Source organism: Calliphora vicina, chromosome 3, assembly GCF_958450345.1.
Source record: "Calliphora vicina chromosome 3, idCalVici1.1, whole genome shotgun sequence".
NCBI classification, from domain to species: domain Eukaryota; kingdom Metazoa; phylum Arthropoda; class Insecta; order Diptera; family Calliphoridae; genus Calliphora; species Calliphora vicina.
This window is the reverse complement of record NC_088782.1, coordinates 72,873,688-73,162,045: the sequence shown is the minus strand read 5'-3', so window position 1 is coordinate 73,162,045 and position 288,358 is coordinate 72,873,688. Positions and strand designations below refer to the sequence as shown.

The following is a 288,358-nucleotide window of genomic DNA, read 5'->3' as shown; positions in this document are numbered from 1 at the left end:
TTTGTTATATCAAAATGTTTTCCGTAAAGATATCTTTCAGATAAACATAAAATTGTTATATGTTCTTAAAGAAAGTTTTTTTTTAATTAAAAAAGAGTTAAGTCACCTTTTTGCCCAAAAAACAGAAAAAATCAACTATTTTTTGAATATTTAAATTGAAAATCATTTATTTTTTGATCCACAATTGGTACCCAGTGGGTAAACTTTCATTGTCCTGCATAGTTGAGCAAGAAGATTCTGTTAGTGTTTTTACGATACATTTTCCGTTTAGTTAGCCAATTGGTTGTTGTTGCTTTGTTAATCCATTAAATTTATTCCAATAAAATGTAAATGGTTTTTATATTTTCCCTATTAGTTAAAAATTCCCCTTTAATTAGTTCACGCTAAATGATTAATGAAATTTATAATTTAACGTAAAAGCCTTTATGCATAAATACGATTAAGGTCATAATTACTACACCTCTGGAACACATTTTCGTTTGTTTGTTTGTTTGGTTTGGTTGGATTTGATTATTTCTAAATTTCGCAAATAAATAAAACACCTGTAGGATTTGGTTTAAGAAACACATGAACAAAAACTCTCAGTGTTACACGCAGGCACTTGTAATAATTGTGAGAATTGAGTGACAAGATGATGACAAGTGCCACCACATACAATTGGATGTGTGTGAGAGTTGTGCGTGCGAGTGTGTGAGTTTAAATTAATGTATCTTTAAGATACAATAGTGAGGTATGTATTGTACAATGTATCATGTTGTATGTTCGTTCACATTTCCTTCCTTTTTACTCGAATTGTAAAACACAAGTTGTGTCATAAAATTAAATGGTGTTTATTTTTGCCAGTCATTTATTGTTGTTGTTTTGTTTTTTGCCTGTTCCCTTGACCGATAGTGTAAAATTTTAGAGTAAAAAAAAATCACAAGCAACAACAGAAAACAATTCACAGCACCATACACATTACCTTCCTTATGAGTTGAGTTTTTCCGAAATCTTGAGAAAAGCAGATGTTTAATTTTTTTTCTTTTCGATTCACATACAAATGTTTACAGGAACGACAGCAAGCAGTATTGTTTGTTATTAACGATTTCTTGCCTTTGGGCAACAAGTTACGTTGTTCGTACGCACTGCACAAGTTTGAATACGAGTACAAAGAACATTGTTGTAATTTACTTTATGCCAACCAGAAGGTGGTCAACGCTTCACAAATTTGAGAATTTTAGTACGTTGATAATTGTACCTTTATTGTACAAGTACTTTTTTTTGTACGGCATATTAACCTCAATATTTCACCAGCTTTTGTTGAATATATTTTATTCAGTTCCAGTAAAGTATTTATTAATGTATCCAGCGTCCCGAACGTGACATTCGTTTGCAATATATTAGCAATAAACATGGTATCCCGAATGATGCTAAAATCAGCGAATTGGAAGATTTTAAAAAATAAAATGGAATAATGCACTCGTAGCTATCAAGTGATAGTAGTCATGTTGAAGTGTTTTTACCCGTAGATATTGATTTAAAATGAATGGCAAGTAACCTATTAGTTAACTTTATCTGCTGGGTATTTTCAACATAGATATCTATCTGCTTGTTGAAATTATGGGCATTATTCAAGTAACTTCAACTCTAAATTTCATACACTATTAAAAACGTATTTATTATATTATTTTATATATAAAATAATTCAGATAATTTATTAATTATAGGAGATATTTATTATCATCATAATATTAATAGGCAAGTCGATTTCTTTAGATGCCTTTTACGCTCACATTATACATTCAATTTGGGCAAGAAATATACCATTTTAAAGGGATTTATTCACAGAAGTGCAGAATATATATTTTATTGAAATCGGTTCAGTTTTTTAGGAGTTATAAGCATTTAAAGATGTTACTAACACATATGCAGAAACGTATACATGTGAACCTTAAGCTAAAATGTAAACAAAGAAATTTGTGTTTGTCCAATTTGTTGTTGTAAATAAATAAGAGGAACAATTAAACAGTATTGATTTCGCTCTGTTTTAAGTGAGAGTTGTTATAGAAAACAAAGAAGAAGACTTTAGTAATTCAAAGTCAATTAAAAAACTATATTTTGGAGGTGTTTTTTTCTAACTCCCATATGCATAAACAATTTTTAAATTTATCAAAGGTTTATAAAACAAAATTTCCATTCAAAAACCTTTGACAAATTTAAAAACTGTTTATGCATAAATACTTCATACGAATCAATTTCTTGTCACGGCATGAAGTTTAATAAAAAATGGGAGGGGTTGGAACAAATGGTGAGTTACCTCCCTTACAAATTAAATAGTTATTTATAAATATTTTGTGAACCATAATTGCAAAATTCTCCAAACTTAGTCTAAATGGCTCATTTATAATTTTGCATAGTTTCGCTGAAATTGTTCGGGATTGGAATAGTGGGCGTGGCCCTATACAAAGTAAATAATTAATTTCGAATATCTGTAGAACTATAATTGTAAAAGTGTTTAAAGTTTTTACGAATTAATTTCTTATTACTGTGTGGAGTTTAGCTGAATATAGACGGAATTATATTAGAGGGCGTAGCACCTCCCATACAGAGTAAATATTGATTTCGAATATCTGGGGAACCAAAATGGGAGGGGTCGGAAAAGGAGGTGAGTCACCTTCCATACAAATTAATAATTGCAGGGTTATTCAAACTTTGTCCGCATAGCTCTCTTACCATTTTACAGAGATTGTCTGAAAATGGTCGGGATTGCAGTAGTTGTCGTGGAACAATGTAATTAATTAATTTTGAATATCTCGAGAACTATAATTCTAAAAATATTTAAACTCTGTATCAATCAATTTATTATCATTCTACGGAGGTTAGCTAAAAACGAATTTATTCCTGATCCCTGTACGAAGTTTAGCTAAGCGTGATCGGTGTAGTAGGAATGACCCCTCCCTTATAAAGGAAAGTTAAAGTAAAGCTTGATATGAGTTATTTTTTTATACAAAAGATTTAAAAATGGTTGGGATCAGAACATTGGAGTGGTATCTCCCATACCAAATTAGTTAGTTATATTTTGCATGTGTTATTTTCGTACCATTGTACGTTGTTAGTTTGTATCAGAAATTATTCACATTTTTTAATTTTACTAGGGTAGGCGAAGTGCTAGTTATATATAATTGGTGTATTCACACGGTGTGCTATTAAATCATATTATCATAAAGTACTAAAGTTTTACAATAGTTTTAAGTAAATGTTGTTGTGCTTCAAAGAAAAAAGTCCTAAAATAATAAGACTTGCTATGCTGTGTTTATTGTTTTGTCATAACAAAACAGTGTACATCTATGTCGAAAGCGAAAAAACTCTTCAGCAAGCCCTTGCAATGACATATATAACGCCGTAATAAGTTGTATCTACAATGGGTCAAAATCGGGAAAATTATTTTTTTTCTTTTTTTCAGCTGACTCAAATTTCTGAAGACTTTAAGAAGAACTACAAAAAATAAAAATCTTTACGTGATTTTTATATTTTATATACAAATGTCCTCCCGAAATAGGACTTTATCGATGATAAATATTTAATTTATATAGGTATCTACACAAATTGCGCTCCAAATTAGTTTCATATCTACGGAAGTCATGTCACCTAATGTTATGATGATCGGTCCGTAATTAGTCATAGCTCCCATATAAGGCCCACTTCCGAAAAACCCTTTGACGTGCATATATCTCTTAAAAATGTAGATATCCAAGTAGAATTCAACAGGAATGAGATTCATAGAGACATAAATCAGATAATTGCTTATTGCAATTATCACTCATGAAAATCACTCATGAAAATAAATTGTTGAATTGTTTGAATAAAATTAAAATTGTTGGGTGAGTTTTATTCAAAAAATTATATAGTTATACTTGTGTTTTGTAACAAATAATATAAAAATAAAAAATAGTTGGTATTTTTGATAATTATTTTCGATCTCTGATACAGACATTTAAAATAATTCGAATTTTGAAGGAATATTTTTGAGTTTCCCTTGAGCTTTTGAGCTATCCTTTGTTCAAAGGATATTGAAACCAGGGTATTTGGCATTATTATGAGACCAATATTTGAAGTATTATAAGCCGTTCTAAAGTTATATACAATTGAAACGACACCATTTTACACTATCTTTATAACAAATTTGAAACTCCAGAGAATCTAAATCATAGCAAATTTCAAAATTTTAAAGAACAAATTTGTAAGTGGTAAGTTACAATGCCTTGTCAGAAAATGTTGTTTACTCTTTTAGGAATTTGTTCAACCCATAATAATTAATTTTAAAATCCTAGAAAAATAACATAAGTTATGGAATTCCAATTAACAAGTTACGTTACGTCTTGCCACGCCTTCAAAATACCATACAAGTGATACCCCTTTTTTTATAGGTTGACTTGGGATAAAATACAAAAAAAAAATGGTCCACCTCAAGGACTGTTATAACTACACCCAAAATAAATTTGGAAAACATCATAACACAAATCAAGGTTTGTGTTGAGGGCATAAGAAGAACACTTTTTTCCTCTCAATAGTGATTAGCTCTAGTATATATACGAAACAAGTAAGAAAGTATAGTCGGTCAAGCCCGACAATATGATACCCTACACCGAGAAGAGCAGTTTTCTTTTAAAATTAGGTGGCATGTCTTCTATATATATGAAACTTATTTGTGTTGAATTCAAATAAAATACCAAAATTTTTAAGAAATTTATACTCGTTAAAATGATTTTCGGAAGTGGGTGTTATGCTATGACTAATTATGGACCGATCGTTACAAAATTTGGTGCAATGACTTTTGTATATATACAATTTATTTGTATTAAATTTTATTGGAATACCAACATTTTTAAGAGATTTATGCTGTTTAAAGTGATTTTCAGAAGTGGGCCTTATATGGGAGCTATAACTAATTATAGACCGACCATCTCAAAATAGGCTTATATAAAACATATTTGTGCTGTATTTGGTTTGGATATCAATATAAATAAGGTATTTATGAAAGCTTAATTATTTTCAGATAGGGCAATCGTATTGGGGCTAGGAGAAATAATGCACCGATTCTAACCAAATTCAATAGGATCCGTCCGTGGGGTAATAGAAGAGCTTTCACCAAATTTTGTCGAATTATCTTTGAAATTGCGGCCTGTACTTTGATTACAAGGTTTACTCGACTCAGCAAGTGATTCTGAGCAGATTGGAATAATTGGGACAATATTTTAGCACGTTACAAACATCAGCATCGACTCAGCAAGTGATTCTGAGCAGATTGGAATAATTGGGACAATATTTTAGCACGTTACAAACATCAGCACTAACCCAATATATCCTCCCCACTAGGGTATACAAATTGTATTAATATGATAAACTTTTTGTCAAAACATAATTTATTTTGGTACTGTCCATCGGCCATCCGTATCATCACTGCATATCACTCACTCACTCATTCATTCATAAATATAAGAAAGTTTATGTGAACGAATAAATTTATGTGAATCATTATATAAATTTGTTTTAATCAAATATTTTTTTTTATCAAAAATAACGTGAAAAACGGGACATGCCATCCTTAAAAGAAGGACAGGCAATCTTTTAAACCGGAAGTCTGTAAATGCGATTAATGTTTTTGTTTATTGACAAAAACAAAACAGGCATGAAAAACTCTTAAGAAACTGGATTACTTTGGTTTTTTAATACGATAACACAGTGCTACAAAAAAATAATGAAGTAGAAAGTAGTAGAAGAAACTGTTTACCATTTTCCGAATTTATAGTATTTAATTAAAAAATGTTTGTTGGATAAATACACACAGGTATCTCAAGGGCTCAGTTTCTTTTTTCTAAATGCAATTAGAAACTTAAAATCATTTGCACTTCAACTAAGTTACTGGCTTATAAGTTAATAAGGGAACAACAACCCAGTATTTTTTACAGTAACTCAAGATTTTGGAAGTAAAAATAGTAATTCTTCCCTTGTATTTTTTGTTGCACACTGTAATTTGTCTGTTTTTTTATTTCCTTGCAGCTAAAACGGCCAAATTGACATCCCATAAAAATGAGATTGAAAGAAAGGGATATTTATCAAAACCGAACATACCCTACTATCGTGATGAGTTAAGAGAAAAAGATCGTCTTAAACGTTTATATGACAATGAAGAAAGAAAGAAGTATGCAGATTCGAAAAAGCATCATTCCAAACATTTAAAATCTGAAAAATATAATACATCTGGTGTCAGAAATACATTAAAAAATGAATGTAAATATACCAAAAATTACACACAACACGAATCGCCTTCTAATAGAATAAATGTGACTCCACCGCCTCAAGTTATTTATGTACCTGTGCCGCTTATAATGCCAAATCCTTTTATGAGATTTTTTAACATTCCAATGGGAATGCGAAATTTTATGACACCTGTGCCTTTTCAACAAATGCCTAACATTTTTTATAAGCCTGTACCTGGGCCAACACATGTAAATTATTATAATGCTAGAAACCAATTTCGTAGGTTTTGCTAAATGTTTGAAATTTTGATTTTAAAATATAAGGTTTTGGTATTTTAATAAATTAAACTTCAAAAAGTATGCAATAAATGAGGGTATGCAAATATTATTAATATAGTTTAATTTATTTCAAGAGCTTATATATATAAAACAGGTAAAATAATTGAAAAAAACATAAAATTTTACAAAATATATATTAAATTAATTAAATGGTAAGTACTTCTGATAACAATATTTTCATTCCATAAGTCTTCACTTAAACTGTAAAATAAAAAAAATATATATATAAATAAACCGGTTGTCAGTTAACCTAAAATTGGCCTTTTTCAGAAAACCAATTTCCGGTTAACCGACTTCGATTATACAATACATTATTATATGTATGTATTAAAATTACATAACTATAAAAAATTATAAATTTTGATAGAGGAGACAAAAAACAAAAGACTCTGGCACATTCTTATTGTTAATCGTCATAAGAAACCATGTGATCCTTACATTTTAGGTATAAAACAAGGCGAATTTATACAAGGTGGTGTCAGTTCTACAAAAACAACGATTGGGCTTAACAAATGTCAAAAAACCAAAATGAAAAATTAAACAAATAATTATTTAAAATTAATATAGTGTAGATAATTGAATAGTGAGGGCTTTACTTATTTATTTTTACAATAAATATTTTGTTAATAAGATAAATGCGTTCAGCAAAGTTATGTAAAATGTTACGGAGAATATTTTTGTAGAAAATGTTAACCCTCTAAATCTTCAAGGCATGCGTCTTTTTTTGTCCTTCTTTTAAAAATCTCTTTTGTTATGTCTTATTTCTGACTTTCTGTTTGAATTTTCCGTTTTGATGTATTCAGGGACTTATAATAAAATTTCACGTATAATTTTTTTGCAGAACATTTTAAATGGATTTTTTAATGGTGGTTTTTGCACTTTTTTAAAAGAAGGACAAAAAAGACCCATGCCATGAGGATTTAGAGGGTTAACATATTCTACAAAAATTTTGATAGAGGAGACAAGAAAAAAGACACGTGTATCGGCGTTTTGAAAGTTTACATCTGAATTTAATTTGAGGGGGGGTTAAAGTCTCCCAACTCTGGCACATTCTTATTGTTAATCTTCAGAAAAAACCATGTGATCCTTACATTATAGGTATGAAATGTGTTCAGCAAAGTTATGTAAAATGTATCTCATTCAAATGGAATTGAGTATAACTATGTTACTAAATATATAATACATGTTATATTTTATTTATAGATTTTTGGTAATTATTCGAACTTTTTATATACATATATAATTTGAAAGTAAATTTTTAATTAAAAATTTACTTTCAAATTATGTATATAATACATGTTTTAATTATTGGTTTAGTCCTTAAATTTTATCCAAAAACTGTAAATCGTATATTTTTAATTAAATATTTGATAATTTTGAAATTTATTATCACCTCGACTTTCTGATATGAAACTGAAAATGTTCCCAAAAAATTACATATAACATGCAAATCTTATTAACTGTGATTATTTGTCATAATAAATCTATATTTATATAAAACACAAACAATGTTTCAACCTAGCTCCAAACCCGTTTCGTTGGAAAGGAAATTTTCTGAAGATAAAATTTTATTATTCGTTTAGAAGTTAAAGATTTATTTCCACTTTTTTTTGTCAAATCCCCCACTGTGTAACGTCTAGTTTTTCAGTCAAACACGCTAGATAGCTGTGCTAAATGCAAAAGTTCATTACCAACCTGTATAAAAATAAGTACCTACTCTACTAAATAAAATAAACCACCACTCATTACAAAATAATGTATGTGGTAACTAGTTGCCATTACCAAAATTCAATAAATTTTTGCTGGAACGATTTATTTGAAGAAAGTATTTGAAGTTGAAACATCTTTCCAACTCTTCGGTTAGTGGAGAAATTATGCAAATATCGAATTAGGAATAAATTAAAGACGGAACGATCAAATTACAAGTCAGCCCCAAAATCTAATTAAATATATTCTCGCTAAAAGAGACACTTGTATAGTTAATAATATAACTAAACTAACGAGGTGAGAAACTAAGAGAAGCCGACATACGAGTATATTTCTTACAAAAAGGCTAAAAACGAAAGAATCGAAATAAAATTACACAGAAAAACAGACGACCTATTTAATCTAACTCAATAGATTATTTATTTTCAACAATTTGACAAGATACTCAAGATATAATTGCACGGAAAGAGGAGAGGAGAAATTTTAAATTTATAAAAAGTATATTGCAGAAAGATAAACTAAATATAATAAAAATAATGTAACAATTTGTTAAATGTAAATATCCTAATTTTGTCTCTATGAGAATTATACATACAAGAGAATTAAAAGTTAATTGATTTGAATAAAAAACATTATCAAAATTGAATTGGAAGATTTTAAAGGATTTTGATTTAATTCTATTGTAGAGGTTTATATCACAGTTGCGTGGTATGCCACCCGTATTTTTTTACATCGTGTATCTTTGATTTTTGCCATCCCTGTTATTCGGGAAACGATAAAACGCAGTCCCGCTTGGAATCCCTAATGTATATGGGGCATTTCACGTCAAGTGAACCAACTTTCGATGTCTTCCGATCGCGATGAAATTCGCACCGATGTTAGTTCTATTGGATAGTAATTTGGACACCATTTTTCAACAAGATCGGTCAAGAACTCTCTGAGTTATAGGAGGTCAAAATTTGACATTTTGGCCAAACAGGTGTTTTTTTTTATCCATATAACTTATTACCTATTGTTCTTAGCAAAATGTGTCCCAAATAGTTTAGATAGCTATTTATGCAATCTTTCGAAAAAAAAAATTAAAAAAATTTAATAAAATATTTTTGATTTTTTTTTTAAATCAAAAATATTTTTGATTTTTTTTTTTAAATCAAAAATATTTTTGACTTTTTTTTTCAAAATGGGCCCTTTTTATTTTTTTTTTTATTTTTTTTAAGAAAGCTTAGGTCTTTTCCTAAGCGACCTATATGGTCGCTTAGTGGGATATCTATCAAAAAAAATATTTTGTAACTCAAGATTTAAAATTTTTGAATTTTTTTGCAAAATCAAAAACTTTGTTGACTTTTTTTAAAAAATGGACCCATTTTTTAATTTTTTTTTTGCTCAGAAGAAAGCTTATGTGTTCCTTTAACACCCTTTTTGTCGCTTAGTGGGATGCGAGTGGGATATCTATAAAAAAAATGTTTTGTAACTCAAGACATACAATTTTTTACTTTTTTTTAAAAATCAAAAACCTTTTTGACTTTTTTTTTCCAAAATGGACTCTTTTTTTTATTATTTTTTTTCTCAAAAGAAAGCTTAGGTCTTTTCCTTTAAAACCTTTTTGGTCGCTTAGTGGGATGCGAGTGGGATATCTATCAAAATAAATGTTTTGTAACTCAAGACAAAGGTTTTTAAATTTGCACTATTTTAATTTTTTTCATATTTGTGTGTAAACCTTAAAAATTAAACTTACGCAGAGAACCTAGACACATTAGCCTTTCCGATGGTATGTAACATACCCAACTAAAATTTCATAGCCTCGATACTGTAATACCCATAATATGTTAACCTCAGGAATAAAAATCACTGTTTTTCTATGGAAATGTTGAATAATTTAATTTTGTTATTTATTTGTAATAATAATTAATTTAATATATAATAATAATAATAATAATAATAATAATAATAATAATAATAAAAAGATGAATAATTTAGTAAAATTTAATCTTAATCACAATAGATCAATTTATATAATAACTATTTTTACACTTAATTTATGAAGTTTTTAAATTTTCAAATATCCATACTTTTATCCTCCTTATTTGTCACCTTTATTAGCTGCTTTTTTTTGTCAATCCTTTCTTGGCGTTATTAGATTCAGCTACTGATTTCGCTGCTGGCTTCTTTTTTGGCTTTGGAAAGAAATCGCATTGAGTAGATGCAGAAAACTTTTTTAATTTGAGTCTTCCATCGACAAGCGGTATGAAAGCATGGTATTGAGCAGTGCCATCGATTGTTACCGCAGCATCGAATCTGCTCTTTAGTGTTTTCAATGTTTCCTCATGATCCTCTTTGCTACTAAAAACTATTTTAGTTTCTTTACAATAATTCTTTGCCCAATGGAATAAAGCAGTCGCATCTAAGATGCGATCTTGATGAGAGCACTGGAGGCTATACTTCGCTGCATTTCTTTTGAGGTTTGCTCCAATACCATCACATGCTCCTTTACCATGAGCAGTAGGATGAAAATGCCACTCAGCTGGCATTCCAAAATCTTTTTCATGAGCTGTAAGATTTGCGAAGCTACTTTTGTTTTTAAAATGTTGACGAGCTCCGTCCGAAACGTAGTATACCTTTTCTACTGTAAATTTTGATTTTAGATAATTTAGTATTATCTTCTGGTACTCATAAACTGCAACGGTGTCATGTTTTAAATCGTCGGATATGATTGCCATACTTTTGTGTTCCAGGTTTTCTTCTTTCATGTAGTAAATAACTACTGTGAATATAGTTGCTTAGTCGTTATTGAAGTGGAATGCTTGTATGGAATCCTGAAGAACATATTTATAGTTCTCTGCGAAATCAAATGAAATAATGAATTCACCAGACTTCAAATGTGTTTTCAAGTCCTTGAAGAATGACCACTGCTCTTTGACTAAAAAGTCATGGGTTCTCAAATTTAGCAATCCTCTACACAGTTCTTCCACAAAATCATCCACATTTAAAATTCAAATTTTAACTCCTCAATACATTCTCGATCAAAAGAGTTGATTAAATTTTCTTTGATGGATGTGGTTTCCGGGCAATTCGAACATTCACCTAAGTGGCAAGAAGTTGTAGCATTAGGGCACATAGTCAATTTAAGGCAATCGCGGTAATGGTGTAAATCTTCTGATGAATCATCTTTTAAGTAATTTAAGTTGATTTCCTTCAACATCAATTTAACATTTTCATGGTAAATACAAACACATACTGTGTGAGTTCCGCTGCTTCCTGCCAAAACGCAATGTTTTGGCCTCAGTTGTGTAAATTTTGTGAATCCAATTTTGACATCCTCGTATTCAGATTGAAATGTTGCGAATAATTCATTCAGGTTACAGAGAACCATTCTCTTCTGCATTTGAACTTTCTTGCCATCGATTCGTACAGACATCCAGTCTTTCATCCCTGGCATCAGGCGACTCATATCACCACCATATAAATAACCTACCTGTCAACTTCTTAAAGTCAAATGTCATAAAATAATAAATGAACTGGTACTTCGGAGAAGGGCCATAAAATATTTCCACTTGATTCCAAAAATTTGTTTCTGGGGCACCTGATATTTTAACACTGAAAATCACGTGCGCTGAAAACTACCTCTAGGATTGACTAAAAAAGCCGCAAGATACAAAACTCAGACAAATTTTGGGGGTGGAAAATTAATAGCGGTCGGCCTCATATTGCACCCCTCCAGTGGCTATTATCGGTCAGTTGTTGTGGTTTTTATTTTTAAGGTTTTATAAACTCTTACACACAAATATGAAAAAAATCAATTTAAAAACATTTGTCTTGAGTTACAAAACATTTTTTTTGATAGATATCCCACTCGCATCCCACTAAGCGACCAAAAAGGTTTTAAAGGAAAAGACCAAAGCTTTCTTTTGCGAAAAAAAAAAATTAATAAAAAAAGAGTCCATTTTGGAAAAAAAAAGTCAAAAAGGTTTTTGATTTTTCAAAAAAAAGTAAAAAATTGTATGTCTTGAGTTACAAAACATTTTTTTATAGATATCCCACTCGCATCCCACTAAGCGACAAAAAGGGTGTTAAAGGAAAACACATAAGCTTTCTTCTGAGCAAAAAAAAAAAATTAAAAAATGGGTCCATTTTTTTAAAAAAAGTCAACAAAGTTTTTGATTTTGCAAAAAAAATCAAAAATTTTAAATATTGAGTTACAAAATATTTTTTTTGATAGATATCCTACTCGCATCCCACTAAGCGACCATATAGGTCGCTTAGGAAAAGACCTAAGCTTTCTTAAAAAAAATAAAAAAAAAAAATAAAAAGGGCCCATTTTGAAAAAAAAAGTCAAAAATATTTTTGATTTAAAAAAAAAAAATCAAAAATATTTTATTAAATTTTTTTAATTTTTTTTTTTGAAAGATTGCATAAATAGCTATCTAAACTATTTGGGACACATTTTGCTAAGAACAATAGGTAATAAGTTATATGGATAAAAAAAAACACCTGTTTGGCCAAAATTCAAATTTTTATAGGAGGTCAAATTTCTCCTATAACTCAGAGAGTTCTTGACCGATCTTGTTGAAAAATGGTGTCCGAATTACTATCCAATAGAACTAACATTGATGCAAATTTCATCGCGATCGGAAGACATCGACTTCAAAAGTTGGTTCACTTGACGTGAAATGCCCCATATAATACTTTCTTCAATTATTACAAACGGTGTTATAAAGTTGAAACAACCTCTTAATTGATTCGTTTGACCTTTTGAATATGTATTTTCTTAAAATGCAATTCAAAGGAAACATTCCTTTACTAGAGAAAATCTCTATAACCAAAAGTCATTGCTCATAATAAGACGCATTCAACGATTGTACACACAATTAAGAGAAGCCGAAAAAAACTCTTGTTGAGGCAACTCAATCAGTGATGTTATCTTTTGAAAAACAGTTTAATTATTGCAAGTATGTACTTGCAGCATTAAAAATAGGTTACCCAATGAACTAAAGAATGCAACAAAAGCAACAACAACAACAAAAAGCAAAAAACACATCCTACCACACATACATTTACAGTCATACATACTGCCACAATAAAACACTGACCGAACGAACCATACAACTGTAATTTTGAAACATTTTTATGTTTAATGAGTGAGTGAAGTGCATTGCAGTTCAGTGAAATATCCCTTGTTAGAGTGTAACACTTGCACAAAACAAAACAGAGAATAAAAATATATAAAAACACAACAGAAAGAAACAAAATAAAAATAAAACTCTAGCACTTTATTGCAAATTCTCAAATTCAACGAAAAAAAAAATCATGAATCATAGAAACGAATATGAAAATGAAATGTGTAAATACCAAAAATCAAAATGAGGGATTGTTGCAAGTACATACTACATTCATAAATATATTTGTGTAATTAAACGAAACAAAAGAGGAATTGAAAATAAAAGTATTTCAAAAGAAAGTGCAGAGCAGCAGCAGTAAACTGAAAAACATATTTGAGAATTGGTTCCGAAAAAATTTACTCGTACTGTTGTTGTATTATGCATTATTAAATGTTTATTGCAGAAGCATCAAAATAAATCAACAAATCATGGGAAACAATGTGGAATGGAAACGTTTTGAAATGCATTTCCCATCAAACTATAAAACAACATAAACTAGTTGCGTGTGTTTTGTCATTTTAATCATACAAACATCTTGCAACGTCACACACACACTCACACCGCCATCATCATCATCACTAACAACCAGTGGTGACAACTTTGTGCTTTTATTGTACTTTTTTTTATAACATTTCAAGCCAAATGTGTTTACCTCTCAAAAAAAAGATTTCTATGTCTGAACGAACGAGCCAATTGTATATGAACTGAAGTTGATCCAAAAAGTATGTCCAACAGAAGAAGTATAAAATCAGAAAGTGAATGATAAAATTTAATTGTTCTTTGAAAGGGCGAACAAATTTAAATACGTTGACGTCACTGAATACAACATCTTTGTTCATAGTCACCATCAATTGCCACCATACAAACATCATTCTGAACTTCCAACTTCATACAAGAAAAATAACGCATGTTGTTTATGCACAGCCATGCATTCACTCGTACTCTCAGACTAACCCTGCTGTTTTAAATGTGTATGGGTCTTAAATCGTTTTTTGCCGAACTTTTTATTATCTTTATTACTTGTTACTTATAAAATTCTATACCTATATTTATACAATGGTGGGCATATAATTAAAACACATACCCCCATTTTCTCAATCTCTGGATATTTTTTATCGTGACGATAAACTGACAGTTCTCATACAAAAAAAAAATTTAATTGGAGGTTTATCGTTACGAAAAACAATAACCAGATATTGAGAAAATGGGGGTTATAGTATCAATAAATAAATTATTTTATTTTCGAATTTAAACAAATAACTATGGTCGGTCAAGACCGCCTTATAATACACTAAGTAGTATATGAGCAAAAACACTTTTCTTTTAAAATTTCAATATTTATTTTTATAATCATGGACAAACCGTCATTAAATTCAGACACATGATTTCCGTACAATACAAAACTTATTTGTGTTGAATTTTGTATGGGAACTGCGTGCAATTATGGACCTTTGGGATCGCGTGATTTCTTTCTATATGAAACTATTTTTATACCCTCCAACTTCGTGAGAAGGGTATACATATGGGCTAATCCTGCGTGACGAACGTTTCAATCGTACACGTTTTCATATTTAAATATGAAAATTTGGTTTTTCAAATAAGATACCTCCAAGGTATAGTGAGATTTAAATGCAATTCCAAATGGCATAATACATTTCCTTTTAATTGCCATTTCTTGCGAAATAATTGAACGCAAAATTTTGTGACGCACGTTACAAAAAGTGGAAGTAACTTTAAAAGTTGAAGTGTTTATTCGTAATTTTAGCGAATTTGGCATAATAAAGCACACAAAATCTTATTCCTAAAAGAAATATGAATAAAAGAGAATTCTAATATAACTTATTTGCATGAACAATCATTTGCCGCTTTTATAAATTTTGTTACGCACGTTACATGACGCTCGTTACAAATCCAGATGCTAGAAAATTATCTCCTTTTCCGTGAGAAGTTGCGAAAAATTCCATTCAAATTTGTATTTAAATTGAATGGTCAAAAATATAGCTGTCAATTGAACCATCTTGTTAACATTTCAGTAATTATAAAAACACATTAAAAAATTTAATTTTTTTGTATAAAATTAAGATAGCTGACCTAGTGTTGAATTTGATAATCATTTTTGTATGAATGACCATCAAAATACATTTTGTTTATATATAAAATATAATATACATATCAAGTCTAATATTACAATTAAGAGTTCCAAGTTTGATTCATTTAAAAAATTTTTTGTTGATAGACTGTTTCTGGAACTTGCCCATATATAAGTTTGTTATTCCGTTTGTAATTTCTATAATATAATTTTCCGACCCTATAAAGTATATATATTCTGGATCCTTATAGATAGCGGAGCCGGTTAAGCCATGTCAGTCAATGCGTCAAAATCGGAAAAAATAGCTTTTAACCCGAATTTTTTTCACCAAAAAAAAAAAAAATTTAAAAACCAAAATTTTTTTTTTAAATTTAAAAAAATTTTCCAAAAAAATAAAAAAAACAACTTTGAAGAGTATATAGATTCGGCACAGCCGAATATAGCTCTCTTACTTGTTTTTGTTTAATTAATTTGGATGTTTATGATATTTATGCTCTTTAAAGTGATTTTCGTAAGTGAGCCATGTATGGAAGCTATGCTCAATTATGGACTGATCTTTAAATGCTCCAAAATCGAATGGATTTCCCCTGGATAAATACTTTACCATGCAATTCCATTCGGTATAATTCCTTTATATGTTCGAAACCGTATTTACGTTGTAGCACCTTCATCATGTCATCATAATAATTTCTGTTGCTCGCTGGTACGCATTCAAGAACTACCGCTGCATGATTCTGATGGGAACTGTATCAAGAAAACCTTAAATGGTATGCTGCCATCAAAACAAGGAGCCTTTATTCTACTAGATGCTTCTGAAATAATTCTCACCGGTCCACCTTGGCATTGAAGATTATTAATTTTCATTTCCAGATCGAGAAATTTATGATCAAACGTTAAGAACATTTTTTGTCTCTACTGTAATATTTCTGAACGAAAACAAAATGATTAATGAAATAAAATTTTAAGAACAAAACTCACTAATGAATTCCAATTTATTGATAAATGGTATGTAAATCAAATTCAATTTAACGTTTGGTAAAATCATCACTAATTCACTATACGGAATTAAATTTTAATTTTTAAAAGTTTCGTTTTGCGCAATTGATAATGAAAAAGTTTTTAAGTAAACTCACCGTCCTCTGCTATTAAGAATCGTTGTAATTTTTAAAAATTTTTATCGAAAGAGCTTTATATTGGATATAAGCAGATTAGGTTTCAAACCAGATCAAATGTTTAAAATAATATGAAATTTATTGATTTTAGTCCCAAATTTTAAAAACCGGTTAACCGAAAATCAACATTTTAAATTAGCCGTTTCGCAAAAAATCGAGAGTTCAAGAAAAACTGGTTTTTCGGTTAATCGGTTTATAAACACTAGGGTCTTAAAATGTTTTTTTAGTCGTAACTAATATTTAATGGGTGATTATGATATCGATTGATCTCAAGCAATTCGCCAGTGATAAGCCTTGTCCTATTTTGTTTTGCACAACTAGTTCCATGAGTTGCAGGGCATTTGCTCTCTGCATGGTTTACATGAGCATGAGTGTGTGCATTCAAACAAAAAAATAAAAAACACAAACACACGCATAGACAACAAAACACATGAGATAATAACGAGCGAAGAATATGTAAATGGCAACAACAACAATAATAACAACACGAACACCCAACCATACGAACGAACAAGTCGACAGGCAGGCAACAAAAACAATCAAACGAAATAATCATCGACGGTATGAGTGGCAATGAAACGGGGGTTGGTTTTCATTTGCTCAGGCACGGCGCGAACAGTTGTTGTGTATCCTTCGAAGGGTGAAAAGTTTTGTTTGTATGGAACTTTTGCACCGTAATTGTATTTGCCAGCGGCCGAACGTTTTTTAAAACATTTTTATATATTTTGAATTCATTTTCCTCTATTATTTGTGAGTGTGTTTTTTGCAAAAAAGCCGCCGTTATTCAATAAACTTCCACAATTCTTTCATTGTTTTTGTATCACATCTTTCTAAAAGTATTTATTACGTGTGCTATTTATTTACGAATTATAAAACTAAACAAATGACAAAGAAATCATAATCCTACAAAAAAAAACCTTGTTAATTTCCCTCGTTTTTAGCACGCGGGTGTTTGAAAATTAAAAGAAAATAATAACAAACAAAAATAATAAAAAAAATAAAATATGAAAGATTAAAAACCAATCCAAAGGATAAAGTGTCATTGAAAGTGTTTTTTTTATATTGTTTGGCAGCAAAGGACTGCTTGATGAATTTACTAAAAATAACAAAATAAATTTAAAAAAAAAACCAAGAAAAATATTTAATTTTATTTGTATATATAAAAAATAGCAGTGCTTGTTTTTAAAATGTTTTAATAATTAATTTAAGTGCTTATCCGATAAAATATTTCTTTTATTTTTCTATCATTAAAATATTTTGTAAATTTTGTTCATATTTAAAACAAAAAAGTGAGTAATATTTTAAAAAAATATATATTTTTTTAAGCCTGTTGTAATTAACTTTAGTTTACAACGTTTTTTTTTTATTGTGTCATTCAAACTACATACATTTGGATTATATTTGATAACATTTTTACAAAACTTCGTTGGCAACCAGCTCTACAAAAAACAAAATCAACAAATTTTTGGATTAAAATCAAACAACGGTTGGTATAGACAATTTTTAATTTAAATAAAACAAATAAATTGCAATTTAATATAATTTGAATGAATTTAATGCCTTAGGATTAAATAAAAATACAGTTTTACAAATGTTTTTATACGCTTTATAGTTGGATGATTAAATAAAATAAATAGTTGTACAAAATTTAATTGAAAAGGTGTTACAAAGGTTTAAAAAATTGTTTAATGTTTTTCCCATGATTTTTTCTAAATGACCCATTTCAATTTAATAGGAATTTTCTTACAGATTCAAGAATGAAAGAAATTAATTTTGTAAATTTATTTTAGAAGAATAAAAATGTATTTTATGAGAAGTACAGCAAATGTTCGCTCATATTTTGGTTTTAAAATTTTAGATGAATTAATAAAATTCATAGTTTAAGAGATTTGCTCAAAATACATACATACAATATTGTTATTAAAATTTCAATAGTTGCCGCATTATTCTTTTGTCATCCATTAAAGTTGGGTCCCAAATAATTAAGATTTAATACTATTTATCAATATTTTAAAGCTTTCCAAAAAATACCCTCTACTTCCTGTTAATGCATCTTTACAAAGTCCTATGCTACCTCGAACAACTTTTTCATTAATTTGCATTTTTTACATAAACTATTTTGTGGAATATTTTAAAATAAAATTCTTTAAAAGTGTTATGTATTTTCCAAAGTTAGCTACCGATTCGTGACTGTAAAAAGGTAACGGTAACGTTAATTTGGATTATTTCAGTAACATTATTTGTTGTTATTTCTATAATGATCACGATTATTTCGATCTGACTTAAATTATTATTAAAATAAGTCGACAAAGGTGGTATTGTAATACATTTTAACATCTGTAGAGTTCTATAAATTCAATTATGAAAAACAAAAATGAATATTCTCATAATTTGTAGAATAACGGTAATGGTATTTTCGATTATTTCGGTAGCGGTAATCACAGTTACTTCGGTAAAGATATTTTAGGGCTAGATAGTCAAGCTGAAAGGGTATTTTCATAAGAATTTTCAAAGATTTTAATATTAATGATTGTGTTATGTTGATTGAAAACTTGTCAGCCGCTTTTAAAGGACATGGTTCTTCTACAAAATCATCTCTGTATCATAATTATCTGAACGTAGATATTGTAACCGACAAAAATAATGTTTACACCGGCCGACATGCCGCGACAGAAAATAATGTTTGACGATATCAACAAATTTAGTTTTGGGGAGCTTTAAATATATGAAGCTATTCAGAATTCTGATTTATTTCAGTCTATAGATTTCGGAAAAACTTATAGTTTTGCTCGATCACTTCGTTTAGTACTTTATTTTTATGAGCAAATGTAGTGAAATAACGAGATTCTAAAGGTCAAACAAAAATACAACAAATCATATGTTTGATACAACATGTATACATTGACCAACATGTATTTTGTTGTTGCAAGAGTTAGGTTTTTGACAATTACGTCTCTATGTTAGCCTATGATTACAACTTTAAAAAATCATAAGTTTGTTCGCCTAAATTTCCAAAAAAGCTCTTTTGCAGCAAATTTCGTCACGCTCTAAGTTGATCTCTAAGTTTGTTTCTTATTAAACGATGTGATCGAGAAAAACTATAAGTATTTGGAGGCATTACTCAATAAAGATTGTTGTAAAACTCAACAAGGGTTTGCAAAATCATTGGGAGCTATTCAAACAGAAATTTCAAAACGAAATTGGGTACCATACGAATTGAAGCCAAAAGACCTTGAAAAACGATTTTGCATGTCTGAAATGCTATAAAAGAAAATCATTTTTGCACCTTATCATTACTTGCGATGAAAAATGGTTCCATTACGATAACGCGAAGCGTAACAGATCGTATGTGAAGCCCGGACAACCAGTCGAATCTATACCAAAGCCAAATATCCATGGCACTAAGGTAATGCTCTGTGGGACCAAAAGGGTCCTACTATTAAGAGCTGTTGAAATTTGGCCAGACCATCACGAGGAACCTGTACCGATCGCAACTGATTCGTTTGAACCGAGAATTGTCCGAAAAACGCCCAGAATATGCGGCCAGATATGAAATACCTCTTAAAATGTATCTAGAATGAAGTGGTTTGGAGGTTTTACCTCACCCGCTTCATAGTCCAGACCTTGGCCCCTCTGACTGCTGTTTGTTTCGATCGATGCAGAACGCATCGACCTTTTCTGCAACAGACGTAAGTGGATCAATGATAATTTTCATCACAACTCTTTTGCAACATATAAACTGATTTTCATCACACTTAATTCAAATCCTATTAAATTTGGCAACTTAACATACATATTTAATTAATTAAAACCAAATTTAACCAATAGCCAGCTAAAATAACATACAATAATAAAAAAAAAATATTTACAAGTAGCCAAATATACGAGTATTTAAACAATTGCTTTAATAAGACACATACATATTTTGTTTTATCTAAAAACCATAAAAGCAGATGTCTTTTATCAAACGAAAAATAAATAATAAATTGTGTGAAGTAGAACTCGTCCGTCTGTCCTTCCGTCCGTCAGCCAGTCGTTTAAATAATAGTCATAAGTCAAATTTCCAACTACGAAAATACGAAATTGACAAAAATTCACAAATTTCTTGGAAAACGAGTATAAATAAATTTGATTATTGAAATTGAAGTATTTGTACAGTGTTCTAAAAAATAACATACAACCGCACAAACAGTCAGGAGCAACAGAAGTTAGCGTACGTACGCATTTAGACGACTCCGAAGAAGAACACAGCAAAAAATGTAGAGAAAATAAGAAACTTTATTTGTTTAAACATTAAATGGACGTCTGTCTGTAAACAACATGTTTAACAGCAAAATCAACATCAGCAGCAGCAAAAACAAAACAACAAAAAAAAAAAGTAAATTGTATCTATAGATACATATACTTTTTATACTATATTCTACTTTGATAAAAATTTAACTATTTAGTATACACTATCAATTTAAATAGAGTGTTCAAGGAATTCAATCATGAATTTAAAACTCTATTGGCACTGCTACACGTTCAATATATATTGACCGCGATTCAGTATCGCCAGAATTATTGAACGTTTAGCATGCAGTATTGATGGATCGCAGAATAACCTAATATTCTGACATCCATATCGCGATCCAAATATCAAAATATATCGCACTGGTTCCTCTAAAGAGAGTCACATGAATTTTGTATCATTACTATGATTAACGACCAATTCTGAATCGATCTTCACAAAATCAGTGTTTAATTTTGTACGTTTCAGTATAAAATATTAATGAACTTTTCGTGAGTAGGGCTGAATTTTGACATGTTACGAATTTTCTAATACATTTTCGCGGTTTCAGGCTCAACATCGACAACGACTACGACAATATTCTCCATAAGGATTCTGACCTATGGAAAAAGTCTATGAGGTCAAAATCTAGCTCAAAGGCAACCAATTTACATATACAATGTATTTGTTAATGAGTGTTTAAGCTAATACGTTTTTTAATATTTTATTGTTAAAGAAAAACAAAAAATAACGTTAAAGTTAACAATTCAAGTATTGATAATGTTAAAAAACACTCGAAAACAAAGTCCATCATTAAATTTTCATCAGAAATATTCTGATCAGATTCCCTCCCGAACAGTCTACAAACCAATTGACTAGCAAACCCTTTAGTTTCCGTTTTGGAGCTATGCTTTAAAAAATTTGAGCTAGTTGGACATGATCCTGAATTCAAATACAATATAAACGTATTAAGAACTTTTTGTGTCGTTCATTAATTCGGGTTTTAAATTGAGTAGCTAATTCTTTAGTAAATAAATTATTCACTATTTCTAAATTATTTATAACAAGTTGTATTATACATCAACGTTGCCGAATCTTTGGTTAATAAATTTGCTTGGGGAATTACACAATAAAGGGAATCTGTCCAAAGTTTGATATTATTGTCAGTGAACGTGGCTAATACGCAAATACGCAAGAAGTTTATTACCATGTTGAACAAAGATGTTCAACGATGTTCAAAATCATGTATATGACGAACTCCATGCTTTTATTGTAGCAAAACGTTAGTGAGCCATTATTATTTATTTAAATTTGAAATTATGAAAAATTTTAAGCAATTTAATAAATTTAAATATACATTTATTCGTTTTATTCGATTATTCTACATAAAATTGTTCGAATTATTCGTTATTCGAAAATGGCCATTTTTAAATTGTTCGAATAATTATTCGTAAGAAATTATTCGATTAATCGAACGATCATTAGTCGAATGAATGCCCTAATATGTACGTTTCTTTCTTAAAATTTTCGGGATTTATATTTCCCGAAAATCCCGAAACCCCGGGGTTTCGGGATTCTTTATCAAACCCCGAACGCAGGGATTTTCAAAAATCAATCCCGATTGGCATCTCTATTTCGGAATTGTGAAGGTAATTTAATTATTATGAAGAGGCCACTGTAATAGGTTTATTATTGTCATAAAATGTCGCACTGTACTGTAGCAAAAATATACCAATAGAAGCTTTAAACTTACATTTATTAATTTATGGAAATTAATTCAAAACATTCATTTACGATCTGTCATACTATATACATATATATTCATATATAAGTGTATAACTAAATGCAAAGGAATATAATATGAGATACATATGTACATATGTATGTATTTATATAAATAATAGCAGCAACAAGAAGTCGTAAAAAATATAAAAAATTTACAGAAATAACATCAACAGCCAACAACAACTTGGAGCCGTGATATTTTTAAAGTTCAAAAATGTTCTAAACTAAAGGCAAAAATTAAAGCCAACGTTGAAAAAACAAAATAAATAATAAAAACCTAAAAGAAATTCATAATGAAATCAAAAAGAAATAAACATAAAGTTTTCCTTTATTTCTTCTTTACATATTTTCTTTTTATTTATTTTGTTATTGTACAAAAAGGAACGAAAACAATTTGCAAATTTTTTTGTATTAAAAATGCAAAAAAATAAAAAATATAATAAAATAAAATTGAAAAAATGTAAAAGGAATACTAAAACATAATGATGATTTTTATTGTGTGACAATTGTCAATAAAAAAAATAAAAAATAAATGAAATGAAAAACATTCATTTCAACTTCAGGAAACTGTTGCTTTTAGAGGAATCAAAAAAAAACTTTACAATTTTGTTTTGTATAATAATATGGCTTGTTGTTGTTGGTTTTATTTATTCCATAATATTCATACAAATTAGTTTTCAAATAAAATTCGACTTAAACTTTAGACTAAAATTTTTGTTTTTGTTGTACCTACTATGTACTTGTATACAATACAAAAATAAAGCGCTAAAATACTCATATAACAAAACAAATTGAAAGAAGAAAAAAAATATTTTTTCCATTTTGTTTGTGTTTTTTGTTATAAGCCAGAGATTTATAAAAGAAAACGTGCAAAGAACGTGCTTGACATTAAAACAGTCATACAACAAAATACAAATACACTTTTGTGTGTATATGTTACAAAATTTATACATATGTATGTATGTATACTAGGATGTCCCCATTGGTAAAGAGACATAAAAGTTGTCTAACTAAAATGAAAGTTCATTAAAATTTGTTGAATTTTTTAAAAGTTTTTTTGGAAATTGTGGCAATTGCAATAAATAACAAATTTCAATTATTTTAACTATAGCATTATAATGTAAAATTTCTATAAAACTGCACAATTTTATTAAAAAGCTTTTTATTGCTTAAAATTGCATTGTTTTAGCAAAAAGTCTTCCATCAATATTTTAATTATTAAAACTTTTAAACATTTCAGAAAATAACATTTAACTTTCTACATCTTCAACAAGATGAATATTTAAGTTTTTACCATCAATTTTTTGCACTGTATTACCTACCACGGCATTACCAAACGTACAAGAAAACAACAAGGAGAAGCTAATAACTCGAAATTCTTTATTTTGACTACTGGGAAATATAAAATATACGTACGAGTATTATATATCAGAGTATAGGGAACTATGTCTCCTTTTCTAAAAGTTATAACAAATTTAATAATTGAAACATTTTTTGGAAGACCTTTTGCACTGTGTCTTCTTTTCGAAAAGGAATAAAATCTTGAGCAATTAAATACTTATTGGAAGACGTTGAAATAACATTTTTGTTTAAAAATATTTATATAAAATGTTTTTTTTAATTAAAAAATCCCTAAATAATCATCAGTTTCTATAACTATCCTTGCAGTTAAAACAATTTTTAAATTATTTTGCATTTTCAATATTTCCTATAAAGCCATCTTTCAGAGAAATATAAATATGTACATATATTTTTTAAAACAAATTCAGGTATAACTAAAAATTAACTACTTTTTTTCCCAAACTATTTTTAAAAAATTTACTTTATTTAAAATTTGTAATTTTAAATACATATAAAATTGGGATCAGTATCGGTTTTTAAAAAATAAATAAGTTTGAATTTAAAAATTCTAATATCTCGTAAATTATTAGAAATATTTTCAAGGTCCTGAACGCGACATTCGTAGGCCTTTTAAGTGATAAAATAAAGAAATCTTAACAATTTCTTATTTATATTTTTCGATAACATATTGTTCTGGTATTGTCGATTAGTTGTTTCTAATATATTAGCAATAAACCTGGTATACCGAGCGAGACAAGAAATATAACTCGTTTTGCATTTCGCTAGAAAAATGCAAAAATTAAAAAAAAATTTATTAATAAATTATTTTGCAATTAATTTATTAATAATTTTTTTTTTAAATTAAATTGGATTATCAATTGAGTGTTGTCTTGTTAAAATATTTGCATTGGTTTTTGTTTTACAGCCTTTAGTATGATCTGTCACTCGACATATTTTTCCGTAACGTTTGTAATATCCATTTGTCAAGTAAATTTAATTCCAAATTTCTTATACTACAAACAACTTCGTACTTAATTAATTCCATAAGACATCACAAACAAATTGACTTTGGATCTTACGATTTTTATCGTATTCTTTAAACAACCGTTCCATCGACTGCACTTTTACCGTTAATCGAGCTTTTTTCGGCCACAACTACACCATTTTTATTTGTATACATAGATCCGTTTAGAATTTCCACACTACGCATAGTTTGCGATTTATCTCAAACCCGAGGAGCCCCACGTTGTGGTCTTGTGACTCCTTTATTTTTATATCAACTATCAAAAAAGATGGGGTCTTATATCGCTCCATGATTTCACCTAGCACGCATACAAATGTCCCCTCGACATAAATATGTTGATTAATGCGCAAACCGAATAAAATTTTGCACTAATTTCAGATAACTTAGAACTAAGTAAGTCTCTAGTCCCCATACACCTCAGTAAATGACAAGGTCAACCTCAGAAAATGACCATGAATATTAATTTATTGTCATTTTCTGAGGTGATGACGGTCCATAATTGACCCCTTGCCCCCATATAACCCCTATATCAGAAAAATATTTTATTATGATATATTGATGGTGGGTATACAAGATTCGACACAGCCGAATTTAACACTATTAATTATTTATTATTATTTTTGGGAGCTATACTAATAAGCACACACACATATTGACAACAATCCATAAACAAAAATTGTTTTAAATAGTTGGAGTAAATAACGGTACCATGCGTACGTAACATGTATTAAACAAAAATATGTATTTTTTATATATTAAATTAAATTTAGACCAACAACAAAAACAAATACTACAACTTAACGCACACACTAACAAGACATTATTTTTATTTTAACAAGACGGACATGTGAGGGAGTGTGTGTATGGATGTTGAGAAGAAAAGACAAGTGAAACAAGTAAGAGTGTTATTTTTGGCTGTACCGAATCTTATATACCCTCCATCAATAAGTAGGTATTTTTGTTTATTTATTGACAATTAAATATAGTAAATAATGGACAGATATAGTAAATAATGGACCGATCCTCACAAAAGTTATTAGAAATAGGTTCATATAAAACTTGTATATGTTGAATTTCATTACGATATTATTATAAGACCATTATAAAGGTTCAAGTCAATTTCTGTGGGAGACCTTGTGTGGGGACTAGGGATAAATGTTTCCCGAATTTCGCCATACTTTACAGTACCTAGATCTAATTTGCTAAAAATTTTTATCAGGATTGCCGCATAATCAACATATTTACGACTGCTCAAGCAGTATTATGGGGGCTAGTTGAAAGATATGGACTGATATTGCCCATTTTCAATACCAAACAAACCTAATCAACAGAGAGTATTAATTTAGTATTTCAGCCAACTAGCTCCTTGCGTTTGGGCCCTATCGTGTTTTCAACAGACAGACATACAGACGGACGGAAAGAGCTAGCTCGTCTTACAACCTTATGAGGACCCAGAATATATACTTTTGTGGGTCTGCGATGAATATTTCAATGTGTTACAAACGGAATAACTAAATCAATAGCCCCTATCTTTTTTTGACGGTGGGTATATAAAATCACAAAAACACAGAAACTTGTCTTGTATTTGAATGGCAAAGAGTGGGAGAGAAATGTCCACACGGTAGTTTCTTGAGCAGAAAATAAAACGAGAAAAACAAAGATGCAATGTAAAGAAGAGTTGCCATATTTAAGAAAAGCTAGTTGCGATAGTTATGAAAAGCGATAAAAATAATTTCCAAAATTCAAACAAAAAATATCTAAAAAATCATAGTACATATTTAAAAATTAATTGTAAAGTTTACCGGAATAAAGGTGACTACATTGTCCATGGGTCCTTTAAAAATTTAAAAGTATCCTTAGATATAGATTCTAACATAGATTTTTAAAATTCTAGTTACAGCTATATTAATTTGATTAATCACATTATCATTTAAAGATATAAAGGCACCAATATATATTAATTGATATTGTTTATGGTAGAAAAATATATGTGAAAGCTCATATAGAAATTTGAAAAGTCGGCGGCGGGATTGCTTTAAATCACCATCATGTTCTTCTCTATGATTACAATAAATATAAAGAAGTACGAATATGTACATATGACTTGTCTCAAGATATAAATAAAATTTAGAGAATTCTACAGTCCAACAAATACAACACAAAACAAAAAATGGCAAATTGAAAGAAACAAAATCTAGGAATCAAAGAAAATAAGACAAATCTACACCGTAACTCTAAACAAGGCCCCCAATGAACAGCAATATACACACAGACACAACGTCACAGACACAAAAAAATATCATTAAACAAATCTACAAAAACAAATAAATAAAAATATATACTATATAGTATATACACATATCATCATTCCACTCTCCCCAACCCACCCCATCCATCCAACCAACCAAACAGTCATCGAAGGCTGGCTGGATGCCTGGCAAAAAATTAAAAAGCAAAATGTCTTAAGATGAGCCGCCACACATTCTTGTAAGGCTTTTTATATGGATGTAGCTTCCGTAGATACAAGAACGCAATGGAAAATGACATGAATGTGTGTCTGATTGTGTGTGTGTGTGCGAGAGAGTCTGTCTAAATTTTTAAATTTACACAAAATACAGTAATAAAACTAATGTAAAAAAGAAGTTCAAGTTCAGCATTTATTTGACGACGAATAAACACGACAACGACGACGTCGACGATGATGATGATAATGATGATTTGGAAAACAAGACGAACAAACCACTAGTGCTGCAAAATAAAACGACAACGAATGATGGAGGCCTACCCATGCCATTTAATAACAATATCAACAACGGACAAATTGAGAGGCAGACAAATAAGTACATTCATACATAAGTCGGCTGAGTTCCAAGTTAAAAAAAATGCATATAAAAACTACACTCAAAAATCTTGAGGCAGAAAAAAACTGGGTTATAGTTTTTTTAGAAGTTATCTTTAAGGAGATAATTTTGGTATAAAAAACATAACCTGTTTTTCGAATATGTCGCCCCTGCGCCCTTCAGAATTTGACCTATTTTTTTATTAAAATTTCAAATTTGGCCCACATGTTCTAAAATCTAAAAGCTGGGATCAGATCATTTCTGTAGCTCTGATCGATCATTTTTTAGCTGTCGTTTGCCGTTTATCACAATGATTTGGACTTTATTTCTTCGTGGAAATAAACTTATAAAACAACGGGACCACAAATTTAGTTCAGAGCATTCATTTAGTTCATTTTAGTTCAGAGTTATAGTTTTTATTTTCTCGAATTTCTTCATTTTCCGGGAAATCGGGAATTCCCGCCTAGAACAAGTAATTCAGTTTTTAGAATGTAGCCTAAGTTACAAATCTAAAAAATGTCTTTGGTTTTAAAATGTAATTGGATATAAAAAAAAATCTATTAAAAATTTAATGTAAAGAGATAAACTGATTCGATTTCTGTCACCATTTGTCATTAGTATCGGAATGGTTTCAATTTCCATTTGATTTTGTTCTACCTTCGTTAGATTCCTTAATTCTTAAATATTTTATTTTTTTTAATTTTAAATTGATAATGTTTTGCTTAACTATTAAATCAAAATTAAATAAAGGTGTTAATAAAAAGTTGAAAAAAACTTGGTTTTATTCCATAAATTTTAATTTTACTCTTTGTGAAAAAGCACAGTACTAAAATAATTAAACTTTCGATCGGAATAGAATTCTTTGACCACGAGTTTTTTTAATAATTTCATTAATGAACTTGTTCTTCCTTTTCTTCTGCATTTGTTTTGGAGCTTTAAGCATCTTTTATAGAAATTCATGTTCAAAAAACATCACATGAAACTAAGGAAAATAATTCCCGGGAATTCTCGCATTCTCCGGGATTGAAAATTTCTCTATTCAAAATTCACTAAACTGAACTATGTGAGCGAAAGATTTGATCTAGTTCATTTAGATCAAACAATTGAATCGTTCGATTGAACTAGTTCGTTCATGAACTACCCAATACTAATATTAACCTAATACTGATTTCCTCTACTAATGTGAAGGGTATATACGATTTTTTACAGTCAATAAAAGATTACTAATAAAAGATGTTTTTAAACCAAATTTTTGTGAGTGTAAATATTTTCTAACTCATATACAATAGGACTGCCCAATTTCTGAGAAGGAAAAGGATTAATACGATGTTATCAATTCAAATAGAAGTTTAGTTTTAAAATATAACTTTATATAATACATTATAACGTTTCTTTTATATAGTCTGAAAGTTTTCCTAAAATTGGAATGCGTTAACCCTTAAATCGTGAAGGTCAAAAGTCAATTTTTTCAATATTTGGAATTTCTAATGGAAAGATAGCGAAATGTTGTATACTTTTTGGGACGATTTTGATGAAACTTAAGAAAAATATAACTTCTATTTGAATTGGTAACATCGTATTCATCCTTTTGATGCCATCCTAATGTACAAGAGTGTAGTGTTTCAGTGTATCGAAAAAAAGACCGCTTATTTTTTTTTGCACATAATTTTGTATAAACTACGAGTACGTCAAAATTGCTTGAATTTCTTTTGCCGGTATTACACTTGGTGTTTTGTTGGATTTATTTGTATGTACATATATATGTATCTTCATAATCAACAAAAATAAAATTGTAAAAAATGCAAAAATTATTGATGCACATACATAGTTGTTTTATATGGCTGTCATTTCTATACCTATCTATCTATGTACATTTTACACTTTTATTTTCATTGTGGTTTAATGTTTTTTCCTTATTTGTGTCTTCCTAAGAAGCCAAAGCTGGCGCTCTAATGTTTTTACTCGATATTTTTTTCTTTTGCTGCAGTTCGATGTTATTTCTTTTTATGAGCTGGCGTCTGCTCATGTTTTTCTTATTTTATTTCATTTTTCCAACACTTGACAACATTGTTCTATGTTTTATACAGTATGGTGTAAGATTGTACATACACTTACTACTTAGCACATGTGTATAACTGTATATAATCGCCTATACATACAATCAAACATACATAGATACATATGTATATGTACATAGTTTTGCCATTATAAACGTGTGCTTTTATTCACACATGTTATTTAAGCATCCTCCTCATAAAAAAAAGTGTGCTGTTTTTGTGCAGAATTCTGAAAAAGATGTGAACGAAAGAGTGAGTGAGTGAGTGAGCAAAAAGAAAATAAGAATAAATAGTACAAGTATTACTTGTACTTGGCTATTTTTAATCTTTTGTACCCCCAATGAATTTGTGAAATATGTGCAGTGCAACATCCATGTGCTACTGTGTGTATGTGGTGGATCCAAGGAGATGTTTTAAATGAACACGAGTGCACGCGCATCATTAAATGTATTTGTGTGCATGCACATGCATGCATTCAAACACTCACTCACACTCACAAGTTCTAAATGATTGTACATAAAAAGGAATTATTTTAAAAATAGATTAAACAAAGTTCTTTTTGTCATTGTTGTTAATGTAAAGGGTTACCAGATTAAGCACAATTCGCTTAAAATTCGTACTACTATGTGGTAAAACGGTATATAAATTGTTTGTATCCAGAACCATTTTCAGAAATTTATACACACTTCACCAACCCCGATTTTATGCACAGCCATGTGTTAAATTAATGGTTAATGTCTTGGATATATGCCTTTATGCTGATATTTCCTTACTTTAAGATTATTCTAAAAAGATTCTGTTAAGATTATTCTAAAAGAAATGTTTTCTGAAATTAGCTCATTGTTGATCTAATTTCTATATTATCTATGTACAGAACTAAGTATCCGAGATATAGGCAAACTCGAAAGTAGATAAATGATTTTTTTAGAGGTACAAATTTTAATGGGTGAATAATTTCACTAGAACCTTTTTTTGCTCATCTCGTAAAACATACAACTGGGAAAGTACTTTAGTTCTATGCGTTATCGGGTGCTTGCAAGTTAATTTTTGTGTAAACATTTCCGTTAAAATGTAGTGGTTTTTTGTTTATATCTCAGCTATTTATGTGACGATTTGGCTGAATACCTTTTATGAAGATTTAAATTGCAATAAAAAATGTCAAACTGAATCCAATGATTTTAGACAGTATCGGGAGAACTTGTTCGTTCATAGAAACCCTGGTTCAGGTAGATGGAATTTTCCACAATGATGTTTCTAAAGCCAATAAATAGAAAGCGTTTTCAAAACAGCTCCCAACACATCCGGTAGAAAAGCAGACCTGTTAGCTCAGTACTCGGACTATTTGGTATGAAAAGTTAAAGCCAATGCAGGTTTAAATACATATAAGGCTCAAAAAGTTCTTAACATGAACTCTGCTAAAAATTTAGTGTCCAAAGACAGCACGGAAATTGAAGTCAAATTTTATAAAAAAAACTATACCTGTTGCATAATGGATGACGAAACGTATGTTCTGAAAAATTTTCGCAGCTTACAGTTCAATATTTTTATGTTGCTGATGCTCGGGGGAATTTTGTAGAAAAGTTTAGGACACAAAAGCAGAAAATTTTCCCAGAGAGTTCTTGGTATGGCAAGCAATATGCAGTTGCGGCAAAAGAAACCAAACATTAGTTACAAAGGGTTCTATAAATACCGAAATTTACATCAAGGCATGTTTACAAAAGAGGATGCTTTAAGACTTTTTTTACTTTTTATTTTTAAAAACAAACACAAGCTGCGAAGCGTTTTGCTTGTCTGCAGATACACCCAGAATCTCTGACGGGAATCGAACTCGCAACCCTAAGATTAATAGTCCAGTACACTATCGACTGGTCTATCGGGGCACTTATTTTTAGCCTGATTTGGAATCCTGTTACTATGGTAAGCAAGGTCTTGAGTGGTACATGAACATTAATGTGGTATTTGGCCGGTTGAGAGACTTTGAGCTCTTGTTAAATAAGAATTGAAGAGCACAAAAAAGGTTTTCAAAAGTGTGGTAGATTTTAAACGGAGATGGACTACCCATTCGAACAAAGTGACAGAAAGCTCTATCAAAACCTTAATGGAAGGGTTTACGGAATAGGTTCATAAATGCATAACTATTGATTGGAACTACAATTTTTTAATGGATTAAATTAAACCCTAGAGTGTACACTTTTAACAGCTCTAATATGTTTTTATGAAATACCAAATATTGATTTACAAATATTACCGCTGTTGGAAAAACCAATTGGATAATTTTAATGCCACAATCCTGTCAGTGATTAAAAGTACGATGCATTTCCTAAAGTGTTGTGGAAAAACATTTACATGTCAATATGTAGAAGAGCTCCTTTGGCCCCACTCAATCACCCACTTACTCAGTTGCCTGGCCATTTAGCAATGTGTTCTAAATGCATCATTTCTGTAGATTTAGATTTAAATGGTTCATTTATGCATCAAATGCGAGTACTAGGTGACGTGCTAAATATCCTTTACTTAAGGATGTTTAACACCAATTTCACCATTTACCTTTATATAAAGGCAGCTTTCTCTGTTTTTAAATACAAATTTGTGTGTGTTGTATGGATTTGTGTGTGTGGGTTTGTATTTGCAATGCAATTCTTACCCATACATTTGCATTTTTATGCTGTTTATGCAACAACACAAACAAAAATGCAAACATGCACTCGCTCACGTACATACGTATTGTATAAAATACATGAAGTGCATTAAAATAGAAGGGATAAAAATGGTTGCAAGGTCTGTTTTGTGTGTTTGTTTGTTGTATGCAGTAGTTGAAGTTGCAAACTTTTGAAAAAAATGGAAAAAAAAAATAAATAAATTGAATCCTTATGACAGTACCATACTGACACGATGCACCACTCACATCTACGTTTAAACATTTCTACTGCCTTAGTTAGCAAGGAATATTTAATGCATCGTATATGTGTGTGTGTTTGTGTAACTATGTGCAACAACACCAGCTGCAGCAGCAACACCAACAAAAGCCAAACATACTATAAACCCATTAAAGCAACAAAGAATAAAACGGAAAAAAGGAAAAATAAAACAGGAATGCGAATACAGAATGTATGTAAAATACAACACATGAATATTTTCTAGTAAAAAGCCATGGCAGCAGCAGCAGAAGTTTTTATGAGTAGAAGTGGTAGTTTGTTGCATTGCGATTAGAGTAACAACATCAGTAGCAGCATTGTGCAACTGCAGCAACATTTTTTTTTTTACAACATACGAGTATGTAGTATTTTTATCAGTGTTTGTTGGTGTAGTTATTATATGCTTCTTTTGAAAAATGAATACATTAAATTTGCAAAATTTGATGCGTTTTCATATTCATACATATATTCGCCACTGTTTTGTTGATGTTATTGTTGGTTGGTATGTTGTAGTTGTTGTTTGCTGTAAAAGAAGGGTTAATACACGCTCGAGTGGTTGTATTATTATGTCGCAGCACAATTCGTAATACGTTAAAAATAAAGTAGATAGCGTATGTATGTATATATATTCATTTGTATTTATGTATGTATTCCATGTATCTATGGTTTTGTGCTTGCATATCCTTATGTGAACATTTTTCATAATCATTAACATACACATGTGTAACTATGCAATTTACATGCACAATCACACCATCCATACATGTTTCCACGCATATAGTAGATTACATTTCTTATTACCAGCGTCTTGAAATAATGCGTTATAAGAAATCTTTAGTAGATTGTTATAAAATTGTATAAAAAGATATCGTTCGATAACTATAATTTGGATTATTTTCTGTAAAAAAATACTATTTTTCGGAATATGAAGAAGTGCTGTCCAGTTTTTCATTAACCCTCCGATGGGTGAGAAGGTTCCAGGTGATATTTTTTATTTTCAAACTGAAATTTATTTCAACATATTTTTATCTGGAATCGTTTCCAGTTCAAATTCAAGGCGATCCGACCAATAGTTTCGTTTCTGTTAAGATTTAAAGGTGTTTAGTAAACTTTTTTTGGTTTGATTTATTGTTTGAACACATCACAAACATTTTAGTTACATTTTGGGCCTATTGCCATTCGTTCCTGTAACAATCAAGTTTGTGCAGAATATTCAACTCTTATGCATCGATGCTACACCTGCACACAAAATATATTGGGCTAGATTGTCCACACAACAATAGTTTTTTGGCTTTATATGAATTATATTATTAAACAAATGCGTTTTCATATAAAATTCACTGTGCACCTTGTACTTCGAATAAGGACAACGGATGACTAACTCATCGGAGGGTTAAAATTATTTCCATAATTTCTAAACCTAATTGAACATAAATTCACGAATCGTAAATTTTCGAATATTTGTACCTCAAAATCAATTCCATTTGGCAATAGCTTCGCGATATCCTACTTAGATACAAATTCATGTCAAATTATGAATCTTATAAAGATTTAAATAATATTGCATTATAAAATTTCTCATTACGAGTTATATTTTTTATGCATTTGCCTTTAGATGTGGCCTGGGACACATAATGGTCAGTGGAATTTTTAATAACTCGAAAATTTTCCAACCATTTTTTTGCTTTTATATATTTTTTGAAAGATATTTCAGTATAGATTACGATTACATTATGATTTATTGCGATTTTATGTTTAATAAGAAATTGTATGCAAGAACTAAAAAAAAACAAATTTCCCCCTTATAAACGCACTTTTAAACTTCAGATTAGATTCCAATTTTCAGAGTTTAACTCAAGTAGGAAAAAGTTCAAGATTTTTTGAAAAATATGCTAAAAAAATAAATTTTTAAATTAATTTTTGACCAAATATTCAAAAATTTATTATTACAGTGCAAGCTCGATTTTTGCTACTAATTAAAAACCAGAAGTGTTGGGAAAACTGAATTTTTGCAATAACAAAACCCAATATTTTTAAAATTATAATTGTTTTTATTGATATCATTTTCCAAAGCCTATTGTATGCATATGTATGTATATCAATGTTATACAATCGTCCACTTTAATTTTGTTTTCTTCATGACCACTATCGTATGAATCCTCTGATTCCGTATCTGATATATAATTCTATTTGCTCCTCATTACTTTCCACATGAAATTCTTCTTCTCTTTACATATGTTTCTTCCGGGAGCCGTTTTCTCATTACATATGACAAGAACGTGATTTGGAAGCATATGATAATATAAACAGGATTCGTCGGCATTGTAGATTTGGTGAAGAGCCAACCCATGCTCATCAACATAATCCTTAAACTCTTTCACAAATGGATCAATAAAAATACAATTTCTCGCCAGTAATTTTTAAAAATCTAATGCCATGTCGACGCTTATATTTCTTCAACCATCCTTAACTGGCATTAAAACCTGCATTGGTTTGATAAATTTTGGACTTCAAATTAGTGGCTTTTGATCGTAAAATCGTTGCTGATATGGGAACGTCGCGATGGGTACTCGCGAATACCGAGCTTGCACGTTTCAGTTTAGAATTTCATTCATACATTCCTTTCCAATACTGCAAACTGTGTGATCGTGCGTTTACATGTATACAACTTACCGTGTATATTCCCCATTCGTTAAATTGTATGTTATACAAAAAGGAAGGAAACTTTTGCAAACGAGTAGGAGTAATAATTACATTTTCAGTACATATTGTTATCTTTATGTTTGCCAATGCATTTCAACCCCCTTATTGCCACATCATGCAGCTCGTGTAACTAACGTGTGCTTTTAAACAATTCACGTACACGTACAACATGCCACCATTTTTACCTTGGCCATTGACAATACTAGTGGTACATATTTGAATTAAATTATTTACAGAAAACAGCCTTTTCTTTACATACTTATGTATATATTTTCCATAACATTAGTTAAGGGATTTTATTTAGTTCCTATTTTAATTGGGTCTTATATGTAATAAATGATAATGTAACTACCACCAATAATTTTAAAGAAAAAAATCTTGGCAAAAATTAATCTCTTTTATTATGTCACGTTTTTTATTCGATAGGTACTTGTTTTGCTTTTCATATACAAACCTAAATATGCATAATTTACATGTCTTAAAAAAATTGTTTAAAACACACTAAACACACTCTTTTGCAAAGCATGTCCTTATGTTATTCATTATAACCTTAAATAAGGATTTAAGTGAATTTCCTTAAAGAAAAACAATAACAAATGCAAGACTCTTTCTTTTCTCACACTCCATTTCTTTTCGGTTGTGTTGTCTTTTCGTTTGTATTTTGTTAAACACGCACAAAATAATTTAGACTTAATAACTAAACATAAAACGACGACAACAATAACAAACGAATTTCTTCGTAAGGCCTGTGTTGTTATTGTTGTATTCATATTTCACCTTCACCTTGTAACACACATTTACTGCTACAAACATTTGGCCAACAAAAACAACAACACACACTCACAGCATATCCTCACAAATACTTATGCGTGTGTGTGTGTCTTGCAGACACACATCTAGACAGTTTTAATTTTTATGAATGAATTTATTTGTTTATTTTTCGAAAACAATTTGCCTGTTTTTATCATGGCCCCCCAAAAATAAATTTAACCCACTCTCTTTTATTTGCTCTTATATATTATTGTATAAGTATAAATTAAGGAAAACATCAGCAACAATTTAAATTAAATTTATATTTAAGAAGACATTTTTAATCAGGTCTTTAATTTACGTAAATTGTAAGCCAACTTAGTTAAATACAAGAACAGGGCAAATGTAAATAAATTTAATAAAATATCTGTATACTCTAGTCTAGGGTTTAAAATTTGGTATTCCATGTAATTCAGACTGGGATCTTACAAAGTTACCAACACGTTGCTGACTGTTATATTAGATTATAAAGATAACACTGGTTCAATTAAGAACCAGCATCCATAAAGACCAAATCGGTCCTTTCATTCCTCTATCTTCCTGTATATTCCAAGCATTCGTTATCTATCCACTGCAATCTGGACTACTGTTTTATATCATTAATTTCACCAAAGCTCACACAATAAACACATTTATAATCTTGAGTCTTCCGATTTTGACTATATCGAGGGCCTATATTGAAAACCCTCTATCTTGAAAAACACAACTTAGTGTTTATAAAAAACCTTTTAATAAACCGGTTTATCGGTTAACCGAAAATTGGCCTTTTTTAGAAAACCGGTTTTTCGGTTAACCGACATCAAAAAAACCGGTTAAACCGGTTAACCGTCATATATGTGTAGAAAACATAAAATGAACTATAAATATACAAAAGTGCTAAGTCCATTTTATGTTGTAAAAATTTAAAAATTAATATCTCAGTCAAATGGAATTGAGTATAAATATGTTACTAAATATATAATACTTGTTTTATCTAAATCAATTTTTAATTAAATATTTGATAATTATAATTATCGCCTCCACTTCTTAGCTGTGATTATTTGTCATTATAAATCATACCAAATAATTAATAAAACTCCATTATCAGATTTCAAAAATATTTCAAATCCTGGATTTCAGAACGTTTTTTGTCTCTCCCGTAATATTTCTGAAAAGGACTTTGTACACTAAGCTAACGAAATGAATAATAAAATAAAATTTTAAGAACAGTTGCACGTAGTAACTCCGTGTCCCTGTACCCACTTGAGTACGAATGGCTCGCTTTCCTGTTTAATAATGCCCGGCAGATAGCCTAGTGTGGAATTCCTGAATGTAGACACCTGCGCCAACTCGATCTCCATTCCTAGAACCGTCCGTATAAATAGACTAAGAGACCCGTTGTGTCATGTAAAGGTCCGTCCATTACTTCCGTATTGTACGGAATTGAGAAACCGAAAATCCTTGACATAAAGTGCCTAGAAGTACAGTAATCGATATTATTCGGAAGATTCTGAATGCTTCCTATTATACTGGCATGATTCCACGCCCCAATCGCTTTTAGCCTAAAGTCCGATGTAAATGCCATTTTTCTGGCCAAAGAGAGACTTTGTTGCGGTCCTGTTATCAGGATTCTTCTTAATTTTGAGTCTCACTTAATGATAATTTTATTGCGGAATTTCGGTTTTTTTTAGTTTATTCAATAAGCTATTTGAGTTTCGCGAATATATGTTGTGCAACCTCCTCCATTTTTATTTTAATTTTAGAATAAGTTAAACAAAATTTATACAATTTTCAAAAATAGTAATTTTTTAGTTTAATAACTGGAAAATTTTCGAATCGATTTTTGACTTCATATATCTTTTAAGAATTTTTACATTTAATTTCATTAAAATTATGAACTTTTTCGTACAAAAAAATGTCTGATCTCTCGTGATTTTATCACACATTCGGCCAAATGCCATCAGGACAGAATTAGAAGTTTGTCGGTAGTACTAAAATGTTGTGACCAAATATTGAAAAGTGCATTCATGAGTTCATGTTATTTTTAATATGTATTACAAAATAAGGAGCTAAATTATATATGTATGCTAAATATTTTAGTTTCTACACTAATTTCAGTTAACAAAAACAAACCGATCCTTGTAGTGTTTTATAAGCCAAGATGGTATAAAAAAAAATAACTTGTCAAAGTACAGTAAATTTGCATTAAGGTTTCAATGTTCGATATTTATAGTGCAAAGAGCAAAAACTTTTAAAATATATGTACTTATGTACGTGTTCTCAAGTTAATGTAAATTTACTACATATGTACATACATATATGTATAAGCAATATATGTAAGTGAGTAAATATGTACATGAAAACATGTAAAATTACATGTGTGCATGTAATATGATGATGGCATTGACTAGTAGATGGAGGGCATGAACACACTTGTGTAAAAATTTTATTTCTTAAAAACACGCTAAAATTGCTAAAAGAAAAACAACAACAAAGTCGACAACAACATAAATAAGGGAAACAAGTACAAGTACGACAACAACAAAATCATGCTGATGAAGTAAAAGAAGAAGTCACAGGTGTACGTATCCTTGTACGGTTTCAAGAAGTCATTGCCGCTAAATTATAAATAAGAAACGTGAAAACAAAAACAAATTTTATATTATTTTCTGTTCCTGTTTTCCGTTTTATTTTATTTTTTTTTCACTTGGAATAAAATAAACCAAACAAAATTTAAAGTTTACACATGATGATGATTCTGTTGCTCTACTTATAAGGCTTACGGCAATAATTGGACTTTAAATGAATATTGAAACAACAACTACAACAAAGGCAAGAAAAAGTTTTATGGTCTCTTTAAATTTAAAATAAAAAACAAAAAACAAAACAGAAAATAAAATAAAAGAACCAACTGACAGTAGAGAATCGTTAACACAACCATTATAAATTGCTCAAAAATGACAATGGCAAAAAAAAAGTTCATGCTTCATTTAAACATTTGAAATTCAATTAAACTTTGGAAAACAAAAAAAAATTACAATCTGTAAAATCGCTATAATTGACAGCAAGAAATCAAGCATTTGTTTATTAATCCTTAAAAAGCACAAATACACTACGCTGCCATAACAAAAGTCTACGTACATACATACATATGTACATGACATTATAAAAATTATTAAAAACAAAATACATTGCAGCTGCTCGTTTAATTATGAAAACGCATTTTATTTACAGTTACAATGTATGTATGAATGAATGAATGTAAAAGACACATACAGTTACAAAAATATATACATACGTATGTAGAAATAAGTACATATGCATACTTACTTTATATTCATGTATTTTAATTAGTTTCAATGTATGTTTGTATATAAACAACTACAAAAATAAAATGTTTTGAATGCAGATACTCAAATGAGAGTAAATAACAAAACTATACGAGTACAATCGGCAAGTTCGAATATAATTTATACTTCGTTTCAAAAATTTCATTTCAAAATAACAATTCAAAACATAATAAATTCGATGTCTGTATTGCAAAATTAATGATGACTTTTTTAAAATGCTTAGTTTTCCATGGCTTAAGTATTAATAATAAGCACCCTTAATTTATGTTGTATGTCACATTTCGAAAGTAAAGAAATTATATATATCGATAAACATTACGATTGTCGGTTCGTTAAAAGTTAGTGAATCGCACTACAGGAGTTATATAAGTACGTTTTTCATTAGATAAAAAAATCATATTTGTTGTGATATGTTTCCGATAGAATGATTTGATTATATCCATAGATTTTTTTGATTCTAACAACAAAAATCAGTTGAACCCAAAAATAAAATAAAAAGAACACGTTTTTTGAGGTCCCACTGATTTTCAGAAACTTTGGGGGCCCATAAAAAAAATTGGTCACCAAAATCCACAAACTGAGTATAGAGTTTGGTAGTAGAGTAGAACCTATATTGTCATTATAGTGTGTTTTTCCAACGAATACTTTAAATACTTTGAATTTAATATTTGCGGTATTCACACGGTCTGCTATTAGTCATATTATCATAATGTCCTAATATATTATAATAGTTGTTGTTGTGTTTTAAACAAAAAAGTATTATTTTATGACAAAACAATAAATATACATAGTTCAAATAGTCTTATTAGTTTATAACTTTTTTGTTTGAAACAACAAAAATTTGTTTAAACTATCATAATATATTATGACATTATTATAATATGACCAAATAGTAGACCGTGTGAATACCCCAATTGTTTTTACGTTTACGAAATAAAAAGTGAAGAGATTATTTCAAACGCGGCTTTTTTTTATTGATATCAATTTGATACATTGCGACTAGTCTCAATTGAAAATGATCGCAACGGAGGGTTAATATCGGAAGACCTTAGGTTAAAAACTTGTGGTTTTTTCTGTGATATTTCTAGTTGTTACAAACAGAATGATATGTATATCTTATCTTACCATTCATCCTTTTACCTGAAATAATATATTGGTTTTCCCCCCAAAAAAGTACCAAAAAGTGGTACTCAACTAACAACTACTGCAAGTACATCATGTAGAGTACGAGTAGTAAATTCATATCAACAGATATTGTACAAGTGTACACTCGTAAAAAATGTATATATATAAGTAATATAGGTATGTAACAACAAAATTAACGCGAAACACTGCATAAAAATGAATTAATAAATTGTGTGCAAACTGTTTTGCACATGGTTACATTAATTCAAAAAAAGGGTAAAATAAAAATTACCGAAAAAATAAAAGAAAAAACGCAAAATAAATGAATAAACCAAAATTTTTGGAGGAGATGCCAAAAAAAACACAGTAACAAAGTGTTTACTGATGTATGATATCTGTGCATATAGAATATACATTCTTACATACCAACATCCATCAACCATACATCACATTTTTCACATACATCCATCCATACATATTTAGCATGTACAGTATGTACGTACGTATGTACTTGTATTTGTTCATGAATATATGAGGGTATTTTTTTCATTATTTTGCTCTTCTTCTTATTTTTCTCGTTGTATCAAAATTAGGTCAACAAGCATATGCATTTTGTAGGGGAATGTTGCACACGAAAAAAACAAAATACGAGAAAACAAAACCAGATTCAGAATCAGAGTCAGAACTAACAGCAAAATCTACGAAATATATAAAATCCGTTATTATATGTAGAATATTCTTTACTAACGCCAACCCCCTACACCCAGAAAAAACAAAAACAAAAAAAGGAGAGAAAAGTATGTATAGTATAACTATATTGTATATTATTTATGCATCTATCCAACCATCCATCCATCCATCTAACCAACATCCATCCATCCATTCATCACCATCTCTTATATATGCACTTAAATACACGTGCAATTAGTGTTTCCTCTTGCGAATTGTATTACGAACTCAACCAAACTACACAAATACTCTCGTAAATTTAGAAAAAAAATTAAAAAAAACAAAATGAGTAAATAAAAGTAAACCTTAACAGTTTTTTTTTTGCTATTGCTGTAGTTATTTTATCAAACAATACCAAATCGGTAAATAAAACATTGTATATATATTTATATAGATCTACCTTTATTTAAATACATTTTATTAAAAACAACTAAGAGTGTTATAATCGGCTGTGCCGAATCTTGTATACCCAACATCAATATGTGACAATTAAATATTGATATAGAGGTTCAATTATGGACCGTTCGTCACAAAAGTTGGTAGAAAGATTAAAGTTTCATATAAAATTGGTTTATGTTTAATTTCATCACGATATTAATTATTATAAGAAAATTATGAATGTTCAAGTCATTTTTGAAGGGGGAACTTGCATGGGGACTTGGGGAAATGTTGCTCGAATTTCGACATACTTTACAGTATAATTTCACAGTACTTAGATCTAATTTGTGCAAAATTTAATCACGATTGCCGCATAATCAATATATTTATGACTGCTCAAACAGTATTCCGGGGGGTATTTGTATGGGAGCTAGGTAAAATCATTAGTCGATATAGCTCAAACAATCAGATAGTATTTGTAGAAAATTTCAGCCAGCTATCTCCTTTCGTTTGGGCCTTATAGTGTTTTCAACAGACAGACAGACATACATAGCTAGATCGTCTTAGAATTTTATAAGGACTCAGAATATATACAGCCGAATTATGAATAAAAATTCCCCCGGTGTTTTTTTAATATTGAATTTGAGTAGGAAAATTGGGAATAGGTAAAAAACTCCCGACGAATTTTTATTCATAATTGGGCTGATATTCTTTTGTGCGTCTGCGATAAATATTTCGATGTGTTACAAACGGAATGACTAAATCAATAAACCCCATTATTTTTGATGGTGGGTATAAAAACAACAATTTAGGGTTTTCACTGTTTTGCATTGTAACTGATTTTAGATGGTGCCAAAAATTAAAAATCTTAACAGGTACTTCTATATAATATTTTCCTTTACGAGTATTTTTGGTTCTTCCTACAGCTGTACATCTGCTTATCAAAGGTGGCCCATTGTGAGGTTAAGAAGAGTTCTTAAAAATGTATTTAATTAAATTGTAATGAATGCCAAAATTATTGAAAATTTCAATCCTAGTCTCTGGAATTAGAAGTTAATTAAATTTTACCATAATTGTGAAATATTTAATTGTTATGCCAAAGTTAAAGGGGAAACTGTGAATACCCTAAATCCCATATAAATTAATACAGTGGCAAAATAATGTTTTATGGACTGATTGCTAAAAATCAATTTTGCGGATTAGAAAAAAACCATTAAAATAACAATAACAAGAGTAAATATTGTGTTTAGAAAAATATTTAAAAAGTACGCAAATAATTTTATACTGAAATCCTATTTTATTTTTTTTATTTTTGTCTTTAGAAAACTGTGCAAGCCCTTTATGTTGAAAACATCTACCAAAATTTAAATCTAAATAAATATAAATTTATTTTTTAGTTATTTAAACAAAATTTATATATGGGGGATTTCATGTCAAGTGAACCAACTTTTGAAATCGATGTCTTCCGATCGGGATGAAATTTGCACCAAGGTTAGCTCTATTGGATAGTAACTCAGACACAATTTTTCAACAACATCGGTCGAGAACTCTCTGAGTTATAGGGGGTAAAATTTTGACAATTTGGTCAAACAGGGGTTTTTTCTTATCCATGTAACTTATTACCTATTGTTCTTAGCAAAATGTGTTCCAAATAGTATAGATAGCTATTTCTTCGATCTTTCGAAAAAAAATATTTAAAAAAAAAAATAAAAAATTTTTAATATTTTTTTTCCGAAATCAAAAACTTTTTTGACTTTTTTTTAAAATACGCTATTTTTTTTTATTTTTTTTTTTCTTAAAATAAAGTTTAGATATTTTCCTTGAACACCTACTTGGTCGCTTAGTGGGATGCGAGTGGGATATCTATCAAAATAAATATTTTGTAACTCAAAACATAAAATTTTTGACTTTTTTTGCAAAATCAAAAACTTTGTTGACTTTTTTTTTTCAAAATGGACCCTTTTTTAATCTTTTTTTTTAGGTCAAACAAAAGCTTAGATATTATCCTTGAAGACCCTTTTGGTCGCTTAGTGGGATGCGAGTGGGATATCTATCAAAATAAATATTTTTTAACTCAAGACTTACAATTTTTGACTTTTTTTTTTGCAAATACGATTTTTTTTTCCAAATGGGCCCTTCTTTTAAAATTTTTTTTGTAGTCAAAAGAAAGCTTAGGTCCATTCCTTTAAGATATTTTTAGTCCCTTAGTGGGATGCGAGTAGGATATCTATCAAAATAAATATTTTGTAACGCAAGACATACAATTTTTTAATTTTTTTTTGCAAAATCAAAATTTTTTTCCAATATGGGCCCTTTTTTAATTTTTTTTTTTGCTCAAAAGAAACCCTAGGTCCATTCCTTTAAGATATTTTTAGTCCCTTAGTGGGATGCGAGTGGGATATCTATCAAAATAAATATTTTGTAACGCAAGACATACAATTTTTTAATTTTTTTTTTGCAAAATCGAAATTTTTTTCCAATATGGGACTTTTTTTTAAAAATTTTTTTTGCTCAAAAGAAAGCTTAGGTCTTTTCCTTTAAGACCTATTTTGTCACTTAGGAAGATGTGAGTAGGATATCTATTAAAATAAAAATGTTGTAACTCAAGACATTCAATTATTGACTTTTTTTTTGCAAATTCGAATTTTTTTTCAAAATGGGCCCTTTTTTAAAAATTTTTTTTTAGTCAAAAGAAAGCTTAGGTCCATTCCTTTAAGATATTTTAGGTCCCTTAGTGGGATACGAGTGGGATATCTATCAAAATAAATATTTTGTAACTCAAGATATACAATTTTTGATTTTTTGGCAAAATCAAAAACTTTTTTGACTTTTTTTTAAAATGGGCCCTTTTTGTAATTTTTTTTTTTGCTATAAAGAAAGCTTAGGCCTATTCCTTTAAGATGGTTTTGATCGCTTAGTGGGATGCGAGTGGGATATATATCAAAATAAATGTTTTGTAACTCAAGACATACAATTTTTGTGTTAAAACATTTATTTTGATAGATATCCCACTCGCATCCCACTAAGGGACTAAAAATATCTTAAAGGAATGGACCTAGGCTTTCTCTTGAGCAAAAAAAAAAATTAAAAAAGGGCCCATATTGGAAAAAAATTTTGATTTTGCAAAAAAAAATTAAAAAATTGTATGTCTTGCGTTACAAAATATTTATTTTGATAGATATCCCACTCGCATCCCACTAAGGGACTAAAAATATCTTAAAGGAATGGACCTAAGCTTTCTTTTGACTACAAAAAAAATTTTAAAAAAAGGGCCCATTTGGAAAAAAAATCGTATTTGCAAAAAAAAAAAGTCAAAAATTGTAAGTCTTGAGTTAAAAAATATTTATTTTGATAGATATCCCACTCGCATCCCACTAAGCGACCAAAAGGGTCTTCAAGGATAATATCTAAGCTTTTGTTTGACCTAAAAAAAAAGATTAAAAAAGGGTCCATTTTGAAAAAAAAAAGTCAACAAAGTTTTTGATTTTGCAAAAAAAGTCAAAAATTTTATGTTTTGAGTTACAAAATATTTATTTTGATAGATATCCCACTCGCATCCCACTAAGCGACCAAGTAGGTGTTCAAGGAAAATATCTAAACTTTATTTTAAGAAAAAAAAAAAAATAAAAAAAAATAGCGTATTTTAAAAAAAAGTCAAAAAAGTTTTTGATTTCGGAAAAAAAATATTAAAAATTTTTTATTTTTTTTTTTAAATATTTTTTTTCGAAAGATCGAAGAAATAGCTATCTATACTATTTGGAACACATTTTGCTAAGAACAATAGGTAATAAGTTACATGGATAAGAAAAAACCCCTGTTTGACCAAATTGTCAAAATTTTACCCCCTATAACTCAGAGAGTTCTCGACCGATATTGTTGAAAAATTGTGTCTGAGTTACTATCCAATAGAGCTAACCTTGGTGCAAATTTCATCCCGATCGGAAGACATCGATTTCAAAAGTTGGTTCACTTGACATGAAATCCCCCATATGTATGTCCTCCTATGTTGTTAAATGAAATGAAATGTATGACACAAATTTAACAATAGACAGCATTGTTGTGTGTCTTTATTTTTAATTCTCAATAATAATAATGCATTAAGGTTTCATAATTAGAATTCAAATAGTATTCAAACACAGTTAATTCAATATTTGATACGAGTACATACATACAACACAACTTATTTGGCATTTTATTTATAATTTTTTTGTTCTTATCTTATCTTTAACCTTTGAAAACCATAAAATGTGATATCAACTGAAATTGCTGGTAATAAAAATGCAAAAAAATTTATCATAATTTATATAAGCTGTTATATAAAACTGAATTTGTGTAAATGCTGCATATTGAAATATTTATATTAATTAACACATTTACTTATTTCTATTTAATACAAATGTAAAATTCATTAATACATATCTGAAATGCTTATGAAGACATCAACATTCAAAATCAAATTTTCAATTAGGGTTAAAATAATTTCCAAATGCAAAAAAACTTGACATATTTAAAATAATGTTTTTTAATCATTTACTTCTTTTCTATTCTAATTAAGCCCTTAATTCAAAAACAAGAATGAATAACAATTGAAAAATTTGTATATGAAATTATTAAAAAACTGAGATATTTTCCAAAAAATTTAACAATAAATTTTTTGTTCGCATATCTGCATTAGGAAATACGACAATATATTAAAGGAATTTTAATTTATCAACAATATAAATAAAGTTTCTTTAGTCTCAATGATAACACTGTGTCATGGAAATATAACCATATAAGGACACCACTACCATAAAGTATACAGAGGCGACACGGCAAAAAAATATATTTGTCTCTTTCACTCGAAACAATTTCAACTGGTTTGGTTTTGTGCTTATTTATATAGTTGTTTGTTTTAACGCACTGTCTGTATTAAACCGCAAATTTGTTTTCTCTTTCTATCGAAACAATTTCAAAAAAAGCTGATTTTAGTGTTTTTGAACTGTCAAATTTGACGCCTCTGTATACTTTGTGCCACTACGTATAAAATATAAAAAAAAAGACCCGTGTCTCCCAGTTTTGCACTTTTTTATGGGCTTGGTGTCATTTTTGTAAAAAAGTGATAATTTTCTCAGGCTCATATCTTGCAAAGAGTTCGGAATTTTGATTTACTCTCTGAGACAAAGTTGTAGACCGAACTAAAAACTCTGAAAGATTTTGTAAAGTTGGAGAAGGATATATCAGATTTGACACATCTGAATATAACACTATCACTTTTTTTCTCAATCGGTCAATTTACATTAATACATTTATAATAATCATGTTTTTTTAACTTTTAATAATTAAGCCATTTTTACTTTCATTACAGATATGAAAATGCACGATTTTGCTGCAAAAATCCCCCAAAAAAATTGAATAATTTTTGAAAAACAACAGAAACAAATTTTAACTAAACCAAAACAAATTTTATGAAAATTTACAAAATTTTCTCTTTAAATTAAAAAACAAAAAAAAAAACACAAATAAATTATACATAAAATAATGAAATAAAATAAAATTTATTACATAAGTCAACAATTGTTAATTAAGATTTAAATAAAAACAAATATTAATAAGCAAAACAAACAAACCCAAGGAAGACATAAATTTAATAATTAAATAAAATAAATAAAATAAATAAGCAATAAATTAATTAAAATAATAAACAAAAAACAACATAAAACGCCACAAATTTAAGAAAAGAAAAAATTAAATTAAATAAAAACCTACAAATTTACAACCCCAATAATAAATAATTAATAAACAAAAAAGAAACATCCAAACCAATGTTTTTTTCTAAATATTATATTAATATAAATATATTTTTATAAAAAGAAAAAGAAAAACAAAACAAAATAATTACTAAACAAAAGTACAAAATACAAATTTTAACAAAATTTATTAGCAACGCAATAGTATAAAAAACCAACAAAAAACAACAACAAATTTTTAATAAACAAAAACATAAAATAATCTTTAAAACAAGTCTGATAAATAATTAATAAAACCATTTACCATACAAATTTTTTGGGAAAAAAACAAAAATTGAAAAGGAAATTTCAAACCAAAAATACAAATTTTTAAAAGATTACAAATTTTTTTGCAAATATCCAAGTTAAATAAATAAATAAATTACTTATAACAGTTAAAGTACAAAAACCAACATTTTTTTATTCAAAATTACCATTGTTAGTAAAAAAAATATTAAATTAAATATAAAATAAAATATAAACAAATATAGTCTGCACAATTACAAATTTTTCAAAACTTAAATAAATCTATAATCAATAACAACAAAAAACAACAAATTTACTCCATAATCAATAACAATTTTTTTGCAAAATAATCAAATACACAAAAATTTAACGAAATACGTACAAGTTATAAATAACAACAAATAATTATAATAATAATAATTAATAAAATATTACAAAAACAAAACAAACAAACAAAATACTACAAATATTACAGTAGTGTTGTAGCAACTTTCTTAACTCAAAATTAAAGAAAAAAAAACGAAAACAAAAATTATTCCCAGTGATTTTATGAGAAAAAAAAAATAAGCAAAATAATCAAACAAATGCTTCAATAAAACCCTAAAATTATTTTTGAAAAACTACCTCAAAAGTGTAAAACAACAAGTGTACAAATATTTAAAACAACAACAAAAACTATTTTATCCAATAATAAAACAAAAAACAAAAACTAAAGCACAAAAGTTAAGGTACAAATTTCATACAGCCACGATTAAAAAAAAAAGATTTCATTTAAATTTTTGAAAATTTTTTTTTGGGGAAAAGTTTAACGAAGGATACACACATTTACGAACAAAACCAACTACTGCAACTACTACAAGTTGTAAGTTGTAATAAATAAAAATATTTCTGACTGACCGCCCCTGTTACGAGTGCTTACAACAACGGCCATGCAACAGGGTAAATTTAAATGGCGTCTTCAATAGTGGCACAATCTAGCGGCGGTACACAAGAAACGTCTGCAAACACTTTACTGCACCACCACCATCAACAACAACAGCAGCATCAGGCCCAACAACAGCAGCAGCAGCAACAGTTACAGCAACAAAATCAGCAACATCACGCAACAGCTGTTACATCCAGCAATTTGCAAAATACGCATTTGCAACATTTAAGCAGTCTAAGCCATCATTACACACACATTGGAACAACGGCCACATTTCAGCCTCATCATCCACACCAGCAACAGTATCAACAGCATCACGTTGCCTATCCTGGGCTACAGCAACACAACCAGCAACACACACAGCAGCAGTTGTATCAGCAACATCAGCTGCAACAGCAACAACATTGGGACTATTATGCGAGGCAGCCACCGCCCCATAACCAGCAGCAGCAACAACAGCAACAGCCTCAACACTCCCAGCAAGTTCAACAGCCATTACAATCTTCAACACCCACTAGTACCAGCAATAACTCAACGTCAACTTCCACTAATAACAATAACAATAATGCCCCGGCGGCCACAAATGGTTCAAGTTCCGTTGCCACAGTTGATAGCCAAAATGTTACCAATCCGGGAAATAATAACACCAACAACAGCCACACAAATGCTAGTTCGACCAGCAATAGTAATACCAATGATTCTGTAAGTTCTCAAACTAACGGTTCCAACAATAATTACACACGCCCTTGGGAAATGGAGTCCAAAGACACAAACAGCAACTCCAGTTCCAATCCCACACAACCAAAGAGTGGCTTTGAGCCATTTTCAAAACTGCCCTCCTTTTCGAGTCAATTTCAAGGCTTCGATCAATTAATGGCCGATGGTACACCCATACCGCCAACGGCCTCCTCCACTACGGCGGGCATAAATCCATCACTGAATTCTCTGCAAACCGTGGCCATGTCACCAGCCAGTATATCGGTCAGCTCACCGGGTATGGTGAGTGTAGGTTCACCTCTCACCCAGCTGACCAACTTACAAACCAGCATCACGCCACCTTCGACGGGTTTTACACCTTTAGGTGCGCCACCGCCGCCAGTGCCAACCAATGCATTTCATCCCCATCACCGACCTGCATATCCTCTAGTGCCAGCCGTCTTGCCAGCGCGTGATATACCACCAACTTTAACCAGTTCGGTTAGCACAGGTTATACATCCGATCCTATGCTATATCAACCATTGACACCTTCATATGCTCCACACACGCCCAGTTCACTAGTACCCCTCTCGATACAGTCCACTTCGTCGTCACTGTCCCTGTCGTCATTGTCTTCACTGGGCAAAAAGGATAATTCAATGTCAGCATTTGATCTCAATACAAATTCAAATGGTTCACACATGAGTGCAACTACATCGAATACACCAAATACTATTGGCACGCCTCTGGGCATGCATACGCCCACACCTTCGTACGATGGTGCCAGCAGTTCGTCAATGATGGATATTTCCAATAGTGCACTAGGTGCTAGTAATACTGGTTATCATACACCCCACTCGACTCACACCAGTACGGGATCTCATACACCGCACACTACCCAGCCACATACGCCCACTCCCTCGACCACGACGCCGCTGAAGGCGGACAAAGTTCTTAACTCGCCGTTGGCTAGAGTGGATGCTCGCAAGAAAGAGAGGCGGAAAAATCGGGCCCATTCGCTGGAGTCCAGTGCCGAATCCGAGGCCAGTGCCATGGATGTGGACCCCAGCAATCCCGGCCAAGTAGATGCTGTCTCAAGTACTGCTAATTTTAAGAGTCCCATCAGTAGTTTGGGCATAGGAGACAGCAATGATGGTACCGGGGAAAAACAGGTAAGTTCTCCAACTCTAAAACTCTGGATATTAAAGGAATGGCTAGATACAGAATAAAATGGACAACGTAACGGTGTCAGTATCTTCTTCCATTTCTTTATTGTCCCTGTAAATTATTAGTTTACAAGACAAAAACCAACTGTGATCAAATTCTTATAGATGCCTTCTAACATTTTCCAGTCAAAAAAGAAACGTAAACGTTGTGGCGAATGCATCGGTTGCCAACGCAAAGATAACTGCGGTGATTGTGCTCCCTGTCGCAACGATAAAAGTCATCAAATCTGCAAACAACGTAGATGTGAAAAACTGACCGAGAAAAAGGTAAGAAAGAACAAACAAAAAAATTAAATAATAAATGCAAAATTCATTCATGATTTCAAGCAGATATCGCTACTGGTTGAATTGGCCAAAAAGGCCAAGGAACCGGACAAACAAACAGGTTTCATTATGCTCGTTCGTTTCTTAACGTAAATTGTGTATCTGAGTGTAAGATTTGTAGTTTTTACGATTTATGTCAATTGTGGCAAAGTATAAACGCGTTTTTCAAGTACAAAAAAAAAAAAAGAAAAAAAAACATGGACCTACAAAGCACCAGATGTTTTTTTCCTCCAATACGTCGGTGGTGTGTTCGTTGTTCAATGCAGTGCAGCAGCATCTTTGTTTAAGGATTTTGTTGCCATTGATGCTTTTGTTTCTGTTTATGTTGTTGTTTTCACTAGTTTAATTGATGAGTCGTCGTCTTCCTCAGATTCTTCGTCTTCATCTTCATCTGCGTTCATCTAAAGAACATGTGTTTCATGTTTGGCATACACATGCTTTTCAGCGTTTAAACACGTTTTTAGCCCGTTGAATAACCTAAATAATGTGTGTAAATTACAATAATAAAAACAACAAACAAAAGTACAGCTGATATCATATAATTAGTAGTTGAAAACAAACGTAAGCATCCTTTTTGAAAATCTTGATAAAACCAAACAAAAAGCAAATAATTCAACAACACAATTCTGGTAAAAAAAGAATCCAGCATACAACAAAAACAGTAAGTGTTATAACTGAAGATCATTTAAAGATCGTTTTTGTTTTTTGCAGCAATATTTGTTTTTGCGACTGTTGTTGTAGCTGTTATGACCGTATTTCCGTTTGTAATTTGTTCAAGCAAGTGACATTAATTATAATTGTCAGCATCAATTTGGACAGAATGTTCACAAAAAAAAAAACTGAAAGAAAGACATCATCAAAAAGATACAAAAGATCATCTTACAAAATTGTTGACGAGATCTTGAAACTAGTTTTTGTTTCCTTTAACAGGAAGATCATGTCCATATAATTTTTACTTTTCATTTCACAAACACTGTCTCAACACACACTTTCATCTTACATACATATCTACTAGTACATGCATTATTGGAATAGGTACTTAAAGTATTTAAGTGTTTACAACATACAATTAAGATTTATCATTTAAATATGTTTAAGATTCCTAAAGATTCAGATTTCAAGCAGCTGGATTTAAGTTTTACTTGTTTTTTTTTCTTTCTCTGCAAATGTAAATTCCAGATGCCAGCGGAATAGTAATTTATTTATTTCGAGTTTTGTTTCCATACATATGAATATAAAGGTATCCATTTGATATATCCTCTATGTAGGTCAGAATTTACTTATAGTACTAAATAAAAAAGAGGAATATCAATTGACTTTGGGCAGGTTAATAGATATTTTACTATAAATATCTAAGACTAATCGTATAACATTATGATACCAGCGGATAAGGATAGAAATATTCAATATAGATCCCGGTCTTAAATCTTAATGAGTTTCTAATTAAGGTTTTAATATGTTCCGTAAATGTGTTCCCACCATCCCATATTATACTTCAGATATTGTACAAACTCACACATATCACTATTGAAACATCATTGTTGAATATTTCTAGCACAAATTATACAGACAAGAATCAGCTGGTTTCAGAAATATGGAAAAATAATGTGAAAACGAACAGCAGTCGGATTTATCATCTCCGATTTTAATGAAACCTTTTTTAAAGTACGTTTTTATATAAATTCATATAAAAATTTAAGCACCTGTGTTTTACCATATAAATTCTGTGAACTTTTGACAAAACAACTTAAGTGGAATTTTCAAATTTTTCAGTAGAGCGCAATAACTGTCGAATTTATCAATCAATATTTTATAATTTGTCCTTGAAGAATTTTATTATTTGTCTTTAGTTTTTGCGAATTAAGTTGTTTTGTCAAAAACAAATCAACAACCACTCCAAATACGTTGATTTGTTTTTTTATGATATCTCAGAAACTAATATTCGTAAGAAGAAGCAGATTAGTGTAAACGGAGCGTTTTGAAAAGTTAGGTTTATTATAAAAAAACTAAGATATTATCTTATCTCGACTTAAGATGTTTTGTCCAAACTCCACAGAATTGAAATTGATTCAACTGTGTTCTGTTTTCTATTTGTTTAAATTTTTATATGAATTAATATGAAAAAACGTACTTTTGATAACATTTTTCTTTATAACTCCTGAACTAATCGAGTCTCTGTCGAAATTATTTTGCACGAATATAGTAGAGAGTATAGGTGTCCTCATACCATGTCTTTTTTGAATTTTTAACACCGCGATCTTAGATGTTTTTTACATTGAAATTTATACTCCGAAAATTGAACTTTAACCTTTTGGAAGTTAACAATTTTGTTCACGCAATTTTAAGGATAATATGTTTGCCTTTAAAATTGAATCCAAAATTATGTTGGACTTTGAGTAGTTTCCACGTTATGGGCTGTGTATTTAATTTTTGACAATTTTAACAAATTTTTCAATTTTCAAATCGCCATATTTTAGAAATGGAAAGGGGTTTCCGATGAAAATGTTATTGATTTGAGGAACCATTTGGAACCGTAATAGGTGTGGTAAATTTCATTAAAATCGAAGATGTCAAATCTGAAAATAAAAGTTTTGATATGGATTCTCACACTCGTATTGAAAATTGTATTTTTTTTCTCTCGCTCTACAAACCACAACCATTGGAAACTTTTCTGACAACTGTCATTTGTTGCATATCTGTAATAATCTAGGCAAACTTTGTACACCCAAGCGTATTTATGTATTTTATCATAATAACCTAACTAACACAAATAGACTCCAGTTTCGATTCTCGATTGGAAATAAGAGGAACACCAACATCTTCCAAAATGTATGCGGTAGTGTTTGCTCCAGCAAGATCTAAATGTTTCACTGGATGTCGTTGTGTCTTGAATAATAGAAGTATAAGAATGTTGAGCCGATTGGCTTTCTCATTTATAGATGAAGTACAGTGAACAGATTTCTTATACTTAGAAAAGAAAATAGGAAGAAACTTCTTCGCTGTTTCTTGAACAATCACAAGTATCGGTAATGACTCAACGTCAACTACAAGAAATAATCTATATATATAAAAGAGTAACGTTACTGACTGACTGACTGACTGAATGACTGACTGATTCATCATCGCACAGCCCAAACGGCTGAAGCTAGAATCATGAAATTTTAACTGTGGGTTCCTCCCTCCCCAAAACGATCCGATAAGAAGGGATTTTTGGAAATTCGAACGTTTAGGGGGTAAAAAAGGGTAAAAACGGGTAAATTCGGTAACCTTATATCTTCAAAACTAATAAAGATACAAAAAAACTTAAAATAGCATGTTACTCCATTTAAAAAATAAGCTGACAGGTGTTTCGTACTTTTTGGAAATTCGAAACTGTTAGGGGAGAAAACGGGTAAAAACTGTATTTTGGTACTTTTTTTGCACCCTATGTATCTTTTAAACCAATAAACATAGAAACAAATTTTAAATCGTATTCTTTAACTAACAAAAAATAAAAAATATAAGTTTGGTACTTTTTGGAAATTCGAACCCTTAAGGGATAAAAATTGTGTTAATTTTTGGTACTTTTTCATAAAATATGTTTTTCTATAATTTGGCATAGACATACGAATATTTTATTATGAGCTCCCACCACGTTACAGAAATTTATTTGAATGAAATTGTACCACCTCAATGGGGATAAAAAAGGTACCAAAAAGGGGATAAAATCGGGAAAATACATTATATTTGAAATTATTAAGCCAATTTTGATAATTTTTTTTAACGTTGGTTCCTGGATTCATACAAAAATTAACTAACAGCGTGTTATTTGGAACTCGAGTACCAAGGTGTATATTGGGCCAAATCCGGGTAAACAGTTTGGTACTTTTTTTAAAACATATTTATCCTTGGGCACATTAACACAGATTTTAATATTTTGATACATGCCTAGCATAAACAATTTTGGCAAAATGGAATATTTTTAAATTTCAAACTTGAGGGGTGTTCAAGTAAGAAAAGGGAAATTGGTACTTTTCTCCTAATGGTACTTTTTTAAAATTTTAAATTATTTCAGTTATCGACATTAAAGTTAGCTGATATTTATTTGAGTGAAGTTAGTGTTAGGAATAGGGGATAATATTTAGGTACCATAATGTGTGAACTGTACTATAGGTACTTTTTTGTTCATCTAATGGTACTTTTTTGAAATTTCTATAATAATGGACTTAGAAACATGAAATTAAACATATATGGTCCTAAGTGAGTGAGAATTCTAGCGGGAGACTTTTTGGTACTTTTTCTTTATTGGAATGGTACTTTTTGTAATTTCTTCACCAATGAACCTAGAAACATGAAATAAAGCTTATATGGAACCAAGTGTGTGCTTTTTGGTACTTTTTCTATATTTTAATGGTACTTTTTGAATTTTCTATAACATAATGGACCTAGAAATATGAAATTAAGCGTATATGGTCCTAAGTGATTGAAAATTCAAGCGGATACCTCATGGTACCTTTTGTTTATTCTAATGGTACTTTTTTTTAATTTTCTATAGCAATGGACTTAAAAACATGAAATTAAGCATACATGGTCCTAAGTGAGTTAGAATTCTAGGGGAGACTTTTTGGTACTTTTTCTTTATTCGAATGGTACTTTTTGTAATTTCTACACCAATGAACCTAAAGCCATGAATTTAAGCTTATATGGACCCGAGTGAGTGGGAAACCACAAGTGGGGGATTTTTGGTACTTTTTATATATTCTAATGGTACTTTTTTGAATTTCCTATAATAATGGACCTAGACTTTCCAAAAAATCGAAGAATTTCAAAACCGCGGTTTCGGTTTTAAAAAATTAAAAACCGATCGGTTTCGGTTTTGTGATAATTTATTAAATCTTAAGTATTATAGAAACAAAATTAGTTGATAATATAGGAAATGAAATACAAATCTAAAATTCAAGCTTGACGGGTTATGGTTTAGTGAATGCGAATTTAAATGGTACTATTTCCTTATTGCAATGGTGCTTTTTGAATATTTTATAATAATAAACATAAAAATTTAAAATTAGGAACACATTTTGCATTTTCTATAATAATGGAAATATGAAATTAGACATTTACAATTAGATTCACAAAGTGAGACTTGATAGTACTATTTATTTCTTCTAATTGGGGTGGCGAAGCGCACCGGGTCAGCTAGTAATATATAAATTGCGTTATACTTTATTGGAAAGTCCTTTACTTTGATATATATTTAGCATATTTTTAGGGGTACACATTTAAATGTGACATGACCAAATATCCATATTTATATATTGGTTTTAATGAATTAAACTTTTATGCAGAAAATTGTAAAATATGTATATCTAACACAGGCTTTCCTGACTACGAAAGGAATTGGAATTTGAATAAACTTGGAATAATAAAAAGTTTCATGACCATGATTTCGAGCATAATGTTTGATTCAACTCTATAAGGTAGAGAGCATAAACGCTTTTACAAAATATAGTTTTTTTAAATTTTAGAAGAAAGCAAGAGATTCAAATTAAAAATTTACATATTCGGAGAATATTTTTTTTCTCATTTTTCATATGTGGAGTTCAGTGTAGCCAGATGTGGGGATTTGTCCCCAAACTGGGGATTTCAAGATTTTTTTGGGGACAGAATTTCGTGGGGAGGGATTTGGGGATTTTAACAAAATTTGGGGATTTACATGCATTTTTGGGGATTTTACATTTTTAGACATTCTTTATTTAAATTTTATAGTGCTTGTATCGGTAATTAAAAATGTTAATTACATTTCTTCAGAATTTGACGAAAATGACAAAAATTTTAGATATGCATTTCGAGACTTTTTTTGCTCCCAGGCCACAATTTACTTTGATAATCTAAAAATTAAAAAAAGGTTTCAAAAAATGTTCACAGATGTTAAATTGTTTTAAATTCTTGCTAAAAATACAAAGCTGAATCATTCTCTAAGAGCTATTTTTTGAATTCGTATTTAAATATTAATTATCTTTATGTTCTATTTCAATGAGTTTTTCAGTGCTCTTTTAAATGGTACTTAAATGGCCAACGTTAGTTATTTAAAATTTATTTAAGTTTCATAAACTCCAAAGCAAAAACTCCACTTCCGATGCGGTGTCTTCTTTGTCCATTTTCTTACCAATAATTTTATTTTTTAATAAACTTTAATTTTTTTATTGGGTAAAACGTACAAATTTTTGTTTTGGTTGAACACCTGTTTTATGCAAAATTATCGATAATTGTTTGACATTTAGTATTGCTACCATAATTCTATCATCATTTAAATAAGAAAAATTATATAGCACTGAAAAACTCGGCTGTGCCGAATCTTATATACCCTTCACCAAATTATACTTCAAAATAAAAATTTTAAATATTTTTAAGTAAACAAAATTAATTTTTATTTTTAAAAGTAGTTTTTTTAATTTTTTTTAAGGGTTTTTTTCTTTATTCATTACAAAAAATTCAAATTATAAATTATGCCTCAGCGCCTTAAAGGCTTTTTAGAGGCAACATTTTTTAAATTTTTATACCCTTCAGCTTCGTGAGAAGGGTATATATAAGTTTGTCATTCCGTTTGTAATTTCTACATTTTTCATTTCCGACCCTATAAAGTATATATATTCTGGATCCTTATAGATAGCGGAGTCGATTAAGCCATGTCCGTCTGTCTGTCTGTCTGTCTGTCTGTCTGTCCGTCTGTCTGTCTGTTGAAATCAATTTTCTGAAGGCCCCAGATATCTCCGGGATCCAAATCTTCAACAATTCTGTCAGACATACTTTCGAGAATTTTGCTATTTAAAATCAGCAAAATCCGTCCATAAATAACGGAGATATGAGCAAAAATCCGAGACAACCTCTGAAAATTTCATCAAAAAACACAATGTATTGCATGCTTTGACAAAAAAACAACAAAACGTATGCATGGATGTGCAAGCTTTGTGTATTTGGTTTTTTTTTGTGTTTTGTTTCTTTTGGCGTTGTTGTTGTTTTTTATACAACTAAAGTTTAGTTTGGTTGTGTGTTGGTTTTTTTGACAAAAAAACAACAAATCGTATGTTTGGGTGTGCATGCTTTGCGTTTTTTTGTTTTTTTTGTGTTTTGTTTCTTTTGGCGTTGTGGTTGTTTTTTATACAATTAAACGTATGTTTGGATGTGTGTTGGTTTCATTGCCTTGCGTATTTTGTTTTTGTTTTTTCTTTTGGTGTTTTGTTTTGTTTCGTTTGGCGTTGTTGTTGTTTTTTGTGTTCTTGATAAATTTAGGATGCTGTACGCTGAAAGTGGGCAATGTACATACATATGTATATACTAATTATAAAAAATAAGAATGCATCCACAACAAAGGTGAAGGGTATATAAGATTCGGCATAGCCGAATATAGCACTCTTACTTGTTTTTTTTCAAATTGTTTTTTAAATTTAAATTTTTTTTGAAAATTTTTTTTTAATATTTAGTAAAAAAAAATTTGGTGAAAAAAAATCGGGTTAAAAAATATTTTTTCCGTTTTTGACCCTACAATGGGTCCAACATACTATGGTCATAGTAATCTAGATATAGGTCAAAAATAGAGGTTGTCCTGGTTTTTTCCTTATATCTGGACCGATTTTCTAGATTTTAAACAGCAACCGAGCCGGAAGAATTCCGGAGATATTGATGTATGAATCGGGTATGTAAGTTATTTGGGGGCTTCGGAAAGTTGATTTCTACAGATAGACAGTCAGACGGACATGGCTATAATCGAATACAGTATCCATCTTATATATCAATTGTATTGCAAATTAAGTTAAAGTTCTAAATTCGAATCTTAATTATGTACTAAAAGGTGAACTGAATTTACATTTTTTAAAAAAACATAATTTTTTGGGATAAAAAATTCAAACCCCTACATTTTAAAAATCGAATATTAAAAACTCTTGATTTCTCAAGGAGTCCTAAAAAATAATATCTTCTAAACAAGTTGTTCCAAAATCGATGAATCAACTTTTTGTAAAACGGACAATAGTAAAATTTTGTATTAACAATATAATATAAGTTTTTTTTTTTAATTTTGTTTTTTTAAAAATACATATAAACTTACGGGTACAAACTTGGGGATTTAAATTTTGAAATGGGGATTTTTTGGGGACATCGACTTTCAAATTGGGGACATGAGGTAAACTTTGTCTGGCAACACTGGTGGAGTTTGACATTCCACTACTCATAAGTATATCGAACTGGACGCTCGAATTCAAGTTATTAATTCAGAAACAGTACTTAATATGTATTTCCGATTTCAAAAAACTGGTTTTTGGGCATGATTCAATTCAGTACAATCATTGCCTTAGATTTATAGAGCCTTGTTAGCACTGCGAACAATCATAAACCTGGACTAATCAATTTTTAACTACATACTATGTATTTTATTTAGTTTAACAAAAATATTTAAATTCCATTTGATTTTCATTCTAAAACTGAAATTCAGTTGTTTAGTAGAAAGACAACATAAAACGGACAAAATAAAATACGAAAATAAAGGAAACCGATGAGCAGATGTTCACAAAAGTTCATGACGACAGACAGAAAACTACAACAATACGATCAGAGCAAGAACAAAAACCAAACTCATAAATACACACACAGATACTCGTGCACACTCAGATAAAATATCAGCATTTATGTGTTTGTGATTGTCTGGCAAATACTGTTTATTATTAAGACAGGAGACAGCTGGACAGACTTGAAAATTAAAATTAAAAAAAAACAAACTGACAATAAATAATAAATACAATCCGCACACATACATATACTATGTAGATATGGAAGTCTTAACAAATATTAAAAACATTTTGTAATCTAATTATTTAATATATGTATTTGAATCTTTCTTTCATTTACTAAATATTTTGAATTTTTTATATTAAAACATAAAATTGTTTCTTTATAATAAACATTTAAAATTTCTCTTTGCAAAAAGGTTTTGTTTTATTTTTCTAATTTTTTTTCGTTTTTCATCCTTTCACGGATCATTGAACGTTAACTCGTTTATATTTTTTGTTTCAGTTGTTGCTCAATTTTCGTTTACTTTGATCATTATTTAGTTTATGCCCTGTTACAAACATTTGTGAGTTTTGGTATCAAAAGGATTCCAATATTGTTCTGTTTTCGTTTTGCTGTTTTTGCCGTTGTTTTGTTAAAACTGCAGATGTTTTGTTTTAGTGAAACTATCAATAACTGTTTTTCTTTTTCGATGAATGGAAATACAAAACGTTTTAAACAATTCAGGTTAAAAGGGTGAATGCACTTTTTAAAAATAAATTAAAATTTTGTTGAAAAATATCTCACGTAAAATATAAATTCTTATGAACAACAATAATAATATTACATGGATTCGGATAATTTTCAATAAGAGAAATTATGAAACAATTATCAAAATAATGGAATATTTTTGAAATTTAGAACTAAAAATTTAATTTTATAATACAATAAACATAATTCAAGTGCATACATATGTATATCTAGCAGTTTTATTTAGATTAATACAATCCATTATACTTAAACTAAAAGTTGATAACTTCAGATGGTTTCGAAAACATTTGCACGTAGCAAGCATCTTTTTGTCGTTCTTATAAATACAATGAAGAGAATCCTGCATACACTACATACTGTTGAATGCAAGTGTATGTAGCACATACATGTACTTTATAATAAAGAGGCTTCCTTAAATAATAAAAAAAACAGAAAATAAAAGGAGTAAGTAGTATTACTACAGATTCTACTCATATTTATATTGTAAACATGTAGTAGATCTACAAACATTTAACTACTCGTCGTACTCATATTTGTTTGTATTTTTGCATTCTTCTACTTGTTCACATACTTCATAATTTACATACACACGTTTACATTCATTTATGTATAGAATGTAAATTAGATCTGCTCCTTAAAAAGAGATTTGATTTGGATCGTTCTAATTTTGTTCTTTAGTAGCTAAAACTAATTTAAACTAAATTTTGAGGTAAATCGGATAAGGAGATCCCGTGCCGGATATCTATTAATTGATCTCAACGTTTGAAAGAAATATCATCTTCTGGAAATACTTGTAGATTTTATCGATAACTTCGTTTTCGCGATCACTTCAAAACATACGTTCTTTGAAAACTCATTTAAAACCATAAACATCCATTTTCAAAAGATTTTTACAGATCTTTTTGCGTTTGAAAGATAAATCTCATTGCTGTCAAACAAAGGAAACAATTTTAAAATTAGTTTTTAAATAATATCGTTGTTTTATTACATTAGCTAATAAAAAAAAGTACTAAACACACTTCGTTTAGAAAAACTAAGTATTTTCGAACTCTATGGAATGCAATAAAACGGAATTACACATAAATGAGGGTAAAATATAAAAAGGGTAGAAAGGGGATCATTCGCCATAGGGGCACATCTGCCAACATCGAATAACTTATAAACTAAGTAATCGATTTTGTTACATTATCAAGTTATGTTTTCCTTTATCGATTGTTGAAAGTTTGAAAGTTTAATTTTACATATGATGTGAGGCAGATTCGCATGCTGAGAAAATATTTCAGCGTGTGAATTTGTTGAGCTAACCTCTTTAGTTTTTGTGATACAAAAAATATATTGGTTGGTGATAGAATGTCAATAATAGTGAGCAATAAGTGACAATAGTTTTTTCTATCATTTAATTTGAAGTACAAGAAAACTTTATATTAAACCTCAAAATTCCCCCTGGGGCACATTCGCCAGATGCAAATTATTGATAAAATATAGAAATCAGTCACAATATGTTTAAATTTTTTTTGTTAAGTTATGTGATATAAAAAATAACACTATACAACAAATTCAATTTTGTTCCAAAAATACAAGGTCGGACCAATAAATTTTGATAGAGGAGACGAAAAAAAAGACACGTGTATAGGCGTTTTGAAAGTTTACATCTGAATTTCATTTTAGGGGGGGTTAAAGTTTCCCAACTCTGGCACATTCTTATTGTTAATCGTCATAAGACCATGTGGTCCTTACATTTTAGGTATAAAATGTGTTCAGCAAAGTCATGTAAAATATTAAGGAAAACATTTTTTTAGAATATGTTTCAAAACTCCGTACACGTGTCTTTTTTGTTTGTCTCCTCTATCAAAATTTATTGGTCGTAACTCGTTTTTTTTTTGTGTTGTACAGTGTAATTAGCTAGTTTGTTATACATTTGGGCGATTCAAACGGTATCCTATTAGGTCGTATTGTCATAATGTCCTAAAATATTTTTTTAGTTTAAACAAATTATTGTTGGGTTTCAAACAAAAATGTTATAAACTAATAATACTTTTTGAACTATGTTTATTGGTTTGTCATAAAATATTACTTTTTTTGTTTGCAGCACATCAAGAATTTGTTTAAACTAAAAAAATATTTTTGGACATTATGACAATACGATCTAATAGGAGACCGTTTGAATACCCCAATTGTTTTGTGAATTAAGGTATAAAACAGTTTTATTTTTGTTTTATTTTAAAAATGACAAATATGTTCTATCCCTTTGGCATATTTACCCCATATGTGGGGTGGTTTCGCCGTTTTTGGTCAGTCTAGAAATGTTAAAAAAATATGTATATTAAGATGAGATAGGTAAGATTGAAATGAATAAAATTAAAGCCAGCATATCTAAGTGTCCAAAACAAGAAAAAAATTAAGATTATGTATTATGGTTTTCATTTGAGATCGCTTCAAAAAAATAGTGGCGTATGGTCCGACTTCAACCCTAAAGTTATATGTTTTTTATTCAACATTAATGACAGAAAGATAATTTTCTCCACATTATATATTAGATGAAACATCTAATGGATTTTTAAAGGAAATCAAATAAAGTACCATTGTTTATCCAATTCTAAAACATTAAATATATTTTCGGCACGAGTTCTAGTTAACCGATTGGCCTTAAATTGTACAGCAATTCTATTTTTTTACGGACCGGTCTAATATACATGGTATGTGAATATGCAGCATTAAATATCCTGATATTTACTGTATACAACAAGTACAGACACATGTACAAGCAAACATTTACTCACATTTACCATGTCCTGATATGTAGTATTTGTATTCAAATCGTAGAATACCATGCACTTCTATACGTATGGATTCATACTAAATTTTATATGTGTAATAGGGTTCCCAGTAAAGTTGTGATTTCTTATGAATAAAATTGCATTAAATATTATGATGCCGGGATAATTCTTAGCCTGCACAAGATCATATCAAAGGTCTATTTCGTTTTTTTAATAAAAAACGTAATATTTTCGATTGATTAGATTTGAAGACTAGACTTTGTGATATCATAGCTAAACATCATAGCACTATATTTCGGAAACATCGGGTTGCCTTCTTTAGACATTGGAAGTAGTAAGAATGTATAAATCGCAATTCATCTTCCATAGAACAAAAATGGGTTACTTACTATACTGCAGTAGGGACACAGAACGGACATGTCATGTTGCTATATAGGATCCGTTATTCATCGATAGTTTTTGTGATAATTTAGTGCTAGTTACACAGATAAATTAACTCCTGATATGCAACTGCAGCCCGAAATCATTCTGTATACCAGATGAAGCAAGTCTTTAGTTTTTCTCTTTAAAAGCTTAAGATTTTTTGTAAATGATTTTTAATATAAGAAACCCTTTAATTATATAAAACATACATACACGTATTATTATGTGGAGTACTTGTGCTCTTATTGTATGCAGGAATGAACGAACGTTTACATTTGTATGCGCATTAAGTGCATTGCTCCTTCAAAATGTCGTTCGTGACATACTGCACTCTCCTGCATACTATTTAAATATTTTTCTAAAAATCCTTGCGAAATTGTAATAAAATTAAAAAACAAAACCAGGAAAAAAATGAAGCATGTTATAAATTTAGTTTATTTAAAATTTAGTTTTTTGTTAAAAACCAAATGGTTTATATTCAAAATTAGAAAAGTATACAGTTGTACAGTCTAAAAAATTTAAAATTAGTATTAACTGTAATAAGTTTCAAATCAAATTACTAAGAGTAATTAAATAACTAAAATAAGTTAATAAAGACTGTATACGAACTACGATTTTTAACACAAACATTTATTTTTGTAATGGTAAGCCCCATTGCGTTAGTATGTTTATAGTTTTTATGTAAATTTATTTTTAAGTAAATTCAAAACCACAGTTAGTTTAACACATATTTGTGTATTTCAAGCCAAATTATTCTAAAAGGAGCAGGTGAATAGTGTGGTCATATTGGCTGTTTTTTTTAAACAAAATAAATCAATTCCAAATTATTCGTATTCAAAATGTATTTGGTGAAAAAATAAATTATACATTATTACTGATGTTTGTAAAGTCAAAAGAAATTAGCTCTTTTAGATACTATGGTGATATTAAAAAAATTATCTCAACAGTTAACCGTTATTTTTCAACGTAAAAATAAAAGTTCGCATGAAACACTTAAAAAAGAGTTTTAAATAGCTGTTATAAAAAAACTCCTTTGAGGAGTTTTATTTTTCCCGTCAGAAAATAAAACTCTTTTCATTTATTTTCTACTTTTTTCAGTATCTTTCTTTATTGAGTCTATCTGATTTAGTAATTTATTTGTTTAAGAAAAAAACAACAAAAATTTGATAATAGGAATCAAACAATAACAAATTAAAATTCTACTAGATTTTATTTTAATGACAATTTATTCAATTGCAATGCAGAGGGCTTTACAAATTGTAATGATCTGACCAGCGGCCAGCTTTAGGTGTCATTTTACATAAAATGAGTTTTATTTTCTGACGGGAAAAATAAAACTCCTCAAAGGAGTTTTTTTATGACAGCTATTTAGAACTCTTTTTTTAAGTGTTTCATGCGAACTTTTATTTTTACGTTGAAAAATAACGGTTAACTGTGGAGTTGAGATAATTTTTTTCAAATGCTTTTATTTAAGACGGGAAAAATAAATCTCCTCAAATGAGTTTTTTTATGACGGCTATTTAAAACTCTTTTTTAAGAGTTTCATGCGAACTTTTATTTTTACGTTGAATAATAAATGTTTTAGATGGATTTTTATTTTTAAAGTCACAAAATAACTGTTATAAATAAACTTTTTTTGATATCACTATAACCTTTACGGTCGCTGCTTCCAAATTACTTTGAGGATTGATTGGTACATAATTGCCCATAGCTTCCATTTAAGAATCAATTCCGATACTACCTTTAACAAGCATAAAAAACTTAAATATATTGCCATCAGAATCAAATTCACAATCAAAATAATGTCTAGTAGACATAAATTACTCTACCAGATTTTCTAATGATTTGTCGAGAATTGATCAAAGGACCCACTTCTGAAAATCATTTCAACGAATTTATATCTTTGATACAATTATTATCAAGGTAAAATATCTCGTATATAAAAATCTAGCGATATAAAAAATAGCGATCGTTTCTTAGTTTGATAATGCACCCATATAAGAATCGCGTTTTAACAGGCTTAAAATTTCATACATATGTTGCAATCGAGATAAAATTCAACGCAAGTAAATTTATTCGAAATAGAAATCAAATAAAATAATAATGTCAACAATTTAATCAAAATATTTATTATATTCTTCCTATTTTCTTCGGATCATATAGACAAGAATTGTTCTTAAAAAAACAATACAACAAATCAAATGGTATCTGGTATCATAGGCCGTAGTTCTAAATTGTTCCTTAAAATCGTGTTTGAAATATATATTTTTTATAGTTTTAATAGTAGGCAACACAGCCTGAAACCATATAAATACATACAATGGCACATAGCAGGATTTTTTTGCATCCTTTTTTGTTGTTGTTGTTTTGTTTCACATTAAGCATCAGGTTTTAATGTTGCAGTTGCATTAGCAAGTACAAAAGCACAATGGATTTCTACAGTATTCATACTACAAACACATTTATAACTACATACATACATTCGAACATTTGTATTAATACTTGCGAGGCATGCAACATTATTTTGAATGCTTTATTATATTCCTTTTTTTTGTTTTTTTGTTGTTGTAGTTTTTATATATTTTTTGCATCTGCTTCGGATGCTGCAGTGAGCGTGTGTGTGCATTTATTTGCTGGAATATCCCAGGGAACATGGACACTCAATCTCAAATTGAGAATGATTTGAAATATAAGATTTTCTCAAATGTAAAAGTTTGAGCATGTATTGAAAGTGTTTGAAAATAATTAGGTACTTTCTCAGTAAATAGAGGAGTTTTTCCCAAACTTTGTCAAAGATTTTCATAGAGGTTTTAAATTACATTTGCTATCAAAAGCACGGAATAAAGTAAATTGCTTGACTTTTTGTTTGCTGGGATACAATTCTCTCTTGTTTGGTTTCTAGGCATTGATAATACCCAGCAGTTAAGCAAGTAGTCAATGTATCCTTTATAGACAGTAATTTCCACTAATGTCATATCACTTGGCTGACTCCAATTTATATATTTATGATAATTTTACACGTATATTTGTAGTGCATAGAGAAGACAAATTTCACTTAAGTGTCTCTAAGTAATCTGGAGTGTAGTCACTTTAAACGCTTTGGTTTTATACAAATTTTATTGATATAATTCTCATACAGTTTATTTTTATTTTTGCTTATGTATACTGATATCCCATGTAACATATCGTTAGTAACCCATAGTAAAGTCACTTTAAACGTTTATTTTGTATTTTTTTTACCCACCAGAAGCAATCTCTTGGAGAATTGTCGGAGGAAGGTGTGTTTACAAGCAATCGTTTATTGAACAGTCTATTTTATGTATTTTTAGCTGATTATTTGTTTCTGTAAATGTTAAAATAACTAGTTATGTAGCTGATCAAGTAACCAGTTAGGAAACTAGTAAAGTAACTGACGCTATGTAACCAGTATGTGAATCCAATGAGTTGACTACTTTGGACCAGCTATCAGACAGTCTCTTTGTAATCAAAAAGGGGCAATTGATCTCCTACTTAGGACATACACGTGTTAAAATAACTACTCACGTAGCTAGTTATGTAACAAGTTGTCACCCTAAATGCTGGTTAAAAACACTAGTTCGGGACTGTCTGCTGGAACTGCTGGGTACTGGATGTATGCGATGGTGGTTGCACGTTGCAGTTCTGGCTGTAGTTGTTGTTTTAGAAAATCTTTGCATTGTGTTGTAGTTGTTGTTACTTTTAAAGGATTTATTATTTTGTTATCACGTATTTTGCATCTGAAAATTGCATCTGCATTTGAATCCGTTTACACGTATGTAAAAAATATATATTTTTTGTTATTCTACACACTTACACATCTATACATAGATACATATCAAAACATATTTATATGATATATATTTAATTTTTTCAGCATTTATTTGAAATGTAAAATAAATAAATATTTGCTTTATTCAAAAAAATAATATTGAAAAAATAGTTTTGAAAAAATGTATGTATTTAGGTTTGAGTTTGTCCTACATGTATTTTGTTTTTCGTTAAAGCTCAGTGTTTTGTGTGTTTTTATTCTCACCTGTGTCAATTAATTTTTAATTACACTCGAACATGTAAATTAAACACCATCCGCTGGTGGCTTATAAAACTGAAAATAAATTAAAAATCCAAATAACAAAAAAATTAAAAAAGAAAACAAATACATAAATGTGTATTTGTGTGTGTGCGTAGGTAAATATTTGCATAAATATGTTTACATGCATGTATTTATGTATTTTACAATTGTTTGTCATATTTAATCATTACAAATTTATGTTGAACACGTTTCATTATGTATTTAAAAAATTACAAAATTAAGTAATTACACAAATTGTTTTAATTTATTTATGTTCGCATTTATTTATTTATTTGTATTCCGCTTACAATAATAAGTATAACTTATTTTACATGCAGAAATTATGCTGTAAAAATATTGTTTTTATTTTACCCATATCTATTTAATGCATTTACATGGACAATTGCACTTTGCTGACATTTTGCTTTTTATCTAGATTTTGTCAAATTTGCCCTACATTTGGAAAAATGTGATAGTAAATTGTAGTTTTAATTCGAAATTAGTTTATAGTCCATTGAAGTGAGATGAAAAAGTGATTAAACAAAGTTTTTGATTGGTTGAGTTTACTAAGCTTTTAATCTTTAAAGTATAGAGAATTTTGGAAAATTACTGCATTCATAATAGAATTAGTTTTCATAAGGAAACAAATTTCGATAGGGAAATTAAAATTGTGTATGTACTATCAATTTTACATGCCGGCGGATATTTCGATCTTTTTTATTATATATATTGTTTTTTTTGGTGCTCTGAAATAGTGCAGTGCTTCTAAAGATAAATCAATACCACTTTTCAGCATTGGATACATTGGAATATAATAATTCTCCTTACATTTAACCAATTTTATGTGAAAGTATATGTTTTTATAAAAAAGGTACGTTGAATTATGTGATTTCAAGAAATTAATGAGGACATTAAAGAGATTATCAGAATTGGTCCTTTAAATAAACCTATGGTCAGTTTTGGTCCGATTATAAGTAAATCTCATAGAGTGATTTCTATTAGCAAATTCATATTTTATGTGAATTTCGTTCCAATGATAATATATTTAAGAGTTTTATGAAAACTCTGGTTAATTTATATCGATCCTCATTGCCAATTATGGACAGATCTGCAAAAAATTTAGAAGTGTAATACTAAATCACACTTCTAAATTGTTTTTAGAATAATTATTGTTATAAGAATTAGAAGGATATAAATATATCTGTATGGGATCACAAATGGGATCACAAATGATTCATTAGTTTCATTTTTCAAAATAAAATTATACTTTTTCTCTTAACCATTCCATTAAAGAATTCAATACAAATTCATTTCTAGGCATAGTTCCATAGTAGTTCAAACGTAGTGACTTCATTCCTATGAGAATTCACTATTTACAGAATTAATTCCTTATTTAGTCATTCAAGTTTTCTTTAATTCCTTACATCCTTATCCCTTTAAAAATTTATTGAATGATTACATTTTTCTTGAATTCAAATCTATTAAAAATAGGCTTTACACAATTATTTTCAATTAATTTTGTAAATGATTGAAAGCCCAACAATTTGATTGAAGAAAAAATATTTTAATTAAATTTGGATTAGATTTAAATTAACAAAAATTTAATCATTCAAAGTTTGAATGAATATTATAATGAATTAATTCAACAACAAATGAATTATATTCTAATAATGTCTTTGAATGAATCTAAAGAATTTGTATTGTCGGGAATTGTTTTCCGGAAAAAAATAGCTGACATTTTTAATTCTGAATTAGGATTTTAGTTAATTAAGCCAAAATTTATTTAATTAATTCAAAGCTCTGGCTTTATCAGGATTCATCCCTAAGCATCCCTCTGAATTAAGATCTGTAGTTTGATTATAAATTTTACTTATATCGATTCAGACACTGATTTTATTGTTGTTCTTGAAGTGATGAACAATTTTTCGGTTCTTGATGAACACGATTTTAGGAATCCATAATGGATCATTGACGTTTTGAAGATTTTTGTCCTGTATTTAGCGATTTCTGTAATAATAAATTTTTTAATCATATTTATTTGTATTCTTTACTCCGATAATAACACTCTGCTACAAAATGACACTTTTTGTCAGAACTTGAAAAGCGGCCTTATTGGGGTTGTAGGCCTAGGTGAGGACATACTAAAACCGTTTTCAAAGATTTTGAAACACCCTCAAAATTTTAAGATATTTTGAAAAAACTGTTTTAGGGTAGGTCGTAGTACTTTAGTACCTCTAACTCACACATTTTTAGACCGATTTCAAAGTTATATAAAAATATAGATAGACAAAGAATTAAGCTTTCATAAAATGTATATCAAAAAAAATTGCGTAAGTTTTTATAAAAAGTTTAGCTTTATTTTTTATTTTTGTTCGTAATTTTTCATATTCAACAATAGTTAATTTAATTTTTTCTGTGAAAACCTATTCTTTTTTGCACAGTGTTTTAAAGACAACTTTATATGAGATATTACTTGTTAAAATCGGTTTATATTTGCAAAAGTTATTAAACTTTTTTGAAAAAAGTTCGAAAAAATTTACCTTGTAAATTCAAAATTTTCCAAATATTTTTTTTCTATTTTTTTGGTTTATTTTTATTTATATGCGCTGGGGGAGAAAATACTAAAAATGGTGTTAATTAAAAGTTGAATAACATTTAGAATTTTCATCCGATTTGAATAATTAAAACCATGTTTTGTTAAGAACTAAATTTCCTATATATTTTGGTATAAATTTTTATAAACTTTCATATCAAAATAAGCAATGAAAAGCGACTAAAATCAAAAATGTTGATAAATCAAAAAATGCACATCATTTTAAAGCGTAATCAGTTTTCTTTCCAAACCCGTTAAAAAATTTAAAGTCGGACAAAAACTGACTAAGCTACAGGACGTTTTCCAAGTTTTTTTCCATCGTAGCACCGTGTAATTAACAATTATTGTTTTCAATTAAAGCTATAAATAAGCTTTGTACTCTGTTCAAAATAATAATATGAGCAACACTTCTTTCGCTCGATTGAAATTCCGCTGCCAAACAATTTTCATTCATTTAAATTACAAAAAGCATAAATATTACGTAAAATATGGTTTTTGTTTACCCATATAAAACAATGTTGCAAACTTTGGAAAATCGCGAGATAGACTACATTTAATGCATATCAAATGCTGCGAGTGAAAAAAATCAATATTTTTCTCAAATATCAACAGAGTACTAGGCTTTTATTAAAAACTCCAAGTTTTCGTATAATACTTAGCTGAAGATTTTTTAGATATTTTTCAAAAATAATTCCAACTGAGTACGAACACAATTAAGTGAAACTTTATTTGGTTTTTAAGCAAAAATATTTAACAAAACTATTTTATAAGCCATTAATTTAATTATAATTTAATTCTATAGTAATTATTTTTAATATTGGAATTTACTATTTATTATTTTTTATATATTTTCAACAAAATTATATTAATTTCTTTTGTTTTTCTTTTAATTTTATTTGCAGGAACCTAAAGCCAAACAAGTATGTATTAAATTTCATTAATTTTTTATTTATTTATGTATTTCTTTTTTTATAGTAAGTACCTATTTACTATTTTTTTTTTGTTTAATCCTGTAAAGTATATAGAATGTCCTATATTAGTACACACAAACATATACATATGGCTATGTGTGTGAGTGTATTTATTTTATTTTTTTATGATTAAAAGTGAAAAACAAAAATATAAAAAAAAAATATTCAAGTATTAAAACCAGGAATAACAAGCAAACCAATTAAAACATGATATTTCATGGTAGAGGAGAACATAAAAAACAAAAAAACTAAAGAATACCAACGAGTATATACCAAAATATTGTTGAAGGCAGGTGGTTTTCAATGTGTTTTTTTTTATTTTTTGTTGTGTGTGTGATGTGTTTGTTTTTTTGAATTTTTTTTTGCTTTATTTTGTTACGAGTACTACTCTATGGATTCACAAGAAAACTTGAAATTTTATATGAAAAGAATAAAAACAAAAACAAACAGAAAAAAATTTTATTCTTTAAAATAAAGTTCAATAAACTTTGTTGCAGGTATTAATCCCAACACAGTTAAACAAACACACACACACACGCCTTAGAATGTGAGCAAAACAAACAAAATGAAAAGGATATTCAGGATGAAGACTACATGCAAAATGATCTTAATGATTTAAGTAATAATTTTGATTTCACCAACATATAGTGACTGTATGTGTTTTTTTTTTCGAAAAACTTTTGCTTTAAATAATGATGCATCATTGTAAATTAAATAATAAACTACAACAATATTTATTTATGAAAATGTGAAAAAAGCACTTCTTGGATCTGCTCAATTGTCTACGTGGATTGTGTGTGAATAAAATAAAACGTTTTCTCATACATTAAGCTAGTGTTTGCTGCTGTTGTTGTTTTTTTATTATTTATTTATTTGGTGTTACACAGCTTCCGATGATGATGGTTGGTTGGTTGGATGGTATGAATGGATGATGATGGCTGGCTGGCTGACTGGGTAGGTTGGGTTATCTGAATGGTTGTGAGTGATATTATGGATGCTTATAGAATTCATTTAGACAAGCAGTAGTTCATAAATGTCAGTTATTTTACTCACGAAATATACATTCATATAAACTGACGGACTGTATGACTCTGTGTATGTCACACTCACAGACAGATCCATGTGTATGCAGTAGTTTATTCATTTATCCATTCATTCATCAAAATTTAAAAATATAAAAGTTACAGCAAAACAACAATAAAACCACATAACAAAAAAAGAAAAACAAACAGAATCAAGAACTACTACAACTGATTGTTATGCGTTGTTAAATGATAATAATTTGTGACATCCTTTTTAACAAAAAAAAAAACAACAAAAAAAAAAGAAAATGTTGAACAAATAATAAATATAAAGAATATTTGATTGAAAGTGTTAAATTGATAAAATACTCATTTTGACATACACGATCTACAGTTAAAATGTTGATAAATGATGGTCGCTGCTTTTCTTTACACTGCGTAAAATATTTTCTGAAGCCAGTTTAAATAACATGTGGGTCTTGTAAATTTTGTCAAGGTTTCGAAATATGGGCTAAATATGTATGGATGAAATTATGTCACTACAATTGTTTGATTGTAACAGAAAATCAATTGAAAGTATAGAAATAATATGTTTAGAAACAAATAAATTCTGTCTTAGACAGCGTTCAAATAATTTTCTTATCAAATGTTTACTTAATAACTGCCAAAACCTACATAATTTAAATTTTTGAGAAACGCTATAGAGATTTGATCCCAAACTTAGAATTATATATAGTTTAAAGAATTGGCGTAAGTAAATTAAATTTAAATGATACGTTCAAAATTTTGTTGACAAATGTTTTCTGGTCATAAGTATTAGAATTTTCATACTTTTTACAGCTATATATATCTAACCCTAATCAACTATCTAACATAATTTTCAGTATTGAAATAATTATCCAAATCGCTCCATAAATAGCCAAGGTATAAGTCAAAACTTGATTTCATATATAATTTTAATTTGATAGGAACAATTTGGAATAGCTCAAATAGTACTCTCTCTTTGCGGACACCTCTCTAAAGCGGACACGTCCCATTAACGGACACTTTTTTCAGTCGCAAAAAAATTCTTTGGAATTATTTTCTACTCTCAATAGCGAACACCTCTAAAAACCGCACAAATTTGTCAGTCCCTTAGGTGTCCGCTTATGAGACACTGTATATCAAAATAAAGGTATTTCAATGTTCTTTCAGAGCTGCAATTTAGAAATTTGGATCGAGTATGGCCTCACTTTAGAAAATATATTTGTAAACCCGCTTTTCTGAAGAAAATCTGAAAAATCTTGACAAAAAATTATAGAATTGAATAACTGTAGCTCAAGACATACAATTTTTGAGTTAAAACATTTATTTTGATATATATCCCACTCGCCTAATGGACCCAAGCTTTCTTTTGAGCAAAAAAAATAAAAACGTCAAAAAGTTGGATTCTGCCAAAAAAAATCTAAAATTGTTTATCTTGAGTTACAAAACACTTGTTTTCATATATGTATGTATAACCCACACGCATCGCACTAAGCGTCCAAAAGTGATTAAAACCATTTCCATTACTTATTTTATCCTTCACAAGGTCTTCGGTTCTACGTTAGGTTTTTAGAAAAACAAATTGGCAAAAAATATCTATAAACTTGTTTGGACTTAAGGTCTTTTGTTACGTACAAATAAGTTACATTTTTCTTTTCATCATACTTGCTGAACTACTGTTTTTCTTATCCTTCATAAGGTCTTCGGGTAAAATGTTAAGGTTTAAATGTTAGGTTTTTTAAAAAAAAACTTCTATTTTCTATTTGGGTCAAATTTGATCCGAAGATTGTTAACGCCAGTAAATTTGAAGACCTTATGAAGGTAAAGTAATCTCTTAGGAATAAGTAAAACAAAGTTTAAATGCTTTACTAGACATTGAAAATTATCTTTTATATGTGTATTTGTAGGACATATAGAAAACAAAGCATTGAGTAAGTTTTCAGTCTTTCCAGATCACTTGTGAGATTTTCTAAATATAAAAAGTCTTCTAAAATAGTTGAAGTATTTGTTTTAATTTTTTTTTTTTGGATTTTGGATATTTTTTAAAGTTTTTAATACACTAAAACTCATAAAAATACACTTTTAGAAAAAACCGGCTATTCGAGGATAAAACCCCGGTTTCTTCGATATTCGAAATGTGAGCTTTTCAAAAAAAACTGAAACCGACCTTAGAAAAAAAACCGGTTAAACTTTCTTTTGAACAAAAAAAGGGATCATTTTGAAAAAAAGTCAAAAAAGTTTTTAATGTTTTTTTCGAAAGATTGAAGAAATTGTTATCTAAACTATTTGGGACACATATTGAAAAAGCACCTGTTTAGCCAAAATGTCAAATTTTGACTCTCTTTAACTCAGAGAGTTCTTGACAGATCTTGTTGAAAATTTACTATCCAATAGGACTAACCTTGGTGCAAATTTTATCTCGATCGGAAGACATCGATTTGAAAAGTTGGTTCACTTGACATGAAATGCCCCATATATAAAGATATAGCCATTTAACATGTGCTCAAATTCCCGAGATATTAGCCGATTTTTAACACAAACCGAGACTGTCCGGCTTTAACATAAAATCAGGAAAGCAATAAAATATAAAATAGATGGGGAGTAGTATAAATAGCCATAGTCCATCTGTTTAATATATGGATGTCTTGCTATTACCAAACTGTTTCCATGTAAGCGATTTGTAAGCTAAACTACTAAAATTAACATTTCTTTAGCTAAAACTCCCTGGTCATTAATCTCTTCTTAATTGCCATATTTTAACGAGCAATTTATGAAAGAAAAGTATCTAAATTACTCATTACGAGAAATCAAATGGATGGTACTCCCCTAGTTGTTTCTATTGAAACTAAGAGTAACAATTTACTTTAACTATATAGGTGACCCAATGTACTTATTATTTCTTTTGTTGCAATTTTCCTTATTTATTAATAAATACATATATAAATAAATACTCGATTTTATCTTGTAAGTAATGTATATTTTAATTTATGCCACAACAAAAGAAAACGTAAAATTCCAACAAATGTTCATTATTTTTAATATCCTTGATAATGTTTGTGTTACATTATGGTGCATGGCAGAGGGGACAAATTATTTGCTTAAAATGCATTATTTTGGTATAGAATTATTTCTGTATTGCAAGTGCTGTTGTAGCAAACATTTCTTAGAATGTTTTAAAAAAAAAGTTAAAAAAAAAATTCAAAGAAAGGGTTAGTTTTATCTTACCTTTAGGGCGCATTATTGGAGTACACTGAAAGAATCATTCATATCAGTGATCATGTAATAATAATATAATTAATTAATTTTGTAACAAGATCATAAGTGCAGGTTTAAATAAGCTGTAGTAGCGAATGATTTCCTCTTAAATCGTAAGTCATAAAGTTTTCTGTTAGTGCTATTGGCAGACATTGAAGTTCTTTATAATTGTAAAAAATGATTGTTTATTATTTTGTATATTAAACAAATTTCTTCAAGTGTATTTATTGCAAGAATAAGTTCTACATGGAACAAGGTCGTTATTTTCTCATACAATGCTTAGCAACCAAGAGAAATTGAACAAAAAAAAAACAAAAAAAAAAAATAAAAGAAAACTAAAAGGAAAACAATTAGCAAATGTATACGCTCTCTTTCTGTCTTTCTTTATACATAGAAACCTACATATACATACATATATAAACACAAATACTCATACATTTTAAATGAAACAAATACATACATTTATGCGCATAAAACATTGTAATAGTGAAAGCCAATAGTTGCTGCAATAATTGCAGGGAACAGGTTGAAAACTGTAGTTAACCCTTTTTAAAACTCACATTCCCATAAAGGTAAACACACAGACACAAACATAGATAAATTCATACATACACATAGAAAACAAGGTGCAAGTAAAACTTTGTTATTTCTTCTCTAGTTTAACCAAAATGTGGTGTTTAACAAACCATGACACAACCGTCAGTTACACACTCTGACTGGTAGAATCAGTCAGTTAGTCAGGCAGCCACTCAATAAGGAATATTGTACAAATATACATTTGTTTGTTTGGGAAATCAACGAACAGGAAAACAAAATGAAATGGAACTTTTGAACCTACACTTGCAACTACATACATACAAAGAAATACTATTGCAAATTTGTATTCAATACGTTTGCTGTTGAAGTTGTAGTTTGATCGAACTATAAACAAGTCAAAGGAATTGCAAATGAATGGTTTTGAAGTTTTCTTATTCAAAGGATAAACTTTTATTTATCGAAAATTGTTTAAAAATAATGTTGCAGCATTTCTTACTTAGTTACAAAAAATATTTAAGTACATAAATATTCAATATATTTTTTTTTTATTTTATTTATTATATATTTTTTCCAATTTATTACATCATAATTTGTTAAAAAAGCAAAAATAATAATACAAGAAAAAGACAACAATTTAATTTTCTAAATCGATTTTATATTACATAAATACAAAACACATACACACTTAGATACAAGTGTATTTTCTCACAAACACTTGTTTAGTCATCATTTTTTTTGTAAGTTATTGCTTAGAAAAAAATTCAATTTCATGTCTTTTGATTATTTTATTTTTTTTTTATCTTAAGATGTCTTATTTATTGTTTAAACAGCAACCAAATATTATCAATACCACCCAAAGACCTGCCGAATAACATGACAAACCGTAGTTATGTGTCAAAAAAAAACATTTTGTTGTTTTGTAAAATATAAATTTCGTTTTGACTTATAAAAGTTTTTGTAACCATAATTTTGGAATTTGGGTTTAGAAACAGATGTATTTGATCTCTCTCTAGACAAAGAATCTGCAGGTCTCTTAATTTAGGAACCCAAAGAAAATTTCTAAAGCAAATAACTCGAAAATATATGTTCCCTTGTTCCGAATCTTGTATACCGTTTACCCCAATAGAAAAAAACAGTATTAATGGACTGTTTTTACATGGCAAATTAATTAGGGAAAACTTAACAACTGACAGAGAATTTATAATCAGGAATTCCGCAATTCCCAAAAATGGGATTTTTACTTTTTTGGCTCTAATATCCATATTAGGGGTGGGGTTATCGAAACCCTTTACAAAATAATTAAGAAAATATTTGGCCATTTGAAATGGGTTACTATATTTTAATATCAACTACGAATTTTGAGAATGTTTGCAATAAATTTGAATTTTATATAAAAAAATAGGCACTTTTTGGATGGACCTGATGACCTCGGTATCAAAAATTTTTAAATTTGTTTTCATTTAAAATATTTAATGTAAAGTTAGCTTTTCAAAATGTTTAAATTCCTAATACCTTTTCTTAGAATTTTTTTAGATAACTTAAAAAAGAATAAAAGTTCCTTTTTTCCAAAAACTAGCGAAAATTCGTATTTTTAAAAAATTTTCAATTCAAATGCGTATAACTTTGGAGTCAGTCATGATTTTTAAAGAATAATGGAGAAAATCGGGAAGTATTTGGACCCGCTGTTATCAAAAAAGTGGAGTTGCGTGGGTAAAAATATTGAAAATTTAATTTTCAAATGCGAATACATATCTCCTAAGTTATAAGAAATAATTGATAGCTACGACGAGGTTTACTTTATAGGGTCGCAAACGAATCACACATGGTAATGGGTATAACATGAATTGGGTATAACGAGACGTTCGACAAATTGATTAATTTAGGATCGGATTCTTATTAGATTTAAATATATTGGCAATTGAAAGTACAAAATGTCAAAAAAAATTTAAAAATTAGACCTTTTTCCAAGCAAGATATTCAAATTTCCATTATTCGGTTGAACACAAAGCGAAATACAATCTTTAACTCATGTTGCCAAACATTTTATTTTGCCAAATAATATTGAAAAAGCAACAATATTTTCTTGATTTAGAAATTGAAAGTGAAAAACAAATTATGGTTGTTGTAAATCGAAAAAATTCAATTTAAGTGGAAATTTTGTAATTTAAAGGTTTTACAATAAATTTAGTTGAATTATTTTTACAAAAAAAATTACATATATTTTTTATTTTTGTATTTTTACTTGTTAAATAAAAAGTCATTGCATTATCATCCCTTAAAAGTTATCAGAATAACAAAAACAATAACGAAATGTTGTAACTTCAACAGCAACTACACAGCGCAACGAAATCATCATCATCAACATTGTGCTCGTTGTCATCATCATCTTTTTCTTCTACAACACCATCGTCATCATCATTTAAGAAGTATGTATTTCGTTAAGGGTAGTTTTTCATTTATTTCAGAGTTTCGGAGTTTTAACACAACAATTTTTTTCAACATCAACTTTAAAGTTTTAATATGAAAACGAAAAAAAAAATGCGCAAAAAAAAAGTTTGAAAAATAAAAGAAAACAAAAATTAAACAGAATAAATAAAAATACGACGTACATCATCATCAAGTGAGAATTGAAAGCAGCAAAAATTTGTGACGTATTTTTTTAAAATTTTTTATTTATTTATTTTCTTCGTTTTTTAACATAAAAACACAGTTTTCTGTTTCTGTACTTCACTTTGGCAACGTGTGGAGTAGAGTAGAGCAGTGTAAAAGAAAACCACAACGAAAGCAGAGACAGGAAGCGTTGAAATAGGACCTCAGCGTTACAAACGAAACCAAAACATTCTATAAAAATAAAAAAAAACAAGAACTCACACCAATATGATGGATTTTATGCTGTTTTTTCAGAGTTTCATTCACTTTAGCAAAAAACCTTCAACATGAACATGAGTCAAAAACAGGACTTTTGCCATGAACAAACCCCCCACACAAGCACTAACTTTCAAGTAACACACACACGCACTCTATAAAACAATAACCACCAAATACGAATTTTTTTTCTTCAGATTTTTTAACTACAAAAAATCTAAAATACACAATAACAAAATTACAATCTATAGTGTGTAAACACACTAACAACATTCATTCATATATAAAACAGTAAAACCTGCCAAAAAATCATTCTAGTCCAGTCAATGGCCATTTTATAAAACTACTTTTGATCCTGTCTATGTAGTGTTTCTTTGGAGGTTCCACTGTATCCAAAATACCTCTTATCTATATGTTATGTTTGCTTGTTTTTTTTTCTACTCGTACTTTATGTATCTCATAGTTTTAAAAATTGAAATTTTTACAGTTTTTTTTTTCAGTTTACTTTATTTTTGCTTTTAGTTTTGTGTAGATTGTGCTGATGATGTCATTTTTTTGCTTGAAAACTTCATACAATAAACATGCATTTGTTCTGAAATACATTTAATGTTTTTTAGAGGCTGTCACCACATAACGTCTTTATAGTTGAAGCTTAGTTAATTTTTGTTTTTTGTTTTTTTTTTTTGGAGGGGAAAACATTTGTTTTTATTAAGGATATTCAAAGGATGTTAGATAAAAGTTAACTTTAAATGTTTAGTTTGTTATTTGTTTTTAGAAAACCGTACATAATAAAATATATTGTCCATGTAGAAGTGTATGTAGTATAAAAGGACGATCGTGAGTTACTTTTTTTAAAGTTCCGTCATATTTAAATTTTATTTTTATATTTGTAAACTACACATTTTTTGTTTATAAAAAACGGTTTTGTTATTTGGATTTTTTATGATTAATCGCTTTTATCTCGGCCATTTATGGACTGATTTGTTTGGAGACATATTTTACAAAGTATTTTTTCTAATTATTACAGAATTTATAATATTGAGCAACCAAGTGGGACAATATCAGATACATATATTGGTATAGACTCTCCATCTGGATCAATATATTAGAAGTTCGAGAATTTTTGTATTTAGTAGCAGCGCTATTTGTATATAAATGACTAAGATATGATAAAAAAACACGACTAACGCGATATTTGCTATATTTTTGGATATATCTCGGATACTAAGTTGTGTACATATTAGGGGTGCCAGTTTTATTTATACAAAATGCAGGACAATTTTAAAAATAGGTGAAAAATGGCCGGATTTTCAAAACTTACGCGGGACAAAAGATAATAAATTATACCTCAACTATCTTAACACTGTATTTTTCCCATGTTTTGTTCGTTTGTTAGCTACTTTAACATGATTTGGAAATTTTGCATACAAAAAATAAAAAAAAATATATGTATGTATTGAAAAATATTGGGTGTATGACTAAAAAATTCGGAATTTTTCCAAATGTTTCGCTTTTATTTTAAAACATTTGCTTTTGGATGAATCCTGCTTCCTGCAAACGTTTTGAAATTGCTGATTGAGTAGCTCCCAATGATTTCTGAAGCTCTTGTTGAGTTTGACAACTATCTTTATTGAGTAATGCCTCCAATTCTTGGGTTTCAAACTTTTTTGGCTCCCGTGTCAAAACAACCACTCCATATAATGAAGTACATACATGGAAAGTATCATATCATAGATGGGGGTAGTGCACTAATTTTGCAGTTTGCACTAATACTTAGTGATAGTGCAAAATTAGTGCAATCATTTTGTTCATATTTAGTGCTGAGTTGAAAATTAGCAGCCTCACTAAACATTAGTGATAGTGAGTTAAAAAATTTTGCACTCAACATTAAATAAGTTGATTTAAAAAAATGCAATCATCAGTTTATTGCAACTTTTTTGTATGCACTAATTTGAGTGCAGCTTCAAATTGTGCACTAAATTTTTAAGTTAAAAATGGTTTAAGTTTATTTCTGTACACTAATTTAAAACTTAAGACTAATACTTCATTAAAAATAACAAAAAATATTTAAAAATTTTATTTTTCGAATTTGGAATCATTAATTTCATGACTACTCATTTCTGAAAATTTAGTGATAGCATGTTTAATGCAGTTTTTTTTGATTGCAGGTTAAAATTTTGCACCAATTAATTGTAGTGCAGATTTTTGCACTAAATCTTCGTTTAGTGATAGTTAAAAAATTATCACTATCACTATTTTTTTAGCTAATCAAAAATAGTACAAACTAAATTTTTTGCAATTTTAGTGAGTGATAGTGCAATGCTGATTTCAATCACCATTTACTACCCCCGACTATGATACATATACAATACTATCCATGTTATTACGTTTTTGCTTTTTGAAAATGGAGGTTTATTTCCTTTAAATAAACCGGATACTTTTGTTTGCAAATAAAAGCAGCATATTCCTTCTAGTAGCTTCATGAATGATCTTAACGGACAAAACTAGAATATTCGAGTTCTAAAGCTCTTAGCTTTAGAAGCTACATTTAGTGTAGCCATACTTACAAACAATTCTAATGAATACGTGCTATCAACAATGTTGCTAAGTAGAAGTTTCTACTGATGGAAATTTTTATAAACATGATGAATGTTGCAGGCAGTCATTACGGACCGTTAAATGCAAATCGCTAATGCAAATTCGTAACAATATATATAAAAGGTATTTCAAAGTCGATGAATAACTAGTTGATGAATATGCATTTTTTGTAACAAACATGTTTATTTTAATGTATACAAAGGTTTATAATAATAATTTCCGAATTAGAAATTGCCATTAAATACATTTTGTGTAGTCTTATGTGAAGTCAATTTAAGAACTGAAAGTTGTTTATTAATATAGTCTAATTTTATAGGAAACATGATTAAAAAGTTACAACAAAATCTAATAAAAATCCTTAAAGAGCATATAGTTTAAAATTAAAGCAAAAATAAATTTATCTTAATAATGATTGAAAGAGTTCTTATACAAGTTAAAAGCTTTGAAAACATATTTTTTTAAAATATGAGAAACTTTAGATTGAAGATTAAAAATGCATATGACTTTGTAAAAACAAAATGCGTATCCTGGTTTATAAAAAAAATAAAAACACAAACTCACACATATTAAGACATAAGTAAATATATATATCGTCAGCTAAAATACAAAAAGCGGTAACTAGCAATTCTATAACAATTTGCTAAAGAAAGGTATATAGTAATTTAAATGCAATTTCTGAAATTCTAAATAGGACATTTTAGATTTTAACTGACGATATACATATGTATATTTCTACGCATTAAAATGTCTGAGAGTAAGAGTCTGCTACAAGTAGGCAAATAAAAACTTTATTACGCATCAAAGTAAAATAGCATAAACAAAAGTGAACATTATTTTAAAAAGCAGCAGCAATACAAATATTATTTCGAACGAGTATGAAGAGTTCTTTTACGCAGCTCTAGAAAAAGCAGTTAGTAAAACTGAGAAAAAAAAGTTTTAACATTTGTGCAACTTCTTTTTGTAACTTTTGCAAAAAAAAAAACAAAGTTACTCCTTCTGAGTATTCCAGAGTTGGTAAAATGTTGAGCAAAGATTTGATTTAAAGTTTATTTGTTTGCTTTTTAATAGGAAAGTTTCTTCAAAAGGAGTTTTATTTTATTTCACTTGTGCAGTTGTAGTTGTAGTTGTAGTTTTCCACCCAACGACGCACTATTTCCCCCAAAATTAGTTGTTATTTTTTTAGATTATTTTTCTTTTCGTTTTTTTCTTTCCTGTTACTCACCCGCTTCACTTGACTTATTTTGTCAAAGAAACATACAGCTGCTGCTCAAGTACTTAGTACAACTCATACTGAGTATTTTTTTGCACTTGTATTTAGTTTATTGTAAAATAGTACTTTTATATAAATACCTATGTATATGTATCAGTGTTGCCACCAAGAAAATTATAAACTACACATGCCTCATGCCTCAATTACACATACGAGAAAAAATTACACGTGTAAATAAATTTTCGTGATTTCAATACGAGAAATTGTGATGAATATAAAATGTTTGTCAAAGTGGACTCTGGGATGTTTGGACCAAATACGATCACTTTATTGTCAATGGACAATTTTCACTTGCGGTAATTTTAATTTATCCAGGACTTGGATACATGAGGGGTATTAAAGCAAAGTTATCAATCTCTTTTTTTTGTGAATTTTTCAAATTTAATGAATTCTTGAGATCAGTCAAATATGTCAATTCCAAATACGCTTTTAACAAATATTAATCAATTTCCATTCGGAGATTGTTCCATTTCTATTAAAAATTTAACAATATTTAAAAAATAGCACACTGTTTGCTTTCGAATTTTAATTTATTCCTAATTTATATTAAGTGCTTGGAAATCAGTTTTGTTTTCAGTTTAAAAATTATAGCTCTGACCATTTTCCTTCCCAGTAAATACTTTAGCAGTAAAATCTTGTAACGTTTATATTTATAAAATTTGTAGTTATAAATTTGAAATAAAGCTTCCAAAATAGTAAGTCAATTTTATTGTTTATTATTTAAAACACAAACCAGACAGACAATAGCATAAACACAAAACAGTTCTTACGGGTATAAAAAATAACTAGTAACAATTTGTAAATAAATTTTTCTCACACAAATTCCTACGTTCTTGTTTTTTTCTCTTAAGATTGGCTAACTTTACCCCGAAATAACTGCAATTACCGTTACCGATATAATAGTTTATACCGTTATCTGTAAATACATTTACCCTTATTCTATAAACAATTTAAAATTTTAAAAATACAAATTTTCGATTTGGGGTTATTTTGAAAATTAATGTTTTTCCAATTACAATTTGTAATAACTTGTAAAAATGTATAGTTATTGAATAGTATTTGTCGTTTTATATTTTTTTCATGTTGGAATTAAAAGTCTTATATATAAACTAAAATTTAGTTTCTATTACCAATATTACGCAAACAAAACTATCACAAAAGGCGAAATGTCCACTTGGAAAACCAAACATAGCAATCTTCAAATTACTTATCGTATTTTTCTGCAAACCTTAATGTTAATTTAGTTCAAACTTGATTCATATCTTCATCTTATATATAAATAGGACACACGTTTTTTTTGTGGTACACTTTTAATGTTATTGTCCACCTATATTAATAAAACATATATGGTTTTCGAATTTCTGCCACCGGGCGATCCTAGTACATATAATTCCAGGTGCAGTGAAATAAGGCCATAGGCAATAAGGTCATATGGCCTTATTACACATTGTGTTGAGAAATAAGACCATATGACCTTATTTCCATGGAAGAAGTGAAATAAAGCCATTATGACATTATTGCATTTAGACAATTTTTTGTTTGCTAAAATGATTTATTTAATTTGCCAAGAAAAGAAAGTTCAATCAAAAATTACAGAACATCCACTCCAAAAAAAAGTATTTTTTAATAATTTATTTACAAGAAAGGCTTTATTTAGCGAAGCCGCCTGCCGCATTCCACGGAGGAGAAAGTACCTAAGAGCGGACAACAAGCAACAAGCAATTTTACACTGATATGGCTTTATTTCCTCTTTGGCCAATAATTGATTATGACTTTATTTCACTCCCACGGTGGTAATAAAGTCATATGGTCTTATTTCTCAACACAATGTGTAATAAGGCCATAATTCCATTATACTGAGTAACAAACGAGTACAATATAATAAATATGAATACTAAAATACTAAAAATAGAGGATATAGCTACTTTTCCTCATATAAATGTACATATTTATTTCAGTCGGTTTTGAAATCTGAACAATCCATAATTCATTTATTCAATTAAAATCAAAAATATAGATAAAAGACATACATTGACAATATATTTTGGATATAATTGGAATTTAAAACTACACATGAATTACACATTCACTCAATTACACATGGGCTACACATCCAAGTTAAAATTACACACAATATGTGTAATTACACATGAAGTGGCAACACTGATATGTATATATACGTACTACGTACTTTTACTTGCATTTCAAGCTAAAGGCTAGATCTACTAATTGTAACAAAGATTCTAGAACTTTGATAAAAAAAATACGTATTTATATGTGTGTTTGTGTAGAATGTTTAGCAAATATTTGTATAAAATTCCTTAAGAATTGCAATCAAAAATACTATATATAACATCAGCTACAACAACAACAAAAGGTTATATGACAAGTTGTGTCCCCCATTTTATTTTAAAGAAATAGAAGAGCATGTCTGCATAGAGTGAGTGAAAGATTTGTGCAACTTTAAAATGAAAGAAATATAAGACTAAGAAGGGTTTTTTTTTAGTATAAGACTATTCCTATTTATATAAAATATATACAAACATAAATACATAAAAGTATAGGTATATATGTGAAATATATTATTGGGATAACTTAAAAAAAAAATTTAATTATGTCCTAAAGTTTTCTCAGGGATCTCATTATTCACAATTATTTTTCGCCACTTTTTGAGGCGATCTCAAACTACAAACACAATACACATTCTTACATTTTTTCTTTTATCGGATGCTTACATATGTTGGTTTTAGTTTCATTCATTTCATCTCAATGTACATATTTTTTAAACATTTCTAGACTGAAATACAATTTTGTGAAAATAAGCGAATTCACTTCATTGTGAATAAATTCGAAAAGAATCAATAGATTTTTATGATTGATATCTCATTTTATACCTATTACATGTGGCTTTGCGATAAAGCAATAAATCTGAACATTTTCTGCCGTTTTCGTTTTTTTATGATTTTTTTTAAACAAAAGAATTGGCTATTTTCACGTAAAAATATATTTTTTCTTCAATTTCTTATTATAACTCCGTAACTGCTGAGCCGATTGAAACGCAATATATGTATATGTGAAAATTTTTACATATTAAGGGGAAAATTTATTCAAAATTCAATCAATCGAAAGAAGAACATTTAACTACTCAATTTTATGTATATAAAAAAAAAAACTAAAATTTTGTGAAAATGGACAAATTCAGCTAATTCTGAATAAATTCGAAAAGAATCAATCGATTTTTATGATCGATATCTAATTTTTTTGCTATTATATGTGGCTTTGGGATAAAGCATAAAACTGAACAATTTCTGCCGTTTTCGATTTTTCATGACTTTTTTAAAATAAAAATATATTGGCTATTTTCACGTAAAAAAAATATTTTTTTCTTTTAAAGTGTTATTGTAACTTCGAAACTACTGAGCCGATTGAAACGCAATATATAAACGGATTAAAGGTTATGTAAATCTCAACTTCTCTAAGTATATTTGAATAACATAAGACTGACCCTTTTTGAGATATCATTAATTATGTGGAGAAACAAAATTTATAATTTTACTTAAAATTTTTTTAAAAAAAGAAACAATCCATAGAATAGAAAAATTATACATCGTTTTATCTTGCAGACAGGATATTGAACCAAAAAATTGTCCTTAAACAAAGTATATCTCAAAAAAGATATCTTTAATTTTCTAAAGATTTTCCTCAATTGTATGCTATTGTATGGTTATCAGCACATACAAAATTCTGAGTGGGATCATTAGGAAATCTCGAGATAATAAATATTAAGTAAAAATTTCTTTATATTTCAAACAATAAAATATATTTTTTGGCACATTTGGCACAACGGAAGATGGCTTTTTTGAGATAGCCTTTGACCAAAATAACTAGTCACATAACTAGATATGTAACTAGATCGATAGACCAGTCGATAGTGTGCTGGACTATTAATCTGAGGGTTGCGGGTTCGATTCCCGTCAGAGACTCTGGGTGTATCTGCAGTTTGTGTTTTTTTTAAGTAATCACTCTAAATGATACGTAAAATCACTAGTTCGGGACAGTTTCCTACAACTGCTGGGTTATTTGCCAGCTTATACAGTCACAATTACAGTTACTTTACACGTATGTATGCGTGAGTATAATATTTTAGCACTTGTCTTGAGAGAATTTCTTTTGTTAAATTTTTGTTAATTGCTAAATGGTTAGATAAAGTTTTAAGATGTTAAATTTTGATATGCTACTGCCAGTGTTACTAACTACTACTCCCTGCTACACATTGTTTTCTTGTTTATTTATTGCTAGTATATAAAGTAAATATTACTTACTTACTTACTTCTATTTACCAACTACCGTTTCATCTCCTGTAAGTACAATTTTCCAATTGAAGTACCCGTAAAAATGTAATATATAGTTCAAGTTTCATGTCATCTTTTCAACTAGTTATTTCATTTTGTTTTTGTGCAAAGAAAACGTAAATATTTATTATACTCGTAGCAAATTATTAAGTTTTTATTTAATTAAATATTTATAAATGAGAGATCAAGGTATATAATACGAAATAGGGTGATGCGATTTGTACAAAACTTTGATTTGTGCAATTGATATTTACTTAGCATAAATTTGCAACAAGATCACTGTTACTATCGTATGAGTAATATTTTTAATTTAATATTAATGCTTCTAATTAACAGGAGACATTTACATATTTAATCTTTGACCTTCTTTTAAAACATTTTTAAAATAATAATAAGCTTGCAATTATTTGCAAAATATCTTTATTGATGATCTTTGTAATTTAAGCAAAACTAACAGACATATATGCAGGATTTTTAAGGGGCTTATGTTCATAAATATTTCTTATTTTTCTGATGGTCCTGGCTCGTTGTTTCAATATTTAATAACATTAAAATTTTATTTAAAATAGAAAATTTTCTACAATATAATCATTTTTATTTATTTTAAAGCAAACTTCCTTTCCCTTTTCTTAGACATTGCACAACTCCCTACTTAAAGTAGTTTCTTCTTTTTAACTATTTATATAAAAAGATCCTGTATAAATAAAGTTTTTTTTTCATAAAAATATTTAGAAGAATAAATGAAATAACTAGCATTTGTACATGAAGTAAAGTGTTCACAAAGTGGAAAGGAATTTTGAATGCAAAAAGAATTTCACATACTGTTAAATGCACATACACACATAAACTTATGTATTCACACATACACACCTACATATATAAATAACCCTGCAGTTAAGCAAGTAGTCAATGTATCCCTTATTGTCACTAATGTCTGATCACTTGGCTAACTAGAAATGATATATTTTGGGTCATTTCACACATATGTGCTTATTGTAGTACAAAGAGAAGTCAATTGATTACTTTAAACATTCCATGTAATCTAGAGTGAGGTCAATTACACCCAGAGTCTCTGTCCAGCACACTATTGTCTACACTATCGGGGCTCCCATAGTTTATTTTGTACTGCTTTTAATATTAAGTTTTCATCATAATTCATAGGTAAAATCACTAGTTCGGGACACTCTCCTAAAACAGCTGGGAACATTTTACACATACTCTCTCCCATACACTTATTACTACTCCTTTTCACTTGTCTGAAACTTGCAATGAGCTGAAAAGCAGAAAAAACAGAGAAAAAAAATATTGTTGCAAATAGAAAAATAAAATTAGAAATGAACAAAGGACGAAAGTTGCTTGATGATGATGGTTGTTGGAATGGAATGTCTTAAACGACAAATGAAAGACTTTGAAAATGAACAAAAAAAATAAAAACAAGAAAACTGAAATAAAACAGAAAACAACTCTGAAATGAGGAAAAAAATACATTAAGTTCTAAAAGAAAAATGCTGTAATAATACGATAGAAAGAAAAAAAAACTCCAAATAGAATCACCAACTCTAAGTAGTTTATGACGAGAAAAAAAAATAGAAGAAAAGAATTGAACACACACCACTGCTGTTTCAAACACATCATACACGTTACGATAAAGTAGAGGTAGCAGATGAAGAAGACACATAAGAAACAACAAGAAGAAGAACAAAAAATGGAAAAAATAAAACGTAAAACAAAGTTTACTCTATATAAAGTTTAAGGAGGAAATAATGTTACAGTACAATAGAGTCACAGTCAGTCAGTACACGTTGAAATGTGGTTGTATGTTGCCATGCATGCATGTGTAAATGTACCAGGAGTAATACAAAAAGTATGTGTTAAGAGCAGAGTTTCTGAGGAATTCATTATTCGTGTTTTTATTCTAAAATTTACAAATTTTCAAGAACTTGATAAATTCAAATAAAAACTATTTTTATATGGAAATATGTATATAAGTTTGTCATTCCTAAAGTATATATATTCTGGATCATTATAGATAGGGGATTCGATATTGGCATGTCCGACTGCCGTCCGTAGCCCCTAAATAACTTACATACACGATTGATACATTAGTGTAACGGCTATAAAAACCGGTAAATGTTGCCATTTAAATTCGAGAAAATCGGCCAGCAAAATTTGTTTCACCCAAAAAAATTGTATATCACCATCAAATTGTATTCAATCTATATCTTATAATATACTTGATGAAGGGTTTATTAGTTTCGGCCCAGCCGAATACTTGTTTTATGTAAATTTAATTTTTAAGACAACTTTTCTCTAATCCATAGCCAGAAACATATGCCCCAATTGCATATTTTCAATATCATCATTTCACTTAATATGATAAATACAGCGCACTCAGCTGGAATTCCATATTAATTTTTTGTGGGAAATATGTTTGCTGATGGGAATTAGATGCCATTCGCAAATATTAACAATCTGGCAAAAGTGAACTGGACTGGTTTTAATTAGTTCATATTATCGCGACTGCACTGTATTGTCAAAAGTTTAAAAAATTTTTAAAAGCTATTTCGGAATTATGCAATTTTCAATAAGAAATTTTGTATTCATTTTGGTTTCAATTATGCACTTAGTTTTTATTCAAATCCAAATCGAGGTTCTTCAGAGTCTGTGTAATTTTTTTAACTCCAAAAATATTTAATAATTCTGTATTTCTGATTTTAATTTTGACAGCGTTTTTAATATTAAAATAAAAGTAAAGTTTTTGGTACAGCAATTGATTAAAAATGTTAGAAAAACAAATAATTACAAAGAAATATCAATTCCACTTTGAAAACTGAAAGTGGTTTCATTCGGAAAAAAATTTTCGTTTTATTTTTTTTTTGATGAAGAAGCAAAATACGGAATTAATTCCACTTTCGATCGGAATAGACGAATTATGTTACAGACCTGATAATTTTGAAAAAAAAATTTTAAATACAATAACTGTTAGCTTTATTAAAAAACATTTATAAATAAGTATTTTATAGCAATATAAAAAATGTTCATTTCATTTTGACCTTATAGAATGTTAGGGGCAGGGTCACAAGGTTCTAAAGTGGGGCATCTCGAGTATATGCAATATTTAATTAGATCCTAATTTTCTTATTTTGATTCGACCCAAAAGATTGTACAATATATGGAATCTAATAGTTACTCCTGCAGATTATCTTTCACAATTTTCGAGATATTCTAAATCTTTACTGTTATTTTTAAAATATATTTTCGTGTATAAATTTCTTTAAAAAATAGTTGTTGCAAAATTGGTACTGAGTAAAATGTAATATTAAAAAGTACCTTTCATAGGAAATATTAAATATTATAGGAAATATTAAAGACCAGAGTACTCTAAACTAGACCTATTTTTATGTAAATTTAAAATGTATGCCAAATATTCGCCGGAATCGAAAAAGAAAAGCCCCGACATGTTCTGAATTACTTTGCAAATCGAATTTTTCAACCCGTCTCTGGTATTGTTAATATATTAAAATATTTTATAAATATAATGTAAATATTTTAATTAATTTTCACAAAAACTCAATTGAAACAATTATGCCTTGTTTTTTAATAAATTTTATATTTTATTTGTGAAATGAAGACTCAATTTCCCCACTAGTCAAATTAATGGCTTTACAGTAAAAATCTCGCAGTAATTAACATCACCTTATTGGGGCTTTGAATGTTAGGTAATGACGTGGTCGGTAAAGCAGTGTCATAAAATATTTTACCAAACAAGAATATTCAAGAAATTTCCTGTATTGAGCTTGGCTTTATTTTTGTATTTTATACGTTTTAAAATATTTGTAAATTAATTTTATTTTACTGAACGCTTGTATTCATTTAAGTTACTGACAAATGGCAGCAACACAACTACTAGAACAAGTAGTAGAATTTCCGCTTCAGTTCTTTAGAAACTTTTGTGTTTTTGTGCTAAGAAAGGAAGAAGAAAACAACAGCAGCAGCAGCAACAACAAGAAAAAGAAAGAACGGGGAAAAATAAACGACTTTAGTATTGTTGCTAAGAAGATGTTGTAATTGTTGTTGCCGCTAGTATGTGCAGAGGAGTATCCTATAAGTATGAAAGTGTATGTATGTATCCATGTGTGTGTGTAAGAAAAGTGAAGTGAATGTGCATGTTTTTCTTTGTGTGCAGTGTGTTTAAATGTATTTGGCTTTTGCTATTTTACTCTAGTTCTTTTGAAGTTATTTGCTGTTGGCAGTGGTATTGGTGGCTGTGGTAAGCTTGCTGATGACTATGACGACGCTGATGGTATCGCATGTTCTTGTACTTACTGCTTACACATACATTTAAACTCGTATATATGTATAGATGTAAATGTTTCTGTTGTATGCCATTCTTTTTGGAGGTCCTTTTGCATATTTACATTAATTTTATTTCAGTTTTTCATTTCATTTTATTTGCATTTCTTCTTTTTCACTTTAAATATTTTCTTTATTTCTTTCATTTTTTTTGCTACCACTCTCTTCGTCTTGTTGCTGATGTTCTGAAAACTGTTGTAATTTTATACTTCTTTCTATCATGCTATTTGCAACATTTTTTTCATTTCACCGCTGCTGTTTAATGCGCTGCAGTTGTTGCCATTGCCAAAGGACATGAAGCAAGCAAATACTCGTATATTTGTATATTTGCAGCTCGTATGCTACGCAAACCATTTGCTGTGTTGGTAGGTCAACGCACGTACAAAAGCCACTTCTGCTGCTTTGGCAAAAACTCTACTCACTACACACCAAAAAAAAGTTGTACAACAAATGGGAAAAAAACTTTAAAAAAAATAGCAAATAGAAAAAAATGGAAATAATAATAATAATAAAATAAAAAAACAATGCTGCTAAAAAAAAACATCACAACTACATGTACGAAGCATCAACTTATTATGGCATTGCATTTGGAACACAACCCCAAAAAACCAGCAACAACACCAACAAAACTGACTGAAGAAGATGAAATTTTGTTCAGCAAAAAGGATAGCAAAAGCTTTTGCTATTTCCGTTGGATGTTTTTGTTATATTTGTTGTTGTTATATTTCATATTACAATTTGCTGTTGGCATTGCTCTGAATTCATTTCATTTCGTCTTTTTAAACAGTGTTTTTTATTAATTTAATTTTTTCCTCTTTAGTTGCAGTACTTTTTTTTTATAATTTGTTTATTTCCCACATTGACTGCAGCAATTTCTAGAAATATTTCTGCTTGAAAAATCTGCGGCACAAAATAAAAATGAAATGGAAAATTGAAATGAACTTCATTAGTATTTTGTTTTTTTCTTCTTATATTTTTCATATTTTGTTGTTTTCCGTTTTAATAATTAAAATATGTACCCTGTATCCATATACACACTGTAAATGCAAGAAACTTTCATAAATTAAATATTCTTTATAATTAAACATTCTGTTTTAAACGTTTTTACACTCGTACAGGACAGCATTTCATTTCAAGCATAATGAGAATTTGCCCCAATATACTTACAATACATAGAAATGCGAAATAGTAGTAGATTTACAGCATTCTACACTTTCACTTTACAACAGGATATCTTCCAACCGAATTACTCATTAACAACATGCAAGACCCCGCAATTATTTTGTGGCATTAGTTTTTGTTATAATATTGCAGTTTCTAACATAGAAAAATTGTTTAATTTAAGGAAATTGCTGCATAATTTAAGGGATATTTTTACATTATGAAATTAAATGTGTTTTGATCTCTAGTGGAAACTAGACATTGCTTACATAGATGAAATTGTTCACCAGTTATGGTGTATTCTCTCCTCCTTGTCTCCGTTTAATTAGGATTATTAAAGCTAGTTTTTTCTAATGATGTGCTTCGATAACACGCGATCATTCGAATGCAACCTTGCTAGTTTCAAATACGAATACGAGCATTAACACGCCATAAAATTGGAATTTTTAAATCAAATTAAACTCTAACTAAAAATATGCTTTTCTAAAATTTAAAGTACTAAGTTATTAGTATACTTGCTAAACATATGGTAGAAGGGGGATCATTCGCCATAGGGGCATATCTGCCAACACAGAATAACTTTAAAAACGAGTATTCGATTTTGTTACATTACCCAATTTTGTTTTCTTTAATCGATTATTTACCATCCCTGAAAGTGGGAAAGTTTAATTTTACATATGATGTGAGGCAGACGTAATTAATTGATTTTCAAAAAGCTGTGAAAATTTTTCAAAGTTTGAATTTTTGTGCTAATTTCTTTAGTTTTTGTGATACAAAAAAGATATTGGTTGGTGATAGAACGTCAATAATAGTGAACAATAAGTGACAATAGTTTTTTCGATCATTAAATTTGAAGTACGAAAAAATGTATATTAAACCTCAAAACTCCCCCCGAGGCACATTCGCGAGATACAAGATGTCCCTGTGATGTAGACAAAAATATAGAAAAACCAGTCACAATTTGTTTAAATGTTTTTTGTTAAGTTATGTGAAATAAGCTATAAATATTTAGTTTATTATACTTTGTTTTGTGAATTAAATTATTAAACAGTAAAATATGTTTATATTTTTGGAATTTTTTGTTTTATTTTACAAATGACAAATCTGCTCCATCCCTTTGACGCATATAACCCATGGGTAGGATGGTTTTGGCAGTCTAGAAATGTTAAAAAAATATGTATATTAAGATGAAATATGCAAGATTGAAATTAATAAAACTGAAGCCAACTTATCTAAGTATCCGAAAGAAGACAAAATTTAAGAATGTGTATTGTGGTTTTACTTTGAGATCGCCTCAATAAAAAGTGGTGTATGGTCCCCTTCTACCCTACTTTGAAATGGATTTTAGATTTCAATGTATTACCATGACTTCATTTAGTATTTGGAAGTCTTTTAATTCTGATTTCTAATGGGTAGATGAGTAATGAGAAATCAAAGTTGATTTTGATGGTAAAATTTTGAGTGAATTTCCAACAGACTGCTTGAGATTTGCAGAAATCGGAAAAAAATGTTACTCAGTAAGATGATAGAAAACTTCTTTAACAATTTTTTTTTTTACTGAAAATAATTAAATGAAATTCAATTAATGTTTCAAAATCACATTTACTTTAATAACTTGAATGTCAATCAACATATCCTTTAAAATTTAATTAAATATAATTAAATCTAAAGGATTAATTCCGCTTTAATTACACAGGAATATTAAACCATGCTAAGTGTGAGTACTGGCATGACAAAAATTACATTTTTGAAAAGGTGAAAAATAAAAGAATAAATTAATACTGCTAATAAATCACAACTTTAAAAAAATAAAAGGATACCCAATGCTATTCGTTTGCGTGGAGGAAAAAAAAGTACCAAACACATTTTAATTGACAAATACGAGTATAAAATATGTAACAAATGCAATAATAAAATTGTTAAGAATGAAAAAAACAGCAACTGCAACAATGTTTATTTGTTTGTGTGGCTGCATGGAGAGAAAGAAACAAATATAAAAATTCATTTCCTGCCTGAAGCCTAATCGGGTTTCCTTTAATGACACATACAAACGAATGCACAAAATCATGCACATACAAATGAAACTCTATACATAAATATATGAGAAAACGATTTCACAAACAGATTCATTTAAATCTAAATCGATCAAAACATTCCCTGCAGTTTTAAAGCTGCTAATTTCCAACTTTGCACTAGCTATATCACTACTTGTAGAAAAATTTAAATTTTGCATTTACTTACATAATCCTACAAACATTATCAAATGATAAAACAAGGCAACAAAATCAAAAAAAAAAATGTTAAAGACTTTTTAAACCACTACACAATTTTGATGTTTTTGCGGTTCCAGTAGTACAAATATGGTCCAAATTTTAAATTCTATGGAGAGGTATTTTTCTAAAATTTATAAATTTTTCAGACGTCAGATGGGGAAATATTTTCAAAATTCAATCAATCGAAAGAAGAACATTAACTACTCAATTTTATGTGTATCAAACAAAAAACAAAAATTTTGTGAAAATGAGCGAATTCATTTAATTGTGAATAAATTCGAAAAGAATCAATAGATTTTTATGATGGATATCTCATTTTGTTCCTATTACATGTGGCTTTGCTATAAAGTAATAAATCTGACCAATTTTGGCCGTTTTCGATTTTTTATGATTTTTTTAAAACAAAAAAATTGGTTATTTTCACGTAAAAAATATATTTTTTGCTTCAGTTTGTTATTATAACTCCGAAACTACCGAGCCGATTAAAACGCAATATATAAACGTATTAAAGGTTATGTAAATTTTAATTCTTCTAAATTTTTTTAATAATATGGAACTAACCCTTTTTGAGTTGTCATTAATTATGTGGAGAAACGTCTAACAAAATTTATAATTTATAATTTTTCGTACAAACTTAAAGTGACAGATTTGGACTCAGCGTACCTAAATTATATAAAAGAATTATAATTTGTTTTACTTAATTTCTGTCCCAACATTCATGAGTAGTTTCATTAATAAATTGTTATGCAGAGGTTCAGGTGATTTTCAAATATGTAGGATTTTATAGCCATTCGTCAACGTAGATCTAGTATCAAGGACTGCAGGGTTGTTACCAACACCAATATGCTGGCATTACAAACAAGAGTTCTACATCCATAGATAGACAGTTTTATTTGTAGCACAAAACTGCCTGAAATGCAAAATACAAAATGTTATAATTCAATATTTGTAGCTATTGTTTTGTTTTTGTCGTTTGTTTAATAATGGGAAAAAATAGTATAAAATAATTTAAAGGATATTTGCTGTTGTAGTTGTTTTCTAGTCGAACCAATAAACACATTGAAATGTAGAAAAAAATGCAGTCATATGAACATCTGTATGAATTAAATACACTGAGGCAAAGCAACAACTACAACAAAGCAAACTGAAAACAACAATAACAGCATGATTTAAAAATAATATCCTTTTTATCCTTGTAGTCATTTTCAATAACACGTACATGCATGGTTTCAAATGCTCACAACCACACACACACACAGACTCAAAACCATTTGCAATTCTTTTATTTCTAAACTATGGATGGTTTGATTTTGAATTGAGAGAAAAAATAAAGGAATCAAACAACAAAAACAGCAAAATTAATGGGTATTTTGTTCGTATGAAAATATTGCACATGTTTGGATTTGTTTTCACTCTCTTTCTCTCTCTTTTCCATTTACATCCTAGTTTGATGTTCATAGAGGATGTTTTTAAATTCCTTTTGTTCAGAATTTCTTATTTTTTTTGTTTTCAAATGCGTTACGCACTTTTTGTTAACAGCAAGATAAAGGAAATAGCGAAAACAACAATAACTGGAAAATAAAAATAAAAGTATGATATTAGAAATGAAAAAAAAAAACAAAAATAGAAAAGAATAAATAAATAAAAATATGCTGGTGGTTGTTAAAATAATCATGCGAATTTTTCTTGTTTCTCTGTATTTAATATCCATCTTCTCTATATTTTCTGCATGTTTGTGTTTGTATGGGTGTATGTATGGGTGTGTGTGTGTAACAGGAAGTACATGAGAGGTGGCAAAAAGGGAATGCTTGGATTTGTGTATTGCTGTATGTTTACCAGTGTTTGGAAAAAAAAACAACAAAAAATGAGGGTGGAAAATAAATTATTTTTAATTTGATTTCAACTCAATTAAATGTCAAGAAATGGAATTTTAAATTAATTTTGCTGGATTTTTTTTTTACACTTTTTATTTATACGCAATATCAGTAAACAAATCAACATTTTGTAGCCTTGTAAATGAAAATATTAATACAAAATAATTAAAAATGCAAAACACATCCTTACATACTGTTTTAAATCAATTCAATTTTCAACTTTAGTGGCAACTAGATTGGAACTACATAAATTAAAACTGTGAAATAAATTTGTAATAAAATAAATATTTATTTTAAAACTTAGCAAAATGTTTGTCATAAATTAAAATAAGTTTTTTTGTATTAAAAAACTGTGGTTCAAATTTCATTAAGTTGACATCAATTGAAAGTTAAAATAAAAAAGACATTCTTTTTGAGACTGTTAAGAAATCGTCTGAAACAAATTCTAGGGTTGATACGATGAGCTCAATATGGCAACAATTTTAAAATCAAATGGTCACTCTTCAAGATATTAATTTTTTGAAATTGAAACCCCCGTTTTTTAACAGTTTACTCTTATATCATGGAATTACAATATTAAAAGCTACAAAAATAATATGTCTTTCAAATCTACTGTAGTTTAGCTTTCATTTGACAATAAATGTTTATTTAATAGTTCAAGGATGTTTAAAGAATTTTTTGAATCAAAATTCTTATAAATTTCGTAAAATGTACTTTTTTGATACTTTAATTTTAAATTTTATTAAAAATTTTTGAAATTTAGAAAAAGTACTTATTTTGAAAAAATTCATGTTTAGTTACTTATTTAAATAAGGTTTATACTTCGTGAAATCAGCTTAAGGTTAAGAAAAAACGTGACTATGGGAATATTACTGTTTTGGAACTTTTGTGAACATACAATTGGAAGTTGATATTTAAGATAAGAAATTCGTTAAATGAGGATGAAAATTGCAATTTTTGTGGTAAAATTATTCAAAGGTACAATTACGTGTTAGGGAGGGACCGATTTAAAATTGGCTGATTTCGAGGAAATTTTGTTTTTAGGTGTAGTATGAAGTTATGGCAACTCTCTTCATGTAAATGTCAAAATGTATAAACAACTCTGTAATATATTGTTAAGTTAACCTTTTTATAAGACACACGTTTTTTCTGGAATTCTTTTTCTAACTCTATATATACTAAATTAAATAAACACATGAATATACATTATTGAATAAGGAACCGGCTTTTATTTAATAATACTACATTAGGCACAATTTTGTTAAAAGTATTTCTTTAAAAAATATTTCGTAGCCTTTTTTCTACTTTCAGATTGTTTCTTTGGGGTCAAAGTTATACCTATAACTAAAATATATTAAAAATATAAAATAGATGAAACTTTGGGATCGAACAAGTCCAATCCATTCGTAATCAGAGCCTTGAATTATTTAATTCAATTTAAGCTTAATTCACTAAATTTTTTATTCAGAATAAAAAAATTCAATTCTTAGAATCATGTCCATAAAAACAAATTATTTAGCTTAATTTAAAGAATTTTATTTGAATAGACTTCATTCATTATTGAATTAATTCATAATAAAATTCATTCAATATTCTAATGGTTCTATTTTTGTTAATTCAAATCTAACACAGAAAAAACTATATGTAAATTCAAATATTTATCACCTATTGAACTGGTTTCAATTATTTCCTTATTTAATTCAAGTATACATACATATTTGCTCAAAAACTAAATTTTCTACTGAATTTTATGATTTGATTTTAATAATTTTTATAATTTTCTTTATTGGTTGAACTTTAATGTGTGTTTTCAATTGCGAAAAATGTATTTTCAATAACCTTTTAATTAAACGAAAATAACGAAATTTGTACATACATTCAATTCATTACAATTCAATTATCAAAATCAAATCTTAAAATTCAGTGGAAAATTTTGTTTTTGAGCACATGATTCAGTAGCAAATATTGAAACCAGTTCAATATGTGATAAATATTTGAATTGATTGAACTTAGGAAATAGTTTTTTCTGTGTAATCCAAATTGATTAATATTTTCTTCATTCCATTTAATTTAGTTTTGTTTTTCTCTTATTTATTTTCAAAATTAATTGAGTTGAACTGAAGATAATTGAATTTGTAATCAATTTCAATGAACTTGAATGATTTAAGGAATTTATTATATAAAGAATGAATTCAATACGTTTTTAGTACTAAGGAATTCAGCATAAGAATTAATTCTTTCGAGCCTTTTAATATAATGTAATGGAAAGTACTTTCATTATTAATTAAACATTATCGACTATAAAAACAGGTTTATTCTAAAAAAATTTACCGAACATATTTTTAAGGGTCTCATTTTGTAAAACGAAACGTTTGGAAGCGTATGCAATTTATATGAAGAATACTAAAGGGTTTGGAACTTGAATATTTTCCATACAAAATTTTTTTAACGTTTGTCGTTTCGTTTTATAAAATTAGACCCTAAATGTCTCCAATAAATACTTTGTTCCAAAACGAAATTTTTTATTCCTGAAATCCTTTAATTCCCAAGTTTGGGAAAAATTCCACAAGTCCAAAAATAAGTCCTCGTGACTTTCAATTTACAAGAATTTTTAATTGGCAACATGTTTAAAAATCAACATACATTAACCAAACAATCAAAAATTTTGATTCCACAATTTAACCTAAAAATTACAGTAATTGAAAATAACAAAAAAAATTATGTCATTCAGTTTATAACAAGAAAGGCAGCTGTCAATTTTTTTTATTGGGATAAAACATTTCAACAATTTTTATTATTCAAAAATGAATTTTTGAATTGCACAAAAAACAGCATCCTGCCTGGTGCACTGCAGCCTAGTTAACATCTTGTCATTGTTGTTAAAATAATTGTGTCAATTGAGATGGACTTGTGTCAAAAAATAAATGGTAACCAATAATAAAAAGGGCCATCATAATGAATGGAAGAAACCAACAAATTATTTACATGTAATTGCATACATTCATGTAACTAAACACACAAAACAATAATTTTCATGTAAGTTAAGTAAATATGGGGCACAGTGCCAAATTGTAAGTAGCTGTAAAATACAACGAACCCTTTATTTTCCTTGTATTTCATCTTCATTCTGGTTAATTCATTAAATATCAACCACAAAATGTTTAAAATATTCATCCATACTCATTCGTTTACAATTTATTGTACATACATACATATTTTCAAACATACATAAATTCACAAATTGTTTACCTTCATACTTTTATTAAACTTTATTATACATAGGTCTACAAGTAGGAATACAATTTGTAGGTATGTACAAGACCTGAATGTGGATTAAATACTGGTTGGTATACATTTCATCAACACCATAATTGTCGTCATCGTCGTCACCATCATCATCATCATCGAAGTTTTCGTAGTCGTCGTCATTATGAAAATGTACCCTTTTTTCATTTTTCTCTTTGTGTTTTTGTGTTGTGAAAATATAAATTACGTTACGTTTAACTGGTGCAAAACAAAAAACCTGACCTACGTTAACCCAAAATGTACTAATCAAGAACCTAAAAAAGCAACAATACAATACAACAAAGCTAAACAAAAACAACAAGTAAAAACAAAAGCAACAAGAAATTCAGTTACGTACTTTTACGCACGCAAACCCTATTAAAAAAATATCTACTGCAAAAAAGAGAAACTGATGCTTTTGCTTGCGTCTGTCTGTTTTCCTTACGTTTTGGTACGTTTTTATGACACATTTATTACATTTGTTGTTGGTTTCGTATTTTTATTGTGTTTTATATAAACTTTGTTGTTGTTTTCTTTTTTGGGGAGAACCCTCAAAAAGTGGCTGGTAAAACGAAAGACTACATTCATCGTATTCATCAAAATCAAAGGGGGAATATCGAAACAAAAGAATATTGATGAACTTTTTTGTTATGCTGGTTTTTGCCGGTAGTAAAGAAAACAACGTTTGTTTGTGGTTCTCAATTTGCTTAGCATACATTTTTTGTAAAATCAATATTTTTTAAAACTCTAGTTTAAATATTGGTCAAGTGCCACTAGTTCTTATTTCAGGTGTAATTTTGTAAAGCGAAATGCAAAATACTTGAATTTTTTCAATGGTTTTTGAGGACCTTATTTTATAAAAACTTTCTTCCTTTTACAAATTCCTTATCATTCAAAACTTTTCATTTTTAATTCACTTTTTATTTAAAATAAACAAGTAAGAGAGCTATATTCGGCTGTGCCGAATCTTATATACCCTTCACCAAATTATACTTCAAAATACAAATTTTAAATATTTTTAGGTAAACAAAATTTTTTTTTTTACAAAGTTGTTTTTTTTTAATTTTTTGGAAAAAAAATTTATTTTAATTTTTTTTTTTAAATTTGTTTTTTGACTTGTTAATTTAATTTTAAAAAAAAATATTTGGTTTTTAAAATTATTTTTTTTTGGTGAAAAAAAAATTCGGGTTAAAAAATATTGCAGGTCCAACTTACTATGGTCTTATATAAGTCGTTGTAAAGGTCGTTTGAAATATCTATCATTAGATATCCGTATTGCGTATAATATAGACTCTATATTAATTACTTTGTAATTCATATAGTATATACCCTCCCCCTTCTCCTCATTGTACACACACACGTACTTATATGAATGTATGTACAGCAAATGCTAAAATTATCTTTAAATATTTTTTTAATTTTTTGGAAAATTTTTTTTTTCGAAATATTTTAAATTTTTTAAATTTAAATTTTTTTTTTCAAATTGTTATTTTAAATTTAAAAAAATTTTTTGGTTTTTAAAATTTTTTTTTTGGTTAAAAAATATTTTTTCCGATTTTGACCCATTGTAGGTCCAACTTACTATGGTCTTATATACGTCGTTGCAAAGGTCTTTGAAATATCTATCATTATCCATATTGTCTATATTAATGACTTTGTAATCCATATATCCCAATAAGCATTTTTACTGGAATTCAAGTTTAAAGCAAGTGTAATTCAAGCCTTGAATTATAGTCAAGCAATTGAATTACAGTTGTATTACACTTTATTTCAATAGCATTCTCCAGTAAAAAGGAAACATAAATTCAAGCCATATGTTTTTTGTTTGAAAAATAAATAAATTTTCAAATATTTGTCATGTTTAAAGTATAATTACATTTGCATTCAAGTCAAATTCCAACAAAATGTTCAAGTGCTTGAATTTTTGGGGCTTTGGTGCTTACTGGGATAGGTCAAAAATCGAGGTTGTCCTGGTTTTTTCCTCATATCTCAGCCATTTGTAGACCGATGTTGCTGATTTTAAATAGGAAACTTCTCGAAAGCATGTCTGACAGAATTATTGAAGATTTGGATCCCGAAGATAACTCGGGTCTTCAGAAAATCATTTTTCGATACGATAATTCGGCCCCAGGACTATAACGAATATATTGATGTATCAATCATGTATATAAATTATTTGATGGCTTCGGAAAGTTGATTTCAACAGAATGACGAATATGACATTGACTCCGCTATCTATAACGATCCAAAGTATAAACTTAATGGGGTCACAATTGAAAATTTTAGACCCCTTTCAAACTAGGCAATTTAGTTGCTCAAGTCCCTTGTGTTTGTAGATGCCAGAGGTAATGTTGGGTTAATGAGAAGAAAATTTAGCATGCTGTTTTGTTGTTGGGCAAGAGACTTGAGCAAATAAATTGCCTAGTGTGAAAGGGGTCTTAGAAATTACAAATGCAATGAAAAACTTATAAAGATCCTTATAGTGAACGGTATAAAAGAACAAAGAGCAATACATTTTTATTAAAAATTATAAAAAGGAAATAAACCACCGTTTTTAAAACTACAATTTTCTAGAGCTTCACAAATTTTCATAGAGTGACTTACGTTTACACAAACATTATTTGTGTAGGATTTGATTTTTAAAGATTTGTTCCATTGGACCATAAATATATTGGGATCCTCGGAGAAGTTGATAAAGGGATTTAAATTATTTTAATAAAACGAATTCAACATTTATAAAATATTTATAAGCGTTTAACTGAATATCTGAAGGTGGCTGGAGTCAATTCAGTATCGATCTTAATCAACTCAAGTAAAAGGAGTTTTGTTTATATAAAACATTTTTTTTTGTTTACATAACTATTATTTTTGGTGAATTTTATATCGTTACCAATATTTATAAGAGAATTATGATATTTAAAATGATTTTCGAGAGTGTGCAAGGGTTAATTTTGAAGTATTTTCCTCCAAATTGTGTTATATTACTTGTGTTGAATACTGATTACAGAGTATGTTTACATGAAGAGACAGATGAATGAACATAGATATTGCAGCAAAAAGCTTTTTAAATATTTTACTGGCAAAACAAAGGATTTGATTTGTTTTTTTTTTTTGTCAAAAATTTTGCTCTTTTGAATAATGTTTTTAATGTAGTAATCTGCTATGAATATAGCCAACAAAATTCTTATACTCGCTGCAATACCTAATGGAAAATATATCGTTAAACTATATCTATATCTTGAAAAACATTTTCAAGGATTACTCACAATAAAAGCGTATCTTCGGAGTATTTTCAAAAATTAATTTAAGGTGAATTTCATAAATTGTATACCTCCGTGAATTCCTAAATAATTAAAAGCGCCTCTGTTTTACAGAAATATTTAAAAAAGCAGCTCGAAAACTTTTCATGCTAACTTGAAAAACATATAAATGAACTTGACCTTGATATTTAAAGTAGAAAGTATATAAATAAGTATATTTTCCTTGTATGCATATAGTAGTTAAATATGTATACACCTACAGACATGTGTAAAAGAAGTGTGTGTGTGTATATGTAAAAGATTAGTTGACATTGATTATGTGTTTATAACCCTCCCCCTTCTCCTCATTCCACACACACACACGTACTTATGTATATGTATGTACAGCAAATGCTAAAATTATCTTTAAATATTTAAGGGTTTCCTTAGGGTTTCGAAATGTTTAATACATGTAGCCGATCGACCCTAACCTAACACAAAAGCATTAGAATGCGTAACAATATAAATACATGCGAATGTATGTATGTATTTAAAACACGTATGGATGTGTATGAGTTTGTCAAAAAAAAAAAGAAAAATAAACAATATTATGAAACAAGGGTAAAATCATAAAATTAACTTGTATAAACACTTGATGGTTAGAGAATTTGTTTTGAAAATCTTTGAAGGGTAACTGAAAGTAATCAACATAATTTTACACTGTAACACCATTTTGGCACACTTCCTTAATGATTTCGTTCGTCTCCCCTACTAAAACGTACTTATTTATGAAATGATTCACAGCTGTAGTCAGTCATAAACAACTCATACACATACAAATCTTTACAATTACGTTCTACTCAAACTACTACTGTTCAAGGACATGTTGCATATAAAAAAATTATTGTATTTTATAGGGATTTTTATGTTCTTTTATCGCCCACTTTTGGCTGTGAATGTGGTTGTAAGTTTAAATTGCGTTTACATCATTGTTGCATTTATTACTGGCTGGTTATTTATCATTTAAGTAAATATTCAGGGAATGAGGGTAAATTCTTTGATGTTGCAAAGTCCAGCCACAGTATATTCACATAAATACATACATCCCCAAAACACTTTTCTTTATATTGTCCTTTTTACTTCCTTTTTGGTGATGCTGTTTTTATGTGTCACTTTGTTTATCACTTGTTTCTCATTTCGTTCATTTATTTTTTTTTATTTAGACCGTCATCAAACAATAAAAAATCATGCTGATAAAAGAAGGGGTTTTCATTTAATTTTACCACTTAACCTTGAAATTATGTTGCTTGTTGTTCATTCAAATTTAGGGGAATTCAAGGTCTTTCAGCTTGGTTTTATTATTATGTTTATGAACAAAAGAACTGAAAATAACCTTAGACAACACAGATTTTCTTTAATTTTATTTATACTGTTATTTGTGCATTTTTTTTGTTTATATTGAGTGTTTGAAGACAAACTTTTTCAACAATCAGAGAAAAAAAGTTACCAAATGAACAATTGCTTATTGTTTTGTGAAATAAAATATTTATAATTAATTTCATAATCATTTCAAGTATGATTTAATTAAAAAACTGTAGTGCTTATAAAGCGTATATTTGCTTATTAAAAGTTTCAAGAGATGTATAATAATTACATAGATTTTTCTATATTTTTTAGTAGATTAAATGAATAGAGAGATCGAGCCACGTCTCTAATGAAATACATAAACGGAAAACAAATATCGTTGGAACTTCACTCCTTTGAAGACTCCATATTCACTCGTTCAAAGATTGTCAACTTTAACCAAAAGTGACCAATAAAGCCTTGATTTGGGTAAGACCCAAATACTCTTAAGTTAAGAGTGTTTGGGTCTTACCGTAATCGCTAATCAATATGTCTTTACTTTCATATCACTTTAACTAGTTACATGTAATGACTTTAATAACTCATTAATAGTTAGGTTTCGATATCACTAGAAACATGCAAATAACTAGTTATAATAACAAATAGTTTGATACCGCAATCGTAAAGATGAAATGAATTTCGATGTGAAAATTCAATAAAACATTTACAACTCAAGTTTATGTATATCAAACAAAAAACTGAAATTTTAATTGTGAATAAATTCAAAAGGAATCCATAAATATTTTTGATTTATATCTTATTTTTTTCCTATTACATGTGGCTTTGCGGTAAAGTAATAAATCTGAACAATTTTAGACGTTTTCGATTTTTCATGATTTTTTTTTAAAACAAACAAATTTACTATTTTCACATAAAAAATATATTTTTACTTCAATTTGTTATTATAACTCCGAAACTACTGAGCCGATTGAAACGCAATATATATATGATAACTTGTACATAGCATGTGGCAAAGTTTTCAAAATTCCATCAATCGAAAGAAGAACATTACCTACTCAATTTTATAAATATCAAACAAAAAACTAAAATTTTTTAAAAATGAGCGAATTAACTTAATTGTGAATAAATTCAAAAACAATTAATCGATATTTATGATAGATATCTTATTTTATTTCTATTACATGTGGCTTTGCGATAAAGTAATAAATCTGAACAATTTTAGCCGTTTTCGATTTTTCATTATTTTTTTAAAACAAACAAATTTGCTTTTTTCACATAAAAAAATATATTTTTTGCTTCAATTTGTTATTATAACTTCGAAACTAGTGAGCCTATTTAAACGCAATATATATATGATAATTTGTAAATAGCATGGGGAAAATGTTTTCCAAATTCAATCAATCGAAAGAAGAACATTACCTACTCAAGTTTATGTATATCAAACAGAAATCAAAAATTTTATGAAAATGAAATGAATTCACTTAATTGTGAATAAATTCGAAAAGAATCAATTGATATTTATGATCGATATCTCATTTTGTTGCTATTATATGTGGCTTTGTGATAAAGTAATAAATCTGAAAATTTTTTGCTGTTTTCGATTTTTCATGATTTTTTTTAAAACAAACAAATTTGCCATTTTCAAGTAAAAAATATATTTTTTGCTTTAATATGTTATTATAACTCCGAAACTAGTGAGCCGATTTAAATGCAATATATAAACGGATTAGAGGTTATGTAAATCTTCACTTTTCCAGATTTATTTTAATAACATCGGATGCTCGCTTTATAAGTTATCATTAATTATGTGGAGAAACGTCTAAAAAAAATATATTTTTTTTTAAAAAAAAACCTCTTCATAGAATTTAAACTTGTGTAGTAGTTTAAAAAGCCTTTAAATTTTTTTTGTTGCCATGTTATATTTATCATTATGTAATAAAACTGCATTAACAAATTTCTAAAATATTCAAAACAAAGGATTTTAGAACTATTTTTGTATCTCCTGTAAATATGTGTGTATATTTGATATTTTACTTACTACAATTATTGAACTCTACAATTTATTAGATTTAATATGATATCAATGAAAATGATAAAATCTGTGTAAGAATTCTAAAGTTATTAAAAGTGTTACTTTAGGTATTAAAAAATATGAACTTTGAACCAATATTAAAACCAAATTAAAGCGAGTTCTGGAGAACTTTAAATATTTTATGGCCATGGAAAACATGTTTTCAAATATTATCGAATACAGAAGAGTAAAGGTTTTTGATAGTTATTTTTGGATATACTGACTCTATCATTTTTGCGTGCTACGAGATGTCTTTTTAACTGACTATTTGAACACGTACATGTTAAAATAAATAGTTATGTAGCTAGTCAACTAACCAGTTAGGTAACTGGATTTATGTAACCGGTGAATCCCATGTGTTGACTACTTTGGATTGACTTCCACATATGACACACAGATATTAAAATAACTAGTCCCATAATTGTTCGGAACAGTCACCCAGAACTGCTGGGATATTAATAATATTAAGTTATTGTACATGAGTGTGTGTGCTTTTGTTTTTGGCAAACGCGTGCCAGTCTAAATTTGCTCTTAGTCTAAGAACTATCGTGCACAAATATTTCCAAACATTCAACAATGTTTTAAATGTAGAAAAATAGACATGAATTTTCCATTCTTGTTTATTTGCGTTACTCCTACACGATTGTATTTTTGTTTAAATATAAAAATTCTTACGAGCGCAATTGTTGTTGTTACTTTTACTAGGACAATGTCAATGTCCGTATATATTTTTATATACATATACATCCTATGCTTGTGTGTGTTTTGTTTTACATCCATACATATATATTGTATATATGTGTGTGCTTAATGTTATCAAGTTCCTAGAGAGCCTGTTTATATCCTTATTTTTCATTCATTCAAGTTTTATTTTTGTTGACTGTTCTTCTTGTTGTTGTTCCTGCTGTTGCCTGTGTGTGCTGAAGTGTATGTGTGCGTTTGGTTTAGTATTCGTGTTGTTTTGGTTTTTATGTTCATGTATTGGTGTTGGCTGTTTTTTTTTTATTATTTTTTGTTGTTTTCTGAAAAATAGGTTCCGTGTCTGGTTTTGTTGTGTGGGCGTTTTTATGACGTTTTTATAATAATATAGTTGTGTTGATGATGACTTTGAACTTGATATTAACTTTGAGGCCAAATAGAAGAGAGTAGAATACAAAATAAACAAACCAACACAACTAAACACACACATACATATGTACGTACAAATAATACAAATTCATAGACCAATTTGTTAAATATGGAAAGGGACATTTATTTGGGTTAATAAAAGTTCATTGAAACCATTTTTGGCATTGAAACTAAGGGCAACAAAACACCGAATATAATAAAGTCATCAATCACATTAGAATCAAAAAGATAATATTCAATCCATGATTTTTGTATAGATTTGCAAATACATTAACAATTCTGACATGAATTGAAACTATTGAAATATTACTACATTACACTTTTGTTGTGCATAGTTTCAAATTAGATATGGGCATTTCCAGGGTTCCGAACGTATGAATTAGGTACCAGAACGCGACATTGGAACATAAACAAAATAAAATGATAGCTTTGTTCGTCCTCTTTTAATTAATAGAAATGTTTTATAAGATGAATCGTCACCTAAAATCGTCACTTTTTAAAATGTTATAGGAGAGACAAAAAACTTAATAAAATGAAAAGTGTTGTGGATACAAATATGATTTTCGTTCTTTAATAAAGTCGTTATTTTTAAAAATTGAAATCTAAAAATTATTGCCTTGATACGCTATACCAATATCCATTAATTTGTGAATTTCTGGTGACGACATAAATAAGTAAACAATAAATACTAAAAAAATGTGTGAATTTCTGGTGACGTGTATGTCATTAAAAGTACCTAAGAGCTATAACAAAATATTTATAGTCACAGTAACTATTTATATGATTGTGGTAACCATAATATGTTTAATTTACGATTCACATGACTGTATCAATCATATATATAGTTACAGTAAACAAGTATATGTTTGTGACAACCATATTTATGATGAATCATTATATCATAATATGTTGTTCTCAGATTATGATATCCATAGGCCGGAGCAACATAAGGACTTACCAAGTCCTTCATTATAAAAATGATTGTCACAAACATATACTTGTTTACTGTAAGCATATATATGATTGATACAATTATGAGAATCGTAAATAAATCATATTATGGTTGTTAAAAAACTTGTAAAAATATTGAAATGGTTAGAGTAAACATGCACAACTATAATTTTTATCTGCGTGTAGACGGGCGAACTAGTTCATGCTGAAGATAACAATAAACTATTTCCGATATAAATTCGAAAGACCATAGGCATTGATCAAACATTATTGCAATTAATTATGACACTAAAATAATGAAACATAAAAGAGTCATCGAAAACATTAGACTCATAGATTATAGTCAATGCATTAATAAAATTGCTTACAGCTGTTGTATAGACAACATCTATGTAGTACTTGAATATTTAAATTAAACATAAAAAATATCATAATTCAATATAGGAATAAACACAGAAAGAAACACATTATTGAAGTACCTACTTCCTGGAAAACAAATCTAAATTGTGTGGCCTAACAACCAACCCACCCCCTTCAAACACACGCACATAAATCCTACTTGAAATAAAATACTTGTTTGACAATTGAATTCTTCTGTATCACATTAAAACTAAGAACATACTTAAAATCAATTCTCAAGACCATCTTAAATTGTTTATAGTTTAGAGGAAACGGATTTTTATTTTTTTGGTTGGGATTTGAAATTTGAAACCTTAAGGAAATCATTATTATTTTTATTGAATGACAATGGGTCTCCAAAAATTTCAAGTGACATCTTAAAAGTTAAGAAGCATATTTAAGTGCGTAAATTAAAAACAGTTGCGTATCGGTGAGAAAATGACATTTTTTACATAGTTGGAGATGATGATTCTTAAGAAACACATATGTTTCTGTCAGCTCGTATTATAAATTAAGATCCGCTTGTAATACAAACCATGTATAAAACTTATGTAGGCTGTTGCATGAGCATGTTGTTGCTGTTGCTTGGTTTCAAATTTATTTTTAAAAATTCTTATACATACAGTAGAAATAATAAGAAATATCCTTCCTTTGCTTCGTTGGGGTTCTCAAAATATGTTTACTCTTTACAATAATGCATGTATGTTTTAAATAAATGTTTCATTTTTTATTTTTCTTATTATTTTACATCTGCATTTTCAACACCCATCAGGCGTAAACACACTTCCCCCCATTTAACAAATGTCACTTTTGGTTTTAAAACAGAAAATATATACATACATAGATACATATTTCAGTTTTTCATGTGTTTTAAATTTGTATGCATTTACTTCAGTGCATTTACTATATGTCTCGGGTATTATGCGTGATAGAATCCCAACATTTATGCCTGTTATGGTTGACATGTGCTTGCACAATTAAAATGACAGCCATTTTTTCCCAAACAGAAACCCCAAGTACTTGCTTTGCTGCATTTCTTTTGGCATGCAAAAAAACAAAAAACAAAAAACTAAAAAAATACATATAAAATAAAAATAAAATTGTGACACGCGTGCGCTGTTTTTACACACATGTGTCGAGATGCAAATTCTAGTATTTTTGAAATACAACAGATTTAGTACAAGCAATTTGTTAGTTTTTCTGCAGAACAACTCCTCCTTGGAAATATTTCAATATTTATTTAAAGAATAAAAATGGAGAATCGCGCCATGCTGATCTAAATATGTAATACAAAAAACAATATCCCCTCATAAACATATATTTTTTTAGAGATTAAAAGATGGCTGTGTTCTTTTAAACAGAATAATTTTACCTTGATCTTAGAAGCTTATTTCGTTAGCAAGGAAAAATTAAAAATAAATGCTAGAATTAATTTAGGGTTATATTTTAAAAAACGATACGTCTTAAAATGTAAAAAATTTGTAAGTATTTTTAAAATGTCCAAACAGTAACTTCTAAACAAATAATCCGATTTTAATTAAATTTAAAAAATCCCAATTTTCTTTTTACAAAAACCAAATAATATCTACATTTTACGCGATTGTTTTGACCCAGCATCGAGAATTTTTGGTGTTTCTGTTTTTTCTGGATATTTTTAAAATATTTTTTATAACTTTTTATAAAATATTGTTAAAGAAAATAATTTTAAAATTATTGTTGCAGGCACAAAATGAGTCTTTATAAATTATAACTAATTTCTATATAAATGTCATATTTAAACTAAATTTTCTCTAATCGTTCTGCCGAAAAATTAAAAACAGTTTTGAATGCTCCTATATATTTTAAATTAGTTTGCAAAGGGAATTTTTCACCCCGCTTTGGTAGCATTTTGAACTAAAAATTAACTATAATTTTATAATTTCATTTTAAAACAAATTTGCATAAAACTCAACTGAATATGACTTGTTTTTGTAAAAATACTTTGCATTCATTTTTAAATTATTAACATTTTTATTTATTTAAGAGACTCAATTCCTTTAAGTACGTTCACAGTTTTGAAATAATTACTGAAAATCCTTGAACTAATATTTATTTCAATAAGAAACTTTCAGTTTAGAATATATGACAATACATATTAAGTTAATCATTTAAAAAACAAACAAAACCAATCATCCAGTATTGTTTTTATGCTATTGTGCTATATAAATCTTGGCATCCCTTAAAATATACAATTCACCTTGTGATTTTTACTACACCACAAACATATTCACCTCGGTTGTAAACTATACTACGTTATTTAGCAAAGACACTTAAGCTAAATGTGACACCGCTTATAATGTAGTTGCCAGACTAGATACTAGTGAAATGAAAATATAGTCACTTTGAAAGTGTTTAAGCGCCACCTAGTTGTGATTTACAAACACTGTCTTACCTATAAAATATTTACGGGATATAGCAGTGTTATTTATATGTTTTCCTTTCCTTTTACACTTGAACTATTATTTTATACAAATTGTGTTATTTATTTATCCTTGCAGGTTGTTTATGGTCCTGATGGTACACCGGTGCGTGCTGAATCACGACGAGGTCGTGGAAAGGCTAAAAATGCAACCGGAAATACAACACCGACAACTGGGGTAAGTACACATAAAGTAATTTTACAAAACTATAAAATGAAAATACAACATGTTGGTAACAATTTTAAAGTTATGCAAAAATAACCATTTATTATACACATTTAGTAATTGTAAGTTGACTGAGGGAAAACCCTCATAACTCATGTTAACATAATGATAATTTTTAACGCTTGTTTGCTACCGCAAATGTCTATGACTGACTGTCTGTCAAAGATGTTTATACAATGAATTTGCACAAAATTTACGCGCACACACTTTTTGTCATAATTTATACCAAACACTGCACTTGAGTTTTACCATATGAGTAGATTTCTTAGGCTCTTTTTTGTTTTCTTTCGTGCTTCTTTGTTTTTGTTTTTGTTTTTCCTTTTTATATTTTTGTAAAGAGAAAAAAAAAGTCAAATTGATTTAAGCCATTTAGGCTCGTTTGTATTCAACTTGAAAATGATGATGATTTATGAAAAAGTACAAATGTGTTTAAGTGTGTATATACATATGTATGTACGTACTATGTATATGTATTTAGCTTTTCATAAGTATTTTTCAAATGTCTAGCAAATGTCTAACGTCTGCTGTCACAAATTCATCAACGTCATCAAAGCATGAGTACATTTATACATAAACCTGACTAAAAGAAATATGCATATTTAGTTACATACATGTGTGGATATAAAATATTTTGTTAGACTTGCAAAACAAAAAAACCAAAGACTTTTTTGTTGCTATTCAATACCATCTACATCAACAACAAAAACATTGGCAACAACAAACGTTAACAGAAGCCGGAACAAACAAAATCTGTATTTCATTTAGAAAAGAACTTTGAAAGAATCAATTTATTAGAAAAATAATTTTCTATTTATGATATCATCTGCAAGGTCTTTGATAACAGGATTGACATGAAAACAATTTCCGATAAATTCAATAATATCTGATTTTTGATAAAATTTTATTAAAATTTTAGAATTTTGAAATTTTTATACAGATTTTTTAGAGTTTTTAACTTTAATTCAGAAAATACGATTCTAGGGAAACGGTATTAAAATTTTTTCGAAATTCTAAAGCAGAGTCTCGATAAGTGGAAGCTTAGAATGTTTTGGAGATGTGTATCGTGGGTTTGTAATCGGATGAGGTGGTTCAGACGAGTCCAGGGAACTCTTTTACTCTACTGTATTTATAGATTTAATATTAAATATAAGTGTTTATATATATAACAAATTGCGAACAGCTACGATAATACTTTCGGATGCGGACGGTTTTGGTGATGTGTATCAAGGATTTTTCGGATTTCTGATGATTAGTTGCTTTGGTATATGATCGGATGTTTACTGATAATATAGATTCTTAGATAATTTGTCTATAATATAAAAAGGAACTTAACTCTGGGGGGCAAATAGCCGAAGCCCCTGCCTTGAACAGTTCATTAGACGACCGAAGTCTCTGTATTGAACAGTAGGCCGAAGCTTCTTTATTAAACAGTCGACTAAGTCCGAATTCCAAAGAAAAGCTTTGATCGATTTGTATCAGTCGACTCATATAAATTAATATCAAAAATTATGGCAAATTCTGTTTCGTATGAACCGCTTCGACAGTGTGTTAACCTATAGAAAGATTTTTATAAACTAATTGAGAATTAAAAGGTGATAATTTAGGGTAATTTAATCAGTATTATCAAGTTTATTATTTTAACATATTAACCAAACATCATGGTCAAAACCAGTATTTCCCTGGAGAAGAATTAGAGTAAACAAAATATTAGAAATTAGTAAAACAAGCAATTAACGTGAATAACAAATTGAACGAAAACGAAAATTATTTTCAATGTGTTCCCAATCGAATTTTCGATACAGAGGAAATCGATTTCGAGTGACTGACTCTCGTTTACTTTGGTTTTTGTTCGATATAGAGTAACAAGCCAAACATTTTAACTTCTTTGAAAAAATACTGACTTAAAAATTTTCAAGTATGTATGACTGTATAATGATCTAAGTACGAACCTAGTTAATTTAATATTTTTCCGTTTAGTCCGCTTCTTTAAATCCACAGGCTTTAAGTTGACCGGCTCAACGTGTGTAGGAATGTGTTGGTATGTCAGTGATGTTTGTTGTCATCACTTGTTGATTGAATAGATGACTTAATCATAAAAAACTAAGTATTGCAAACACAAAAACCGACAAACTTGTGTCTGCTGGCCATAAAGTCTTGAAGAAAGCAAAAACAGCCACAAAATCATGTACACTGTCAAACGACCACCATCAAAGTAAAAACTAAAGAAAAAGAGTCATTCAAATGTACGAGTCCAATAAACACACTTCAGAGGACCGGCAAAAAAAGCAAATGATACGAAAAAAGGCACACAGCTCTTAAATTACCGCAGACAGTGCCAAACAATTTGAAAAGGAAAAAAATGGAAACATATCCATACAAACTATACGTGATTACACATACATATGTATGTACTAATACCATGTAGACAAATATGAGATGTTGCTAGACAGACTGGCGCCAATAATAATAATGATGACGACATCATTGATGGCGATGACTGTTTGGTTGGTTAGTTAGTTAGTCCGTTGGCTGGTGGTTACCGGACGATGGTAACCTGATGACGATGATACTGATAATAATGATGAGTATTTGCCCATAGTAATGGTTTTGTTATGGCATTTACACGAAATACTCCAAAGCAAACAACAATTCATTGCCAACAAAATCCAACCAACAACCATTGGTGTCTGTGGCCGTGTTGTTTTTTTCCTCGTATTCGCATTACGTTGTGTGATCTTTCCCTGAGTATGTATCAATTGAAGAAGAAATGAAGAAGAATTTCTTAGCATGCGTATTCATCCTGTTGGAGTTTGAGTATTATAACGTCACCAGACTTGAACAGACATTCCCCAGCGGCATTTGAGCCAATGTTCGTGTTAATACAACAGGCAACTGAAAAGACATTGTGGTCGTCGACATTGTTAATGTGATTGTTGTTGTTGTTGTTGCTGTTGTCTTCCCCAACGAAATAGACAGTCAATAAGGCTGACAGCCATACATTCAAACCCAAATGAAGAAAGGACGCACGAATCGTGCCAAACCAACCAAACAACCAACTGACGGACTAACTGACTGACATGGAAAAGAGTCAATGCTTAAGTAAGTGGTTTATTCTTTGATTATTGGTCTGCAATGAAACAAGACATTTTTTATATTCATTCCCATTCTCAACATCATCACCACCATCATGGTTGGCATGAACATTATAACCAATGCCATCATCGCCATCATCACCATTACCACACTACCATCGTCATCAAGTCAAGTCAAGTAAAGAAAAGTTTATTTTTCAAGCAGTCAGTCCAAAGCGCCAGCTTGTATTAAGCTAATCCATATTGCTGGCAGTTGCCGCATGCATGTAGTATGTCGTTGTCGTTGCTGTTATTATTGTTTTTCATGCAACACCATGCGTTACGTTGGCACGTCTCTCCACACATACAATACTCTATAGAAGTACTCGTAGCAACCGACAAACAGAGATTCAAAATCTTGGTCACACACCACAAACAGTTGGGGGATTTTTTTGTTTGTTTTTTTTTTTTTGGTTTTGGCAGTACATGTGTGTACATGCCGGTACACATGATTACGATTACGACCAACAACAGCAGCAGCAATAGTGTCAGTCAGCGGTGGCATTTAAGCAAAATGCCACCAACATCTAGACATTTAGCTGGACGGACTGCTTCAAACAGCTAAATAAACGCCACCAGACACATCACAGACAATCATTGTTTTTTCTTTTAAGTCTTTCACGCAACAGCTACAACAAGAATAACATCAAGGAAATGAAGTTGCTGTAAATAGTTGTGGCAGTACAAGTAGTTTAAGGTAGCAATTGCTTGTCTCACGTACAAAGGCATCAAAGTGGTAGCAGCCATTTAAGCATTCATTCATCTGTTCGTTCGTTCTTACCTTTACACGTTCAGTTACGTTTGTTCGTTCCATTGAATGGTGTTGGTGGTTATGTGGATGATGTCGTTCCATGAAAGACTTTTTTATGCCCGAAGGTTCTAACTGTGCTTTGTGACTTATTTTTTTTATTTCTCTTTCTTTCGGTTTTGGTTGTTGAGTGTCTCTGGCAGTTAGTTTTCTATGTGCAAAAAGTTCGCTTCAATCCAAATGTAAAAAAATAACTGCTCTTTGAAAAGTTCTTCCTTCTCATGCAAAATTTAAGAAAAAAGAAATTCAGTTTTTAAATAATGAATTCATTAAAATTAAAATGGTCAACATGTTTCCGAACATAGGCTTGATTCAGCAACGCTTCTCAAGCAAGCAATCGTTTTATTAGATGGGTTGTGGAATGGACCTAGACTGGAAGTGGAAGACGAAATACTATGCAAGCCTAGGTCCAATGCCCTAGTTCCAGATGAAGTATCCAAACCGCAGAAAATATTGGAACTGCTTCGTATAGGAAATCCTGACATCTCAAAAAAATAATTGGAAGGTTCCAGGGTTTCCGAATCCGAAAGACATTCCAGAAATATTACGGTCATAATGAATTGGGAATTCAAAGCGCCGCGTCGTGAAAGTCGAAGAGCGGCTTTGGTTTAGAATAAGGTCTAACCTTCAGGTAATGGTAATGACCTAATATCGGAGGATATGTAATGCGATGAGACTACTAGGTCAATTGGAAAAGCTCGTTGAATATGAACAAGAAGACGTCAACGTCCCAATCGTATGCAATATCGAAGATGGTAAAAGTTACACAAATTAACCTCCACTACTCCAAAGTAACAGCGGCTATAATGCTTCTCAGCATGTCTGGAAGAGAAGAGGAGCTAGCACTAATACAAGAATTCGGGATTATCAAGAAAGTGTTTGAGGACTTAGTGTCAAGTGTTACATACCATACACGGATATTTATCTGTAAGTGATCTGGTGGAAAAAACCAATCTATTTTTCATAAAGATCTTCTTATTGAAATAGATCGATTGCCAAATGTAATTTTGTAAACACTACCAAATCGGATGTTTCAGATTTGGTTTCAATCAATTCACGCAGGACTTTTTAAACAATATGCGTTTTGTATAAAAATTGTGAAACAAGCAACATCCTTTAAGACTCTGCTTGAACGAACACATGAAAGGGAATCCCAGCTGCGATGAAGTTTTTCCTTTATTCAAGGTTTACTTTTTACAATTTTTACTCACTTTCAAAGCACTGAGAAAAGTAGCACGTGATGTGTTGGGTTAATAAGGCAGCAGAGATTACAGAAAAGCACAGAAAAAAGCAAAACAGAACACTGACAGTAAGCAGTTATCCCTTATAGTAAACATATAGCCACCATAAGCCAGACAAGCGGTCTACTTATTTTTTATTCAAGAACTAATGAAAAAAACTCACACACAAACAAAAGACATGAAATGAGCAACTGTGAGGAAGCATCATTGCTAAAGCATTTAACACGATGATGATAATAATGATGACTGCAAAGCAGACTTCCTGGATTCAGTTTCTGTTTCATCAGGAACTTCTACCGTTGCCATTCATTGCCACTATTGTTGCTGCAGTGGCTGAGGCGCCTGATGCTTTCAACAGCCATTGACTTTGACCTGTTGTGGTACGTGTGTGAGTATGTAAGTGTGGGCTTTCACTGACATTGGCCATGAGAGACATTCAGTTCTTTCCCCTTTTTGTTCTCTGTTATTTGTACTTGGAGTTTTTACTATCGTTTTTGTTGATATCATATGGCTGTATTATCCGTCAAGGACGTTAAAGTTCTTTGGAAGCGTTTGTTCTTAAGCCAGACATACACGTTCAAGAAAGTATTTCAATAACATGCATAATCATACGCAGTAAAAGATTGTTTAAAAACCATTACATTTCTTTTATATTCTTCTGCTTAATAGAGACACAATAATAAAACCGAGCAGAGATATCGAGATACATTTTACATTGATGATAAAGAAGTAGTGATGTTTATGATGACACAGCCACTAGATGTGGAAATGATATCATTATTATGTTGTAACATGCTGTTGCATGTGCGAGCATGTGTGTTTAATTTGTATCTTGCTTTGTAGTGGTTATTGCTGGGGAAAATCGTATTATGGTTTATAAAGTCTGGAAAATACATTGCACTTGTTGCTAAGAAAACTTTAATAGTTTTTATATGATTTTTGCATCATAAAAGTGAGGGTGACTTTGTTTTAATGTGCATATATAGTTAGCAAGCAGAATACATTTATTTTGGTTGTAAATTCAAATCAAAATAATTAAAATTAATAATTTATGTATTCTAAAGGTTTCAATTTTATATATTTTTGGGCTTTGTAATCAGTAACTAGAAAAATAAATAAATATTCATGCATGGCTAAGTTAAGCCCTGACAAATTTGTAATCCCTTTCGTTTTAATGTTGAGCATCTTAATAATTCCTTTAACCCCCAGTAACACGAAGTCTGGTTATGTTTTAACTAATAGTTAAACTGCAGTTTTCATACAAAAAATATTTTAACCGACAGTATAACTATTAGTTAACGAATAACCAGACTTCGTGTTACTGGTTTTCTGCTTAGAAAATAGCTGATTTTCTGCTTAGAAAATAGCTGTGGTTATGATAATCGAATTTATTGATAACACAGTGCTACAGTGCAAAAAACACACGGTCATGACAATATAGGTCCGACTCTACTAACAAAGGGTAGTAAAACCCTATACTCAGTTTGGCGATTTTGGTGAACAATTTTTTTACGTGCCTCCAAAGATTCTGAAAATCAGTGGGCCCTAAAAAAGGGTGTCATCAGTTTTTGGCCAACAGCTAATTCATATTAATAAATGTAAACAACATTTGTTTGGTGGACTATTAGCTATATCATTGTCATATATAGTTAAGCGGTATCGCCAAGTCTAAATTAGCTGTTGGACAAAAACTGATGACATCTTTTTTTGAGGGCCACTGATTTTCAGAATCTTTGGAGGCCCATAAAAAAAATTGGTCACCAAACTGGCCAAACAGAGAAAATTCGGCTATTTAAATTGTAATTCTTCTGTGTCAACTGATTTTCTGTTCATCGTATCTATGAATATAATCGAATCATTCGATTGGCAACAAATCAATATGAATCTGTTTTAATGTTGGAGAAATAATATTGTAACTTTAAGAAGACAACTGAAATTTAAAAAAAAAAATATCCCCGAGAACCCTAGTCACTACTCTACTTGACAAATGACTTAGTTTGACATTAACATTCAGAATACAAATCAACCAAATGTAGCCGTGACAATCTGTTTGTTAACATGTATGGAAATTGCAACACGCAACCAACAGTTATAGTAAGAGTCCTGAAAACATTAAATAACAAATGTTTTATATCGTCACCTAAAATACAAAAGGGCCTATCAACACTTTTTCATATTTTACAGGACAGACAAAAACCATAATAAAATGTTATGTTTTGTGGTTACAAATATGATTTTATTTCTTCAATAAAGTCGTTATTTTTAAAAATAGAAAGCTAAAATTTGGTGAAGACGTGTGCTTTGATGCGGTATATCAATATCCATTAAAAACTCAATTTTGGATTTTTTTTGGTTGTTAAGCCCTTTTGCATTTCAGGTGACGATATGTGTTATGTAAAAGGTCCATGACTTATATCCATATTTATTTGTAAGGTTTTCAATCGATTAAGAAATCACTACATTAAATTTCGTACGGTGCTCAAAATCTCTTAAAAACAAATCTGGAAAACTTTTATTTTTGTACTCCACCGATATAGCAATTTTATTCTGTTGAAAACCCCTAATAACTTATAAATGGCTGAGTTAGCTCCAGTTAAGCTTCACTATTTCAGGAATTGTGAGAAATGAAGAATTTGTAAAAAAAATGTATACATTTTTGTTATAAAAACTCACACATACAACAAGTGGTTATTGAAAAATCTCTGATAAAAAACACCGTGTAAATTTTTGACTTTTCGTTTGCCATAGAAAGTAACACTTTTTCCTGTGGATGCATCAGCATGACATTCATTTGATTTGAATGGTAAAATAGGTATTTTTTATGGTGCATATCAAACTTTGCACAACTTGCAAACAGGGAATGGGTAGACATTTATAGCTGAATAAATGTTGCTGGCTGTCTAGAGATTTGTTTTGGGAATGCATACAAACTGCACAGTACTATTAGGTAGTGTGGCAGAGAGTGGCTGGAAAGAAAAAACAACAAATAGTATGTAAAACCATCAACAGCAACAGAGATGGCCTGTTAAGGGAAACAATACAAAACACGAGAAAATAGTGTTGAACGTGTTCAAACTAGTTGTAATGGAGACGATGGTGATGATGATGATGACAATAGTTATGGCAGTGATAGTAATAATGATGATGATGTTGATGATATTTTTCGCCATGTTCTATATACAGTTTATATTTTTTTGGAGGTACGTGCATGAAATGGCAGCTTAAAAGAAAGACTCCGAATTCAAAACAACTCGTACGAGTACTAGCAACATGCACTTGTTAAACTAAACAACATTGCAAAGTTTTTGTATTCTGTGTGCTGTTGTTTTTTCTTATTCTTTTTTTTGGCGTTTTGTTTTGTCTGTTGCAAATTTGAAATGATTGTGGCAACAACCTTCATTTGTCGTTTATTTGCCTCTACATACATACATACATGCATGCATGCATTGCTTTAGAGTAGAATAAAGTTGAACAGTGTATAGGAAAAAATAATATTGTGTTGCATGGTGGAGAGCGTATTGTTATTTTGGCGTGACATTGAATGTCGCGTATTCAGTGACTACCATTTAGCTGCTGTGTTGGCTGACACACTTAAACAATGTGTGTGTTTGTGCAGCTCCTCTAACAACTTTAAAGGAAAGTTGTTCCATTACAGCCAGCAGCCAGTTCAACAAATAATACAAAATACTAATAGCAGCAAAAAAGAGTAGCAACACATTTTGGCACATGAACAACGCTTTGGTTTTCCTAGCATTGCGCCGGAGTATTTTTTTATTTATATCCACATCATACTTGGTTTTTTCTGCACAAACCATGGTCTCATTTTTTTTGTTGGTTGCAGCCGTCCCCTTTGATGCAGTTTGTTTGGTGCAAAAAAAAAACACAGATATTTTCTTTTATTTAGTTCTATCTTTTTTGTAGGTTGGTTGGCTGTTCCAGCAATAGTTACTGTATAGAAAGAGAGATTTCAAACAGAGTAATGTAGACATCCCTGATTGTCTAGCAATAGCTTCTATTAGTATCAGTTTATCAGTTTTTGCTTGTCTCCCTGTCTTTCCGTCCGTCCGTTTATCCAGTCTGTCTTCTCATGATGTGCGGCCTGGTTATTGTGAAAGTGAAGTTTCCACTTGATCTACATTTTCATGGTAAACGATGATGTTATTCTATTTTTTTTTTTTGGTATCGTTGCAGTTGTTCTATCTATCTGTCTGGCAATTTCCGTCCGTCTGTCTGTCCGTTTGTTCGGTCTGTCCATCCGCCTATATGTCGTTACAAATACTAGTACATATGTATGTATGTATATGCATGTTAGTAAGTGTGTTATGCAGCAGACACATTGACACAGTTTTTATTCATTGTTTGTTTGTGTGCATAAATACGCTAATGGTCTGAATTTGAATGTCATGCACTCACCCATGTGGCTGCTGTTGCTCCTGCCTGTTTTATTCGTGTTGTGCATGTGAAGGTCAACACAGTTTTGTTTATTAAAGTTACAATTGTTTAACTGTTTCATATACTCTACTTCACAGTGTGCCACCAATGTTTTTTCTTTGTGTGATCAAAATATGATTTAATAGTTTCTAGTTTTTGGCCCAGACTGTCATTTAGATGCAGGCAAAGTACACTTAGGTTGGTTCTGTTTGATGATTTTAAACCTTTGAACATTATTTAGCCATTAGTCATCGAGTTCTCTATTCTTTATGATTCACTAGGTAGTGTGATCCTTGGGAATAACACGTTTGAGATCTTTATGGATGGATCCAAGATTTTGAAAGAGGGTTAGTTTCTGGCTGGTGTTCCGCTGTAGGTCGTTTATGCAACAGGAGCTTTATGGGTCTGCTTAGGATAGATGGTCTACTTACTACATCCTACAAAGCTTATATGTCCCTTATATGAATGACATAATTCGGACTTTGATGGGGCTTTTATGGAATAGAGCAGGGTGAGGAAGTGACAGTGTGTTTGTGCTCTGCTCTCTCGGATATATAAATATTGCTATCGATAGATAAATTCATTCATTCAAAGAACCGTAACATGATACTTTTCGTGTATCACAAAAGGATCGGATTATGGATGGAAGCTATAACTGGCTAGCTGTATTCTTGCTATTACTCAATCATGTTTAATATAATTAATATATTCGCATCAAATATCGTTGTAAGTAAAATTAAATGAAACATTTACAACTTTCTACTTTTGGCGACTATTAAAAATCTTTTAAAAAAAACGATATAACAAAAGTTATTGACCTTTGAACTTCTGTATTTCCAAAGAAGAGAAGAAAAAAACACTAAATAGAAAAACGTGCAATGTAAAAACAAATTAGAAACCCTTCAAGAAATTTCATTTAACAACCTGTTGCAAATCCAACTTATCATGCAGCAAAAACAAACAAGAAACACAATGATTTACAATGAAAACATGACCCAAGAAAGACAGCACAAAACAACTAGAAAATTAAAACATTTTATGTAAAAAGGTCAAACTTCTGAAGTCAAGCAACCCACAAACAACAAAGACAATCATTCAATTGAATAAAAAAGAGAGGAAAAGATTCCCCAAAAAAAAAACACAGAAAAGGATCAAATTGATTTCTTGGAAGAAAACTACATGAAACAAGGCAAAGAAATGAAAAAAACCCAAAAAAAAATATCGTGGAAAAAAACACTTGCAATTTGAATTTTATTGAAAAGCAGCAACGGTTCAGACACTTCATAGACACAAATGACATTTAATACAACAGCAAAAAGCACTAATAATGAAAACACGAAATATACCAAAAAAATGGTTTAAAAGTCAACAAGTTGAAAGAGATTTGCAAGAAAAAAAGGACAGAAAAATTTACACTATGGTGGATTTCCAGCAATTTGTTAAACAACTTGTAGCAGCTAAAGAAAAAAAAGTTGGTTAATAAAAACAAATACATGCAAATCCCCAATAAATAGCTGATGAACTTTCTAAAGAAAATACAAATTACACCATTTCTCCAACATTTTACAAAAATTCCTGTTGTTTTACTAGGATGTAGGAGTTTAGTTTTTATATTAAAGAAATGGTGTAGTTATTTCCACAAAATCTAAAAAAAGATACGAAATAGCTTAGTCACGTGCTTTTTTCCCAACTACAAAGAAAATTCGCTAGTTACTTCCTGAAACTGTTGCTGCTGCTGATGCCAATTCAATAAAAAAAAGGGTTAAACATAACTTTCTCGTATTGTATTTGTATACAATTCAAGAAAAAAAGGGAAAAAAGCTACAAAAAACTTTTCTTTCCTACTTAAAAGGGTCAAAAAGTTGTAGTCAAAGGGAGTAAAAAAACACACAGAATTGTGTAATGAAGTGAACTAAACAACAAACCCAGCAGCAACTGAATAAAGGACGCACATAATGAATTTTTGCTTAATATTGCAAGAAGATGAACAAGATTTTTTTTACTTCCTTTAGCCTTGACCTTAATACTTACTTTTTTTTCTCTAGAAGAAAAAAAGGGTATATTTATAATAAAATAAACAAGGAAAACACAAAAAAAAGAGTCTAATAAGGGTTTAAGTTTCAAGGACGTTAACAACAAAACAAAAGTGACAAATAACCCAAAAAAAAAAAGAAAACGTAATACAAGTGTAATAAGGAAATATTGAAAGAAGTAATGACCTTAACCTAGAACTTGAAACAACTTGTCAAAACAACCTTCAAAACAGACACCCATACAACACGCACATACATACATATGTATTTACATTGAAACAGATAAGCCTCAAAGCACAATAGGCCTAAATAATATTATTAATACAAAGAGTAAGAAAACGAGAGAGAAAAATACAAACATATATAAATATAAATGTAATCAAACATACGTCAAATGTTGTTGCTGTTATTATTCATGTGAGTTTTTTGTATGTATGAATGTGTGAGTGTTACCAACCAGTGACACTTGGCAACGTTTAAACGTTTGCTAAGAAAAAAAAAAACGTTACTAGAATTATGTGTTTGACAATGTCTGCCGGCATGTTTTGACTCGACTTGGCAGACTGAACCAAATCGACTTTGGCTTTAATACAATAACAACAAAAACGGCAACAACTGTCAATGACAATTGATACATTTGTTTTGTTTTTGTATAAAATCTTTTTTTTTCCTTCTTACTGATTGTTTGTCTGTCTGTATGTCTGGTAGTGGGTCTACCACAATTATACGAGTGTAGTTTGAACAGTTTTTCAATATCATACAAAATCACATTATTTTTTATTGTCAACAATAGTTTACATTTATAAATTTCAATTAACCCTGGTTTTGTTGTTATGGCTGTATGTTTAATTTACTGTAATGAAGCAATGAACAATTCCCTACTGATTGGGCTCTTCTATACCCAACAGACATTTCCAACGCGTTCTTTAACAAGTTCATCAAATTCCATTCGATAGCAATTCGGAATCAATTATTCAGTTTTATGTAGTAGTATGATGGTGATTTACAACCATATTGAATTCATTTTATTTGCTAACACATAGGAACAAAATTTACATTTTAGTGTGGTGCTGCTAAAAATGTTTTTGATAAAACATACATATATGGGACATTTATTTTCAAAACTATGTTAAGTTTTTTTTGGACAGCTCTTTTTTAAAAATATCGCGGTTTTAATTTATTTGGTTATTCTGTATTTTTTTCTTATTGGTTGAATATTGCATAAATGGCGACTAAAATTAAATAATTATTTTTCTACTGGTATTCTACACAAAATTATATTTTCTTTGACATCAATTTTGTTTATCTTAAATCCAGGATATATTGGTGATGTTGGAAATTAACTTTTTTCAGTTTCATCCTTATAAGTTTGACATATGGTAAAATGGTTCAACATTTTTTAACGATATACAATAAAAACATATCAATAAAATAAATCTGATACAAAAAAGTAGTACACCCAGTGAAAAAATGAACACATCCGTGTACAATTTGACACCATTCGGTATCAATAGTGTATCAACCCCGTATGTGTACAAATTGTAAATGAACGGTGTCAATTTGACAACGAAAAAATGACACCATTCCGTAGCCGAATTGACACCATCCGTTGTCGATTTGACAACGTTCGTGTACGCTTTTATAACAGACCGTTGACAATTTGTCACCGTTTGTGTGCGATTTGACACCAGACCGTTGTAAATTTCTATTTTTTTGGTAATTAATATAAATAACAATTTCTTTATTTTTACATTTTTTAATACAATACATATAAATCATAAATATAAAATAAATATAAAAACTATAAATTTGCATTTGGAGTTGTATGTCGTTACTGGATTCGGTGGTCTTCTCTGCCTGGATCTTCATCTGCATCAACACAAATTCGCAATCAAACAAAATTACACTTTCTTTTATATTTTGGTTCTTAAACCATTTATTTGCTTCACTATTACCCTTTATTATTTATTAAAATATTTTAAATTTCTTAATGTAAATAAAATTAAAACACATTTATAAAATACAACTCACGTTGAAATTCGTCGCGAATAATTTAACAACATTGCGTTGTCGATTCGTACCCGTTTGTTTACAAATTGTAAATGTACGGTGTCGAAAAAAAGTGTCAACGTATGGTGTCAAAATGACACCAACCGTTGTCGATTTTGCAAGGTCTTTTTGCCTCAGTGTAGTGTTTTTGATAAACATTTTAAAATATTTTCACCAAAACTGATATTTAAAAAACGTCAAATGAAGTATTTCTATTGCTGTAGTTAGATTTAAATGTGTATTAAGAAATAAGACTAATTATATAAAAGCTTTTTTTAGGATGTAAAAGTTTGGAGTATTATCTAAATATTTCATTAAATTTTTAACTAATTTTTAATTTTAATTAAAAACTATGTTCGCTGCAATGCCTTGAATGGGCAGTGTTAAATTTTTGTTTAGAATTTTCGGAATGCAAAATTGTATTAAGGATAAAGCTAAAAGATTAGAATTTTATAACCGGTTATGGCCAATAAGGCTAGGTTGTTGAAAATAAATAAATAAAAAAAAAGAGTAAAATTTCAGCTTTCCTGAAAGATCAGACAAATATGCTAAAATATCGACCTGAAGAAACGTGATAAAAAAATTTCACATTCTAAGCTGTATTACCCAACATTTTGAAGAAAAGCACCAAAAAAATAGGTTATTCAAATAAAATATAAAAACCGCGATATTTCGAAAACGCGAGCTGACTGGACAAAAGTACAACATCATCAACTTGTACAAAACGTAGTTCAAATATCGGGTTTTTTATTTCCGAGATTAGAGTTATCGATGGCATGTTCTACAATATATCTATTATCATATGTTGACACCTCATGCCAAAAATTATCTTATGATGGACTAAACGATTGTCATTATTATCCCTGAAATACAATTAGAATTTTCTGAAATACAAATAGAAAATTCGAAATTACAGTGGAAGTTTCTGAAAAGCAAATAGAAATTTCTGAAATACAAATTTAAAATTCTGAAATGCAATTAGAATATTTTGAAATACAATTGGAAATAGTGTAAATAATCTGGAAATAAGCAAACGCACATAATAGTTTTTAAAAAATTTTATATTTAAAAACACAGATTCTTAAATACAATAAAGTTGTATATCACGGATACAATGGTGAAGAAAAATTTACAAAAATTTGCGGTAACACTACCAACAATTTGTATTAAAAAACATTTATTACTATTACTAATTTATACCAGATTTGTCGTATTTTCATTAAAAAATCTATAAAACTATTTTAATTGGATGTATGTACTGGCAACGTAAATATTATAACAGATTTTATTTTAATTTTACCCAATAACAGAAACGTTTTGAATATATTTAATTTTCCTATTATGAAAAATTATACATTTTATAATTTATTAATATTACTCATACGCTGTGACTTCATTATTTCATATGTCAATATTCAATGAGTAACTGTAACTGTTGGAGAAATAACAAAATTTAATACGTTTTCGTCATTGAATTTTAGATAAATTTCGGAATTAAAAAAACATTTGCTTAACGATTTTTTTTATATAGGAAACATTAACTGCCACTTTCTGTAACCCATGCGAGCTCTTTGGGTGGATATTTTAAATGTGTTTTTGGTTTTGTTACAATAACAAAATAATATTAAAAATACCTTTTCCGATTAACCCCGTACATTTGTTATGTTATAATGTTGTAGATATGTATGTATTTATTGTGTTAGTTAGACATCAGTTAGACGTTTGCTCATGTTTCATTGCATGCTCTAACAAATTTAGCTCGCATACAATGCGAATTAATGTGAATGTTGAGAGTAAAACAGCAACAATAACAGCAAAACCAAAAAAAAGGGGCTCGGCCATATTTCAAATGCACAAGAACATCAACAACAGCAACAACAGTCAACAGCCAACACTCATACAATTTTTATTATTTTTGGTTTCTATGCCTAAACATGCATGTTGGTTTTCATTTTAAGCTCCATACTGAGGGAACAGAAACAGTAACGTCAACGCCTCGGGAGTTAGACGATGACAGCTTTAAAATAAATAAACAATCAAACATACACACATGAACACATGTAATCCACCATTAGCAGCAGCAGTCATGTTATAAATTGAATTGTACAAAAACGTACATATGTATGTACGTACATACGTACGGCCTTCGCAAAAAAAGCTCCACGTAATTTGTATCATTTAAGCTGTTAATACTCATACTAAACCAACAACAACAACAAAAAAGTCAGACTGCTTATTATTAAATCAAACATTTAGTGTCGGCTAAATGTCTAGCAAACCAGCTAACAACTGAACTGAACCTGATCATGATTGTATGCATGATTGTCTGTTTGTTTGATGCGTTTCACCGGCTGTATTTGTATGACTAAAAATTACTTATACGTTTAGTCGGTCTATTTTCAGCATTATTTCGTTTTTTTCATATTGTGCTGTAGTGTTAGTTTGTTACGCATTTCTTGTTTTTTTTTTTGTTGTTGTCTGGATGTGCGTGTAATTATCACGACCAATGTCCAAACGATTTGAATTGACACTTACATTGCATGCACGTCATAAAGTATTTATGTATTTAAAGTGAGTCAATTCAAAACGAGCCTCCTCTATTTTTTTCTTTGATTATCAAAGTAAGCAAAGTAGGTCTGGGAAATGTTTTATTTTCGAATTAAGGAAAGTTTTGAAAACACTTTGCAGCTGAAGTGGTTTCAAATAGCACCTAATTACTTTAGATTCAGAGAATCTGCAAAATACAGTTCAAACAACATAAAGTAATTAACTTCATCTTGTAGTATTCTCAGACCTTTGGTAATGAGTAAACGTAATTCTGTAAATTTTCTGTTTGTTGTTGATTTTGAATCCAAAAATTTGACTAGTGGAAAAGATAAGATATACATATTATATATCAACGTATAGGAAATTGTGATTTCTTTTCAAAAATGTATATAATTTTTAAGAATTAAAAAATTGAAGAATACTTTTTGGAAAAATATGGGAAAAATTTTAAAATGTTATTAGGAGATACTTGTTTTATCTTTTGTTTATAAAATCAAAAGCTGTGGGCAGATTTTAATCAGTTAGAGCTTATTTTGTTTGTTACTTTGTTTTCTATGCCGTTTTAACCCTCTAATCTGCAAAAGTGCCTCAAGACATTTTTTGATACAACACCAATTATTTCAAAAAATAATTATAATTTTTTTTTTAAATTTAACTGTGACTTTTGTTACAGATTTTTTAACATTTCCCACGAAGTTCGAAATGCATTCTGACTTTTAGTTTTTGTTCTGTCAGCTGTTTTGTGAGTGATGTCACAATTTTAGAAAGTGAAATTTTGTTTAATTTTTTTTTAAATCGAAATATTTGTTTATTAGATTTTCAATTAAATCGTATCATTATTATTGTTTTTTACACCTAAACCGGCAACAATGCATTAATTTGTAAATTAGTTTCTGATGGCTGTTCTGATTTATTGGGTCATAATTACCCCAAAAAAAATGATTAGACAACTTTTTTTTAGCTTTTTATAGTTTGCGGGATAGAGGGTTAAAAAACAAAAATTTCGAAATTTTGCCCAAAAAAAAATTATAAATCTAAAACGACTGCGCAGATTAAACAAATTTTCAGTCCTACTTAAAGGTAATTTAATTTTGGAAGTTTTTGTTACGCGAATATATATAGTGCAACCTCCTCCATTTTCGAAATATATCTAACTTAAACAAGAGCTAACTTAAAAATTATTACTATTAACTGCTGAATTTTTCTTGCTGTCATTCCAAATCAGAGTTGGGGGTAGTGCACTAAATGTTGAGTGCAATCAACATTTCACTAGCACTAAATATTATTTTAAAAAATATAGTTTTAACTAATATTCATCAGCTTTAGTGGTAGTGAAGCTTATATTTTTATTACTAATATTTTTTAGTGATAGTGATATTTTTTTAACTATAAATCAATTGAGTGGTAGTGTAGAAATAAGCACTAAACTCAAATAGTTAAAAAATTTAACAATAACTAAAAAAAAGCTTCAATAATTTTCTTTGCACTAATATATTCAAAATTAGTGATCGTGAAGTTATTCCAGTTTAAACTAGAATATTAAATATACAGATGTTTGTTGAGCAAGCTTCAAAGTGTTTTTCAGCATCCGAAGAAATAATAACACAAAAAAACACTGATAATGTAGGATTCTTAGATTTTGGGGAAATTGACAGTAAGTGAAAAAGTTATTGAAGAAATTACTTAGTTTATTAACATCTTCAATATTAGGACCTTCAACCTTTGTTCAGAAAGATGGCATAGTGAAATACGTGCATTCCTTTTAAGCTCGGACACTGATATTTGCAGTCTCAAAAAATATCCAATAATAAGGCAAATGTTTTTTAAATTTAACACGCCTTTGGCTTCTTCTGCTCCAGTAGAGCGTTTATTTTCTTTTAGTGGAATGGTGGATTCTTCTCCGAGAAATAAATTAAGTGATTCGAATTTCGAAAAGCTTGTTTTACTTAAAGCCAATAGTCGCTAATTATTTTATGTGTAATTGCTTATTTCTCTTTTTATTGTAATTTGTATATTTATATACCGCTTTTACGTTTTTTCCTTAAATATATTAACTTAAACTATGAATATAGTAAAACATTTCTTTGTTGAAAAAAATAGTGCAGGAATATTTTTTTAACTAAAAATTTTAGTGTAGAAAAAATTATTTCATTAGGCTGCAAAAAAAATATTTTAACTATTTTCAAAATATTATTAGTTAAAAAATTTTAACTACACTATCACTATTATTGAGTGAGGCTTATATTTTTCAACTCATCACTAAACATTAAAAAAATTAGTGAAATATTTTACACTACCACTAACTATTAGTGATAGTTAAAAATTAGTGCACTACCCCCAACTATGTTCCAAATGTATAAGATAATAACAGGGTGGCATAAGATATTTTTATAAGGGCGCAAGACTAAAATCTAAAACTGATATACTAATAAGTATATTAACATATTATTTAAAAAAAAAAATTTATTTTAATTATGTATTCCTCTTTATACCTTATATAGCTTAAAGTTTTAAGGATTTATTGCAGACTTTAGCCATTTAATGCTACTATCAAATGTTTAATTTATAGTTCTTTTATTTTAATTAAGTTTGTTTTTTTTTAATTAAAAATTTTAATGTCAGTTAAACCCCCCAAAAAACACAAAATATTTGTCATATACTATTAATGGAGAGAGCGAGTAGAAAAACAACAACTAATTTATAAAGTTCGTTTTAAAACTTAAATTCCTTTAAAACAAATGAATGTCATTAATCAAAGTTGCACAGTGAAACCTAAAGCTATGGAAATAAAACAACAAGAACCAAAAGCAAAAACAAAAACAATAACAACAAACTAAAGAAAAATAATGAAAAGATAGATGAGTCTCTCATATGGCAAAGTATTATTCATAAATAATTGCTTGTACTTGACATGTTCGTCATTAGACACAAACACACATATACAGAACAACAACTACAACAGTAACGACCAGCTAAAACAACAACAACAACACACTAATTTAGCATACTTGCATATTACTCATTTGTAGATACCCAGCAAATAATTAGGTTTCATCTCAAAAGGAAAATTTAATAGAAATCTACATTGAATGTTTAATAACGTTTTGGAATAAAAACATTTTCTGCAATTGGGGTTGCTTAATCTCAAAAATTGTCAAATGTTTAAGTTAATGTTTGCTGGGTATTATTTAGCAAAAGGGTTGAAAATATTTCATCAACAAAAACTAATACACAAAATGTCGAAAACAACTAAGTTTTTGAGTATTCGTTTCTATGTATGTTTGTGTATTTTTTGTTTTATTAGTAATAAGTGTGAATACGTATTAGTTTTGTTTTTGTATTATTTTTCTATCTGTAAATAAATGAAAAATCCCAGATGAGCAAGTTTTCTACTTCCGTTTCCGTGGGTGTTCAAAACAACAGAAAAAAAGACTGAAGTGTCTGCTGGGCTTTCTAAAGTTATTAAAATTATTTGTGTTTAAAAACTTTATGCACATGTAATTTATTGTAAAATTACAAACATTTTATAATTAAATACTTTCTTAAGTTGAAAATTTTATTAAATTCTTCAATTTGTTTTATCTCATATAATTATTATAATGTTTTTCTATATTGGACAATTCATTCAATACTTCTTATATAAGAAAAAAAATTAAAATCTTTTTAAAATGTTCTCTAGAGAAAAAATAGTAAACAACCCTCTCTTGATTTCGCTTGTTATTACTATATATTTACAGGCATAGAAATACATAAATAGTTATCTGAGTGTTTATTTTTAATTTCTTAGAATATGTATATTAAAGTTTGTCACACACAAACAGATGTATACACACCTAACTACTTTTAAATGGTGGTGAGCAGCTCTTAAAAAAGCTTTTTAAAATGTATCCAGATACCAACCTTTAAAAGCAACTACACAAACAAATTGTGCTGCAACGAAATATAAAAAAATATATAATTTATGTACAAAAACACTTCCAAACTGTTAGACCCTTTGAAGATTTTTATCTTAAAAATTTTAAAACTTTCTCTTCAATTCGATACCCCCATCATGAACGGTAAGTCTTTTGAAATCAACTTTGCGAAGCTCTCTAATAGCTTGCGAACATGAACAAGTATTATCTCAAACATTTTTCTATTGAAATCAAAAAACTAGGTCCATAAATGACCACGATATAGCGAAAACTGCTAACAAAAAAAAAAAAAAACAAAAATACAATATATTTTATTTCAAAATGTTTTCGAAATATTCCATATTATATCAACAACAAATTATTACAAAAATATGAAAAGATGCCGAACGAAGCTCGATTAATGGTAAATTTTTCATTTGATTTTGTTCATGTCGCATTCCGGTACCTAAATCTTCGTTTATTATCAGTAATCCACGATATCGCTATTAAAGTGGCTGAACATTTTAATTCAAATCAAAATTTAGTTGACTTAACTAAAAAACAAGTATCAAAACATTTTATTTTTATATTTAAAGTGTGTCTCGTTCGCGATCTGGCATAAATCGAGATCTTGACAACAGCATGTATTTTAATATTTTTTTAAAACGTTATAATTTGTGTATGCTCTCTCTTAGTTTAGGAGTTATAGGACTTTAAATTCATTATATAATATTAAATATTTCTTAATAATTACAAAAGTATGTGATTTTTTTTATATATTAAATAATATAATAAGTTTTTTATAGTTTATGAAATTTTGAGTTGACTAATAGGTATTACAAACATGACGGAAAGATATGTCTACGTAAGTCGGGTAACAAATCAAACTAAAACCAATGCAAACATCTCAACAAATCAAGCTACATTATTCCATTTTAATTTAAACAAAAATTCGTTAATAAATTATGTATGTTCCAATTCGTTAATTTTTGTATTTTCCTAGAGGCAGTCAGGTCTATTTCTCGTCCATTTTATATAAATATAAATTCTTTAACCTATCGAAAAATATTAATAAGAAAATAATGTTAGGATTTCAACGCATTAGAATGTCGCGTTCGGAACCGTTGAAATGCCCATGTACGATTTTTGTAAAACTTGCAATGGTGCACAATATCTGGTTCGACTAACATTTAAGTCCAAGTTGTTTATTTTTAATGTTTTATCGAAAATGTTTTATCGAAATATCTTTGGAACTAGACTATAGATTTGAAAAATTATGGAGTCATTCGAAAGATTAAAATCTCGATTATAGAAATAATGTGTACAATTTAGTTTGATTGCCGGATTTGTCAATATTTATTTAAATAATACGATGTAAAATGTTAAGATTTGGTATAGCAGCATAATTACCCCCATAATATGGAACGCTGAATCTAAAAGCTTCAAGTCTCCACTGTTGAATCCGACATTAAAAAATCTTAAATGTTGTAAAATTTTGAATCCGACATAAAATTACTTTAAAAAATCCTAAATGTTGTAAAATGGATTTTTGGTCGACTTTATTTTAAAATTACACAATAGGTCAAATGTTGTAACAAAAATTCAATTATAAAGTATATTTAATATAAAATTCATATTTATTTTCCTTTAATAAAGTAATAATGTTCTTTTTCAATTTAATTTTCACATTTTCTCACTGGTTCATTTTAATTTGTTCAAAATAAAAAATAAAATATTCAAGATTAAAATTAACGAATGTCGAAAAAAAAATTTCTTCACTTTATATCCAAGTACTTTTAAAGCACTTACAAACACCTACCTACAGTAAAAGCTCTTCGAACTGGAAATCTCAAATGTAAAGGTTTCATTTTGTACATACTACATCATAAAGAATTTAAATTTTCAAAATTTTCTAATTTCTAAAAATATACAATACTTTAACAGGTATTTTCTCTCTCTTCATATACTAAATATGTATTTATATATTAATGTTCTATACTATATATAGATAGATTATTTATGTACAAGTATTTGTATACTATATACATTTATACATACATACTTATATATATTTTTGGTAAAATGCTTTTAAATGACATGTTTCGAAAGTTTTTTTTTCTACTTTGCTCGTAAATTTATGTTCATTTTAAATTGAATTTCAAATTTATTGCTGTTGTAATTTGTGGCTGTAGTTGTGTGAGTGTGTTTGTGAAAGAGAGTGTATGTGTGTATGTATGTGGCATTAAAAGGAAACGGAAATGTTGTTGTTCGTTTCAGTTTTTTTTCTTCTTCTGTTTTTGTTTTAATCTTGATATATGACTAGAAGTAAGATTAAATAAAGCGTTAAAGGTAATTTAAATTAATTTAAAAGAATATTTTTCTAAGTCTCTAAGAACTGCTTAAATAAATTAAAAGATTTTTGAAAAATAAAATCTACGGAGTAAAGAATTTATAAAACTACTCAATTGTAAGAATTTTATAAATTACTTTGACATTCGTATTTAAAATAGGATAATAAAATAAAGTTTGGGAATTTGATAATAAGATTTTAGTAACTAAAAATAGTGGTGGGTACAACAACCACCATTTCTGGAAATTCAAATTTTAATGATAAATTATCAAAGTTTAGTACACCATTTCTAAAATGTTTCTTTAAGATTAATAAATACGAGTATAATTTTTACATTTTATTACATTTATTATATAAAATAAGCATGGTTGCATTTTGTTTAAATTGAAACAATCACTTTTGCTTAATTTTCATTCGGTTATTCTAATGATTCTATGGTTTTTAGATTATATTTCCCAACTTCAATATTTACTTTGTATCACAAAATTTTAATTACATTTTTAGGTTAATAACCTTTTTGCTGTAAAAACAAAATTTAGCAAAAAGGTTTTATATTTCGAAAATATTTTCATTTATAAACTAAGCACACTCATACTCATAAAAACAACAGTATTTTACATATATGTATGCAGATGTGAACGTATTAGAAAAAATACATACATACATTAATGAAAACTCATTACAACTTAAAAACAAACTCACTCACACAAGCACTCTTATGCAGAGAGTAAAAAACATGAAAAATTTAAAGCACTTAAAATTCAAATAATGTTTTTAATAAGAAAATTTAAAATTAATTGCCAGACACAAAAGCAAAAGCTATTATTATTCACATACACTCACATTTACAAGTATACATATCCTTTTACTTCCCAGCAGTTATGCAAGTAGTCAATGTATCCCTTATAGATAGTAATTGTCAATAATGTCTGATCACTTGGCTGTCTACAATTTATATATTTTGGATCAATTGGTTACTTTATACATCCCATGTAATCTAGGGTGAAGACAATTGTCAGTTAATTGTTTCTAAGTTATCTAGATTGTACTCACTTTAAACATTTATTATGTCCAGCCCTTTTTTGTGAGTAATTCGTACAAACTGATTTTCTGCAATTGTGTTGATATAATTCTCATACAGTTTATTTTCTTTTTGTAGTTCGGGACAGTCTCCTAGAATTGCTGGGTTACACATAAACACATATAGTAATACATAGTCATGTACATTAAAATATATACACTAACACACATACACTTTTATACATATTTCAGATGCTATTATGTGAACAAAAAAATTTAAGCATATTATTTTATATACAACTATGTTTGAAATACTAGCAACAGAAGACTTTTTAGATTTTAAATAATCGGTGAAACAATTTTCCTGTCATTTTCTAGTATCAGTATTTTTGCTAATTTCATTCGACATTCGACAACAATGTTTTCTTAGAATTATAAAAAAATTTTCTTTTTTAAAATTTCCTTTTCAAACCAGAGCATTTCAGATCCTCATATATAACAATTAAATTCTAAAGGCCCTTTAAATTACTAGCGAATCACATTTTTATTGCATCAGAAGTTGGAGAAGTGCTATAGTTATAGCTCATGGGAATACTTTCAGAAAAGCCAATATTCTCAACTTAAGTTAATTTTAATTTAATATTGACAAAGAAAAATGACACTTCTTTAATTGTTACTTTTTAGCACATCCGAGTAGTAAATTTATTTTTTTGTATCTTGAAAGTGCTTTCTTAGCTGCGAATATAGATGTAATACATTCTAAAGTTAAATCTTGTGCAGAGTTTGCTATAATTTCGAGCCCTGCTATATACACTTGTATAATGTGCAGTGGCAGTAACTATAGAACTAGCAGAGGAAAGGATGAAATATACATTATATACACTATAAAAAAAAACATGTCCTTATTCAATGGAATCCCAGGCAGAAATTACGTTTCTGTTTTAAATCAAGGGGATAACTTATTTATTTTTGAGAATTGTTTATCCTTTCAAGTTTTAAAGACCATTTAAAAGGACATGTGACCCCATCAAGAAAAACTCAGTACGGAATGTTATTATGTATGGTCTCTACTTCACGTATGTATCGATTGTCATGTGTACAAATGGCTATGCACGTTGCAATTATATGAAATATTATTCAGGCTTAAATTCACATAAATTTTTCTTAGAACGAACATTTTTTTAATTTGTTGGTAATTTCAAAGAATACAGAAACAAATAATTACACTGTGCTAGTGGCACCAGACGGGTTAACCTAATTCGGATACGCTGAATCCAGTGGTGCTAACCGTAGGTGCTAAATGTAGGAGGTTGCAAAACATATATTCACGTAACTCAAAAACAGTTCAGTTTATTGAATAAGCTTAACAAATTCCGCAATAAAATTACCTTTAAGAGAGACTAAAACTTTTTTTAATCTGCGCAGTCAAATTAGAAATAAAAATTTCGAAATTGTTATAAAAAATTATTTTGTTCTATATATTTATATTTCTAAAACCACTGTGCAAATTAAAAAATGTTTCAGTCTCTCTTAAAGGTAATTTTATTGCGAAATTTCGTTTATTCAATAAGCTAAACAGTTTTTGAGTTACGAGAATATATGATGTGCAACCTCCTCCATTTTCGAAATAACAGTATATCTCGAAAACAAGAGCTAACTTAATAAAACGGCTAGCACCAATGGTTTCAGCGTACCCAAATTAGGTTAACCCGCCCCGCTATATAGAAAAAAGTGTAAAATTCGTGCACAGTGTTATTGTTAGACACGGGTCAGAATAGTATGAATTTTCGGTATTAGACACAACCCCATCTCCTGCATCCTTCTATGTTGATATTACTATCACTGTAAACATCATTCATTTAACTCAACTGTTTAGAGTAGAAAGAGCGTTATTTTAATGCTAACACATTTGGTAAATTCACAAGGTATCTTATCACGCCATATTGTCATAATGTTCTAATATTTCACAATGGTTTACAAATGTAGCTATTACCTTTAAAGCAATAAATGTCCTAAAATAAGATTACTCTGTATGCTATGTTTATCGTGTTAACCAGCAGAGACCTGCCCCGAACGCCTAAGAGTCGATTAATTCGTTCCGCCGATTCGTGAAATATTAGGACATTATGACAATATGAAATGATAAGAGACCTTGTGAATTGACCAATTATATTAAAGTGACCTGTCTCTTTGTTATGGTGTTGTTCTAGTCGAACAGAACATTATTAAAACGAATTTTCTGATTGCACTTTTGATTTACAATCTCCAATTTATTTCCATTGGGATTTTTAACAAGTTTTGCTCATACATATTAGTATTGTGTACATCTAAATAGTAGATCAAGATGGCAACTGGAGACTATGGATGCGGACCACTGTTTCCACTGTTCGTGACACTTTCGTTGTATCATAAACAACAAATTCATTAAAAGACACAATTAATATTTTTCAGTGTATTGTAATTTATTTGCAGTAGTGAGTGGTGGGTGGTTGGTTGGGAGTTAGTGGTGTTGGTATGTGTGAAGGACGGTTGTTAAATGTATTGAAAGGTAGTTATTTGCGTTGGCAAATGTTGATGTAGAATGCTGAAATACCACTACACACACTCATAAAAGCAGGCACACATACAACAAAATACAATATTGTGGTAAAATGAATATGGGCAGCCGAGTAAATGCAGAAAATTAAATTTAATAATTTATATATAAAATACTTACATACTAATAATAATACATACATTAATATGCATACAGATACGTGAATATGTATAGATACACAAACACATTTACAAACATACATATTTATACATATTTATGAATATACACAGCCGTACTTAAATACAATATACGAGTAAATGTAAAACTTTTTTTGCATATGACATAAAATAAGTTGCTAGAAAATAAATTTCATAAAAAGTAAATATGTATGTATGTACACAAACTCATAGATTTTTCATTAATTATACAGCATAAACTGTTCGAGTATGTATGTAAAATACTTTATGTATTTTGTATTTATGTATATTAATAAATATTTACAATTTCCTTAATTGTAAAACGTAAAAATATTTCAATTAAGTATTATTATGTTTAAAAAAGTACTTACATAAGTATATAAATAACTTAAACTTATTAAATATATCTAGCCCTGACCGCGAAAATAGCTTAAATGAAATTATTTTTGATAAAAACGAAGAGAATCTCATTTACATTTTCTCTCCAAATGTCATTAGTGTTAAAAATTCCATTACGATTTCCGAGCAATAGCTTACCAGCAAAAATATTGTGAATTTTGGTAATAGCAACTAGTTACCACATACATTATTTAGTAATGAGTGGTCATTACCCAGTACATTATTTAATTTAGTAGATCAGGTATTTATTTTTATACAGATTGGTAATACCCTCTTGCATTTCACACAAATTTCTAGTGTGTTTGACTCAGAAAACGTTTAGAGGTTGCACATTTTATTTGAAATTTCTAGTTTTGGGTCAAAAGTATTTTCAAAATAATTTTAGACTTTCGGAAAGCCCAAAATCTAAAAAGTCCCATATCATCGCCATCCTAATATAAATTCTACAACAACAGTGAACATATATAATTTATGTTGACAAACATTTTGATGAAAAGGATATTGAAATTCATATTTTATTATTGAAGACGTATATACAAATGTATTTTTGCTATTGATTTTTAAAAGACATGTCAACATGACAAAATAACAAGTAAGAGTGCTATATTCGGCTGTGCCGAATCTTATATACCCTTCACCAAATTATACTTCAAAATTTTAAATATTTTTAGGTAAACAAAATTTAATTTTTTTTCCAGTTGTTTTTTGAATTTTTTGAAAAAAAAAATTTTTCGATTGTTATTTTAAATTTAATTATTTTTTTTTTTAAAATAAAAATTTTTTTTTTTAAAATTTAAAAAAATTTTTTTTTTTTAAATTTAAAATTTTTTTTTTTTTTAAATTTTAAAAAATTTTTTTTTGTTTTTTCAAATTTTTTTTTTTAAAAAAAAAAATTCGGGTTCAAAATTTGACCCATTGTAGGTCCAACTTACTATGGTCTTATATACGTCGTTGCAAATGTCTTTGAAATATCTATCATTAGATATCCATATTGTCTATATTAATGTCTTAGTAATCCAGATATAGGTAAAAAATAGGTCAAAAATAGAGGTTGTCTTGGTTTTTTCCTCATATCTCAGCCATTTGTGGACCGATTTTGCTGATTTTAAATAGCAAAATTCTCGAAAGCATGTCTGACCGAATTATTGAAGATTTGGATCCCGAAGATATCTGGGGTCTTCAGAAAACTGATTTCAACAGACAGACAGACGGACGGACGGACAGACAGACAGACAGACAGACAGACAGACAGACAGACAGACAGACAGACAGACAGACAGACAGACAGACAGACAGACAGACAGACAGACAGACAGACAGACAGACAGACAGACAGACATACAGACAGACAGACAGACAGACAGACAGACAGACAGACAGACAGACAGACAGACAGACAGACAGACAGACAGACAGACAGACAGACAGACAGACAGACAGACAGACAGACAGACAGACAGACAGACAGACAGACAGACAGACAGACAGACAGACAGACAGACAGACAGACAGACAGACAGACAGACAGACAGACAGACAGACAGACAGACAGACAGACAGACAGACAGACAGACAGACAGACAGACAGACAGACAGACAGACAGACAGACAGACAGACAGACAGACAGACAGACAGACAGACAGACAGACAGACAGACAGACAGACAGACAGACAGACAGACAGACAGACAGACAGACAGACAGACAGACAGACAGACAGACAGACAGACAGACAGACAGACAGACAGACAGACAGACAGACAGACAGACAGACAGACAGACAGACAGACAGACAGACAGACAGACAGACAGACAGACAGACAGACAGACAGACAGACAGACAGACAGACAGACAGACAGACAGACAGACAGACAGACAGACAGACAGACAGACAGACAGACAGACAGACAGACAGACAGACAGACAGACAGACAGACAGACAGACAGACAGACAGACAGACAGACAGACAGACAGACAGACAGACAGACAGACAGACAGACAGACAGACAGACAGACAGACAGACAGACAGACAGACAGACAGACAGACAGACAGACAGACAGACAGACAGACAGACAGACAGACAGACAGACAGACAGACAGACAGACAGACAGACAGACAGACAGACAGACAGACAGACAGACAGACAGACAGACAGACAGACAGACAGACAGACAGACAGACAGACAGACAGACAGACAGACAGACAGACAGACAGACAGACAGACAGACAGACAGACAGACAGACAGACAGACAGACAGACAGACAGACAGACAGACAGACAGACAGACAGACAGACAGACAGACAGACAGACAGACAGACAGACAGACAGACAGACAGACATGGCTTAATCGACTCCGCTATCTATAAGGATCCAGAATATATATACTTTATAGGGTCGGAAATGAAAAATATAGAAATTACAAACGGAATGACAAACTTATATATACCCTTCTCACGAAGCTGAAGGGTATAATAAGGCTAAAAAGTATGAAAACAATAAAACTAAAGCATACTTTTATGTGCTAAAATTTATTATAATTTCTATTAGAATTCCTAAAGGAACTAATTCAATGAGTTTGAAGGCAATACAAAAGCTACTAAACTATAACTTCCAACTAATTGAAATTGAAGTTAAATAAGTTGTAATAATCAACAGGACTTTATATAATATTCCATTTGCTTTACACAAATATATATTTTTTTAATTAGTTGCTTGTTTAATAAAAACAACATACATGCATCTTAATGTACACCAAGATATTTTTATAATTTCATGGGAGTTTTAGTTTTAAACTTGGCAATAACTTTGTTTTATTTTGTTTTTATGTTGATATACAAACATTTATGTGTGTATTTTTTTTAAAATGATTATTTTACAACCATAATAAACCAGCCTTTAAGAAAACTACAATTTACTTAAAAATAAAAAAAAGAACTGCATCATAAAATGAAGTTTTTCTTAACGGAGTCGTAAAAGAGAAGAAACAACCACAGCGACAACTACAGTACAGCCACAACTACACATCGCCCAAACATACGTACGTACTGCAACGAGAGTCTCTCGTGCAACAAACAAACAGCCAGGCAACGTCGAAACTTTAATTGCATAATTATGTGCAGTTTGCAATTTATCATTTCACATTATTATTTATGGGTTTTTATGTTTATCCTGTCGATGTCGATACTTTTTTTTCGTATTTCGTTTTTTCCTCTACTGTCTCTGGTGGATGTTTTTACGTTTATATATATTTTTTTTTTTATTATTATTTCTTTTAATGTAATATTGGTTTGTAAGTCTTTTTCTATTTATACATTTTTGTTAACCCTTTCAGGTACAGTGTTCATTTTAAAGAATGCTAAAACAATTAGTTTATTTACTTTCAAGTTTTCAATTATTTGTATGCATAATTTCTTAATAATTTTCAAGTAACTTGACATTTTGTTTAATGTTATGTTGTTTTTTGAAGGGTTAACTTACTTTAAAAAAGCAAATAAAAACTTTAATACAGGAAAAATACGCCCTATTTAATGTTTAGATCTGAGTGGTTTAAATGAAAAAAAAACTTTTCCATAAATTAAATTTATTAAAAAAAAAAAAAAATAAAGGAGAAATATTTTGTTTGCGATCATATATCAATATGAGTATAAAGTAAAGACTATTAAGAAAATAACATGGCAAAAATTTATTATGAAATTTTAATAAATCAAATTATTTACGTATTACTTACATAAAAAGAAAAAGTGGGATTTATTGACAACAAATGGAATGTTTTGCTCAAGTATATTACAGCATGTGAATACTTATGTATTGAAATAATTGATCTTTTTAAGAGACAGTTTAAAACATTAACGAGATCTAATTTTTGGTAGAGTTTGGAAACACAACACATGCATAACATTACCAAGTTTTAGCTCTGATTTCCATATCATAAATATTCTCAATTTAGATTCAGTTTTCAAAAACTCCTTTAGCAAGTAATACAAAATTTAACAAACAAAATAATAACTTCCAAAGAACCGAAAATTAAGTAGAGTAATCAACCAATGAAACTATTGAAGCTTCGAAAAAACGAATAGCTACGATAGATATTGCTAATGATTCGTTATATCGATACATACATTTGTTCTCGATTGCATGTAATATAAACTTGGTGGGAAATAATAAACCAAAAAATATTGATATCACAAATTGATCCATTTGTTTGTCAGTTCTTCAGGGAAACCGATAAATGTTATAAAGTAAATAAGAGAACAAAGATCCTGTGATCATGAATCAATATTTTCATAAATTTATAAAAAAAATGTTAAAAAATGTCCTTAATATCAAATACCATATTCTGAAATTTCAAATCCTAACTGCCTCTCTATTGACATTCAAAGAAATCTGGAATTTGGAGGTGTTCAGATTTGTTGAAAACACAGGAATGATTCTTTACACCGTTTAGGTAGATCAATATAAGTTATACCCCTTTCAAACTAGGCAATTTAGTTGCGCAAGTCTCTTGGCCAACAACAAAATAGCATGCAAAATTGTCTTTTCCTTAACCCGACATTACCTCTGGCATCCTCAAACACAAGAGACTTAAGTAACTAAATTGCCTAGTGTGAAAGGAGTCTTAGTAAAAAAAAACTAAAGGAATTAAGTGTTTTGGGCTATAAACTATTAAATTATTATAAACTAAAGCATACTTTTAGGCAGCTTAAAAAAATATTTCTAAATTTATTTCGAATTTTTTTAAAGTTTTTTGCGATTTTGATCTTGAAGATGAAGTGTTTTTGATGTTCACAATTTTTGTTCTTTATGATAAGGGCTACAACTTTGCCTCAGAGAGTAAATCAAAATTTTGAACTGTTTGCAAAATATGAGCCATTTTCTCAGGCTCATATCTTGCAAATAGTTCACTTTTTTGCAAAAATGACACGAGGCCCCATTCCGAAGGCCACAGATATGAGTAAAACCTAAATCTTTTAGTAATATATCATATATACTTGTGAGAATTTCACCATTGAATATACAAAAAATCGGTCCATAAATGGATGATATCTGAAAACGATGACTACATCGATATAAGATATTTATCAGATACATACTTAGTTTCAAACATAAATAATATGTATATCAATTGAAACGCCTTTCAAATGTGTTGACCTTTTATTTCGCAAAAGAATTTTTTATTCTCTAAACATTTGTTAAAATGGAAATGGTGTACATTTTGAACAGTTTGAACGAATTGAATAATATTGAATAAGTAACAGCAGAATTATTTCTTGTTATAATCTTGAATTCTTAAAACAATATATTTATATTTAAAAGAAGTCATCCTTATATAGAAACCTTGTATAAGAAACATTGCTGTACCATGCAGCAGTTGACCTAATAGTTACAATGTGGTTTATTATAAATAGTTTTCATCTTATAAAATGTTTAATATTCAACATTACTATTTATCAACTAAAGAATTATATTTCTTTTACAATAAATTTGTATGGCATTTTTAAATTTTCCAATAAATTTAAATTATAAATATTCCAAATAAATTACCAATTTAAAATATTATAAACGTGCATGTATTTACGTATGTATTATAAATATTTTGTAGCATTTTTTTTGTAACTGGTTTATTTATAATTTGTTTTGTACTTCTAATTTGCATGAATAAACTATAAAAAATAAAATAAAAACGTATAAATATAAATAATGTTAACGTGTAGCCATTAAAAAAAATAGAGGAGAAGGAACAAAAAAAACAAAAATAATAATATTGTAATAAAGAAAATTGCAAGAATGAAAAACAGCGTTTTCTCTTTAAAAACGAACACAAAACAACAACAACAAAAGCAGCACACAAAAAACAAGCTAAATAAATATTGTACTACAACAACAGCAACGACTAAAAGCAGGAAAAAAAACTATGATGTGAAAAATAAAAAAGAAGAAAATTGATTGCGCGCACACGCTGTATAAGAATAAAACAGGCAAAAGTGGTAGTAAGAAGACAAAGAATTGAGAAGTTGTGGAGAAAGAGGAGTAGTGGAAGGGGAGTGAGGAGGCAGCAAGTACCATTAGTGGAACCAAAAATACAACAACAGCTACAACAGAAAAACTCCAATAAAAGAGTGGGCAAAGTAGGAGGTTCAACTACTGGTGAAATACAAATAAATATTTGAAAGAGTGAAATCCTTTCATTTGAAATAAAAAATAACAATCAAGACTAGCATACGTTGGGGCAAATATGTAGTTGGAAAAATCACTGGAGAGGTATGTGCTCTCATTAAACAACTAGTTAATGAAATGTTTGCATACTTTTAGGGGTTGCTGTTGACTATGAAACTTAAATATTTAAAAACAAACAAATTTCTTCAACGAACATTAAATTAATAAAACGAAACAACAAAAAGCTGTATAATCAAAATTGGGCTATTTCTTGATATTGGAATATTTTGTATTTAATTTTAAAAAATAATAATTGCTAAAAAAAATTTTATTTATACAATGTTTTAAAGCAAAATTTCCTTACAAAATTTGATTTTAAAACGTTGTTTAAATTTAAAAATTGTTTATGAATAAGGCCTTAAGTAATATTTTATTTAAATTTCCCAATACTTTCTAGAAATTAATTGAAAGTTTTAATTATTTTACATAATGCATTTGAATATGTTGAAAATAAAAGAAATTTGTTGGAAAATAAAATAAATTGCACAATAAAGAAAAATCAATGTTGTTCCAGAGGAGATATGTACGTACATACAACCAAATGTACGAGTATGTATATATATAGATATACACAACTTTAACTATATGGGAAGGAAGAAAAAAGGCTGGTTTGGTTGTTTGCCGGAATAACGACGATTCAGGAGTTAGCCGGGAGGTATATATAGAAAAAAATATACATATATACAATATTTGCAGAAGCTTTAACTTTAAATTGTGCAAGTATAGAAAAATAATAATAAAAGCAACACCAGCAACAACAACAACAATAATGACTTCAAAATAATAGGAGTAGTAGCGAGCAGCAGTAGTAGAAGAATAGAATACAACAAAATAACCAGTAGACATTAAAGTTGAAAAAGAAGTTGAGGAAGTGGCAGCAATAACAGCAAAAGCTTTAACACACTAGTATTTAGTATAGTTAGTAGTCGCAGTAGAAATTCTAGTAGCAACAGCGGCAGCAGTTAAATTAGAATTTTATGCAAATAACACAACAATATTTATATCATCAAGTATATGACAGCACAACTAAGATACATACTTAAATACAATATATTTGCACGGTTAAAATAACTGCACACACAAACTCATATAAACACGATTCTATTAATATGCATTATAGCTATATATACAAACAGTCAGACATAATTACAAACATACATGTTTAATAAATATATACATACCTTCATATATATAATTTATACTAAATTCTATACTATTTTATTTTACTTTATTTATTTATTTTTTTAATATTTCCTTTAGCTTTTTTTTTTGTTGTTGTCCTACCTTGTGCTTAAACTTATACACATACATATAAATTCATATACATACATGTAAAGCCACTTATACATACATATGCACATAATTCAACATATGGAAAAATGGCTGAAGAGACGTTTTATGATTGTTAAATGGAAAATTTTGTTTGGCAAGCAATTAATTTTGATGGACTTGAGAGATATTTCATTATTATTATTATGAATGACGTCAATTTAATTTAAAATGAAATTAAATGCAGTCATAAATACTTGAATGCTTATATTTTTCATTTCTTTTTTTCGAACAGACTATGACAAGGATTTAATCTTTCAAGGATATTGAAATATGTATAACACTGCACTCATTGAGACGCGTATATTTATTAGTTGGGGAATGGTATTGTACTTGCCGTTCATGAAATATTATGTCAACTTAAAAAAACTAATTATAATTGTGAAGAAATCTTAAGAACTCATACAACCTAACCACAAAAGCCTTAAAGTCGATTTTAAGTCCATAAAGTTTATTATTACTTTAAATTTTGTACCATACTACAAATCTCAAATATAATTTAAAAACTTTTTTTAAACTTTTATGTAAATTTTCAGCCTAACTACAAAAGAAACTTTAAAGTTAATTTTTGTTAAATTCGACTTTATTTTAAAATATAAATTTTGTTTCTTTTTTCCAACTCATACATTCAAATAAATGAAAATATTTTTCAATGAATGTAACTAAAAAAAATGCAATTTCAAAAAATTTAAAAAAAATAAAATGTACATAAAAGTTTGAAACAGAAAGCTTATTAAGAAAAAATAAAACAACATTTTAAATAATATTTGAAATTTGTTTTATGGTACGAAATTTAAAATAAAATTCAACTTTATGGACTTAAAATCGACTTTAAGGCTTTTGTGGTTAGGCTGTTTGTTTCAAATTTTTTTGAAATTTCAAAATATAAATTTTTATTTTAATAGGAATTCAACAAAACTATGGAACAGCAACAATAACAGCTACAACAAAATTATAAACTAACATAACAATATTGAATATAGTTTTGGAAAAATAAATATTTCGAGGTTGTGTTACAAATTGAACCATAAGTTTTTTTCGGCATAAATCAAGATCGTCGAAAAAGTTTGCTTTTTAATAATTTCATTGATGTTGATAGCTCTCATAATTATAAGCGCAAAAACTTTAAAGTCAATATAATAAATTTATCATATGTTTAGAAAAAAATTGGATAGTGCTTCAAAATATCTTTTATATGATAATCTTTTATATGATTCATAAGTAGGTACTGTTTATTAACATTGTGAACCAAGATTTTTTTGGAATATATATGACAGTACTTCAGGAAATTTTGATATACAGAAAAGTGATTTTAGCGAAGCCGGTGTTCGATACAACCCAGAGTTTTAAGAACAAAAAATATGAAAATATTAACAGTTATTGGGATCATGATTTGTTGCATTTTTTCTACTAAACAAATTTATCTGATTTTCAATTCCAAAATCTCATTAATGCTGGTTGTGTATTTTGAACGTAAACTTGTTTTACACAAACAAACATAAGGACATAGCAAAATAGACTTGGAATATAGTAATCAGTAATATTTATCAGTGTTATAAACATGTTATAAAACATCTTTCTCCTACACTATTCCTTATTTTTCTAAACGACCTTCTACGTCAAACTTCAAAACCTATCTATTTTTTTCGCAGATGGGTGCAACATTTGCCATTCATATGCATTCAGTTACAGACCAAGCCTGTCGGAGATTGGGGCACTGAGGCAAAACATGAATGATTCCCTTAATCGGGACATTCTGGAAATCTCTGAATGGGTTCGTGCGAATAGGGTCCCTCTCAACGGTCGCATGACTCAGTGTTGCATGTTGACACAAAAAACGAACGACAGACCATGACGCTTCATCTGTATTTATGGGTAGTGTAGATATTGTAGAATCAGATGCTCTTGATGTTTTGGGCATGAGAATACAATGTGATGTCCGCTGGTCTAAACACGTTTTTAAAGTGTCGAAAGAAGCATTCAAGTGCCTCGTTTTTCTGAAACTATTTACATCACCAAATCCGACCGAAAATGGAATACAACTCACATGTATGGGCCGGTGCTTCAAAGTTTATTTTGGAGCTTCTCGACCACGTACAATTTTCCTAATTCCAATACATTGCTTTGCATGAGTATGAGTCATCCCCTGAGTGCTGGTCCAAGAAAAATAACTGCTTTTTTTAAATCAAATTGTTAATGATGTTTGGTGACAATTAATGCCCAGTAAATGGACAAATTTGTGAAATTTTTACTTTAAAAATATGTACACATATGCTCTACATATATATTCTATGCTCTAAATTCATATAAATATTAAAAAGGTTTTTTTTTATAAGTTTGCATTTTTAAATCAGCATCCCATATCCTGAAGTCTATTAGCCAGTCATACATTGAAATATTTTGCAATATATTTTTTTTTTGGTGAATTCGTGCTTAATGCTGTTTTATCTCCCTAAAAACATCATCAACAACAATTTGACATAGTTTGAGAAATCACAAAATGTTTGCTTTTAAAGTCACACAACTCCACAAAAAATAAAAAAAAAACAAATACAAAAAGATTTGATTTCAAATATTTGCGAATGTTAAATGCAATTTTTCTGTCTTCGGAATTTAAAGTTTTCTATTTGTTGATAAATTTATTTGTTTAAGTTTTTTCCTGATTTATTTTTTCCTCTCATTTTTGTTAATTTTAGTTTTTTAGCTTTTCACATGTTTTATTTATTTTATAAACATATTTTGTTGTATTAGTTGTATGTTGTTGTTGCAACAACTACAAACAACATCATTTTGTATGTTTAGTTTTTTTCGTCTATATGCACAACATGTTAAAATGTGTTTTTTTTCTTCTTTCTTGAGATCAGTATGTATCGAAGAATCGATGGCAATTTTGGAGTGGCCATATAAAAATTTCTTCAAGTTTATAGCTTAAATTCCAACAAAATCTGTTAATAACTGAAGAGGATTGAGAATTAGCATATAACTTCAGATTAATCTGAAAAATGTAACATTTTTAATGGAAATTTAAAAATTCTATTGTAATATGATGAGAAATTCTGAAATTTTTAATGACAGACAAGTCTTGTTTATATCGTTCGATAGGCTGTGTAAAACCCTTTTCTATGATATTAAATACCGTTGTGGTTCCTTTAGAAGGATATTGCATTGGTGATGTAAAAAACATAGTTTAGTTTTGGACTTATTAAAACTCTAGATTATATTTCGTTTGTTTTGAAGAGATTTAGATAAGAATTCCCTATATTGTTTCAATTTTAACGAATGAGAAAATCTGAGGCGTAAAGTCTGAAATATCAGTGACTGGGAGATATGTATTTCAATTGTTTTGGTCACCCCAGCAGTGGTGAATGTTTGTTTAAATTGTTTTTTTTTTTGTTGCTGTTTTGTTTTTGCGTTTCATTTCATTTTAGTTATTTTCCTTCGTTTTATCTCATGTAAGTGTATGTGTGCATCAGTATCTGTGAGAATGTTTTGTTCCTTTAAAACTAAGATCAGTTTGATTTTTTTTTCGTTTTTCAAGCATAAATTCTTTTATTATTTTTGTTGTTCTTGTTTCTTTTGGGATTCAATATTCGTGTTGGAGTTTTTTTTTTGTTCGTTAAACAAAAAATTTATATTTTTTCTGTCTCTCTGTTGGTTTATTTGAGTAAAGACATACTACATACGAAGATACAAAAAGATATTTTGGTTTGTTGTTTTTCGCTAAACTTAAACTTTAAGTAAAAGATGATTGTGTTGGAGTTGAAGGAAGAATAAAAACAACAACAGCAACGAAAAACATATTGTATATTTAGAAGGACAGACGTGGCATGCAGACTTGTTTAGACCACATTTTTGCATTTTACTTGTTGATTTTGTTTTAAAAAAGATGATTTTTTTTTCGCTGTAGTAGTTGTTGTTCCTGTTGTTGATGTTTTAGTTGCTGTTTGCTTTTTTTTCATTTTAGTGGAACTTTTTTTTTCTTATTTTGTTGCTGTTTGTTTGTTATTTTATAATTTTATCAAGAAATTGCTTTTTTTTTTGTAAACGAATGTGTGTGTTTAAGTTGTTGTTTTTTTCTTTCTTTCATTTTAACGTCAACATAGATTTTTAATTAAGTTGGGTATGCGGCAACGTTGTCTGCAACAACAGCAACAATAACAACAACATTGAGTTAAGATATCGACATGTTTGCACGACTTGTATATCTATGCCACAATAAAAATTTCATTTTTGTTGCTACATTTTTCATCTTTCCATTACAAAACAAAAATGCTATGTGCCACTTTTCTTTTAATAATTATAGACTATAAAATTTAATACTTATTAAAAAAAAAAATTAATTAAAAAAAATAAAATTCAAACTAAAACTTTTGAAACGGAAAAATAACAACACAATTACAATTTGTTGCATAAACACAATGTAAATTGTGTAAAATATTAGAAATTCAATTTTCTATAAAAATCCTATTGTAGTTAAACTAATTTTCATCTACAGTTAAGATGTTGTTAAAAAAATTCAAACTAATATTCATCGTATAAATAAATTTAATTAATTTCATGTTCAAAAATTGCCATTTTCTTTTAAAAGAAAAATATGTATGTATAGTAAACTGTACCATCGTCATAACATTTAATTTTATTCCTACAGCCTCCCCTAAATGAAAATATATCTACTCTATTCCTATGATTGGTATACAAACCAACAAACGAACATACCCATCATCTATGCAGCAACCAACAATTTAACCTTCTTACCATCATCCTACGTATCTTTTCTTTTTCTATATTGTAATAACATTTCCTAGCTCTCCTACAAAAATATACGAAATACTTACTCCTCCCCCATCCTTGCTTGGTCTTCCTTACCCGGTTTTTATACAATTATTTTATTTTATGTAACATTAGTTTGCTTTTGTTACGTCCAGCAAATTGTTTTAGCTGAAGAGAAAGTTTTAAAGTTCAAAATCATAATTTTCGATCAGATGATAGTTTACCTTCTTTGCTTTATATTTTTGCAAAATGTTGGCCTTAAGTTGTTATTCATTTAAAAACATTTCTTGTATTTCCCCGGCAATAAATACACAATTGGTCCATTATCATGTCATATTGTCATAATGTCTAATAATCTATATATATAAAAATGAAATGGTCCATGTATGTAATGTCATCACGTGAGAACGGCTGATTTTTTTGTGTTCGATTCGAAATTTTCAGGAGATGGTTTGTAAAGAAAAAAAATTCCGGGTAAAACTCGTAAATTCTTTTTTTGTGAGTCCAGTCAACTGTAATAAAAAAAGCTCCCTAAAGTATGCAGTACAAATTTAGATATTTTCTTTACAATTAAATAAGAAAAGGCTTGTGTGCGTTATTTCCTTTCATGCAAAAAATACCCTAAAATAATATTACTCTATATCAAGGCGAATTTATACAAGGTGGAGTCAGTCAAACAGCTGATTTAATTTTTTTCGCTTTTTGGTTCTAGCATCTGTCAAAGCTTGTTTTTAAATATCTATATATTCTAAGCTTATTAACAAAATATTTATTGTTTACATAAATAAGTAAAGCCCTCACTATTCAATTATCTACACTATATTAAGTTTAAATACTTATTTGCTATGTTTATTGTGTTATCGTAACCAACCAGCAGAGTCCTGCGCCGAACGCTTAAGAGTCGGTTAAGCCGAGCCGCCGAGTCGTGAAATATTAGGACATTATGACAATATGTCATGAGACCTTGTGAATTCACCAAATATGCAACTAAAGAACTTTGCTCCTTTGTCTTAAGCTCCGACAGTATTAAGCCTGTTAAAACGGCTAATTTGGATTATTTCGGTAACGATATAGCGGTAACGGTATTGTGGCTGATTTCGGTAACGGTATATGCTGTTATTTCGGTAATGGAAGCTTAGCGGTAATGGTAGCTTAGCGGTAACGGTAAGCAAAATTGCTACATTTAAATCTTTCAATATTTGCAGTTTATCTTAAAAGTTTAATATTATATTGTTGGTTGGGTTATTTCAATTTAAGTGTTTAGTTGTTGTTGTTCTTGCTTTTATCGTTGTATTGTAGTGTTTTAAAGGCACAAGGTGTAATTGTATTTTTAATGAAATTTTAAAAATTACTTTTTTTTCCTATTCAGGCTCCGTATCACGATTGCATACACTTCACATCTACTCTCATGGCTTGTATATTTAATATTAAAAGCTTTTACTATTTTTGTTTTGATGTTTTTGTTAGATATTTTTCAATATTGAAAGTAATTTTAGAATATTTTAATGAAAATTTAGTTTTGGACCTTTAATAAAATGTTGTATAACTATTTTCAAGGAATTTTTGTTACACTTTTTCACAAGTAACAAAATATCTAAAGCTACAAAGCTAAACAGAAAATTTCAATAAAATTAAATTAAAAATTAAGTTAACAATGAAACAGCAAGCAATTAAAATGTTAGAGGAGGTTGTACCCACTAAGGATCAAAATAAAGAAAAAATCATTAAAAATTTTTCAACCCACCAAAAAAAAAATGCAAATTAAAAAATGTACGTTTAGCCTTAAAATGCTAAACAAAGTTCAAATTTTCTGTTGATTTTTTTGTTTTGCTGGCTTAAAAATGCATATTTAAAATAAAATAATCATAAAAAATATTAAAACCACGTTTTTAACATGGCAATATTTAATGGAGTTACGCCCCTTTTTATAGTTGTGTCTGCATAAAAAAAAGTTTCTTTAATGTCGTGATTTTAAGATTAGTTTTTGTGTTAAAGTTTGTTTTTTTTTTCGTAAATAAATGCTGGTATACTAAACAATGTGTTTTTAGCATTTATTATGTCGTGGTTGTTGTTTACAAAACCAATTTTTAATTTTGTTTAATTCTTCGATTTTGTTTAATGTTTTATTCTGTATTCAAAAAAAAAAATAAAATCGCACCCATATTGTACATTTGTATACATATTCGTTTATTCAAATACACATCATCCCAGCAGTTAAGCCAGTAGTCAATGTATCCCTTATTAACAGTAATTTTCACTAATGTCCTATCACTTGGCTGACTCCAATTTATAAATTTTGGGTAATTTGGCACGTATGTGCTCTCTGTAGTGCAGAGAGAATACAATTGATTACTTTATACATCCCAAGTAATCTAATCTGAAGACAATTGCCACTTAAGTGTTTCTAAGTAATCTGTTTTGTGAGTAATTCGTACAAACTGGTTTTATACAAATTGTGTTGATATAATTCTCATACAGTTTATTTTTATTTTTGCTTAAGTATACTGATATCCCATGGAACATAGCGTGAAGTCAATAGTGACTTTAGTGTCTCTTAGTAAATAGTGAAGTCACTTTAAACGTTTTTTTAACTGTGTTTATTGGACTGTCTATGATATGTCTATTTAGCTGACTATTTGAGGTCAATTAGCACCCGTATGTGTTAAAATAAGCAGTTATGCAGCTGATCAAATTACCAATTAGGCAGCTAATAAGCTAATTGACGTTATTTAACCAGTATGTGACTCCAATGCGTTGACTACTTTGGACCAGCTATCGGAAAGTCTCCTTGTAATCAAAAAGGGCCAATTGACCCCCTGCTTAGGACATGCACGTCTTAAAATAACTAGTCATGTAGCTATTGCAGTAACTAGTTCCCACCCTAATTGATCGGTAAAATCACTAGTTCAGGACAGTCTCCTAGTATTGCTGGGTCGTATATTCAAATACACATCATGTTCTTAACACATACTTATTTATACACATATTAATACAACACACATCCATTTATACAAACTTTATTAAAATATACTCCTAACAAACAAACAAACAAAACAAAAAAAGAAACAAAGAGGGAAATAAAAGCGATTTTAATTAAATGATATGAAAATCAACAAAAAAGAGGAAAAATACAACAAAACAATATAATGAAATAAAGAAAAGAAGTAAATATAATTAAATATTTTTTTTTTGCTGGTGGGCGTTTGTAGGCGAATTTACTCATACACACAAACACACACACACAGATAGACATATTGTTATCCTACCCAAGCCCTGTAGTTTTAAACGAGTCACTTGGTCAGCTGTTTACCACTTTATAAGATTAAATAGTTCAAACAATGAAAAAAGTTACAATGAAATACTTTTTTTGGCTCACGCTACCAAACTACCACCCATTAGCAGCAGTTCATCTAGTAAATCTTTATCCAATTGACTAATCCGCCATCACATGACTTCTTCAATAAGTTTCTAGTTCCATAAACTACAGGGTATGTAGATGTGTGTCTATCTGTTTAAACATATTAATATGAGTTTCGTTTTTCTGTCTTATGCCGCGCTTAAAAGCTTAAATAAAAACATGCAGCAGTAAAAGAAGATACATTTGCAGTCATTGCTAGTGGGTGCGGAAATATTTAGAGTCTCCCAAGTCAAGGGTAAACAATAACGATTACATATAATACTTTTGTAATTGTTAAACTTTGTTAAAGACAAATAATTACAAATTTTTAATTGAGACAGCCCTTTGAAATTGAAATGGAAAACAATAATCTATTGTATTGGGTGTATGACTTAAAAATGCGGACTTTTTTTAAATTTTTAGCTTTTATTTTGAAACATTTGTACAATATAAATTTATTCTAAGTATTGGCCATTGTTAGCTATGACCTTTTCCCATCTTTCTGGCAACATAAGGATTCCGATCCAAAAGAACTGCTTATCTTTTAAGGCCAGGAACGAATGAAATTTCGGATACTCTGTTCTCGATCGAAATAGTAGTCGTACGGGGCAAGGTCTTGACTATAAGGCAGGTGAAGCACAACTTCCCAAACACTTCATTCTAAATAGTTTTTAATTAAGGAGTGAGATCGAAAAAAATCTTAACAAACATAAATGTTAATTAAAAAGAAACCACTAAACCTTCAGTTTTGATTTTTTTTTTATTTGATTGAAATTATTATTACAACTTACAAAAAATATTATTTTTATGGTTCTAATCAATAGTGATGAATTTATGAACCATTTCCGGAAACCCTTCCATTAAAGTTTTTATAGAGCTTTCTGTCACTTCCATCTCCGTTTAAAATCTACCACACTTGGACACCTTTTTTGTGCTCTTTAATTCTCTTTTAACAAGAGCCCAATATCTCTCCACTGGCCTTAGCTCCAGGCAGTTGGAGGATTTGCCTCTCTTGGTACAAATACCACATTATTGTTCTTGCACCACTCAAGACCTTGCTTACCATAGTGAAAGGATGCCAAATAAGGCCAAAAATAAGTGGACACATTAAGAAGTCTTGTGAATGGAGGATGCTTTGTAAATATTCCTTCATGTAAATTTCGGTATTTATAGAACCCTTTGTTACAAATGTTTGTATTCTTTTGCCGCAACTGCATAATGCTTGCCATAGCAAGAACTTTTTGGGAACATTTTCTGCTTTTGGGTCCTAAACTTTTCTACAACATTCCCTCGAGCATCAGCAACATAGCTGCGAATAATGTTTCATGTTTCGTCATCCATTATTCAGCAGGTATATTTATACCCTACCCTAGAAGTTGAGATATGTACCAGTTCAATAGCGAGCAACATGGACTTAAACACAATGTTTGCCGCCATGATGGAGAAATGAACGAAAATTCGAAACTTCTGGCTGAAGTTAAAGAAGAAAATAAAATAATGGAAATGAAACTTCAAGAAACTTCAAAAGTAAACAACGAAACTTCTTGCCGATAATGAGAAACTTCGTGCTGAGGTTAAAGCTGAAGTCAAAGAAACTATCAAACACTTAGCTGAAATGGAAGCGAAACTTCAAGAATCCTCTCGAGCTACAGATGTCCGAATTAGAGAGCGGCGTAGAAAAACAATCCCAAGATGTTGATAATAAATTTCTCGATCTGGAAATGATCGAGTAGAATAAAGGCTCCTAGTTTTGATGGCAGTGGGGAGGGTATTATGCGTTTGTGCAGATGTTTGTAACGCCCAAAAATATTAGTCTAACACACACCTTAACCTTCGCTTTACCAATACCCACCCGGGTGACCACATCGATGTTATTGGTTTAATATTTTTTTTAATTTTGTTTCGATTTAAATGAAATTTGTACTCACTGAACAAATTCTAGAGTTCTATAGAATTTAATAGAACCATTTTAAACTTTTTATAAGGTTTTTCCAATTTTTTAAATTTCGTTCGTCGCATATATTTAGTGTAGTGTAGTGTCACCCGGGTGGATATTGGTAAACCATGTACATAAAAAACTTTTGGTAAAGCGAAGGTTAAAGTATACCGATCGACTTAGAATCACTTTCTGAGTCGATTAAACTATGTCCGTCCGTCCGTCTGGTTGGCTGGCTGTCCATGTAAACATTGTGCGCAGAGTACAGGTCGCAATTTTGAAGATATTTCGATCAAATTTGGTACATATTATTTTTTCGGCCCAAGGACCAAGCCTATTGAAACTGGCTGCAATTGGTCCATTATTTCACCTAGCCCCCATACAAATGTCCTTCCGAAATTGGACTTTATCGGTCATAAATGTTTAATTTATATATGTATATCCACAAATTCCGCACCAAATAAGTTTTATATATACAAAATTCATGTCACCAAATTTTGTTACGATCCGTGCATAATTAGTCATAGCTCCCACATAGACCCGCTTCCGAAAATCACTTTAACGTGCATAAATCGCTTAAAAATTTTGGTATACACACAAAATTCAACATAGTAAACTTTCATAGAGACATAAATCACACGACCTAATTTCATGGTGATCGGTCCATAATTGGTTATAGCCCCCATATAAGGCCCACTTCCGAAAATCACTCAAAAATATAAATTATTGAAATTTTAAAAGAAAAATGTTTTTGCTCTTTTACTTAGTGTAGGGTATTATATGGTCGGGCTTGACCGACCATACTTTCTTATTTGTTTTGAATACAATTTGACTTCAATTTCCGTGCTTTGTCTTTGGCCTACAAATTTTTAGCAGAGTTCCTGTCAGGAACTTTTTGAGCCTTGTAAGTTTTTAAACCTACATTGGCTTTAACTTTTCGTACCAAATAGTCCGAGTGTGTTGGAAGCTCTTTTGAAAATGCTTTCTATTTATTGGCTTTAGAAACATCATGTGGAACATTCCTTCTATCTAAACCAGGTTTTCTATCAACGAACAAGTTTCGATACTGATTAATAACATTGAAATCAGTTCGACGGCAGATCTTTGATTGTTTGGCCAACTTTTTGTAGGACCAAGTTGGGCTTTTTTGAAAATATTTAATTATTTTTTGTACTCACTTGTTTCTCGTCACTAATTTTAATTAGATTAATAACAAATTAACAAAATTGACATTAAACATAATAACTGACAAACTTTTTAAAGGAACTTGATCCCAGTGATTTTTGGAGCTCTTGTTGAGTTTTTCATCGTAATCGCTTCGTAGAAGTAAAGTATAACTTCTCCCCTGTCAAATAAACGTTCCCCAAAATAGGTTATTTTAAAAATTAAGGATTGACGGTTAACTGGTATGTTTCTAAATACAGTTAGAATCAATGATGAAACTGAACAGCTGATCGTATTTGTTGTGTGTAACAGTGTTGATTTTTAGAAGCAATTAAATTGGAAAATACATACGTTTTATAATTTATTATTTGACGTAAAAACAACCTTCGACTTAAAAAATGATTTCTTTGGATTTTTATGTACATCCATTTAGTGTTACACATTTTTAATGTTCTATAATTATGTCAACATTATAGTTCTCAATGGATTGAGATCACACATAGAGGAAATTAATTGTACTTTTAAATTGTTTTAATGATCCTGGCAATATGTGATCCTAATGTAGAAAAATCAACCAAAGAGGACTCAATGATATCTTTTCTTTATTGTAATGTTACTATTTCTGCAATAATGAATGTAGAAATCTTAAATTAGAAACACATTTAATTCAAGAGGTCAATGTTTTCTACCCAAGTTTGGCACAAGAAAACGTCAACATACCCTGAAACCAAATTTTTTTCATTTCAGCAAAATCAATCAATACTGCTGTCGTGTAAAGTAAAAAAAAAAACACAAAACAACAAATAAAAATTTTGCAAAAAAAAAAATAATTTCACAGCAAATATTTATGTTTAAATTGTAGCATTGTAGCAACAAAGGAAACTTATTTCGTATAGAAAGAACATTATTAAAGTGCATTGTACTTTTAAGTTTGGTCAAGTTTAAAGTCAATAACACTTTGGCAAGTAACAAAAAACAAAAATAGCAACAACAATTTGTAGCCGTAGCAAACAAATTTGCACTATTCGTTCGAGCGTACAACAATTTAGAATGAAAAGTATGAAAAATAAACTAGAAGAAACAAAAAAATTCAAATAAACACCAACTAAAAGTAGTAATCAAATATAATTTCCTAAGAAATACTTTTAAGCTCAGACACATAAACATACATTCACTCTCTGCGATAGCAATGTTTTTTTTTTTTTGCTTTTCGACAACAAAGTATGGCAGAAAATAGCAAGCAACAACAGCAACATGCAGAACGAACAAAATTACAAAAATGGTCATTAAGTTTCACAAAAACAAAAAAAAATAACAAAAACCTTCTTTAGAGAAACCCTTTTGCTTGAACTATGTTTGTGCTACATGTTGTACGTACGTACAATGGCCAGCAACGCAAAAAGACAAAAAATAAAAGCACTATAGAGGATATTTACTCTAATACTAAACACTTTTTGAACATATACACAGCAAAGTTTCATATTATAGCATTTTTATTGGAAATTTGAATAAGTTCTTACCAGGGAACACTAACCCTGCTATTCTGGTGGCCATCACTGTATTTGCCACATAATACTTAGAGCAACACAAGTGTATGTTTGGATGTGTTCCCTAATGATAATTACGATAATGGAATTGTTGTTTGTACTCGTATGTTGGATGTGTGTTTTTTGAGTATTTTTAAGCTGTCAGCATTTGTGTTTACAAATTTTCAAAAACGTCCAGCTGGTATATCAAAAAATTAAAACAAAAAAAAAAACTATATTAAGAAATATTGTTTTAAAAACCCTTCATCAAACTTAAAAACTGTTTGCACAGTTTTTTTTCTGGTGGCCGTAGTGTTGAGTTGTTGTTAATGGTGCTTTTGTTGTTGTGTTGGTTTTTATGTTCTAAATTTATTCGTGACTTTAGACGGAATGATTAAAAATTAATATAAGATACAGGTTGTTTTCAAATGTCTGCTAAAAAAACCAGCAACCAGCTAAAATCGAACTAGAATTCTCAAAATGTTTATTTTGTGTGAGTGTGTTTTTAATGCATTAGATATAGTTTAAACCACAGCTGGTTTTAGTTGCAACATTCTGCCATATTCCACAAATTGGTGATCAGTTTCAAAACCAAATATGATTAATTAGAATTGAGTAAAAATCGAAAGCTTTTTTTAATTACTAGGTTATGCATTTTGTTAAAGATCAATAAATGATCAATTCTTTAAAACCAATTATCCAAAATACAAGACTTGTGAACATTTCTTCCAGAATGTGGCAGATTTTTGTTGTGTGTGTGTAAACACCTTTTTTCTATTTATCAGTTATTTATCTAAAAGCCATAAATTCTGCAAAGTAAAACAAATAAATAAATGAAATATTTCTATACAATAGATTAACTAAAACAAAAAATATTTCAAATAAATTTGCATTTAATTAAAAAAATAAATAAAGAATACAGCTTCACTTATCCACGTCCTTTTTTTGCCACATTTTCCTCAATAGCAATAAATATTGAAAACGGTTTAAAAAAAAGCTAAAATGTTTATAAAATATTGTTTATCTTAAAATTTAAAGCATAAACTTTAAATCATTATGAAGTCTAAAGACAACAACATAAATATTGGCAACAACAACAACAACTACTACCAAAAACCAAGCAGACATAAAGAATACAACAACAAAAATAAAACTTAAAAAAAATACAGCTTAACGTCCATGATTTATTGCTTCTCTGTATATTTAATGGCTTTAGCCCTAAAAAAAGGAGCAACTACAAAAAATAAAACAAAAAAATACATTAAAATTTTTTGCCACAATTTAAAAAAAAAAAATATTGATGAAAAAGAATTAAAACATAACTCTACTGGAATGAGTTTCAATATTTTGTTTTGAAAAATGTTGAGGAAATATTTTTAAAAATTGAAAATAAACTAGCTTCGAAGTCAGAGTTGCAGATATTGATATTAGACAGACAATTATGGAATTAATGAGTTGAACTTTAGTGAAAGTACTTCTTATTATCGGTCGATTAAAATCCCCCAAATTATAATTCAATATCCTTTTGAAATTTTTCAGTTTTTATCGTTTTTTTTCGAATATGAGTGTAAGATTTATTTACAAAAATATATTTAAAAATTCATTATTAATCATTCATAAAAAATACAAATTTCAAAGGCTTTACTAACTAAATTCAGCCCTTTTAAGGTTTTGGTCTATTTATATCAATACATTTATTTTATATCCAATTTCCTTTAGCACATTGTTTTACTTTACAAAGTCTTATTTAAAGAACATTTGAAATAAACCTAATGATTTTAAATCATATATTCTATTTTTAATTTAGATTTCGTTTCAAAAATAAATTTTCTGTCGACTACTTAAGCTGAAATGAATTTTTCTGAATTGTTATTTTTATTATTATTGGATTTTTTCTCAGCCTTTTTCTTTCTTATTTACAAACGTTCCACTATATAGTTGATGTTACCTTTTCATTTGGAACATTATACTAGTATGTGTGGAATACTGTACTAATAAATAATGTGTATTCCTGGCTCTTCGTTGCTGGCTGGCTCTTGGTTTTGTGCACTCCGAAAGGGTATGCTACGTAGAACAATAAAGTAATAAGAAATGAGCTTAAGTCCAGACAATGTATGTATGTATGTATATATGCATGTAGATATGTAGTATGTTTGTATAAAAAATTCAATTGAAAAAGCAATATATGAAAAATACACGGACAAAAACTTGCTTAAAATTAAAAATTTAAGTTATTCAAAAATAAAAGATTTATAATTTTTTGTTAACCTAAAAGTATGCAACATATTTTTCATGACTTCCCCGGATTACATTAATTTGCATTTTGTATGTCAAACAGTGTCAGATGTTTAGAAATGTGGTTGTATAAACATCAACCTATTATTATGATCCTTAAGGTAGGCAACATGTTTTGACTAAGCAATGTATTCAAATACTTCATCTGTTTGTGTGAAAATACTCAAGAAAATGCAATTTTAATGAGTGATATTTTAACTTTGTGTCTAAAAACGTCCATGTTTCACTCAAAAAAACTTTAAAATTTTAAAAAAGACTATTGTTTTGGTTTTATATTTAACTATTTGTTTTAAAAATAAAAGTTGACAGATAAAAAAGTATATTCTCCGATTTTAAGGTCAAGTTCATATTTAAAAATTTTAAACTTATATAATATCACAATTGCATCAATGGTCGGCTAAACTGACTTTTATGTTTTTGTTAAAATAGTTTATTTAAATAAAATTTTTTTCATGTGTACATGGCAGGTCAAAAGCACAACCAAAATCTTGTAATATTTTCATTTTTTGCATTAAAACTTCTTACTCCCCTACTCGGTGCAAACTGAAGGCAATAACAATAACGAGGTGTATATAAAAGTTCATATAAAGTACTCCTCGCTCGTGCGAACACATTTTCATACACATGTTTGAAAAGGTTACCCAAAGTTTGCTAAAGGAATATAAAGTATTAAAAATATAAAAAAAAACTCTCATTTAAGTTATTTTTTTATTTATACACGTTGAAAAATTGCCCTTTTTGACTTTAAGAGAACAATAAAGAAGAAAAATCGCAACTAAAAGTAATAATGAAAAAAAAGACAAAAGGCTCATAAATTGTTGTATCCTTTTAGCATTTATTTGTAAATATTTTCTGGTGTGTTTTTATAGTTTTTCTTCTGCCTGTGCATATACTTAAATACTTACAGTATATGGTGAACAATTTCATTCGATTTTAAATAGAAAATTTCATATTATGCATGGTTTTACTATTTTTAGAATTCTACCTATTTTTTGTTATATACAAATATGTATAATGTGCTACGCTAAGAATTTTATAGAAATATTAAATTGTTTTGAAGATTATTTGATTTTAATATACAAAATAATTTATTTGATGAATATGTGAAATTTGTTGAACAAACTTTTGTCAATTATTTGTCGTTTTCTTTTACAGAATGAGGTTCTGTATCTCGAAGTAATAAAAATAAAGCTAAATTTAAGCAGGTTTTTCGAGAACTTCTTCTAAAATAAACCTCACTGTTTATGATTAACTTTTTTTTATAGTTTTACGTGTATTTTGAAGTTATTTATTATATGCGTATTTATATAAAATATTTTGGTCTGTTTTACTATAATGTAGGTACATTGTGTATGTGGGTTTATACATGTCATAAATATGTATGTATATGTACACTATATGTATATGAAAGTCTGTCTGTATTTAAAATATGTCTGTATGCAAAGTTTAATTACATTTTTTGTTGTTATTGTTGTTTTCAACATGCATAAGGATGCTCTTATGCGATGTAAAGTAATTTATATTAATGTTGTCGTTGCTGTTCTTGTGTCTTTTATGGTTATAATTTTTAATTAAAATTAACATACATAATAATCCACACAAACAAAAAAAAACTGAAAGGGTGTAAAAATAAAAACACATGCATAAACTCATATATTGTTCATAAAAGTGTTTTATAAAAACATATTTATACATATTTTGTGTAAAAAATTTAATTACATATTTTTGATTTAATTAGATTTTATTTAATTTTCATTAAAATATGGTAATTTTAAAACAATTATGAAGGAGAAGATTATTAAAAAGATTGACATTGAAATGAAAATAAAATCATATTAAAACAATTTTTATTTATTTTATGAAGACAATTGTTTGTTTAAAAATATATCTTCTTAGTTTTCAGATTCCAAATCTGTATCTGTTTTTTATAGTAATAACGTACGTTATTTTTAAAAGTCTAAGAACTTAGTTTGTAACTCAAAATGCAGGAGCGAATTGATATCGCATTCGATATCTAGTAAAACCCATCATAATTTTCTTATTCAAGATTATGACATTCGATATCGATCAAGAAATTTAGTACATTTAATTATAATGTCATAAGAACAAGAAAATCATGAGCCTGTAAATCTTAAGCTGTAATATTGGAGAGTGAAAATTTATTTGTTATAATGCGTTTAAACTCATAACAGTTTGTTTAACAAATGATTGAAATTTATTTTTATATACAATAACCAAAAATAATTAGGACCATTTTCTCAATCTCTGGTTATTTTTTATAGTGACGATATTCTGACAATTTTCGTACAATAATTATATTAATTGGCAGCATAATTTATTTATCTGAAAAGTATGCAGCATTTTATTTGTTAATTATCATTTGGCATGTAGAACAGTAACGGAAGTATAAGTAAAACTATTGAACCATTATTGTAAACCTTTAGTACATTTTTTGTTTAAGCTATTTACGCTATTGTAAATACTCAAAAATGCACTTCTACGGCGTGGTGTTAATTTTATGTACTTTTTTTGGACGTGAATATATTTTATAAAACATCGGCAAGAGAACAATGTGTTGGAAAATATTGCCCTCATAATATGAGTTTTAACCACAGTTGAAACTCATAACATTTTGTTTAACAAATGTTAGAAATCTAAAATACTTTTAAAACATGCCCTTATTTCATTATTTTTGTTTACTAAAACTATTAACTACTAAACAGCTGTTTTCGAAAAACGTGTTCTCTTATCATAAATACAATTTTATAGTAATTTTTTTGTTTACAATAAAATTTAACGCACATGCAATACACATATCAAAAAAACAACTCAACATTTATACTCGTATTATACCGGCAGACGTCATAAATACATACAAAAATATGTATAAACTTTTACTTTCATTGCATATCAAAAAAATAACAACCACAATTGTATTTATGTCGAAAAAAAAGTCATACATACAAAATACAACAACGACAAAAACTACTACAACACAAATTATTACAAACACCATTGGTATTACAATCAGTTTGCAACAAAACTATTACTACTTACTTGCTCGTGCAACAACGATGAGTATCAATAATATTATTGTCACCCATAACAAAATCTAATATATATACACACACGCTCACATTAACACATACACAATCATAGATACATTCAACAGATACAGAATCGAAAAAAATAAATTGTATTTTTATATGGGAATATGCAAAACTGCACATACAATACATATGTAGTTGCAGTTTTATGAGTCTGTATTGCTGAGTTATTTTTTTATTGCTGAAAAAAGTGCAATAAAACGCAATGCCAACAACAATATCAAGTATTAGTTTATTTATAGATCAGAGAATTTTTTGGTTATAAAAAAACTTTTTTACTCATACTTATGTATTTGAATTGAATTGATTGTGCAATGTGTAGATTCATGGCATATTTTCTATAGATTTTTACACGCAACATAAATTGGCGCCATTTAAAACTATATGTTCTCTACAGTCGTTAGCTAGAATAGTGATCATTATTTAGGCTTGTTTTAATAACGAAAATGTAGCATAGTTTAGGGCAAGTTAATCGATACAAGTACAGAGTGATATTTTAATATGATTATTTTAAATGTAATTTATTAAAGGCGGAACAACAAAACGTTTGCAAATACTTACATATATCGACAAGTTCAAAAAGTGCCAATATTATCCATTCTCCAAACTTTACAAAAAGTTTTGTTTTATAATTAAAAAGTGCACCTGTTTTACTGAATTTAGAACAATATTGTCCCTGATCCTAAAGGATTGTCAATCATTTCGGGTCTAACAATATTTTATGAATCTGCTGGTATTTGCAAGCGTTTAAGAGAAATTCCTCCATATCCCTTGGATTTCAACCAAACGGTTCGATTTATTTCAAAACACAAACGTTTAAAAGAAGTGGTATCCACAAAAATGTCCCAAAATTCTCCATTTTCAAAAAGTTGTGTTTTATAAAAATCACTGATATTGAAAATTTCTTTTATTATCCATGAAACTAAGGGGTTCTGACTTAATTCTGGGCTATTAAATCGAAAGAGCTCTAACAGTTTGTAGACTTTGAGACATTCTAATTATTTAGCAAATCTTCCGGTAAGTCCCCTTTTACAATGCAGAAATTGAAAGGCAGACAGACAAAGTTTATAGGCGAGGGGTTAAAGAGGTAAAATGTGTGGTACACGACTATAAGTATTAGACATTTTTTGATTCCTTTTTCCACTTTTCGCAGCTTTCATGTTGTTGCTTCATATCATTTTTCTCACATCAATGTTTAAATGCATTTGACAATGTAAATATTCACACTGCGAAAAAGAACGAAAAAAGGAAACGAAAAATTTCTGTCTGTCTATTAATTTCGCGATTGTAAAAGGTTTAGGCATGTTCAAAAGAAAAGGGGACTAAGTATATACAAGCATTCTAATAATCTGTTACTCTATACTATTCGTAATACAAAATGTTGCATTTTTTGGGCTGACATAACATAAACGTATTGTAATTTTTTTTTGGATATTTATGAATATTAATATTTTTTTTAGAAGTGGTCGTTATGTGGGAGCACTTATAGTGGTGGGGTGTATTATAATCTAGAGAGAAGTGGACCAACTGGTCCTCTTGATACCTTTTAGGCAATCCCGGCATTAACCCAAGCGAAGATTTACAAAACAGATCTAGACAAAATAATAATTCTAGCAGGACATCTCGGTCAAACTTTATAAATTTGGGTATTTTTTTATAAGTTCTCGTAAGAATGCCCTTTAACCATTCATGTTGACCATAATAAAAAAACTGTGGTAAAGTGATCTTTCAAATTCGACTTAATCGCTGAACAAACCCCGGTTTATTTGTTTATACTCGATTTGCCGGCATGCAGTATTTGTTTGTTTTTCGCATATTTATTTCAGTTTTTTTTTTCATTTTCATTTTGTTAGAGCCATAAAAAATTGTTTTTAAAACTGAGTTTTTGTTGTTACGAGCCATTTATGTATCGTACGTATAAAACATGACGTTTTAATGTTTGAAAGCGAAAGGATTTTTTTTTAACTACCAGAGTAAGTATGAGTTTAGTCTACATGTCTATGACTACAACTACATTTACAATCATATATTGCATATGTAGAGATGTGAATTGTGAATGTTTTATGCTGGATTCACTAGTAAAAATTCATATAAAAAAATACACCACATACAACTAGTATCAGTTTTAAGCAAACAAAAAATAAAAATACCAGACAAAACATGGCTGAAATGTTTTGTAATTTTTATTTTTATAGCAAAAATAAAATTTATACATAAAAGATAAAAAAATAAAAGCAAAACCAAAGTAGTAAAAAATGAAAACATTAAAATCCATACTTGTATTTATTACTTCAACATAAGGGAAATAAAAGAGTACCAGCTTATTTTGAGCCAACTGAGGCTGATACTGCGGGGCAACTTCGGCCAGGAGGCTGCTGATGATGATTATGACAACGAGTTGTTTGGCTGCAGTGGTAGTAGGGTTCTTCCTATAGGTCCATAAAAATAAATAATATTGCACTGTTTTTGCTGCACTCTTTATTGCACTGAATTCTATGTGGCAGGGCGGACGCTAGGAAGGTTGGACTGATATTTTCTACCATTTTTCTATATTTGTTTCGTTTTATGGTTTTGACTTTAGTTTTTGGTGGATTCAAGGATATTATGAAATGAAATTTTTATTGTTTTTTTTTGCAATTTTTTAATTAAGTGAAAAATAATGAATTTTTCATGTTCATATATCCATATACAAATAGCAGTACATATGTATGATTAAATATGTTTGTATTTATGTGGTGAGTTCAATTTGTATGTATTTGAAAAATTATTCTGCTGTGGTTGTTTATGATTTTATTATTTTTTTATAAATATTTAAAAGCTCTTTTTTGTGCTGAAACTGAAGCTGTTGCCCTGTGGCTTCAATGGTTTATACAGCTGGACAGACGTTTACACAGACAGACGAGCCTCTGTGTATTAAACATCAGCATTATGATCATCACCAGCATCATGATTATTATGTTTATTGTCATGATTTCATTGCACTTTTTTTTGCGAATTTTTTTAGATTGTATTTTAGTACCTTTAAGCCATTAATTGGAGGAAACCAGTTATTGTAGGTCTTTTTTTTGTTTCGATTTTTTTTTATATGAATATATTTTTTGCTGCTAAAACTACACATTGCCGAGTGTGTATACAAATGAAAGTGAATTTATATGTTAAATGATGACATTGAAAAATTGTTGAATGGAGTTGAGTTGAGATAGCCAGGCAGTCAACCAGACCAGCCAGCTACCAAACATTCAGCCATACCAAAACCAAAAATTAATGGAAATGGCATAAAAGTGTATATATTTTTTAATTAATTGTTGATTAAAAAATGTTAATGGTTTTTGTCCTCTTTTTTTAACAAACAAAACAAAAATAAATCAGCAGTAGGAAAGAAATATTCGTAAAAGTATTCTCATTATTTAAAATGAAAAAAAGGGTAATTAAAAATACGACAGCCTGGAAATATGCTAAGCTAATTTCTAAGCCATAAATTATGTTAAATTATGTTTACTGAATAACCTTACTTCAGGCAAAAGTAAAATACATTTTGAATAAACGGTGATTAGAATTGGTTTAAAACGGTTAAACCAGGTAATTAACTAAGTGATTATATGCTACACTAGATTTAAGCAGTAAATAGCATACTTTAGTGCGCAGCTAAATTAATTACACTATTTATTTAACCTAAATAAACTGTTTTTGTAAAGTAAAATGTGTAAATTGTTATATATTTTGCCTTAAACTAACAGTTATAAGAATAATTAAAAATTTTCTAACAATTAAGAAATTTTTTTATAAATACGCTGTAATAATTGTACTCAAGTTATTGCATTAAATGCAAACCAAATAAAAATCCTATTTTTAATATTCCATTAAAAATCCTTTCTATAAATATAGGAGTGGGAGAATATGTAACATTGATTTTTCATAAATTTTAATGCACCATTAAACGTAAACAAAACTTATTTACAAAAACAACAACAACAGAAAACGACAACAAGAGAACTAGAAAATATGCTTCAAAAAACTGAATAGAAAATAAGTAGGACATGGTGAAAACCTCTAAAAAAATATATAAGCTTATATAAGTTTTGGTAATAATTTTTAACCGAGCAATGCCTAAAAGTATACAACAAGAAATACATTAAACTACCAAATATGTATACGAAAATGAGTAAGAATTTCTTTAAATTTACAAAATGAAAAAATAATAAACAACAACAGTTCTAAAACTTAGTAACGATATACAATATACATATATACACATAAATATAAAGAAATTTGTGGCTGCCACTGCTGCTGGGGATAAAATTTTATGTAGCGTAAGTATTTTATGGCTTGAAAAATGTTTGTGAAAAAAACACTCTAAATTGTATTATACAAAAATATTTATGTAATAAGAATATATTTTTTTTTGTTGCTAACAATATAAAACTGTTTATCATAATTATAAAAATTCATATAAAAGCCAGCAAAGTAACTGCTACAGTTGCTATCAGCAGTAGCAGCCAGCAGCAGCAACATTTTAAATACAAAGTATATTTTTAGGGGCTTTAGAGCTGGGTATTCGTACGGAGCATTTTGTAAACAAATTACAACATTAATTTTCATTTTCTAAAATAAAAAAGGAAGGAAAACGTTAATATATCTTTTAAAAACAAAACAAATCACCACGTGAATTTATTGTTGAAGTAACAATAACAGCCACAACGTCATCACCACCATCATTATGAAATGTATCGAAAAAAAAAGAAAAATACAACTTAAATAAAAATTCTCACAATAACAAAACAATAAAATTTATAAAGAAAACAAAACAATAAATGTATGTAAAAATATTTCTGTCTGACATTGAAAAATGGCCGGTCACGTTTTATAGCTTTTTTGAGTTAAAGGTTGTTTTGTGCGCTTTATTTTTACTTCGTAACATGGACCTTTTCCCCCAACTTTAAATACATTTTTTTTTTTGCAAAAAACACTGCAACACAACATATTTAAAACGAATAATTCACTATGCAACCATATTCCTACACTCAACTACAGCTTTACATAGCTTTAATGAATAAAATTCGGTTTTTGAAAAAAATAATTCGATGGAAAGTCATGGAAGAATGTTTAAATTAATAATTTGGTTAAATAGTATAGTTAAACTATGTTTAACCATGCAAAATTGAACGTTCATACTATATTATCAGATATTCATTGCTATTTATAAATTCCATCTACGTCTGCTATTACTTTCTGATTATTATTCATGCGGGAAACGAACCGTCACGCCTCTACACCATTCCCAATTGTATTTCAGAAACTTACAATTGAATTTCGGAAATTTATAATTATATTTCAGAAAATTCTAATTGTATTTTAGAATTTTCCAAATGTATTTCAGAAATTTCCATTTGTATTTCAGACGTTTTAATTTATACTTAAAAACTTTATTTATCATTTTCTATTTGTATTTCCATCGGTATTGGAATTTTCCGAAATACAATTGAAAAATTCTGAAATACAATTAGAAAATTCTTAAATATATTTATGTATCTGAAATACAATTGGAAATTGTGTAGTTCACAATTTATATGAAAGGGCCCGTTTGCCTAGGAGGGGTTAAATTGACACAAAATTACAATAGATTAAAATTAATTGATAGTATATTTTTGAAGTTCGCTCATAATGCCATCAGATCCCTATGTTCTGTTTGGAATTCTTTTCTGGGATATTATGTTTTAATTGATTTCGAAGTGTGACCTACTGTACACAAATTCTTTGGGAACTAGCTACAGAGTAGAATTTCCAAAGATTTTGAGCAGAAGTCATCATTAAAATGTTCATATTGAGAAGGAACTGCGCAACAATTTCACACTCCATCATATATTTTATAATGTTGCTGACCTTCAGAGTGACTATCAAATGTTCATATTACTGGGACTTTACTGTATATTTTTATATTAATACCAATAGTATTTCTTCTTCCCAAGTTAGTTATAACAAAAAAATAAAACTCCAAATAAAAACTCTACTCTCTTCTATATTACGAGTATTTTTTTGTAGTTTTCTTTTTTTTTTGGTTGTTGATATTTTGTTGTCAGCATCTGTGTCTGTGTAAAACCTGTGTGCAGCAGCTACTTTTGGCTGGTTGGTTGGTTACTCGATTTTATTGTTGCTGTTCAAAATGGATTTTATGTTGTTGTTGATGTCTTTTGCTTGTAGTAAGCTACAGGGACGGCACATGGTACTTTTTACGCGATTTTTTAAGAAATGGCTTGTATGATTAAAAATTGTTCTCACAAAAACTTTTATTTTTAATGGAAAAAATGGTCAGAAACATAAATAAAATAGGCATTAGATGGACGAATATATTCAATTCACTAGAGTTGCAACATATCTGCTTGATCTAGATCAAGAAATTTCCACTATAATTTATTGATCACAAAATTCACGTACAACTGGTCCTATTCTTTTTGTTTTATAATGGAAATTTAGAGCAAGTTTATATATGTATATGTACTTTTTAATTTTTACTAAAGTGTTTAAGTACTTGGTCTGTCTAAATAATCATATTTTATAAAATGGATATGTTTTATCCCCCATTAAAAACTTTTAAGCTTTAAATCGGTCAGTGTTTAGTAAGATTTTCAAATCTTAATATTCCATCTCTGCGATTTCTCATATACACACAGACATAAATATGTTTGCTTGTTGTTGCAGTATCGTTTTTTCCAACATTATTTCAATTTTATTTTCGTTTATATCCTGTTTTTCGCGAAATTGAAAATGATATTTGTATGTTGTTATTGTATTTCTTTTTTATTTCATTATTTATTTTTTTTCACTCCTGCAACTTTTATTTATATTTCTGTTTGTTTGTTTCTTTGTTATATAAAATGTTCCTCTTTATTATAAAATACATACAACATACATATGCGGGGATGTAAAAAAATATTGTTAGTCATTATTGGCATTTTCCAATATTAACAACCAACTACATATATTGAAAATTGTTGTAGTTGTTATTGGTAAATTGAGAGGGAGTAAAAAACATAAATAAGTATATATATATGTAGATAATATTGTTGTTAAATTTGAATAAAAATTTAGTGACAATTTTACCATATTTAGTTAAACTAAAGGAAATAGTTTCAGAGACAATATAATTTATTTAGCTTTTGAATTATAATATTGTTTTTACAACTAAAAAAACTCAATATTTTAAAAGCCTTTTCTTTTCATATGTCTATAAATCTGGATGTGTTAAGGAATTCGTTTCAACATCGCAAATTTGTTAAGCAGCATGTTGTGATGATGTTGGCCAACATCACTGCAACATTGTGCTTAATATCTTTTTTGTCTGTAAATTTAAATAATCATTTGTGAAATTGTACCTCTAGTTTTTACAAAAAAATACTATAACTCAGTGTTAAGCTCACTTACATAAATATTGTTGTTGTTGTAATTGTTGTCTGCATTCGCTATTAAAACTACAAGATATAACAAAAACAAGAATAACAACAGCAGCAGCAACAAATAATAAACGTTTACAAAATAATGCCAACTTTACAATAAAAGTGTTTAAAATGCAAAAAAATAATGTATAAACTTCATCATATAAATTAAAATATGTATAAAACACTGACACACTACAACTACTCATTTCAGCACACCCCACTTGGTTTAATGTATATATACAATAGTAAAATACCTGTCTAGCAATACAAATATACATTTACACATATACACAAATACATGCTTACATATTGTGTACATTTATTTTGAAACATCCTTTTACCTCCTCCCCTTAAGCATAATATTTATACACTATACTCCTGTTTACATTACATTTCCATACATACAAATACAGTTTTATACATTAGAGCTGCCCCTAAGAAATTAACTAATTAATTAACTAACTACTGCAAAATTTAAGGCCAATCCGATAAATACGCCCAGAGAAAATTATAGTTGTACATGTTTACCATTACCATTTCATCATGTTTACAACTTTGTTCGCAATATTATGATCACTCTAATTATTTATATGATTATGGTAACCATAATATGTTTATGGTACTATTCACATTACTGTAGCTATCATATACATATATGATTGTAGTAATTAAATATATGTTTATGTCAATCATGTTCATGATGAATCATTTATCATAAGTTGTTCTTAGAGTATGATAATTATAATCCTAGAACAACACAATATGGTGAAGTATTACATCACAAAACTTGTTGCAACAAACATATACTTAATTACTACAATAATATATATGATTGCTACAATGATGTGAATGGTAACTTAAACATAGTAAGGTTGCCACAATCTAAACGAGTTTCCACCTTGAAACTTTGAAAGAGTATAGAAGAGAGTTTGTTAATTATTCCAAATAAACAAATTTGTGGTACAATGCTAGGGTAATTACAGATTTTCCTATTATTTCTGTAAGTCAGTAGGAAAGTGTTAAATAGCATGATTTTTGTACATCCATTATTTATCGAATTTTACAATTGTCAATCGATTTCTGTCATCGGTTCTAGTTCTAAGAATTTTCCAGCAGTAAGTTTTAGCTACTAGAGAGCAAAATAACAATCATGTATTTTTTAAAGACCGGTCTAATATACATTTATATTTATAACAATTTTTAATTTTTCCGAAAGGAGTGGTATGTATCCTCATAAACGACAGCAACAGCAACAATATTATTTAACAAAATATTTGTTTGTATTTTGGGAGAGGACACAAAGGAAGCATTTGCTGATGTTGTTGTGTATTTACACGTATTACAATATTATTAATAACATTTTATTATTGTTGGTGTTGTTTTTTTTTTTTGCTATTGCTATTGTTCGTTTATTTACCAATTTTAGTTGTTTACTAAATACATACATATGTATTTATGTACAACACAAACTTAATTTGAAATAATTTTCGAAAATGTTTCAAATAAATATTCAGTTTTAATTCAAACTTTAATTTATTTTAAGTGCCTCAATATTGACGTTTACCCTTAGAAAGTTGGGATTTTATTTAGCATATTAACAGTTTAAATGTACGTTTTGAATGTGAAATAGTTGATGACATAAACGTAACCACTATTTTCAGCAAGTTTTATTAAATAAAATGTTTGATAAGAGAAACAATATCTATTTTTTCAAAATATTAGATCAATCTCACCATAACTTGTGTTAAAACTTTATATTCATTATAAATGTGAAATCATGTCAAAGTAAACTTACACATTTTTAATGAACTTTTAAAATTTTCATAATAAAGATTTATAAAATAAAATTCTCCTACAAAGTTCGTGTTATAAAATTTTAAAATATTTTTGAATAAATATTAATGTAAATATCTATAATATTTTTTTTATTACAATTATGCTAATTACAATTTCTTTCTTTTGTTTCATTTTAGGTAAGTCAAACTTTAAATATATAGATATATAATATATACCTACGTATGTATATCTAGTACATTAATTTGTAAGTATGTATTGTTTTTCATTTCATATATACACACACACTCGTTATTGTATGCCAAGGATCTTTGCAGAATCCTCAAATTAAAATTTAATTTCTGTTTCTTGTTAAAATTTGTATTTAAATTACATTTTCATATTCTTTGAATAATTTATGTCCTTTTATTAACACACAGTTTTCTATATTCAAAAGTTCATTTTATTATTATTATTATTATTTGTTTGCATAAATAAATTAGATTTTTAATTAAAATTAAAAAGGTTTAACAGAATATGTACAAGCAGCCATTTTTATTTTAAAGGGTTTTTCTAAAGGCATTAAGGAAATCCTTAACTCAAATTAGCATTGAAATACGAAAAAGATTATTAGAGATTTTAGTTATTATGTTTTAAAAAAGGAATAATGAAAATAGTGAACGTATTTTGGAATAAACTTATATCCCTCAATAAAACGTTTGATGTTGAAATTTCCAATAACACTTTGCTACAACATAAAATAATAGAATTTACTTAGAGAAATTTATTTAAAACAGAGTGATTCATATTAATTCTTCTACTTTTGTTACTTTAAATAGGTTTAAATTGAACATTATTTCAATCATTCTCTTAAAAACTGGATAAGTAATACAATTCGAAACATTTTATCGATTTGAACAATTATCATACAGAATAACTCCTCTCTTGAACAACACTAATACAGAAAATTCTAAATCGATTTTTCTAAATCGAAATTTGGTTAAAAATTATCATCAATTGTATAACCCTCATTTTGAAAGTCTTACTAAAAAAAGTCTAAATAAGCTATCTTTCCCTAAAATTGCCAAATGTCAGAGTTGTGTTTTCGAAAGTGAAATTTAAATTTCATCATATTACACTGTGCAACAAATTTCGGGATTTCAATGATTCAACGCCAAATTAAAGTTTTCTAGTTGACAAACAAAACTCATAAAGAATTTTCTACAGTTGTTTCAAATTATATGTTTATGGGCTCTAGAAGTTTGTCTATTTTTAAAATTTAAAAATAATATTCAAAAGGTTAACTTTTCAGAGCGGCACATGGACGCTAAAATTCCGTTAACTTAGACGAGCTATTAACTTTTACGTTTGTTAACTTTTTTGGGATTCTACGGATATTCTAAAACTTTTATTTTGTATTAATTGATACAACAATCGTGGACATATATAACACTACGTCTTGAGAAGCTATTGTTTACTATTCCACACATGAATTTGTCTCGTGTGGACAGGAACATAACATTGACAATAAGTGTCCAAACAAAACATATTCAAGAGTGTACACAAAATTTTTCGCTGAGTAAACAAATTGAGGGCTAATGAAGACGGGGGATAAAGAAATCGTTAGTATTGTTTGACATTAAAATGTATTCTAATAAACGTTAAATAAATTATATCTGAAAATCGAATATATTGGCTATAAAATTATGGAATTTATTTCAGAAATTTTTCGGAATAAGTTAAATGACAAGAAATATTAATAAAATATTTTACCACGAATATTTATTTGGTTTTATAAGACAATAAATACGTGCAATTTCATTCCGATAAATTAGTAATAATTAAATACCACAACTTTAAATGATCGTGAAATTTAAATTAGAGAAAAATTTGCAAAATTTATCAATTGATCTGCTTTCCTTTTGCGTTGTAATGATGGAGGTTGAAATTTCTTGTTGCATAGTATATTATAATGGCGACATGAAATCTTGGTAATGGTGAAATTATCATGCAATATTAATTATATGTGATCCATGTAAATCATATGATCATTTTGCAATAGCAGATTCCATTCAGCTTTGGTACAACAATCGACTTTGTACGTCCTCCTAAAGTAAGGGAAGAAATCGATTTCCTTGAATTTTACGGAATTTTTTTATATAATCAACTAATAAATGAACTTTTAATAGCTTACAATCAAACTAATGCGATTTTGTTTGCATTTATATATTATATATAGTCCTAAATATATTGCTATTTAAAATCAGTCATATCGATCCACAAATATCTGGATATAAAAACAATTGCCTCTCTTTAACTGGACTGGAAGTTTAACACACTATTCAGCTTATCTATGGACAACATCATTTAAATATCGTTGTGAGTAAGTTATTACTCCTTCATTTTATGTAATGTAGATAATAATAACCAGTCATTACTGCCCCTATAAATTATATTATACAATAAATCGTAGTAAAAAATAAGTAATAAATTAAATTTTGCTTTTAAGGATTAGTAATACAAATATTTGAATCTATACATTTTCAGAATTTGAATTTCTTCTCACAAATTTCAAAACTTCTTTGAAATAATGTTTTCATTTCATTTAAGCAATTCTGAGAATTTTTTAATTACAACTTTCATTTAAATTAAATTCAATTTTACAGGAAATTAATTAATAAATTTCCTTTCATGTATTGAAGCTATTCAACAACAAATTAGATTCCTCAAATATTTTGATTTCTAAAGCTCATGAAATATTGTTGTCTTTTGTCTTTGCAATCAATTCAAATGATTCATTAGTGAATAATAGAAAATAATTACTCGACAAAATATAAATACATACATTATTTCTACGTATTGATAGGCTAAACAATGACATCTCTAATGACATCTAAATGTTTAAATTTACTTACAACCCACACAGGCTCTACGTCAACATGTCTAACGAATAGGTTTTGTGCAGCACACTAGTCGGCCATTCCTGCCGGTCATTGCAAATAATTGTTGTGTAAATTGTGTGTGCAATACAGCCAACAATGCAAAATGTCCTTAATTTTATTATAATCGAGTTAATTACTATTTACTTGTACTATATACAAACAAAAATAAAAAAAACTGAAATAAAATAAGCTTTAAAAAAAATAAATACGAATAAAACAAAATTTAATTAAAAAAGTGCATTAACTTTAATGAGTAAAAAGCATTTACCATCATAGTTTTCTGAGAAGCAAGTAGAAAACCAAAAAAAAAAATAGTAAAAATATTTTATATGAAGTAAAAAGCAGAAACAAAATACGTTTTAACTTAATTTTATAAAATATTAATATTGAAAATAAAATAAAAGAGAAGAAAAAGCAATAATAACGAGAAAATGTATTCAGTTTACTGTACTGCACACTTAAACAAATACACACACACATGCATACATACATATATAAAATGGGATGCCACAAATTTCAATTACATACAGGAAGAAGAAGCATCATCATAAAATTGCTAAAATAAATAATAATAATGGAAAAAATTCACACGAAAAAAAAATAAAAAAAAAAATAAAAAAAAAAACAAAAAACATAAAGAATGAAAATAAAAATAATATATACAGCAAAAACGCAAAAAAGAAAATAATAATGAACGAACATAAAATAAAAATATTTACCTCCAACACAAACACACACAAAGTGTGGCATTCCTTAAGCCACCTCCATCCATCCTTAATTCCGTCCTCCTCAAATACCTACAACACATTTAGGGGGTGGCCTTTAATACAGAATTTTTGCTTAAACAAATTTAAGTTTTGTTTCTAATATTTATTATTATTTTTTTAATTAAAGGCAAAACTTTTGAACATTTTTTATAAAATTTGTTTACAATTGAATTAATCCACAAATAATTACAATAAAATAAATTTAATAATAAATTATGTATAAAATTAACAAAAGCTCTAATATGGCTATAAACAAATTTTAATTATTTTCAATACAACAACAAATACAATACAAAAAAATCAATGATGATTCTGAAACTGAAGAAATTGCTAAAGGGTGCGGAAAATGCTTACAATCTAGAAACCAAAAACAAAACAAGCTAGATTCAACCCAATACAACAGAAATTCCTCTTACTCACACAGAGCAAACAACAACATTGTTGTAAGAACATCGAACGACATACCCTTGGCTTTAACCATCACCCCCCTAAAAGTCCACTTATTCTACCTCTGATACCCCAACACTAAAAGGCAAAATCAATAAAGACGCGCAAAAGAGAATAATGGAGAGTGACGACAAGTTTGGAGCAAGAGAAAGTGCAAGATGTTCAAGAAAATTGCAATGATACTAACACTACTACCAAGACTCAAACACACTCACACACGCTCTATCTGAACAGAAACAACGAGAAAGAAAATTGCAAATACGAAAACCAACAAATATAAACAATGAAAATGGTTGTACGATGTCAGCTACAAGGAAAGACAGCAGCAGTTGTAGCTAAAGCAAGCAACACTACACACCATAGCAGCTAGTCAGTCAGTCAGCGAAACAGCAAAACTTTAAGTTCCATCGGCCATACAACGAAGAAGACAAGACTGCCTGCCGTTAACAGCGATAACGTTAACGCCGCCGCCAATTCTGCCACAGATGTTTCTAACGCTGCACAGTGGATTCAATCGGGAAACAAGTGGCAATAAATCTGTATCTTTTAATTACTGGGCCGAAAATTATGTAAGAACGTATCGTAAAGGAGGATATTGGTTTTAAGAAATTCCTGTTTATTTCACCAAGTTATCTCTTACAGTGCATAGTGGGGCAGAATCAAGAATTTTTTGGAAATAAATCTGGAATTTCTAAACGTCTGGCCCGATCGGGATAAAATTTGATGCGGGCGTACCTAAGGAGTATTCGCGTTTAAGTTATTAAAATGAGCCCCTACAAATGGGATACCTTCTACATGCGCTCGGCTAGGTTTTTGCCATACCTTGGTCTGCTTTTATAAAAATATAGGTGGCCTTTTGGACCGAATGGAATAGTATTTTTGTTAGCTGGACAACTAAATTACCAATAAAATACAAAAGATTTTAGAGCTATATCAATTACACAGAATAACAAAATTGAAAAAAATTTACAGGCTTTTTAAACCACTACACAATGTGGTTCGAGTAGTACAAATATGGTCCAAATTTGAAATTCTATGAAGAGGTTTTTTTTAAATTTTTAAGTTAAATTGTGAATTTTTTTTAGACGTTTCTACACATAATTAATGATAACTCAAAAACGGTAAGTCCGATATTTTTTTTGATACAATAACAAAAAACATGTAATTTTCCACTCAAATTAGAGGCTTGTAAGCATAATCGATTTTGTGAAAATGAGCGAATTCACTTAATTGTGAATAAATTCGAAAAGAATCAATCGATTTTTATGATCGATGTCTCATTTTGTTCCAATTACACGTGGCTTTGCGAAAAAGCAATAAATCTGATAAAAATGTCTGCCGTTTTAAATTTTTCATCATTTTTTTAAAACAAAAAAATTAGCTATTTTCACATTAAAAATATATTTTTTGCTTAAATTTGTTATTATTATAACTCGGAAACTACTGAGCCGATTGAAACGCAATATATGTGTGAACATTTGTATATAGCATGTGGAAAATGTTTTCAAAATTCAATCAATCGAAAGAAGAACATCCCAGCGGGAAAAAGATGCAGTAAAGAGGCCTTCCTAAATGCCTCATTTTGCAGACACAAGGACTTGCAAAATCATTTTGCCGCATTGCAAAATCATTTCAATTTTACACGGCGTGTCATTGCGAGCCAAGGCCTTGCATACTCGCTGCTGTTAGAGGGCTGAGAGAAGGCCTACTTATGATGGGCTGTTGGCAGCCAACAAGCTCACTTGTTATTAGAAGGGGATTCATAGGGCTTCTTGAACACCTTCTAAGAGCAGGCAGGGTGGAATGAGTATCGGATCTTTTAGAATGTGTAAGTATGCCTTTTAGAAGGCCTACAAATTGAAGTCCTATCATTTTTTCCCGCTGGGATTAACTACTCAATTTTATGTATATCAAACAAAAAAACTAAAATTTTGTGAAAATGAGCGAATTCACTTAATTGTGAATAAATTCGAAAAAAATCAATCGATTTTTATGATCGATATCTCATTTTGTTCCAATTACATGTGGCTTTGCGTTTAAGTAATAATTCTGAACAATTTATGCCGTTTTCGATTTTTCATGATTTTTTTAAAACAAAAAAATTTGCTATTTTCACATAAAAACAATATTTTTTTCTTCAAATTCTTATTATAACTCCGAAACTACTGAGCCGATTGATAAGCAATATATAAAGGGATTAAAGGTTATGTAAATCTCAACGAACAATTTTTTCGTTATCGGTAATTATGTGGAGAAACGTCTAAAAAAAATTATAATTTCACTTACAAATTTTTGTAAAAAAAAAAACTCTCCATATTTGTACTACTGGAACCACAATACATCGAAATTGCGTAGTGGCCTTTAAAATTTGTCGATTTTGTTGTCTTGTATTATTTTGCACAACTAGGCACATTAAGATATTGACAATAAAGTTTTTACGTGTTATTTTGGAATTTATTTCATTAAAATCTGTCGAAATTTGTACAAAAGGTTATCCCAAATTTAATTTTCTGAAAGCTTATTTCCTTCACTACGATTCGTGCGTACATAATTTTGCAGTAGTTTAGAAGATTCAGATTTATTACCACTTTGTTTACAATGGACACCACTGTAGCCTGGTTGGTGTTGATAGTTGAAACAAAAAGAAAATATCGCGTAGCACAGACTCACACAAACTTGCAGACAGGCAGGTATTTTAATATTCACACACACACACATACTTGGAAATATTTCCACCATACATTGTAACGTTGAGGACGACTACGACGACAGCGAATGGTAACAAAAACAAGAACAACAACGTCACGTCTATTCTGTGTAGCAAAACATCTCTGCACAAGGAAAAATAATGAAAACAACAACAGCAACAAAAAAAGATGGCTAAAGAAGAGAAGGAAAACAAAACGGAAATGCTGTTGAAAATATATGCATATTACTCACAAACATGCATGCACACCATCCATCCATACATATTCAAATATTATTGTACATGTGCACAAAAAGCAGCAGCAACAAAAACACAAACAAAAAACTTTATTACTTTTACCCTTGATGCGGTTTCAACTGTGTTCGTGTTCGTATGTGTGTGTGTATTGTATGCGGAAAATCATTTCAATGTGTGAGTAAATGTGAATGAATATGTGTTTGTGTGTTTGTGTATATGTTTATTACAGGGTGAGGAATGTTGTCTGAGAATTATCGATTTTTGCTAGTGTATTGTGGAGTGCGCAGTAAAACTACTGAAAACATGTCTGTTCTGTTCTTGATACGACTTAGCTCGGCTGAGTTTTGTTCTAGTGTTTTCAATTCTATCTTCCTTTTTTGTTTTTGTGCTTTGTGTGTCTGTAGCAGCTTTGGTTTTGTTGGTATTTCAATATTCTATAGTCTTTGTCTCAGTTTTTGTCCTGGTCGTGTTTTAACACACAGATACATACAAATGAACCTTCATGCTAGGTAATGGTGTGTGTGTGTGTGTGCGTTGTTTATTTTAGAGTTTCCACGTCTAAAAGTTTTTCTGTTTTCATTTAGCTTTCGCTATATTGCAAATGTCGTCCCTTGTATGCGCGCATTGAGTATTTTGACATTGTCTCTTGAAAATTTTCAAAAAAGTAGCTGAGACAGCTGGGTTGAATGCAGGCAGCCATGGTTGTTTTTATGAGTATATATGTATAGTAAATGCCACACTGTACGTATGAGTGTGTGAAAATAATAATTTTGTTGTTGGCCCCCCCAACTATGCCATGATTGTCGTTGTCGTAGCCGCTGTCGTATTCGTCGCTGTCTTAATCACACTCATACACTCGCACACAGACTTTGCTTTCTGCCATATGGACACTGAGCAGGGGCTGACAATGTTGCTGACCACGAACAACAAAGGAAATAAATGGAAAATATTTCTTAGAAACTAGATGGAGAACAACGTAAAATGAGAAGAAAATCCTATCACTCATACTTTACACACACACACACGAACAGACACTTGCATATCTACATATATACATACATGCATAGAAAACCATACTCACATACACAAAAAGGCGTTGTTATTTTCGTGAGCAGCAAAATAGAAACAAAACAACTGAATAATAAAAATCAATAGAAAATTAAAGCTACTTTAAGGATTCTTAAGATGATGAAAAAATTGGCAAATATTTAATAAGGATTTCTTGGAAATTCAATTACAATTAGCAATAATATTTAGTATTATTGTACTAGATTTTATTAAATTGTTCCATGTTTTAGTAGTATTTTGTCTATATTTATATTTATATTTCAATTTGTTTTGAAACAAGAATATCATGACAAAGATTAAATTTAAAAGATGTCAAAATATTTTAATTAGAACTTTAATTTCTTCTAATATTGGGCGAAAACAAACTAGATTTACTAGTGCTAGATTTTTTTTGAATTCTTAAAAAAATAACGACTTTCTAAACGTTTCTATTTGTGTTGATTTTCTTTTTAAATTTTATATTTTAAAATATGTGTTTCTAAATCAATTCATATTCTTGGGAAAAACATAAAACTATATTTTGAGAAATATTACTCATACAACATGCATTCAGTCCACTAAATAATGGAATCGTTAATTTCAAAAACCAGTCAAGCAACAAATTATTTATTTTGAGTAAATCAAAGAAACTTCCTAGCAACCTAAAAATTACTTTTACAAAATTTATATTTTCCCTATGAAAGTTATCCATTTGTATAACTGTTTCATAAACATGAAATTTTTTTGATCTATGTATATTAACATATATTCAAAAAATAACATAAAGTTTTCATTTGACTGGTTTCTGCAACAAACAACCAACATTTATTGGGAACTTCAAAATTAAAATGATGAATGAACTTTTTAAAGAGTTTAACATCATATTCATATATACATACATATTTGTTCTGATACACTCGTTGTACAGTGCATTCTGGTTCCGCCTAGGCCATTGAAATATATTCCCATAAAACTCTTCATATCCAACCAAGTAGGGTTTTAGAGTTTTTATTTTTTTTATTTTTTTACAACATTGATGAAAAAAAATAGATTAATGCCTTGTAGGGCCAGTCAAGCGCTGTCACTTGACTTCTTTCTGCACTAAACATGTATTTCTCGGCTTTGCTTCAACATAATAGGGAGCACTATTTAAAATTTATTTAACGCTACATTTTTTTTTTATAAAACAAATGTTAATTTTCTATATAATTTTTTTCTACCTTAAACACATTGAATTACATATTTGATCTTCACGTTTCACTGTGGTTCCAAATTCAAATCTAGCTGGACAAAATTGTTTAGTGGCTTTTTTATGTGATGAGATTTTTTTAGAAACACATTCCCTAAATGTTGCCTTAAAAGATAAGCATAGTCATTAGACGGTCTTCGGCGGTCTTTATTTTTGTCAAGCTATAAAATATTAATACATTTTTAAAATTTTTAAATAAAATAGCTTTCGCTTTATTCTCATTTAAAATTTTTGGAGTTTTTGGAATTGAGTTTTATTTATTTTGCCCCTTAAAAACTGCATGAACCTGGAAATGGTAACAAGTTTCTTTCTTATCAATAGATACATCTAACTGCCATAAGTCACCACATTAAATGTTAAGGATGTTTGATATAAAACCATTTTAATATCGGAAAAAGAACCTATTGTTAAAAAGTAAAGAAAAAAAGTACGTTTTGTTAAAAACAAAATTAAAAAGTATATTTTTTATGCGTTTTTTTAACGATAATATTTTACATGAATGTTTTTAATCTTGATCTAATATATAAACAAATTACACATTGAAATTAAAACTAATTTTTGGAAAAATGCGAAAAAGTACGTTTTGTTCTGCGGCTCCTCATATTGTGTTGTTCTCGGATTATGATTATCATACTCTGAGAACAACATATTATGAAATGATGATGATTGATTCATCATGATCATGATTGCCATAAACATATATTTATTTACTATAATCAAATATGTAAAAGATACAATGATGAGAATGGTAATGGTATTATGGTTACCGCAATCATATACATAATTACAGTGAAAATAATATTGTTAAAAACCTTGTAAAAATTTTTAAATATTGTGACCATAATATTTTGTATCATCCCCATACAATTTTTCAGTTAATAAAAGTGTTGGTCCTGCAGATACAGCCCCTGATTATTTACTTTTTATGAAATATTACCAGTACAAAATAAGATTGTTATTAATATTTCCGTAGACAGCGACATTTCATTACAATGTCATTTCAATATCACAAATTACCTACAGTGTCAGCTGCTGAAATATTGCAATACAAAAGTGTTGCAAAATGTACAGGTTAAGTTATAATTTGTTTAGAGTAACAGTATGTTTTAAAAAAAGTCAGTAAAATTTTTATGCTTATCAAAATTTTCTTATTGAAACATTTTATTACCTATAAATTTTATATAGGAAAAACTTAGCTACCAGTGAATTTTCTCATAAAAACTATTTATCGATAAATTTTTCAAAAATAAATAAATTGTTTGTTAAATTATTTTTAAAAAAAAATTAATTGTCGACATATTTTCTCCAGTAAAATTCAGTTACTGACAAATTATCTACAGAAAAAAAATTGTTATCGAAAATTTTCTATGAAAAAAATTTAGTTATTGATAAATTTTCTATGGAAAATTTTAGTTCTTTGAAAAGTTTACTTATGTATAAATATTCCATAGAAATATTAATTTAATGATGAATTTTCACTATAACAAGTTACTCAACGATTAATTTTCTATAGAAAAATTTATTTATAGACAAATTTTCCGAATAAGAAATTGATTTAATAAACTAAATTTTTAGAAATTTTAAAGTTATTGTTATTTTGCAAACGACCCTTTCTATACTTGGCTTTTATTTGTATCTCCAATCTGCTACTTGAAAAATTAAAAGCAATTTATGTCATTTTAATAATTTTTCACGTGAAACACATTAAATTACATATTTGACTTTTATGTTTAAGAACATCAAATTCGGTCATTTCTTTTTCCATTCCAAATAAACTAATTTTAGAACTTTTGTTCAATACAATTTTATTTTCTATAAGACTTGTAGAAACAAAACTTTTTTTCCCAAAAAAAAAACTTTTTTGGAGAAAGAAAAAGCCAACTCAATAACTAAACAAAAGAATAACACCAACAAACAAACAGGTTCTTGACCTCAATCTTAAATATATGTATTTAAGATTGACTTTAGCAGTTGTACTTATATTTCTATACATTCCTTAGTGTTTTTTTTTCTCATTTGGCTTATATCTAATAAACGTTTGCAAACAAGCTTAAAATATATATATGTATGTACTTATGTATGTAGAAATAAAAAAATAAAATAAACAAAAGGAAAAACTTTAAGAAAAATTGGAAAACTTTCTATTTTTATCAATGCTTTTGTATTCGTGTTGTAGTATTACTTTTCAAACTTAAATTCAAACAGGTATTAAGATTGTTATATGTAGTTGTTGTTGCTGTTGTATCTGGTGAACTTGGGAATTCCCAATGCCAGATGTTAGACTTGTTGTCTGTCTGCCTGTTTATTTGGGTGGGCGTCTCTATGTATGAATGTGTAAATGAATGAATGAAATGTTGTTTTTTCTATTCTGTTTCATGAAAAAGTATCACTTCCGTTTCAAGCCAGACATTGACTTTTTTCCTCTATACATTTCAAAAAAACAGAAGCAAAAATGAACGAACAACAACATCACATAAAATGCCTTTTTGTCAATTGTTTTGCAAGGCAGCAAAAGTTGCGTAGCAAAAAAAAAAACAAACAACAAAATTATATGCCAAATCATAGCAAAACTCTCACACACACAGTTTATTCTTGTGTATAAAAAAAGAACTGAATCACTAAGAAAAAAGCAAACAATTTAAGTAGAAGGCAAAGCAAAAGGAAAAAAAGAATGCCACAGGATAAGCAGGAAAAAAAAAGAAACACGCAACTTCAGTACAACACAACCAATGTCTGTAGCAACAACCTGCCAAACGACAATAACAACAGCAACACATTCTTTTAATACTGATCCTTTTTTCTACATTTCAGTATGAAAACAGAAGAATAAACTTTTCTACTACTTACATTTTTTTGTTCGTTCCTTTTCACAAATTCAGTGTGTTTTAGACATGATGCAGAAGAAATTGCTGGTACAACAACAATACAGAAAAAAATATGAGCTGTATTATTTGAAAATAAAAATGAAGACTAATAGACGAATCATACACAAAACAAAAAAAAAAAATAAAAGATAGAAAAAATCTGAAATGAATCTCACAAATTCAAACAAAATACGAAAGAAAAACTCTTAAACGGGATTGTTGACATTATGAACTTGAAAAATACACAAAACCCAACTTGATACTGAAATGAAAAATATGTTTTTTTTTTTCATCTTTTATTTCATTTATTTTTAGTTTTTTCTTCATGCTTGTTGTTTCCTTACTGTTGCTGCTTCCTTTCTTCTGCTGCTAGTTTCAAGATAAAAATAATATTGTAGTAAAATAAAATTCCTAAAGAAATAAATAAAAACAAATACAGTTAAACTTTAACAAACACATTCACTCACTCATACAACTTGCACAAAACACACACAATCACATTCACATTAAGAAAAACAAATTGTTGTGAACAAAAAAAAATGAAGAAAAATCATGAATGAAAAGTGTAAAAAAGGATTTTTTGCGTATTTTTTTTAGTATTTTCTAGAGTTGAGGAAAAAAATAGCTTTGCTTAAAAACACTTTCCTTGTTAGAATAAAAGAAAAAGTCTGAATGAATGCAAAAAAAAAAAATATAAAAAACTCAACATGGAAAAGTATCAAAAAGAACCCAGACGTTTGTAATGTCTGCTTATGGTTTTTTGTTATAGCAGCACAAGTAGTTGTAGTTGATGTTGTTGTGCTCAACATACAAAAAAAATATGAATTTTTCAAGGGATTGTCTAGGGGAAACTCTAGCAACCAGACGTATTCAAACACTTACACCGACAATAACAAAAATATAAAAAAAATACAAACTACAACAATACAAACATATGTATGTATGTTATGGCAAATAGTAAATATGACAACGCATAAAGTCTACTACTACTACTACCACCACTACAACAAATACCGCAAATAAAATTTCAAAAATAAAAATAGAAAGGAAAACGGAAACATTATCCGCACAATACATGCAAGAAACTCAAATACGCACATACCCACACACTCACACACACAGTTACATACCTCAACATCAAGTGCACTAGGGAGCTTCAGCATCAAAAAAAACATGAACAAAATAAAAACATCGCTGAATCTTCAGTATACAATATTCTAGTTTATAAATATCATGTTACTTCTGATCTTGCATTTGCTTTTATGTATATATCCCCTGAATGAAATGTTAGCAGGACAAACTAAGAATTTTATTAATTTGTATGTATTACTAAAACACATATTTTTTAAAAAACTTTTAAAACTGCTGAAATGGTTATGGTAAACATGTACGACTATATTTTTTCAGTGGGTGTAGTATTAGTTGATTTTAATTGAGTTTTGTTTGAAAACTTAAGAAACAAATTATGAAAAAAATAATTTTCCAGGGTCCCACTGAATGCAAACCAAAAATACCACTTTTCATTATTGACTATGTTGTAGCTGGCGCGCCCACAGAATTAATGATAACTCAAAAAGGATTAGTTCAATATTTTCAAAATAAACTTAGAAAAATTAAAATTTAAATAGCCTTTAATCCGTTTTTATGTTGCGTTTTAATCGGCTCAGTTGTTTTGGAGTTATAATAACAAATTGAAGCAAAAAAATATTTTTTTGGTGAAAATATCAAATTTTTTTTTTTTTTAAATCATTAAAAATCGATAACGACAAAAATTGTTTAGATTTATTGATTTATCACAAAGACACGTATAATAGAAACAAAATAAGATATCTATCATAAAAATCTATTGATTCTTTTCGAAATTAATCATTACTAAGTGAATTCGCTCATTTTCACAAAATTTTACTTTTTTGTTTGATCTACATTAAATTGAGTAGTTAGTGTTCTTCTTTCGATTGACTGAATTTTGAAAACATTTTCACCATGCTATGTACAAATTTTTACATATACTATATTGCGTATCAATCGGCTTAGTAAATTCGGAGTTATAATAACAAATTGAAGAAAAAAATATTTTTTTTTACGTGAAAATAGCAAATTAGTTTATTTTAGAAAAATCATGAAAAATCTAAAACGGCAGAAATTGTTCAAATTTATTGCTTCATCGTAAAGCCACATATAATAGGAATAAAATGGGATATCTATCATAAAAATCTATTGATTATTTTCGAAATTATTCACAATTAAGTGAATTCGTTAATTTTCACACAATTTCAGTTTTTTGTTTGTTATACAAAAAATTTATGCCGATTGAAACACAATATATAAAGGGATTAAAGGTAATGTAAATCTCAAGTTTTCTAAGTTTATTTTTATAACATCAAACTAACCCTTTTTGAGTGGTCATTAATTATGTGGAGAAATGTCTAAAAAAAATTTATAATTTTACTTTAACATTTTTTAAAAATAAACCTCAACATAGAATTTAAAATTTAGACCATACTGGAACCAATATACATCAAAATTGTGTAGTGGTTTAAAAAGACTTTAACATTTTTTCGATTTTGTTGCCTCAGTTGTGATATTCTAATTTATTTTCTTTTCAACAAAATTATTTTCATATTTGCAGTATAATTTTTGGCATTCCAGCTTCCAATTAGTTTCCATTTTCTAACATGTCTACTGACCATTACCAAATTTTAGATGATTACGATATTATTTACTTCGTTTATACGTAGCCTATTCGCAAATAAAAATTATTTGCAATTAACTAACTCTCTGTTTATATGTCACTTTGGTTACGGAAAATTCTTATTTTTTAAATGCAAAAATTAAAGAATTAAAAATTCTTGTTTGTCTTACAATTCAATTAATGCAGAAATGCAATGAAATATTTAAAAAACGAAAGAAAAACTAAAAACGTTAAAAAATATGGCAATGTTTAATATCTTATTTGCAAAGAGTGTCGTTAACCAGGAATTGTTTTCGTGAGTTAGCTATTTGCAAATAAAAAAAATAATTCACTGTTTATACGGCAAATTTTTCTAATTACAATATTTTTGTTGCGAATAAGTCTTGCGTATAAACGTAGTAATTGACGTTATAAATATAGTTTATTAACTACTTATTAATACAAAAAATGTTGCATATTTGCAGGCTAAGATATTAACGGTATTTAACACCCTAAATTTTAAGCAATTTTTGGATAACATTATATTTTTACTGCAATTTTATTTTTAAATACCTTGAATTTAATATTGTCTTTATGTTTATGAAATAAAAAGTGATGAGATTATTTTCAAACGCGGCTTTTTATTTATTGATCTCAATTTGATACATTGCGGCTAGTCTCGATTGAAAATTATTGCGACTAACGGAGGGTTAAAACAAATATAGCCACAAGATTTCTATTAAAAACAAAAGTTATTGATAATTTTTCTAAAAAACAATTTAATTAATCGATTTATTTTCTATAGAAAACTTAAGTTACAAAGTTAAATTTATAAAAAATCTACTTAATTTCTTGTTAAATTTGTAATGTTTTTATTATTTCTTCAGTGGGTAAATTATGATATCAAAAAAAATTGTATTGATTTTTTAATTAAAAAATAATTGTTTGGCTTTAAAAGCATATTTCCGGTTTCCCTGTTTATAACAATATTGAATTACTTATTAATTATGTGCTAATATCTCGAAACTAACATGAAATCATTATAGTTTCCTGCCCATTGTGCATTAATACAAATTCACACACACAAAACTTAAGCAGTAGAACAAAAAGCAAAAAAAAAATAAATAAAAAACAAACACTCGCGGGACACTTGTTATTTTTATGGAATTCGTAGAGAATAAAAGTGTTGATGTAGAGCACATAAATGTACGCACACACATACATGCTCATGAATGGCTGTCTGTCTGTCTGCGCGTAAGTATGAGTGTGCATGATGTCTGCATCTCGGAATGTCTGATTGTGAGTGTATGTGTTACTATGTTAAAGTATTTAACACTAATGTTGCAAGTTGTTGTTGCTGGGTTTTGGTTTTCTTTTTTTTTTATTATTTCGATTTCCCTGTGATGCCAACTGTAGGAACAAAAAATGTCTGTGCGTGTGAACAAAACTCTCATACATATACACACACTCACACTACATACAAATTATGCACAAAGTAGATCTCGACATGCTACAAATTCAAATGTTTAACACAAAACAAAAAAATAATGGAAAACTTTTTATGAAAATCAAGGTCAAAAACTTTCTTTTTATGCTACTGGAAAAACTGCAGAAAAAAACACAAAACAAGAAGAGAAATAAAAATGAAATTGCAACATGATGGTCTTTTGCAACATGTAGTAACAAAAAGCTAAAAAAAGAATCTACAACCCACAATTTGTTTTAAATTCACAATTTGTAGTTTTGTTTTTACACATGCACACAAACATACACACTTGCATACATACATATGTATGCACATTTTTGCGCTAAATAAAAATGTCATGTAAACGTTTATAAAAAAAAAAATGAAACATTTCCGCATCCGTTTGAAATGTAAATCCAAAATAACAACAACAACAAAAACACTTACTCGAAGTCAGTCCAAAATAAAAAATGAAAATGAAATAAATAATGAAACGTGCTGTTCACACTGCATAGTTGTTTGTTTGTTTGTTTGTTTGTTTCTGATGTGTGAATGTGTGTGAATGTTCACAGCAAATGAATTGCAAGTTACGTATACGTCATCGTGTTCCTACAAAACACTATTGTTTGTGACGATGTTGCTGCTGTAAAAACCAATGACCAGTTGATGTTTGTTTGTTAGTTATTGTTGGTGTTGTTGCTGTTATTATTGGTTTTATCTTCATTCTTTCATTGCAACTAAACGAGTATGTTTGTATGCATGTATGTATATGCCTGCATGCTGCATGTGACGCGGACTGTGTTGCATTTTCCCAATATGTGTGTAAAATTCGCTTGAATTTCATGTTCTTTTTTTTTTGGTTTGTAAAAATGAAAATGAAATGAATTTCTTTTTAATTTTTTTCCCCTGTTGATTTTCGTTGTTTTTCACTCAGCCAACTTTTATTTTCAGTTCAACACTTTTGCAATTTTGTGAATTCATGTTTATGACTATGTGCGAATGTGTGAGTGTGTGTCAGCGTAGCAAAAAACACACAACAGCAACATACTTTTTTATGAATGTGGGATTCCTAAATTTTTAGTATTGCTGTTTTTGTTTTTTTTTTTTAACCCAGCATTCACATGCATTGCATGCACTCACCAGCACAGCGACTTTTTATTTTTGTTTTTTTCCCATATTTGTTTGCAAAAATTCAAATGTGTGAATGTGCCGTGCGGATTTCTATTTTTTTTTTAGTTTGTTGGTTTATTTGGTTTGTGTTTTAGTTAGTAGTTTTCACATGCCGAACGACCTATATTTCATGTACTTACTCCACTCACACAGTTTTAGTTTGTATTAGATGCAACTAAATACAACGTGTAGTAAGTAACAACATGAATGGCGTTTGTTCTAATGCGTGAACAAATGAAATAAAATTTAGCCATAATGGCTAAAATACAATAAAAACTATGAAACCATTTTTACCATGTTTCTATTATTTTGGTGAATGTACTCTGTTTTCCATCTATTTATTCTGTTACCAATCCATACGTTAACTAATCGTCAATCGGCATCTGATTGTTTGCATAAGCCAGCCACCTGTTGTTGGTAGTTTGTCATAAATAATACTACTAGTAAATGCAAATGTGTGAAAATAATTTAAGGAAAATACACAGTTTAAATTTGATTTATATTTGGATATAAGAAAGTTAGTAGTTTAGAACTATATTGAGCGAGAAATATTGCATACTTTTAGGCTAAGCATGTAAAAAAAGCTATTTCCAATTTTAAACCCCTTTGTCGCACATAAAGTTCTTCCCGACTTCTTCAAAATGAAAAGCAATTCTGATATCTAAATTCATGTTCTTAATTTTTGTATTTTCTTTTCATACAAATTAGTTTATACTGTTGGGAAAAAATTTTCAAAAAATGGAAATTGTATTGTACACTAATACCCCGGTTTGCGTCGCTAATTGGACCTGGAGAAACGCAACGCAAAACGAAGCACGATTTTCCATACATTTGTATTGAATTTCATTTAATTGGTTCCTAGATTCATAAATTTTGCTGAAAAAATAGATTTTTCAATACAAACATTTTCATATTAACGACACAAATCGAAGTACTAACGTCACAACTTCGAAGCCATGCAACGCAAACTACTAAACTAAATAAATTGAAGAAAACGGCTTTATCGGAAAGCCACATATAATAGCAACAAAACGAGGTATCGATCATAAAAATCGATTGATTTTTTCGAATTTATTCACAATTAAGTGAATTCGCTAATTTTCACAAAATTTTAGTTTTTTTGTTTTATATACATAAAATTGAGCAGCTAATATTCTTCTGATTGATTGAATTTTGAAAACATTTTCATAATGCTATGTGCATATTTTCACAGATATATTGCGTTTCAATTGTCATAGTAGTTCCTGAGTTATAGTAACAAATTGAAGCAAAAAATATATTTTTTACGTGAAAATATTCATGAAAAATCGAAAACGCCAGAAATTTTTCAGATTTATTGCTTTATCGCAAAGCCTCATATAATAGAAAGAAAATAAGATATCGATCATAAATATCAATGGATTCTTTTCGAATTTATTCACAATTAAGCGAATTCGCTCATTTTCACAAAAATCGGTGATATACTCAGAAAATTGAAGTAGTTTATAAAAATCAAGCAACTAATAACAAATATATGCCTAAAAACATTGTTGCTAAATGTTTAATATCTCGAGATCCCCTCATGGGCCACTCTGAATTTTAAATGTGTTGTTAACCACACAATGGGTTATAATTGGTAAAAATCGTTCGATTTTTTCAAAGAACAGGATTTTTACGAAAATATATTGAAACTAGGATAAGCGGTTAAAAAATTATAAGCAACTTTAAACAAATCTAAAAAATTAAGAAAATATTTTTTAAATAAAATTTTGAAAAATTAAAATTTAGAAGAAGTGTAAACAAATAAATAAATTAAAGCTGAGGATATATTCGATTTGCCCTAAAATAACTCACAATATTCTTAAAGGTTTGGTTGGGTGTTATTATTTTGTTTGGTTTGGTTTTTCAAACAAAGTATCAGTTTAAAAATGTTGAAATGTCTAAAAAAAAAAGAAATAGCAATACGATTATAATGATGCTAGAGGTATGCAAATTTATTGCCGGAAATGTAATTTACACAAAAAAGAAAAAGAAAAAGAAAAAAATCAGTAAAACGATACTGAATTGCCTCCAGCTATGGACACACACGTTCATTACATTACAGAATATCGTTCAAGGAAGGCGCCTTCAAATGTTTGTTACATTGAAAAATGAATGAAATTTTGAACGAGTAAATATTGTCTAAGATGAAAATAATGTGACATTGAAAGTAATAAAAATATAAGTAATATTCATTATTTTCATGCATAACAACAACAACAAAAAAAGTATTAAGAAAGCAAGCAAATAAATTGTTATAATAACAACAATGCTAATGATGTTAATTATATGCCATTATTATAGTTGATGGCGCTGTTGCCATTTTTGCTCCCTTGATAAAGAAAATTTAAATTATTATTTTCATTATGTATAGAAAAGAAGAAAATTACATTAAATACTTTGTACATACATACATATTTACTTGTATTTATGCGCCAGCACACAAACACATACATGCCGGCATGTAAACACACCCCAGCAGTTCTAGGAGACAGTCCCGAACTAGTGATTTTACCCATCATTTAGGGTAGGAACTAGTTACTTCTATAGCTACGTGACTAGCTATATTGACCCTTTTTTAATACAACGAAACTGTCCGATAGCTGGTCCAAAGTAGTCAACACATTGGATTCACATACTGGTTACATAGCGTCAGTTAATTTACTAGCTACCTAACTGATTACTTAATGACCTAGTTATTTTAACATGTACGGGTGCTAATTGACCACAAATAGTCATCTAAAAAGACATATCATAGAGAGTCCAATAAACGATTACTTGTAAACAAACCTTCCTCCGACAACTCTCCAGTAGATTGCTTCTGGTGGCCACAATAACTACTTTCTAAAGTTCAGTACAAAATAAACGTTTAAAGTGACTTCACTATAGGTTACTAAGAGACACTAAAGTTACTATTGACTTAGCAAAAATAAAAATAAACTGCATGAGAATTATATCAACACAATTTGTATAAAACACTCTAGATTACTTAGATACACTTAAGTGGCAATTGTATTCACGTTAGATTACCTGGGATGTATAAAGTAACCAAGTGTTTTCTCTCTGCACTACAAAGAGCACATATGTGTCAAATTACCCAAAATATATCAATTGGAGTTAGCCCAGTGATCAGACATTAGTGACAATTACTGTCTATAAGGGATACATTGACTACTTGCTTAACTGCTGGGCACTTATAGTGATATGAAAGTATATGTGAAGCTTTCATTTCTGTTATTGCCTTGATTTAATTTTATAATGCTTTTGAATAAATTACATTAATTGCATAAAGAATAAAAAGAGAAAAAAAATGCAAATTAAATATTAAGGATATTCCGGAAATATTAGAGAAAACATTAATGAATAAAAGCAGAATATCCATTAAATATCAACTACTTTGGGAGAATTGAAAATTAAAAAAAAAAAAAAACTGGAACCGTAACGGTTATAAGTGATAACAAAATAATTATTTTGTACCTTTAAAAATAAAAATCCATCTAAAATATATATTTTTCAATGCTAAAATAAAAGTTCGAATGAAACTTTTAAAAAGAGAGTTTTAATTTGCCATCATAAAATAAAACTCATTTGAGGAGTTTTATTTTTCGAACAACTTTTTTATTAAATATTCGTCATATTTTTTTAATTGAAAAAAATTGCAGAATTTACAAATAAAAAGCAAATTAACACTCATGGCCAATTTCTATAAAAAAATGACATCCTCAACTTTTTCAACCATTAATATTCAAAAGAAATTACATTTTTATGACATAAAATAATTAGGTACCTTTTTGTAGCACAAAATGTACATATAAAATTTATAAAATCTTTTCAAATGCAATTATGTTTTCTTATGCAAAAATAAAATGTTTCATCTGCCTTTATTGAATTATTTTTCTATAATGGTATTACTTGAGCTTGTATACAGGCCAAAAGAAATTGAAATGTGAAATTCGTTGTTGCAGTAATTGTTGTTTTTATAGCATATTGTAAGTACTCGTATGTAACCAGAAATTACAAGAGTTTTTTTTCCAGTCTAAAACCTGTAACTAATTCTAATAAATTGCCAACATATTTTTTGCTGTTAAGGAAACTATAACAATATTTCATATTTTATTACTTTTTTGCACAAACAACTTTTAAACCTACAAACTAAAAATATAAAATTAAAAAAAAAATAAAAAGAAAAGCAGCAAAAATATTAATAATGTTTTATTATAAATTTATGCAAAAAATTACATATAAAATTCAGAAAGGAATAAACACACAGGAACCAACTAAAAAAAATATATAATTTGCTGAAAAAAAGTTTTTGTAACTAAAAATGAAAAGTTTCACCACTTTTGCCCTCTAAAATATTTATCATTTGGCTGACAAAATACATACATACATATCTGCCACCCCTAGCTGGCCCCAAAAATAAGCAATAGTTCATCCCCTGCTTTAAATTAAAAATCTTCTTACTCTGCTTTTATCCAAAAAGTAAATTTTACCACGATTACGTTGTAATTTTCATTTTACAATATTTTTTTTGTTTGATTTTACTTTAAATTCTAAATGTAAGCTCTGCTGTAAGAGACTTATTTTATCGACTTGGTTTTCTCTCTCTGTGTCTGTTTTGTTTGTCTCTCATTCTCTTTATTATTTCCACTGCTTGGATTTTTTGCGCATATAAAATGCATTTGGTTTTGTTGTTTTTTGTAGCCATATAGGGGAGAGTTGTATTTCAAGGAGAATTTTTACATTCAAGAGAATGCAGTGTCTTCAAATGCATTCATAGATGATTATTAAAGGATTAAGATGATATGAAGTGGATTATGGAAATAATAAATTTGTATTATTTATTTACATTTCTTTATTTACTTTTAAAAATTTTATCAAGGATTATTTATGAAAAAGCTGGAAATATATTTAATATTAAAATAATCTGAAATAAAAAATAAATGTATTTATTTAACAAAATGTTTAATTAAGCTAAACATTTAAAATTGCTAGTTTTAAAATAAACAAAGTTTCAATGTTTATATTTTTCTAGAAGCTCTGCTGTTTCATTATTGTACATTAAAAATCTTAATATATTGCCCAATAAGCATTTTTACTGGAATTCAAGTTGAAAGCAAGTGTAATTCAAGCCTTGAATTATAGTCAAGCAATTAAATTACAGTTGTATTACACTTTATTTCAATAGCATTCTCCAGTAAAAAGGAAACATAAATTCAAACCATATGTTTTTTGTTTGAAAAATAAATAAATTTTCAATTATTTTTCATGTCTAAAGTATAATTACATTTGCATTCAAGTCAAATTCCAACAAAATGTTCAAGTGCTTGAATTTTTGGGGCTTTGGTGCTTACTGGGTGTAGTTTAGATTCGATCTAGATTCTTTTAATGTTCCATTTTGAAAAAATGTAAATTTGTTTTAAAATCTATGAAACTTAAAATAAAAGCTAGTTTAAATGTCAATTGTTTGTGGTCTCTTAAATTTTTCAAATTTTAGATATTTTGTTGAAGAGTTCTCGAAATTAAAATTCGAAAAAAATTTACACATCCCTTTGGAAGTTTAATATATGAAGAGGTCCAAACAAAACGCATTAATTCCACTTTTTAAGTTTTTAGTTTTTTTGACTGAGTCCAATTCTAACCATTGAAACCCATACCAAAGGGAAACAATTTTAATGTATGTAATTTAATATCAAATATAATTGTTCAGACCAAAATTAAAAATTTACATTTTATTAAAGTCAGGAGGATGTACTGACTAAAATTTGGTAAAATTTTACTTCCACAAAGTGGGTCAAAAGATCAATTGAAATATTACTTTTGTTCCAGATGTCTACTAACACAAAAATTTTAAACTCAATTATTTCGAAATAGCAAAAAAATTATACACTATTGTTTTATTAAGGGGACGATATATGAACCTCCTCATATAGGTATTTCATTCATTTGTAACCCTATAAAGAATATTTGTAAATATATTTTAGATCTTCATTAATGGGGAACATAATATGTATAGCGGTGTCTGTATGTTTTTTTTTTAAAATCAACTTTGAGAAAGCCCCCGATAGTTTACGGACCCAAATCTTACATCCATATATCTGATATGCGATCGAGAATTTTGATATTGAAAATGTGTGAAATGGACCCATACTTGGCTATGATATGATAAAAAATCCACGAATTTTTGAAATATTTCTTGTATTCTCTTTTAGCACAAGTAAGTACTTCAGTAGATGTTTAGCAGTAACTACTATGGGAATAGTAGTAGTACGCAATACTATTTCCTAAAATTCTACTTCGCTTAAGTTCGTAATTAATATAAATTCTAGAAGTTGTTTGCATTTAGATATGTTTATGTACATACTTCAATAGTTATTTAATTAATGCCTTAAAAGAATTTTAAAGGTACTTTCCTAAAGTTTATAATAAAATTTTTATTTTATCAAAGGTTTAAAAAACAAAATTTGTTCCATAAACTTTTATTGAAATTAAAAATATTAGGGCAAGATTTTATTTATAACAAGTAAGAGAGCTATAATATAGCTCTTCACTTTTGTTGAAAACAAAAAAAATCGGGTTAAAATATATTTTTTCCGATTTTGACCCATTGTAGTTCCAACTTACTTACTATGGTCTTATATACATACGTCGTTGCAAAGGTCTTTGAAATATCTATCATTAGAAATCCATATTGTATATTAATGACTTAGTAATTGAGATATATGTCAAAAATAGGTCAAAAATCGAGGTTGTCCTGGTTTGTCCTCATATATCTCCGCCATTTGTGGGCCGATTTTGTCGATTTTAAATAGCAACCGAGCTGGAAGAATTCCCTTCTCACGAAAGTGAAGCGTATACAAATTGTTTGAAATTCCAAATTATTACACCATCTAACAATCATTTGTATACATCGATATATTTGTCAAAGTAGAGACAAGACATACCAACACAACAAAGTCCATTTAAAAGGACATCTGACCCGATCAAGTAAAAACTGAGTACGCACAATTACTATATATGGTCTCTACTTTCAAGTGTATATCGATTTTTCTCTGTATATGGAAAAAATATTAAAATTATTTTTATCAAAAATAAAAAAAAAATTACAATTCCTATAAATTTCTAGTTAAATAAAAATTTCATTATGAATAGATTAGTCTGAATTTCAAAATTATTATTTTCCAGGTGAAAACCTGAAACAATTTCGTTAATCTTCAACTTTTTCAAAAACTGAATTCAAAAATAACTTTTTAAAAAGCTGGGTAACTTAATACATATTTAATGAAAACTATTGTAATAACGATAGAATTTCCAATTTCTTGGAAAAAAATAAATAAATTTATAGCCTGGATATAATATTTATTAGTTTTCTAAAAACTCTAAGAATATTATTACATGGATTAAAATACAGCTGCTGATGTTGCTGCTGATGTAGTGGCTCTAAAACAAATACAAGCTAAATTGCAACAATACAATAAGAACAACAAACGGCGAAAAAAGTAATAAATGATGGAAAATGATGGTAACCTCGCATCGCCCCCTACTTACAACACAATAGAATTCTAGTTAACTTGAGTTTGCCGTTTCAGTTTCTGTTGCCATTGCCAGGCTGGCTGACTGACTAACAGGCTGGTTGTTTGCTGCTGACGATGATGATAATGATGTTGTTGCTATATTTTAGCAGCGAGTAGTCATTATGAGGTGTACTCCAATCCATTATTTGCCATTCTACACTGTACTCGTACCATCCGTCCGTTCAACCAGTCAGTCAGTCATCCAACGAACAAAAGACGAAACAAAATGCAAGACGTAACTGAGAATAATTGAATTTTATTACATTGTTTGTAGAGAGCTTCATCAGCCTCATCAGCAATAACAGCAGCAACAACAAAAATAACAATAAAACCAGCAACAACAGCCAAAGTAGCTGCAGCCTCATTTGGGGCGCGAGCGCAGATGAGTTAGCGCGGTGGCAAAAGCAAAAATAAAAACAAAATAAATTGGTGAAGATGAAAATGTGTGCAGAGATGATGATGATGGTGTGTGTGTGTGGTGCTTGCTGGTATTGGTAGTGGAGCCACAAATGTGAGTGTGTGTGTGTGAATGTGCACATTAGCGTCGAAGAGAATAATGACCCCAAGCTTTTGTTGCTGCTGTTTGTTTTCATTTTTGTTTTCCTTTAGTGCTTTAATCATTTCGTCTACACTCACACATGCATTTGCCACGGCAACTCATTTATTTATTTGCTGCTGTATTGGTGCCAGCAATTGCTGCTCTTTCTCAATTATTATTTTACTTTTTACTCTAGTTGTTTTTATTTTTTGTATTTGTAAGAGAGTGTATTTTATTACAATTTTTAGGTGAGTAGTCGTGTGTGAGTGTTTTAAAGAAGCCGGCATAAATAAAATGTACAAAATAAACGTAATAATAATAAGAAGAAGAAAAAACAATAATAACAACCAACAGCATGAAAATAACTAACAAACGAATAAAATCAAATAAAATACGAAAAGAGTTCGATGGTGGGTGTTTAATAAATGCTCCCCACATCCACACACACACACAGTCATGTTCATGGATTTGTTGTTGTTGTGAGTAATTGTTTTTGTTTGTGTGTGTTGTACATATTTTGAGTTTATATATTTTTGTTTTTGTTCATTTTAAGATTTTATACATAAAAAAAAATAAAAAATGCAAAAATAAAAAATGAATTAAAAATATAAAAGGGAATAATGAACAAAATATTAATAAAGGAAAAACAAATAAAAATTAAAACAACAAAAATTAAAAACATTCATACATATTGATGTATATGTATATGGATGTGTTGTTATATGTGCATAACGTATGGAGATAGATACAGCTGCAACAACGTTGCTAGCAATATTATCGTCATCATTGTTTCTAGTTTGTTGTTATTATTTTCTGTTTTTTTTTTCTTTCGTAAGAAAATTAATATCAAGTCGTGGGTAAAACAATAACAAAAATTACTGCTTTTCAAAATAAGAGAGAAAAACTTTTATACATATTGTAAATTTATATGTAGTAGGTGTGTGAATGTGTGTATGTTTGTGTGATTGCTAATTTAAATTTACATTTTCATATTTAATGAATATTGAGCAGATCCTGTATTTTCAACTGCGTAGTTTACAAAATATTTATAGATTTTTATTTATACCTACATAAACAAAATGCTTATTAATTAATAAATTTTATTAATTGTTGCTGCAATGATAATCAAATTAAACAGATCCTAACAAATTTTGAAATTTTACAAGGTCGCTACCGATTCGTAACAATAAAATGGTAACGGTAATGATAATTTGCATTATTTCGGTAGCCGTATTTTAATGATAACAGCAATTTCGGTCTGACTAAATTATTAATAAAATTTACAAAAAAAAAATAATAATTTAACAATTGTGTTCATATTACATTTTAGTTCTTTGGATTTCATTAAACTTAATTACGAAAAACTAAAATAATTTACAATTACATATGGGCATTTCCACCGAAAAGTCCACCAGACCGAAAAATTTTAAATTAATCAATTCAAATAAAATTTCTCTCCAAATAAGTTTTATATATGCGGAAGTCATTTCACGTAATTTTATGCTGATCGGTACACAATTAGTCATAGCTCCCATATAAGTCTCGCTTCCGAAAATCATTTAAACGGACATAAATCTCTTAAACATTTTGGTATCCACATAATTGTTCCAATATTTTGTCTGATAGGTATATTGACTAGGGATGCCAATCCCGAAATCCCGATCCCGAAAATCCCGGGATTTTTCGGGATCGGGATTTCCCGAATCCCGGGATTTGTGAAAAAGAATCCCGGGATTTTTCGGGATTAACGAGTCCCGGAATATTACAAGATTTTTGATATTTTCAGGAAGATTTTTCAGCATACTTATAATTCTAATCTCGCCGAATCTTGTATACCCACCATCAATGGAGACTTGATTAGTATTTATGAATGAATGAATGAATTATATCGAAATTTATGTTAATATCATTATATACAAATTATTTATTGACAATAAAATATTTTGGACTAGACCTCACAAAAGTTGGTAGAAGGGTTTATTTTCATATACAACTTGTTTATGACCATTTTCATCGCGATATTAATTATTATAAGCCAATTTGGACTAGGGACAAATGTAGCTCGATTTCCGCAATACTTTACAGTATAATTTCGGAGTACTTAGAACTTATTTTGTGCACAATTTTTTAAGGATTGTCGCATATTCAACATATTTATGACTGCTCAAACAGTATTCCGGGAGACAATTGTATGGGGCTAGGGGAAATCATGGACCATTTTCAATACCAAAAAAACCTTATATTTGTGGATAATTTTAGCCAGCTGGCTTCTTTCGTTTGTGCCCTTCGTGTTTTTAACAGACAGGCCAACAATACTTTTTATTTTTAATATTAATATAGAGATGGAGCAAACATTTTCGACAAAAATTGTGCAGTTTCAATTGCAAACAACTTTTAAACTTCATTACCAATTTTTACACGATTGGTCTCATAGGTCCTAAAAATGCTCTTGCTATGAACATGGCATATGTACTCAATACAAAAGTTATAAAATTTTCAATTTTGTTATGGATTTATCACGGTTAAATTTATTTTATTCAATGCATTAGTTTTTGCTTCGTTATATTTTTGCTTATTCATATTAACGAAATAACTAGTTTTTATTGTTGAATTTGATGTTTTTGACGTTTAACTAAAATCCCGAAGTCCCGAAAAATCCCGGGGTCCCGAAAAATCCCGGGATCCCGGGATTTACATTTCTAAAATCCCGAATCCCGGGATTTGTAAAACCCAGTCCCGTTTGGCATCCCTAATATTGACTTGACGCCATAATGGAAACGCCCATATTTATTATTTTTATGGTAACGGTAATTGCAATTATTTCGGTAATGGGAGCCAACCTACTTGAAATATTCATCTCGAAGAATTCCTTGGACTTTTACCAACATCACGAGCCACCATAAGCCAAAATAATCGTTCCCTTCAGGAAAAATTTAGCAAAATAGTAAGAAATCAGTCATTGCACAATAAAAATAGTGATATTGTAAAGGAACTCAAATCACTTGATCGCCATGTGTGTTAATGAGGAATTTTGTCATGTCTGGTCTTTAGTTTCACTCGAACACATTTAATTTCAACATTTGTATGCTAACATTTTCTTCGAGTTGGATCATGCATTAGTTGAAAAATGCTCAATAAAAGACTCATTATCGAAAAAATACCCATAATGTGCTTCAGAAGACATCTCGATCTTGTCATTGACATGATATAAGCACTGTAAGTAAATGTAAATGCAAAAGATTTTGAACTTAATAATACAGCTGGTCCAAAGCGATGATTAAAGCCAAGTTATTAGTGTCAAATTGATTATTTATTCCCACAAGTTCGGAAGAGGAAAAAAAGCTGCGAAAATTAATTCATAACCATGGAAAATTGTCTGGATATTTATGAATAAATATTTTGAGAAGCAATAAGTGCATTTTCGTTAATAAATATTTGTAAACTTGATGAGTAACACCTTAGCATTCTACCTTTTCAAGTCTTCTGGATATATTTCTTCCCAGTACAAATTTCACTTTTATAATTTAAGTAGCTCAGAAATTAATTTCATTGGGCAAAAGTCCAAATTTTTTGTTAACAGGGATTTCCAACATTACAACATGTCATTCAATAGTAAACATATTGAAACTATGGTGGCCAAAAAATAAGATAAAAATATTGGTAATTGTGGGCGTGGCATGCTGTTAAACACAAATAAAAAAAAATTCTAAAATATCTCTATCGATTTAAAAGTTACAGAGTTTGGCCGATGAAAAACGATTCTGAGCCACTATGCAGCGTGTATCTGAAATCAATATCGCCTCGGATTGATCATTGATTTATTATAAGCTGTCCCTATATGACCTAAGTTTAAAGACCCCAAAACTCTTAACAATATTTATTATATACCTATACTAGTTTTAAATTACATAATAACTTTTATTCTAATTATTTATTATTAAATTTAAACCAATTTGCAATATTAATTTTACATTTTTCTCTTTATTTTTAGGTAAGTGTCTTTAACTTCTGCATATTTAATAGAAATAAAATTCTTTAAAATGTATAAAAATTACTTTGTAAGTATGAACATTAAAATTACAAAATGTTATTTACTTAAAACCATAAAACAACACCAACAACTTTTAACTCTTAGCCGGTCTACAACAATTCAGTAATAATTCTAAAATTTTTTCTTTGTTTTCGAAAATTGATCATTATTTCTCTTCTTTTTCTTGGTATTTATTTCCTTTTTTTCTGCAAAAGGCAGAATAAAAAAATCAAGTAAAAAAAAACTAAACAAAATTCAAATAAAATACAACACAAATATGTACAAAAAAAAATAGAAATACTCATACAACAACATAACATAAAGAAGCACACCCAAAAACAAAAGATGAAAATACCAACACTTTTACAATTATAATAAAAAGTACTCATACATCCATATGTATGCATGTTAGAGAATAGTACTTTTGCTGTTTTCGTATTTTTTATCTTTTCTATAAATTTTCTGCTCATATTTTTTTTTCTCTTTTAAAATGAGTTAAAACAAGCGAAAAACACAAAAACTAAAAAGCAAAACAAAAAACTATAAAACTACAACATGAAATTAATTCTACAACTATTTCAGCGATACTTTTTACGGGTCATACAATGTGAATAGTATCTAGTAGTCAGTTAGTATGTAGAGTGGAAGTAAATTTGTAGGCTTCTAACTAGAATAGTGTTAGAAATGCAGGATTTGAAACATCAGGATATTGGCAGTTGGAATGGCTGATTAACTGTCATTCAGTGTAAGCGTGCTTTTGTAAAAACAATAGACATGAAAAAAATCACTTTAAAAAAACAATAATATTCGCACAACGTGCTAGTAAGTAAAATTCATCATTACTCCCTGATTTTTTATCACAAACCTTAAATTCTCTCACTTTATTTATTTTTGTACATCTCTCTCTTCCTGTCTGTGTAGCTTTGATAGAGAGTAAATTTGAGTTTAATGGTAGTTAAAATTCATTTTAAAATGAGTATGAGCACAACAACATCAACTGCTGCTCCCCCATTTTGAAAAAATCTTTACAACATTTTAACATTTGTATGAGTTTCTATGTGTGTTGTTGGTCTACTACCGATTTATAGCGAAAAGGGGTTGTTATTAGTTGCTGAAGGTATGAGTTTAGCTCCCCTTTGAATACGGCTGACTGCTAGTTTGAAATTCTCTCAACATTATTAATATTTAACTCAAGTGGTGTCAACCAACTAATTTTAATCAAATATTAGAAATGTTAATTAAAAATATTAATTAAAAACAAAGAATAGTTTAATATGTATTAAACATTTATAATGCCTTAACCCCATTAACAATGAAGTCTTCACCTAAATTTACTAATAATCACAGGTAGTACTTAATTGAAAATGTTAACATTATTTCGGTTACTACAAATTAATTCACAATATTTTTAACTGAAAATTTTCAAATTAAGACCTTTAACTTCAGGTTAAGGTTATATTATTAATGGGGTCTAAATTATTTAAATAACTAGGACGCTTTGAACATATCTAAATTAACATACATATCTTTAAAATAAAACCCCAAACAAAGCAAAATATAAATACAAAAAAAGAACAACCCTGGTATTAATTCAAACTTTAATTTTTTCCGCTTTTTTGGAAATTATTTTGTTTCGTAATTTCTGAACTTTTGTTCGACCAATTCTCAATTCACGTTTCTGCGACTGAAAATAAAAAAGCTAATTTGCAACAAGAGGATAATAACTCAAAACCATAGACTCTGACAGTTTTAAGAGATTCAATTACATTTATTGATTCATTTTACAGGTCAACAGAAAAAAAGGCTTCACATACCACTATATAGATTTGATGCATCATGGTTACCTAAGTATAAAAATGGTAAAATTTTTGAATTCTACGGAAAGATTTTTTTTTCTAAAATTGTGAATTTTTTAAGACGTTTCTCCTCATAATTTATGATAACTCAAAAAGGGTTTGTGCGATATTATTAAAATAAACTTAGAAAAGTTTGAATTTACATAACCCTTAATCCGTTTATATATTGCGTTTTAATCGGCTCAGTAGTTCGGAGTTATATTAACAAATTGAAGCAAAAAATATATTTTTTACGTGAAAATATCAAATTTTTGTGTTTTAGAAAACTCATGAAAAATCGAAAACGTCTGAAATTGTTCATGTTTATTGCTTTATCGCAAAATCACATACATATAACAGCAACAAAATAAGATATGGGTCATAAAAATCAATTAATTCTTTTCGAATTTATTCACAATGAAGTGAATTCGCTCATTTTCACAAAATTTTTCTTTTTTGTTTTATATACATAAAATTGAGTAGTTAATGTTCTTCTTCGATTGATTGAATTTTGAAAACATTTTCCCCATGCTATATACAAATTTTCACATATATATTGCGTTTCAATCCGCTCAGTAGTTTCGGAGTTATAATAACAAATTGAAGACCAAAAATACATATATTTTTTAAGTGTAAATAGCAATTTTTTGTTTTAAAAAAATCATGAAAAACGACTGAAATTGTTCAGGTTTATAGCTTTATCGGAAACCCACATATAATAGGAACAAAATGAGATATCGACCATAAAAATCGATGGATCGATTTTTGAATTTATTCACAATTAAGTGAATTCATAAAAAAATAAATTGAAGCAAAAAAATAAAATTACTGGCACAAAAAAAATCGATACATTTTCCAATCGGAAAATTTAAATTTGTTAGTTAGTAATTTTGGTCCATATATGTATGTATGTATGTTGTTTAGAGGTTAATAAACCATAATGTTCGGTTCCTGGTAGCTATAAGTGCCGAACTCTGAGTTAGTGGATATGCATTGTTGTGAATTAAATTGTTTGTCCCAGATGTTATTTTTAAAAACATCCAAATAACAATTATTCCTTAAAATAACTAGATGCTAGGTAGCGCATTTGATTCGATTTCTCTTCGTTATTCTATAAATTTTTTATAAGTCCCAATTTGAAAATGCTTTGGATTAACAAAAATCTATTTAACTTTTAATTAAAAAAATATATATTTTTTTGTATTAATACTTTCAAGAAACCCCTTGATTAAATTGGCCACACTTTTATTTATTTGTGTTTTTGTTGTTGTTTGTTTTTGTTTGTATCTTTTGTTTCTGCTAAAGATGGACGTTGCCACTTTGAAATTGTTACTTTTGTTTTTGAGTTTTTTGCAAAATGCATCTTAGAGATAATTAATTATTAGTTTTACTCTCTTGCTGTCTCTCTTCTCTGATTTCTTTGTATATGATTTTCAATTTGTTAATTTCAAATGAGTTGATGTGGATTTCTTCTTCTTCATCTGCTGTTTTTTTTCACCTTTTGTTTGTATGAGTTTGTTTACTTGGCTGTGAGTATCTGTGTGTGTGTGTAGGTTCGTGTATCTGTGTGTTTTTGATGAGAGCACTTTTATTAAAAGTATCTCTCAGAAACTCTTGTTGTTTTGTTATTTTACTTTACTTGATTTTATATTTGTTTTTGTTTTTTTTGTGTTTCGTTGTGCTCTTTTTGTGAGTTTCTTAATTTCATCGTTTTGTTTGGTTTTTGTTGTATCTATGTGTACTTGGGTGTAAGTGTGTGTGTGTATTTTTATACTACAATGAATATGTTGTTGTTGTTGTTGTTGTTTTTGTTATTGCTGCTACTTCGTCGTTGCTTGACGTTGGTTGCTTCCACCAATTCTTTGGCTATACGTACGTACGTAGATTTGTATGTGTTTGTGTCTGCTTGTTACTGCTTTAAAATGTGGTTGTTCTTGTTGCTATAATTTTCGTTGTTTCGCCTTCGAGCGTTGTACACAACGTCGTTGCCAGAGATACACTTTACGCTTACACACCACGTTCAGATTCATTCTGTAATCGCGATTCCTCGAGGACGTAACATTAACGTAAACACGTCGCTGTATTGCACAAATACCGCGCGTTTATGATCAAATAAAAATACAGCAACAACAACTACAACAAACCAAACAACAACAACTGCTCATCATCAGTACCCCATACCAGACAAAACAACACAAACAGTGAAAAATAAAAGAAGTTTTTTAAAAAAAAAATAATAAAAGCAAAAATTATTTATGACAAATCTAAAACAAATTCTGGATTAAAAGTAATTTCTAACAAAATGGAAATTTTAAATGAAAATCTTAACTTTCAAAGTGACAAATAGTTTCTTTGTTAAAAGGTAGTACACAAAAAACACAATTCTTTTAGTTTAACTGCAAACAGCTTTTGTATCTGTGCGATACTTAGAGCTGTGCAACAGTATTTTTTGCAAAAAATTCTTTCAAAATGCAAGTGTGAGTGTGTTGTGTATTTCTATTTTAAAAAACAAAATTTTAAATTGATTTGATTGTTTACATCCGCTTCCGTTTCATCAAAACAACAACAATTGCAGCGTAAAAAACGATAAACAACAAAACACCGCAACGCCTCCTAAAAATAAAATCAATGTCATCATCATCATCAGCGCCACAACAACAAAACACCTGCTGTGATTGTGCGTGTTATCGTAACAACAACACAAAATATTTGCAAAAACAAAAACAACAAAACAAAATAATAACAAATTCATATTTACTACTAAAACATAAATAAATACAGTGTTAGCAACAGTAAATAATAAAAATAAAACAAAACGCACATGTTTCAAATATTTATTTGAAGTTATTTTCATTTTTTACTCTCGATATCAATACATTCTAACGCCCGCAACTCCCCACCACCATGTCATTGCGATAAAAAAAAAACAAACAACAAAATTTATTAACAAAAATGATAAATTATTTACCCAGTTACTGAATGGAGTTAAATTAAACATATTTTTGCCATTTGACAATTGTTTTTAGACAATTTCTGTTTGTATTTGTTAAATTTTAAACTAAATAACGCAACAAAAAAGTTATTAATAAAAACTCAGTACTTAGAATTGTGTGTAAATAACCTAAATAACAAAAGTACTAAGTATTTCTAATAAGAAACTTAAATAATAATTAAATAAATAAATAAAAATAAATAATGCTAAAATAAACAACAATCTAATTGTTAAAACACTGTGTTGTGAAATACATAATTTAGTAAATATTCAGCAAAATAATAATAATAAAATATTAATTAAATAATATGTAAATATTAAACAAATTTAAAAAAAAAAACAAGTAAATAATGTGCAATTTATTTTCAAAATAATTAAAAAAAAAAACTTTATATTACTAAATTTTTAACGTAACAAACAAAAGAACGTAATAAATTTTAAAAAAATTAAAAGAAAGTCTAACTAACAATTAATAAAAAAAAAAGTACTCCTCCATATTCTGGATTTAAACGGTTTGGATTATTCCTCAAATAATTTTAATTAAAAAAAGTAAGTTATTTAAATAAAATAATACAAGTCACTACCACGTTTGCTTAAAAATTGGGATATTTGTAAATATTCTTCATTTATTTTATAAAAGATTTAAAAAAAAAAATTGAATGAAGAAAAAGTTTTGTAATTGTTTTGAATTACAGAGAGACTTAACAGAAATGTAATCATTCCAAGCTTGAGTGAATTGTATTATGAATTAATTCATAATTTCGTAAACAGGTAAATAAGTACTTAGTACTTATTTACAATATATATGTTAGCTATTACCAAACTACTGCTAAGTAATGTAGATGGTATGAAGTATTCATTAAAAAGTAAGCTGTTTTGTAATTGCAAGATTTTGCTGGGAAGTTTTAAAGTGCAAACTACTTTTTGTGAAATCCACAATAAATTTCCAAAGAAAGTTCTAAAATTGTTAATATTTAAAATAATTGAGTTATTATTGATTTAACGATTTTAATAGAAATATTATTAAATATAGAATATAATAGGTTTTTTTCCAAATTGAGTTTATATTTTTATGATTAAAAATTAATAATTTATTAATAATTATTAAACTCACGACAAAAGTTAATTATTTTAAATAAACCTTTTTACGAAACGCCAATAAACCAGATTTAAAATCAGTCATTCTTTCATTTCCTTATTCTTTAGCAATAAGAATGTAAGTCACCTGAAACCCTGATTCACCAATTTTCCCAAATATTACGTAGCATCATTACTCTATACAAAACTTGATTTTAAAAATCTTTCAAAATTCCAACAACTTCTATATTGTGCAAGATCTTCAAAAATTTTTAAAAAATTAATTAAAATATCGACATTATATCAATTTTGATTTTGAAAAATCGTAAAAATCGTATTACAAATCCAAATTTTTAACGAATCTAACTTAAATAGGAAATTTATTTATTTTATTTTCTTCTTGGATCAGCACTCAGGGGTTGACCCCTACTCATGCAAAGCATTGCGTTGGAACTAGGAAAATTGATTATGGGAGGAAAGAGGAAGTAGTGTTTGTGGACATTCGATTTGAAAATGACAGGAAAGACTTCAGCAGGAAGTTTAAACGAATATTCCCAGTAGTGTGTTGTGTGGTCCACTGGTCAATCGCCCACTAAGGGATGTGTTCTTGATGTAAAACGTATATTACGTATTAGGAACAAGTTCCCTAATTTCATCAGAACACATTCCATTGTAGTACCAATAGAACAGTGAAACGCAGCGTATCAATAGAGTTGGATCTCCTACTGTTATCAATAATCACCTTCGCTCTCTCCTATAAGGTGGCCCATACATTGTAGTTTTATTCCATTTTCGGTCGGATATAGGTGGTGTAAAAAGTGAGGAGGTCAGATGGAGCGTGGTAATATTCCTACACCGTTTCTGAAAACCGAGACACTTGAATACTTCTTTCGACACTTGAAAAATGTGTTAAGACCAGCGGACATCACGTTGTATTCTCATGCACAGATTATCAAGAGCGTCTGATTCCACAATATTTACACCATCCATAAATACAGATGAAGCAACATAGTCTGTCGCTTTTTAGGAAAACATAACTATCTATGCTTAAAATATTCTGTACTAAAGGAAAATTATAGAAATTCTTTAAAAAAACGATCAACTAATGGTTTTATCACTCAAAGTGTAATGGATAAAAATAGTTAAATAATTCCAATTTTTTTAAATTTATACATGTTAAATTCCATCTGTAAATGTCAATTTTATTTATTCGAGGGCTTTAACGGTTTTAATACACTCCTATAAACGGGACAAATGAACAAAATTCGATATAAGTACGTAAACTGATATAATCTGGAGCAAAAACTCATTTTTATATAAATGATTCTAATAGAATGATATAAATGATTCTAATAAAAGGTGTCCAGATTTTTATTTTAGTACATTCAAGTTCAAAAAATCGTAAAACTTCTTTTAGAAGTAATTTTAAAAAACATTTTGATTTATGATTCCAAAATCTGAGAAATGTTGTTTTGAAAACCTACTAAGAATAAACTGTAATTCAAATCTGACTTTGAAGAGATTAATATACATTGTTATTACCAGGGAAACCGGAAATATGCTCTAAAAAAGCGTTTTAAGCGCTTTAAATATGCAGTAAAAACTTTAAAATATGCCTTTAAAATTTAAAAAATATGCTCTTAAAAAAACAAACTTTTACATAATTTTTAACCAAAAAATATACTTTTATTTAAAAAAATCAATACAATTCATTTCTAAAAAGGTAAAGTAACATAAAATAAACAAAAATAACATGAACTAAAACAAGTGTAACAAAAAATAAATACAACATAAAAACAATAAGCTATGAAAAGGCCTCGAGAGGTATTTTTTGATGATATTTTATATAAATATAAAGTCACTTCTTCAATTAGGGTTATTATTGCAATAAATTACAAAATATTGACTTAAATTTTCAAATGAAAATCGTTGTCTATTGGATCTGAAAATTAGAACTAAAATTTGATATTTAGATGGCGCTATTATTAAAATAGTGCTTATTTTATATTAAAAAAAGCCATCTATTTTTCAATTTTGAATTTTAAACAAAGGAAGTAAAAACCTGTAACACAACAGCGAACAATAAGTGAGACAAAATTTGTTTTAGATAAAGTCAAAATATGCTATTAAACATTAAAATATGCTCTAAAAACGCAAAAATATGACATAAATATACTCTTAAAACAAATATATGCAAAAATATGCATTTAAGGGTAAAATATGCAAAAATATGCACTAACAAATCGATGCCAAAATTCTTAAATAGTTCTGAAACGTGTAAATATCTTATCAATGTGCTCATTAGACTTACCAGAAAAAACATGCATTTGCATATTTTGGTTTCCCTGGTTATTACTATGGGGTAGAACTAGAGGCGCAACTGAGTGTATTTATTTATTACAAATATTTACTCTCTCCCAACAACAAAATACATTGATTTACATGTTTTTTTTTGTTGCAAGACTTAGGTTTTTTGTCTCTCAATAACGCTTCTATGTATATTTTGTTCAATGGTTTTGGGAAACAAAAGCAACATTATTCTGCCATTTTGTATCCAACTACATAATCCCAAATATTTCATAGTTCTAACAAAAAAATTATGGAAATTTATTAGTTTAAATTCATACTAAATAACCCGCGTGATTACTACTTAAATATTTATAGTTTTTTTTTAATTTTTTTAAAAATTTACATTAAACAAATTACGACAACTCAATTGTCATATTAATTACCATCTACGTCAATGCAATTAATTGTTTCGTTAAAAAGACAACAACCGATTTTGTAATTATAATAAAATAATTTGTTTCTTAGAATTGTAGATAATTGTTGAAGTAACGATGCTAAACAATATAAGTGGAATAGTTTGACATCATTATAAATATCATCTTTAAAAGTATTAGTTAGGAGATGACAACCTATGACTACCGATTTGTTATTTTGACAATGACAACTTTTTGGAACGCTATTTCTTTTATGTGACTCTCTCGGTTGGCCTCGCTTACCATGATCTTGTTGAGAGCTACCGGATGTATCCTACTTATGGCTCTGATGATATTTGCTTTAAATATCTGGCTAATTTCAGGAGAACATGCTTTATCTTTAATGTCACTCCACAAAATAGTCTGACGGAGTCAAAAAGCACTTTCGAGACTGACAATAGAAAATCTGAAAATCTGTTAATAAAGATTTTTTTAAAAAACGTTTTCCAAATAATTTTCAGAAAATATTATTGATACTGATTGTCAGTTTCATACCAACAGTTACGGTCTCGCTTGTCGTACAGTAAGTACCGACTAGAATATGGATACTTTGGCCGAGGGTATGTGCTTAAATCTAGGAACATCTAAGCAGTTTCTTGGAGAAATATTAAATTTTTGTAAACAACTTAACAGAAAAGTCTTTTACGAGTTTTAATACAAAAAAATTTCTTAAAATTGCAACAAATAAAAAAGTATTGAAAACATGATACTCGTATTATAAATTCCAGGAAGAAAATTCAAAATATAATAAAGAAATAGCAAAAGCCATATATTTGCGTCCAATGGAATTTGATTAAAAATATACACCATTCTACCTACAAACTATCGCTACACACACACGTACGTCTGCTACAATTTTTCTTAAATTTTTTTTATTAACACAACAACAGCAATAAGAACTAAAAATTTATGCTAATATATTTATGTAAACAACCCTTATAGCAATTTATTCAAATTAGAAACAACATGACGACAGTCGACGTCGAGCAACAACGAACAAAATATATATGTTTGTATGTATAAATAAATATGCAATAACAACAACGACACCATGAAGAGAAGAAAAAAAAATTAAATTCCATTAAAATTCATTTGATTTAAAAATAATAAAATGCAAAATAAAACGACACTTTTTCCAATTTTTCGTTTTTTTTTTTCATTTGAGGCAAAAACAAAAGGGACAATTGATTACAAGGGTGTCACGTTTTTACGACAGCAAGTACAAATTTCGAATTTGGAAATAAAAAAAAACAAAAAACAATTTCGAAAATGAATAAATATTTACATATTAGTGGTAGGTATTTAAATGTTATATTAAACTGTAACTGTAAAAGACTAGTTGACCTCTATCAGAAAAATTTTCCCTTTATTCTCAACTGCAAACTCCACAATAATTTCTTTATTATTGTAATTAATCCTTTCAGTGCCATAATTTCCATCATCACTGTTTGTTTACATTTAGCTGAAATAATTTTTGTTGATACACCAGCAGCATCATTGGTGTCTGGTGATTAAGAGCGCTTTTAAATTTAATTTTTCATCATATATTTTTCATGCTGTTGTTCATTTCTGTTCTCCCTCAACAACATTATTACTACATACATGAGTATTTTGTGCATTGTCTGCATACTTTCAACTCAACTCCTGTTTTTGGACTATTAAGTGTTTGTACAAGCGCATTCTGGAAACTGAATAAAACAATTCGACATAGTGCTGGTGTTTATGACGATCCCCACTATTCAGATCCTCCTTTAGCGTTTAAGTACCCATCATCATCCTCCTCCTCCTGCACTATGGATGATAAGACTTCATATATGTAGTATTTTAGTTGTTAGAGTGCTGGTGTGGAGGATGGTGATGTTGATGATGATGAAATAAATAAAGAGCATACGAAAGCAAAGAGAAGACAATTAGCTTTTATTATATTTTACAACATTTTCGCCAACAGCACAAAAAACTTTAAGTAACACAACAAAAAAAAAATGTGCAAAAATAATAATAAAACTGTTAAATAAAAGAAATAAATAAATAAATTATAAATATTTATACTTCTTATACTTACTTGCATGTACTCAATTTAGAAAATTTAAAAATATGTTATTTTCGTAATTTTATGTAATTTTCAATACAAGTCTTTTTTCTCTCCATTACTTCTTTAAAGCAATTATTTTGAATTATTTTTGTTTCAACTCTTGGTTATTTTTCTTGACTCTCAGTGTGTTTCATGATGTTTTTGTGAAGACAAATATTTAACGACTTTCATGGAAAAAAAATCAATTTAATATTTATTTTATGACGCGGTCTTTTTATTATATAATTTTATTATGATCCCCGTCATTAGTGTGTTATTTAGATGAAATAATTTCAAAATGTAGCATTATTTTAGCGGCTGCAGCATTAAAAGCTTTAGTTAGTAATTTCTTAGTTTAAACATAATTTAACTGCAAATATTTAAGAAACTTATACAGGCTATATAATACTGGTTTGTGGATTTAATTTGAACATTCTTTTGAAATGAAAAAAGTTGTCAATTTATTTAACTAAAATGTAAGTTTTTTTTTAAATAATTGTTGTTTTAATGTTAGAATTTTATGTAGGTTATCGTGATTTATATGATATTTTTTTCAAAAGGTGCCATACCATCTTGATATCATTTGAAAGATCTTTGATAACCAACTCTTACATTCTCTCTTCATCCTCCAAGGGAGGATAAGGAACCAAAACTCCCACCGATCTTCCGAAATTTACATAGTTCTGGGGAAGCTTTATATCCTTGCATTGGACAAGAGTTCGCCAACTTCTCGTTTGCTGTTCTTGAGAATGCATATGGTAGCTTTTAACCCATTGGCGCCATCGAACGCTGTAAAGGAATCATTTTTTACTACATGTGCGAGTTTGTCAATTGGCATCCTTAACCCTCTAATCTGCAAGAGTGCCTCAAGGCATGCATTACAAAACAGCAATTATCTCAAAAAGTTATTACAATTTTTTTTGTTACAGATTTGTTAACATTTCCCTCGAAGGTCGAAATCCATTCTGACTGTTAGTTTTTGTTCTGTCAGCTATTTTGTGAGTGATGTCATAATTTTAGCACGTGAAATTTTGTGTGTCAATTTTTTTTAAATCAAAGTTTTTCGCCCGATCTATTCGAAATATTTTTGATTAGTTTTTTTTCATTAGTTTTCAAATAAAATCATATCATTATTGTTTTTTACACCTAAACCGGCAACAATGCCCTGAGGAACTCTTCACCTTTTTGCATCTGGTTCCTAAACATAATTTTCAAATTAATTTCTGATGGCTGTTCTGAATTTATTGGGTCATAATTACCCTACAAAAAATTATTCTACAACTTTGTTAACCTTTTTAAAGTTTGCGGGCTATTCTCCTTCAAACGCTTTATACTAGATCGGTTTGTGGGACGTTTTTTGGTTGCCACTGATCCTCGAATAGAGAAAATCGCAGGCAGCACCTTCCAACAGTGTGCGAAAATTTACATAGTTCTGTGGTAGATTTATATCCTTGCGTTGTTGGGCTAGAGTTTGGCAACTCCTCGTAGGCTGTTCTTAAGAGAACTTGTGGCATTCTCGTTACCACAACCGATGATCTTATCACATTTTAACCCTTTGGCACCATCGAACGCAATAAAGGAATCATCCTATACTACGTGCTAGTTGGTCATTTTGCATCCTCAAAGAATTATACTAGGTCGTTTTGTAGGACGTTTTTTGGTTGTCACTGATCCTCGAATTGAGAAAATCGGAGGCAGCACCTTGGATATTTTGCTAAATAACTGCATCTACAAAACTCCCAACAGCGTATGAAAATTTCCATAGTTCTATGGTAGATTTATATTATTGCGTTGGGACAGATTTTTGCCACTCCTCGTAAGAAAACGTGTGATATTCTCGTTATCACGTCGGATGATCTTAGCACCTTTTAACCCTTTCGTACCATCGAACGCAGTCAAGGAATCATCCTATACTACGTGCGAGTTAAAATTTTCTGCTCAAACGCAGCCTTATACTAGGTCGGTTTGGAGGACGTTTGGTGGTTGTCACTGATCGCTCGCAGCACCTTGGGAATTTTGCTTAATAACTGTATTTTCAGTATAGAATCGTATGTATAATAGATATTTTAGTACTCTGAGGTTCAAAAAAGTATTTAATAATCCTTATTTTGATAATTTTCCATTCCTGATATGCAACTCTTAAATTGAGGTCGTAGCCGAAGCAAGGCAAACGAAGAAGGGGTACTGTTTCTCACAGCCGCTCTTAACATTAAATAACTGCAGTGCAATACTTAAGCTAAGCTTAATTCAATTGGGAGTTTAACTAAGGCCCTAATTTTGTAAATCACGTCACCAAAGTGATGTTTATGTGCAAAGCAAAAACAACAATTCACACATTTCAAAAATTTGTTTTTGTTTTATGTACAAATTGTGAACCAAACAAACGCACAAAACTTCAAGCGTTGATTTGCCTTTCATAATTTGAAAATTGTGTACACAAAACAAAAATAAATTTTTAAAATGTGTGAAATGTTGTTTTTGCTTTGCACATAAACATCACTTTGGTGACGTGATTTACATAATTAGGGCCTAAATCTCAGCTTTCTTGAATGAAATAGCAATTTAGTCAAAATTTTCTAAACTAATCTACAAACATGCTAATTTAATTAGCAATTGTTTCAGTTTTTATTATCTATTACAATTAAATATAGAAAATGTTTCTTACTAAATGTGAATAAATATAATAAAATTAAAATGAAAGAAATAAATTTTGTAAATTATTTGGTCAGAGATTTGTATAAATATTCTTTATTTAATAAAATTAATTGAATTGAATTTCGTTTTGTTTTTCAAAGTGCTGCTGCAAATAACTTAGACAGCATGAAAATATTTTCATTTGAAATTAATCTCATTTATTTTGCTGCTGTTGTCGTTTTTTGTTTTATTTGTGGTCTGTTCTTAATTTCTTGTTGGTTTTCCTAATTTTTTTTTTACTAAATAGATATAAAAATATTTATGTGTGTTAGTTTTATTATATTTTTGTGTAACAACAAAGTAAATAAATAAAATAAATCTCTTTTGGTTGCATATAAATTATATTTATTTTCCGTTTTTTTTTCTTCATTTTCTTGAGAGTATAAGAGGTGGATGTTTAGAAACGATAAGAATAACTAAGTATCTTTACACACACACACACACACAGATACTTTTACTAACACAAATATAAATAATATTTTCTATCTTGTTATACAAACAAGCAAATATATCATTGTTAACACGTAAATACCAAAATAAATAAAATACAAATATGAAAAAATATCCAATCTGGCCTTTAATTTCTAAAATACTTACATTTGTTATATTTAAAGGTGATTTTTATTTATTCTGGAGGGTTTATCGGTTTTTTAAAGAAATCCTTTGGATTGTTTACATTGTGTAATTATATCTAGTTTTTCTTTTAAGACTTTATGGCTTTGTATTTAAATCAAATTTCAATATTTCAGCTTAACAAAGATTAATTGCTATTGTAAAAGATATAAAACCAAAGCAAATTGTTTATACTTAATTTAAAATATACAAAACATGAGTGTAAAATGTCTACTATTTGCTATAAAATGTTTTTAAATTAACATATAAAATACATAAAGTAAATTAACATTAACATAACCACACACAAAGATATAAAAACACATACGCATTCATTAAATAAAATATAATTTCTTTTGTATGCTAAATTATGTAAATTTAGAGTAGCACACATCCAACCCTGGTAAAACGCAACAAAAAAAATATAAGTTTTCAACAAAATTTTATGAAAAATCAGTCAGTACTTATAAATATACTTATATTACTTATAATAGAAGGAAGTTCGAAATATTTTTTGAAAATTCGAAGTCGAATGAATTTCGAAAAATTAAAAATAGAGTATCCAAAACCGAAACCGACAACCGGTCAACCGGTTTTTTCATCATTGTGAACTCCACCGGTTTCGGTTTTTTTAACTTTTCGGTTTTTTTACAAACCGGTTTTTGTAAGACGGTTAACCGGGTTTAATGAAATGTATTTTCTTTGACAATATTTCGTAAAAGATATAAAATAATTACATAAAGATAGATTATTAAGAATTAAAAAATGCAAAATTTCCGAAGATTTAGTACACAATTCATAACACAATTTCCAATAGCGTCCACAAATAAAAATAAATTTAAGGAGAACTTTTTCATGTTAAATAAAAATTTAATATAAACCGGTTAACCGGTTTTTTTGAAGACAAAAACCGAAACCGTTTAACCGGTTTTTTTAAAATACTATAATCAAAACCGGTTTTTTCAAAAACACACTTTTTCGGTTAAACCGGAAACCGGTTTTTCAAATTTGCCGGTTTTTTGGACACTCTAATGAAAAAGTATCATATTTAACATAACTTAAATTTGCATATAGTACATTAAGACTTGCTGGAATGCGCCTTTTTTCTTTACAATAAATATGAGAAAAAATCAGAAAAACCTAACTTTAGAAAATTTGCAGTAATGACAACTTCGACTCTTCCCAATAGTATTACACAAATCTTGTGTAATTTCTAACAACTTCTCTTTTTTTGTGAAATTCACATTTTCGACTTAACAGCTTTGGCTAGCAATGTTCAGTATTGTAATAATTATAAAATCATTTATCAAATGTTGGTTTTTTATTATTGCCCATTTAATTAATTACATTTTTTCTGTTGTATATTAAATGCACTTTTAATAAACAATTAAATACGTTTTTTTGTTTGCTTTTTATTTGCAATAAATATAAAATAAGAAAAATAGTAATAATAATCATCATCATAATAAACTTGAGGTTATCATCAAGTACACAAACTATAATTGTATGTATAGTTCGTTTTTATTATAAAATTTGTTTTGTTTTAATTAATATATATTCATTAATAAAATGCAAAACTGAAAACAACAATTAAAAAAAGGGTAGATATTAAATCAAATTAAATAAAACAAGTACGATTTTTTTACTAGTTTAGTTCTATACAAAACTTAAAATTCATACAAGTATTTCTAACATTAACGCTAAGCTATTTTTATCCTAAGATAAGCTTTCAGTCAACTACCAGAGCTCCAAAAATACCGTAACGTAAATAACGGCAATTACCCTTAATTATAAAAAACTGTTACCGTTTCATAATCAAGCAGCCGTTACCGTTATTCTATAAACAAATATTAATAACTAAAATAAACTTTCCAAGTAAATACTGCATTAGTTCCTCAACTAGTTCCAGAACGTACTCATATAGCCAGTAACCCATTTTAGTTTGTCCTTAACAATTCTAAAATTTTTGTTTGAAATTGTCATCATTGGAACTCGTTTTACGAATGCGTTACGGAACCTTCTGTAACCAATGATTTTTGCCTTAAATTGTCCCCAATCGCAATTGCTTGTAAAAACACCACTTCTTTAGAATGAACTAGTTATTTCATCAATGTTATTAGTTAAATATTGTCGCATTTGCAACTAGTCTCTTTTGTCAGACCTATACAATTGCATAGAATTAATTAAGAATCATAATATTGTTCCACCGAAGTAGTTATATGGATGTTATCAACGTATCATCTGAAGTTGTACTGATTATAGTAGTTCTAGTCATTTTGGAACAAGTTCTAAAAAAGTGTAGTAGAGAATTTAAGAGAATATAAAATCACTGTTTATTGTTTGTGTTTTGTTTAACCCTCTAACCCGCAAGAGTGCCTCAAGGCATGCATTACAAAACACCAATTATCTCAAAAAGTAATTATATTTTTGTTTTAAATTTAACTGTGACTTTAAATACAGATTTGTTAACATTTCCCTCGAAGGTCGAAATGCATTCTGACTTTCAGTTTTTGTTCTGTCAGCTATTTTGTGAGTGATGTCATAATTTTAGCACGTGAAATTTTGTGTGTAATTTTTTTTTAATCAAAGTTTTACAAACTTTCAGTCGCCCGATCTATTGGAAATATTTTTTATTAGTTCTTTTCAAAAAAAATCGTATCATAATTATGTTTTTTTTTTACACCTAAACCGGCAACAATGCCCTGAGGCACTCTTCACAATTTTTGCACCTGGTTCCTAAACTTTATTTGCAAATTAGTCTCTGATGGTTGTTCTGAGTTTATTGGGTCATATTTACCCTAAAAAAAATTATTCGGCAACTTTCTTTAGTTTTTTAAAGTTTGCGGGTTAGAGTGTTAAGCTTAGATATTTTTACAAATAACGATTCAGTGTCTATAACTCTCATTCAGTCTATATACCTTTTGGGAACTGGTTTCCTCATGATTTGTCCAGTGAAATGCGCATAGGAACTAACTTATCCCCCAACAATAAATTTCAGTTTATTTATCAATAATTAAATTAGGAATTTATCACATAAAAACAAAATTTTACTAAAAAAAATTTTGTTTTTCCAAAATAACTTTTTGATGATTTCCTGGATTTGTTTAAGTTATTTTCAGACGGCAATGCTTAGTATTAATATTTGTCAAAAATCAAATTCATCGTCTAAATAAAAATTGTATTGGATTTTCAAATAATTCGAATGATTTTTTTAATTTACTCATAAACTTTTTAAAACAATTCAAAAACTTTTTATTTCCTTATATAATTACAAATAAACAAAACAAAAAAATCTAAAGAAAATATTAAACAAAAATAAAATTTGCAGAGAAATATCAATTCTAAACAATAAAAAACTATTTGGAATAATATCATCTAAACAAGAATTGTACTTTCAAAAATGATTTCTTGACAATTCGAATGGATTTAATATATTTTAAATTTGAAAAGTATGTATTAATCTACAGTATTGTCGTCTGTAAATACTCGGATAATCGGGGAAATAAATAAATTCAAATAAATAACATTCAATTTATAGCTTATGTAAAAAAAATTTGGACAAAACTATCTTAATGAAACAAGATCAAGAACAAGGTTATAATTGAAAAAACTTGAAAATTTTATTAGAAACGAAATTCCATATTCATTTTTCAATCGACTTTAGATTAACACACCAATATGAAACCTAAAAAGAAAACCTTTTGTTTAGCGGCTCCTCATATTATAATATTTGCAATCAAAACATTCAAAATTCCTGTAAATTTCAACTTTCTTTCTTTTGTTACTGTCTTAAAAATATCATGCCCATATAACGGCTAATTAACCTAAATGACAGCAAAAGAAATATGTATTTAAAGTATAATTTAAAAAGATTATTTTCTTTAATCCGGAAATAAATGATGAAAATTAAAATAATTTATTTCCTGTCATTAAATGGAGAAAAATTTCAAACTTTTAACACCCTCCTTTCTGCACACAGACGCAATAAAAAAATAAATTAGAACATGAAATATGTACTCACATAAGTATTTGGGTGAGTGTGAATAAATCCATTGTATTTCTTGATCTTATTACAATCTGTCTTTTGCTGGCTATAACTTATTGTTGTTGCTGTTGTTGTCTTTGCAAACGTGCGTTTTAAGGCGTTTGTGTGTTTGTTATGTCTGTGAGTGCAATTGAGTGAGTGTGTTTGCCAAAGTGAGTTTATGTATGTTTGTCTGTGCAATATTTTACCCTGCATGTGTCAAATGGTTCAAATATCAAAATTAATTGACACTTTTTGTGCTCAACATTTATTTATTTTCATTTTTTTTTGTTCTCTCACACTGTTGTTGGTTTTATTTATTTTTTTTCTGTTTGTTTCCTTTTCATGTTCATTATTATTTTTATTATTTCTATTTTTATATTGTTGTAATTAAATTTGAAAGTAAAACAACAGCAACAACAAACAATTGCTGTAAAAAAGTCAGCAATTCTCAAAACACAACAGCAGCAATATCTACAAGAAACAACAAATGTACACAATTTAACAAACAGCAACAGAAAATAAGAAGAAAAAAATGTCTCATGTTTTTATTTTTACATTTATTTATTTTATAATTTTTTTGTTGCATTATTGTTGTTGTTGTTGTTTTTGCGATTCCTTCTTCTTAGCACTCGTTGCATTAGATCGAAAGATGTGTTGGATATTATTATAAACCCAGCAAAACAATTTTTTTGCTATTTTAAGGACAGACTTTAAACTTCCAAACAATCAGTTATGTAAGCTGTACCTTAGTCCCTTAATTTTCAAAATTCCGCAAATATTAGATATCAGCTTTACTTGGTGCTTTTCTTGAAGAAAAATATTATCAGAAATTAATATGGAAGCAGCAAAAGCTGAGTGATTTCTACTGCTCTATTAATAGTATAGTTCGCTGGGTTCGTTGTCTAAATTTCATGCACTTTGTAGCTTGGAAACGAACATAAAAAAGTGCTGTTTCTTCTTTTTTTTTCTTGCAATTTTCTTGATTTTATGTTTGTTGTTAAGCTGCATGTAAACAATTTAAGTTTTAGCAGAAAAAAAAGCTCTCAATGTTCAACAAAATAAATATACAGCATAAAAACAAAATAAATAAATAACACAAGCATATACACAAACAAAATAAAAAAAAATACAAAAAATAAATTGTATATAAAACATTTTTCAAGCGAAATAAATTTAATTTAATGCTATCAAGAGACATACTAACAACAGCAACAACAACTAAAGCAACAACTGCCATGTGCAGTTACAAAAACAAACAAAAAAACAACATAAAAATGATAAAAAATTGTAATAAAAAGAAAAATAAAATCTAAAAAATAGTAGAAGCAAACAAATGGGCTAAAACAACACACACAGAACAGCATAAGTGCCCGCCCGACTAAGAAAATAATAAAATTAATTCATGATAATCTAATTTTTGTTTAAATGCATAAAATAAAATTCCTTAAAAAGAAATAAATAATTATTGTAATTAAAAATATTTGAAATTTTAAGATAAAACTGTAAAGAAAAAATATGTTTACAAAATAACAAGGTTTGCGTCTTGGCTAGTGAGAAATCATAGATTTATTGTGGTTCTTTTATATCGCATAGTTTGACCAAATATATCTATGGATATGAAATTGTGTCTGCTTTGCAAAAATATACAATTCATATAAACAATTTAATTATTTAAAAAGAGTTTGTCTCAAACAAATATATAAAAACATCTTTTAGTTAGGAAAGTAGCTGTTAAGCTTTAAGAAGACGAGAAAAAACTAAAAATATATAACAAATTTAATGGAATTTAGGACATTATAAAATATTTACAAGCGTCATTTTTTTAGTATCTGCTCTTTTTTTGTAATTTTCATCAACATTAAAGTGTTTTAATGTATGTATTGAAGTAAATGTAAGTGTGTATTTACAAAAATTGTATCGTAATAATGTTAAGATATCCACTTGTAAATTTGTATTATTATTGCTGTTGTTGTAGTTGTTATTGCCAATTTAGTTTATACGTAAACGTAAAAAAAACACATTTAAACCATTTCACATATACTCAGAGAAAAATACTTACATTTATGTTGTATATATCTGTGTGTATATATGTATATGTGCCCTGCAGTTCATAGAACTAGTTCCGTTACCCACTAATTTAAAAAATTTTTAACAGACAATTTTCTATAGAATAAACTGTTATACAGACACATTTTTATAGAAGAAATTGTTATACAGACGGTTTTTTATACCAAAAACTGCTATACATAATTTTCTATACACAAAATTGTTATACAGACAATTGTTATACATACAACTTATCATAGAATAAACTATTATACCGAAAATTCTGTATAGACAAAATTGTTATACAGAAAATTTTCTATAGAATAAACTGTTATACATACAATTTTTTATAGAAACAATTGTTATACAGCCAGTTTCTTATACAAAAAATTGTTATACATAATTTTCTTTGATAGAAATTGTTATACAGACTAATTTCAATAGACAGATTATTATTTACAGAAAACATTTGTTATAAAAAAATGTTCCATAGAAAAAAATTGTTATACAGACAGTTTCTTATACCAAAAACTGTTATACATAATTTTCTATGAACGAAATTGTTATACAGACTAATTTCAACAGACAAAATTGTTACACAGACTATTATTTACAGAGAACAATTGTTATAAAAAAAATGTTCCATAGAAAAAAACTGTTATACAGACAATTTTCGAAAGAATAAACTGGTTAATATATACAAAATATTCTAGAGAAAAAACTGTTGTTAGCAAAATTCGAAATTCGTAATATTGGCATATGAATTGGCGATAATATGAACATCCCAATATATGAACACCCCAAAATATGTACACTTTTTACTTCCATAGGGTACTCTAAAATATGAACTTAGTGAAATAATTTTTGTTTTTGTTTTTTTAGCGTATTAGATCTATCTAGACAGAGTTGAAATCAAAATCAACAGGGTAGTTGCTAAATTCTAATTCAACTGCTTAATAATTTTTGGACTTCCCTAGCTGTATATGGAAATTAGATGCCATTCGGAAATATGAACAATCTTGCAAAAGTGAATTGGCCTGGTTTTAATTAGCTCATATTATCGCGAGTGCACTGTACCTGTATTCTAGATCAGTGTTCGTCTCTCATAGACACTCTTCAGATGTACAGAATATATCTGAGCGAAACTTATTAAAATTGTCAAAAAGGGAGACAAATTGGAGATTGTGCTTAAAAAACGCAATCACAAATATATTTTATGCTACATTTCTTTTACTAATATGGAATGTTCTGTTTGTTTTGTGTGATTTAGAATAATTTATATGAAAAGGACCAAAGCATCAGTTTAACGTTACAGGAGAGTGTACATTGGCACAAATTCAAGGATATTAAAAAACTGGCAATACAAATATGATGAAATTATCTTGATTTTCTTTAAAAAATTGGTTTCAAATTCTTTGATAAATTAACAACTTTTGGACAACAATAGGATCTGTTAATTAATATGTCACTTTTAATAATTCTAGTGGTTTTACATCTGAAAACGCATATTTAAGAAATGTACATTAAATGCAGAGTTACTCATGATAACTCATCATAGTAAATTAAGAAAACTGCTCAATGCACTACTTTAAAGGTTACTAGTAAATACAAAAGAAACCCGTGTACGATATAAGTAGAATTGCAGCTACTGCGATCCATTTTAAAACATCACAAGTCACTAGAGCGTTTTAAGTAATTGACAAAATTTTACACAGGTAATGATGAGGTAAACATAAATTATTTCATATTAGAAATCATTACGCTACTTTAAGTGATACCAGTGGACACAAAAGTAACTAGTGTTTCATTAAACTAGCATTATAGCTGCTGCAAAATTGGCAATTGCTCATTTTAAAAATACCGGATATAAACTTAATCCACAGACACATTAATACTTACATACACACATGTACTTGTATAATGGGTAATTATTTAAAATTTATTATACTCAAGGATTTCCTTCTGCCATTTATTTGCTTTATATTTGTTGTTATTGTTGTTATTTTCTTACTTTTTCTCATTTTATTTATTATTATTATTTTTTATTTTATTTCATTTGTTGCTATAAAATTTGTGTACTTGTGTAAAAAAGAAATTGTATTACAATTGTACCTTTAGATATAAATAAATAAATTTTATTGGTATTTCTTTACTTTATTTTATTTTTTTTAATCAAGAGGAAATTTAAAGCTACAATTATTGTGTTTTATTTCCAATAACACATATTAATACCAGGCAACTTTAATAACAATTTCCTGAACAATTACTGAAAATGGGTTAATTGCAAAGAATTGAAAAAAAAGAAAGGAATGAATGAATGAAGCTTGAAATGATAAAGAATATATTTTACATATGTATGTATTTTTTAAATATAATCCAACTTAAACTAATTTGTATAACACTTTAAATTGCTTTTAATTGGATACAATTTAATAATTTATTTTATACATCTTACACTTTCAATTAAGTCCAGTACATATTTAGTTTTATTTGACATACATTTTCATCTTCTTAACTGTCAATTTATTTATCTATAAATGAAAATTGCATCTGAAAATTGTATTTAAATTCCAAACCTGGCTTCTATTTAGCTTTTGTTGTTTTCTAATAATAATAATAATAGGTTTGTTAACTTTTTTCCTTTTTGTCAATAATTTATTATTTACATAAATACTTTCAAATTATGGCTGGCGCTGTTTGGAAAATATTTAGTTAACATTTAACATTATGTAAATTATTATTACTGTATTTTGTATAAACAATCAGGCTGCATTAAAACAAACAGCAACCAACAACAACCAAATAACCCATGCATTTCTAGTCGATTAAAGTGTGAGAGTCAACAATGTACAACAAAACAAGTACGTTGCAACAACATCAGATTAAAACCAACAAACCAACCAAACTGTTTACTATATAATGTACCAGCCAACAACAACAATACAGAAATTATAAAGTCAGTGTTTTTTTATATTGCAAATAATGTCAAGTCAAGTTATTCATTCAGTTGATAGAAACAGAGTTTCCAATTAAAACTCTTGTTTAAATAAATATTGGAAACACAAAACTAGTTAGGTGACTGATTCTTAGGAGGTCTATATTGGGACCCTAGATCAAACAGTTTATACGAAGGAGATCTGCTTTATCTTTAACATGACTTTAGTCTAGCAGGGGTTAAACTAAAATTAAACCAAATGAGCTTGCTCTGTAATACTGGTCACAAAATTGAATTAAAATTAATGTTTTGGAAAATAAGTTTAAAATTCACTAATAAATTATCCACTTTATGCCACGATAGGACAGGTTAAGTGGTAAGTCCTCTTTTCATAAGTCGGTAGCCTATCAAGTTTAAAACTCAAAACATGGTTACTTACAAATTTATTAAACTATTTCTAATAATTGATAGCATCTTTTAGAATTTCTTATAATTTTTCACTTTTTCAAGTTTGGGAAACCCTTAATGTATATCTAAAGTATTTTTATATTTAGCTATTATGCTGCATAGTATAACTCTGTAAAGCACTTAACAATTATTACTATTTTTTGCTTGTTTTGTTTATTTTTATTATTTTTTTTTATCAATTTGACATATTGACGTTAAGCTAAAAAAGTGCATTATTAAAAAAAGAAGAAAACTTTAAAAGAAAATCAACATTATTATAATAGTGTTTAAAGTTTAAATGAGGATACATTGCTGTTTCCAATAGAAATTATTTTGCCTTAAAGTAGGCTATATATATTTTGCAAAATAGTTGCTTTTAAGCCTTAAAATTTAAGGAATAGACATAAATAAGATGGATACAAAAATATATTTGCACATTTTTAATACGATTTTAATGAGGCAAAATAAAAATGTTTTAAATTCTTCTTCTGCTATAAGGATTGTAATGATGAAAGTTCTTTTAATAAGTCATTTTCTTAGAAAACTAAAAATTTATATTTTAATTCAGACTTGTATAAATAGCTATTTAAATAACCATAACTGCAATTATTGTTAAATTGATAATTTTAAATTATGAAAATATAAATTTTTGTTTTCAGTTTTCTAAAATTTATTGAAATCTATCAAAGCTAAAATATTAAACATAAATCAATTTATCTAATCGGTACCTTTGATTATTGATTCTATTAGCGAATGATAGTTCAAAAAGTGTCAATTGTCCTTATAGTAATGACATCTGCCAGTTTAAACACTTACAATCCGTTAAGCAAGTAGTCAGTGTATCCTTTATAGACATCAATTTATATATTTATGGTAATTTTACACGTATGTGCTCTTTATAGAGCAGAGAGAAGTCAATTGATTACTTTATACATCCCAGGTAATCTAGCGAGAAGACAATTGTCACTTAAGTGTCTCTAAGTAATCTAGAGTGTAGTCACTTTAAACGTTTATTTTGTTATGCACGTTTTTGAGAGTATTTCGTACACACTGGTTTTATACAAATTGTGTTGATATTATTCTCATACAGTTTATTTTCTTTTATGCTCAAGTATACTGACATCCCATGCAACCTATCGTGAAGTCAATTGTCACTTAAGTGTCTCTAAGTAACCTGGATTGTAGTAATTTTAAACGTTTTTTGTACTGCACTATAGAAAGCAGTTATTTTATCCACCACAAGTGATCTGTTGGAAAGTTGTCGGATGAAGATTTGTTTACAAGCAATCAGTTATTGGACAGTCTATGAGATGTCATTTTAACTGACTATTTGATGTCATTTAGAACGCGTAAATGTTGAAATAACTAGTTAATGTAGCTGATGAAGTAACCAGTTAGGTAGCTAGAAAGGTAACTGACTTATGGACGTTATGGTAATCCAATGCGATGAATTCTTTGGACAGTCTTGTATTTAAGTGTATTTGGAAATTAGAAAATTTGGTGTGTGACAGCAACAGACAAAGTTCTAATAATACAATGTTTATTTATTATACAATTAAATTCCTTCCAAATATAATTACACAAATTTGCTATATAATAATTCGGGGAATTTACAAATCCCGAAATAGAAATTTGTAAAATCTCGAATACCGCGATTGAAAAATCTAGTATAGTTTGGCATCACAAATGTCCTCATAAACATTGTAAAACCTACAACATTCTTTCTTCTAATTTTAGTAATAACAATAAAAATTTGTTTAGTTACAAATATAAATTTTTTGCCAGGTATCTGAATCGATTTTGCTGATTTTTAATACCAATTTGACTAAAACAATAAAAATTAGGTTACATGAATCTTAATAATTTTTGTCTTGTATTTTAGACATAAGCGTGATTTATACTAACTTACGAAAGTAGATAATTAACTTAGAATTTCACAAGAATCAATAATTTAAATAAATTTTAGCATCTGCAATAAGAAAATTTAAAAACTCTATTTGAGGCTACATTTAAACGGAAACCCCAATTAAAATTGATTCAATTCAACTCAACTCAAACTCTAACTAAAGCTCTTAATTATTTATATTTAAACTTCCTGTTGGTTTTTCCATTATTACTTATTAAGAAAGAAACTTTACAAAAAAATAAAAATAAAGTAATAAAACTTTATGATTTAATTAAAAAAATACTGCATTAATTAATTTTTATTTCATTGCTCATAAGTTTTAATATAAATAAGAAAAAACGTTTTCTTTTATATCAAATGATAATTTGTCTAATTAACTTAATGGATTTTCTGTTCGTTTATTTGTTTTTTATATATTTGTGGTAAAATTGCAATTTTATAATACAATTTATTTATATCTTTAACCAAGTGAGTGTGTTTGTTGGTTTAAAGCAATTTTTTTCATTTAAAGGCCATAAATTTTAAAAGCAAAGAAGAAAAAAAAGAGTTTTGTAACAGCCCACAATAATCAACATTTTGTAAAAATAATAAAGAAAAAATCCACAAAAATTTACTAAGTAAATTGTCTTATTGTATAAATGTGTGTGTGTATCTGTGAGATTGTATGATTTCATATGTATAAGTTTATTTAACTAAATATACTTATTTATTTATTTTGTAAGAGTTTTTTTTTATTTTGATATTTTTTAACATGAAACTAGTTACGGCAACTTTCTATAAAATTTTCTCTTCCTTGTAAGTTAAAACACAAAATATGTTGATATTTTTCACATATTATTTTCTCAGTTTTAGCACAATGTTGCAAAGAAAACAACAAAAAGTAACACATTTTTATAAGAAAAAAAAATAAATTAAAATTTTGTTAAAAGTAACCATAAATAAATTGTGTCAAAAACCACACAAAACACAAAAACAATGCATTTATTATTATTAAGACAACAAGCATAAATTATTATTGTTATTATTTTTAATTTTAGCTTAATTTAGTAAAAATTTTCATAAATTGCATCAGTCATTTTGAGATTTTTTTCCTCCTTCCTTTATTTTTTTTTTTTTTTTGGTAGAGGGTCTGTCTACCTTTAAGTTTTTAATTTTTCTTATTTTAGCTTTAATATTTATCGTTCATTTTATTTTTTGCCAGCTTTGCATTAGTTGTGCTCTAAAAAACTCTGGGGTCTGAAGTCGAAACACAAAAATATTTATAATAAAATAAGGAATTTTTTCCTCTTTCATTTTCTTTCTGTTTGAGTGTGAGTGTGAGTGTGTGTTTTTTATTTTATTTTCTTCTAACGAAAATAAATATTGACACGGTAAATTAAAGTCATTGCAAGAAAATGTCATTTATTTTAACAGACACACACACACGCTCTCTCTTGAAAGATTACCCAGCAGTTAAGCAAGTAGTGAATGTATCCTTTATAGACAGTAATTGTCACTAATGTCTGACTCCATTTTAAATATATTTTGGTTCATTTGATACATATGTGCTCGTTGTAGTGCATAGAGTAGTCAATTGGTTACTTTATACATACCATGTAATCTAGCAGGAAGGCAGTTGTCACTTAAGTGTCTCTAACTAATCTAGAGTGTAGTCACAATTATTTTGTACTGCTCTTTAGAAAGTATTTATTTTACCCACCAGAAGTAATATATTGGAGTGTTGTCGGAGGAAGGTCTGTTGACAAGCAATCGGTTACTGGATTGTTTACAAGATGCCTTTTTATCTGACTATTTGGGGTCAATTAGCACCTGTACAAGTTAAATGTTTAGTTATTTAACTGATCAAGTAACCAGTTAGGTAGCTAGTAAGGAAACTGAATCTGTGTAACCGGTATGTAAGCAGCTATCTGCCAGTCTCATTGTAATCTTAAAATAGCTAGTCACGTAGCTAGTTATGTAACTAGTTGTCAGCCTAAATAATAGGTAAAATCACTAGCTCGGTACAGTATAGTAGAACTGCTGGGTACTTATACAGACACAGCTATTTCGTTCTGCATATGTATTGGTTTAAGTTCTTATTATTATGATGTTGTTGTTCTTTCGTTTCTTTTCTGTATACTAAAAACTTTAAGCTCACAAAAATTTGTTGGTAGTCAGTAAACAAGATTTATAAATGACATAAAAGGAACTTCATTAAAGTTATTTCTTAAAAACTTGTCTCAAAGACCCAACAAAGTAGATATCTTCTAAACCATTCAGAAATCCAAAGTCGATTTTGGAATATCTTACTGTGTGTATAAAACAAGCTCACGTCTAAAATACTTAACCGAAAGTAATAATATTCTCATACAAATAGTTATCAGTGTAATAGTCAGTTTGGTATTGAAAATCAGCAAAATCGGTTTAGTATAAACAAAGTTATGCACTAAAATGTTAGACAACCTCAACAAAAATGTAATGTTTTTTTCTAAAACAATGTTTTGCATTAGATTATTTTTTATTAAAACTATGGCAAATATAGAATTTTACAATGTTTTAAATCTGTTTCAAAGCAAAGCTTTAAATTATCTGCAAAAATCTGTAAAATTTTAATTATTTACATTTTATTTCGAGTGTATGATATTCAATGGTGGTGTTTTTACACTATAATGAATGTAAATATTTCCTAAATTATATTTACTTTCTTCATGGCGTAGATAAATATGAAAAATGTACTTAAATACAATATATTTTTTATTATTATTTCTCAAACATTTCTTTAGGTAAAAAGAATAAATAAAAAAAAGCGGAAAAATTTAACAACTACAAAGTGAATTTAAATTAAAGAAAATATATATTTTATTTGTTGTTTATTTAAAAAATAAAATAAATAATAAATAAAATAATCTTGAAATATATATAAATAAAAAAAATGCTTAATAAATATTTAAATAAATACTGAACAGTTTTTCTTAATGAGTTGAAAAATTTATGTTAATTTAATATTTTCTTAATAATAATAATAATTTTTAAGTAAATATAATGTAAATACACAGATTTACACAAACATAAGACGTTGTTAATTGGAAAATATTATGCAAAATAAAACAAAAAGATGTTTTGCAAAAATAAATTTTATTTTAAATTAAAAATACTAATAATAACACAGCTGCACGATCAGTAAACTGTGTAACAATATTGCCAAAGAATGTTTATTAATAAAAAATAAAATTGTTGTTTGTTTTTTTATTTTTTGTTTAAAATTAAACACAATCTATTATAAACAGGTGGTGTGGTATTGGGTTTTCAATATAAAGATTTAAATAAAAGGTTAACAATTTGTTAGTTGGAAACCTTATTGAAAATATAAAATCATGTGCATACTCGTACTAGGATTATAAGCAACAAATTTTAAGTTTTTTTTGTATGAAAAACAATAACAATTATGGAAATTTAGTAAATGTATATTTACTATATTTGGGAAGGAAACCTGTAATTTTTATACAATACTTTAAAATGTCATCAATACAAAAAAATATCATAAAATGGCTACCACTTTATTGATCATATTGTTTACTATTTTTCTAACTGAACATTTTTTAACAGTTCTTGACTTTAACGATTTTTCTAAGCCTACTTTAAGGAGCATTAACAATACAATCCTCCATAATTGTTTATTAACATTTCATTTCCTTAATTAAATTTTTTCTTTGTTAAATAATAGAAATTTTTAAATGAAAAACTAAAAAGTTATTAATTTTTTAAAATATGTACATTGTGACGTAGTAGTATTTACCCTTTCAACGCCCTAACATGTGCCATTGATTCTACAAATATAATTTCATTATATCGTTTTTATTTACATATGACTGGAACTGGCAAAAAATCTATATATTTGTATTGTGTTTTATTTTTATTTTTACCTTATTTCTTTTTTTTGCAAAGAATAAACTATAATTTATATGCAAAAGTTTTTAATAAATTTATTATCAAAAACTTTTGCTCACAATTTCCTTACAAGACAAAGCAACAACAATTGCAAAAAAAAAATAAAAAAAATAAAAGTGGTATAAATGGAAATGAATACATATACACAACTTAGGCCTACGGTGGGGCAAGACAAATACAAATTTGGACAAAAATAGGAAGGGTTTTGCTTTTCAATAACTTTTTTTTACTAATTTTGACAATTCTTAGTTCCTGATTTGCAATCCAAGATTTGAACAAGAAAATTTCGAAAAAACCAGTGATTCTTTTGTCTATATTTATAAAATTTTAGTAGGATTTTCAATTTATTTCAAAATTCAACTGTGATGATTTAAAATTAATTCACCACCAAAAGTGATGAAGGGTATGTGTAAAACACGCTCCCATTCAAACGCCGCAAGCGATATTACACTTTAATACCTCAAAATCTTTACTACAGTCCTAAACAGTATGACATTGAAAATCAGCAAAATCGATAGAATAGAAAAAAAGTTATGGACAAAAATGTCAGGCTACTTTCAAGAAATTTGATATATTGCCCCATGTAGTTACATTAGCTTATATATTTCTACAAATTGCTTTATTAACATATAACCTTAACTTTTAAAATTTATATATTTTTTCTTGATTATTTTTATCATCTTTATGCCCACTGTAATTTACATAGAATATATGTACTTGTAGTATCTTGTATGCATTGTTAAAATAAAAATGAATGGAAAAAAGCCATATAGAAAGAAGAAATGAAAAATTGCAAGAAGTTTTTATTTTAGATTTTCTTTTATTTTTTTATTTAGTTTTGTTGTTGTACAACAACATAAAAAATTTATGGCACTTTCGTAAAACTTATTAAATTGAATTGAACCAAACACAGCACAAAAATAAACATAAAAAAACAGGAAAATGTGTAAATAGAAATATTTGAGAAAAATAACTAATGACAGCATTTGTGGTTAAATTAATTTAGAAATTTAAAAATAAATATAAAAATATTTTTTAAAAAAGAAATTCTAAAAATTATAAAATAAATTGACAGTTTAATGGACACACTGTTTTAAATGCAGACTACAAAAGAAATTTGAAACAAATAATTTAGAAAAAAAAATTAAAAGTGACTTTAGTTTATTTGGAAAATAAAACTAAATAAATTGTACTTTGTTTGAATTCAAACTAACGATTACAGAATAATCTGATATTGTGGGAAATGGCAAATTTTGGATTTTATTTAAATATTTTAAATTTTTGTTTAAACCTTGTTAAACAACTTTCAAAATAACTATTTACAATGTTTAATTACAACATTTATATTTTTTTATACCAAAAATATGTCAGTTTTAATTGTTGTCATTAAATTTTTGGATAAAGCAGTTACTTATAGTCATGTCAATTTATAAAATATGTTTACCTAAATACTTTCTATTCAACACAAGTGTCACGTTTGACATTTAAAAATATTTGTAAAAACAATTAACATAAAACTAGCTACTACACCAATTCCAATTGTATTTAAGAAGTTTCGGATTGAATTTAAGAAATCTCCAATTATATTTCAAAAATTAAGAATTTTATATTTCAGAAATTTCCAATTGTATTCAAATATTTTTTGTCAAAATTTGATTTTAAAATTTAAAATAAACTTTTAATGTATTATTTTAAATACGTTTTATGGTAGGAAATTTTAAATAATAGTCGACTTTATGGACTTAGTCGACTTTCCGGCTTTTGTGGTTAGGCTGATTGTATTTAAGAATTTTCTATTTATATTTCAGATAATTAGAAATTTCTAAAATACAATAGGCTATGGTGTAGTACAGTGAACTTATTAAATACTTTTTATTTGCAAGCACTACCACTGTTAAATAAACCTTAAAATTTATTTTAATTAAATTTGTATTGTACAATTTTCAAATTTAAGACTTACAATTGCACTAACTTCAAGCTAAGTTCTTATAGTTTAGGGGGTTTAAAAACTAATAATTTCTTTGATGTAATTTTTAAAAATATTTCTTTATTTAAATGCCGTACAACAAGGGATGACAATGTTTAATTAAGCGAAAGAAAACTCATCGATTGTATATAATTAATATTGATAAGTACCATACACACAGATACTGACGTGTGTTTAAATGTATGTCTATTTGTTTTATGTATGAATTTTTGCAATAAATTTTGTATTTCAATAAAAACTTTTACACTGCTGCAGTAATGAAATCCATTAATGCGTAAATACATAGTTCAATCAACTTACATATTTATAGAATTAAATATTATTGCTGTTGAATTTTAAACAATAAATCAATAAATAATTAAAAATAAAACTACATAGCTTATTAATAAACAATCAGCCTAACCACAAAAGCCTTAAAGTCGATTTTAAGTCAATAAACACGACTTTATTTTAAATTTCGTACCATAAAATAAATAAATAAAATATAATTTAAAATGTTGTTTTATTATAATAAAATAAGCGTTTTGTTTTGAACTTTATGTACATTTTGTTTTTTTTTTTAATTTTTTTGAAATTTATTTTTTTTATTTACATTCATTGAAAAATATTTTTATTTATTAGAATATATGAGTTGGAAACAATTTTAAAAGCTTTTTTAAAATATTTCTTATGATACGAAAAAAAACAAAATTTCTATTTTAAAATAAAGTCGACTTTTATAGTTAGGCTGAATAGTTTTAAAATATTAAACTGAACAAAAAGAAATTTTTATAATAAATATAAAGAGTAAAATAAAGGTATAGGAAACTACAGTTGATCATTATACTGAAGCTTTATAATGAGATATGAAAGTCAAATGATTGACTGGTTGAATACAATTAAAATCTTAATTATTCCGGCAAAATGAGGAGAGTGGCTATGTTCCCCAAAGGCCTCAGTGGTACATGCACCCCTTTCTATCCTATAAGAAAATAAGTCCATTTCTCTCTTTTTATTTACAACATTTATAACAATAAAACATTTTTATGTCTAACTTAATCTTTGTACACTACAATTTACATGTAGTAGACTGTCTACATGCCAAAGTCTCTAAATTTAAGATTTTCAAATAACTAAGACGACTGACTGTCTGTCTGCTACAAAAATTGTTTACAATTTATAGTTTACTTGTCTACTTTTCTTAAGTTTTGTAATTTTTTTTTTGTTACATTTTTTGCAATTTGTATTAACTAACTACTATTTATTAGTTATGGACAATTAATGTTAACAATTATTATTGCCAACTACCAATTTATACATTAATGTTTCTGGTGTAATCAAAATACATGGTGGTATGAGTACATAAACTCAATAAACGAAAGAAACAAATCTATTAAAATAAGACCATATAATTGACATTTGTTAAGCAGAAAAACTTTAATTTAACAGCAATTACTTAAATGTCATTTAGGCTACAAAAATACTAATACAAAAAACCAGCATAAAAAGTTCAATAAACGTTTGCATAACTAATTATTTGTAATGGTATTGTGTGAAAGGCACTTAAGCAAGGCAAATAACTGAAAATATTAGCATACTTTTAGGTGGTACTCAAACTTGAAATAATATAACAGTTTTTAAGGGGGAATGCTGGTATAATGGAAAAGCTTTTAAAATAATTCTCATTTGATATACATATTGTCTATGTACAGAAATTAGTATCGGAGACTATTTGTAAAAAACTATGATCTCAGCTTGACGTTAAATATAAAAATTCTCATGAATATGTCTAATAGAGTCTTATGACATGTAGGTACATTGCTGATCTATCAGTCTGTAGGTTGTGGGTTTCATTCCCGCCAACTACTCTGGGTGTTTTCTGCAGGCAAGCCCTAATGCTTTGCAGCTTGTATTTACAAAAAAAGATCCGTAGAATATTTGGATGCTTCGGAAAACGTATGTCAACCAACAAACGCGTACATTCGAACATAGTTTTTATAAAAGGATCCAGAATATATTTACATATATTCTTTATATGGTTGCTAATAAATATTTTGGAAATTATAAATTTAATAATTGATGGATTTTTTTATATTTTTTTTAAAAGAACACAAACTACATAGTCTCAGACGGGAATCGAACCCGCAACCCTCAGATTAATAGTCCAGCACACTATCGACTGGTCTATCTGTTAGTATTTAGAATATTGATGAAAGAACTAGTTCTCGACCCCGTTATAAAAAAGTATCTTTGTTATTTAACACTTCCGTATGTACAACTAGTTCCGAGGGTAATAATTTCCACCAAAAACATTGATTAGGGAACTAATTTATGAACTGTTGCATAAAGGGGTACTTTTCAGAACTAGTTCCCAGAGTCGGATCACCAAATTAGGAAAAGTACTAGCTATTTACTTGCGTTCTGGAAGTAGTTGTGGAAATAATACAGTTTTTCCTGAAATCTTTTAATTTTTTTTTCAAATTAATTGCTGTTATCTTTCCTCATTGTATTCATTTCCTGACATTAAATATTGTTTATTGATAATAACAGCAACAAAAAAAAAGTACTTCAATTTATTATTTCTTTGCTATTTTGTATTTCTCACATACAGACATATTTTTTTTCTTATTTTCTAGTTCAAATACCTTCATTAAATGATTGTAATATTACACAGATACATAAAATTACATTTGTAGACCTACCGACAATAACAACAGCAACAACAACTACTACAACAAATGTATAAAGATTTATATTTACGCTTTTCATTATTGTACATTTTATGATTTTCTTTTACTTGTTTTATACATAATTCTTGTAGCAAACTTGACTACTTTAACACATGTTCGAATTCTGCCCCATGCAGGCAAATTTTTTATATACAACTCTGGAGTAGACAAATTTTGTAGAACAGGAGTTGTGGCCTATTTTAGGAGGGTATGATAGAAATAAATGTATAAATTTATGGGAAACTTGTTAAGCCGATTTTATTGAAATAAGATCACTTTGCACAAAAATTGAAGATCACTTCGACCACTAAAAACTAACATAATTTCATTAGGTCCTTTGGCTTAAACTTTAGCTTCTCTATAACCCAATTTTCTGTAGATATTTACCTTTTGCCTTTTAAGAAACTACAATTTTTATGGAATGGGGCTGATGTGTTTTCGAGAGCAGTGATATCAATACAATTTATAAACACACATAGACATTTACACGCTCATCCACACAGGCATAAACCCAGATACATATTAAGCTGAGGTCACGTACATCCATTTATATTAAATTATCTCCACTATAATAATAAATTGAATGCAATTATTGAAATAATCGTTATTTATTGCATTACAAGACATAAAAATGTTGGTTGCATCTTACAAAACCAGTGGAGAAAAAAAGTGGAAAAGAAGTAGAAGAAAAAAACATCGATATAAAAAAAAATAAGAGAGAGAAAAGAACTTGAAAATTATTTTCTTATAATTGGTTTCATTTAACGTGTTTTTTTCCTCAATTCAAACAAAAAGAAGTGTTTAAATGCTAAAAGCAACAAAAAAAAAATGAACAGAAACTGAAAATAAATTATAACAATTTAATTTACACTGTCTTTAATACTGGAATAAATACAAAATAAAAAAAACTCAAATTTATTTAAGAAATAAAGAAATCTTTTTGAGAAAAGAATTTAAGTTGTCTATCTTTTTTTGTTGGGTTTGAAAAATATTTACGTGTTTAATTTAGGTATGACGGGCATTTGTAAATATTTTTATAGATAAGTAGAATATTTGTAGAATATTTTTTATTTTTTTTTCGCTGAGATTGCGTTGGTTGTGCTGGGTCGTTTCTCCCTAGACCATTGTCATGCTAATGAGGCATTTCCTTTTTGTAGCAGTTTTATAAATGGATTTTGATAGTGATTCACCCTCATGCTTTAAAAAAAAAAATTAAATAAAATAAACAGCAACATTGAAAGAAAATTGTACAAAAATAAATATAAAATTTTATAAAATACGTACACAAAATAATCTCTATATAAAATCACTATAATTAAATGTAATTATTTATATTTGTTGTTGTTGCTGTTGTTGTTTATTGTTGTGCTTTTTAAGCAAAATAAATTGTAATTTATGCATTGAAAAATAAAATAAAATAATGCTGGTAGTTGTAGTTGTAGTAGGTATTGTTGCAAAACAGCTGAAGCAAATAATTTAAATCAATTTTTAGTTGGAATTTTATTATACATATTAAGTAAAGTACTTATATAAAATTGCATAATTAATTTTGTTAACTTTCTTACAAAACAACAACAACAACTACATTCCCGTAAACACTCTCAACGGATAATTATGCAAAAAGATTTGTTTTTGCAATAGCATTTTTTAATTGAAAATTTCACTAGAGAAAATATTAAGGAGTGAGATCGAAAAATTCTTAACATACATATATGTTTATAAAAAAGAAACCACTAAACTTACAGCTTTAATTTTTTTTTTATTTGATTGAAATTATTATTACAATTTACAAAAAAAATTATTTTTATAGTTTTAATCACTAGTGATGAAATTTTGAACCTTTTTCGGAAACCCTTCCATTAACGTTTTTATAGTGCTTTCTGTCACTTTGCTCGAACATGTAGTCCATCTCCGTTTAAAATCTACCACACTTTTGGACACCTTTTTTGTACTCTTCAATTCTCTTTTAACAAGAGCCCAATATCTCTCCACTGGCCTTAGCTCCGGGCAGTTTGGAGGATTTGCCTCTCTTGGTACAAATACCACATTATTGTTCTTGTACCACTCAAGGGCTTGTTTGCCATAGTGACAGGATGCCAAGTCAGGCCAAAAATAAGTGGACACATTATGAAGTCTTATGAATGGAAGCAGCCTTTTTTGTAAACATTCCTTGATGTAAATTTCGGTATTTATAGAGCCCGTTGTAACAAATGAGTGGCTTCTTTTGCCGCAACTGCATATTGCTTGCCATACCAAGAACTTTCTGGGAAATTTTGTCTGCTTTTGGGTCCTAAACTTTTCTTCAACATTCCCTCGAGCATCAGCAACATAAAATTTTTGACCTGGAAGTTGCGAAAAATCTGCCAGAACATACGTTTCGTCATCCATTATGCAGCAAGAATATTTTTTTATAAAACTTGACTTCAATTTCCGTGCTCTGTTTTTGGCCTCTAAAATTTTAGTAGCGTTCCTGTCAGGAACTTTTTGAGCCTTGTATGTTTTTAAACCTGCATTAGCTTTAACTTTTCGTACCAAATAGTCCGAGCACTGAGCTAACCGGGCTGCTTTCCTACCGGATGTGTTGGGAGCTCTTTTGAAAATGCGTTCTATTTTTTTGGCTTTAGAAACATCATGTGGACCATTCCTTCTACCTGAACCAGGTTTTCTATCAACTGACAAGTTCTCCCGGTACTGTTTAATAACATTGGAAACAGTTTGACGGCAGACCTTTGTATGCTTGGCCAACTTTTTGTAAGACCAAGTTGGGTTTTGTTGAAAATATTTAATAATTTCAGTACGCACTTTTTTCTGGTCACTCATTTTAATCAGATTAACAAAAAAATTAATATAATTGACATTACACATAATAACTGACATGTTTTTCAAAGGTAACTTGATCAAAAAAAAATTCAAATAATACTTGGGTTAAAAAATGTAATGAAAAACGTGTGTTAAGAATTTTTCGATCTCACTCCTTACAAGGCTGAGAATAATTGGTTTTAAAAATAAAATAATTTCTTGGAAATTTTAAAAAAAAATTACCTACTAACATTTTAAATTAAGTTTAAGCAAAAAGAAAACAAGTAGAAATTAATAGAATTGGGGACTTTTTTACAAGCCCTTAAACATATGATTAGCTTAGTGAGCAAAAGTGCCAAGTCCACTTTTTATGAAAATTGAGATTTTAACACAAAACGTTAGAATAAGTAAATTGCTTAAAAATGTTTACAACTATGATAATTTATGATATGATAATTTTTGTAAAAATTTTAAAATCTCAGTCAAATAGAATTGAATCTAAAATAGCACCAAACTTGTTATAATTATTTGTTTATTTGTTTAATTTTAACCAAAAATTGTAGATCATAAATCTATTAAGGAAATATTGGATAATTTTGAAATTTACAATATTATTTATCATCTCGAATTCTGATTTCACAAATAATGTTTCCATTTAGAGACTTTAAATCAAATAACAGAGTTAACAAGTAAGAGAGCTATATTCGACTATGCCGAATCTTATATACCCTTCACCTAATTATATGTACTTCAAAATAAAAATTTTAAATATTTTTAGGTAAAAAAATTTTTTTTTTTTATAAGTAGTTTTTTCCTTTTTTGGCAAAAAAAAATGTTCGAATTGTTTTTCAAATTTTTTTTTATGTTTTTAAAAATTTTTTTTTAATAGAAAAAAAATCGGTTCGCTTTTGACCCATTGTAGGTCCAACTTACTATGGTCTTATATATGTCGTTGTAAAGGTCTTTGAAATATCTATCATTAGATATCCATATTGTCTATATTAATAACTTAGTAATCCAGATATAGGTCAAAAGTCGATGTTGTCCTGGTTTATTCCTTATATCTCAGTCATTTGTGGACCGATTTTCTCGATTTTAAATAACAACCGAGTCTGAAGAATTCCAGATATATTGATGTATGATTCGTGTATGTAAAAAACTTTAAAAAGCCCCCAAATAACACATATACATGACTGATACATCAATATATCATATGAGGAGCCGCAGAACAAAAGGTACTCTTTTGAAAATTGATTTTTTCTAGAAGATTTCAACCCAAATATTATAAAAATACCAAAATATCAATTTGTAAAAAGATTCGAAAAATTACCCTTTGTTCTGCAGCTCCTCATATATAGTCCCGACTCGATTGCTATTTAAAATCTGGAAAATCGGTCGACAAATGGATTAATAAGTTATTATGCGGATACCTAATGTTTAGAATTTCAATGGTCTTTCCAACCATGTATATCACGCCATAGAAATTCGGACCGACAAATGATAAAAAATTCCGAAAAATATGTTTTAACCCAAATTTTTTCATAAACATTTTTTTTTTGCCAAAAACAAACTTTTTGGTTTTCAATCCTTATCTTAAAGTATATTTTGGTGAAAAGTATCTGGGAGTTTCTAAAAGTAAAATTTTTTGTTTAAAATGTTTGGGAAAAAAATCGAGGTTGTCGTGGATTTTTGCTTATATCTCAGCAAGTTATGGGCCGATTTTGCTGATGTTCAATACATACACAAATTCGTATGACTATATCTGATATTTAGATACTACATGTATTTACGTTAGCTGGGGTCTTCGGAAAACCAATTCACCTTGATTAACTCCACTCTATATATATATCTATGGACTTTTCACAAAACATCTTAAGTGGAATTTCATATTTTTCAGGAGAGCTTAAAAACTGTTGAATTGATGGATTATTATTTATATTATTTGACCTTAAATAATTTTTAAAGCTCTCAAAGGGTCTTACAAAACTTTCAAAATTCTTTAAGGACGAATAATATAAATTAATTTCCGACTAATTCAATAGTTTTTAGGTATCCTGAAAAATTTGAAAATTCCGCTTAAGTTGTTTTGTCAAAAGTCCACAGATATGTATAGAGCCGCAAAATATTGTGGAAATTACATATTTACATATATACCCTTACCACCCATGTTGAAGGGTATATTTAATAAAAAAAAACTTACTTCTATAAATTCAATTTAGCATATATGTATGTACATTACAAAAACGCTTAAATTAAATTACTGCTCATAAATCATTAATGATCCCCCGCTTAAAAAAACATACATAGCAAAATGAAAAAACTAAAAAAATAAAAAATTAAATTAAACAAGATAATGGAAAATAAAAATAACAAACTACTTATGTATGTCAATATATTAGTAACCATTTAAAAACAGTATGTGTCTGTTGAAAAGTAAACAAATTAATATACTTTTTTATAAAATCCAACAATATAAAATTTATTTCAAAGTATTTTATGGATTTTAAGAACTATTTGCACAATAAAAAAATAATAAACACAACAGCAACAAAGAAACTAAATTAAAAAATGGAAAAAAACAATAATAAAATCTAAATAAAAAATAAACAAAAACAACAAACAATAATAATAATTACAGTTTTTCGTTGACTTAATTGTTCACTATTTATAAAAGTGTCCGAGAGACCTTGAAATAGTGCAACGCCTGCAGTCAGAACCATGATAAATTTACAAACACTCACACTTACACAACTGCACTCTCTTGCACACAGATACCCAGTAATAATCAGATAAAAAAAAACAACAACAAAAGCGGGGTATCTTACTACTACCACGTTATGGAGAAACATAAAATACAAATTAAAAAAATAAAAAAATGGGGGAAAAAACTGAAACGTATAAAAAGAAGTAAATAAAATAAACTGCACTCAAGAGATAAAAATGTTGAATTAAAGACAGAAAAAATAAATAAAAAAATAAAAACACTCTCATACGAAATTCACATCTGCAGTTAAAGGAGGTTAAAATGTAGAGAGCAAAAAAAAACCTAAAACAATAAAAATACAACAAAACTCGATTAACTGAACATTAATTTTAAATCGACAAGCCAACACCAAACACACTGTTAGCCTGTAGTTGTTGTTGTTTTTCAGATTTTTTGTAGTCCTACCTTTTAGTTGGTCCTTTCTGTAAAACAATTCAATAATTTCAATTATTTAAATTTTCAAATTCGACTGATACGAGTAGATTACCAAACTGTTGATGTATGCCTCCGATACTTCAGATCATGAAATAAAATAGGTAGTTTTATTTTGTATTCGAATACCCAGTCTGCTAAGTGGCTAGTAGACCTTGCTTGCCTCAATCTATTTTTCGATGTCAAAAAATATAGTAGTAAGGAATTTTTCGTGTAATGTTCTCTAAACCCATAACTAAAGGTAAAATTCAAGAAAATTCTGGACAAAATTAATTTTGAAACTAAAACCTCAACCGAATAAGAATTTCACAAAAAACCAACAAGCCACTGACTGAGCCTGAATCTGCAAAATACTGTAAGATTTAAAAACTATTTCCGCGTATTAAGCAGTTTGCAGCAATGTTAACGCCAAACCCGGACATCTCGGTTCAGCTCTCAATGGGTTTATATGGAGATGTACACCCCTATCGCCAATCAATATTTCCCATTAAAGCTATATTCCCTTTTCCCATTTCTCGTTCATCAACTTTGTTCACGTAAAAAATTCCCCATATTGTGAAATTTTTAGATGGAATTTTGTAAACAATAAACAGCTGTTACGAACAAAATCAACTATTGTGAATGAAAAGTTCATGGGAATATCACGATAGTAATTTTCCCTTCGAGGGAAATGGATATTTCATGGAAACATAAATTCTTACTAAGCTATACAACTTTATACAAAAACTTCTACAACCTACCTCGAATTTCTATATAAAAAATACTGCTAATAAATAACGATTTAGACTTTTCGATTTATACAATAACAAATGTCATTAAAATGATTTATGGCAGACAATAAAATATTAAATTATTAATAATTAGTAGCAGTTAATTAATTCATTTTTATTTTACTGTGAACTTTTATAAATTATAAATAAAATAACCTGATAAATCATAATTTTCGAATTCTATAAATATTTAAATTTATTTTCATATTAAAATTAACAATACAAAGAGTGTGATCCTAAATTTCTGGGTTAAATTGTACACATATCTAACCCCTTCAGTTTTAATAGTGGCAACTTATCTCTGTTAGACAGTATTTTTCACTCATGTCTAGTTACTTGACTGACTCCAATTTACATAATTTGGGGTCTTATGACACATATGGGCCTTTCGTAAGGCAAGGAGAAATCAAACGATGCAGGGCCATTTGTCACTTTACTGTCCCTAGGTAATCTAGACTAGGGACTGTTAATTTATATTTTTTTCATTAATTTTACTTAAAAAAGTTGATATTTTACTCTTCTGAATTAATCTATTGTAGTGTCAAAAGTGTAGCCTAGGAACTCACATGTTTAAATAACTAGTTAAATAATAAATTCAGTAACCAGTGGTGGCCAAAATTGTAAAACTGCTGGGTCGGTACAAGTATAGCTTAATATGTATGTATCTTTGTATCTTTTTTCTTTTTTATGATTATTTAGGTTTTTTATTTGTTTTTTTTACTGTTGATAGGCATAAAAATCTCAATGTACCAAAGTAAAACTCATTGGATCTGTTTTATTAATAAAATTCTTTTGATTTCCTTATTTTTAAAAAAAAAAACTACTTAAAGCCCAATTGTTTGGGGATTTATTAAATGTAAGCGTCTGTTAGTGACCAGACATTGTAGCAATTAACCCTCCGTTAGTCGCAACTGATCTAGTTGATACAGGTAAACATTTTTTTATTGTAAATATTTTTAAACACCCTAAATTTTAAGCTATTGATAAAAATATATTTTTAATGCAATTTTTTTTACTACTCTTTTAAATACTTTGAATTTAATATTGTGTTTTTGTTTTCGAAATAAAAAGTGAAGAGATTATTTTCAGACGCGCCTTTTATATATGAAAATGATTGCGACTAGCGGAGGGTTAAAATCTGTATTTAGGATCAGTGTTTCTTAACCCTATAACCGGCAAGGCTGCCTTTAGGCGGTGTTTGTTAAATGTATGTAATGCTGCTTTATATGCTTATTTCTCCCGTAATAACGGTAAATATGTGTAAAGAGACAAACAATTTACTTATTGTGATAAATATGAACGTTGCACGGGTCTTTTGTTTTTTTTTATTCCAACGTAATTTTTTTTTTATTCAAACAACAACCTGGTATATTTTTATACCTCAAAATAAAATTGGCCGGTTAGAGGGTTAAAATCTGTTATCAATTCCCTTAAATCTTATATAATTTTTTGTTGCAATTTCAACTCCTTTTAGTTTAAATTAAAAACATTATTAACAAGTTTTTTTACAAAACCATAAATCATAAATTTGTTTTAGTTAAATTCCTTTTACTACAATTTTTTCCTTAATGAACAATATAAAATTGACGGTTAAATTTTGAATTTTATACGGTTTTATTGTATTTCCTTTTTATGTGTCTAAACATAAAACACAGTATTGCTGTTTCAGATTAATGCATTCCAAAGAAATTTGAATTTTCCTTTTATTTCATTTAGTTTTTTGCAGTTTTGCTCTTTTTATTTGCCTTAATAAGTTGAATTAAAAAGAACTGATTTACCTGCCATTTCCGTCTAAGTTGATTAAAAATTTATGAGTTTCAAATGAATTTTATAAAGGTATGTGTGAGTGTAAACTTTTGAGATGAAATAACAAGATTTTGTTCAAGCGGCAGCAACAAAACAAAATAAATTTTAATCGAAAAACTTTTTTTCTTTCGAGAAATGAACAAAAAAATACAGCAAACAAACCATAACCAATTTAATTTAAATCATGGACATTATTTTTACCTTTTTTTGCAAAATAAAATTTATTTTTGTAGACAAATTCCAGCTAAAATTAATAATTTTCTCTTTTTTTCTTGTTTCTTTTTAGGTAAGTTTGACATGTCATGTAGATTTGCAAAATCTCAAGTAAAATTTTTTTATTTAAATATTGGTAAGCGAAATATGAATTAATTTTAGGGCTGTAAAAACATTAAAAAAAAGTAAAGAGAAAAATGTTAAAAATGAAACTGGGTTAAACAAATACCAACAATAAGTGTATAATTAAATAATTTAATTAATGGTTTTTTTGAAAACATATAAAAAACAGAGATTTAATTTACAAAAAAATAACTATAATAATGAAATTGAAATTATTTATGATTCATCTTAATTTAGCTGGAAATCATCATCATGATTGTTTGTTATTATTTTTTTATTTCATCTTTTTAATTTAAATCTCTTTTTTTTACTGTTTGTTAATTTTTTCTTTATTCAAATTCATCATTATTTAATAAAAGGTTTATTGAACTTTTGGTTTAGAATTGTGGTTTTAATGAAATAAAAATAAAATCTGCCCTATTCTGTAAAAAACAATAATAAATTTATGTAAGTTTTAAGTTACAAACCTTGATTTATATTCAAATTAAGATTTAAAAAAAAAAATTGTTGATAATCTCAATAGTTAAAAACCTTGTAATTAATTTTGCTAAAATCTAACTGATTTATTAGCCCTAAATTCTGCTTTCACAAGATTTGTATGATTTTTTATATAATAAAAGTAATATATAACAAACTACTACAAAAACAGTAAAACTGAATATTCTAAAGAAGCAATTAATATGGATTACGTAGCACATACCAGTAATTAATTACAAAAGAATTTCATATTAAAATCCTCTCAATTAGTTGCACAATTAATTTAATAACTTAAATAAGAAATTAAACAACTTCAAATGAATAAGTAGTGTAAATGTTTTAAAGCAGACAGAGGGATTAATTGAAATCAAAAAGAACTTAAATTAGATGTAATTTTATACATTTATAAATGAACTCATTTTGTAATACCAGTCTTACATTAAAACAAATACAACGTAAATAAAATTTAATTGCTATTTATTTTAATTAAAATAAATTTCAATTCTTGAAACAAAAAAAAAACTCAAACTCAAATACAAACATTTCATGCATATTCTTCTAGTATTCCTTTGGCCAAGTCATGGCATGGCATGCCATTCCATTCCATCACATATGTACAGACATGTATGAACCATCTCTCTATATCTTACCATCTTTAGCATACACTCACTCACATAAGTATATACACACTTCACGCATTCTTGTAGCCAAATACGAGTGAGTAGTTCCAGCTACAATCATCATCATCATCGTCATCATGTATTATTTTGCATTTTTCTTCCACTTCTTGATTTAATGTTTATTTTATCTTGTTTGGTTAATTATTTAAAGTGGCATGACACTGAATACTAAAATGCACCACCATCACCACCACCAACACCGAACAACCAACCGACCGACCATCACCACAAGAATGAGGATTTTTGCCAACTTGAGCATTTCAGTCATTTCTTGTGCATTTTTTTAAATTAAGAAGTTTTTTTTTGCTTTGCATTTGCTTCTTTTATTTTATATTTCTTTCCTTCTTTGTAATTGCAGGTGGTCTTTAGTTTGTTTATGTCAACTATCATGGACTGACAAATAGACTTTGGTCTCTAAGAAAATTCTGAAACAAAACAAAATATGTAATAAGAACTAAACATGCATGCATATTTATATCTCCCATACAGTTTGGTTTTTCGTGTTTAATTTGACATATGAAATGACAGTTTAATCATGTTGATGTAAATTAAATAACAACTAACTGTCAAATTAGTGTTTAAGGCAATTTTGAATTTAAAGAACTGAAATCTCTATGTTTATTTATAAATTATATAAATACATAGTAAAATGTTACATTTTTTATAACTCTACTTACCTGTTTAAGCAATAATAGACTTTTTTATAGTCAATTTTAGTTTTAAAAACCATATTACTTTACTAATTCCAGTAGAATTAGTTTCTAGCCTCAAATACATATGTACCAGCATTTGTATACAATCCACCTTATTTATGTTGCCTAACTTTAGGCTGTATTTAAAATTTCCTAATTAAACCTGTTTGTAATTACAGTTGTTTTTAATTATGTTTCTTAATTAATATTAAAATTCAATTTATTTTGTAATTTAAACAAGAAATTCACAACTCTTAAAAATATTTCACATTATTTTCCAGTATTTCTTGCACAAATATAAACATTCCTGCCATTTAACGCTCAGAGGATGATTTAGACTAGAAAAAAGTCATCATCATCATTAACTTTATATTTTTCTCAACCATAAATTTTAATTAAAATCTCAAAAAATAAGCAGTTTTTAATTTAGTTTCTGTTTAGCAACTTTTAAGATTAAGATACTAAAACCAACATTCATGCCAAAAGATTCATTCATTCATTTATTTATTTTTATTATTATTATTTTTGTTGGTCTACTACTAAACCATATAAAATGTATAAATAAATAACTAAAAAAAATACATAAATAAATAAAGCAAATAAACTCGGAAACTAATGACAACCAACCAAAAAGTAACATTAAATAAATACTTGTGAGAAAATGTATCTAGAGCTGAAGCAACTAACTGTAAGCACTGAACAGTGTTTTACAAAAATGAAAATTTATAATTAATGTTTATTTAGCATGTTGTTTTTGTCTTTATGTTTGTTTTTATTTTTTCTTTCAATTTAAAATATCCTCAATATGTTCTTATTTACAAATTATTTAAATTAAAAGTTTTATGTTGTTAAGGGGGAGTAGTGACAGGGGCGGTTGAGGGTGTATTGTGATGTTAATAGGTATTGAATTGGGTTGAGTGAAGAAAACATAATATTACTCAGTTGCCAATAATATGATGATGTAAATAATTTAGTAGTTAATACTAGTTAGACATACACTTGAGCCTAACAGTAGTTGTTAATGAAGTTATGGCCACTTGTGGGACTCTTGCATTTGAACGTGTTCTCTTCTAAAGAAGTACGTTTAGTTTGCTCTTTTAATTATTTAGTATTTAGTCTATTATTGAAACTATTAAGCTTTAGTTAAGCTGTTTTGAACTTATTAAAATCCCCTTACTAACTTAAAATCAGGGACCGAATATAACTTGTCCACAAATCAAAGTGATATAGCTTTTATTCTCGTAAAAAATTAAAAATGAATGGGAAAACGTTATCCTAGTTATACTAAAATACACATGATTCTTCGAAAGAAGAATATAGTATAGCATTATAAAAGAAAAAACAGAGAGCCTCAAATGTGAGCAAACACCACAAATTATTACAGAGTTAATTTCATGTCAACAGTTCGAATTTACTTCGCCAATTGAAAAAATAGTATGCTAAAATTATAGAGAAGGATCCCAGCTTTCAGACATTTGATTTTCATCCATCCTGAACCGTGAGATGTTAACGTTAAATGTAATTTTTTAATGAGAATTTGAAGCTATTTTATGCTTTGTGAGAAAACATTAAGGAAACATTCGCCCAAGATATAATTTTCAGAAGCCGTGCTTAAGTTCAAAGCTGAAGAATATTTGAAACTAGTTCCCGCAAAAACCACTTAGTAAATAGTGTAAATTTTACCTTATTTTTAATTGTCAACCCAATCACCGTTCAACTAGTTTCTAGTGTAAAGTTAGTTAGTTTTTCCTTTAAATTGTTTCTTTATTTTTTTTTTATAAAAACAACAAGATTGTTGTCATCAACATTATTTTACTAGCAGTATTCTCTAGATGCAAAAAAGGCAACAACAACAACAACTAATTGAAAAGAAAAAAGCAAAACCTACTTAGACAGAGGATAGTTAGTTGAAAATAATACATATAACAAAAACCATGTAAACTAAATTTAAGACAAAGTAACAAACATAAATAGGACCATGTAAACCAACATATCCCAGTAGTTCTGGTGACTAACTGACCCCGAACTAGTAGTTGTATCGGAAATTTTTAGGAGCAGGTCAATTGATCCTAAATATGTCTATAACAAAGACTACAAAAGGAAAAAGGACACTTAGTGGTAAATGATTCTTCAACAAATTACTTCTGGGAGAGTAAAATAACTACCGTTTAAACTACAATTTAAAAAAACACATTCTCTCATGATTATTTGGGGACTAGAATATGTAAAGTAATCTATCTGTTGAGATCACTTTGCATTTCAAAGGGTCCTCACGTGTCATAGGACTAAATATATGTACATAAATTGAGATCAGCCAAGTAACTAGTCCTGAGTAAAAAATTTGGTTTCAAATGTATACATTGCCACTATTAAAACTAAAGGGATGCAATTTAACATGTGGCAGCAGCAGAAAAAAAGAAACATGCATCATATTTTACCTCAGAAACTCTCCAACACACACATACAAACACTCGAAAGAAAAAAATATTTGTTCATCAAGTTGATGATGACGTTGAATGTTGTTGCTGCTGCTGCTGATGTTGTCGATGAGGAAAACTTTGTAATTAACTTTTGTCACGTTTTTCTATGTTGTTGTTTATTTTTATACATTTTGTGTTGTTGTTTTTTATCTCTCTCTCTCGCTCTTTCTGTCTATTTCAATTCTTATGAGTTTGTTTATGTTGTTGTCTTGTTGTTGTATGCAACAACAACAACAACAGCAGCAATCTAACTATCATGAGGATTTTTTAATTTAATTTTTGTGGCATTTATTTTTCATAAAGTTAAATGGTTTTTTACATTTTTGTTGTTGTTGTTCTACTATTTCTTCAATATTTTTTTAAACAATATTAAATATTAGTGTTTGTAGTTGTTTTCGTTTAAGAAAAACTAATTAAAATTTAAATTGAGTACAAATTCACAACAACAAAAAAACACACAAACAACAATTTAAAATTTTAGTTGTTTTGTTTTGTAGAAAAATTAATTAAAGATTTGTTTAAAAAGATAATAATATTACTACGAGTGTTGTTGTTATTGCTGTTGTTTTCATTAGTTTGTGAGCGCATTGAGCACGTATTTGTAGTCTACTTTTAGGCTGCGACCATGAGTTTGACAATTACAATTATGATTTACCGTTGTTTTTTTATTTAGTTTTTATTTGTCTGCTTTTTATTTTAATTTCGCTTAAACTCAACGAAAACATTGTTTTTGAACTAAGAATGTGACCTCGTCGTTTAATTGAAAATTGTGTTGAATTAAGTTGTTTTATTTATTTATTTTTAAATAAATTTTTCTATTAAATACTTGTGCAAAACAAAAAATTTACAGTACAAAATAAACTGTTTGTAATTTATTTAAGTATGAGTATTTATTTATTTAAATTTGTTTTGTATTAAATTATTTTATTCAATGTTTGTTTATTTATATAATTTTACTAACTATTTTATTTATTACTGCTCTTGTTGTTGTCGTTTATTCGTTCTTTATTGTTGTTGCTGTTGTTTATTTTTATTTTTTTTGCATTTTAAGCACGAGGTCAATTAACGCCATGCTAAGAGTTCAATATCCGCACAAAATATTCATATACATATGCATATGGATTTGTATGTATGTATATAAAATTGCACTAACACATTAAACTACACAGTTGGAAAATATGTATGTATGTGTGCATAAATAAGCCAACAAAATTGCAAGTACACTATACATACTATTACTCCTAACAATACCCAGCCAACATTGAGGTTTCTAATGAAAAATATATAATTTTCCTTAAATTTAGCCTAATTTTTATTACAATCAAATTTAAACTTTTAATTTTAATCTTTACAGTTTCTGGCTTATTTAAATTTAGTTTGAGCATATTTAAATTTGTCCTGTTGTCCATTATCATTTCCATTAGACAAATAAATGGATTCAAAATTATTAACATACAGGAAATTGGCTAAATCTTACTGTTTCGTCTTATAATGTGGGCACTGCTTTATCGACTACGGTATTACCAAACATTCATGAAAATAACAAGATGACTGTTTCTTTGCGGATCCTATTCGCACAGAAGGAGTTCTATGCCAGTTTCCTTCCCTCAAAAGTAAATCCATTGGATTGACAACTAATTAGAAAGTTCCAAATTTCTTTAGCGGAACTTCCTCAATCTGATATATTTATTATCAGATCGTACATTGTAAATTGTTCAAACTATTAAATTTATATTTGCTGGGATATAAAAATTCGCAAACACTCATAACACAACATATGGAGAATTTTTATTATTGCAACCAAATGGCAAATTTACAATTGGGTCGACAGGGCGTCTCTACCACACACATTTTCAGAGTCATTTACGATAAGGAAAAGCCAAGACATATTTAGAGCATAATAATTCTTTGAAATAAAATGGGAAGTGAAGAAAATAAGGTTAATACAACAATTTCTTGGCTGAAGAAAATTAAATGCTTTCAAACAGCTGTTTTTTATGTTCTAGTTTAAACATTCAATAATTATTTGAATGAAATTAAAAAAATATATATTTTAAACTCATTTCAAATAAAATATTGTACAATATTTAATTAATTAATACAATTGTATTAATAATTTCATAATTATTAATTTTTTCTTAGACAAGGATTTCGCATGTCGCTTTAATTGTATTTTCCTGCTGATATTTAACATTATTATAGAAAATTCAACACAGTATGTGTTAAAAGTGACGTAACTTAAAAAATACAGCAAAACACTTTAATTATTATAATAGCAGGGAACTGCAAATTATTATCAATTTCTATTTTCATAAAAAACACTTTTGTATCCTTGAAATTACAGATTTTTTAAAGTAGATGCATGTTTTAGATAGTTGAATTGTTTATTATTTATATTAAAAAACGCCTTAATTTATAAAACACATTAATTTTCATAAAAATTGTTCAAAAACAAACAGAATTTGTATAAAAAATTTGACAAATCTGTCAGTGATTTCAAAATTCTGCAAAAATAGTACTTATATGGAAACTTGTACAGTGTACTTCACTTAGCGATCAATTTAATACATCCGTGTTCGATTTGACACGGTTTTGCACAAATATTTTACGAACGGTGTCAATTTAATAACGAAGAAATACCATTATCGATTTGACACCGTCCGTTGTCGGTTTGACACCATCCTTTTATGATTTGGAATCGTGTAATCCCTTCCAAATCCACAATATTTATGGCGATTAAAATAAAACACTCGTAAAATGTAGTGAATTTCAGAAATTATTGGTTGTATTTCAGAAGTTTCCATTTGTAATTTAAACCTTTCTATTTGTATATTAACTCTAATTTCTGAATACAATTAGAAATTTCTAAACTAAAGTAAAATTCAAATCCATAAATCCTTTTTATCACATTTATTCGCCATATTTATTAAGTATTTTGCTCATACTCTTCAAAACTTTATTTTTAAAATGAATGATTTCTGTGTTTGTTTTCATTCTAAAATTGAAATTATATTTGTGTTTAAAATTACTTATATATGTATGTGTGTGTAAATATGTGTCTTTATTTTTACCATTAATTAATTTTGAATAAAAATCAAAAATAAATACAAGACATCTGTATGTCTGTCTGTCAGACATACAGAATGTGTACATGACAATCTGTCACATTCGTATGTCGGTGTAAGGTTGTTGTTGGTTTCATTTTATTTATTTTTTTTGTTTTCTTTAAAACAAAAACACACAGAAATTTAATACAAAAGTTCATTTATTTTTATAATTCGTTGAAATAATTTCAAATTAAGAATCCATAAAAACAATTTAAACGAAATCAACACAAAATAACAACAGCAAGAAACGAACGAGGAGTACATACAATAAAAATTGCATTGAAAATAAATAAATTTTACAAATAAATAAATATATAAAATATGAGAACGTCACTTGCACACAGGTGTTCAAATCATGATTATTATTTTTGTTGCTGCTGCCTCAAAAAAAAAAAAAACAAAATGTTATTAAATGCTGTGTAATCAACACAATAAACGGCTGTAAAGTATTGTCAGTTGGAGTAAAATACAAAATGAAAAAAAAAGTTCCAATTCCGGTTTGTGAATAAGATGAACGTTAAACGATTTTAAATTAATGATTCATGCATCGAGCTGTAAGATTTTATTTCATTTAAATGTGATTTATACGATTCCCAGTTACATTTATCATGTTGTCATAAAGTGCTATTTTAGCAAACAAATCAAAATTAATTAAATTTATGCTTGAATTAATTTAAGGAAGTGTTTGAAATTTACTTAAGAAAAGAAAACCCTAAATGCAGGAAATTCATTGTAGTAAGGAAATATTGCTGCATAAGTGGACTGATTGCAAAAAAGCAATGGCAGCACTGTTTTCTGTGACAGCTGATTTCACAGTTCTCTGTTGTTTTGAGGTTTGACAATTAATCATGAAAAGACTCACACCAGAATAGGACTGTAATTTTATAAATTTGTTTATTCCTTAATTGATGTCAACTAACTAAACTTAGTCTTGTTAACTAAACTGATAAAAGAAATTGACATGCCAAATTTTAGGGGTTAATAATACATTAACCCACTTTATCTTCTACAAAAATAACATTTTTATTTGTTAATAATAAATACAATTCAACATTTAACCACCACTTGTATCGAATTTAATTTTGTTTTAATGGTTCTCGAATTTATTTCTCATTTATTTATTAATAAAAATTCTTTAATATTCAATAATCGAAAACCGACATTTATGGCAAAAAGAAATAAATTAAATAAGTAAACCTTTTGGAAAGTAAAAAAAAACGAATAAATGTATGTACAACAACACAAATATTCAGCACCACACCTTTATTGTAATATTATTATTATATTTTTTTTAATAAATAATTATTGTTGTTCTTGCCGTTGTTATGCCATCATATTCTTTCTATATGAAATGATGAAACAAATACAAAAAAAAACTAATTTCAATTTCTTGGTAATTTATAATTGTTGTTGTAAGCTGAATTAAAAACAAAAAAGCAAGTGGAAAAAATTGTTAATAAATTATTCTTAAACATATTTTCTTCATTTTTATCATAATTTATTTTTTTTTTTTTCATAAAATATTATTACTTGTACATAATTTGAAAATATTTTATGAGCTAAAACATGACTTGTCTTGGTTGGAGTTGTTTTTTTTAGTTTCAAAATTTACGGAATGGCTGGCATGGTTGGCGGCGTTAGCAGCAGACGTATAGTGTTGCCTACTTTTAGTTCATTGCACTGTAATTATTTATAATTAGCATTATTAACATTTATTTTTTGTTTTAATTTTTGCTCTTTTTATTAATAATAACACAGCATAAAGCATAATTATGTTTTAGTGTTTTCTTTAAACAATTAAGAAGTATTTATTTATTTTAAGACATTTAAGACTATTCTGGGAAAAACATTGTCTTTTTTACAAAATTGTATTTTTGTTACTGGTAATTTATAAATTGTAGATACATTTGTTAACAAATTAAAGATACTTCAATGACCTAGTTAATAAAAATAAAAACAAAACATGAAAACTACGAGTATTTCTCCATAAAATGTGAGTGAAATAGATGAAATACATTCTGCAAACCAGAAGACGGGCCAGAAAATTTATTACTTTCTACTATGTGCCTATAATAATTACCTCTTCAAAGCATTTTTTACATATTTGCAATAAAAAATTTAATTTGTACCAAAATAAAAGTTGTTCAATTAATTTATATTTGGACATTTACATCAATTTGATGTAATACATTACTTTCAGCTACATGTTTATATATTTTAATATATGCATTAGATTTCTTTAAATTTTATCTCTAAATATTTAATCAAAATCTAAGTTTGTCTCTTTTTTACTATTAAATACATTTCTGTAATATTTCCTGTACATATGTAAATACAAAAAAACATTAAATTTTCTACCGCAATTTAAGACGCGTGGGGTTGACAAACTTTATAAATCGCAGAAAATGTGTTTAACATTTCATTGCATTGCAAAAAGTCTTATATAAAATAGTATATAATTATAAAAATCTTATAATTAATGGATATATTTTTTTGTATGCTCAAGAAAATGTCATAAATTTACAAAAATTAAATGTATGTTGGTGTTAAAATACCACCTAGTTTTTTTCAAACACTAAGTACACTACAGCGAGTAGTTTAAATGCAATATAATGTTAGCAACACTATTTTAATAGAGTTATAATAAAAACATTTTACGTTATCCGGCTTTGAAATCTTCACCAGCTATAGCTCCTTTCGTTTGGGCACCAACAGACAGACAGACGGACGGACAAAGCTAGATCGTCATAGAATCTTATCAGGACCCAGGATATATATACTTTTTAGTTCTTTGACCAATATTTCGAAACGGATTGACATAGTTTTTGATGGTGGGTATAAAAAAAAAACTGAGCACAATTCTCATTTCTCATTAATCTGTAGAAATGTCAAAAAATTGTATTACTGTAACCTTATAAAATATATAGTACTAAAATACTTTAGTATAAATATAACGCAGGATTTTTAGTACTATTGCCAATTAAGAGATTTTGTTCAACTGACATTTGTCAAAAAGAGAAATCTAGCAGAGACGTGAGCCTTAAAATTTGTTCATACTGAAAATTAACATTATTTTCTTAGAGCATTGCAAAGTCGACCAGAACTAAGTGTCAGATTTTACATAATGTTTATTAGCTTCATATTACAATTTTATACACATAAATAATTGTTGCCATATTGGAAAATATTAATTGAAAGTTACTATAAATATATATAATTAACTATAAAATTTAATAATTAAAAAATAAAAAAATACTTTTTTCATGTAGAACAAATTTCCATTACATAACAATTAGTTAAAATGTTAATATACTGACACTTGTAAAATAATATTATTTGGATATCGAACAAAACTTTAATCACTGTACTACAGTATTAGCTAATATTTGTTTCGTTTGTTTCTTTTATTAATTTATAAATAGAGATTGGTGAAAAATAACATTTTTTATTGCAAAACTAGCAAAATTACAAATTTGCCCAGACAAAATAGGTCTTGATTTAGATCGAAATTACGGTTATCCCCAAAATACCGTTACCGCTAACCACTTTTACCAAAATAACTCAAATTAGCGTTGCCGATACCTTCTAAGCGTTTCAAATCGGTAGCCAATGTGGGATAGGTTGTATTTTTGTCAGTTCTTTTGGTATCTGAAAAAAGCACAGTACTTATATGAGATATTAAACATAAACTGGAAAATATAAGGCCGATGTCGAAAGAAAAATATTTTTAAAACTGAGTTTTATTCGGACATCGAGAAACAGCCAGATATTTAGATGAATTAAATAATGTTCAAACTATTTAAATATGTAAGATACTTTATTATTAAATTAAACTCAACAGATACTTTAAATCCTTCCTAATTCAACGAAATACGCGTTTAACCTCAATTAATTAATTAGGTCTTAAAATAGATTTAATATTAACAATTCGTTCATTACAGAAGACTAAATAGATTTCATATTCTTGCCTCATATCGAATTATTAATAATTATGTACGAAACAATTTAACACAACACACAACATGCATGCCAAATCATGTTCAACAAATTGATTTAAGTAATAATAAAATTATCAACAACCTTAAAATTGAAAGCAGCATATTGCAGCATATGAAACGTTATGAAAATTTCTGAAATATTTAATTATATTTTATGCAACTATAACTATGTATGTTATGCGGCTGTTGCTATAGTTTTTAATGTTTAAAAGCATCATTAAGTAAAACTTCTGATTTCATTAATTTCCATTTCACAATAAACTCATAATGACAAATTGCATTATAAATGAATGGTTAATGTGTTAAAGGGAGAGGGGGAAGAGGGAACCTGCTAGTAACAGCAGGAAAAAGGAAATGACTAAAAATCTTAAGGATGATATTGTAGAAATAGAAAATTTTGTAATTTTACTAATGCAAAAAATATGTTGTATAATTAAATTTTCAAATTGAAAAAGTTTTTTTTTGATTTTCATTATGCAAACACAGCAACAAAAACAAACATTAATTTAACATGAAATATTATTATTACCTCTAAGGCTTAGGCTTTTTAAAACTTAGTTTGGTTTTTTGTTTAAAAACATTCAAATTTTATAACAAAAGTTAAAATAAAACTTAATAAATGAGCAAAGTTCAACTACATAACATACATACATTTGTGTGTTTATATACATACTACACAAACACATATGAAAACCAAAAAAGTTTTTAATTAAATTTTTCCCCCCCAAAAATAACAAAAATAACAACAAATATTTAATTTAAGGAGTTAAAAACAAATTCAGAAAATGTTTTTCTTAGTAGATTTTCGTTTTAGAATTTTTAATTAACATTTTTCGATTCCTAAGAAAACAGCAACAACAGAAAGCAAACTGCAAAACATAAATAAATTATGTGCAGTTCCTGTGATTTAAAACTAAATTAAAGCTATAAAATACAACTACAACAGCAACAACGAAGAACAAAGAACAAAGATTTTAGTTTTGTTTATTATTTAAACAAAATATGAACAAAAAACAATACAATACAACACTAAAATGAAACAAAAACGTAAAATAAAATAAATAAATAAAAAGGAATTCGTTAACGACTTGACATGCCAAAATTAATGGCATGTCTGACAATAATTAAACAACAAAAGAACGTTTGTTACTATCAAGGCTCCATCCATACAACAACACACTCAACGACATTCCAATAGAGACAAATTTAAACTCAAAAAAAATTTGTAATTTTTTTTTACTTTAAAAAACAATTAAAATTACTTATTTTTAATAAACTTAAAAAAAAAAAAAAACATTTGTGGAAATTTTAGTTTTAAAAAAAATCTAATTTAATGACTTTATATAAATTGCCAGCAGTGTGGCCACAACCAAGACAACAGCAATGGCAAACAAAAAAATAAAATAAAAGGAAAATAATAATGAAACATTTTGCAGCTTTAACAGAAAATAACAAAAACAACCACAACAAAATCAACTAAACAAATAACGAGCTTAACAGGCAAACAGTCAGGCAGGCTGACTGGCTGGCACACAGACCGTCATCCAACATTATGGCCAACACACTGCATTCAAGGCAGCCTTGTTTAAAATACTTTATTCCAAACTTAAATAAATATAAAAAGGAAACAAGTTCTTATACTTACTCTCTTTTTTTGTTTTTGGTTTTGCTTTTCTGTCTTAAACAGCACCAACAAAATAAACAGAAAATCATCTGAAATAAATTATGGTTTTTTTTCATTCGTTTCACTTTTGTTTAAATATTGGTTTTAAATTGTAAACAATATGAAAATTATACTCAAACTTTAGCAAAACTATTTTTAAAATAAATACAAAAAAAAATCAATTTCCTATACACTAACACACACACACATACCATTTATTCATATAAAAATACAACACTAAAACACATAACATTTATTTTATTGTCGTAAAAATCTTAACAAGCTAAAAAAAAAAATGTTGCATACACTTTCCAGCAGTTCTGACCACTATCCCCGAACTATAGATTATAACTACCACTGATTAGCTTAGCTATTTTGCTAAATTTTAGCATACAAGACGACACTTAAAGGCAACTGACTCTGCAATAGATTACCATGAATGAGTAAAATAACTACTTCATCCAGTAAATAAAAGTTTTAAAAAGAAGCTTCAATTGAATCCACACTAGATTACTTGGGATATGTAAAGTAATATATAGACATAAATTACCAAAACTATGTAAATTGGAACCAGCCCAGTAACTATACATACATATGTAAGTGTTTTCACTTATGTATAGTTACTGGTCTAAAAGAAATACAATGTCATTACTAAAATTGCTAGGTTGCTTAGACTAAAAGTTGGCTTTACCTCATCGATAACGTGAACATTCACAGAAAATACTGAACCTTATAAACATTGTACTAAAGAAACATTTATTTAGTTATTAATTCATTTTCGATCCTTTGTATGATCTCAAACTGTGATATGAGTTAATATGATTTACACATTCCTAAAGATTCAGAATGTTTTGTTTTTCGATATAAAAATGTTCGTGTCGCGTTCTTTATAAACCCATTTGAGTTTTTCACATCCACAATGGTGTGATAATTGCAAACCTGGGGACAAATTACCGCATTCGTGATCGAATTAGCTATCGAATCGAAAAATGATTTCGATATCGAAATTATGATAAAATGTACTAAATTTCTTGCTCGATATCGAATGCCATAATCTCAAATAAGAAAATTACGATCAATTTTACTCGATATCGAATGCGGTAATTTGGCCCCTGTTTATTTTAGGGTTGAATTTTAAGAAAATCTAAAGAATAATCCATTTTTTGTATAACAGTATTTTTACTAGAGTGTCCAAAAAACCGACAAATATAAAAAACGGTTTCCGGTTTAACCGAAAAAGTGTTCTTTTTGAAAAAACCGTTTTTGATTTTTTTCTGTTAAAAAAACCGATTAAGCGGTTTCGGTTTTTTGTCTTCAAAAAAACTTAAACTTATTTTCATATGTAGACGCAAATAAAAAAATATGTTAATAATTCTGTACTAAATCTTTTTTTTTTTCAAAGTTTTCAAAAATATGTTTAAATGAGCTTTAGAAAATATATTTCATTAAAATCGGTTAACCGTCTTACAAAAACCTATTTATCATAAAACCGAAAAGTTAAAGAAAACCAAACGAGTTTACAAAGATGAAAAACCGGTTGACCGGTTTTGGATACTCTAGTTTTACCTTTTAAAAACGGTGTTTTTTTTTCTTGAATAAACCGGATACTTTTAATTGAAATAAAAGCGATCAGCGATCAGTTTAAAATTTGTAACAACTCTTTATTTATTCAAATTTACACAACAATTTAAATAGTCACTCTATTTTACTACACACACTTTATAATTTACAAGGTAATACAATTGATATTAACTCAAACAGGGCCTATAACTGCCTGACTGCAACCCGCTGCTACTATTTATATACCCAGTGCCATCTTCTTCTAGTAGTTTCATGAATTATCTTAACGGTATGTTTTATTTCTAGAGCTTTTAGCAAACACTGCTAATAAGAGCGTATTATCAACTTTTTTAATAAGTAAAAGTTTCGAGCACTGAAAATGTTTATAAACATGATGAATGTTGCAAGCAGTCAGTATAGACCATTCAAAACAAATTTATGGTGCAATTTCGTAACAGTATTATCTATAGAAAATTGTGTGTATGACAGTATTTTATATAGAAAATTTACTTTCTTTAGATTTATTTCTATAGAAAATTATGTGTTTAACTGTATTTTTTATAGAAAATTGTGTATAGACGATTTTGACCACAGAAACTTTAGTACTCTAGCTCCCATTTTTTCAATATCTGGTTATCGTTTTTCGTAACGATATACTTCCAATTAATATTTTTTTGTATAAGAACTGTCGGTAAAAACTAACTAGAGATTAAGAAAATTGGGGTAAGCGTGAAAAATTCCTATTTGAATATTACTTTGATACCGAATAAAAACGGACAGAGTTAGTACGAACAAGTTCATCTCCTTTCAATGTTCTGCTAAAGCCCAACAGAATAAAATATTTTTCCTCAATCTGGATTCGTATTTTCACAGTTTCTGTTCTCTAACTCCTTCTTTTTTATAAAGGACACTGTCCGACTCTATAGTAACTGGGACAATGTGCTTTAGGTCTTCCATATGAGCTCAATTTTTGGCGAGCAAATCATTGAAACTAACTCTCGTTTCTCAGTTCTATTAAAAAACCTTTTATTTTACGTTGACGTAATGATAACGTTTCACTAATTTCAATTCCAAATAACTAGTACATACACACATTATATGGTTTAACGTTGAAAGTTGTTGTTGTTAAGCTCTCAGAATATTTGCAGAGATAAACAAACATTATGCCAAGGATTATTAATGTATGCGAGCATTAAACTTATTACACTTAACAGAATTTTCTAAATTAAAATCGACTTTAAATAAATGAAAGTGTTCAACTATAAAATCAAATAATATCCAGATGACTCCAGTGCCAAACAGTCTTCTTTTTACCTAATTTATTTCTCTTTTTACTTCGTATACATTCAAAATGATATGATTGATATATTCTAGTAGTATTTTCGGAATTACATCTCTAATATCTGACAGATTAGTTGCCTATTTAATTATTCCTAATCTTATCGTTTATCAAGATTATTGTGAGGTCTTATGATCACTGTATGCATCCAAAAATCTTAGTACACTTAACTAAATCTCCAAGCTTGAGCTCATCATAACAACCTGTACAAAACCGAATTCTACCACAAAAAGCTCAAAGTTGACTATTTGGAGCTTTAAGCTCTTGGCTTTGTAAATTAGGGGAACCTAAAATCGTTCACAGTTTATCCGATTTAAAATCAAACTTGCATTTTTGTAATGCTCAGCAAATTAACAAATTTTTCTCAGTGTACACACGAACGCAAGATTGTCTTTAAGCAAAAAATGTAGTCATTGTTTCTGTTTTTATTTTTTTTGTCTTATTTTTTTTTCTGTACGTTTTGCATTTTTTAAGCTTATCTGACATTCTAAAAATAAAATTAAAACAAAAATATACATTCTTTAGAAAATATATGATTTTAATTAAAAATTGTTGTGGTTATTTATTTTTCTTTGCTGTTTGCAAAGCGGCTTCTTTCTAGAAAAAAGGTGTTATTTTAGCAATTTATTAAGTATGTTTGTAAAGCCAAGCAAATAAATAACAAATAAACCATAATTTCATAATACAAATTAACTTTTAAAAACTTACGAAAACATCATAAATTTCCAAAGAAAATAAATGAAAATTTATTAAAAGTTAAACATTCATTTTATATTTATTCACATGCATAAATAAAAAAATCAATAAAATTTACAAATAAAATATTTACATTTTCCCCTTTAGTATTTACAAAATAAAAAAAAGAACGTATAAAACTTATATTTGCAATTTAATTTACGGCAAATATTCAATCAAAATAATGCCGGAAACATGATAAAATGCGCAGTAACGGAAGTAGGAAAAAAATGTAAATAATAAAAACGGAAGATGCCAAAGAAAATGGCTACGGAAAATTAAATCGAAAATATACAAAAAAAAATATTTTAATTTTAAGTTTATTAAAGTATACAACAACAACAATAATTTAAACAAAAAAAAATCTAGTTAAAAATTCTATGCAATTGTGGAGATATTTGTTCTACAAGAATTTCAATTTAGAAATTAAATTTCATTCACCTACACACTCATCCAGCATATAATTTGTATTCATGGCATACAAGTTGAACCATACAGTTGCTGACATAAGTAAATAGCCACATAGTAAATGTGTGAAACCGCTAATTTTTAAAAAAAAATATTGCGTAGTTGAGTAAAGGTTATATATTCTGGATCCTTATAGATATCGGATACGATATAGTGATATTAGTACGTCCGTCTCTCTGTTGAGATCAACTTCATGAACACCCCAAAATAACTTACGAACATTAATGATACGTCAATATATCGGCTTAGGTACTGAATGTTGCATTTTAAAATGGCTGAGGTATGTTAAACAAAAATTTGATTCTCCAGTCACATATCTGTCAGAAATATTTAAAGGAATATAGAGGAAATAAAGAAAACACATTTTTTTAAAAATAAAACAGCACAATTCTGAAATTTAAAACCGGAATTTCTTTATGTAATAGTTGTACAAATATCACTTCAAACCCGACTTGATTACTTTTATGAATACTTGTGGCATTTACTGTACTTGTGTATATTTAAACACATATATACACATACAAATGTTTAACAATAGAACCTTAATTAAAAGCTACATTTACGAAAATTTTTATAGGAAATCATTTTGAAAACGTACAACTTTGTTTAGTAAAACTTTAGCAGAACATAGTTGCATATTTACCAACTTAAAATAACAACAACAACATCACCATCTAAAAACCTTCATGCCACATGTACTACATGTGAAAAATCATGACTGTAAACAAAATTATCCTGTAGGTTTCAACAAAATATAAAAACAGCAATAAAATACGAAAAAAAAATAAAAAAAAAAAACTTTAACAAAAAATCAGCAAAATTATATTCTTGTTAATTTTTTCTAGTTTTGTTTATTTTCTTCTACTTTTTTTAGGTTTGTTTACTGTTTTTAAAGCAAATAAATAAAACTTTATAATATTTTTTTGTGTTTTGTTTTAAAAATAAATTCCAAGTTTTGCAGCAGCATGATTTTAGCATTTGACAATTTATTTATTTTTATATTTAATTTTTGTTCAGTTCAGTTTTTTTACATCGATATTTACTATATTTGTTTATTTTTACGTTTTCATTTAATTTTTATTTGCATTTTTGCCAGTAACATTGAGTGGGGCATGCAACACCATTTACACACCCTCATTTTGTGCTAACAATTTACATAATTTTATGCAAATATTCACAATATTTTACACTCCATTCAAACATTCGCAACGAGCAACAACAACAATTTTTTTTTTGTTAAACAAAACTCACATTTGTTTTATTGAAATGTTTAAATTAAATGAAATTAAAGAAAAAATAACGTATGTATGTTGTTTGCATGTATTAAAACAATGTTTATTTTTTAAAATAAAATATTTTGTGTTTTTTATTTTTTTAAATAAAAGTCAATTTAACTTAAATGGTATTTACTTACATTAGTTTCTTATTTGTTTAACATACAATCACTTTAAATATAAAAATAAAAAATAGCAAAACATTATTTGTCAAATTAAAAGTAATAAATTTTTTATGTGACAATTAGCAATTTCAAAAATGAATGGTTAAACTTGGAATAAATTACAATTGGAAATATCAATAGTAGACGGGTTCTTAGAAATGTAATCCCCACTCGGAAAAATAATACCGGGAATATTTTTTTAGAAATACTCGGAAAATTTCGGGATTTTCTTCTTAAGTTTTAGATTTGTTTTCAATCGAGTGATTCGATTATATTCATAGATTTTTTTATTCTAGCAGTAGAAAATAGCCATAATCGATTATTAAAACATATCCCGGGAATGGAAAAAATACCGCGAAATTAGCAGCCCTAGCTTAGAAAAAAGTGAGATAAAAGAGAATTTTGTGCAATATTGAAAAATATAATCATTTATCAGCTGCTTCAAAATACATAGATATGAGAATACTTGAACCAGTTACAATGAGTCGCTTACCTCACTATCTAGGAGCAAGCTAATTAATCGCTAATAGTCAGTCTAAATTACAAAACATCGTATTAAAAACTAAAAAATACTAAATTACTTTCAAAATTACTTCCATGGGAATGTAAGATAGAAATATATTGATACGTTTTTACCTTTTAACAGTTTCAATAGTTACTATGTGTGTTTATACAAATACACACACTTAAATTACACTTTATAATTCAGCAACTATGATAAACTAACTACCGACTGCAACTGCTGCCACTATTTATACACAGAGCCATCTTACTTACATTAGCTTAATGAATTATCTTAACAGACAAAGCTAGTATGCTCTATTTCTAAAGCTTTCAGCAGCTTCAATGTTAATTTTAGTAGCTTAAACATTTCATGTTGCCATACTTACAAGCAATGCTAATAACTGTGTGCTATCATTCCCACGACAGCCGGTTCTACGCACCGGAATGACCCGAGTTCACTCGGCCAAAGGCTGTCAACTAAGCAAACACTGCTGCTACAACAACTGCGTGTTATCAACATTGTTGATAAGTAGAATCGTCAACTGATGAATATTGCAAGCAGTCGTTACAGACCGTTAAATTCAAATTAATAGTGCAATTTCTTAACAATATCAACTATAATTAGTAAAATATCTAGTCCCTGAAGAAAAATATATTTAAACATTCGAGCTGACTATATTTTTGTCTAACAAGTAAGAGAGCTATATTCGGCTGTATCGAATCTTATATACCCTTCGCCAAATTATACTTCAAAATACAAATTTTAAATATTTTTTGGTAAACAAAATTTATTATTTTTTTCCAAAGTTGTTTTTTTAATTTTTTGGAAAATTTTTTTTTTTCAAATTGTTATTTAAAAATTTTTTTTTTTTTATTTTTAAATATAAATTTTTTTTTTTTAAATTTTAAAAAAATATGGTCTTATATACATACGTCGTTGCAAAGGTCTTTGAAATATCTATCATTAAATATCCATATTGTCTATATTAATGACTTAGTAATCCAGATATATGTAGGTCAAAAATCGAGGTTGTCCTGGTTTTTTCCTCATATCTCAGCCATTTGTGGACCGATTTTGCTGATTTTAAATAGGAAACATCTCAAAAGCATGTCTGACAGAATTATTGAAGATTTGGATCCCCAAGATATCTGGGGTCTTTAGAAAATTGATTTCAACAGACAGACCTACATGGCTTAATCGACTCCGCTATCTATAAGGATCCAGAATATATATACTTTATAGGGTAGGAAAATTATATTGTTGAAATTACAAACGGAAAGACAAACTTATATATACCCTTCTCACGAAGGTGAAGGGTATAAAAAGAAAGGAAAATTAACCCAACAATTCTTGATTTGGAATCAGTGAAATAATTTATTCCAAAAAATAGAATTACAAAATAGACTAGGCTTTAAAAAGGACAACTAGATTATTACACCTAAGTAAAATTGCTACATACTAAAGTGTAGTTTAAAAAAAATTTAACTAACTACATGCTAGTTTACTAGGGACATTAAAGTGACAATTAACTCTACCAAAGATTATTTAAAAAGAATAAACTTGTTGTATATTATTTTTTTTTTAACTCGAGGATATTATTTATTTTAAAATTAGAAATGGTTTTTGCTTGATGATTTCTAAAAAAATAACCTCAATTTCCGGAAACTTGCCTTATTGGAAGCCAGTTTAAAACAATTTTAACATAGACTTGGCTGCTTACAGCTTAAAATATCTGCAAACTATATATTAATATTGTTTTATTTGTAGCATAAAACTTTATTTAACTTCCATATAGATTCAACTTGTCGCTTGAAATAAAGCAATTATATGTTTTATACTTTTTTATATGATTATATTAAACAACAAAAATCTTAAACAGTTCATAAGTTACTAGCTTGTCAAAGTTTAAACTTAAAGCCCCTCAGCCAGCTGCTTGAGGGAGTGTTGTAAATTACACAGAAATACAAACTTTTCTTTAAATAAATTGTCTGCACAGATTGCTGGAGCACTTAAAATTGCAATTAAAAACAAAATAAGACAAATGCAAAAAAACTTTAAAGACAACAATTGCACTTTGACACTGAACATTGAATAATTTAAAAGATATTCAAACGTTACTTGGCCAGTAAATATGTACTCACTTGCTACTATTACAACATCTTACAGTGAAAAGAATTCAAAAATCTGTAATTGTAAATGAATTCAGAAGCCAGGAGTTTATTTTTTAAGAAATTGTAAAGAGATTTTACTACATAAATGTATTTATATCTGTGGTGTGATTTATCTTTGTGTACATAACTACAGTTTGGTATTTATTGGTAAAATACTTCTCTATAAGTGTTTTTATAAATGTAAACACTATAATATTTGTCTTTATTTAATATTATTTGTATTTAATTTATAAAATATATTAATATTTATCTTCTTAACTAACAAATATATCTGTATGAAATACATCGCTCTTTGGAAATGAACATTTCCTTGCTAAAATACAAACGACAATCAAGTAGAGAGAGAGAGAGAGTTAAAATACACAGTTATTTAAGAGTTTGTTTGCAAGAGTGTAATTTAGTATAATGTTTATAATAATGGTTGGTTGTTGGTTGGTTGTTACAAGTACTTTATACAATTTATGCCTGACAGCTGTCATTTATGGAAATTTATTTGTATTTATTTAGTTGTTGTGCTTGTTATGTTATTGCTGTTATTGTTGTTGTTACTGATATTATTATTTCTGTTGTATTTTATACAAATTTTGTATTTTTTTTATCAGACATATTCATGGCAAAAGTTTTACTCTCAGTGTACAGACGGACATATGCAAACATACACACGCACACTCCTTAACATAAATATGTGTGTGTGTGTGTGTGTATGTATGTGTGTGTGCATGTAAAAAAACCTTCAGGATATGTAAACAATTTCTGCAAAATATAAGATAAAAACTGAAACATAAAACTTTAAATGAAACAGCAAAAACAAGAACAACATAAAGTAACAGAGATATAAAAGTTTACTTTTTGATTATTATTTACAACATTCGCTCTATCTTTATCTATCTCTCTCGTACATTTATAAATATTTATTTTATGTATTTGTACAAACAATTGTTGTGTCAATTATGGAAAATAGTAAAACAAAAAAGTTTTAAAATGTTAATTATGAAATATAAATACATATATATTTAAATAAAATTATTTTATCAAAGTTACATATCAAATCAAATATTAAATAAGAAAATCGAAAAATACAATAATTAAACTAGTTTTACAATTAGTAAATCAAATTCAAAGTTTACTCAAAATTAGTTTTTGAGGGCAAATAGCTCACTAACATAGATATTTAGAAGCTAAAATACCGTTACCATAATAATCCAAATTAAGCCTTACCATTATATTTTAATCGGTAGCAAACCTTGTTCAAAATCTTTTTTTAGATTGTTTTGTCTTGTCATCTGGCAACTTATGCTTATTTAAATAACTTAATAATTTCAATTTTCATTACATTTATTTACTTTTTTATTTGCCAACAAAAAAAAAAGAAAACCTAATGAAATGCAATCACAAATTAAGCTACAAATTGTCAACTGTCACTGTCAAAGTAACGATTTGTCAACAAAAATATTTACACTTACTTCAAAGCCGTAATATGTTGAAATGTTTATTGATTTATAGCCGCCAACGAAATAATAAAATTTCTCAAAAATATTGTCTTTAAATAATTCCTTTGGCATGAAATATAACATGACAATTTTAAATTCTAATTATTTGTTTTTTTTTTACAAATAACAACGAAAAAAAACTTTGTTAAAGTTTATTTACTTAAATTTTAATTGAAAAAGTTTAAAACAATTTTTTTCTGGATTTTGCTTGTGGTTTATAGTAGTATTTATTTCCTGGTTATTTGTTAAACAAAATTAAAATTACACAATGTTGAAGCGAAAAGTAAGGCAAAGAGGAAGTGAGAGAGAGAGAGCGATAGAGTTTTTAATTTTAGCTTGATAAATATTTTAATGCTGAAATGAAAATGCAAGAAACAAATGTATTTGTTTTTTTTTTACTGCAAGTCCATTTTTAACTTCCAAAATTCTTGAAAACTCTGAAATTAATTTTTGTTTGTCTAGGATGTGGTTTATTTTATCCCATTGTGCGGTCATAAAAGGACATTTTCAAAACTTTATGTTCAGAATTGAATAATTGTTTTTAAGACTTTTATTAAGGATATATACGAGATTAAAAGCCACAAAGAATTATATCAATACCTTTCTAAAATTTGCGGTATCTGCGATTTGAACTTTAAGAATTTCGGGAAAAACGCAATTCAAAACTGCTACTCAGTATTAATAAATCAAATTCAAAATATTGTTAATTATGGAAATCATTGAAGATTTTACTGAAATCGAACAACGTTAACCATTTCAATACCGAGACCAAAATTCAGTTTTGAAATTTTCAACAACTCAAAATGTTATTTTTATATGTTTTTTGAAAGATAATAATTCTGTATATATTTAGTTTTCTTCTTGCGTTGTAGATAATTTATACTTCTCAGTTTTTTTTTTTTTTGTGAACTTTTTCATGTTGTTCAGATTTTCGTAAAACAAACTCTCATATGCAAAATACACTACATACTACGTACTCGTACATACAAATATTCATTAGTCAAACATAGTGCAAAAATTTAAATTTATGATGCTAATTTATAGCTCTTCTTATGTATTTTTATGTTTTTTGTTGTATTTTTTTAAGATAACAACACAACAACAAATAGCAACAGCTGCTGCTGCATTTTAGTACTGGTAACTAGAGAAAAGTCTGCATATTTTGTTGTCGTAGTTGTAGATTTTTTTTTTAAATACAAACGACGAGCAAACTTCAAAAATACACACTCACACTCATAGCCATAAGAGCAATATTATATACAATTAGGAGCGGGTTCTTGAAGGGGGCGAACTAATTTCGCAACCCCCAAATTTTGAATTTTTAGTAGCTTAAATTTTAAAAAATATAAAGTAAATACTACTAACATAATTATTGAACTAAAAAGCATTTCTCCCACCAACTTCCTGATATATCTGCGAACCTGTACTCCTAACACCAATTTTCCTTACTCCCTCCCTTTTTGCCACCTTCTCTTGCTCTTCTTACTTCGCTGTCATCCTGCTCACAAGTAAAATAAAATAAAATCCTTGTATTTATCCCAGTTTAGTTTTAATATTTTCTTTAGTTTTTTTCTTGTTTCTTCAACATTTTCTTCAGTGTTGTAAAAATTTATTTTAATTGGCTTGATTTTTTTTCCTACTCTTTCCACATCTTGCAAATGTTTTATTTTTTGTATTTTTTTCATATATTTATTTTTTTTAACTATATTTATGGATAGTCGTTGTTGTTATAGTGTTGTATGCATTATTAATAAAAATTGCAAAATAAAATAAGAGAAAAAAAAATTAAAATTTATGGCTTTTTTATTTTGTATGCATAATATTCTTTTAAACTTGATTTATGTGTTTTAATTTGTATACAATATTACTTAGTTATTTTTTTATATTTTTTGTCCAGCTTGTTTTCTGTATAATTTTAATTAAAATTGAACGTGTGGTGCAAAAACGTTAAGAAATCAATAGAGTTTAGGTAAATTTGAAATTGCTGTTTAACAAAACCCTTTCAGACTGCAAATAAACAAACCTTAAAATATATTGAAAAGATATTGCCCCACACTTCAGTTAAATTCTAGACCAAACTCCTTTTACCACATAATGTTAAGAGCAGGGCAAGTTTTTCAAGCTTTTTGCTTGTGAAGTTTTCTTTTGCTTGTTTCAGAAGTTTTCAAAAAATAATGAATTTTTTGCAGTACCCTGCACATTTCGACTATAATTTCTTTAAGAAAATGATTACTTTTGAGAATATTGTAATATTTTAGACCACTTGTTTATATATGTATACTGTTACGTTTTTACCTTTTAAACACGATGGTTTATTCCCTTTAAATAAACCGGATACTTTTGATTGCAAAATAAAAGCAGTTTAGTAGTTTAAAATTGTAACAACTCTTTATTTATTCAAATTTACAAAACAACAGTTTAAATAATACACTTTTATAATTCACAGGAATACATACATTTAAATCACGGTTTCTGACCACACTTAAATTATTTATCCGCTTGATGTTGTCTGAACAAAGAATCACAATAAACTCACTTACTGCAACTTGACATCTTCTAGAAGCTTCATGAATTATCTAACGCAAAAAACTAGAACGTTCTATTTCTTGAGCTTTTAGCTGCCTTTCTTTTCCTTTTATACAAGTTCTGACAGAGTCTCGAAGAAATAAGGGTTTTAATGGGTAGAATCTGTTGTCAAAATTTTCGTATATTTAATTTCCTCAAATCGGACAATCTGATCTCGAATTATTTTTAAATATAATTAAGTATTATTATACAATCAATTCAAACAATATAATTTACAGTCTTTGAACTTCATTATCTAAATTCTCTCCAAAAAAATAGCCAGTAAAACTCATTTTAATATCAGATTTTATGTAAAAACCTTCAAACTTTAACATTAGCAATAATAACGTTTTACTGAAATTCCATTTAAAACTCACCTTAATTAAAATAAATATTATCTACATTTTCTCCACAATTTTACAATATTTACGATGTTAATTACGAGTAAAATGCCAGGTTATTTATTAAATATCAACCAGAGAGCTCACAACAGTACAATTTTCGTTTCTAAAACAAATTAAAATAATAACAACAACAAATGTTTATAATAATTATAGGAAAATATTTTAATTTAATTTTTGAAATCAAAACAGAAACCACACTATAATTTTTGCTTACACAACAACATGTATGCATGATAAACATAAAATTCAAATTCAAATTCTAAATCTAATGAATTTCTATTGCTGTTTATTTTCAGACGGGTCGTGGTCGTAAACCATCTGCTAAAGCTGCAAAGTTAAATGCGGCCGCTGCTACAGCAACTGCGCATTCACCACGTCAGGTTGCGAATTCAACGATTAGTCCAGTAGCTGCCACAACAGTGACGGCAACAGTAGTGCCACATCCCTCACCAAATACGAATACCAATAATAATAACAATAACAACAACAATATCAATACGGTGGTTGCTAATAATTTGTTGGTGAATAATACTCAACAGCAATTAAATACATTGCATCATCAGCAACAAACAAGTCAACAACAGCAGCAGCAACATATACAGCAACAACAGCAAATACCAAATAATCAACAATTGCAACAGCAGCAACAACAACAGCATCTAACACAAACATCTAATCAACATACTCAACAGCAGCAACATCATTTATCTACACTACACACTCAACAACAGCAACATTTATCACAACAACAACAGCAGCAGCAGCAACAACAGCATCATCAACTAGCAGCTCATACTCAACCTCAACAACAGCAGCAGCAACAACAACAAACTCTGCATCATCAGCAGCAGCAACAACAACAGCAGCAACAGTCCCAGTCCCAGCAGCATCATCATCACCAACATCAGCAACATCAAATAACCGCACAAATTCAAACCATGAAGGATCAACCTCAACAACCCATGGTAAGTTCAAAACATATCGTATGAACTCGTACATCAGCCACACCTATTTTATTAAGACCTCCTTATTTCTATATAATATGTTATGGTTTCTTATTCCATTCAAATGGAAATTGAATTATGAATTCAAATCCTTTAAGTTTACAATTTTTAAAAATACTTCAAGAAAAATTAACTTCTTGTTTTGAACTCTAATCTAAATAGATCGAAAGTTAAATTCAGATTATTTGTTAGAATGTTAAAACAAATTCCTTGTTGTTATAATCGAAATACGACTAAAACAATAATCAATAAATTTTCATATAAAATTCAACAATTTCCCACAAATAAAATAAATCTTTAGGAGATTACAGTTCGAAAACAACCAGTATGCAGTAAGTAGAAAGTCAATCATAGGCTACATTGAACCAGCTATAGGAATATCTCTTTGTAGAGTCAACAGACTTTCTCCTAGGTCACGCACATGTTAATTAACAAGTCACATAGTTAATTCGGTAACCAGTAGCAACCATAAATTGTAATTGAAATCACTATTTTGGGAGCAGTTCCCAGAAATGCTGGGAATCTTTAATGGAATATGATTTACAAAAATATCGGGTGTTTTATAGAGGATGAACTTTAAATTTTGTAATCTGGAACTTCCGATTTGACGGTTCTAGGTTAATTTGTCAGCGAGCTCAACAACTTATTTTGTATCCTTCTGCTTTACTGGTCAACTCATTCGTGGGTTTTGACGCTATTACATTAGTTTTTCTGGGAATATGTAAAGTCACATCTTAAAGCCTACTCTTATAAATCAAAATCATTAATGTTTGAATATGATAAAATTAATTTCAAGGCTATTAAAAATATGTTTCGGTGTTTTCTTTCAATTTAAAGTTCTTGGTTTAAAATAAATATATAGAACGGAAGAGAGAGAAATATCAAAGGAAAAAAATTAAACAAAATATTTTCACAATATACAATTGGTCATTGCGAAATATTAGGACATTATGACATGATAAGAGACCTTGCGAATTGACCAATTAACAAAATACTTGCAATACATTCTCATGAATTAGGTTTTTGGCTCTTATTTACACATCCAGTTATCATATTTGGTTTTCTGTCTCTAAAAAACACGCGAACATATCTATTTAAAAAACCCCTAAAACTATGCAATATTTATTAAAATATGAAATGTTAACTACTTAGGTTTTCATTGAAACTTATTTACTCCCCAAAAATACAAATTTTATAGACAAATAAAGATGTCTATCTACGTTTAAAATTCTCTTACTTCATTATTTGTGAAAATTCTGTACAATATTAATTGATCTCATATTTTATGTTCAAAGTGACCCAGAAACAATATTATCACTAAAATTATTTAATCTTTTTAATTTTTTATGCAAATTAATAGATACTTTTATTTACATACAAGAATTTGATATTTTTAGATCCTTAGAAAAAAGATTTCCCTTTCTATTTGAAAATTTTAAATTAAGAAAATTTTCTCAAGTTATTACCATACGACCATTTTGTAAATTATCCTGATTTAAAGATTTTAAAATGTTTTAAATACATTTAAAATGCAAATCCTTATCAAATTTGTTAATTCCCTTAGGAATTTAAATGAAATATGTCGGTATAAATGTATGTATGTACTCGTACAATAAAATGTATTTGAATTTATATAGATTTCATATCTAAGCCCAACCAAACAACCAAGTTATAAGAAATGAAAAATTATATACCTAAACGAGTCAGGTGATTATAATTTCTAGGGGGGTTGGTAGTCGTGTTTTAAGAGGATGGTGGTGGAAATTTTCTTATACATATTTAGATGTTTATGTGTGTGTGTGTGAGTGATTTAATATAATGGTGGTTAATGGCAGTAAAATAAATCTTAATGACAATTTAAATCCACCTTCTTTCTAACCATTTAAGAAGATGGAAAAAGATATTTTAAATAATTCATGTAATAAAATAAATTTCTTTTTTTCCATTTAGTTGTTAAATACTTAAGGCACAAAGAAGAATGATTATGTTTTATATTTCAAAATATTTAGGCAATTCATATTTAAGTGCAATTCAAAAACAGCATTGAAAATTAAGTACATTTTATTTAATGTACATACAAATAATAGTTAGTTTTTTAACATTTTAGAATACTTTAATATTTAATCTAAATTCTAGATCTAAACGTCACTTTTCAATACATAAATTGATAAACTGTTAACAGTGTATTAACAGTAACTGTGATTACCATAAATGTTTAAGATGGAATTTCAAATGTTTTTTTGAATATTTAAATTATGAATGGCATACATAATTACCAACACGTGTTATGAACAAACTTTAACCATAGATCCGCAATATATCACGATTTGAATGAATAAGCAGGGTGATTTTTGTTTGTTAATTTCAAAACAACAGGGTGGGTTAATAGGAATTATCTTTAAATAGCTTAAAATTAAAAAAACAAGCATTTATATATTAAAAGAATGTTGATAAGTATTAGAAAAAATATTTAATAATAATAATAATAATATTATTATTGAAATAGCTCATTTAGCAATAATTGTTTGTTGAAATATTGCAAATTAAATATTTATTATAATGATTATAATTATTTCTAGAAAATGATCATGTAATTTTTTGCATATTTAGTGTTGTTTTTGTTTTATATTTTTATACCAACAAGTATTTTATAAATTATAGATATTAAAATTTTGTACACTTATTATTTATGTCTGCCTGCATGTACTATCAGCCATACAAACATGTGTCTGTATGTAGCAACATATTGTTGCAATTACATTGAAAAAGTGTACTGCCTAAAGCTATAAATTTATAATTTATGTTGCTGTACAGCAAAGAAAAAGCAGCACACAAGAAAGAGTACAACTTCAAGAAAACACAAAAAAAATTGGATTATTTTCCAAAAAAAAAATTTCTTCTGAATAAAACCTTCTTTTTACTCTTCATTATCTTTCAAACCATAGAGAATTGCTTTCGACTATTTTAAGGAATTAGCTCTATTTATGATTAAGATTTTCTTTAGAGTGTATACTAATAATTTATATGCTTAAAAATTATGTTTATTGTGTAGGAAATAACAAAAATTAAACAAAAACGTTATCAGACTTCATGTTCCTTATAATTTTTGTATTTTCCTTGTTGCTGGTAACAATGTTTTATGGATTTTGAGATTTATTATAACAACAAACAAAATCTATCAATATTGTAGAGAATTTTCTAAGATAGTGAAATAATATGATTCTAAAGGTAGACAGACAGACATCTTTATTTATCTTTAAAATTTGTATTTTTGGGGAATAAATAAGTTTCAATGAAAACCTAAATAGTTAATGGAACTAAATTCATATTTTACTCATATTTTTAGAAAAATTGCATAGTTTTAGGGTTTTTTTAAATAGATATGTATTGCGTGTTTTTAGAGATGGCAACTGGATAGGAAACTGAGAGCCAAAAACCTAATTAATGAGAATGTATTGCCATGTATTTTATTCTTGTAGCACCTATATGTGTGAAAATATCGTAATTTTGTTTAATTGTTTTCCTTTGATATTTCTCTCTCATTCCGGTCTATATATTTATTTTATGCCGAGAAATTTAAATTGAAAGAAAACTGCGAATCATATTTTTAATAGCCTTGAAATTAATTGTATATTATGCGATTTTACATATTCCCAACAAAAAATAATGTAATAGCGTCAAATCCCACTATCGAGTTGAGCAGTGAAGTAGAAGGCCACAAAATAAGTTGTTGATCACGTTAACAAATTGACCTAGAACTGTCTAATCGGATGTCCCAGTTTATCAATTTAAGGTCCGTTCTCTAAAAAAAACACCAGATATTTTTGTAAATCAAATTCCATTAAAGATTTCCAGCATTTCTGGTGACTGTTCCCAAAATAAATGAGTTTTGGTAACCAATCCTCTTTTTAACTACAACAAGTGAGATACGGCTGTGCGAATCTTATATACCCTTCACCAAATTATACTTCAAAATACAAATTTTAAATATTTTTAGGTAAACAAAATTGATTTTTTTCCAAATTAGTTTTTTTAATTTTTTGGAAATTTTTTTTTCCAATTGTTATTTAAAATTTTTTAAATTTAAATTTTTTTTGTTGTTATTTAAAATTTGTTTTTCTAATTTTTTTTTTTTTTAAAAAAAATCGGGTTATAAAATATTTTTTCCGAATTTGACCCATTAGGTCCAACTTACTATGGTGTTATATACATCGTTGTAAAGGTCTTTGAAATATCTATTATATCCATATTGTCTATATTAATGTCTTAGTAATCCAGATATATGTATGTCAAAAATAGGTCAAAAATCGAGGTTGTCCTGGTTTATTCCTCATATATCAGCCATTTGTGGACCGATTTTGCTGATATTAAATAGAAAATTTTTGAAACCATGTCTGACAGAAGTATTGAAGATTTGGATCCAGAAGGTATCTTAAATCTTCAGAAAATTGATTTCAACAGACAGACAGACGAACATGGCTTAATCGACTCCGCTATCTATAAGGATCCAGAATATATATACTTTATAGGGTCGGAAAAATATATTGTGGAAATTTCAAACGGAATGACAAACTTATATATACCCTTCTCACGAAGGTGAAGGGTATAAAAATACTATTCTTAGTATCAAATGACCCAAATATGTATATAAATATGGTAGTCAGCGAAGTAACTAAATTTTATCCAGCAGTTCAGCATGAATTACTTAATAAATCAATCTGTCCTTTTAGAGAATAATTTTTACTTATGTCTGACTCTAATTTATATATTTTTGGATCCATTGGTTTATCGTTACGAAAAACGATAACCAGATATTGAGAAAATGGGGTAAAATAGTGTAGCACATGTTAAAATAACTACTCACGGAGCTAATTCCGTTACCAGTTTCGACCCCAATGATAGCTAAAATGACTAATTCGAGACATTTAACCAGAACTGCATCGTGGATAGTGGAAAATATTGACTAAAATTAAAGGTTCTTACATACATACAAAAAATATTCCCAGGAAATAATGTAGAATTATTTTAATTTTGATGGTTTTAGAAAGATTTTAAAGCTGTGAATGACCACTTTTAATCAAAATTCAAGTGTCGCAGTATTATAGCATTATAAAATCGTTATAAAAACTATACAAAATGCAGTAGTATCCTTTTTTCAGCTTTTTCAATCATAGAAGCCAATTCAGTAATAATATTTTGTAATAGTTTTTTAACTATATGTATGTAGACATACATACATAATATTTTTTTTTTAATTTTCACACTTTAAAAATAAATTGTATAAAATTATTTATGCAATTTATTTATTTTATTTAATTTTGTTCGTATCTAACGGAAATTGCATGTTAACAAAATAAAACTTTCTCTTTTGTTGTATGCATAAATAATAATAAAATAAATTTATACAATAACAACCTAATAAAAACAGCAACAAATGCTAAATAAAAAATATACTACATATTTCATAAATAAATAAAAAATATTTTAGCACAAAAAAACAGCACCACGAATTTTCATTGATAAAAATTTTGGTTGAATGTGTTTAAATTTTATTACGAAACGTCATCAACTGATGACGTTTAAACACAAACATATTTAAAAAGCAACAAAATTACAAATACAAATTCAAATTTTGTTTTATTGTACACAATACAAAATTTAACAAATACGAATACAACACAATTTGCACACACATCCTCAACTAAAGCTAAAAGTTCATTCAGTTTTAAAATTTCAATGAAATAATGATGAACGTAAAATAAATTTTTTCAAAATAAAAAAAAATCACACTCAAACTCACACAATTGATTTAGGAGTAAATGTGTAGATGTGTTTCATCAATGAAATATCAATAAGTTTTATGACGTATTTAAATTTCCCTTATTGCAAAAACAAATTTTGTAAACAATTTTCGCATAAATTATAAACAATTTTTTTATTAATTTAAACATAAAAAATGTGCACATACATACATACATACATTGTATGTTTACCTCATAAATTTTGAATTAATTTTTATTTACTTTCACACAAAACACACATGTTCGAAAACAATTTCAAATATTTCCAACACCCCACTTCGAAATACTCATCTCACGTGAGAGAGAAAGAAATAAATGAAAGCAAAAAAAAAAAACTAATTTGCATAAAAATGTCTAAATACAAGATAATTTATTATGAAATATTTCCACAATCAGTTAAGAATCGGTTGTTTGTTACGCTTTAAACAATTCTCAATTCCCAATTCGTATATCAAACATCCCTCTGCGAAACTTAAACAAAAGAAAAGGGGTTGTAGGGGTTGATTTTAGGATTAGAAAAATAAAACAACTATTATTTCAATATAATTTTTTTATTATTTCATATACTATTTGGGATTACAGCACGAAACTAGTTTGGCTGCAATTTGTGTGACCATATGTTTGAAAATCTCTCTGTTCCGTAAATCAAATACTGATTTAAAAGCATTAAAGTATAAATTTACCTTCAAAATATGCACACAAACACAATATTTAAATATTTAATATTTATTATTTTCATTGTATTTTAGGCACCCATGGCCTTTTATCCCACATGGCAAGCTGATCCTTCGCAGGGATGGCAAAATCAATTCATCCAACAAATACCACAGAATACGCCAACCATAACGTCGCTCAACTCGTTGGACTTTCAGACACAATCATACGGTTATCCATCAAATGGATATGTACAGACTGGTCTAGGATTTGATCCCAACTATGGACGTTCGCCATATGGAGCGCCCGTGCAGCGCTATGATTTCCAGAGTCAACAACTATCCAGTGCACCCATTAATCAGGTCGGTTTGCAGGGTGTAGGTTTCGGGCCGGCCGCAGTAACATATGCTGGGCAGGTATCGACCACACCCGCAGCGCCTTCAGCGGTGGGTTTGCAACAGCAACAACATTTGGGCAGTGTATCAGATCTCAACAAATCGATGTCGGGAAACGACACGCCTGGATATCCACGGGTGAGCAGCGTGCCGCCGCGCTCACTCAATTGTAACGGATATTCAGGCGACTATAGCGGCAGTCCTCAGCAGACTTCGAACTCTAATAACAGTAACAACAGCAACAGCAGTACAAATGCAGCTGCTCATGCCACTGTTGCAGCAAATAACTCCACATCAGCTTCATCGTTATCGGCATCCGCAACGGGCCACAATGGTGGTCAAACTATTGCTCACAACACATCTGTTTCACAACCGGCAGCTTCGCCAATGTTGGCGCCAAATAACCAAACTGTGCCACCATCTCCCACTCGTAGTGTCATGCAACAACCTCAGTCTCAGGCGATGACACAACAGCCACGCCATGTTTCTCAGTCACCCAATCAGATTCCTCAATCGCCCAATGCCAATATGCCATTAACACAGCAACAACAGCAGCAGCAGCAGCAACAATATGGTGGCACAACCATACCGGCTTCGCCTCATCACAATGTGGCCGGCATGCAGTCGCAACAGCAGAGTCATGCAAATATTGCCTCACCACCCCAACACCCCCAACCCATGCAACAAGACTGGAATTGGAGCAGCCAAGCACAGGCTGCCAATGATCCGTATCAACAGACCACGGGTCCGGGTGGAGAACGTTTAAATCTCAACACTCGCATTAAATCGATGATTATGCGTAAGAATGATCCAAAAGATCCGCTATCCGGTGCAGCACCGCCCGATCTGCATGGTATGGCTGGAGCACCACCTCCACCCTTGGCTGGACTCAATGCCCCAAATGCCAACCAGCAGCAACAACAGACCGGTCATTTTTTATCGTATAGCCACCATCTCCGAAGCGATTCAGTAATGAACGCCAATGGTTCGAATGGTACTAGTGGACCACCTCCTGCAACGCAGCAAACCCAATCTGGCTTAGCAGCGGGGGGCCCACTGGCAACAGAACCAATCGGAGGTGGTGGCGACCAAATTTGGAAACCACACCACGCAAACTCTTTTAAGAAACCCGTGGTATCTGGTTTTCCAACTGTGGAACCTCATCATCATAATCATCATCCTCACCACCAGCAACTACAACATCAACAACAGCCCATTGCACAAGCACCTCCTCAACATACTACGACCGCTCATAGTGAACCAAAAAAGTCCCGAAGTAGAAGTAAAAAATCGTCATCATCCTCTGCCTCAGCGTCAGCGTCAGCGTCAGCCACATCCGCCGCAGCCGCCGCCTCATCTAATAACAATCATGCAAATGCAGATAATGCTGACATCGATAAAAATAGCCATGATCCTGGAGGTGGTCACCATCTGGCACATTTGGCAAATATCAAGTTAGAAAAGAATGCTCCGTATCCCCCACCACCCTCACATTATCCGCCACAGCACCCAGATTATCATCATGCTCCTTATATCAAAACCGAGCCCGGTTTAATACCCGGCCAACCCAATAAAATGGAAGGTTACGAGCGCAACTATCAGAACTTTGTGCAATATGCCGACTTCTGTCAAAATGAAGTTCAAGGTCAGCCCGGTTCCGGAACACAATCCGGAATGCCCCAACAACCTCCCCATCCACATCATCAAAGTCAACAGGACTACGCTGCGGCAGGTTATCACCCCAACACCGGTTATTATGGTACTTCGTCGAGTTTTCAACAGAACTATCAACAAAATTTCGTCCCCAACTATCAACATTCAGCCTCATCTTTTGGCAATGCCCATGGTATGCATCCGCATGCAAATGCCATGTCCCACGGTCACACAAAATCAATGAATGGGCCTTTGGCTAAACACCATGCGTCTAGTTTGCATCATCACAACAGTCATATGATGGATGTGGATCGTAAACCGGAAACCAATAGCATAATACCGTTGCCAACCAACTATGAGAAGGACATACCAGCTCATGCATATCCCATACCACCACATCGGTATCCATTGGGACATGCACCACCTCATGGACATCTGGGTCCCGGGTTATTGGAGCCCAAAATCGAGAATATAGATAGTGGTTACGGTGCTACCGCTTACCCTTTTCACGGTGAAGGAGGTCCAGCCGCTATTAAAAATAGCACTGGATTCTCCTGCTGTCGTCAAGGTGGCACTCGTGCTCCCACTGCAGAACATCTGAAAGATGGCTCCTGTACGGGCATGCAAACCAAAGACGAGATTATTTTGGAAGAAGAAGAGGCACAAGCGGCCAACCAGAATGGTGCTAAACCAAAGAAAAAGATCGTTAAACAAGAGGAAAGCAATGAAATTGTTGTTAAACATGAAAAAATCAATCCTCTTTTTGATACTTCGGATCGTTTGGAGAAGGGAAACAAAACGGAAGTTCCGGAATGTGATTGTTTTCAATCTGACAAAAGTCCACCCGAACCTGGTACATACTACACTCATCTCGGTAAGCTCATCAGTAATCCTCCTCTAAAGGCGTGTAACTATTTTAGGATTTAATTTTTTTTAGGTACTGCTTCCAATTTGGCGGATTTGCGTAGAGAATTCGAAGAGCGAACACAAGTCACGGGTCGCCAGTTGCGAATTGAAAAAATATTGTACAGTGGCAAAGAAGGTAAAACTTCTACGGGTTGTCCATTAGCTAAATGGGTCCTACGAAGAGCTGATCCCGAAGAAAAGATTCTAGTCGTTGTCAAAAAGCGGCCTGGTCATAGGTGAGTATCGAAAATAGACTTCCCCTCTCTTCTTACGTACATAAAGTTCTAATATATTTCTTAATATCCTTTTATAGATGTATAGCTGCCTATGTTGTAGTCTGTATGGTTGTCTGGGATGGTATGCCTCGTATGGAGGCAGACAATGCTTACAAGAATCTTATACCAAAACTTAACAAATTCGGCTTGCCCACAACACGTCGTTGTGCCACTAATGAAAATCGCACATGCGCATGTCAAGGTAATTTAAATATTGCTCGGAATTTTGAAAGTACAAGACAAATTTTTAAATTTAAATTCTATCGTATCCCTAGGTCTGGATCCCGAATCTTCTGGGGCCTCATATAGCTTTGGCTGTTCATGGTCAATGTACTATAATGGTTGTAAATATGCACGTTCCAAAACCGTAAGAAAATTCCGTCTTTCGGTTAAGAGTGAAGAGTCTGCCATTGAAGAGCACATGAATATGCTGGCCACAATTTTGGCACCGATGTTTAAGCAAATGTGTCCACGTTCCTATGACAATCAAACTCGTTATGAGAAGGAAGCTCAAGATTGCCGTCTTGGTAACAAGCCGGGTAAACCATTTTCAGGTGTCAGTGCATGTTTAGACTTTTGTGCTCACGCCCACCGAGACTTACACAACATGCAAGATGGCTGTACGGTACAGGTGGCTCTACTGAAACCATCAAATCGTGATGTCTCCCATCCAGACGACGAGCAACTTCACATCTTGCCTCTATATACAATGGACACTACTGATGAATTCGAAACGATTGAAGGACAAAGGGAAAAGCATCGAACTGGGGCAGTTCAAATTCTGGACAAGTGAGTGTAGTGTTGAAATTTCATGTTATTAATTTATTTACTTAACATCGAATGAGTTTCCAAACAGATCCAAAATACTAAATTATGCTTTAATGTTTTTTAGATTCCCCTGTGAAGTGCGTGTACGTTCCACACCTCTTATACCTTGTCGTAGACATGGAAAAAAACGCAAAGAGGATGAGACAACACCGGTAGAAGCTGATACCAATGCGGCAACACCTGCTCCAGCAACAGAAGCTCAAACGGCCACTAATGGATCTACACCAGTTGCAGCAAAAAAGGACTCGAATGGTAGCTCTACGAACACTAATGCGAATCCAAGTGCGAACAACAGCCCAAATGCAGCGAATACAGCTACAGCGTCGGCCTCAAAATCAAAGTCGAAGGCTAAAACGCAACAGTCAACGACTACTGCAACATCAGTGCCACCCACAACACCATCACCGCGTTGCCAAACTCCAGTTACAAATAATCCCAGTCCTGCAGGCAGTGCATTCACCACACCTCCCGTTAGCAACAATAACAATCATTCCAATTCCCCAGCCAGTAATGGCAGTACTACTGGAGGTAACCAACCAAACAACCAACTAATGTCGTCCAATTCCAGTCTAATGAACATGGCGACTATGATTGATACATTCACAGATGCCCAACTGCAATCGAATCAGATATCGAGTACCGTTTTGGATTCACCCTACTCCTATGACTATCAAACCGGTTCCTATATAGACTCGCGGAACTACTATGGCAACTGGCCTCCACCACCCCATCCGCACAATCCGCACAATCCACACAATCCACATGCTCCAGCGCATACAGTTGCTCCCATGGGCACAGCAGCGCCTATTGGTCCACCCACAACTCCAACAATACCGAATGCAAATGTTAATCCCATGGCGAACGCCCCAACAACACCCAGTGGCGTTCTTCAGACTCAGACTCAACAGCATTCGACCGGTGCAGCACAAATCGAGGGCAATGGTTACAATACCGGGTGCTATAACAATTTACCGACTGCAGGCAGCCAACAATTGACCCAGGTACATGACGTACGCGGTGAGGTTAAAAGTCGAGGCAGCGAAGAGAATCCCGACTCCACCACATTAGTCAACAACAGTTTAGCGGCAGAAAGTAAGTTAACTACTCTTACTCCTATGACACCAATGACTAATCTAACGACACAACATCATCCTCATGCTCCTCCTCCACCTCATCATCCCCATGCGTCTCCACTTGAAGAAGGTTTTGTTAAGCCAAAGCCACCGACTGACTACTCTCAGTACTCCCAGTATCCAAACAACTACCAGATGTATCCACCACCACACTCTGCATATTCAGCATACGATGCCTACCAGAACATGAACTACAACTATGGCTACCATCAGGCGTATTCTCCCTACGGCATGTATCCCCAGCAAACACCACCGCCCACGCCACCACCTTCGGCCAACTGGAACATGTATGGCCATCATCAAGGAACGGCGAATACAGTCACAGCCACCCCATACTCTTCAGCGCCATTACCACCCTCAGCCACTGGACCTATACATCAAACTGGACAAATGCTCAACTCGGGTCCCATGCTGCCAATTCAAACCACCCTATCGAATGGCAATACGAATATGAAAATGGCAACTGATAGTGGTGTCCTTCCACCCCCGACAATGGTAAGCAATAACGCAGCACTTTGTGGCCAGAACCCATCATTATCAAACCCTCAAACCAGTATAACTGATCTCAACAACACCCCGGCTCCAAACAATCTCAATGGGGAAGCAAATGCACCGCCCAACTCTAATGCAGGTCTCACATCTCCCGATAACAATATTGTTAATGAGGGCAATAACATTTCCGCAGCTACAACCCTCACATCAGCGGCAAATGACAATACGAACATGAGTGCAGCCACTCCCTCACCAGTTTCCATGGCCACAGATTCATCCAATTCGGCATGTCCCACAACAAATACTAATCCAAATAAGATTGAGCCCATTGGCGAAGTGACCGAATTCAATGAAAACGTTGAGGCTTTCCAAGATCCCCAAATGGGTGGTGTGGCAATAGCTTTAAATCATGGCAGTGTCTTGATAGAATGTGCCAAACACGAAATGCATGCGACGACCGCTTTAAAACATCCTAATCGGCATGAGCCCACACGCATGACTCTGATCTTTTACCAGCACCGCAATCTGAATCGAAACCATCATGGCATTGATGAGTGGGAGGAAAAGATGCGCGTTAAGAAGATCAACACCGACCTGGACAACAAGGCAAAAGAGGAAAAGGAAAAAATTAAAAAAGAACAAATCGTCGAAAACGAAGACGATGAAGAGGATGAAGAAATGTCATCAGCAGCGGTTACCAATGCAACAGCAATCGCGCCTGTTGCAGCAAAAACAACACCGCCAAAAAAAGATGTCAATACAAGTGGTGGCAATGGTAATGGCAAAGGCGGTAATGGTAGCGCCGGCGGGGGAGGAAATGCACCCTCTGGCGGCAAAAAGAAAAAAGAACCAGCTAAAAAAAATGTCCAAAATTCTCAAACCAACAACAGCAACAACACTAGCAACAGCAATAACAACAACAACAATGGCAGTGAGCCAAAAAACGAGAAAGTTGCCCTCCGAGCACCCACACTAACAACAACTTCGTGGACAACCCTGTTTCCTATGCACCCATGTGTGGTTACAGGGCCTTATCAGGAGGGCAACAGTAGTCCAACGTCCACAACAGTTCAACAGCAGCAACAACAACAAATGCTGGAACAACCACAACAATTGCAACAACAACAGCAGCAACAACAACAGCCAATGCAAACATAAATTTCCAACAAAACGGAAACATTTCTTAAGGTATCTAAACTTTAGAGAGCTCTTGAATGCTTAAAGAACAAGAAACCAGTGATTTCTCCTCTTTCAAGATTTCAAGATTTTCGACTGAATTTTTTGTTAAACATTTTCCCCATTTACATATTAGGTCATTTCGACTTTTGTGCCATAATATAAATAATACTACCCCTACTACTATGTATTTTTTTTATTTAATTTGTTTTCATTAATTTCTTGTGATTTTTGATTTTTTTTACACGTTCTTTCGTTTCATTTGTGTCTTCATTGTTAAATATTTGTTTGCAAGATTTATGCCATTATATTTTAGCTAAATGATAGAGATTCATTTTTAAACAAACAGCCACAGCCACTGATTGAATAGTTTTAAAAGACAGCCAAGACTGTATTAAAGGGAGCATACCCAATCCTTTAAATACAACCTGCTGGGTAAAAACAAAACCATTTTTAAAATCACACACAACAAATTCATACTTAAATAACATATAAAATATAAAACGCTTTTTAACAAAATAAAATATTAAAAAAAAAAACAAAAAACTACTACAAATATTTATAAATATTATTAACGGAAATTCAAACTACAAATACAGATTACACTTTATGATTTTGATAATTTTCTTTATTTTTTTCTGCATTTTAAAGATTTTTTCATTACAAAAATAAACAACATCAACATAAAAAACAAGAGTGATTAACAAAATAAAAATACAAAAAATAAAATAATTAAATTCAGTTGTAACCTAAAATTAATGAAAAAAATACAAACAAAAGTTAAAAAAATAATAAAATACTGTTAGAAAAAGATCATTGCCAAAAGTACAAAACAAAAAAAAAAAACAAACACAAACATGAGAAAAATAATATTACTAAAAAAATAAAATTTTTTAAAAAATCTCGCTACTTTAAAACCAAACAAATACAAAATAAATGACAAAAAACTGAAGTAATAAATATTTTTTTAGATCATCAACACAAATACAAAAACTGTCTGGTAATAGACCGACCGGCCACTCACTAAACTTTCTTGGTTAACTAATACAAACATACATACTTACGAGCGCAAACATACATAGATACATACATACAAACTATAGCAAAAAAAAATAACATATTACTATTTTCAATATGATTTCATTCTTTTAAGCAACTGCAATCCATTGCCAAACAATACCAGTAATAGAAAGGACAACAGTTTAGTTAATTTTATAAACAAATATATTTTTTTATTTGTTAATAAACTAATGTTTAAAATATAAAAGAAGGGTATGTCCATGCAATGTTCATCTCGGTGATGGAAAATATTTAAATCCATATTCAAAAGTTCCGTAGTATCCCAGTGATATATTTGATAGTTTCAAACAGATTTACACTGGAATAATTAACTAAAAATGATGTATAAATGTTCGATCCTGGCCGTTCATGCTGTGTGAATTTCAATAAAAGTATTTCAAACCCAAGAAATCATTGCTAAAATTCTGAACCCATTTGGGTGCTGCAAAGACACAATGATAGAAAACTTTGAATATAATAGTTTTTTCTATAGAAAATTGTTGTGTATAAAAGTTTATTCCATAGAAAATTTCTGATTTTTCTTTAGAAAATTTTGTGTATAACAGTTTTTTCTATAGAAAATTTTGTGTATAAACGTTTCTTCTATAGAAAATTTGAGTATAACAGTTTTTTCTTTAGAAAATGTTGTGTTTAGTAGATTTTTCTACAGAAAATTTTGTATAGAAGAGTTTTCCATTAGAACATTTTATGTTTAAGTTTTTTTTTTATAAAAATGTTGTGTATAACAGTTTTTTCTATGGAAAGTTTTGTGTATAACAGATTTTTCTATAGAAAATATTGTATATAAAAGTTTCTTGTATAGAAAATTTGTGTGTTACAGTTTTTTCTTTAAAAAATTTTGTGTATAACAGTGTTTTCTTTAGAAAATTTTGTGTATAAAAGTTTTTTCTATAAAAATTTTG

At 28.7% G+C, this 288,358-nt stretch overlaps 1 protein-coding gene across 4 annotated transcripts; it reads left to right on the top strand.

Moving 5' to 3' along the window:
- The first annotated feature begins 48,808 nt into the window (after positions 1-48,808).
- Tet (Ten-Eleven Translocation (TET) family protein) lies at positions 48,809-287,492 on the top strand. Of its 4 annotated transcripts, XM_065503221.1 has the most exons (11): positions 48,809-50,816; positions 50,976-51,137; positions 71,268-71,285; positions 111,896-111,994; positions 272,356-273,024; positions 279,614-282,440; positions 282,504-282,708; positions 282,786-282,949; positions 283,023-283,536; positions 283,640-284,667; positions 284,776-287,492. In XM_065503221.1, the coding sequence occupies exons 1-11, from the start codon at positions 48,972-48,974 to the stop codon at positions 286,356-286,358; spliced, it is 9,114 nt and encodes a 3,037-aa protein (XP_065359293.1). In that variant the 5' UTR covers positions 48,809-48,971; the 3' UTR covers positions 286,359-287,492. The 4 variants fall into 4 exon arrangements, with proteins under 4 accessions (XP_065359293.1, XP_065359292.1, XP_065359291.1 ...); XM_065503220.1 differs by having other exon boundaries at positions 50,997-51,137; positions 283,640-287,492; XM_065503219.1 differs by having other exon boundaries at positions 283,640-287,492.
- The last annotated feature ends 866 nt before the right edge of the window (positions 287,493-288,358 follow it).

Excerpts from the sequence above, each read along its gene's own strand:
- Tet (XM_065503219.1), top strand. The coding sequence starts at position 48,972 with ATGGCGTCTTCAATAGTGGCACAATCTAGCGGCGGTACACAAGAAACG. Across the intron at positions 50,817-50,975 it reads ATGGTACCGGGGAAAAACAG|ATGCCTTCTAACATTTTCCA; the intron begins GTAAGTTCTCCA and ends AAATTCTTATAG. Across the intron at positions 273,025-279,613 it reads ATCAACCTCAACAACCCATG|GCACCCATGGCCTTTTATCC; the intron begins GTAAGTTCAAAA and ends ATTGTATTTTAG.